Below are 268,977 nucleotides of genomic sequence, written 5' to 3'. Positions count from 1 at the left end.
TTGTCCATTCTCTCCCCACTGTTGATAGACATTTATCCTGTTTTAGCTGTTATGAATGAAGTTGCCATGAACATTCTATAAACGTCTTTTGGTGGACATAAACACTCATTTCTATTGGTAATAACCCCATGAGTGGGATTAGAGTCAGACGGAATTAGTAATTACTGCCTCTGTCAATTCAGGTCTTCCATAAAGAAGATGCCAGGGTAGAATTAGATATGCAAGACATTTCCAGGGGGCCTTGCCCGTGAAGGCTAAAGGAGAGAGGGAGGAAGAGTAGACATGGGGAACCTCCAGACCACAGTGCAGATCTGACTGCTGTGAAAACTCCACAGTCTCAGCCAGGCTGACAGGGAGCCCAGTGTACAAACTGTCCATCATAGGAGCTGTGTGCAGTGTAGGATGGCCTGGAACTAGGACCTCTGCCATGCACAGTCACGGGCCGGGAGCAGCCTGAAAAAAGCATGGCCTCAGCATGAACACTGGGGTGGGTCTAAAAGTGTGGCAGCTGGAGCTATTGGCCAACTAGCCTCCTTGCAGCAGGCTCTCTTGAAGGGAGATCTGAACAGTGTATCACCAGGGCCACCAAGCTACCAAACGGTTTTCCAAAGTGGTTATACCAATTAAAACTCCCACTAGCAATGTCTGAGATTTCTTTATACTCTACGTTCTCACCAACCCTTGGAAGTGCCAATGCTGTTAGTTTTACACATTTTGGTGGTTCTCTGGAGGGATCTCATTGTGTGTTTTTTTTAAAGTTTATTTATTTATTTTGAGAGAGAGAGTGTGTGTGTGAGAGATAATGCAAGTGGGGGAGGAGCAGAGAGAGAGGGAGAGATAGAATCCCAAGCAGGCTCTGTGCTGTCAGCGAGGAGCCCAATGTGGGGCCCAACCCCACAAACGGTGAGATCATGACCTGAGCTGAAATCAAGAATTGGACACTCAACCAACTGAGCCACCCAGTGCCCTTTATTATGGCTTTAAAATGACGACTAATGAATTGGGGCACCTTTCATATGCTTATTGAGTACATAAATGTTCTCTTTTGTGAAGTGCCTACCCAGGTCTTTTTCCCACTTAAAGAAAAAAAATATGTTGTCTGTCTTTTTCTTATTGGATTATAGAAGTTCTTTATATATTGTGGATACGAGTCCATATGTGTATTGGAGATATCCTCTGCCACACTGTGTCTTTTTTTTAAAATGTTTATTTATTTTTGAGAGAGAGAGAGAGAAATTACATGCATATGAGCAGAACAGGGACAGGTAGAGAGGGGGACAGAGGATCCAAAGGCTCCATGCTGACAGTAGACAGCCCAATGTGGGGCTTGAACCCACAAACTGTGAGATCATGACCTGAGCTGAAACCAAGAGTCAAATGCTCAACCAACTGAACTTGTCTTTTTTTAATTGTGTTTGTTGCTGAACAATAGAAGAGACTGTGAATTGGGGTGCCTGGGTGGCTCAGTCGGTTAAGTGGCCGACTTCGGCTCAGGTCATGATCTCGCGGTCCGTGAGTTCAAGCCCCGCATCGGGCTCTGTGCTGACCGCTCAGAGCCTGGAGCCTGTTTCAGATTCTGTGTCTCCCTCTCTCTCTGACCCTCCCCCGTTCATGCTTTGTCTCTCTCTGTCTCAAAAACAAATAAACATTAAAAAAAAAATTTAAAAAAAAAAGAGAGAAGAGACTGTGAATTCCTCGCATACATTCCACTACCTCTCACCTGGGAAATGTCAAACTCCTACTTATTCACAGCTTAGATATCTCTTTCTCCTGGAAGGCTTTTCCACCTCTATTATAATAGTGAGGATTCTGGTAATACAAACTCAGTTCACCAGGCCAGGGACTCAAACCCCATCAGGACTCTCTCTGCCCATCTTCCCACCTCTGTGTGTTGATTTTGTTCTCTCAGGCCAGCTGTGTGCATTCGGAAGGAAAAGTGGCTACTGGTTCCTCCATCTTGCATCTTTGTTTTCTCCTACCAGAAGGGAACTGCCTGCCATCCCTTAAATCCAATTTTAAAAATCCTGATGAAGAATTCCAGGTTGACCAGCCTTAGGTCACTCATGGGCCCTGTAGCTAGAAAGAGTGCTGGCTATGACAAACCCACACACCCACAGGAGATTCTGTAAAGGAGCAGTCCTCCCAAAGAATGAAAAAGTGATATTCTCAAATGCATGAAGAGGGAACGAGGCAGACAAAGTAGGAGGCTAATCCATTCACTTATTTCACAAATGTTTATTGAGTACCTACAACGTGCCAGGAACAATTGCAAGGGTTGGAGCCATAGAGAAGATGAGCAACAGCCGTTGCCTCACAGAGCTCATGTTGTGTGGGAAGCTAGGTGAGGCTGTTGTGTGGGAAGCTAGGTGTTCCTGTTGAGGGCTCACAGAGAAGAGCCCCTGTTGTTGTACAGAGGAAGGTCCTCTGCTCCCAGGCAGGTAGAGCTGTTCACCAGCCTTTCCGCAGTACCAGCAGACAGCCAGGGTCTTCACTGGCTGGTGGGCAAAACTCTGGGAGATTGATTTCCAATTCAAGAATGTAAACTTCAAAATTTATACACAGATGGAAACGTCATACATTGCTGGTGGGGAATGTAAAATGGTGTAGCCACTTGGAAAACGTGTCTCAAAATGTTAAACATAGAATCACCATGTGACCCAGCAATTCCATTCCTAGGCACATATCCAAGAGAATTGAAAACATGTGTGCACAGAAAAACTTATCCATGAGTGTTCATAGGAGCATTATTCCTAATGGCCAAAAATGTCCATCAACTGATAAATGGATAAACAAAATGTAGTATGTACATACAGTGGAATATTACTATTCAGCCATAAAGAGGAATGAAATAGGGGTGCCTGGGTGGCTCAGTCAGTTGAGTGTCCAACTCTTGATTTCGGCTCAGGTCATGATCTTGCCGTTTGTGGGACTGAGCTCCACATTGGGGTCTGTGCTGACAGCAAGGAGCCTGCTTGGGATTCTCTCTCTCTCTCTCTCTCTCTCTCTCTCTCTCTCTCTCTCTCTCTCTTCTCCCCCTCCCCAACTTGTGCGTGCATGTGCACACATGCACGTGCACTCTCTCTCTCTCAAAATAAATTAATTAATTAAAAAAAAAGGAATGAAGTACTGATACATGCTTCCACATGGATGAACCTTGAAAACATGCTAAATGAAAGAAGACAGACCCAGACACAAAAGGCTATGTATTGTATGATTCCTTCTATTTTAAAAAATTTTTTTAATGTTTATTTATTTTTGAGAGAGAGAGAACAAGCAGGGGAGGGGCAGAGAGAGAGGGAGACACAGAATCCAAAGCAGGCTCCAGGCTCTGAGCTGTCAGTACAGAGCCTGACTCGAGGCTCAAACTCACGAACCTATGAGATCATGACCTGAGCTCAAATCAAGAGTCAGAGGCTTAACCGACTGAGTTCCCCAGGCACCCCTCCCCATTCCCTTTCATGGAGGCTTGGCAGGGATCTCTGCTCTAGCTTGTCACCTTGCTTTCTGGGGCCTCCGCATCCATGGCCACATCCCCTTGGGCCACTGCAGTTCCATCCCTGGGCTGGTTTGAAGGCCTATCTTTCATCAACACCTGAAGATGTGCCTTTCTTCCTGCCAAGCATGGCTATGTGGTTAAGCTTTTTTTCCCGGTATGTTTTATCCAATATTTCTGCATTTTCTGTGTTGGCCCAATCTATCATGCCAGAACCAGAAATCCAAAAAGGTTTTCATAAGCTTGTTCATGACCCCAAACTTGCTTTGCTGAGTTAGAACGCTATATTCTACGTTTTCTGTTTGGGAAAAGGTCACAGCAAGGATATAGCAGGACAGTACTGGAAGTAGCTGACCAGCAACTTTCTATAGCAGGATCTGTGAAAGCCCAAGCCTCCCAGGACCCTTCAGGAAAACACCACTGAAAGTAAGTGTCCTACTGAGAGGGGATGGATGTGTCATTTTCTCATTCAAGGGATAGTAGAGTCTGATATCATTTCATAACTGCCAGTACAGAGGAAATGCTCATTTTTAAATGATGAGGAGTGGACCAGTAAACATCCTATGTACATGGATGACCCGCTGTCTCACTAGGCGATGAAGCCATCCACTGAGCACACATCTAAGAGCTAGACACTGTCGGCCTCTTGATATGTTGTATTTAAACTTCATACGATCTGTATAAGGTAGGTATCATTATCCCCAGTTTTCAGGAGAAAAGTAAGTCTGAGAGGATTAAGTAACTCGCCCTATTACTTAAGAGGTAGAACTTCGTATCAGGAGTGTTCAATCGCTATATTGTACACCTGAAACTAACATTACACTGTATGTTAACTAACTGGAAGTTTTTTTTAAAAAAGGGGGGGAGGGCTTCAATTAAAACCTAGGCCTGTCTGATTCAGGTGTCTCCCGCTTTCCACCTATGTAGCTCCCCTGTGGGAAACCACTTCTCAATTTCACTTGGATGCTCTGTTTGTTACTAGGATGCAATGAATGGATTATTCACTACCTCTCCCCTTCCATTCTACTCTATCAGTATAACTAAGTTCCAAGGTCTTGTTTCTGCATCCAGGTGAAAACAGATATTTCCCTGTGGTCTGAACTAGGCTGAACCCAGGGTTAAATCCTGAAGTCTGCTGAGATTTCATCTGCACGCTGCCATCCCACATACTACCCTGGGGCAGCCTGAGGCCCCTGTGACATGTCTTCATTGAGATCTGTTCCTCCCCAGATCTATGAACCCCAGCACAGGTACCCTGACTGGTAGGATAAGCTTGGTCCCTGAGCTTCAGGAGGAACTCTGAAGCCTGTGACTTCCCCCTCCAGGCCTCCTGTCCCTGTCATCCTGTTCTAAGTTCTTTTACTGTATTAGCTCATTTAATCCTGACGACAACTGTTGATGCAAAAACTATTGTTTTCAATGGTGTACAGATAAGGAAACTGAGGTTCAGAAAAGCTAAGTAACCTGCCAAAAATCACACAGCTAATAAGTTGCAGAACTGGGATTCAAACTCCAGCAGTCTGGTTCCCAGATCCATGCTCTTAACTCCTGTGCTATGATCTAAGATGCACAGAGAATTTGGACTTTTCCTTTAGTATTTATCACTATATAATATAATGTGCATTATTCTTCAAAAAAAGAAAAGAAAAGAAAAGAAAAGAAAAGAAAAGAAAAGAAAAGAAAAGAAAAGAAAAAACTATTTTAGGGGCCCCTGAGTGGTTCAGTCAGTTAGGCAACCGACTTTTGGTTTGGCTCGGGTCATGATCTCATGGTTTGTGGGGTCAAGTCCCACGTTGGGCTCCATACTGATGGTGTGGAGCCTGCTGGAGATCCTCACTCTCCCTCTCTCTCTCTCTCTCTCTTTCTGCCCCTCCCCTGCTTGCTCTCTATCTCTCTCTCAAGACAAAGAACTAAGCGTTAAAACAAAAAACCTCTTTTATGTTTGTCTCTATCACTAAAATATAAGCCTCACAAGGGTAGAGATCTTTGTCTATTTTGTTCACCACTGTATCAGCATCTATGTCAGCATCTAAGACAGACCTGACCAGAGTAGGTACTTAGGAAGTACATTTTGAATGAATGAATGAGTACTGTAAAAATGTTAACCATTAGTGTCTTTGCACAAAAAAATAGGCCCACAGCAAATATGTTTCCCCACATAAAAGAGAAGTCCTCCCCACAGAGATTACTTTCTTTACCATCCCAGACCCAAAGGCAAAACTCAGAAGATTTTGTTTGCTCTCTCTGCTTTTATCACACTCTCTCAAGCCCTTAGCTTTCCTGAGGATGTCAGTGTCCATCCAATGGCCATGCAATTACCCTGACTCATCGTCCCAGATCTCCCTCAACTCTGATGACCTTTGCTTCCATTCCACCTAAATTGCCTATAGGAGTGGCCTTTGCGATCCTTTCAAACGTCCAGATTTCTGAATTCTTGAGCTCTAATATTCTGCTCTTTGTACACACCCTCTGTGGCAGATTGTATTTTCCAAGATGGTTGCAATGAGATTCCCCATGCAACACACTTTTCTCTGTGATGTTGACCCTGCTCCTGTCAAGGTTGAGTCTGTGTTCCTTTGAAGCCAAGAGGGTCTGTAACTATGGCAGAAGTGACCCTCTGTATTTCCAAGTCTAGATCATAAAAGGTGATACTTCTTCATGGTCTTCTTGGAATGTTTGCTCTTTGAGCCCAGTCACCACGCTGGGAGGAAGTCCAGGCCACACAGGGAGGCTGCACTTAGATCTCCCAGCCAACAGCCCCAGGTCTCAGCTGACAGCCAATATTAGTCACCCAACATGGGACTGAAGATGGCTTTGAGATAACTCCAGTCCCAACCATACTAACAGCATGAGCAACCCAAGTGAAAATCACCTAGCCGAATCCGGTCAACTATACCAGAACCATTAAAAAAAAAAAAAAAAAAAAAAGGATTATGTTTTAAGCCTCTAAATCTTTGGGGTTATACATTATGCAGAAAGAGTAACTGAAACACATTCTTTTCCTTCTAGCTCTCCAGTTCTCTTATACACCAAACCTAGTCTCTCACTGGAAACCTGCTGTGACCTAATCAATGTTTTCCCCATAGACACAGCAGGAGATGGGTTGGGGCATCTTTCTCCTTTTCATGGCCATTTCCAGACCATTTTTCATCCTGCTTGGCTAACCTAAATGTCTCTGCATTCTCCCGCATTCTATCACCAAGAATATTCAATCTGTGCGAGTGCAGCAAGTCTTGGTTCTATAGGGTTCCCTCCCTAAGGATTTCTGAGATTCTCTGAGGAAGCTAAAATGCCACCCCTAAAGAGGTGAGTTAATTTGCTCACAGTCCATATCACAGCCAGCAGTGAAGCCACATGCCAGCAGTACCTGGCTGTCCCTGCACACCACACTTTCTTTTCTTATATACACTCTCCTTGCTATATGAGAGCAAGAATACTTTTGATCTAATCAATGTGCATGCTTTCTGTTCAAAGCAAAATACATAATAAATTAACCCTGCCAAGGTATCGAATTCTTAGTGGAACCATGTGTTAAAAGCAGCTGTCTTCAAACACAACTCTTATGAATGTTTATAATTTTGTTTCCTGATTAGAGACTTCCCATGATACTCTGAACTCAACAATTCACAGGAAGCCCAAGAATAAATTATCAAAAAATCATTAACAAAAATCTTTACTTTATTTAATAATTGTGTTGGTGATCTTTTCTTGCTGGTATAGAAAATATTTTTTAGAAGATGCCTCGGTGTTTAGGAACAAGGAGACTTCTAGCAACTTTTTGGCCATGAGTTGGATACAACACAAGGTAAACCTCTTTTATATAAGAAATACATTTCCAAAAGTGTTGAATAAAGGCACATTTTGAGCATCAAAGGAATTGGTCTGGAATAAGAGTAGAGGGGCAGGATTGTGTAGGTTAAGAGCATAGGTTGGAATTGAAGCTTTAATCACCCTTCGCCTCAGTATCTTCATCTATAAAATGGGGGTGGCAGTAATACCTGCCTCAGAGGGTTTGAGGAAGGTTTAAATACATGGTGACTGACCCACACCAGGTGCTCAATGAATGCTAACTCTTGTTATCTTAATCTTTGTCTCTATGTATAAAAGAAAAATGCAGCATTCAGTGAAAGTTTTTCCAAAAGCAATGGCTTAAAATAAACTGCTATTTGAAGACTAAGATTATCATTTGGGTAAATGCTATCCCAAATTTAACTGATCTGTATTCCAATAACTACATGAAACACATCAAATTGTGTAGTTACTTAGAAGAACATTTAACAACTAATGCAAAATGCAGATTCCTGGGCTTTGCTTCATATCTGATTCCCATCAGAGAAGATGCCTAGAAATGTGCATTTTTGTGAAACCTCCCTCCAGGTGATCCTTATGATCAGGCAAATTCAGGCAGTAACATTGATTGAAGGGTTGGGGAGTGTGTGATTTTCCTGAGGAGGGCATTTTAGTAACCCTCACCTTGAACAGTCTCCAGGTTAAATGATATTGTTGAGCAGCTGTTTTCAAATTCTAATGTACTTAAGAATCACCTGGAGAGGTGGTAAAAATTCAGATTCCTAGTCCTACCTTTAAGAGATTCAGATTCAGAGATTCAGGTGGCACTTGGGAATCAGCATTTTTTAACCAGCCCCTCCCCTCTAGGGTGAGTCTTTGAGAAGCATTTTTGACTCTTGTCATTCACATGCTAGAGAGGAAACAGACATAGCTATTTTTTAAATCTGACTTTCCTATGTAATTTGAACATCTCAGACCTCCTCAACTTGTAGGTACAAACAACTTCACAATAAAATTATAAATGGATCTTGTGAAATTCGAATACTAGATGATTATCCAAGAATCAGTTCTCCTCTCCAGGTATATATCCGGAGATCTCAAAAAAGTGCCTTCATGTGTATGTGTGTTTTTTGTTCAACAGACTGATGGCTCAAATTTCAGCCTCACCACTTACATGCTGTGGGCAAGTTGTTATTTATCTATTGCTGCATTACAAATTATCCCAAAACTTAGTGGCTTAAAACAGCAGCAATCATTTTATTATTTCTCATGGTTTCTGTGGTTGGGAGTTTCAGCAGGGTTTGAGTTGGCTCAGTGTCTTTCATGTGGTTACAATCAGACAGTGGTTGGAACTGGAATAGCAGGGGGTGGAGGAGCTGGGGTTTGCTGGATATCTCTCCCTCTTCAGGTAGTTTCAGGACCTCTCTATGTGGTCACTCCTTGTGGGTAAGTTTGAGCTTCCTCACAGCATGGTGGCCTCACAGCAGTCAGACTGCTTCCATGGTAGCTCAGGGTTCAAGGATAAGTATTTCTTTCTTAAAAAAATGTTTGGGGCACCTGGGTGGCTCAGTCAGTTAAGCGTCCAATTTCGGCTCAGGTCATGATCTCATGGTTTGTGGGTTCAAGCCATGCATCAGGCTCTGTGCCGACAGCTCAGAGCCTGGAGCCTGCGTTGGATTCTGTCTCCACTTTCTCTGCCCCTCCCCCGCTCATGCTTGCTCTCTCTCTCTCTCTCTCTCAAAAATGAATAAACAGGGGCGCCTGGGTGGCTCAGTCAGTTGAGCATCCGACTTCGGCTCAGGTCATGATCTCGCGGTCCGTGGGTTCAAGCCCCGCGTCGGGCTCTGTGCTGACAGCTCAGAGCCTGGAGCCTGTTTCAGATCCTGCGTCTCCCTCTTTCTCTGACCCTCTCCTGTTCGTGCTCTCTCTCTCTCTCAAAAATAAATAAATGTTAAAAAAAAATAAAAAAAAATGAATAAACATTATTGCCACATTATGTTTATTTATTTTTGAGAGAGAGAGAGAGAGAGAGAGAGAGAGAGAGAGCATGAACAAGGAAGGGGAAGAGAGAGAGGGGGACAGAAGATCTGAAGTGGGCAGCAAACCCTTTATGGGACTCAAACACATGAACCATGAGATCATGACCTGAGCCGAAGTCAGATGCTTCACTGACTGAGCCACTCAGGCACCCCCAGCATAAGTATTTCTGTAAAGAAGGTGGAAAGTGCATCTCCTTTGTGACCTAGGCTTTGAGGTCACATTGCCTCATTTCTGCTGCATTCCATAGGTTACAAGAGATTCAGAAGCCTGATCAAGATTCACGTGGAGGAGAATAGACCCCATCTTTCAATGGTAGGAGGATCAAAGTCACACTGCAAAATAACACGTGGGTTAGGACATATTGTGGCAGCCATCTTTGGAAAATGCAATCTGCCATATAACCTGTCCAAGCCTGACTTGTAGACGGACGATGATAAAAATATCTACTCACTAGGGTTGTAGTGAGGACTAAGAGAAGAAATACATGGAAAGCACTTAGAATAGTAGCCACCATGCTCCATAAATACTACCTATTATTATCACCATTATCATCATCACTCTTTCTATTGCTTACTGAATGGGCACTGTGCAGTCATCGCCCCACAGGTCCTCAGAACTGCCTCTCTGAGACCAAATACACCACTGCCTCTGGCCTCTATTTCCCTGAAACACCCTCACTGTCTGTAAATCTTCCACCATTGCTAGTGTCATGCTGGCTGAGCCAAGACCCTGCAGCCGCCGGTCCCCACACATTCTCAGATATTCCAGTGCATAGACCCCACACCAACTGGCAGCAATCCACTGCTGCCACTGCCTCAGCAGCATTATTGCCACCAATCCCAAACTCTAGCAGGCAGCCCAACATTTCCACAAAGGAGTCACCTCTGAGTGACCTGCCCCCCCCCCGCCTCTTTCTGTCACCCCATACCTGAGGGGCAAATACCTGCTGATTCCCCCCACCACAAATGTCCATTGAGAAGCAAGTAACAGAATCAAACAAGTAAACAAAACAACTCCCTCCCTCAGTACTATGCTAAGTTGTGGAGGCTGGAACACTGTTGTCTGGGTCCTAAACTGGCATATTGTAGTAAAACCTTTTCTCGACTGACAGACATGGCTGTTCTCCCTGGAGCAAAACACACTCCTAGGATGGGTTCTGACATCAGACCCAGGGCTGTTTCCTGCATACACCTCCTCTTTCCTCCTCACCCTGGCCCTGTTTAAACATGTGGCTATCACACCAGGTGCCATGAGGAATATGGTAGTTTCCATAGTCTCCTTCCATTGGTCCCGACAAGTGTAGTTGTAAATTGTAAACAAGACTGAAGTTGATTTTCCCCCAGAGTCTCCCCATACAAGTCAGTAGATGCAGATAGATATTTGGGAGGAAGGGAACCACTTAGGCCCAGACACGGAACACATTTAAATCCCAGCTCTGCCTGCCGGGATACTCTGTCATACCTACCAGGACCCCCTCAACCACTTGCTTGTTTAGAAAATAGGCAAAATGTTCCATGTATTTAGGAAAGAGTTTTCATGATTTCCTTGACTTAGGCTGTGGTGGGGGGACTGTTACCCTGGATGGGCGAGATAGCCCTTCCAGGAACAGATTTCAGCAGGTGTTTTAGAGGAGATGAGGAGGGGCATAAAGAGATCACCAGGAGTCAGACTTCACAGCTCAGGCTGAAGAAGCAGTTCTCACAAGTGATTCTATGGGCACTGGGGTCCACACCATGCACTTTGGTACACAAATGTCAGTGCGGCTCAGGGGAGGCTGGGGGACTCAAGTGTCAAGCGGATGTAGCCCCACTGCGGTGGACATCTGTTCTCACCCAGGGGTACCCAGGATCTAAAGTGCTCTTACACTTGGCAATCCCCACCTAAGGAGACAGAGCCCACCTCCCACTGAAAGAGCTGAAAACATTAGACATTTGCTTTTCTCAGCTTTGCTGGAGGTAATGTATGGGGGAGACCCACGGGCCTTGTGTCAGGAAGTAGATGCAGTGGCAGCATCTCCATCTCATTTCTTCTGGAGGTGACAGTGACAGATTTCTGGTGTCAGTGGGACAGTCTGGGTGTACAGCCAGGGCATCTTGGAGAGGGATCTCTTCACTGAAATAGCCCCCAGATAGGATCTGGACATTTGTTTCTGTCTAGAGACATCCTCATCATGTTTTCTTTGGTTATCCAGGAATTTTGAAAACTATCCAATATCATTTTAACAAGAAGTTCCTTTTCTTTTCCTTTTTTTTTTTTTTTTAAGTTTCTGTCTTTATTTGTTTTGAGCGAGGAGGGGGTGGAGAGAGAATCCCAAGCAGGCTCTGCACTGTCAGCACAGAGCCCAGTTCAGGGCTTGAACCCATGAACCATGAGATCATGACCTGAGCCTAAGTCAGGCACTTGACCAACTGAGCCACCCAGGCACTCCTCGTTCCTTTTTTTTTTTTTTAATTAGCCTGAATTGATATGATGCTTGCCCGTAAGACTTTGACCAATACTGGCACTTTTAAACATTTTTTAACTCTAGAGACTTCAGGGCACAGTACTCTCCACAGGGATACCAATGTCTACAAGGGTGCCACTGGCCCAGCAGGGGTAAGTCCTGTCAAAGGGCTGTGGATATCAACCAAGAAGACCAAGGCTGGGAGGTGGGGGCTGGGGAAGAATGCATTGGATGCCCTGGGGTAGCAAAGTTGCCAGTTCTCACCTGTAAAACATTCTTAGGAGACTGGCCTTAATGGTGGAAGGACGATCCTACCACAGCAGGTGAGAGTAAGACCCAGAGAGACATTTAGCGTATTCATGACTGTCGATGTGACCTTCCATTTATCTCCAGGCCCGTGTAGCCCCAGGAAATCTGTTATTCCACAACAACCTCCACTGTACCCTAGGGAACCTGTCAACCAGGCCCTGGACACAGACTGTAACCTCAAAATGGGGATCATGAAAGCTTGTTAGAATGCCTGGGGCTGAGAGAGAAAGAATTCTGGAATTTGTTGTTTGTCTCTCTCTCTATATATGTTGTCTCTCTCTCTCTCTCTCTCTCTCTCTCTCTCTCTGTGTATATATATATATATATATATATATATATATATATTTTTTTTTTTTTTTAAGAAGGCTTCACACCCAGCACAGAGCCCAACATGGGGCTTGAACTCATCACCCCGAGATGAGATCAAGGCCTGAGCTGAGATCAAGAGTCGGATGTTCAACCAAATGAGTCACCCAGGCCCCCCTGTTTGTTTGTTTTTAATTGAGGTATATCAGTATGGTTTTTGTAAAAACAAAACAGAAAAAATAAAAACCAAAACCAAAACCCTCTTTTTTAAGTTAAAAAAAATCTTTACATTTATTTATTTTTGAGAGACAGAGCACAATTGGAGGAGGGGGAGAGAGAGAAGGAGACACAGAATCCTAAGCTGGTTCCAGGCTTTGAGCAAGCTGTCAGCACAGAGCCCTACATGGGGCTCGAACCCACCAACTGAGAGATCATGACCTGAGCCAAAGTCAGATGCTCAATTGAATGAGCCACCCAGGCTCCCTCCCTCCACAAAAAACCCTCTTTTAATGCCTTTGCCTATAGCAGGTGATATAGGAAGGTGGTATGAAGAGAGGGAGAAGGGGACAGAAAAGAAGGAAAATAAGAGAAAAGGAAATAGGGAAGAATTTCAAGCCAGCAGTGTCACTTTCACACATCTCTGCAGGGTTTAGGCGGTAGCATGAGATGTCAGGCCATCCAGGGTGTGCCCGTATCATTGTCACCATTCTAAGGGAGGCTTAAAGTTCATTTCCCAGTGAGGTACTTCAGGGTTAACAATGCCCTACCATTTGAAGGAAGGAGTCCAGGGCTTGGCTGCCACTTAAACTGTCTCTGTCTCAGTGCCCTCAAAGGAAGAAGAGAAGGGAGAATTCGGGCACTTTTTTTTTGTTTGTTTGTTTTTTACTATAAGTTCAAGTGTCCTTTCAAAAGAAACAAAAAAGAAATCACAGAAATATCTATAATGCTACAAGACAGGAACCAGAATAAGAACAAACGGTAAGCTTTTGAGTCGGAGCCCTCCCAGTGGGGAGGGGGTGGCTGGCAGTGAGGACCAGAGCTTCTCCAGAGGGTGGAAGTGAGAGGAGCTTGCAGGGGCCATGACGACTCACCCTGCTCCTGAACCCGCTCGCACCAGCAGCCCTCTTACAGCCAGCCAGTTAGTCTTGTGCCAGCAACTGTGGCCAATTAACCCTTTTTATTTCATGAGGATGAAAAGTGAGTGATTATTTTTTTGGAGCAAAGAAGTTGACTCTGATCTTTATAGGTGAGGGGATCTTTTGAGATGACTGAGTCCAACCCCTTTGATAGCAAATTTCAGTAAAATTAAATCTGTAAATGAAACACTTGACACACTGAAAGGAGTCCTGGTAGATGAAGCACGTTTAAGAGAGTGAGGGTTCTTGGGGTGCCTGGGTGGCTCAGTTGGTTGAGCATCCAACCTCGGTTCAGATCATGATCTCACGGTTCATAAGTTTGAGCCCCACGTTGGGCTCTCTGCTGTCAGCACAGAGCCCGCTTCAGATCCTCTGTCCCTTCTCTTTCTGCCCCTACCCTGCTTGTTCTCTCTCTCTCTCTCAAAAATAAATACACATTAAAAAGAAAGAAAAAGAGAGAGCGAGAGAGAGACTGAGGGTTCTTGATAGTCCTGGATGAAGTGTTGGTTATTTACTGCTGCACAACAGATGACCCCCAACTGTAAAATCTTTAGTGGCCTAAATGACAATACCTGTCATCTCAGAGTTTCTGTCAGACAGGAGTCCAGGCTTCCAGGAACCCACAGCCTAGCTGTGTCCTGTCTCTCTGGGTTCTTACAAGGTTTCATCAAGTTGTCAGCCAGGGCTGCAGTCTTATCTGAAGGCATGACTGCAGAAGGATCTGCCTCAAAGCTCCCTTACATTGTTCTGATTGTTGGATTCACTTCCTCACTGGTTGTTGGACTGAGGGCTTCAATTCTCTGAAGCTGTCGTCCACGGGCTACCCTCAGTTCCTCTCCATATGGCAGCTCGCTTTATCAGAGTGAGCAAGCAGAAAGAGCAAGAGAGGGTGCCAGCAAGAAAGAATGTGCTAATGAGATGGAAGTCCCAATCTTTTGTAACTTAGTCCTAGAAGTGACATCGCATCACCTTTGTGTATTCTGTTCCTTAGAAACAAGTCACCAGGTCCAGCCTATACTTAAGAGGAAGGCATTATACAAGGGAGTGAATGCCAGGAGGCAAGATTATTGGGAGGCACGTCAGAAGCTGCCTGCAAAAACAGGGGTATGTAGAAGGTAGGAAAAGGGTCAGAACCACAGAAGTATAGAATTTTCTGATTGAAATGAAAGGGGCCCAATAAATCCAGCCATCTGCATGTTGCCTGAATTCCTAATATAGCTCCCTGTCAAGTAGCTTTTCACTCTACATCTGCACAACGGTGTAGTTAGAAATGGTAATCCTGGTTATACTGGGCTAGAAACCACCTGCCTATAACATTCATCCATGCCCAAGAGGCACGCTATAACCCATGAAAATGGTGGAAAGGTCAGAAGATTCTATTCTCTTTAATGGTTAACTGCTTTGATGAAAGCTAAAAAGTAAATTGTAAATAAAGATTTGGTCTAATTTTAAAGTAACCTGGAACATGTAGAATGTTTCTCCAGTTATTAGTTTATATATGTTGACATATAAAACACAAAAGATCTTCCTAAGAAGCTGGACAAGTCAGTAAGTTTTAAAGAAAAAAGTAGTGGGAGTATTGAATATTACCAAAACAGACATCAAAGTCAGCAGCTAAAAATTTCAGAACTAAGACAATAAACAGATTAAAAGGAAGAGAAGGCCCTAGTGCTTTACTCCTTTGACATTAAGGATATTTTTCATATGGAATTTTGAATTTGGCAAGAAGTGTGAACTGTGGCTTCATGACTGGCAGACAGCATTTCAGAGTTCACAGACTGCTCTCTGGGAAACTGTTGTAGCCAAGGTTGTGGCATCATGCTCGACCACTCACTTCTTCAAAGAGCTAGCTCAAATGGCTATTTGTAAATGTCAACTCTAGTCTCAAAAGAGAAAAGATTGTAGAAAGTAATTATAAACTATCAGAAAACAATAAAGCTAGGAGGGACGGAGGGAGGGAGGGAGGGAGGGAGGGAGGGAGGGAGGAAGGAAGGAAGGAAGGAAGGAAGGAAGGAAGGAGGGAGGGAGGGAGGGAGGGAAGGAAGGATCTTTTCCCTTGAATACTCCTCCCTTATTTTGGGTGATTACAAGATTATAGGAACTCACATAAGGCCTACCTTGAGAACCACAGCACTATTTTGGGTGTGTGCTTATTGGAAAACAAAACTCACTAATTAACTCATAGAATAGCCAAGATGCAAGGATCTTAGGGAACATGTGGTGTCATCCCTAATTTTGAAGAAATTGGGTTCCAAAGAGACTTAAGTAACTCACCAAGTAATTAGAGCAGAGTGACACTTAGGTCAGCTATTCTCACAGGGGGTCCAATATGAAACAACTAAAGCCAGCTTGGTAATGTCTCCATCTCAGGGGGCAACCAGTTTGTCCTTTGCCTTTTGCACTGACTCCACAAGAGGTATTTCTCAACATTGTGTTTATGCAAACTCTTGAGCAGCACAGACTCCTGAGCTAAGAGACTCTCCACTCTGTGTGCAATTGAGGGCAAAGGCTGGGATAGCTTGGCCCTGCTCCAAACTCTTTCCTCGGAGGCCTGAGGGGACAGAAAAAACACATGTACTTTTCCTAGTTGGGTAAATAGAGACCAGGCTCATCAAATAGAGGTGAAAGTGACTTTATTCTTGAAGTAAATGAAAAACACTCAAACCTGAGGAGAACATTGACTGTTCCTACTCAGTATAAAACTTTACAACTGGCCAATTCTCATGGAACAGGTGGGATAGGGGAGAAACCTGAAAAGATAGTTGATGTTAACTCTAGTGGAGACAGAAATAATTCATCTGCTTTTCTTTATGCTTTCTCTCAGCCCAAATGAAACAGCTTTTAATTCCAAATGCAAAATAAACAACATGGAAATATAAGACAGCACATTGAAAAGACCCAAGAGTCAAAGGAGGAAATTTGTATCCAGAGGTGTTCCATGAAATTGAGTGCTGAGAGATAAGAAAAGGAAAAAAAATGGAGAGTGAAGAAAGCAACATTTTGAGAGCTGAGCAGGTTTTTTTTTTTTTTTTATCAGAAATAGTGTTTATTGGACTCCCCTCCATAAAAAAAAAAAAAAAATTGCTTATGGAAATAAGATTAGTATCTCTTCCCTTTGGTTCCCAGAACACCTAAAAAAGGAGATGAGAGGGAAACAGGGGAGGAAGGAGAGAAAGAAGGACTTGGTGAGAACTGGGTAAGTCTTCAAGAAAGTTGGGGGTCAGGTCCATGCTTTTGCTTCTCTGCTCTCCCTTCCAATTCTATAATTGGCACAAGAAAGGATTCCAGCCCTACTTTGGCTTATCTCTCATATTCTTAAATCCATGCCTGTTCCTCAAGTATTTAGTTAGGGAGGAAAGCTGTGAGCTGGTAAAGTCTGCTCCCCCACCACCTCTGGAATTTTCCCCACGGAAATAGGACACAATAAAGTCAGACAATGCGAGCATTCACACCAGGGCAGCCAGGGATGCCTTTGTTCTGGTGAACCAGAATGAAGCTTAACTAAATATGCTGTGAAGCAACTTAAGCAAAGTGGAAAGAGAAAATGATTTTCCACTTCTAGATATAGCAAAATACATTAGCAATAGCGCTTGGGTCTAAGCAAATCCGATGAGTTACAAATGATCATTTTCATTATGGCCTAATGAGATCACGGTTGAAGTAAGTTAATAACGATTAAAGTTAATGAAAAAGGGTGCCTATATAGTTTGTTTTCTCTAAAGTTGTGTCTTTTTTTAGCCCCACTTTATTGAGGCATGATTGACATACAAAAAGCTGTACATACTTAATGCATACCACTCAGTGAATTTAGGAGTCAAATTGTGTCTTCTTGGGGTTATACAGTAATTAGATTGCCTAAACATTTTAAACATTCAGAAATGCTACCTGGATCACTTAAAAGTCAGTGTGTGATGATACTAAGTGTCTAAATTTAGCTGTTTTGATAACAGCTCTCTTTGATTAAAAGAAGGAGTTTAAAAGACACTACCTAGGAGTACTCTGGGACAGAAATGATGATAGCGAGATTGAAACAGTGGTTGTGGGATGAAGGAGAGGGAGGCACACAGAAGAGGTGGTCCAGAGGTACAATCAAATAGGACTGGGAGAGCAAGCATATCAGGTGGGGAGCATGAAAGGAAAATCAAAAGAGGGCTCCCAGGTCCCTGGGTTAGATGGCCAGGTTTGGCATGAGGCTTCAGTCACTGAGCTGGCAGATGAAAGAGGGGCAGTGCCACCACGCAGCCAGTCAACACACTCTGACCAAGTGACTGCAGAGGGCTGTGTGTTCTCCAGATTGCTGCCAGATTATGGACAACTCACTTGCCCTGGCTGCCTATCTTCACGGTTACAAAATGAAGCTTGTTTTAAGACTCTGCTAACATCGTGTTTAACAGTTGGTGTAGATATTCAGAAGCCCCCAGATAATGTACACATTTAATGAACTTTATGGGTAAACAAATTAAATAAAATGAATTCCATGAAGAAAAGAATTATGCCTTTTGGATATCTCATTTGGTAATCCCTCATTATGCACAATATGCCATTTAACAAGCATGCTGGGAGAATGGTCCTTGGGGTGGGGGACAGGGGACCAAGAAGGTAGCAAGGAACAGAGGGACACAGCCCTAGTGACACCCTTGTCTACCTTGCCTCACTCTTGTCCATTCCTTTCTATAATCCAATAATTGAAAAATAGTTTCCCAAATGTAAAATACATGCTTCATTCAATGACAGAATAGACAATGTTCAAATTTACTGAGAGGGAAAACCCCCCATTTGGAGGGGCGCTTGGGTGGCTCAGTCCATTAAGTGCCCTAACTTTGGCTCAGGTCATGATCTCACAGTTCGTGGGTTCGAGCCCTGCATTGGCTCTGTGCTGACAGCTCAGAGCCTGGAGCCTGCTTCAAATTCTGTCTCTTTCTCTCTCTCTGCTCTTCCCCCATTCATGCTCTGTCTGTCTGTCTGTCTGTCTCTCTCTCTCGCACAAATAAATAAACATTTAAAAAAATTAAAAATTTTGGAAATTAAAAAAAAACATACATAGGTCAAAGGAACTGAAAAAGAAAAAAAAGCTCAATTAAATGTTATTAGAGAAAGCAGAAACAATTTTAAGGAACTTGGTTTTTATACAGACTGGTATGGTTGGTTTCTTGTCCTTTCTTTTCCATTTCTTGTCCCTCTCAAAGTGTGGGTTTCATTGACAAACTTGGGGAAAGAGGTGTTGAAGGAACATTCATTATTTAGAAATCCACTGCTGCCCAAGGGCTACGTTGAGTCATAACTAATACACTTCAACTGGGAGCCTGTAACAATGATTTCTCTTTGTGTGAACTCTTGAGCAACACACACTCCTGAGCTAAAGACACTCCACTCTTTTTGCAATTGGATGGAGCAGATGTAGTAGGAGAGACAGGCATTGTCTCCAACATCAAAGGAGTGAATGAAGATATTGGTTTGAGAAGCCAGTGATTTCCCAAGAAGCCTCCACAGCCTGACCCCACTGGGCCTTCCCAGGCACTGAATGTGAAGGTGAAGGAATCTGGGGCTGGGTCATATTTTCTCAGAGTCCCTGCTCAAAACTTGGCCTGGAGTGATCAAAGGAAGTTGACGTAGCTCCTCTTCATTGTCCTGCTCCCTCTCTTGTCCCTCCATGTTCAATTTCTCAACAAGCAGCTAGAATGTTCTTTAAAACAAAGACAAGTTACTCAACCATCCAACAACCTCCAAAATTCTTAGAATAAAAACCAAAGACCTTACTAGGGGCTCAGAAACTCTTTCTGACAGGCCCCCATGATCCTCTGACGTCATCTTCTGCCTCTCTCTTCTGTTCTGGCCACACTGGTCTCTCCGTGGTTTCTCAAACACATCAGGCACATTCTTTTCTCAGGGACCCTGTACTTGCTGATCTCTGTGTTGGAAGACTCTCAGATCTTCATGTGACTCCATTTCTCACTTCATTCAAGTCTTTGCTCAATTCATCTTGTCAGAGAGGCCTTTCTTAACCCTTCCTCTAAGCAGTACTCCCTCATTCTCTATCCTCTTGCCCTGCTTTTTCTTCATAGACTTATCATATCCTAACCTTACATTATATCTTTAATGCTTATTGTTTGCTTACCCTCACCGTCTGGGAGAAGAAATCTTGTACTTGATGAATGAATGAATGAATGAATGAGAAAAGTGATTGATGATAACCAGTGAAAGGTTATTCCCTTTTAATTAGTTCAGATTCAATAATAGGAAATGCCATCAGATGAAATGTTTCAATGGTAGGTAGGATCTCCATATAAAGGTGGCAAATCCCAATATCTCCCTCCATTGATGATCATTCATTCTCAAGACATTTATTGTATGCCTAGTATGTGCCAACTACATTCTGAGAATGAACAAGATGAGACTCCTGCCATATGGTGCTCAGGTCCTAATTTGGGGAGGAGGACATACAATTTAAAAAATAAATAACAAGCTAATTTTTTAATGTGATATATGCTCTGAGGGAACTAAGCAGGGTGATATTATGGGAAGGAGAATGAGTTCCTTCTTTAGACAAGATGAGAGAGAAATCCTCTGTAGAGCTGATGCTTGAGCTGAGGCCTGAGAGACAAGAAAGATCTAACCATAGCATGGAAGTCCATTTCATGCAGGGAAGAGCATGTGCCAGGGTCCTATGGAAGAAAAATACTTGGTATTTATAGGAGCAGAAAAGAAACCCTTTTGCTGGAGCACAATGAACAAGAGGCAAGGGTTAGAAGAGGACAGGCCCAACCAGATCTAGGATTTGGTCTTGTTTTTATTTTATTTTATTTTATTTTATTTTATTTTATTTTACTGAATTCTAAACCATTAAATGCTGTCAAGTGTAGGACTGACATAATATCATTTATATTTGAAAGTCACTCTGTATATCAGTTATCTATTGCTGTATAACAAACCATCCTAAGCTTAGTGGTGTAAAGTAACAACATTCATGATTAGTCTCACAATTCTGGAGGCTGATTAGACTCAACTAGGTGGTTTTGCTCAAGGTCTCTGGTGTAGTTGTCTTTAAATATTGACTGTGACTGGAGTCATCTGAACGTTTCTTGGCTCAAATACCTGGTGGTTAACGTGAGCTATCAGCTGGGACCTTAGCTGGGGCTCTGATGGAACACCTACATGTAACTTGCCCATGTGGCCTGGGCTTTCTTTTTTTTTTTAACGTTTATTTATTTTTGAAACAGAGAGAGACAGAGCATGAACAGGGGAGGGGCAGAGAGAGAGGGAGACACAGAATCTGAAACAGGCTCCAGGCTCTGAGCGGTCAGCACAGAGCCCGATGCGGGGCTCGAACTCACGGACTGTGAGATCATGACCTGAGCCAAAGTCGGAGGCCCAACCGACCGAGCCACCCAGGCGCCCCTGGCCTGGGCTTTCTTAAGTAATGGAAAATGAGTTGCTAGAGAAACAATGCCAAGAGAGAGAGAGCCAGGTGGAAGTCATATCATCTTTTATGACCTGGACTTGGAAGTCATAGGCATGTGACTAAGTCCATGTTCAAGGGAAAAAGAAATGGATTCCACCTCTTGATGACAGAGTGTCAAAGAATTTTCAGACATGATTTAAACCACTACATCCTGGTTCCTGAGTGGAAAATAAATTATATGGGGACAACAGTGGAGGAAGGGAGAACAGCTAGGCATCAATGCACTATTCAGGAAAAAATGACAATGGATTGGAGATGAAAGACATGCAGAATACTAGGCCACATTTGGGAGGTACAAATAACAGGACTTGGTAGTGGATTGGATGTGGAGCACAAGAAGGATGACTCAGGCCTTTGGTTTGAACAACAGGATGAGTATTGGTGCCATTTACTCCTATGGAGAACATTGAGGGAGGAACAAGTGACTGGGAGGCAGGAGATGAAAACCAAGAGTTCTCTATAAGACATTTGGCTTTTGGGATGCATACTAGATATGCAAGTGGAAATAGCAAGGAATCAACTGAAATTTAATTTAAGTTCAAGAGATGGGTGTACTCTTAAGGTATAAATATGCCAGTTATTAACATATACATAGCATCCAAAGTCAAGGATAGAAGAAATCACCTATCCAAAGGATGTAGTCAGACAAGATGACTAATCCTAGAGATGCTACAACATTTAGGACCCTATTTGGAAGAAAACATAGCCTCATTTTAGAAGAAAGTGCCCCTAAAAGTGCTTTGCACTACAGATTAATTAGGAAATAAGACCACAAGGATAAGAAAACAATACCACAGAATGAGATAAAAAGGAAGATTATAGACCTAAGCAAGGAAGCAAGAGAGACCAAATACCACTATTAAAATCTAATCAATTAGAAACAAGGAAGAGACTCAATATGATCAAAAATAAAAATTAATCCTGAGATAACCATAGTGAATTTAGAGGATAAAAGAAACAGATTAAAGCACTCCTCCCAAATTATTGATTATGAAAATTACAAAGAGACAATCCAGGTTGTTAACCGGTGGCCCCAAGGTAGAGAACATAAAACATGAAACAGGAAAAGTGTGCAGAGATATAAAAGAATGTAATCAGCAGTCAAAGGGCACACCATATACCTGGAAAAATTAATATAGAATGACTGGCCCAGAGCCAATCCTGGCTAAGCTATTGGGCAGGAAAGCATGACCTACACATGAGAAGAATCTTCAGGTAGGCTCAGAGCTATCCATATCCACAGCCAGTCCCAGGTGATACTAAAGTCATAACTTGAAAGGAAATCTAGAGTCATAGCTCAAAGGAAGAGAAGAAGAAACAGACAGTGAATCTAGAATATTCCACTCATAAAGATGTCATCCAAGTATAAAATCATTAAGCACAAACTCTCAAACACCAACTCAGGAAATAAAGCACATATGAGCTAAAATGGAAGCTGCAGATTAAAAAGAATAATCATATTTTCATTATCTTTTTTATAACCTTAAATGAATCTTGAAGAAACAAATATCACTTGTGCATAAGCATTTATCTGAAGTTCAGAAAATCCCCTATCTTTAGTTTCATTAGCTTCTGCTATATCAAGCAAAATTAAAGTTAAGATCTATATTTAAAATACACGTAAAATATGTAAAATTGTTTTTATCTATTTGTCTATATATCTATTAAACTACATATTTTCACAGAAAGAGGTATGAAATGATTATCACCTAATGCTAAAGACAGATTTGGCGGGTGGGGCGGTTGGTGGTAGGAGATTTCATGATTTGTTACTTTCTCCTTTGAACTTTTGTATATGACTTGAATTTTATATAATTACAAATTATTTTTCTAAAAACAATAGTCATTCTAAAAATTTTTTAATGAAAGCAGATATTAAGAGTTACAAGCAATAATATTTGTTCAGCACCTATTACACACTAGATATTTTGCACATATTGGATAATCTAAGCCACATATAACTCATCAAGGTAGGAATTATAAATTCATTTTCCAGAAGAGGAAACTGAGGTCCATGGGTATTTGTTAATTTTCTAGAGTCACACAGCTAGTAAAGGCAGAGTCGGAACTTGCCCTGATGCCAAAGCCAATGTCCCTCCCACTGGCCTGCCTCCTGGTGGTTTTATCAAACTCAACTCCCCACCCCCACTGTGTGCACATGAATGTTCACATACACACATTTCCATCTGCCCAGATCAGGAACTTGTTATGACAAGCCAAATGCAATAACCCATTTCCTGACCAAAGCTATTATTCATTATCTCTATGATTTGGGAAATAGCTGCTGATTTCACCCTGAAAAGGGTCATACTTAGGTCTTAAGAGAAGTAGTAATTACAGACCTTCTGTTCTGTGTGGAAAGATATGATATTCAGATATACCCAGCCCTTTGAGATGCTCTGCTGGCAAGTGGTTGAAGTGCAAAGTACTATTGACTCATGGTCCTCTCTGTCCACTTTCATTAGTGATGTTATTTTGTTTTTTAGTGTTTGTTCTAAGATGGTTTCAAAAGCCCAAGGGAGCTTATCAATTTCTAGGTATTCAAATATCTCTTCCACAATGAATGTTTGTGTGATATATATACACAAATCAAAAAGTAAATTCTTAATGACAGATGAAAGCAAATAGCAACAAAAGCGTAACCCGTGCTCCCAGGCCATGCTAACTCTAGGCTGGAGATGAAAACTGAGGCTACCACCATGGCCCTAGGAGAATGCCATTGGTTTTGCTCCTACCCACCTGTTTTCTGGGAACTCCATCTGCTATAAAATCCTGAGTTGCCCTGGGCATGTATCACACGTGTTCTTGGCTACTCCATTGGATCTTCCTCCGATGCACGTTCTTAATTATGTCTTCTGGCATTGTGGGGCCCAGGGTAGCAATGGTTGCCAGGGTCATGGCCCACCTGAGACCCCATTGCTGCCACAGTATCCACACAAAGCTAATCCTACTTCCACCTGTCCCTCCAACAATCTAGTTTCCACAGAGTGGTATATGTAAAACATGAATTCCCTGGTTCCAGAGGCATTCCATTATACATCCCAAATGGCTCTCCATGGCCTGTAAGACTTTGCAAGGTCTGATCCCATCTGTCTGTCTAGCAAGTTTAATATGACTGTGTGCTGGAGGAAAATGGATGATTAAAGGAACATACTGAGCAGACCTCTCAGACTTACTTTTCCTTGACCCTGGCCCATCACTTTTGAACCAGACATTTGTGCCTTTGTGCTCTTTCCTCCTGATGAGCTCTTTGTTAACAGACCCTGACAGTCCTGCACCAATCTCCCAGATTTGCCAGGAGGTGGGTGCTGAGAAGTTTCGATACCCTCATCACCTTTATTTAACAGCCCTCACTAAAGTCATGTCGAATAAACCTAAGTCACTATAATCTAAGTGAAAGGGGTGTGTCATAACTTCAAGACAAGTCAGGTAGCTGCAACCCCCTCCAAACCCAACCACCCCCACCCAATTTCTGCCTCTAAGTTTTCTGAGGCGGAGATTCTGAAGCTGCCACTGATGAAAACTGGTATGGAAAAAAATATGAAAAAAGGACTATGGGATCTTGGACAGAAGTCTCCAACTTCAACTGGAAACGTAAAGAAGGTGGCACAAGTTTTAAGTCCAGTTTTAATGTCAAATAAGAGTCATCATGAGGGCTTTGTATGTCAAGCTAAGCAATTCTTTTGTCCAATTAATTAGTGATATCTGGAGTAGGCAAATGCTCCCCCAGGAGATTCCAAAAATGACTACTGAGGGATAGAAAGAAAATGCTAGAACTTCTATTTATATTTATTTTTACCTTGGCCATTTACATTCTTCTTTTTGTATATATTTTATATTCATATATTGTGGTTGCATGATCAAAAACATTTTACTGATGGGGATGCAGAAACCCACTGCTGTAAAAAATATGAGCCCATTTGAAGAATTTAAGCCGGGGGATGACAAGATCAGGTTTTATTTCAGTAAAATCACTCTGAAGTGTGGAGAATGAATTAATTTGAGGTGAAAACATAGGCAGAGGGGTCACCTAGGTGGCTCAGTCGGTTAAGCATCCAACTTTAGCTCAGGTCATGATCTCACGGTTTGTGCTTTGGAGCCCCTCGTCCAGCTCTGTGCTGTCAGATCCTCTGTCTCCCCCCTCTCTGCCCCTCCCCCACTCATGCTCACTCGCATGCATGCTCTCTCTCTCTCTCAAAAATAAATAAACATTAAACAAAAAGAATGAACGGGGAGGCTGGGTGGCTCAGTTGGTTAAGCCTCCAACTCTTGGTTTCGGCTCAGGTCATGATCTCACGTTTCATGAGATCTCTCCTGACCATGCAGAGCTTGAGTGGTCTCTCTCTCCCTCTCTTTCTCCGCCAACTTGCACTTTCTCTTTCTCTCAAAAATAAATAAATAACCTTAAAATAAAATAAAATAAAGAAAAACAAGAAAATACAGGAAGAGGCTCAAGGTTAAGAGATATCCGAATCCTTCAACTGAAGCAGTGGGAATAGGAATTGACTGGGGAGTGAGGACAGAGACAGAGGGAAGAGAGGATGAGAAATATTTAGCAGACAGAATCAACCAGACCTGATGGTCAATACATAGGACAGCAAGGGAAACAGACAAGTTTCATATGACTTTTAGGTTTCTAGCCTATGTGGCTGAGTGGAACCAGCATCCAGGATAAGGAAGCCAACCATGAGGCAGGAGCTGGATATTGGAGAAACTGCCTATGTCACAGAAGTCTGCCAACAGGAACAGGTCAGAAGCAAGAAGGAAAACTTCCTGCAATGTCTTCTCTGTTACCCTCTACTGACAATGCTGGACATCATAACCGCTGGCCAAGAGAACATATTTAAAGGGCCCATCTTTATTTCTGCAGAGCAGACAATGAAGAAAGCACTAAAGCTGAGAGGCAATAAATTAATAATAACTGATATAATTCACTTTTGGCTTCTCAGCTTCCACAAAAGATTTTCAGTTTCATCTGAGTCCAAGTATATGTTCCTAATCCAAGTTTTAGTATCCCATTCTTTACCAAATGATGCCCCAACTTTACATAATGCCCTAGTTTCACATGGGAAACTTTTACTTTCACTTGGTGAGACTGTAAGTTCTTGTAATTCAGGAACTCACGCTTAAATTTGTATTCAATTTTCAAAATTAGCCCCATGGATAGGAGAAATAAGAGATTCTTTTAAGGCTGTTATGGCAACTCTTCTGTTCGCAGACCATGACTTAAGTTGAGTATTAAAGACTTAAGCTTGTTGGTTTTCTTTCTGTAAGTGCTCAAGTGCACTCTCAAAAATCCACCCCGCACCATAGTCTTCATAGTCCTCATTATGTCATGAAGGTCAAGTGCGGCATCCACTTAACCCCCAAGGCATGTGCTTCAGTTGACATTTCATCACAGTAAGCATAAGTGATAGCTTGATTAATTGTGATGTCACTGATGTCATAAATTACCCACATCTCGTTTTCCACTGACAAGGAGCTCAGCACTTCACTCAAGGACAAAGGCATGACCAAACTCATCACCAAACCCCATCTTTGTGGGTCTATATCCTGGTACTACTGATACCAATTCTGTGTCTGTCAGGGTCTAATCAGGAGACATAAACCACACAGAAGTTGAACAGGTAAAGTTTAATATAAAGAATTATTATAACAGAGGATCAGAGTAATGAGAGATTGGCCAGTAAAAAGTAAAAAGATCTTTAAAGAATACGAGAATGGCAGATATAAGATGTAGCTACTATCCTTAGGTTGAGATAGAGTGCCCAAGGAAGGGACCCCCTGCCCTCAGGGCTGATATCCAGAACTTTCTGGAGGAGAGACAGTTGTGGGGTATTGAATGGAAGAAAGTTGTTGTGGTGCAGCCCTGGTGGAGCTGCTAGAAATCTGCCCTCCAGAACTTGTTAGAAATCTATCCTCCAGAGTCCTAGATTAAACTGTTAATTAAGAGATATCTCACTGGAGGCACTCTACTATATGCCACTCAAGTGGAGTGCTGGGGAAAGCTGCTGGCCATTAGGTGCTACTAACCATGAAACACTACAGGAGCCTGGTGCTGGGAAGCTCTGTGTCTGTGGAATAAGTGCACCAGAACCGGGTGGGGGGGAGGTGCAGGGCGGGAAGCCCCTTCCTCTTCCTCTTGCAGTGTTTCTTGAGCATCCTCTACTGACAGTGTTTCATATTGTGTCAACTGGCAAAGGAAACATTTAAAGGACCCACTTCCATGTTCACAGAGCAGGCCTTGAAGGGTGAATTTGGAACAGTTATCAATTGATAACTGGTACATGATACATTTCCACCTGCCAAGGAAAGAAAAGAAAGAAGAAGGGGAGGGTGGAAGGAAGAGAAGGGAAACTGGATCTTCCACATTTCCAGACTCAGTATGAGAGGGACAGAAGAAAGACTGTCACAACCACACAGATTGGAGCCACTGTAACTTCAAGACTGCCACCCTTCCCTGGACGCTTGATGCTTCCAAGAAGCTGTCTGCATGTCTTGAGTCAGTTTTTTCCCCCATGTTCCTCAGATGCTTCTCTGTGCTCTTCATGTCCCTAACCCCAGGAGTCTGTCCCTCACTTGCAGACAATGACTCCATCTCCTATTTCACAAAAACTTGGAAATCATTGACAGAAACCTCCTCAACTTTTTGCCCCTAAATCTATGTACTATCCTTTACTTCATCATTTTCACTCAGGCTAGAAAGAAAATACTAATCCCCCATCCAGTGAATTCCCTCTTGCCTTCTCTGGAACCTCACTTATCAACTTTTTTCCCACTGTCCTGTATCTTTAGTCCATCTCTCCTTTTCAGTCCCTTCCCATTAGCATATAAGTTACTCATGTTTCTGGGGCGCCTGGGTGGCTCAGTCGGTTAGGCATCCGACTTCAGCTCAGGCCATAATCCCATGGTTTGTGAGTTTGAGCCCCGCATTGGGCTCTTTGCTGACCGCTCAGAGCCTGGAGCCTGCTTCAGATTCTGTGTCTCCCTCCCTCTCTCTCTCTCTCAAAAATAAATAAACATTTAAAAAAATTATAAATAAATAAATAAATAAATAAATAACTCACTCATGTTTCTTCCATTTTAAAAAGCCTTCCCTAAACTCAGTGTGTTCCCCTGTTGCTATCCCCCTCTTTCCTCCACTTCACAGCCAGATTTCTTCATTGACTTGTCTGTGCTTGCTGTCTCTGATTTCTCACTTCCCATTCCCCTTGCAACCCACTCCATCAATTCTTGCCAGTGACTTTCACAGGCCTCACTCCACCAGACCCTTTCTAGAATTTACCTTTCTTGTGCAGTCAGAAATAGTCAATGCCATTGATCCCTCCTGCCTTCCCAATACATTTCTTTCTTTTGGTTTCCACTATACTTCTTTGACTCTCTCCTATCTCCAGCCCCTCTTGTTTTTCTCTGAGTTTGGTAATGTACATTCTACTATATGAAAGGGAATTATCTATTCATTATTTAAATCATGACTGTCTATATTTTTAATTAGTTTTTAACAAATTATCTTTATTTATTTTGATGGTCAAATTGTCCCAGATTTGGCAAGTGTGAGTACTGTGTCTTTTGACATGTTCCCATCATGACTTGAACATTTTCTTTGCAATAAAACTTTCCAGGTCCATCTTATACATTCTCTTCCCAAACTTTGTCTGAAACTAGTCATTTCTCAAGGATCTCTGGTTTACTTTTAGTGGGGAGTAGAATTTGGAAGCTAAGATTGGGGCACTAGGCATGCTCATTGCTCGCAGGTGACACTGGTCCCAGGACCTCTCAGGACGGCACAGGGAATAACTGTATGTATACCACTGTGCCCCAACACACATTTTTGTAACCTGCACTTAGATCTCTCTCTACATCATAAAGCATGAATTTGCGCCAATAGTTCCAATTCCAAGCCAACACCACAGGGCTCATTCTAGTTCCCCCTTTCCATATCTGTATCTATCTTCAACAGTGAGAAACCTGGCTCCCAGTGTCCCTTATACATGTCTCTATGAGGTGAATCCCTTCATGGAGCTAGTCACTTGACCCCACTGGGCTGCCCCTGTCACCCCCCACTCATGCTATCCTCATACAGGCCACCATTACCACCTTATTTGGGCTTGTCAAGCCTAAACTGAATTAGAATGCAGGAAAGGAAAGGTAGAAGGGGAAGGAAGCAAGGAAGGGGAAAAGAAAGAAGCCAATAAAGGAGTAAAGGAAAGAAAGGGAAGAAGAAGGAAGGAAGGGAAAGTATGCTGGCCTCTCCGGTTGCCAGAGGCCTACCCTGCCTTTCCAGCCCCTCCAATGTTTGTGCTCCTTACCGTATGATCTCTTATATTTTCTCTCTCTGAGTGAAATCATCCTTTCACTAGGCTTTCATCTATTTGATGATCACAGCAAAATTGTGCATCTCCATTCTATACTTCTCTTCTGAGACTCTAACTTAATGTATTTATCCATTAGAATTGACTCTAGGATGGATGGCCACAAGCATCTCAAATTTAACATGTCCAAAAAGAATCTTATTACAGATCCCCCAAAACATGACCTATTTCTGCACTTTTGTCTCATTAAAAAACACAGACAGAAGCACCTGATGCCCAAACACAAACCCAAGCATTACCCTTAGCTCCGTTCACCAACCCTCGTGATTCTGTTTTCTTAGACATACATCCACTCATTCTCTCCATCTCCACTGCCCCCTCCCCTTTTTGGGGTCTCCATCACTCCCATCCAGAGTCCCATTAGTTTTGTCTCATTAAAAAACACAGACAGAAGCACCTGATGCCCAAACACAAACCCAAGCATTACCCTTAGCTCCGTTCACCAACCCTCATGATTCTGTTTTCTTAGACATACATCCACTCATTCTCTCCATCTCCACTGCCCCCTCCCCTTTTTGGGGTCTCCATCACTCCCATCCAGAGTCCTATTAGTTCCTCCTCTGCACAGCTGCCTGAATAATGGCTCTACTCCATGAATCTGATCATGTCACTCCCTCATTTAAATAACATTCCCCTTGGGGCGCCTGGGTGGCTCAGTCGGTTGAGTGTCCGACTTCAGCTCAGGTCACGATCTCACGGTCTGTGAGTTCGAGCCCCGCGTCGGGCTCTGGGCTGATGGCTCAGAGCCTGGAGCCTGCTTCCGATTCTGTGTCTCCCTCTCTCTCTGACCCTCCCCCATTCATGCTCTGTCTCTCTCTGTCTCAAAAATAAATTAAAAAATAAGAAATAAATAAATAACATTCCCCTTGCCTTCTGCATGAAGTCCAAACTCCTTAACAGTCCCTGCTCTGTCCTACCTTGTAAAGTAGCATCACTGACTTCCCCTCTCTATTTTGTCTGTTGTTGACAGAATCTCTTCTCTACAACCCAGATGACCTGTAATCTCTCTTCAAGGAATCTCTGGAGTATGTTATCCCCTCTTCTTGGAACTCTTCTTAAACCACCTACCCTCAACTGGGCTAGCTTCTGCTCATCTGACTCTTGTCAGCTTTGACATCACCTTCTCCTGAAAGTCATAGTCACTGTGGTAGACAGAATAACGTTACCCCAAAAGAGATATCTACATCCTAATCCTATGTTACATAACACAATAAGGAGGCATTAAGGGTACAGATGAAATTAAGGGTACTAATCAGCTGGCTCAAACTTACATGAGCATGGTCTCATGCTCATCCTTGAACCAATCATTGTGGCCACAGGGATAGGATGAATTCATTGAAAAAATGCTCACTACAGAAGGACTCAAGAGGAGTGGAGGCCTTTCAAGATAGGCCATGTGAGTAAGATAGGTCAGAGAGATATCTGATCAGGGTCCCAGGGAAAGGTCTCTGAAAAGGCCAAAGAAGCACAAAGGCTAGAAGGTAGGCTGATGCTCATCTGTGGCTTTTTTCAGCCACAGTCAGGTTGCCCAAGGAAGGCATGTGGGTGTTGTGATCCACAATTGGGCCCCACAGTTGAGCTGGGGCTCAGGAGGACCAAAGAAGAGAGAAGTGGGGTCTCAGAGAGGAGGTGAGGTTTAGTTAGGAAAGGGAGTGAAACCAGGAGGGGACTAGTGGTCCAGGCTAAAGATGTCAAGGAGGTTGACATCTTGACTAAAGATGTCAAGAAGGTTGAAGAGTAAGTGGGTTGAAGGAGTCAGGGAAGAAGGAATAGGTAGAAAATAAGATATTAGAGTTCAAGGCTAGAATGAAGGAGAAGGTCCACTCAAAGGTATGACTCTAGGAATGACCATGGAAATGGGTGGTATAGGTGGAAGCTGTTGAGATCATAGCTGTCATCATGATGTAATAAATAGCTACTAGGAATTTTTTATTTGCTTATGCCCAGCTTTGAAACAGAAAGGATTTAAGATGGTTCACAAAGATACACACAACATGTCAACAGGCTAAGGCTGGGTGAGATGATGCGAAAAGGAGAAAATAAAGGTAGGCAAATAACAAGGAGACTAGGAGTAAAGCTAGTACATGAAATCCATGCCATGAATTCCTAGACACTTGATATTCAGGGCCACAGTTTTGACTCAAAGCTTTCCATTAGCCACTGTAAATAAGGGAACAAAATAAGCAGTTCCCTGAATGTCCTAAAGATAAAAATAAACTGGGGTGCCTGGGTGGCTCAGCAAGTTCAGTATCCAACTTTGGCTCAGGTCATCCTTTCCCCTCTCATGGCTCATGAGTTCAAGCAATGCAACAGGCTCTGTGTTGACAGTTCAGAGCCTGGAGCCTGCTTTGGATTCTGTGACTCCATCTCTCTCTCTCTCTGCCTCTCTCTCTCTAAAAAATAAACATTAAAAAAATATTTTAAAAAAAGATAAAAACAAACCAGTGAGCAATAAGAAATATAACCAGTGCTGGTACTGACTTCGGAAAACGTTTCCTGAGTAGGTCTCAGAAGAGAAAGCCCTCATGACATCACAGAGGCTTGGGATTCCAACAGAACTTACTCCATCACAACCTGGTTAGCACTGAAACAACTTCATTAAGCTCTGCAAGCCCCAGTTGTGTTATCTCTTGAATGTAATAATCCTCACTTTCCTTGGGTTGCTGTGAGGATAAAATAAGTGACAATGTAAAGCAGATTTTATGTGAACAATTTCGAGTAGTTATTGTGTGTCCCCAAATCAACAAACTCTTCAGTTCTTAAGTCTGTGTCTTACAGCCAGAAGCTTACAAGTCATTTACACTAGCCCTTATTGCTATTTTGAAAAATAGCAACCTTAATGAAATGTAAGCACAATGGTCCAAAATCTCTGGGATGCAGCAAAAGAGGGTCTAAGAGGGATGTTTATAGCAATACAGGTCTACCTTAATAAGCAAGAAAAATCTCAAACAACCTAATCTTGGGTCTAAAGGAGCTAGAAAGAGAACAAACAAAACCTAAAACAAACAGAATGAAGGAAATAATAAATATTAGAGCAGAAATAAGTGATATATAAACTAAAAAAATAATATGACATAAATATGTTAAATTGCTACATACCAATAATGAAGCAGCAGAAAGAGAGGTCACCCAAAATAGTGAGATACCTAGGAATAACCCTAATGAAAGAGGTGAAAAGACTTGTCCTCTGAAAACTATAAAACACTGATGAAAGAAATTGAAAATGACACAAAGAAAGGGAAAGACATTCCATGCTCGTCGATTGGAAGAACAAATATTGTTAAAATGTCTATACTACCCAAAGCAATCTACACATTTAATGCAATCTCTATCAAAATGCCAACAGCATTTTTCATAGAACTAGAACAAACAATCCTAAAACCTGTATGGAAACACAAAAGACCCTAAATAGTCAAAACAACCTTGGGAAAAAAAAAAAAAAAACAAAGTTGGAGGCATCACAATTTCAGACTTCAAGTTATATTACAAAGCTGTTGTAATCAAAACAGTATAATACTGGCACAAAAACTGACACATAGGTCAATAGAACAGAACAGAAAATACAAATATATCCCCACAATTATATGGCCAATTAATCTTCAACAAAGCAGGAAAGAATATCCAATGGAAAAAGATAGTTTCCTCAACAAATGATGTTGGGGAAACTGGATGACAACATGCAAAAGAATGAAACTGGACCACTTTCTTACACCATACACAAAAATAAATTCAAAATGGATTAAAGACCTAAATATGAGACAGAAAACCATTAAAATTCTAGAGGAGAACACAGGCAGTACCCTCTTAGACATTGGCCATAGCAACATTTTTCTAGATATGTCTCCTGAGGCAAGGGAAATAAAAGCAAAAGTAAACTATTGGAACTTCATCAAAATAAAAAGCTTCCGCACAGTGAGAAACTATCGACAAAACTACAAGGCAACCTACAGAATGGGAGAAAATGTTTGCAAATGACATATCTGATAAAGGGTTAGCATCCAAAACATATAAAGAACTTACACACCTCAACACCCAAAAAATGAACAATCCAAATAAAAAATGGGTAAAAGATGAAAAGACATGAAAAGAAAGAGACATTTCTCTAAAGAAAACATACAGATTGCCAACAGACACAAGAAAAGATGTTGAACATCACTCATCATCAGGGAAATGAAAATCAAACCTACAATGAAATATCACCTCACGCCTGTTAGAATAGCTAAAATAAAAAATCAAGAAACAATAGGTGTTGGTGAGGATGTGGAGAAAGGGGAACCCTCTTGCACTGTTGGTGGCAATGCAAACTGGTGCAGCCACTCTGGCGAACAGTATGGAGTTTCCTCAGAAAGTTAAAAATGAACTACCCGGAGGGGAAGGAAAAAAAAAAAGAGGTTAGAGTGGGAGAGAGCCAAAGCATAAGAGACTCTTAAAAACTGAGAAGAAACTGAGGGTTGATGGGGGGTGGGAGGGAGGGGAGGGTGGGTGATGGGTATTGAGGAGGGCACCTTTTGGGATGAGCACTGGGTGTTGTATGGAAACCAATTTGACAATAAATTTCATATATTGGGAAAAAAAAGAAATGCAGTAAAAAGAAAAAAAAATAAAAATACAACTACCCTATGATTCAGCAACTGCACTAAGTATTTACCCAAAGAATACAAGAATACTAATTTGAAGGAATATGTGCACCCCTATGTTTATAGCAGCATTATCTACAACAGCCAAATTATGGAAACAGCCCAAATGTCCATCAACTACTGAATGGATAAAGAAGAAATGGTGTATATGCAATGGAATAGTACTCAGCCATACAAAAGAATGAAATCTTGCCATTTTCAACAGCATGGACGGAGCTAGAGAGTATTATGCTAAGCGAAATCAGTCAGAGAAAGTCAAATACCATGGATTTCATTCATATGTGGAATTTAAGAAACAAAACAAACAAGCGAAGGGGAAAAAAGAAGAAAGAGACAAAGCAAGAAACAGATTCTTAATTATACAGAACAAACTGATGGTTGCCAGAGGGAAGGAGACTGGGGGGATGGGTTAAGTAAGTCTTGAGGGTTAAGAAGCTCACCTGTGATGAGCACAGGGTAACATATGGAAGTATTGAATTACTATATTGTACACCTGCAACTAATATAACACTGTATGGAATTAAAATAAAACTAACTGGAATTAAAATAAAATCTTAGAAAAATATCAGGCTTTGTTCATTTTGGGCTTTGAAAGAAAATGTCTAGCTACATTGGACAGACTTCCCTGGACCAGAGTGTGCACCTGTGGTGGGTCTTCTATATTGGATGGTAAGTCATCTCCTATCTAATTGAGTCTTCCAATCATGGGTCTTCCTTTGGAAGGTGGCTAATGGATTAAATCAAAACCCAGAGATGGCTGATGAGGGAAATCAGAGAGAGAGAGAGAGAGAGAGAGAGAGGTAAAGACCCCAAGAATAACAGAGTAGCTGACTGGCTATTAGAATTCCTTACAAGAAGTCTCCCAGTTTTCAGGTTGCCCGGCTCTTCCTTGTAAACTGAAAAAGCCATACGAAATCAGTCAGTCAAAAAGAAGGCATGGCCTTTCCCATTGCCAAGCCACTCTCCATGTAGGGGTGGGGAGAACACAAGGAGACGTCAGGAGCCAGGCTCTATGCATACAACTATGCACATACTGTAAGGGCGGTGTTATTACTCCCATTTCACAGGTGAGAAAACCAGGATTCAGAAAGAATAAACAGAAGTGGCAGAATCTAGATGTATGCAGTTAACACCTTGAGTTATAAATACAGTATCTGTTTTTATATCATTCTCCTCCACCACTCTGTGAGCTAGTTGATGTGAAGACCAGTCCTACTTAACTTTGTGTTTCCAGCTCCTGACACAAAGCCTAGCACACAGTAGGCTTCTACTAAAGTCTGCATCTATTAGTCAGTAACTAATAACCCCATCACTAATTGACTAACTGACATTAGCTAATTATCATATATCCCAAACAGATATAATATATAATCAAACCGAATACATACATCCAATTTCTAATAACCCGTGGGAATTTTCCCTTGGCCCTGCTGCAACTTCTAATGAATCCTGGGATCCCATGGAACAGTCTAGAGACTCTCAGTAGAAGAAAATGCATTACCAAGAATGTCAGTCCATTGTGCTAGGACTTCCAACTTCATTTCAATGCATTGTATGCCTAAATTATTCAGGTCATGGAATAGTTAAGCAGATTTCTTTTTACCTAAAATTATCCCTCCTTCCACTCCCCACACACCACAGAGCCCATCAAAATTGTTGTATACAATTTGATTCTTTAGGGATTGTCCCCAGTGAGAAGTATGATTTTTTTAGGTCCCAAGAAGCAAAATGTTTCATGGCCATCTGATAGGTTGTGTTTTGTGCCTTGCTGGAAACCAATTGCCCAGCTGTTCCTTAGTGTTGGCTCATTGCTCCTCTATATCAGAGCTGATAGCTCTATTCCTTCACCATGGCCAAGAATTCCCAGAGTGCACCATTTTGTGTACTATAAATCATTAATATTTTAAACTAAATGCCTGTTGCTATAAAGGTCCAGTAAGTACGTTTATAATTTTCCTGGTTTTGTGACTTTTAAAGAAACCCAAAACCACAAATAAAAACCACTTTATTTTGTTTTGCTTTATGATCAGCTACTCTTAAAAATAGAGATTGATGCCTCTGCATTAATTTATTACTTTGTGACTTATTAGAAAGTATTATCCCATATATTGGTTTATTTGGCCCTTGGAACAACCTGGGAAGTGTTATTATCTCCATTTTACAAGTGAGAAGTCAGAGGTTGAAAGAGGTTTTATAATTTGCCCAAGGTCACACAGCTAATAACTGGCAAAGCCAGGACTAAATCTAGGTCTTTGAATAGCAAATAGCATTCTCTTTGCATTGGAAAGAACCTTAGTGATATTTAATTCTGAGCCCAAATGAGAAACTGTAGCTCAGAGAGGCTGAATGACCTTCTGGAGCTCATCTGTCTGGCAGATTTGCTCACAGCAGATGAGGAGCATTCAGTCTCCACTCTTCCCATGCTACCTTAAGGATCCACCATGTTCAAAATCACACATATACCTCAAGGTATAGAAGTGATTTTATTATTAATCATTTAGTAATTAGGCTGAGTAAACTGAAAAATACTGGTCACATTCCTTTTTCACAAACCTCCAAGAGACTCTCCAAATAGCTGTGCTAAAATATTGTACTGAAGAATGCTTAAAAACAGGCTGAGAACATTTTTAGATGGTGCTGTGATATTCTTATGGTGCTCAAATAGTATGTATTTTTCTGTATTTGGCCAGTGAAATTGGTGCTATAGGGATTCTGTGACTGCTATGCCTGGTGCCAAAGTAGATATGCCCTACGAGAGCAAAATCCATGGACATTCAGAAAAGGAGGCACCTAAAGAAACTTCTCTGACAGAAGTGCAATGAGTATTATTTTGGTGTATGCTATGGAAATTCAAGAAATATCATATTACTCCATTTGCCCTAAATGTTCACTAAAGCACTTACTTTGTGCCAAGCACTGACCTAAGAACTTTAAATGTATCAGATAAATCCTATTTGCCCCTGTTGCTCCCTCTCTTGAGTCATACAACAATGTTGGATTATTTGGCAGGGGTTTGGGCAGTGTGGCTCCCCAGCCACTAAACTCTTTAGCTTCCACAACACCCATGCCCACTGCCAGCTCTCTGGGCAGGCTGGACTCTCTCTGGAATCACGTGGCATTAAAGCACAGGTCCCAGACCCTAAATGAATCCAACCCTAGAGGCCATCCCCAATACTCCAAATCTTGAGTTTACCATTCCACTTCCTGTACCCTCAATGCAGTCTCTTGAACTGATTTGTACTCCCCCAGACAAAAGCCTTATGGCTCCTGGGTAAGGGCTCCTGGAGCTATAAATTTTATTCTCCACTTGGGTTGTCAAATTAAGCAAACATAAATATAGAATGTGTAGCTAAATCTGTATGTCAGATAAACAACAAATAATTGGGGGGGGGTGTACTTAGACTAAAGAATTATTACTAGTTTATCTGAAATACAAATTTAACTGAGCATCCCATATGTTATCTGGCAACCCTACCTGCACTCTCTCTTTCCCCAGCTTTGCAACATAAAAGCCATCAGGAACTCTCTAAGGATGGGGAGCCCAAACTCAGAACACAGAGGCTACTTGGATAGAGAAGCAAAGAATGTAAAAATATCTCACCTTTGTTTGAGTCTCCTATGGCAGTGAGACTAAAGCACAAATGAATAGCTCAAGGATTACCCTGCCACTGAAGCAAGGTGATAGTTAACAGCAAGATTTTTAGAGTACTGCCTCTGTGACAAGGCAAATTTGGGATTCAAACCTAGAGTAGATTCTTGGCATTCACAGGGTTCAGTCCTGAGGCCTTCACACACACCCCCACCCCCAGGTTCATGAATATCATGTTAGTGTAGTTCAGTTGAAAATTTTAAGTCATCCTTCAGGCTCTTAATGATCCCTATATATTCAGGATTCGAAAGTCAGTTATAAAATAGTCTTCTGGCTAAAAAATGATGAGATGCCTCTTAGCTTTTCCTAGATTTCAGTCACCAGATCTACCACTGACTTTCATTTCAGGCCATTTTTCATTAAGAAATACGTTCTCATATTGTACGGCTCGTACATGAGTCTGGGTCTGGCCACAGCCAGCGAGTCCAGGGCTGAGGCAGGAGCCGAGACCTCTCAGGCTGTGCAGACAAATGGAATTCAACCAGTAAGCAAAATGGGAACTCAGCTTATAAGAATTACAACCAACACCTCAGGAGGCAATAACGGATGACTTGGACATTGTGGTTTCACTTCCAAGTCTACACAAAGAACTAATGTGTCCAATTTGTTTGGATATTTTGAAGAACACCATGAAGAGCAAAGGAGTGTTTACATAGGTTTTGTGCAGACTGCATTACCACAGCCCTCGGAAGTGGCGATAAAGAATGTCCTACCTGTAGGAAAAGGCTAGTTTCTAAAAAATCACTAAGACCAGCCTCAAACTTTGATGCACTCATCAGCAAAAGTTATCCAAGTTGTGATGAGTGTGAAGTTCATCAAGAGAGAGTATTAGCCGGGATCAACAAGCAATAATCAGCAGGCACTCAGTCACAACACTGAGGAAGGACGGAAGATACAGGCCAGGAACAGACTACAGAGAGGCAAGAAACAACAGATTGAAGATAGTAGTGGAGCAGAAGACACTGGTGACAGTTCTTCACTGTAGCAATGCTTTTGCACACAGTAATCAGGAAGCAGGACCTAGTACCAAACAGACCAAAACATCTGATGATTCCCAGCTTGAGCTTGATAAGAGCAGTGCAACAGTGGCAATTGATCCAGTAATGGATGGTGCCAGTGAAATTGAGTAAGTATTCAGGACTCCCCCGACGCTAATGGAGAAAGATAATAGTGCACAGAGAAGATACCTAAAAACTTCAGGTGATGCCACTGTTGATCACTTAATCCAAGTCTCTGGCTGAAAGGTTAGCTTTGGAAGAACTTGAAAACAAAGGAGAATCAAAGCAGGTGACCCTTGATACAGCCAGTGAGAAGCAGTAGACCATTTACATAGCAACAGCCAGCGGGCAGTTCACTGTATCAAATGGCTCTTTTTCTTTGGAATTGGTCAATGAATAATACTGGAAAGAGAACAAACACATGGGACTTTATTATGCACCCACAAAGGAGCTTTTACAAGTTGTATGTTTTCACAAACTCTGATTTCATCTGGAACACCCTTCTGACCCAGAAATTTTTCATAGTTCTGTATTCTTTTCTTTTTTAAAATATTTTAAGTAATCTCTACACCCAACGTGGGGCTTGAACTCACAACCCTGAGATCAAGAGTAACATGATCTATTGACTGAGCCAGCCAGGTGCCCCCACAGTTCTGTGCCTTAAGTGATGATTCAGTTGGCTATCCTTTTCCCTCCGCTCAAGATTTTTCTTAGGCTTACAGAATGTTAAGTAATATGTATTTTGACTTTTTTCCCTAGAGTCTTATATATTTATAGTTTCCTATATAAGCTGTAGTGTCTTCACGAAGACCAAGGCTCAAATTCACTGTGCCTAGGGGTGCCTGGGTGGCTGTCGGTTGAGCGTTCAACTTCCGCTCAGGTCATGATCTCACGGTGGCTTGTGAGTTTGAGTCCGGCGTCAGGCTCTGTGCTGACAGCTCAGAACCTGGAACCTGCTTCATATTCTGGGTCTCCCTCTCTCTCTCTGCCCCTCTCCTGCTCATGCTGTCTCTCTCTGTCTCTCAAATATAAACATTAAATTTTTTTTTAATTCACTGTGCCTAAAAAACAATTTTCATAAGATTATTATTTTCATGGTATTTTCTTTCATAATATCTCATTTTTTAAAAAGGTTCTTTATGAACTTAGTGTCCATTTGCCATGCAGTGTTATTTTTTTCCATTTTTTCTTTCTAATTTTGGAATTTCTGATCTTGGGGAAGAGAAACAAACAAAATGTCAAGTTCTATGACAACTTGGTTCATTTACAGATTTCACGGAAGAAAGGAAAATTAAATTGGTCTTATGTAGTCTTCAAGTGTAGATTTAAAGAGGACTTTTTTTGTATTAGCTTTTTTGTTACTTCAGTCCCTTTATTATATGTATTTGATGCTTTCTCCTATTAAAATACCAGAGATACGGAGATATTTTGCACTTCATCCTTTTTTTTTTTTTAATGTTTATTATTTGAGAGAGAGAGAGAGAGACAGCAAGCAGGGGAGGGGCAGAGAGAGAGGGAGACACAGAATCAGAGGCTCTAGGCTCCAAGCTGCCAGCAGAGCCTGACGCAGGGCTCGAACCCACAGACCATGAGATCATGACCTGAGCCGAAGTTGGCTGCCCAACTGACTGAGCCACCCAGGTGCCCTGCACTTTATTCTTTAATGAGAAGATATGTTCAAAGTTTCCCTTATTCTTTTCTTATTGGTAACCATGTAAGTTTCAAGAATAATGTGGCACGTGGAACTAACAATTGGAAAAAAAAATAGTTTGTTTCTGTTTGAAAAGCGTATTCAGCATTTTGGGTGGTCCTGTCAGTTTATAAATTTGGTGCTGTGCTAATCACACTCCAGAGAAGCAAGTTAATGGGGCTTGAGATTTGCCCTAGTGAAAGATAATTCTCTGGAAGAATGTCAGCAAGTTGGGTAAAGTCATTCTCCTTTTCTTAATTTAGTTTTATATTGAAGGACAGTGTTGGGCATTTGGCTTTATGAAGACAGATCAGAAATAAGATTGCCTGTGTGTTATTTTTTCATCATTGTCCTGATTCCAGGTATGTTTCCAAGTTTATATTATCACAGTATTTATGAAGACTTGTTTGCATTGAGAAATTAACCCCAAAGGGTTTTTTTGTTTTGTTTTGTTTTTGTTTTTTCACCAGAAGTGAGTAGTCCTCCAGTATCATTGCATTTAAATAACATATTTAGTCATTGTAAATATTTATTTGTCATTTTTGACAGATTGGGGCCAGCTTCATGTTTTAAGTCTTCAGCCCAATATGAAAACTTACTGGTTCATTAATTTTTTTAACGTATTATTGAAAATATTTAAAATCTGTTTTTACAGTTTTATTGGTAACCTGTGCCATGAAATTTGGTGACCACCAAAAATCAAGGGAAATTTTTGTATTCAATTCCTTTTCTGGTGTAATGTTAAACTATATGGATTATTATTTTTTAATTTTTTAATACTTATTTAGTTTTTTGAGAGAGACAGAGCCTGAGGTGGGGAGGGGCAGAGAGAGAGGGAGACAGGGAGACACAGAATCCCAATCAGCCTCCAGGCCCTGAGACTGTCCACACAGATCCCGACACGGAGCTTAAACTCACAACCCATGAGATCATGACCTGAGCTGAAGTTGACGCTTAACTGACTGAGCCACCCAGGCGCCCCTTAAGTTGTACAGATTATTAATGCATGTCCACTGAATATAACCCAGTTTTGTAATACAGCTGCTTAGATTTTATTGGTGACATTAGATTAGTGGATGCATTAAATAACTAAATTCCCATTGTGATCAACTGAGGAAAAAAAAAAAAAGAAATACCACTTGACACCACTAGGATTACTATGACAAAAAAGACAATAACAAATGTTGGTGAAGAAGTGGAGGAATTGGAACCCTGATACATTGCTGGTGGGGATATAGAATGGTGCAGCCATTCTGGAAAACAGTCTGACATTTTTTTCCTAAGGTTAAATATACGGTCGCCACATGATGCAACAGTTTCATTCCTAGGTTATACCCAAGAGAAATAAAAACATATGTCCACACAAAAATTTGCACATGAATGTTCATAGCAGCGTTTTGCATAGTAGACCAAAGGTGGAAATAAATCAAATGTCCATCAATGATAAGCGAATAAACAAAATGTGGTCTATCCATACAACAGACTATTATTCAGCCATAAAAGAAAAGAAATACTGGTATATGGCGCAACATGGATGAACCCTGAAAATGCTATGCCTAGTGAAGGAAGCCGATCACAAAAGACCACATATTGTACAATTTCATTCACTTGGAATGTCCAGATTAGGCAGATCTATAGAGACAGAAAGTAAGTTAGTTAGAAAGTAAGTTAGCCTAAAGCACAGCACAGAGGAATGGGAAAAATAGGAGGAAAGGGACGGCAGGTTTCTTCATAGGGTAAGATTGTAGGTAAAAATTGATTGTGGCGAAGGATGTACAACTCTGGATATTCTAAAAACCACTGAATTGGACACTTTAAATAAGTGAATTGCATGGCATGTGAATTATAGCTCAGTAAAGCTGTTGTTAAAAAGCAGAGCAAGTTTTTATTGTTTGTGACCCAGTTTTAAGAGGAGTAGGGAAAAACAAAAGAGCACTGAGATGTAATGCTGGGTGGCTAGTTAGTTAAGTCACTAGCTAAGTGGCTTCTGAAACTTCACTTGTAAAATTACAACTCTGGAAGGCAGTCGTTGCAGAGTCAAATTATGAATGCTAAATCCATTACAAAAGCCAGTAGTCTACTTTCCTTCTGTGCCTTCTCGTGAAAACAATTCAAAGCGCCTAAATAGCAAGTAGTGTGAAACAATAGCAGCTGTTTATTAAAGACTATTTTTTAAATGACATCTTCTTCAATAATGATACCTAGAATGTTCCATGCTAAAGAAGCTGTAATTTCACATTTGCTCAAGACTTGATTTGATTTAGCCCGTATGACACAAATCTTGGATAAAGCATGCAAACAACTTAATTTCATTTCCTCATTAACCAGAACTGATGAGGGAAAAATTAATGAGAGAACCAATGAGATGTTATAAGCTGTTCAAAGAATCCCCCGTACCACATATATATAAGATTATCAAGAATGATGAGATATAATTGGTTAAATCAACTACGTGGGAGTCTCCTAAGTCTTAGCCTCACAAATCCGACTGAGTGGCTGTGGTGTTGCAAGGGCTGCTTAGCTGAAAAGGGACTGGTCTGACTTGAGATTTCTTTAATCTAGCTTCCTGTAGTTGGTAGGTTGGGAAAGACAGTATTATTTTCAAAAATCATTTAAGAATTTCACAAGACTAAAACTCAACCTTGACCTCATCTTACTTCACACTCCACATCCAGTCTGTTAGGAAGGAAATCCTGTTGATCTCAAAAAGTTATCCGGGATCTGACCACTTCTCTGACCTTGGTCAGAACCACTATCATGTCCCACCCGGATATTGCTATGGTCTCCATGCTTCTACCCAAATCTTCCTGCAGTCTCTTTTCAACTCGGCAGTCAGAGGATCCTTTTAAATCAGGAGACAGATTGTGTCACTTCTCTGCTCAGAACCCTCTTGGGATTTCCATCTGAAAGTAAAAGCCAAAGTCCTGGCATTGACCTCCAAGGGCTCACATGATCTGCACTGATCCCTGCTCGTCAACCCTCTAGACTTCTTCCCTACTTCTCCCTCACTCTCTCTGCTCCGTTGGCCACCTTCCTGAGCCTCAGACACACCTGACAGCTCTTAGGGCCTTTACTTTGTTCCTTCTGCCTGAAATGTTCTTCCCTCAGTTCCCTGGCTGGCTCCTTCACCTCCTGCAAGCCATTGCTTTATGTTCACTTTAGTAAGGTTAACCCATTCTATTTTCTATTACTTTCTGTGCTCATTCCCACTATTAATTTCCAATTGCTGCTGTAACAAATTACCATTAAAAAGTTGCTTAAAAAAACACAAATTGATTATCTTACAGATCCGGGAGGTAAAAAATCCAAATTAAGTCTTATAGGACTAAAATCAAGGTGTCAGCAGGGCTGCATTCCTTCTGGAGTCTCCAAAGAGAATCTATTTCCTTGTTTTTCCCAGCTTCCTGAAGCCTCCTGCATTCCTGGGCTCATGGCCTTTCCATCTTCAAAGTCAGCACCATGGCATTTTCAAATCTCCCTCACCCCCGCTTCCATTGCCACATCTCCTTCTCCAACTCTGGCTCTCCTACCCTCCCTCTTTCCCTTAAAAGGACCCTTGATTACATTGGGTTGACCCAGATAGTCCAGGATAAACTCCTCATATAAAATCCTTCATCATATCTACAAAGTGCCTTTTGCTATTTAAGGTAATATATACACAGGTCTCAGACATTAGGACATGGGCATCTTTGGGAAGCCATGACTTTGTCTAGCATTAATGATTCTCTTACCTTACCCTAGGTTTTCTTTTTTTCCAAAATACTTATCAACTTTAACATGCTTTACCTATCTACTAGATTTATTGTTGGTCATCCCTCCGCCATAATGTGAGCTCCATGAAGACATGAATCTTTGTGTCTTTTTTTTTTTTTTTAACTGATATACCTCTAGCAACTAGAATAGTCCCTGGCATATAGTAGATGTTCAATGAATATTTGTTGATTGAAAGAAAAGGAGGTACTCATCTAGATAAATCAAGAAGAGAAAATATCTTTGTTTATCTTTCCAAACATGTCAAACAGGAGAGGAAACAGAAGGAGCCTGTTCCACAGCAGCCAGCTTTCTGAACTGATTTGTAAACATGGAAACCTAGCGGTTCTCCAACTTCTCTGTGTACAAACATAACCTGAGAGACTTATTTACAAATTCAGGTTCTCTAGCCCCATCCTTCCCAAGTCCAGATTTAGATTTGTTAAGTCTTGAGTGGGGCTCAAGCCAACCCCACTGGGCTGAGGGCTATAATCCATGTTGGGCAAACATTGCTGGTGCCTCCTTGGTAAACCTTCCAAAGCAGAGGTTCTCAACCTTTGCCTGCACAATGGAACTTCCTAAGGAGTTTCATAAACTATCAATGCCTATACCCTATCCCCAGCAATTCTGTTACTTGGTCTGGGGTGCAGCACGGGCACTGGGATTTTTAAAGCTCCTGCTTATTTCTAATGTGCATCCGTGGTTGAGAACCACTGTTCTGTAATAATCAGACTCACTCAGATTTTACATGGCTGCCCATGATAAAGACTATATTTCCAAGTCTTTCTTGCAGTTAGATGAGGCCAAATGAGATTTGGACACACCAGGCAACCTTCCTCAAAAGATGGCACATACCCCTCCCTCCTCCTTTTTCTTTTCCCTCCCTCCTGCTACTTAGGATGCCCTCTTGAACAAGACCACACGAGTGGAGCCACTGGATGGAAGGAGCTTAGGCAACAAAAGCAAAAACAAATGAGACTACGTCAAACTTAATAACTTCTGTGCACCAAAGGAAACAATGAACAGAGTGAAAAGGCAACCTACAGAATGGGAGAAAATGTTTGCAAATCATGTATCTGGTAAAAGAATAATGTCCAGAATGTATAAGGACCTTCTAAAACTCAACAATAGAAACAAAATAACCTGATTATTAAAAGGGCCAAAGGACTTGAATACAATTTCTCTGTTCTCTATTTCTCATTTGAAGAAATACAGATGGCCAACAAGCATATGAAAATTCATCATAAAAGAATTGCAGATCAGAACTACCATGAGATATCACTTCACACACATTATGATGAAAATAATAGAAAATAACAAGTATTGGCAAGAATGCAGGGAAGTTGGAGCCCTTGTGCACTAGTGAGAAAAATGATGCAACCATCATGAAAAGCAGTATGGAGGTTCCTCCAAAAAATTTGAAAAAGAATAACTAGGGCCACTTGGGTGACTCAGTTGGTTAAGCATCCAACTTTGGCTCAGGTCATGACCTTGTGGTCATGAGTTCAAGCCCCATGTCAGACTCTCTGCTGTCCATACAGAGCCAGCTTTATATCCTCAGTCTCCTTCTCTCTCTGCTCCTCCCCCCTCAAAAATAAATAAATTAAAAAAAATAATAACCATATGGCCTAGAAACCCCACTTCTGGGTATATATCCCCAATGTCCATCAACAGAAAAATGAGTAAAAAAAAAAAAAAAAAAGAGAGAGAGAGAGAGAGAGAGAGAGAGAGATACCTACAATGGAAGATTATGCAGCTTAAAAAACAAGGGAATTCCCTTACATGCTACAACCTGGATGAACCTTGAGAACAATATGCTAAGTGAAATAAGACAGTCACAAAAGCACAAATATTTTATGACTCCATTTATATAAAGTATCTAAAATAGTAAAAATCATAGAAACATTAAATACAAAGATAGCAGCCGGGGAAAGTGGGAGGAGGAATTAGTTTTTAATGGGTATACAGTTTCAGCTTTGCAAGATGAAGTTTTAGATATCAGTATACATTTAACACTACTGAACTGTACACTTAAAAGTGGTTAAGATGGTAAATGTAATGTCATGTGTTTTTTTACCACATTTTTAGAAAGCTTTGAATCTGGTTTTCTGAATCATCCGTCACTACTGATGATTTCCTTTATTTTTGGCCTTATTCTCCTGGAATTCAATGTTTTTCTTCCATATGACACAATCTCTTTCATTAACACCCCACCCCCCCCCCCCGCCCCGCCCCAGTGACACACATAGCAGTTCATAGGCAAGCCTAGTCAGCTCACTCTAGACCATCTCAGACTCCCTGGACCCCTGGTTCCTGCATGCTGGGTGAGAGGATGGGTACTGTCTGCAGCCCCCTCGTTTTCCCATGTCCAGCATCTCCTTCAGTGCCCACTTGTGAAGGTGATAGCTTCCTGGTTTCCATTCTCCCTATTTTGCTCTACTATTCCCTGATAAAGCTTCAACTGCTTGCTCCCTATCTGCTTCCAAATCCATCTCTGTAGCGCCTCACTCATTTCCAGATGCCTTCTAGTCTTGTCCAGATAGATGCCATGCACCTGCAAGATAACAGCCCACCAGATAGACTCATTGCATGCACCCCAAAACAGATTTATTTTTTCTCATCAAGACTTCTTACTCTTTCTCCATCCATATCGAATCAGTCATCACAAACCTCATTGATTGTACCTTTCAAGGCTCTGTGGGTGCCCTCTTTTCAATTCCACTGTCATCATCTGGGCTCTTGCAACTGAAATTGCTGAATCCAGTGTGCGGCAATTATTAAAATCTTAGTAACTAGTCCCTAGCTATTTTTTTCCCTTCCTCTTTCTCTCCCTCTCTTCTTCCTTCATTTTTCTCTTCCCATCCAATCCATTGTCATACTGCCACCAAAGTTATCTTTCTAAAAACCAGATTTGGCTGTTACTCCAAAATCTTTAGTGGATCCCTGTGGTCTCTGAGAAAAAGTCCAATCGTAACATTGTATACAAGTGCTGCCTCCACCTGGCCTGTCTACCTTCTTCGCTGATAAGAGAGTCAGTGCCTGTGCTAATGAACACAGCAGGCTCTAAAGTTGGACCAGACCTCAAATTTGACTCAGTTTTAATATCTATATGAACTTGGGCAAATCACTCATTACCCCTAAGTCTTAATCACCTCATCTGTAAAATGAGGATAACTATGACACCTACCTATGGTTTTGTGAGGATGAATGAAATATTGTGCTTAATGTTATTGTGATTATTATCATTACTCTCTTTCCAAAACGTTCCAGCTGCACTTAACACACCATACCCTGAACAAAATGTCTTTCCAGGGCTGTTTTTCCTTCCTGATTGGCTCCTTCCACCTCCATTCCATTTCCTCTCTGCCTCCATACCTCTTTCCGACCTTTCAAAATCCACCTTGTCTGTGGAGCTTTTTCTCACTTCCCCATAACTTGATTCTCTCCATCAAGTTTCCCATAGCACTTGATACATGCACTATTATTTGGTCAGTTCTGAGTTACTGCCCATCAATAACATCTTGTCTCACTGTGAAGCATAAGACAGAGCTGGCTGAAAATAATAAAAGACATCCTGAGAAAAAAGAGGGAGTAAACAGACAAATATTAGCACTTAATAGTTTTAAATTGTGTGCAAAAAGTTACCAAAATCCAAAGGCTGATGGAAAAAACTTGGGAAGGAAAATGTTACCAGGAAATATAATACAAGTTTACTTTTTAATTATGTAAAGAGCTCCTGGCAAATTTGAGGAGCTTAAATGCCGACAGGGTTTGGTTAGTAAGTGGTGATACATCTGTAAATAAAACATTATGTGACCATGAAAAAGATTAAGGTGAATCAGTAGGTGTCAGCATAGATGTCCATGACATATTAAAGTGTGAAAATATGAAGTGAGATCTACTTTATGTGTCTGTATCTGGAAGAATATGCCCCAAATTGTTAACAGTTAGTCTGTAAATAAGAATATGGACCTAAGGAGTGAAGGAAAACTTTCAGATCTTCTTTCAAAAGTAACCACTTACTATTTTTATAATTTTAAAAAATTAAGTAAATAAATAGACCATCAGGGGCCCCTGGGTGGGTCAGTTGGTTAAGCATCCAACTCTTGATTTCGGATCAGGTCATGAGCTCACAGTCATGAGATTGAACCCTGTGTCAGGCTCCACCCTGGGCCTGGTGGATTTTCTTTTAAGAAAATCAGAAATCTTTTAAGATTTTCTCCCTCTCCCTCTGCCCCTCCCCTGTTTGTGCTCTCTTGCATGCTCACTGTCTCTAAAAAATAAATGAATAAACCATCAATCTGGCAAAAGACACATCAACTATAAATAAATGGGGGGATAGGGACAGATGATTTAGAAAAGAAATAGAGATGATGAATGAATGCAAGGAAAAATATTGAATTTTGGCAAGTAAAAATAAAGTAGTGATGAAGTGTTTATTAAAAATAGTCAAACAAGGAATAACCTACTAAATTATACTTCATGCTGGCAAAGATGCATTGAAATGGACACTTTCTTGTGTTTTTTGTGACATTTAAATTTTATGTAAGTCCTTAGGGGTAAATATTGGCAATTTGTATCAAGGGCAACAAGAATGTTCATGTTTTATGGTTCACTCACTTCTGGATGTATCTCACTTCAGAGATAATTCAACCTAACGAAAGGTCATATGCACAAAGACAGTGAAAATTTGGAAGCAATTTGAGATAGAGTGGTTAAATAAAATAAAGGACGGTTGTTGTGGGGAATTAAACAATCTATGCTATTTACAGGGACCTAGTAAGAGCTCAGTACCTGTTAGCTGCAGCTATTATTATTATTATTATTATTATTATTATTATTACTATTATTATGACAATGGTACTCACTATACAAATTGTGTCATTAAAAATTATCATTGCAAAACTAAAAGGCAACTGATGGAATGGGAGAAGCTGTTTGCAAACAACATATTAGATAAAGGGTTACTGTCCAAAATCCACAAAGAAATTATCAAACTCAACACCCAAAAAACAAATAATCCAGTGTAGAAATGGGCAAAAGACATGAATAGACACTTCTCCAAAGAAGACATCTAGATGGCCAACCAACACATGAAAAAATGCTCCACATCACTCATCATCAGGGAAATTTAAATCAAAACCACAATGAGATACCACCTCACACCTGTCAGAATAGCTAAAATTAACTCAGGCAACAACAGATGTTGGTGAGGATGTGGAGAAAGAGGATCTCTTTTGCACTGTTGTTGGGAATGCAGACTGGTGCAGCCATTCTGGAAAACAGTATGGAGGTTCCTCAAAAAATTAAAAACACAACTACCCTACGACCCAGCAATGGCACTACTAGGTATTTATCCAAGGGATACAGGTATGCTGTTTCGAAGGGGCACATGCACCCCAATGTTTATAGCAGCGCTATTGACAATAGCCAAAGTATGGAAAGAGCCCAAATGTCCATTGATGGATATATATATATATATATATATATATATATATATATATCTCACATCTTCTTTATACACACACACACACACACACACACACACACACAGTGGAGTATTACTCGGCAATCAAAAAGAATGAATTCTTGCCACTTGCAACTACGTGGATGGAACTAGAGAGTATTATGCTAAGCGAAAATTAGTCAATCAGAGAAAGACAAATATCATGACTTCACTCATATGAGGACTTTAAGATACAAAACAGATGAACATAAGGGAAGGGAAACAAAAATAATATAAAAACAGGGAGGGGGACAAAACAGAAGAGACTCATAAATATGGAGAACAAACTGAGGATTACTGGAGGGGTTGTGGGGGGGGATGGGCTAAATGGGTAAGGGGCATTAGGGAATCTACTCCTGAAATAATTGTTGCACTATATGCTAACTACCTTGGATGTAAATTAAAAAAAAATAAATTATTTAAAAAAATTATCACTGTTGGGGCACTCAGGTGGCTCAGTTGGTTGGGTATCTGATTCTTGATTTCAGCTCAGGTCATGATCAAGCCCCACCTTGGGCTCTGTGCTGAACATGGAGCCTGCTTGAGATTCTCTCTCTCCCTCTCTCTCTCAGCCCCTTTCCCCCTCAAAATAAAATAAAATAAACATTTAAAACAAATCATCATTGTCAAGCCTATGGAGCAACAAGTGTCCTACAGTATAACTATGTAAAAACATATAATATTAAAACACTGAAAATAAATATACAAAATGGTTATGGATGTGTTAGAATACCAGAGTAAGGGTGATTCTTTATATTTTTCTCATGTGTTCCAAACTCTTGGTAATATTATTATATATACACTATAATTTAAAAACAAATTTTAAAAATTTCAGCCTATTATTATTCATCAAGCCTCGAGTCCATATTTTAAAAACCATATATATCTCCCAAAATTAATACTATCAAAATGTTCAGGAGCTAGTAAAGAAACGTTTAGAGCTATATTGAGTTTGTCACACATTCAAATGTGACACTCATAATATGAAGGATAAAGTTACTTTCTAAGAATTACACCAGTAAACATTAACACAATGAAAGATATCTATGAAAAAAAGCCTAGTACACTTTTCAAAATCTTAATGGAGGCTTAAGAAACACCTGAATCCAAATAAGGTTACTAAAAACAAGTTGTAATGTAGGTGAAAAAAAAGCTATAGCTGAATTAACTTACTGAAAATTGAACAGAGATTAGAGTAGCAGAGATGTGTGGGCTACGTTAGTGGTTCAAACTTGAGAAATGCACTGACATCTTGTAAAGGAAAAATTATGACCCTCAAATGTTGACCTATTTTATTTTTAATATGATGTTACTTAAATATATACAAATAGAAAACTAGGTATAAAATGCCTTATTCTTGTTTGTACCAATATTTATGTATTTATTCACACATTTGATAAAAATGTCACAGGTAGAAGTGAAGTCATTACAATGACATAAGTAACTGTATAGACTGACCCAAAGTACGGAGTCAAGTTGCCAAAAATCAGAACATGAGCAGCACACAGTTCCTTAACACCTGTGCACTCACACACTCTTGTCCACATCCATCCATGCCACAACAGTCACAGGCACTAAGTTCAGATAAAACCCAGAGAACTTCTCCCTGGCTTCAAGTCCTGGGGATGAGAAGAGAGAAATGATCAATGAAAAGATGCTAGAACTGCTCAACACATCGCTCTGTTCTGCCAACGACTCAGAGAAGACAAGACATGAAACTCTGGAGCAGTTATTTCCTTATAAATGCCATATTCTTAGGGCGCCTGGGGGGGCTCAGTTGGTTAAGCGTTGAACTCTTTGATTTTGGCTCAAGTCATGATCTCATGGTTCGTGGGTTGAAGGCTGGCGTTGGGCTGTGTGCTCACACCATGGAGCCTGCTTAGGATTCTCTCTCTCTGTCTCTCTCTCTGCGACTCCCTCTCTCAAAATAATAATTAAAAATTTTAAAAAGTTAACAATCTATTCTTATAGCTGCTTATACAGGTGTAAAACCAAAGGAGATTTTTAAATTAAATATAATTATATGGGGCACCTGGGTGGCTCAGTCGGTTAAGCATCTGACTCTCGATTTCAGCTCAGTTTGTGAGATTGGGCCCCATGTCAGGTTCTGTGATGACAGCAGGGAGCCTGCTTGGGATTCTCTCTCCCTCTCTCTCTGCCCCTCCCCACTCACGTGCTCTCTCTCAAAATAAATAAATACTTTAAATAATAATAATAAAATTAAATATAGCTATACCAGATAAGTAAGATTCAAATGCATAGCATTAATTTAATATGATGGGTAATGTTTTCTAAAAAGGAAATTCAAATTAAACCCACGAGATACCATTTCCTACCCACCAGAATGGCTAACATGAAAAACAATGACAAGGAAGTCTAGCAATTGAAACAATTGTTGGCAAGGAAGTGGAGAAACTGAAACAATCATACATTGATGGAAAATGTAAAATTGTGAAACACTTCGGAAAATGTGGCAGTTTCTCATAAAGTTAAATATCATCTACCATATGACCCAACAATTTCACTCCTAGGTACTTTCCAGAAGAGAAATGAAAATATATGTCCACAAAAAGACTTATACAAGTCTTTTTATTCATACCACCTTTATTCTTAATAGCCAAAGATCGGAAACAACCCAATGTCCTTCAGCAGGTGAATGGATGAACCAAGTATGGTATATTTTCATACAGCAGACTCAGCACTAGAAAGCCAAAGAATACCAAAGCCTAATAGTGCAAAGTTAGCTCCTGACTGTCAGAAATGACTTTTTCTTTTTCATTGGTGTGCAATCAAATATACCACAGTAGCTATCAAAACCCAATGAATGCACACAAAAGCTTTTTTGCATGTTATTGTACATAAATTTTACCTTAAAAATATATAAATATAAATATTAAGAAGGAGTATTACAGACAGTGAGTGGAGCTAATAAGCTGAACGTTTGTGTGATTGTCGCTTGAGGACAAGTAATGCTGGCAACTGAAGGGAAAACAGATTGCAGAATTCAAGTGCAGAATTCAAAGCAGCTTTCCACCATTTGACAAGGACAGTGGTGGGCATCAAAAGTTTGGAAACGGTAATGAGGACTCTTGGGCAAAACTCCATAGCAAAGTTTCAGGATAAATGAATGAAGCAAATGAAAATGAAAATAGTACAACTGAGTTCCTGGACTTTCTGACAATGATGGCAAGAAAAATGAAAGACAGGGACAGAGAGTAAAGAAGTTAGAGAAGCATTCTTGTGTTTAATAGGAATGACAATGGCTATGTTAGTGTGATAGAATTATGTCACATGATAAAACACCTTGGAGAAAAGTTAACAGATGAGGAGGTTGATGAAATGATCAGGGAAGCAGATATTAATATTGATAGTCAAGTAAACTATGAAGAATTTGCATAAATGATGTCAGCAAAGTGAGAATATTGTACAAAATGTGTTGAAGTTTCTGTACAAAATTGTTTGCTTTTTTCTTTGTAAAAGCTTCTTCATACTATCAAAAGAATATAAATCCGTAGTCATTAGATTTATTCCTCTGTGTTTTTCTTCCTTATTTTACTATCATTGTCCTATACCTTATTTTAGAAAGTGCATCAAGGGGCACCTGGGTGGCTCAGTCGGTTAAGCAGCCGACTCCTGGTTTTGGCTTAGGTCATGATCTCACGGTTCAAGAGTTACAGCCCCACATTGATGTCAACTCAGAGCCTGCTTGGGATTCTCTCTCTGTCTCTCTCTCTCCCCCTCCCTCTCTCTCTGCCCCGCTCCCAGGCTCACTCACACTCTTTCTCTCCCTCTCAAACTAAATAAACAAACTTAAAAAAAAAATAGAAAGTGCTTCAAGTAGCATGTGGCTTACTAAATTAATGGTTGTCAAACTTTTTGGGTTCAGCATCCCTTTATGCTTTAAAATTTTATTGAAGATTTTTAAGGCTTTCTATTTATATTAATTATACCTATTAAAATTTGCCATATTAGAACTTAACACAGAATTTTAAAACATTTATTTGTTTATTACAAAATAATAAACTCTTACATGTTGACATAAATATTTTTAAAATACTTCCTCTTCTAAAACCAAAAAAATAGTGAGAAAAGTGGTCTCATTTTACATTTTTGCATATCTCTTTAATGTCTGGCTTGGTAAAAGACAGCTGGATTTTCTTAAAAAAAAATTTTTTTTAGGGGCGCCTGGGTGGCGCAGTCGGTTAAGCGTCCGACTTCAGCCAGGTCACGATCTCGCGGTCCGTGAGTTCGAGCCCCGCGTCAGGCTTTGGGCTGATGGCTCGGAGCCTGGAGCCTGTTTCCGATTCTGTGTCTCCCTCTCTCTCTGCCCCTCCCCCGTTCATGCTCTGTCTCTCTCTGTCCCAAAAATAAATAAAAAAAAAAAAAAAAAAAAAAAAACGTTGAAAAAAAAAATTTTTTTTTAATGTTTATTTATTTTTGAGAGAAAGACATGGAATGTGAGTGGGGGAGGGGCAGAGAGGGAGACACAGAATTCCAAGCAGGCTCCAGGCTCTGAGCTGTCAGCACAGCTCCATGCGGGGCTGGAATTCACAAACCCGGAGATCGTGACCAGAGCCAAAGTCAGACATTCAAGGATTAAGCCACCCACGCGCACCACCGTTACTTGCTTTTTAAGCTTTCTTTAATTCTTAAAGAAAATCCGGTTATGGCACTATTGACAAACAAGTTATATATTTGATTTCCAACTTAAAAAAAAATCACAATTAGTTTTGTAAGAAACTGCCATACTGTCTTCCAAAATGTACCATTTTGTATTCTCACCAGCAATGACTGAGAGTTCCTGTTACTCCACATCCTCAGCAATGCTTGGTATTGTCAGTGTTTTGGAAATTTAGCCGTTCTAATAGGTGTGCCGTCGTGTGTCATTGTTTTCACTTGCAATTCTCTAATAATATATGATGTTGAGCATATTTTCACATGCATATTTGCCATCTGTGTAGCTTCTTTGGTGAGGTGTCTGTTCAGATCTTTTGCCATTTTTAAGCAGGCTGTTAGTTTTCTTACTGCTGAATTTAAAAGGTTCTTTTAACTGAGGAGGCTCAGTCAGTTGAGCATCCAGCTTTGGCTCAGGTCCTGATCTCACGGTTCATGGGTTCAGGCCCCACGTCGGGCTCTGTGCTGACAGCTCCAAGCCTGGAGTCTGCTTCCGATTCTGTGTCTCCGTCTCTCTCTGCCCCTCCCCCGCTCATGCTCTATCTCACTCTCAAAAATAAATAAACATTAAGTTTTTTTTAATAAATAAAATTTCTTTATATATTTTGGACACCTGTCCTTTAGCAAATATCAAGTTTTGCAAAGATTTTCTCCCGGTCTGTGATATATTTTTTCATTTTCTCCACAGTGTCTTTCACAGAGCAGGAGCGTTTAATTTTAATGAAGTACAACATCAATTCTTTCTTTCATGGATCATGCTTTTGGTGTTGTATCTAAAAAGTCAATGCCAAGCCCAAGGTTACCTAGATTTTTCACCTATATTATCTTTTAACAGTTTTGTAGTTGTGCCAGAGGTTAGGGGAAGAGAAGGACAAATCGTGGAATAGGGGGGACTCTTAGGGCAATGAAACTATACTCTATGATACAGTAATGATGGGCACATGTCATTATACATTTGTGAAAACGCATAGCCTGTACTTACACAAAGAGTGACCCCTAATGTGAACTACTGGACTTTAATAAAAATGTATCAATATTGGTTCATCAGTTGAAACAAACGTGTGACACTAATACAAGGCGCAAATGTAGGGGAAACAGTGGGAGATGTGGTATATAGAAACTTTCTGTACTTTTCCATCAATTTTCCATAAACCTAAAACACTTCTGAAACTAAAGTCTACTGATTGTTTAAATTATAACTAGCCCCCAAACTACCACAAAACAGGCAAGTATTACAAAATGAAATTATTAAGGGTGCCAGGCTGGTTCAGTCAGTGGAGCATGTGGCTCTTGATCTTGGGATCGTGGGTTCAAGCCTCACGCTGGGTGTAGGGGTTACTTAAAAATAAAAAATCTTAAAAATAAAGGAAATTCAAGTGAGGTTTTGTTTGTTCATGATTATCAGAACTCATACTTTATTGACACTGTGCAGAGACAATTCTTGAAAGCCCAATTTGAAAGGATCAACTTTTTTTATCTTCATGAAATTGTCCTATTCACTTGAAGATATGATTAGGATTGTGACATATTGAAATCTTTGTGAAAATTATTAATCCAATTAATGTTGGCATTGGGAACAGAGAGTTTATTCATGAGGTATTTACTACTTCATCTGCTGTTATGAACTGTTGCCAGTGGTATTTACAAAGCAAAGGCCTCACACCAGAACTACTTGCAGTGAAAGGTGGCATCTGGGGCGCAGGTGTTGAGGTCAGCATGCTGGGCTATGAGTGCTGAATGGCACACGTTTGTCCATCATTTTCCTCTAGTCAGCTATTGGGAAACTTTGGTTCATCCAGCTTGATAGGATAGGATAACACTCAGCTTTCACTTGGCAAGAACCACAAATGCAGGAAAGGCCATGAAAGCACAGGATGGTGCTTGTGCTTAAGAGAATCTTGAGCTTAGGTGAAGTTTTGTAAAAGGAGAATTAAATTGTTAAAAACTCATCCCAATCTGTCCGGCCTTGATTGATGGAGACTGTCTCCTGGTCATTAAAGAGGTGTGTTCTTTTTTGGGATAGAGATCGATCATGAAGCTTGTTCATGGCTTCTTTCTGATCAGCAGCTTAGTTTTCTAAGAACCTTTACATTGGGACAGGAGTCCTTGGAGAGTGGAACTGAGTTTTGAGGCTACTACCAGGGTAATGTCCCATTTACAAATTAATAAATGGACCATCTGGCTTAAAAACCAAGGAGTTCTTTTAGAAAGAATCTTTCCCTAAGACCCTACCTATGTTGGGAACATGAAAGACTAGAGTTCCTTGACCTATAATATCGTTGGCCACATTCTGTACTGTGGAGACCTCATCAAGGTAGAGCACTGCCAAAGCACTAGCCCACTGTCTCTACGGGTCATCGTGTGAGTCTGTGGCTGTCATTTCCCCCAGGAGATGCTAGATTCCAGCTCTCCCTTATGTTTTGTATCCTTCACAGCTCCTGGCATAAGGCCTTGCAGCATGGCAGGTTGCTGAGTCAATGTTGATCTACTGCAGCTCTGACTTCAGATTCCATCAGGGCAGTTTTTGTTTCAGAAAGTAAACAGGAGAGAGTGGACCCAGCCTGGCACTGGCCAATTTAGCAGTTTAAAGGTATAAGCTCTTCAAAATGTGGGCATTTCCTCTGATTTTCTGGGTCTGTCTTTGCTCCCAGGGCCCTTCAGATGAAATAAATTCACTTCTCCCAAGGAACTCTCAAAAACACACTCCCTACTGACGGTGGATCTGTCTATATTTCTAGGACTCATATCTGAAATCCTCCTTTAAATCCTTCCCCTCCCTAGGCTACCTCCCACCCAACTGCAGGGGTAGCAAACACGGATCTCAGTGGGGCAGACAGCCAGTTTGCATGAGGGAAGGAGGCCTGTTAACATGGGGGCTGGTGTGAATTGTGACAAACTGAAAGGCATTCATATCTGCAAGTTCTTAAACTGTCCTGGTCAAATCAAATGCATGAACTGGAAGTCCAGTTCAGTCACCTATAGCCAATGTGGGATGTTTGATCCTCAGCGTATGGTATAAACTGCTTAGGTGTGAACAAAAGGGCCTTTCCCAACCTGGCTTCCCACAGCTTGCCCTTCGAGTCCAGCCACTCTCACCTACGTCCCTACACTCTGCTTACATGACATACTTTTATGCATGCCCTCCCTGGTCACCTTTGCATGTGCATTCTTTTTGTTCCCCAGCATTTATCAAACACCTAATGCAGCAGGCACTAAAATAGGTGCTGAGGAAACAAACGTGAACAAGGGTTTCTGACCTCATGGGGTTTACAGGGTCGTGAGAGACATATACATTAGATAATTACCAGCCTGTGATAAGGGATATGAGAGCAGTACAGGGTGTGACTGAAACGTACACAAAGAGCACCTTGCCAGATCAGGGAGAGCAGGTTTGGGAAGGCTTTTCAGAGGAGTAGATATTAGCTGCAGCTGAAGGGGAGCTGAAGAAGCAAGGATGAGGGTGAAAGGGTAAGGGAGGGTGTAGGGAGAGGGCTTCCTAGAAGAAGCAGCAGCACTTGTAAAGGTCCCTAAGGAAACTGACATTCCATGTGATTTGAGACTAAGGATGTGAGAAGGGTGGCATAAGATAAAACTGGGAAGGTGAGCAAAGTCCAGATCTTCCCAAGCTTTGTGGCCAAACAAAGGAGTTCAGATTTTGTCCTAAGGGCAATGGGCAGCCACCAACAGTTTTTAGTCAAAGACCGTTTGGACCCAAATTTGCCTTTTAGAAGAATCACTCTGGCTTCAGTGTGGAGGACAGGCTGACGTAGCAAGCCTGGAGGTAAAGAGGACAATTACAGGGTCATCATAATAAACCAGCCAGAGATGATGGTGGCCTGGCCTGAGGAACAACACTGGGGTGGAAAGCATGGACCAGACTTGGGAGACAGAAGTGACATACCTCAGAGATTGATTATGAGATTAGGAGAAGGTGTCGATGATGAATGTGGAGCGCCCTGATCTAGTCATCCTTTCAGCTTAATTCTCTCATTAGCCCTCATGGACCTTCCAGGCACCTTTCTACCTGCTGCCCCAGCACTCTGTCCCACTGCCAGTTTAGCACAGCGTATTGTTTAATGGTGACAGGTTGTTCGTCCTATTTCCTTGTTATGTTGGGCAGGGACCCTGTGTCAGTCAGGGTCAAATTAGGAGATGGAAGCCATACAGTAATTTTAACAGCTTAAGTTTAATGTGTAGAATTACACATTACACAAGAAATTTCAGTAAAGACAACTCTAAAGAATATAGGATCAGCAGATATAAGGTTCATTGACCACCTCTGAGGCTGGGGTAGAGCACTAGGCCTGAGAACCAGACCCAGTTGGAGAGGACGTGGCTGTGGAAATTGGATGGCACAGTTGCTTGGTGCTGTGCCAGTGGTAGTTGCTGGAAATTTGCCCTCCAGAATTTGCTGGAAACCTACCTTCTGAGGTCCCAAAGAAAGCCATTTCATAGAAAGGTGTCTCACTGGAGGCACCCTCCTACAAAGACAACTAAAGGGTGTTGCAGGGGAAAGCTGCTGGGTGCTGCTTACCACTATTACTACAGAAGCCAGGCTCTGGAAGAACTACATGAGCTGCAGAGTCGTGGCACTGGAAAAGCCTTCTGTGTTGCAGGAGGTGGGCACTGAGGAATCCATACATACTTCCGGAACCACTGAAACACACCAGACTAAGAAGGAAAACCCCTTCCTCATGCAATCGCTCTCCAGAGCCCACAGCTGACAAAGCTTAACATTGTGTCACCTGACAAAGGAAAAATTACTTTTTAAAAAAGTTTATTGGGGTGCCTGGGTGGTTCAGTCGATGAAGCGTCCGACTCTGGCTCAGGTCATGATCTTGAGGTTCATGAGTTTGAGCCCCGCATTGGGCTCTGTGTTGACAGCTCAGAGCCTGGAGCCTGCTTCAGATTCTGTGTCTCCCTCTCTGCCCCTTCCCCACTCACACTCCGTATCTTTCTCTCTCTCAAAAATAAGTAAACATTTTTTAGAAGTTTATTTAGTTATTTATTTTGAGAGAGAGAGAGAGAGAGAGAGAGAGAGAGAGAGTGTAGGTGGGGGAAGGGCAGGGAGAGAGGTAGAGAGAGAATCCCAAGCAGGCTCTTGTGCAGTGCAGAGCCCAACGCAGGGCTCGATCCCATGAACCATGGGATCATGACTTGAGCCGAGATCAAAAATTGGATGTCTAACTAAGCCACCCAGGCGCCCTGGAAACATTACTTTTAAATGGCCCAGCTCTGTTTTTGCACAAGCAAGCAATGAAGAGTGAATTTGGAGCCAAGAGGCAATAAATTGGTAAGCAGCACAGACCCCTTCTTGTTTATCCTCGCTGCTGGAGTACCACAGGGGGCTAGAAGTCAACATGTCAAGAAAAGTTCAGAATGAAGAAATGTAAATTCAAGTTCTTTGTCTGTTTTTAAATTTTGTTGTTGTTGTTGATGAGTTTCATCAACTCATCAGATACATGATTTGCAAATATTTTCTCCCAGTTTTTTTCATTCTCTTGAGAGTGTCCTTTGAAGTACAAAAGTTTTCAATTTTGATGAAGTTCAGTTTATCTATTTTTTCTTCTGTTGCTTGTGCTTTTAGGGTCATATCCAAGAAATCATTGCCAAATCCAACTTTTCTCCTATGTTTGCTTCTAAGAGTTTTATAAAGTCAGGTCTCATGTTTAGGTGTTTGATTTACTTTAATTTTTGTATGTAATGTAAGGTAAGGGGTCAACTTCATTCTTTTGCATGTGAATATCCTGTTTACTTAGCACCATCTGTTAAAAAGTACTTAACCATATATGCAAGGGCTTATTTCTGGGCTCTCCATTCTTTTCCATTGATCTATATGTCAGCCTTATTCCAGTACCACAGTTTTTTTAAAAAATTTTTAATGTTTATTTATTTTTGAGAGGACAAGAGACAGAGTGTGAGTGGGGGAGGGGAAGAAAGAGAGAGAGACACAGAATCTGAAGCAGACTCCGGCTCTACACTGTCAGCACAGAGCCCAACACGTGGCTTGAACTCATGAACTTTGAGATTGTGACCTGAGCTGTAGTCGGACACTTAACCGACTGAGCCAACCAAGGGCCCCCCACAGTTTTTTTTTAAGTTTTGTTTATTTTGAGACAGAGAACAAGACAGTGCATGTGAGTGGGGGCAAGGGCAGAGAGAGAAGGAGAGAGAATCCTGAGTGCAAAGCCAGACGTGGGGCACAAACCCATGAACCATGAGATCATGACCTGAGCCAAAACCAAGAGTCTGATGCTTAACCCACTGAGCCACCCAGGCATACCACCATACTATTCTGATTACTTTAGCTTTGTAGTTTGTTTTGAAATAAGGGAGTGGGCCTCCAAATATTTTTTTTTTCAAGATTGTTTTGGCTATTCAAGATCCCTTCATATTCCATACGAATTCTAGGATGGGATTTTTCTACATCTGAAATAAAAATTATTATGTTGTGATGGGGATTGCATCAAATCTGGAGATCACTTTGGGTAGTGTGGAAATCTTAATTTTTCTATTTATTTACACCTTCCTTAATTTTCAGCAATGTTTTGTAGTTTTCAATGTACAATTCTTTTGACTTTTTGATCAGATTTGTTCCTAAGTATTTTATTCTTTTTGAGGCTATTGTAAATGGAATGTTCTCGATTTCCTTTTTAGAATGTTACCATTGCTGATGAAAAATGTGACTGATTTTTCAATGTTGATTTTTGAATCCTGGGATTTTGCTGAATTTATTAGTTATAGCGTTTGTGTGTGTGTGTCTGTGTGTGTGGGGGGTGGCTCTTTAGACTTTTCTACATATAAAATCATGTTATCAGCAAACAGGGATAATTTTGGGGTGCCTGGGTGGCTCAGTTGGTTAAGCATCCAACTTCGGCTCAGCTCATGATCTCCCAGTTCGTGGGTTCAAGTCCTGCACTGGGCTCTGTGCTGACAGCTCAGAGTCTGGAGCCTGCTTTGGATTCTGTGTCTCCCTCTCTCTCTGCCCCTCCCCCATTCACACTCTGTCTCTCTCTCAAAAAAAAAAAATAAAAATAAATAAATAAATAAACATTAAAAAAAAGAATGTGTGGTTAATTTCAACATATTTGTGAATTTTCACATCTTCCTTCTGTTAATGATTTCTAGTATCATTCCATTGAAATCAGAAAAGAAATTATGTATGATTGCAAACTCTTTAAAGTTACTGGGGTAGCTAGGTAGCGTCTCACTTCAGCTAAGGTGATGATCTTGCGGTTTGTGGGTTCAAGCCCCACATCAGGCTCTGTGCTGACAGCTCAGAGCCTGGACCCTGCTTCGGATTCTGAGTCTTCCTCTCTCTGCCTCTCTCTCTCTCAGAAATAAAGAAATAAAATAAAATAAAATAAAATAAAATAAAATAAAATAAAATAAAATAAAATAAAATAATTAAGACTTGTTTTCTGGCTTAACATATAGTCTATCCTGGAGAACATTCCATGGGCACTTGAGAAAAATGTGTATTCTGCTTTTGTTGGTTCAACTGTTCTATGCATGTCTGTTAGGTTTAATTGGTTTATAGTGTTGTTCAAGTCTTCTATTTTATTACTGATCTTTTGTCTGATTGTTCTATCTATTATTGCAAGTGGTCACTGATATGTTCAACTATTGTAGAGCTGTTTATTTCTCCCTTCAATTCTTTCAATGTTTGTTTCATATACTTTGGATTTCTGGTATTTTGTACATGTATGTTTATAATTATGGTATCTTCTTGCGAAGTTATCATCAACATAATGCCCTTCTTTGTCACTTGCAACAATTATTGACATAAGGTCTGTTTTGTCTCATATTAGTTTAGCTACCTTAGCTCTCTTCTTCTGGTTACCATACGTGAAATCTCTTTTCCATTCTTTCATTTTCAACCTATTTGCGTCAGATCTGAAATGAATGTCTTGGGCTTTTCCTCCTGCTCCTCCAACCCCAGTGCCACTCCGGCTGTACCACGCTGGCTCAGAGCTCTCTGCTCCTGTTGAACTAGCACCACTGTTGTCTCTCTCCAGCTGCAGACATCATTATCTACCAGGACTTCATCAGCCATGATGAGATATTCTCCAACAACTACAAAATCCAGATCATGGACAGGCTATGCCTGGAAGTGGAGGGATCAGTAGGACAGAGGGTAACACTGATGACTGGTTCATTGGTGGAAATGCCTCTGATGAAGGCCCCAAAGGTGAAGGTACCAAAAGGACATTAACCACTGGTGTTGATGTTGTCATGAACCATCACTTGCAGGAAACCAGATTCACAAAAGAAGCATATAAGAAGTACATAAAAGATTACATGAAGTCAATCAACGGCAAACTTGAAGAACAGAAGCCAGAAAGACTAACAACTTTTATGAGAGGGACTGCAAAACAAATCAAGCACACCCTTGCTAATTTCAAAAACTACCAGTTCTTTATTGGTGAAAACATGAATCTAGATGGCATGGTTGCTCTGTTGGACTATTGTGAGAATAGTGTGACCTCATACCTGATTTTTTTAAATGATGGTTTAGAAATGGAAAAATGTTGGGGCACCTGAGTGGCTCAGTTGGTTGAGTGTCCGACTTCAGCTCAGGTCATGATCTTCTGGTCTGTGAGTTCGAGCCCCATATCAGGCTCTGTGCTGACAGCTCAGAGCCTGGAGTCTGCTTTGGATTCTGTGTCTCCCGCTCTCTGCTCCTGCCCTGCTCGTGCTCTCTCTCTCTGTCTCAAAAATAAATAAACATTAAAATTAAAAAAAAAAAAAAAGAAATGGAAAAATGTTAACAAATCTGGCTATGACTTTGGATATATCACCTGTTGTCATAACTGGCTTCTGCTTTTCATCCACACAAACCAGGACTTAGACGAATAGGATTGATGTCATCTTGAGCACTTCAATAATTTTGACTTCAATTTATTTGGAGCAGAGGCATTGTTTTTAAGAAAAAAAAAACATGTCATGTAGGTTATCTAAAAATAAAATGCATTTAGGTGTGCCTGGGTGGCTCAGTCAGTTAAGGGTCCAACTTTGGCTCAGGTCATGATCTCCAGTCTGTGAGTTTTAGCCCCACATCAGACTCTGTGCTGACAGCTCAGATCCTGGAGCCTGCTTCGGACTCTGTGTCTCCCTCTCTCACAGCCCGTCCTCCATTCTCTCTCTCTCTCTCTCTCTCAAAAATAAACATTTAAATTTTTTTTAAATAAAATAAAATGCATAAAAACTCAAATGTAAAATAAGTATCTTGGGGTGCCTGGCTAGCTCAGCTGTTGGAGCACGTGACTCTTGATGTTGGAGTCCTGAGCTCAAGCCCCACATTGAGTGTAGAGATCACTTTAAGTATTTTTAAATTTTATTTATTTATTTTGAAAGACAGAGAGAGTGTGAGCAGGGGAGGGGCAGAGAGAGAGAGAGAGAAAGTAAGAGAATCCCAAGTAGACTCTGAACTGCCAGCAAGGAGCCCAACCCAGGGCTCAAACTCATGAGAATCAGATGCTTAACTGACTGAGCCACCCAGGTACCCTGGGATTACTTTATTTTTTTTAATGTTTATTTATTTTTGAGAGAGAGAGAGACAGAGCTTTTTTTCATCTGGGAATGTCTTATTTACGCCCTCATTTTTGCTGGATGTAGAGTTCTCAGTTGACAGCTTTTGCTTGTAGCACTTTAAATATATAAATCCACTCCCTTTAGACCTCCAAAGTTCTTACTAAGAAATTGGCTGCAAATTTTATTGAGCATCTCTTGCAATGATGAATCATTTTTCTCTTGCTGCTTTCAAGATTCCTTGTCTTTTCTTTTGACAGTTTGATTTTAATGTGTTTTGCTGTAGTCTCTTGGGTTTAATCCTATTTGGAATCCTTGAGTTTCTTGGACTTGTAGATCCATGTATTTCCTCAAATTTGTGAAGTCCTTCGTCATTATTTCTTCAAATAATCTCTGCCTCTTTCTTCCTCATTTCTCCTTCTGGAATATCCATAAAGCATATATTGATCTGTTTGATGATGCCCCATATGTTTCTTCATCTCTGTTCACTTTTCTTCATTTTTCTCCTCAGATTGGATAATTTCATGTCCTATCATCAAGTTCACTGATTCTTTCTCTGCCTGGCCATATCTGCTATTGAGCCCCCTCTAATTTATTTTTAAATTGTTATTGTAATTTTTTTTAGCTCAGGATATTTTTTGGTTCCTTTTTATAATTTCTACCTCTTTGTTGATATTCTCATTTTGTTCACATAAAATATTCATGATTTCCTTTAGTTCTTTGTGTTTCTATTTAGCTCTTTCAGTGTACTTTTTAAATGTTTATTTATTTTGAAAGAAAGAGAGTGGTTGAGGGGCAGAGAGAGAGGGAGAGAGAATCTGAAGGAGGCTCCACACTAAATATTTATACATAATATATTTATTGTTTAAATATAAATTATTAAATATTAAATATTATTATTTATTTTTGTATAAACGACAGCACAGAGCCCGATGCAGGGCTTGATCTCATGAACTGTGAGATAATGACCTGAGCTGAGATCAAGAGTCAGATGCTTAACCAACTGAGCCACCCAGGCGTCCCTTTCAGTGTACTTAAAGATAACTTTTAAAAAGTCTTTGTCTAGTAAGTCTGATGCCTGTGCCTTTTCAGGGATGGTTTCTGCCAATTTATTTTCTTTTTTTAAGTGGGTCATATTTTCCTATTTCTTTGTATGTCTAGTAATTTTGTTGATGTTGAAAATTGGGCATTTGAAAGAATCCATCTATCCTAGTCTTTGCAGACTGGTTTTGTACTAGAGCATTATTTCAGTAGTTATCTGGCTCTTTTCTAGGCCTTGAGATCAGCTGCAGATGAAAGCTCAAGATCTTCTCATGTCTCTTCTGAGTATGTGTCTTCCCTCGGCTTGTGTGGCTTTACTAATTTCCTCATATACATAGCTACTTCTGAACGTCTTAATTTTCCAGTCTCATCCAGCTACTCTTTGGGGCTCTAGATGGTCTGTTGGATATCTCCACCTGTAATCTCTTCCCTCAGGCACCTGTGGGTATATAGTTCCTCTGCAGCTTTCCTGAGCAGTGCCTACCACTTTTCCACCTGAGTTTTGGAGTAGACAAAACAGATATCACTCTTTAGGCCCCCAGACAGGTTATAATGTTACAATTAAGTTCTGTTCTGCTCTTCTCTCTCTGGTTTGAATCAGGGAATTGAGGGCTGAGCTGTTGCCTCCTTCAGACCAAGATTGTTGCTGTGCATGAAACGTGTAGGGCACAGCAAGTAAAAACAGTACATGGCACAAAAACAGACACTCAGATCAATGGAACAGAATAGAGAACCCAGAAATGGACCCACAAATGTATGGCCAACTAATCTTTGACAAAGCAGGAAAGAACATCCAATGGAATAAAGACAGTCTTTTCAGCAAGTGGTGCTGGGAAAACTGGACAGTGACAGGCAGAAAAATGAACCTGGCCACTTTCTTACACCATACACAAAAATAAACTCAAAATGGGTGAAAGACCTAAATGTAAGACAGGAAGCCATCAAAATCTTCGAGGAGAAAGCAGGCAAAAACCTCTTTGATCTTGGCTGCAGCAACTTCTTATTCAACACATCTCCAGAGGCAAGGGAAACAAAAGCAAAACTGAACTACTGGGACCTCATCAAAATAAAAAGCTTCTCCACAGCGAAGGAAACAATGAGCAAAACTAAAAGGCAACTGACAGAATGGGAGAAGATATTTGCAAACGACATATCAGATAAAGGGTTAGTATCCAAAATCTACAAAGAACTTATCAAACTCAACACCCAAAAAACAAATAACCCAGTGAAGGAATAGGCAAAAGACATAAATGGACACTTCTCCAAAGAAGACATCCAGATGGCCAAGCAACACATGAAAAAATGCTCCACATCACTCATCATCAGGGAAATTTAAATCAAAACCACAATGAGATACCACCTCACACCTGTCAGAATAGCTAAAATTAACAACTCAGGCAACAACAGATGTTGGCGAGGATGTGGAGAAAGAGGATCTCTTTTGCACTGCTGGTGGCAATGCAAACTGGTGCAGCCACTCTGGAAACTGGTATGGAGGTTTCTCAATAAATTAAAAATAGAACTACCCTACAAACCAGCAATGGCACTATTAGGTATTTATCCAAGGGATACAAGGATGCTGTTTCAAAGGGGCACATGCACCCCAATGTTCATAGCAACACTATCAACTATAGTCAAAGTATGGAAAGAGTCCAAATGTCCATCAATGGATGAATGGATAAAGAAGATGTGGTATACATACATACATACATATATATACACACACAATGGAGTATTAGTCGGCAATCAAAAAGAATGAAATCTTGCCACTTGCAGCTACGTGGATGGAACTAGAGGGTATTATGCTAAGCGAAATTAGTCAGAGAAAGAAAAATATCATGACTTCACTCACATGAGGACTTTAAGACACAGAACAGATGAACACAAGGGAAGGGAAGCAAAAATAATATAAAAACAGGGAGGGGGACAAAAGAGAAGAGACTCATAAATATGGAGAACAAACAGAGGGTTGCTGGAAGGGTTGTGGGAGGGAGGATGGGCTAAATGGGTAAGGGCATTAAGGAATCTACTCCTGAAATCATTGTTGCACTATATGCTACATAACTTGGATGTAAATTTAAAAAATAAAATAAAATATAAAAGTAAACAGTACAGGGGCGCCTGGGTGGCTCAGTTGGTTGAAGCGTCCGACTTTGGCTCAGGTCATGATCTCGCAGTCTGTGGGTTCAAGCCCCGCGTCAGGCTCTGTGCTGACGGCTTGGAGCCTGGAGCCTGTTTCAGATTCTGTGTCTCCCTCTCTCTCTGACCCTCCCCCGTTCATGCTCTGTCTCTCTCTCTCTCTCTCTCAAAAAAATAAATAAACGTTAAAAAAAAATTTTTAAAAACCAAAAAGGTAAACAGTACAAAATTTCCTACTGTTTTGAATATGGCTTTTTCTTGACTGGGTATTCAATTGGTTACCGTAGATATTTGACTATTTACCAGAAATCCTATAGTATTATTTTAGCCACTTTCTGGATTTTTTGTATTTTTTAAAAATATCTTGTGTGGGGACAAGATTTTGGAGCCTCCTAGTTCACTATTTTGCTCAAGTGACTTTTGCTGTCTTCATTTTGCTCTTTCCTCCAATACCACTTCCTCAGAAAGAACTTCTGTGTCTAAAATGTCTCATTCAGGAGGTTTGGGGAGAGATGCGCACCTGGCAAGGCCACGGAAGCTCTGCACACTTCCCGACACCTGGCCCTCTGCATCTCCTCATCTGTCTGTTCCTGAGTTATATCTTGTTACAATCAACCAGTGATGTAGACCTAGCCTAGGATCCCATGTTACATGCTTGTCATGGCTGCTTATTTTCCTCCTGTGTGGGGAAGGTCCTACATCTTTCCTGATCTTCTGTGTCCTGAATACTTGTGAAGAATAATGATTTCCCAATTCTGGACAGTTCACATGAATGGAATCATTCTCTCTGTGGCCTTCTGTACCACTTTAACTCAGTGTATTTTTTCAACGTAGTGTGTATCAAAACTTGTTTCATCTTGCATTCAAACAATATTCTGTCATATGGATAGAACACACTGTTTATCCACTCATCCATTGATGGACATGTGGACTGCCCTGCCTTTTTGCTACTGTCAATGCTTCTCTTAACAAGAAGATCAAAACATATGTAGGAATTAGGTTCCTTTATTTGATTTTTAAAAATTTATTTTTATTTCATTCCATTACTATTTTTTTCTTCCTCCCAAATGACAAGACAGAGGAATTCATCTCAAAATAAAGACCAGGAAGAAATGAAAGTGAGGGATTTAGTCAATGCAGACATAAGTAAGATGTCTGAATTAGAATTTAAAACAATGATTATAAGGATACTAGCTGGCCTTGAAAAAAAGCATAGAAGACGCCAGAGCATCCATTTTACACAGAGAAAAGAACGAAAATCTAGTCAGGCTGAAATTAAAAATACTATAACCAAGATGCAAACCCAAATGAAGGCCATGAAAACTAGGATGGATGAGGCAGCGAATTAGTGATATAGAAGATGAAATTATGAAAAACAATGAAGCTGAAAAGAAGAGAGAAACAGAGGTGAGGGATCATGAAGGCAGACTTAGGTAATTCAGCAATTTATTAAAATGTAGTAACATTCATATCATAGAAGTCCAAGAAGATGAAGTGAGAGAAAAAGGGGCAGAAGGTTAATGAGCAGATTATAGCTGAAGATGTCCCTAATCTGGGGAAAATCCAAGAAGCACAGAGAATTCCCATTAAATTCAACAAAAGCCAGCCATCACCAAGACATATCAAAGTCAAATTTACAAAATACACAGACAAGGAAAGAATCCTGGAAGCAACAAGGGAAAAAAAGTCATTAACCTACAAGGGAAGGCAGATCATGTTCTCAGCAGATCTGTCCAAAGAAACTGGCAGGCCAGTTGGACACCAGAGTGTCCAAATATATTCAGAGTGTCCAAATATTCAGTGTGTTGAATGGAAAAAAATATGTAGCCACGAATACTCTACCCAGCAAGACTTCTTTCAAAATAGAAGGAGAGATAAGGAATTTCCCAGACAAACAAAAACTAAGGGAGTTTGTGACCACTAGCCCAGCCCTACAAGAAATCTTAAGGGAGACACTTTGAGTGGTGAGAAAAAAAAAAAAAAAAGACCCAAAGCAACAAAGACTAGAAAGGACCAGAAAGCATCATTAGAAACACCAAATCTACAGGTAACACAATGGCACTGTATTCATATCTTTCAATAATTACTCTGAATGTAAATGGACTAAATGCTCCAGTCAAAAGACACAGGGTATCAGAATGGATTAAAAAAAAAAAAAACACAAGATCGATCTATATACTGCCTACCAGACACTCATTTTATTTTTTCAAAAATATTTATTTATATTTGAGAGAGCATGAGCCCGGGAAGGGCAGAAAGAAAGAGGGAGACAGAGAATCCGAAGCAGGCTCCAGGTTCCGAGTGGTCAGTGCAGAGCCTGACATGGGGCTCGAACCCGTAAACTGTGAGATCATGACCTGAGCTGAAGTTGAATGCTTAACCAACTGAGCCACCCAAGCACCCCAGGAGACTCATTTTAGACCTAAAGGCACCTGCAGATTGAAAGTGAGGGGATGGAGAAACATCTATAATGCTAATGGATGTCAAAAGAAAGCCAGAGTAGCCATATTTATATCAGACAAACTAGATTTTAAAACAAAGTCTGTAACAAGAGATGAAGAAGGGCATTATTACATCATAATTAAGGGGTTTATCCTTCAAGAAAATCTAACAATTATAAATATTTATGCCCCCAACTTAGAAAACGCAAATATATAAATCAATTAATCGTATAAAGAAACTCATTGAGAACAATACAATAATAGTAGGGGACTTTAATATCCACTTACAGCAATAGACAGATCACCTAAGCTGAAAATCAACAAGGACACAATGACTCTGAAGGATACACTAGACCGGATGGACTTAACAGATATATTCAGAACATTTCATCCTAAAGTAGCAGAATAAACATTCTCTTTGAGTGCATGTGGAACATTCCCCAGAATAGATCACATACTGAGTCACAAATCAGCCCTCAACAAGTACAAAACTATCAAGATCATACCATGCATAGTTTCAGGCCATAACACTATGAATTTGAAGTTGCCACAAGGAAAAAAAAAATTGGAAAGCCCTCAAATACATGGAGGTTAAAGAACACCCTAGTAAAAAATGAATGGGTTAACCAGGAAATTAAAGAATAAAAAAGTATGGAAGCAAGTGAAAATGAAAACACAACAGTCCAAACCCTTTGGGATGCAACAAAGGCAGTCCTAAGAGGAAAGTATATTGCAATTCAGCCCTACCTCAAGAAGCAAGAAAGGTCCCAAGTACACAACCTAAACTTACACCTAAAGGAGCTAGAAAAGGAAGGGCAAATAAAGCCTATAGCCAGCAGAAAAAGGGAAATAATAATGATTAGAACAGAAATAAATGATATAGAAACAAACAAATGAACAAACAAAACCAGTAGACCAGATCAATGAAACTAAGAGCTAGTTCTTTGGAAGAATTAACAAAACTGATAAACCCCTAGCCAAACTTATCAAAAAGAACAGAGAAAGGACCCAAATAGATAAAATCATGAATGAAAGAGGAGCGATCACAACCAACACCACAGAACTACAAACAATTATTAGAGAATACTATGAAAAATTATATTCCAGCAAACTGGACAATCCAGAAAAAATGGACAAATTCCTAGAAACTCACAAATGACCAAAATGGACACAGGCAGAAATAAAAAAACTGAACACACTCATCCATAAATAGCAAAAAAACTGAATCAGTAATCAAAAATCTCCCAACAAACAACAGTCCTGGCCCAGATGACTTCCCAGGGGAATTCTACCAGACATTTAACAAAGAGTTAATACCTATTTTTCTCAAATAGTTCAAAAAAAATAGAAATAGAAGGCAAACTTCCAAACTCATTCTATGGAACCAGCCTTACCTTGATTTCAAAACCAGTAAAAGACACCACTAAAAAGGAGAGTTACAGGCTAATATCCCTAATGAACATGTGTGCAAAAATTCTCAGCAAGACATTAGCAAATTGAATTCAACAGTACTTTAAAAGAATTAATCATTGGGGTGCCTGGGTGGCTCAGTCGGTTAAGCATCTGACTCTTGATATCAGCTCAGGTCACAATCGCACTGTTTGGGAGTTCTGGGCTCTGCACTGATAGTGGGGAGCCAGATTGGGATTCTCTCTCTCCTTCTCTTTCTGCCCCCTCCTGCTCACTCACACATACACTCTCTCTCCCTCAAAATAAATAAACTTAAAAAAAAAATTATTCACCATGACCAAGTGGGATTTATTCCTGGGCTGCAGGGCTGGTTCCATATTCATAAATCAATCAACATTATACACCACATTAAAAAGGATAAGAACCATATGATCCTGTCAACAAATGCAGAAAAAGCATTTGACAAAATACAGCATCCATTCTTTTTTTTTTTTTTTTTTTTTTTTTTGAGAGAGAGACATGAACAAAGAAGGGGCAGAGAGAGGGAGGGAGAGAATCCCAAGCAGTCTCCACATTGTCAGCACAAATGCAGGGCTCAAATTCATAAACCGTGAGATCATGACTTGAACCAAAACCAAGAGTTGGATGCTTAATTGACTGAGCCACCCAGGTGTCCCCAGCATCCATTCTTGAGGAAAAACACTCAACAGAGTAGGGATATATGGAACATACCTCACGTCACAAAGGCCATATACGAAAGACCCACGGCTAATATCATCCTCAATGGGGAAAAACAGAGAGCCTTTCCCCTATGGTCAGGAACAAGACAAGGATATCTACTCTCACCATTACTATTTAACATAGTACTGGAAGTCTCAGCCTCAGCAATAAGACAACAACAACAAAAAGGCATCCAAACTGGCAAGAAATAAGTAAACTTTCACTATTTGCAGATGACATGATATTATATGTAGAAAACCCAAGAGTCCATCAAAAATTTGCTAGAATGAATACATGAATTCAACGAAGTTTCAGGATATAAAATCAATGTGCAGAAATCTCGTTGTATTTCTATATACAAATAACAAAGCAGTAGAAAAAGAAATCAAGCAATCGATCTCATTGCAATTGCATCAAAAACTGTAAGATACCTAGGAATAAACCTAACTAGGTTTAAAGGTAAAAGATCTATACTCTGGAAACTACAGAAATGTTAAGAAAGAAATTGAAGATGACACAAAGAAAGGGAAAGACATTCCATGCTCATGGATTGGAAGAACAAACATTGTTAAAATGTCTATACTACCAAAGCAATCTACACGTTTAATGCAATCCATATCAAAATACCACCAGCATTTTTTTTGCAGAGCTAGAACAACCAATCCTAAAATTTTTATGAAAACACAAAAGACCCTGAATAGCCAAAACAATCTTGGAAAAGAAAATCAAAACTGGAGACATCATAATTCCAGATTTCAAGCTATAGTACAAAGCTGTAGTCATTAAGACAGTATGCTATTGGCACAAAAACAGACAGATCAATGGAACAGAATAGAAAACCCAGAAATGATCAACTAATCTTCAACCAAGCAGAAAAGAATATCCAATTGAAAAAAGATAATCTCTTCAACAAATGATGTTGGGAAAACTGGACAACCACATGCAGAAAAATGAAACTAGACCACTTTCTTACACCATACACAAAATAAATTCAAAATGGATGCAAGACCTAAATGTGAGACAGAAAACCATCAAAGTCATAGAGGAGAACACAGGCAGCAACCTCTTTGATCCCAGACAGAGCAACTTCTTACTAGGCACATCGCCAAAAGCAAGGGAAACAAAAGAAAACATGAACCAATGGGACTTCTTCAAGATAAAAAGCTTCTGCACAGCAAAGGAAACAATCAATAAAACTAAAAGGCAGTCTACAGAATGGGAGAAGATATTTTCAAACGACATACCTGAGAAAGGTTAGTATCCAAAATCTATAAAGAACTTATCAAACTCAACACCCAAAAAACAAATAACCCAGTTAAGAAATGGGCAGAAGACATGAACAGACACTTTTGTAAAGAAGACTTCCAGATGGCCAACAGACACATGAAAAGACGCTCAACATCACTCATCATCAGGGAAATACAAATCAAAATCACAATGAGATACCACCTCACATCTGTCAGAATAGCTAAAATTAACAACCCAAGAAACAACAGGTGTTGGCAAGGATGCAGAAAAAGGGGAACCCTTTTGCATTGCTGATCAAAATGCAAACTGGTGCAGTCATTCTGGAGAACAGTGTGGAGGTTCCTCAAAAAATTAAAAATAGGACTACCTTACAATCTAGTAATTACACTATTAGGTATTTACCCAAAGGATATAAAAATACAGATTCAAAGAGGTACATGCACCCCAATGTCCATAACGGCATTATCAATAATAGCCAAATTATGGAGAGAGCCCAAGTGTCCATTAACTGATGGATGGACAAAGATGTGATACACACACACACACACACACACACTGGAATATTACTCGGCCATCAGAAAAATGAAATCTTGCCATTTGCAATGACGTGGATGGAGCTAGAATGTATTACGCTAAGTGATATAAGTCAACCAGAGAAAGACAAATACCATATTGATTTCACTCATATGTGTAATTTAAGACACAAAATGGATGAATATAAGGGAAGGTGGGGGAGAGAAGAGAGGGAAACAAACCACAAGAGACTCTTGACAGACAGTGCACATGAGTGAGGGGCAGAGAGAGAGGGAGACAGAGAATCCAAAGCAGGCTCCGCACTGTCAGCATGGAGCCCAACATGGGACTTGAACTCATGAAACTGCGAGATTATGATGTAAGCCAAAACCAAGAGTTAAATGCTTAACTGATTGAACCACCCAGGCACCCCATATCAATAAGAGACTCTTACTGATAGAGAACAAACTACAGGTTGATGGAGGAAGGGTGAGCAGTGGGCTAAATGGGTAATGGGCATTAAAGAGGGCACTTGTTGGGATGAGCACTGGGTGTTGTATAAGAGATGAATCACTGAATTCTACTCCTGAAACCAATATTGCACTGTATGTTAACTAAAATTTAAATTAAAAAAAGGAAAAAAAACCAATAAAATGTCACATTCATGACATTTTCATGCTTCATATTTCTTAATTGCACTTATCACTGAGAGATCATATATTACATATTTTTTATTTATCTGCCTTTTCTAGAATATAAACTGCAGAGGAGCAAGGAACTTTATCCTGAAAGTCTGAAATGATACCTGGCACATGGTACATGTAAATATATTTTGAATGAATAAATGAGGCTTAAATTATTATTCAAATTTTGCTCACTTTCATTAATAGTTTTTAATGGTCTTGGTTGTTTACACATCCATATTTATTTATTTGCTTAACAGGCATTTATTTTATTTTATTTTTAAATGTTTTATTTATTTTTGGGAGAGAGAGAGAGAGAGTGTGAGCAGGGGAGGGGCAGAAAGAGAGGGGGACAGAAGATCCTAAGCAGGCTCTTCGTGGCAGCTGAGAGCCAATGCAGGGCTTGAACTCACGAGCCGTGAGATCATGACCTGATCTGAAGTCAGACACTTAACCAACTGAGCACCTAGGTGCCCCTATCAGGCATTTATTTTATACTGACCGTGAGCTGGAGATGGGGGTGGGGAAAATGTGTTTCTAATCTTACAGAGGAGTTAGACAAATGCACAAGTAATACAAAGGCATGAATAAGTGGGAAAGGGCAAGAAATGTTGAATATAAGGCATAGCCAGGTCTGAGTTTGTGATGAGTTTCACTTAAGTCTTATCAGAAGGATCTCAGAGACCTGGAGCAAGCTTTGCTATGGCCCAAATGCAAAAACAGAGAGTCATTCCACCATAGGCCTTGAGGAAGTGACTTAGGACTTGGCTGAATCTCCATTTCTCCTTCTATCTTATGAGGTACTTTCAATAATTCATTAGAAAGTAACGAGATAGAGTTTTATAAACTCTATAAACTCTTGTTATGCTAACAAGAGGGATTTAAGTCTGCTCCTGAAACATGATTGTTAGTTGTTTATCCCCTGGGTCTGAAGTCAAACCACTAAACAAGATACAAAGTTCACTTTAAAATCTTACTGCAATGATATCATCAGAATTAATTCAGAGTCCTGCGACAAGACAGCAAGACAGATGGTGGCACCAGCTTTTAAATATCATCTCAGAAGCTAGGAAGGCAGGGATGTTTAGCAACCTGTGAACTGACAAACAAAGAATTCATATAAAGAGGCACAGTAAAATGAAAGAAACAATTACTTAGGGGTCTGAAGTTCTCACCCTTAGTCTGGTTCTGCTTTTTACTAGTTATATAACCTTGGGGAAGTTGTTAAACTGTTTCCTCATCTGGAAAATTGGGACAGTAATAGCTCACACTGTTCTTATAAAGATCAAAAATATAATACACGGTTTTAAGATTATTGTCTCTAGAGTGAAATATACCACAAAAGACTCTTAATTATAGAGGGTTGATGGAGGGAGATAGGTGGGGGGCGGGCTAAATGGGTGAAGGGTGTTAAGGAGGGCACTTGCTGAGATGAGCATTTGGTGTTGCATGTAAGTGATCAATCACTGAATTCTACTCATGAAACTTAAAAAAAAAGTCTCTAAATCCATTCTCTACACTAAAAAGATCAAGGACTCCTTGGAGAAATGGTTGATTCCAGGTCTGGGGCATAGAGTGTACATGATGAGCCTGGATGGACATCTTGGTTTACCAGAAAACAAGGGCATTCTCCATGACTACTAGGTTAATGCCAAAAGAACACAGGAATCACAGGAAGGAGCTCCCACTGACCAAAGATGGAACAATTTGAGAAATAAAAAATAATAAAAATGAAGTTGATCAAACACATTGACTGTGTTTTTATAAGATTCATGAGTTTGGGGCACCTGGGTGGCTCAGTCGGTTAAGCGTCCAACCTCGGCTCAGGTCATGATCTCACCATGGCTTGCGGGTTTGAGCCCCACATTGGGCTCTGTGCTGACAGCTCAAAGCCTGGAGCCTGCTTCAGATTTTGTGTCTCCCTCTCTCTGCCCCTCCCCCACTCACAGTGTGTGTGTGTGTGTGTGTGTGTGTGTGTGTGTGTGTGTCAAAAGTAAATAAACATTTAAAAAAAAAGATTCATGAGTTTATTCTCAAGAGAAAAAAAACATAGAGTCCATTAGCATCCTGAAAATCCATCTTTAAAAGGGAATTATGGGTACCTGTCTGGCTCAGTTGGAAGAGCATGTGACTCTTAATCTTGGGGTCATGGGTTTGAGCCCCACAATGAGTGTAGAGATTAATTAAATAAATAAATAAACTTTTAAAAAAATAAAAGAGAATTAAACATTTGTCTTGCCTTTCTTGTCAAAATATATTTCAGGGTAACCAAATAGCCTAAGTCCATGAGAGAAAGACATCTAGCAAATAAATGTGGAAGAAATGATTGAATTATAAAATTATCATCTCATAGCCCCTAGTGAAATAATCGCAAATGAACATAATAGCAAATAAAGTAATGAACTATGGATGAAATCATTGGATAAAAGTTTATGTGGAACTTCACAATTTCAGGGAAAGGCTGTTACCATATGAGCCCATTGATCAGTCACAGCATCACTAAAGTTGGGACAATGAACTATTGTGGATCTCCTGTTGTGATACCAACACACATTACTTCCTAGGACCTTTTTCTTGCCCCCCAAATGGAATCTGAATATAAACAAACCTCTAGATTCAACCTCAATTTACAGGAAATATGGAAGAGAGAGGAACAAGTTAAATGACACCACAAAGAAGCAGACACATCCACAAAGTGGGACATTTTACAGGATAACTGACCCAAATTCTTCAACAAGTCAATGTCAGGGGAAAATGAAAAGGACAGGAAGACTGCCCTAGAATACGAGACTTCCAAGCAAACTTCATGTATAGATTTTGTACGTATTCTGAGGTCTTTTAGACAATCAGAGTAATTTGATTCTGGACTGTGTATTAGATAAAAACAGGACCAGTTGATTTTGTCAGGTGTGAAAATAACACTGAAGTTTATGTAAGAAAGGAGTCTAGTTTTTTAGAGCTGTATACTGAGAAATATAGGAGTAAAATGACATAAGATCTGCAGCAGAGGAAAACAAAGGGATATATAAAGCAAATATGACAAGTGGCACCGGGTGGCTTGGTCAGTTAAGCGTCTGACTCTTGATTTTGGCTCAGGTCATGATCTCAAGATTGGTGAGTTCAAGTCTGCAGCGGGCTCTCACTGACCGAATGGAGCTGGCTTCGGATTCTCTCTCTTCCTCTCTGTCTCTCAAAATAAATAAACTTTTTAAAAAATGTGACAGGTCTTGACAATTGTTCAATCCGTGTGATGGGATATGGGAGTCCACTGTTCTATTCTTTGCACTTTTAAGAATATCTTAGTATTTTTGTAACACAAAATCTAAAGAGTTTTTTTTAAGATCATGTATGGGGGAGTAGTAAAAGGATAAATATTAGTTTCTTTCCCAACAGCAAATGTAAGACACGTGGGTGGAAGAGAAAAATCCCCTCGGTGTTTTATTAAAAACACTCTCCTGGGACTTGTTCATTTAAAGAACCACCAAAATTGCCCTGAGAGCGTGGTATGTAGGCCACGCCCCACCAGGGATACGACTTCAGAGTGCGGAAGAAAAAATTAAAATGGGCAACAAACAGCAAGATCAAATATCTGGGAAGCACCCCCCCCCCAACTTTTTTTTTAAAGTAGGGTATTATTTTGATCTATTAAAAAGAAAATCCCCCAGGGGATAGCTGCAATTTTTGTGGGAAGACAATTATCTGGGCTACTTAAAGGCGTTTTTCGCAACAACTCCCTGAGAGAAGCTTTTAGAGACACACTAATTAGGTAATTAGACCTGGGAGTCGCCCCGGAGAGTAATGACTCCCGCCCCGCGGTGCAGCGGCGCCCCTCCGCTAAGAGGCCGACGTGGCCTTTTCCGGTGCAGTAACCCTGACGGATTCCTCTCTCCTTCGCCCCTCTCCTGGAGAACCCTTCCCCGCCCAGGGGATCCCAGCGCAATGTGCACTGACTGGCCGGACCCTCGGCTCGCGCTGAATACCCTGCACCGCCACTCCCTACTCCCGGCTCTCACCCCAAATTGCCGGCGCGAGGTTACCTCGTGTATTGTAGCCTAACTGCGGCACTTAAGTAACCGCGGATAATCCGAAATCGCGCGCAGTTCCGGGTCTTATAGCAGGCAGCGTGCCTTTTGCTTTATAATCCCTCGCTTAAAGCAATTAATTCACACTCCTTATCAAAAACGGGTACGGTGGAAAAGAAAAACAGCTAATGTATATATGGCCCTTCAAGCCATAAATACTTTCAACATTTTGATGAGTTTCCTTTCAATCTTTTATATAGACAGATCTTTAAAAAATACGCTACTGGGATACCAGAGATATTTCTTCAAAAGTGAATCTTTCACTTTACATTATTACTGAGCACTTTCTGATCTCATCAAACAGCCTAACAAAATGTTTACTGCTGATGAAAGTCCTCGGGAAGAACACACATTTTCTTTAAGTAGTCCCTTGTTGACACTTGTAGTTTTTCATTCTTGACCGACATAAAATGTTCGGTCGGATTTTGCCAAATGCCCCTCTCGCGGCGGCGGCGCACAGGCCCGGATAGACGAAGTGGTCACTGTGGCGGGGGCTGGAAAGCAGAGGGCCACGCGCGACCACTTCCCGGCTCTGTTAGGTCATCAATAAGCTCCGCCCCCGCAGGCACAGCCAATCGAAACGCGGGGCGGGGTCTCCCAGGAGCGCGCGCGTGCGCCGGCCGGCGGCCATGGGGGACGACGAGATGGGCCTGGCGTTTCTCAACGCCCGGGCTCGGGTCCGGCAGCCTCCAGCCGAGGCGTGGCCGCCCGTGAGCTCCGAGGACGAGCTCTACGATTGCCTGGATTATTACTACCTGCGCGACTTCCCGGCCTGCGGGGCCGGGCGCAGCAAGGGCCGGACGCGGCGCGAGCGGGAACTGCGCACCAACTGGCCAGTGCCCGGAGGTCACGAGCGCAAGATCGCGCAGAAGCTCCTCAACGGTCAGCGCAAGCGTCGCCAGCGCCAGCTGCAGCCCCGGGCGCGCACTCGCCTCGCCTGAGCACAGGTGCGTGCGGGCTGCACCTGGCCAGGACTCTGGGAAGCCCCGTGAGCGCCCTGGCCACCCGGTGCCTCTCGCGTCCGCCCTCTGTGACTGCACCCGGGCAGAGTCGCCTCCTTCCGAGGCTGCTTCGCGTTAGCGAGTCGTAGCTGGACCCCCAAAACACCCACCTGATCTCTTGGCTGCAATTAGAATAGTGTAAAACTCTACCTTTTGGAATTTTATAGTTGGGAGAAGAAGGGTCTAGGAAACGCAGAAACATCTTAAAAATATAAGAATTTACTTCCAGTGCGTATGCATGGGCTAAAGACAATAATTTATTTCTTTTTTGTCAGTTTTCTGCAGGATACCCGAAGGCCCTGATAAAAGTATTTTCTCTGACTCCAGCTGTAACTGTGGTCGTAAGGGGGAGAATCCGTGTTGGTCAACATAACTTCTTTCCGACATCACTTAAGTTTACCGCTCCAGTATCTTTTCCTTACTGATTGTTAATTAAGTAACATCCAAGTGTCCAAGTGCGTATGCCTTTTTAGGGTTTTTAATTAAAAGCAAGAATGGCATTTTAACTCTTCTGGGGTTTTTTTTTTTTTTTCAGTTGCTACGGTAACTCGTTTCAAATATACAAATATTTGAGTTCATCTTAATGTGTAATAGGGGGAGAACAAAGAGAGGAATGTGTGCAAGATTTCAACCCCCTGTCATAGATGCAGTGTGCAGGTTTAATATTTGTTTGCCAGAATAGGAATATTTTAAGTTGTAAGAGTGTGTACTGAACAGTTGCTAGATTCTCCGCACTGCTGATCCCACAACAGTCCTTTCATGTGGACGCTGCTGTCTCCCATTTTGTAGAGGGGATTCTGAGGCAAAGGAGTTCAAATCACTCTTCAGAGGTCATGCAGCTGGTTACAAAGAAGACCAGGTATAGCAGATACTCAAAAGCCTTCATTCATTCCACCATCACAGTTTTCCTCTATTGTACACAATATTCTGGGGTGCAGTACCACCCACAAACTTCAGCTCCAACGATGAGAGTTGAGATGTGGTTTAAAAAGTATGCAGAATACATCAGGGTGGTTGTCTTTCTCTTCAGTCTGCATTCCTTAGGCCTCTGCACCCAATGGTGAGTCCTTGGTTAGGAGAGAAGGATGGTGCGTACTGGAAGGAGCAGCCTGAATTTTAATCTTCTGGCTGTTCATCGCTGTGGCATTCAGCACGCTTTTGAGGCATTCAGCACGCTTTTCAAGTTACACCAAGCCTGGAGTTTCTCATTTGTAAAATGGAATGATACTGGATTACCTTACCACACTGGATTATAGATTAAATATATAAAACATCTCACACAATTAAGTATGTAAGAGGTACTCAATAAATAGTAAGTATTTTTAAGTTTACAAAACAGAATCTCCTTCCTCTCTGGTCAGTCTTCAATTCTTTCATTCACTACATTCATTCTTTTAAAATGTCTCCAGACGGTGTGCTGTAATAGGAATTCTGGCTTTGGAGTCAAACACCTGTGTGAACTTGGGCAAATAGCTTAAACTCCAAGTATCTGTTTCCATATCCATAAGATGGGGATAAAACAGTACTTACTTAAAGAGTTCTTGTGAGGTGTGGGTGCCTGGGTGGCTCAATGGGTTAAGCGTCTGACTTTTGGTTTTGGCTCAGGTCATGATCTCATGATTCATGGGTTTGGGCCTATGTTGGTCTCTGCAGTGTCACTGATTGGGATGCTCTCTCTCTGCCCCTCCCCCATGTTCACTTTCTTCTCTCTAAATAAATAAACTTTAAGAAATAGTTTTTGTGGGGTGTAAATAAAATAATACATGTAAAGCTCTTAGTGCCTGGTATACAAAGGCACTCACATGATTGTTGTATATGTGCTGCCAGAGTGAGCATGGCACTCACATCATTAGTAGTATTCCCATTGTCACCGTCTTAGCCTTCGATTTTTTTTCCCTTACCCCTATTCTGCTGTGTCTCATACACCATATGCAGATTAATCTTCCAAAGACCATTTTATTTATTTTCAAAAAAATTTTTTAAATATTTATTTCTGAGACAGAGCATGAGTGGGGGAGGGGCAGAGAGAGAGGGAGACACAGAATCTGAAGGAGGCTCCAGGCTCTGAGCTGTCAGCACAGAGCCTGACACAGGGCTCGAACTCAGACTGAGATCATGACCAGAGCTGAAGTTGGACACCCAACCGACTGAGCCACCCAGGCACCCCTCCAAAGACCATTTTAAATATATAAAAACCCTCAATGACTGCTCTAATCCTGTAGGATAAAAAGCCTAGATTCCTTATATTGTCCTGGAAGTCATCTCTTGGATTTTCTTAAATTTTGTACTACAACTTCCAAAAACATACTCTGGATCTTGACACAGATCTTCTGTCCTCCATATTTGATTCTGCTTTATTTCAATCTGTGCTGTCCTACTCACCATGCCCTTTTCCCCTTTGTAATTTTAATCTTTCTAAAACAAATTCCACCTGTACTTAATTTTAAGTGCCACTTTCTCCCTGAATCTTTCATCCACAGTGAATAGCCATTCCTTTGAAATCCTTAGAACTTCATAACCACTTAACCTCCTAACCACTTGTATTTTGTATTTTTAGATCAACAGTTAAAAATTCACTAACTGGTTCATTCTTTTTTTGTCTGGTATGTGCAAGGCACTGTAATCATATGTCTTTGTTAGCCAAAGGAAAAACTACATTTAGAGTGCAAGGACCTTAATGTCTTAAACATCTCAGTTCCTACACAATTCTTGCTGTGAAGTACAGCATACCCAGACAGACACAAGCCATGTCAAAGCAACACTCTATTAGATGTTCTAACTAGATTTTGCTCACCTTAGATACTAGAACCTTTACAGTTTAAATATAGTAACTGTAGAAATTGTGTATTAGTTACCTATTGCTGTGTAATTACTCAAAAACTTAGTGACTTAAAGCAACATATCTCAGTTTCTGGGATTGCAGAATTCAGAAGTGGCTAACAAGGTGGCTCTAGCTTAGGGTCATGAGGTTGGAGAGTAATTAGGCTCCACTTTTTGAAGGGAGTGTCTAAGAATCTGTGGATGTATTTTAAACCACCATGGTATGTTTAATTAGTTTAAGGATGTTCATTTTAGACAAATTGGAAAATATGACCAAACAAACAAAAAAAAAGGAAATCAATACCCAGTGGATAACATCACTACTTGAGTGTACATAATTCCAGCCTTTAAAAATACATGAACTTTCTCAATACAAACCTACTATGTATACTACTTTGTAATTGTTCTTTCCCTTGATACACTATGAAGATACTTTTCATGTCAGATATTCTTTCATAATACTTTAAATAGCTGCATAGCATTTCATGTGTATATATCATAACTTTATTTCTGTATTGTAGGATACTTACTAGTTTTCCCTACTTTATGGAATTTGTTAAACATCTTTATAGCTAATTTCTTTCCACATTCATGAGTGTTTCTTGAATTCCTGGATTTCTGTGGAATTTCTGGAACAGATCTGCACAATTTTAAAACTTCTGCTATCTACAGCCTAATTTGGGTAAAATTTTATTGTAGTCATCAGGAGTCCATTCATCCAAATGTCAGCATCAAATATCTGTAACAATGCCTGCAAGAGTTCTTTGTTCAAATTTTGATCACTGTGAATTTGTTGAGAATGACTGAAATCACTATGGAATGAGAAGTTGTTACATACATTTTACTAAAGAGGGAACTTCAGCATATTTATCCTGGCCAACTACAAATGATATGTAGCAGAATTCTGAAATTTTTTTTCAATTCCTGTTTTTATTAGTTTTAATTTTTACATGTTCTTAATCTGTATTTGAGTAGAGGTAATATATTAACTGTTTCAGAATCCAAAACATAGAAAATGTTTTCAGTAAAAGTCCCACCTTGTGCTACAGCCACCCAGTCCTACTTCCTGAAGGCAACTAACAGTGTTTCGTGTTAGCAGTGTTAACAGCTGCAGGTAGTTTATGCATATTAATAGTCTTTTCTCTCCATGTTACACAGCACAGTACATTCAATTCTGCCTCTTGCCTTTTTTCTCTTGACAGTTTCTCTTGGTATCTTTCATACTAATAATAACAGAGAGGCTTTTTTATTCCTTTTTATAGCTGCATATTGTGTGCTGTGCCTTTTTTAAAAACCAGTATTATACTGACAAGAATTTAGGTTGTTTCCAATCCTTTACTATTACAAAATAACCTTGTACAAATACCTAATATTCTTTCCTCAATGTAAGAATTAACAACTTAGCCAGGTATGATTAAAATTGTCTCTGTTCTGGATACCTGTCTTAATTGTCCAAAGTTATGCTCATTCAAGCTCTTCTGCTCTCTGCCTTCAGAGTCCTTTATAGGGCTCCTTTACTCCGTCTCTGCTTATGAATTATCCAAAGACAAATACAATGTCATATCATTTGTAAAGCTTTCATTATAGTTCTGTGAAAATAAAACTTTTTCATGAAAGGTTACTGCATTATTTACCCTTCGGTTCCACAAACATTCTGCTGTTACTGGAAACAATGTGCTTTCACTGGAAAAACTACTAACCTCTGGTGGAAGGGGAAATTTTCTGTTTGACACCCTAGCAGAAATGGAGAGTCCACCTTTCCTTTTCTCCTCCATAAATCCCATCCCATCCCAAGGACCTTCCCATGAAGCCATCCTTGAAATACCACTAACCAAAAAAAAAAAAAAAAAATTAATTAAAAAAAAAGAAATACCACTAACCAACTTTTCCACTACTGCAGAGGCCCTAAAACGTTACTGTTATAACTATGTCACATCGACAATCACTAAAACATACAACCGTGGGGACTTCGCAATTGCTGTTCCCTCTACCTGGAATGCCATTACCCTTGATAAACATTTTGTTTGTTTCCCTGCTTCCTCAAGCAGTCTATTCAAATACTCTTTTTTTTTTTTTTAATTTTTTTTTTCAACGTTTTTTATTTATTTTTGGGACAGAGACAGACAGAGCATGAACGGGGGAGGGTCAGAGAGAGAGGGAGACGCAGAATCGGAAACAGGCTCCAGGCTCCGAGCCATCAGCCCAGAGCCTGACGCGGGGCTCGAACTCACGGACCGCGAGATCGTGACCTGGCTGAAGTCGGACGCTTAACCGACTGCGCCACCCAGGCGCCCCTCAAATACTAACTCTTCCAAGAGTTCCTGCCCTCTCCGACTTCTAACTCCCCATCTCACTCACCATACTTTGGCTTCATATCACCACTACCTGATTTACGTAGACGTTTCTGTCTCTCCTCAAACTTTAAATTCCACGAAGGTAGTCTTGTTTTATTTGGTGCTGTATCTTATCTGTAGAACCTAGCTAGCACTTGGAAATCATTCAGAACATTTTTATTAATAGTGAATAAATACTATCCCAATTATGGGCACAAGTTCTATGACATAACGAAAAGGGTCTGAAACTATATAGTAATACATAAGTGTAAGGCATTATTACGATCTGATCTTAACTTGTTGCCTGAGTCCACAAAGAAGAGAAATACAAATAGAATAAACTCAGCTTTGTCGGTGTTGCCTAAAGTTTTCAGTTTCCTTGGTTCAGTTCACATTGTGTGCCCACACTGTGCCTCAAAAAAATACCCAAATAAATAACCTTAATGCTGAGAAAAGTTAATTTGCCTAAGGTCCAGTTGCAGAACGCCAGATAATCTGCCTCGCTCTCAAGGCTGGATCTGTCTACCATATATTTGAAAGAAGTGCGACGGTGCTCATACCCTACAAAGCAAACAGCTAGCGGCTCAGACTAGCAGCATCAAGCTGGAAGTACACTTGCAGAGTAACCTCAGGCACTTCCGGTCTCCTAAATGAACCTGGGGCGGAGCTCATGACGTTAACCGCGTACGACGACGCGCCGCCATGACGTCCTGCTCTTCCAGTGACCTTCAGGGCACGCGGAGACGTCGGTGATCGAGAGGCCTCTGCCTGGGCACTGATTGGTCGCGCGCGGAGGCCAAGCCCGCCCCCCGTTTTCCGCTCACCAGCTCGCAGAAGCCGCCGGGGTCTCCGCAGAGTCTTGCGTTTCTAGACGCCGAGCCGCCCTGCAGTTGCCATGCCGCGTGGAAGTCGGAGCCGTACCTCCCGCATGGCCCCTCCGGCCAGGTGAGACCACCGCGGGGTTTGGGGCCTTGCCGGCGCCGTGACGCACACGGAGGCCGCAGTAGGCCTCGCCGCCGCCTGGTGGAGGCTGGCGGAGGCTCGTGGAGGCCGCTGTAAATGCTGCGGCCTTGGTGCGTCCCCACCCGCCGCAAGCTGGTTGTAAATGGGCTTTGGCTAGGTATCCCGTTAGTGGCAAACTTCCTAATTTTGAGTGTCCGTGAGTTATTACTGAAAATACTGTAGAGCTCATTTGAAAAGTATTTTGAGTTTATTTAAATAATCTCTACACCCAACATGGGACTCGAACTCAGGATCCCGGCGATCAAGAATCACCCGCTCTTCCGACTGAGGCAGCCAAGTGCGCCTAAAGCTCATTTTAAGTTAAAATGGGCAAGTCCTCCAAAGAAGTGGATATGTGTAAGTGTAAACAGGCTGAAACTTTAAAAGTAGCAGAAAAAAACAAAAACCAAAAACCAGTGTTGGAGAAAGGTAGTAAAATCAGGAAAATGATCTCATTTCGATAAACTGAATAATCTTTGAGCACCAGCAATGAGCGTTCCAGGGACTCAGCCCAGTCAGGGACGTAGTTCCTAAAGCCTCACACGTACATGATGTTTTTTAGTTCATAAAATATTTTAAATTTTTTTTTAAGTTTATTTATTTTGAGAGAGAGCGAGCAGGGCAGGCGCAGTGAGAGGGAGAGAGAGAATCCCAAGTAGGCTCCGTGCTGCTAGCACAGAGCCTGATGGGGCTTAATCCCACCACTGTGAAATCATGACCTGAGCAGAAGTTAGTGTCAGCCGCTTAATTGACCGAGCCACCAAGGCTCAGTTCATAAAATACTTTTAAGATGTACTTCCAGTTATACTTTAACCTTAGGGATAGATGTTATTCCTGTTTTACGGAAATCAGGAAACTGGAGACTCAGAATAAGTGATTTGTCCAAGGTTATGCTACCAGTAAGTAGGAAAGCCAGGTCTGACCACAGTTTTCCAGTGGCCAGTTTAGGACGTTTAGCCCAGTACCACATTGCTTTCCAGCAGTAAGGTGGATTGTGTTCACACAGGATGCTAGGAGTGTAGGGAAGCAGTTCACTTAATGGAAAGAAGCTTCTCACCAAAGGACAGAAAACCGCATTTTTGTAAAGTGATGCCAGATGCCACCTGATTGGAAGCAAAGTCATTAGGTTTTCTGACCTAGCCTTATTTGGTTGAAGAGCTCCCAAGGAAACTCTAAAAATGTGCAGAGGGAATATAACATGTGAAGATTTTTAAAGCAGTGCAGGACATGTTAGTGAAAATGCTGAAAGCATCTCAATGTCCTACGGGATGGGATACAATTGAAATTTTGGTGTAACAGTTCAGGCAAGTCACTCCTATTTACTGGTCTTCGGTTTCCTAATCTGAAATGAAGGAATTAGATTGTATTATTTCCCCCATATGACTATTTGCATATGTTTACTAAGATGATACCAACTCAGTTACACTTAGCCTCACTTGACCTAAAATTGCCAAGTCCCACATGTTCTCCCTCTCATTATTTTTTACCTAATACTAGATGACATATTAATTGATCCCTCAATAGTGTCATGAAGGCAGAGGTTTTTGTCTTTTAACAGGTCGATTCCCAGCACCTACAATGATACTTAACCCTAGTATCTGAATGGGTGGATTCTCTAAAGACCTTTTAAACTCTTAATATTTTATGATTTTTATGAGGTATTGGAATAACTGTGTTCTGTAAAGCTACTCTAGGGTATACGAATACATAGAAATGCAAAAAGCAGGCAAAGATAGTTTATACTTGGTGATTATAACCTTAAAAGGTTAAAGAGACAAAATGATGTAAATAGTTCTGGGAATTGTGTTCCGTAAAGTTTTCTGGTTTGCATAGAGTATTTGTATTTAAGAATTAAAAATGAAGATCCTGAAGTTTATTTTCATTTACATTTGACTTATGAACAATGAATGGTTTAGGGGCACTTACCTCCGGTACAGTCAAATCTGTGAATAAATTTGGACTCCCCAATAACCTAACTTCTGTTAGCCTACTGTTGACTGGAAGCCTTACCAAAAATATAAACAGTTGATTAACGTGTATTTTGTGTGCTATATATATTATAATACTGTAATCTTACAATAAAGTAAGCTAGAGAAAAAATGTTACTAAGAAATCATGCAGTACTACACTTAGTTATCAGAAAAAATCCACATATAAGTGGACCCGCAAGTTCAAACGTGGGTTGTTCAAGGGTCAAGGTACAGTTTCTTTAAGCTGACAATTTGAAACCTGGTAGGAAGTGTGAACTTCATACTTTGTGTTCTTTTCTTTCACAGCCGGGCACCTCAGATGAGAGCTGCACCCAGACCTGCGCCAGCCGCTCAGCCGCCGGCGGCAGCTCCACCATCTGCTGTTGGCTCACCTGCTGCTGCACCCCGGCAGCCAGGTCTGATGGCCCAGATGGCAACCACCGCAGCTGGCGTGGCTGTGGGCTCTGCCGTCGGGCACACGCTAGGTCATGCCATCACTGGGGGCTTCGGTGGAGGAAGTAATGCTGAGCCTTCAAGGCCTGACATCACTTACCAGGTAGGATTTTATGCATTTTGTTTTCCAGTGGTATATTATGGGAAAAACCAGTTATTTGTAAATTCATATAATATAGGTACTGTCTGTGATTTTAGAATCCACAGTGCTGTTAACAGAAAACGGGTTATCAAAAGTCACATTTGGCAGCTGAGTTAGTGCCTTAGGCCAGCAGCATCAAGTACTGTACAAATTGTATTTGTTCCCAGGGAGTAGAATAGCAGTTCAACCTGATCCACTGAAAAACAGCCATTTTCCCCTTATTTTAAGGAATTTGTCTTGGTGACTCTTAACTAATTCAGTCTCCATCTTAGTTAAGTATTTAAAAATCTCTTTAATAGCTCTGTGCTGTTTTCTGATCTTTTGTCTGTTATTTGCCCACTGCCCCTCTTTTTTGAAGTATGTGAATTTTCTCCTCTGATGGGCTTGAATATATACTCTGTTGTGTTTCTGGTATATTTGACACTCATCCATCTATTTTTCTGTAATAGTTTCACTTTGTCATTCATGAAACTTTTCACTGAACCCCCCCACTGGTATTTAGGTATGCACATAACCATTTCACTTTATTTGCATGTTTGTTCTTGAATCTTTCTGATTATAACTGGAATTTTGTTAAAGCCCATTTGCTTTCTGCCTTAAAGTTTTTCACTTTCATTGTTATTAGATGGAAACTTGAATTTGCATTCTGGTTCTAGTTGTGGTTCCCCAGTTGGCCTCAAAGACATTAGATACTGTTCTTTGTTCAGGTCTAGATCTAATTTCCTTTCTCAATGGTCCTGAATGTTATGCCTTTGCAGGAGCCTCAGGGAACCCAGCCAGCATACCAGCAGCAGTTTGGCCCCTGCCACTATGAGATGAAACAGTTCCTGGAGTGTGCCCAGAATCAGGGTGACCTTAAGCTTTGTGAAGGTTTCAGCGAGGTGCTGAAACAGTGCAGATTTGCAAATGGTAGGTGATGCATCAATCTGTGATTAAAACTGCATCTGCTCGGGGAGGGGAGGGTGGGTGATGGGTATTGAGGAGGGCACCTTTTGGGATGAGCACAGGGTGTTGTATGGAAACCAGTTTGAAAATTAATTTCATATATTGAGAAAAAAAAACTGCATCTGCTCAGTTCACAGCATGGTACTCCTGGACCCTAGAGAACTTTGGGAGTCTGTGTTTAATAAATTAATTTGACAAGTTAGAGGAGATTTGGTTTACATTATTCTAAAAATAATCTAACTCTTCTAACAAAGGACTGGTTCAGAGGTTTCTAGTCATAAGCTTTTACCAGTAATGTTCTGAATCTCATTCTTCTGTAAGTGGGTATAGATTAGTGTGTCAGGTCTTGTTCTGGTTATGGGATGTAAGTGATCTAGCCATAAAGCTGTGAATAGAAAATTACATTCCATTTTCACCAAAGTCCAAGAATGGACATAAAGACTCATGTGTTGTTGGCATTCCCCACACCTGATTTGAGAGAGAAGAGTTTCTTAAATCCCTCAGTGCAACTCTGATATTTGGGCTGTCTAGAATGTTGACAGTGAAGTTGTTTTTACATAATTTCCTCCTATCAACCTAAGAATTCACCATCTATTAAAATGCTTATTTTCATTTTCAGGCATGAACTGATAACCTTGGGCTTTTATCCCTCTTTTTATCATTTGGAGGGCTTCTGCTTTGCTAAGAAGGTACAGCTATTGTTCTTCTAACTTACCTTTTCTATTTGCAGGATTAGCCTAATCAAGAAGTTCAAGTTGAAGATATGAAAAATCATCTCCCATGACCAAGTTAATTTAGCATAAAAATATAACTGATAGTGAAGAAATAAAGTGTAAAACCACCAGTTAAACCTCTCCTCTATCATTAAATACAGCTTTCTTCAGAATTGGAATGAAAACAGGTATTCTTACTGCATAGAAGTTCATTGTGAGATAGTTTTGAGTTTGGAACTGGGCAGATGTTCGTGTGCCTCCTTAAACCAGCTTTTGTGACATTGTGAATTAATTAGAATAAAGTGATTTTCTCCCAGAATGTGGCGTCTTTTAAGTGACCTTTTAAGATGTGGTTTTGAAGATTATAAATTAGGTACAGTATATACATGTTGAACATACGCATTTTGCAAAAGAACACAATTGTCTCAACATGTCTTTATTTACTTCGTAGTCTCAGTATTAAATAAGCATCCACCTGGGGCTCCTGGGTGGTTCAGTTGGTTAAGCGACCGACTTCAGCGACTTCAGCTCAGGTCATGATCTCGTGGTTTGTGAGTTCAAGCCCCACGTCGGGATCTGCGCTGACAGTTCAGAGCCTGGAGCCCATTTCGGATTCTGTGTCTCCCTCTCTCTCTGCCCCTCCCCTACTCACACTCTGTCTCTCTTTCCTTCAAAAATAAATGAACAACCACCAAAATAAGTTAGCATCCACCTGGAGGATCTGACAATTCCCTGAGGAGCTTTTGTAGAAAAGTAGTTATGTAAGGAGTAGCTCACTAGCAAACACAGTGCTCGTTAAAAGGGTTCTGGGGAGGTGGGGGGTGGCTGAGTCAGTTTTAAGCATCTAACTGTTGCTTTCAGTGCAGTTGATGATCTCAGTTCGTGGGATTAAGCCCTGCGTCGGGCTCTGTGCTGACAGCATGGGGCCTGTCTGGGAATCTCTCCCTCTCTACCCCTCCCATGCATACTCTCAAAATAAATAAATAAACTAAAAAAAAAAAAAAAGCTCCAGTTGGAAGGTCAGTGTTTCTTAAACTGAGCAGTAACAGGAAACTGTTTAAAATAATACTTCTAATCGACTGAGTGATAAAGGAAACAGGAATAAACCCCATTACAAGTGGATTCCTGTGGCCAGGTCAGCACATGTCCTAACCGCTGATCTGTCCAATTAATTGGTCAGAGATGAAAACCATTGTCTTTTGCAGTTCCCCTGCAAATGTTTTTCTTCTGTAAGGTACTGTAGTTACCCTTTCTTGAAAGACTCAAGCTCATTGCAACTGCCCATTCCATGTTGCCTTAAGGAGATAGACTCAATTTGGGGTGCATCGTTTTTAAAAATGAACTGAGCTCCATTTCTCACAACTCAAAAATTCATTTGCTTGGAGTTGACCTCCAGTCTACATTGTGCTCTGCAGTTTTCCAACTTCCAAATACACCTTTTCGAGGCTGATTTTTTCCCCCCATCTATAAGATTCAGAGACCTGTGAGTAAAATGGTATTGAGTTTAGTCAGTTGCTGCCTGCTGCCCGCTGCCTCCTGTTCTCAGCTGTGTTCTTAGAATGCCCTACTCTTGTCGAGTTCCTGAAAGTGACCAAGACCACCTTGCCTGAATTACCACAGACAGTTCACAACCGGCAAGACCCCAGCATATTTGCTTCTGGATTCATCTGTGGGCTCCTTTGTCCATTTTCCCTGGAAGTATGTGACTTCATAGTGTTAATGCCCCTTATGTCCAAGGGCCGATGGCGTATGGTGACTAGCCAAATAGTTTATTGTTGAATCAATGAACCAAAGGAAAATGAACCATTGACATCAATAAAATGCAAGAGTCTGGCTGGCCTGGCCTCTCCCTTGTAGGAGCCAGGGCTACCCAGAGATGGGCACAGGGAATAATCCACTAGATGCACTGGCCCTTTGCCCTGAGTTCAGAAGGGATTTTGTTAAGCATTGAAAGTATAAAGCACAAGTCCACTCTACAGCTTTGCATCAGGACCACAAAAAGAGGAGGTGGGAGCTTACAGTAAGTGAAAGGAAATTGAGGTGTTTTCATCATTGGAGCCAGATGTTGCATCTCAGTTAAGCAGAGGCCTTAATGCGTAGTAGACCCAAAGTCCTTCCCAGTGCCCGTTTATATAGAAATCAAGCAGTGTTTCCCAGGAGTGAAAGAAATAGATGGTCAGCATGAATAAAGGAAAGAGCTCTTGGGCCCATACCTGGGGTTCATCTAGGCCTTCCTTACCTACTTCATGACCTTGAGCAAGTCACATTCTCTTTAAAATTGCCTTAATACCAGAGTTTTGGGGTCCAAGTGAGAATGTGCAAGTGCTTTGTGAAATGCTAATCAAATGGGTGCTTGTGGGCTCAGCCTCTGTGTGAAGCACTGTATTAGCCCTCCCTTCATTTGGTATATTAGAATTAGGGGTTTGAAAAAAGGTAGCTTTAGGGGCACCTGGGTGGCTCAGTTGGTTAAGCATCTGACTTCGGCTCAGGTCATGATCTCTTGGTTGGGGGTTCGAGCCCCGCATTGGGCTCTGTGCTGACAGCTCAGAGCCTGGAGCCTGCTTTGGATTCTGTGTCTCCCTCTCTCTGCCCCCTCCCTGCTCACATTCTGTCTCTCTCTCAAAAATAAATAAACATTAAAAAAAATTTTTTTAATAAAAAAAAAAGAAAAAAGGTAGCTTTAGAATGAGAGAGAGCAATACGTCAGTGTCAGCATGTTGCATACATTATTTCCAATTCTGTCAACCTCTTAAGGTAGAATCATACTGATGAGGGCCCTCACTCAAAGAGCCCAAAGGGGCACCCTGTCAGAGCTCATGTGCTTTTCCTGGCACACGGACCTCCTCCCAATAGACCACAGGCTGAAAACTAAATGGGTTAAGGATGAAATCATGGAGGCAGATCAGAGATGGATTCCTGAAGGGGATGTTCCTTAACCTTTAAGGTCTGCATTCTGCAGGTCAGCCACAAAAACCGTTCCTGAGTGGGCCCCTGTGGACACTGGGGCTACAGTGTGGGTGCGCCAGTTTCTCCTGGGGTTTCCTCAGGTCCCTGCTCTCAGCATATAGAGACACTGCTCCCAGAGAAGTGAATGTGTTCCCGTCAAGGCTGGCTTTATCTCCTCTGGGCCTGGAGGCCAAAGGAGCTCCAGAGGGAAGACTGGTCACCTCATGCTGTTCCTGCCTGCTCTCAGGCCACCAGAGTTTCCCTCACCGTCCAGCAGAGGTCACCTCCTGGTGAGACTTGGCCCCTGCTGAGTCTTGGCCTGCATCCCAGATTTGCAGTTGTGATTTATTTCTGGCACGTCAGGCTTCCGTCACCAAGTAGCAAAGCCCGGAGGACGAGCAGCAAGATATCCTACTGTGGCCACGAGTGTCTGCTGAGGACCTGCTTCAGCCTTCAGTTGTCCCCTCTCCCCAAGGGGCTCTGAGACCTTTGGGATTCCTGTCACATTCACTCAAGGGCCTGAGAGGACCTAACAGTGAGTAGCTGGGCTGGTGATGGACAAAAGCCAGGCAACAGGCAGAGAGGGAGAGGCTGTGGGCAGAAAAGATAGAAACATCCAGAGCCATTAGACCCACTTTTCCCTTCCGAAGGCAGCTGGATGCAGAGTGGAAGCATTGACTCTTGAAGCCCCCCTCAGGGTATTTGCCTACAGAAAGGGGGTTCTCTGTTATTGTATTTTCAGACTTTGTGTTTTGGGGAGGGATGTTTTGTTCCAAAAAGGACCAGGTTCCCTACTCCCATCTGGGGACCCTTTCCAAAGGAGTCTTGGGAAAGGTGGGGAGTCGGGGGTGGGAGGGCAGGTAGGGAGGTAGTGGACAGAAGCACAAATGTGGCTCAATCAGGCCTAGAGCAAGGGAGTGGTCCCCCTGCCCCACCCCAGGACAGGTGAATGCAGCCAGAAGTGTGTGAAGCTGGTCAGGCCAGGGAATGGAGCCCCCAGCTGGGATGGCTTCCTGGAACGGGTCCACCACATCCTCTGCCTGTAGAGGGCTGGGGGAAGGGAGAGAACTTGCACTACCCAGCTTTGGGAGGTGGGGGACACAGACACCCATCTTGGGAACTTAAAAGGACCTGCAAGGAAATGGGCTTGTTTTTACAGGAACAGACATTTCTGTGCTCAGTTGGGGCTGCTGACTGGGAAGCCTGTGAGCAAGCAGCCCAGGCGCCTGCTGTTGGCAGAGATTGTTGTTATTCTAATTATTCCTCTGGTAACCAGGCACCCAGCAGTGGGGACACCAGGCTTCCTGGAACAGCTAGCCCTACTTGGCTGGTCAGCAAATTGGCCCATTTGATAGGCCAGGCCTTCCTGGGCCCAGAAAGGGCAGTAGAAGTGGGGCTAGAGGCAGCTTTGGCCCTGCTGAATGTTAACTTGTGCCCATTTTCTATCTGCCCCTCTTCCTGTTGGTAGATGATTTTCTCTGTTCCTCAAATCCTATATCTGAGGTAGGAGTTTAGTACTATGGCGGCCTCTATATTCCTCAGGCAGGGGCGCCTGGGTGGCTCAGTCGGTTGAGTGTCCAGCTTCGGCTCATCTCATGGTTCGTGGATTTGAGCCCTGTGTCAAGCTCTCTGCTGTCGGCGCCAAGCCCACTCGGATTCTCTGTCCCCACCCCACCCTACCCCTTGTACTTCCCCCACTCACACTCTCTCTCAAAAATAAATAAACATTTCTATTCCTCAGGCAAAGCTGGCCAGCTCAGCTCCTGTGTCCAGGCCTGAGTATCCTGGCTTTGTACTGCCCCACACTGTGGCGGGACCACTCAGGGCTCACCGGCCATCATTTGGTAGGACATGGGGCATTCCGAGGATAGAACCGACCTGCCATCAGAACCCTGAGCCAAAGGGATACCTCCAACTGTTGACTCACATCCAGGGAGCAGCACTGGGCACGGCAGGGAGGAATGGCTGGGACACCCCAGAGATCAGGCTAATGGAGGAGGTGACACCACACACTGACAGGTGATAGCAGAAGCAGGGCCCATTAAGCTCTGCATCCCTCTGAGCACCTGGCAGAGTGCTTCTCAAAAAGCATGAGAGAAAGAAGAGAAAAGAAAGAAGGAGAGAAAGGAAGGAAGGAAGGAAGGAAGGAGGAAAGAAAGGTTAGGAAAGTCCTGGTTGAGAGCAGAATGAGTAAGGAAGGAACAGTGGGAAGCACTGGAAGTGTGTTCCGGAAGGAGGGCTGTTTTCATGGAAGGACAGTTACACTGGGGGAGGTGACAGAGAGGCTCTAGGAGCCCCATATTGAGAAGATGAAATCATGAAGCTTCTCACCTTTCCGCAAGCACAGAGAACAAGCAGAGGAAAAGCAGGACTAGCCTCATCTCCTCAGAGAGAAGAGACAGCCCTTTAATTTGTCCTCTGCAAAGTTCCTCTGGGGTTCTTTCTAAAATCAAGGGTGTGCTGGCCTCATCAGAGCTAACCCTGGGGCTGATGGCCCAGCCTCCTGCCTCTGGCCTGGGCTTAGGCCTGGCCTGCTGTCAGCTGCTTCTACCAGGGGGCGGCAACTTACAGCGAGAACATCTGGGGAGCCACAGGGTTGCCTGGGGTTCACAAAAGTTTGCAGCCAGCAGGAAGACGCAAGCTGGGCTCTTTCCAAAGGGTTTTTCAACTCACATTTATTTTGAACGTCCACTATAGGCCTGTTCTGTGCCGGGAGATACAAAGATGAGTGAGAAAGGGTTCCTTCCAGTCCTCAAAGAGCACATCCCTTAGATCAGGACGGCTGCCAGCTTCTTTCCATCTCTCCCCTCAGAGCCCCTCAGAATCACCCCGGAGGAGCTGAGCATGACCCGGGACGAGGCACTGCCAGACTTGTATTCAGCACAGGGCTTCTATGAGAACTATGAGCCCAAGGAGATCCTGGGCAGGTAAGGCCTAGACCTGCCCCAGGAAGTGCTGTCTTAGGCTCCAGCCAGTTCCATGGGCCCATGGGCCCATCCCCAAAGCACTGTCCACTTGGAGAAACCCTCAGTTTGGAGTCCTGCTCTCCTGAACCGGGACAAATGAGAAGGGTATATACCTCTCCCAGCGGAATTCTCCCAGTGCTGTTGACAAGCACTTCCAAACCCACTTTGCACCAGGGTCAGAGATCAGGGGTCAGAGGGAAGGTGATGGCCCTCGATGCCGAGAAAGAGCACTAAACTAGGAGTCAAGAGTCCTAACACCAGGCTTGTTACTCATCAGCTCCAGACAAATCACCCTCCCTCTGCCATCTTCATCCCCCCATCCCCAAAAGCTCCTAGGGAGTTGGTGGATAAGGCAAGACATCTCTGTTGTGCCTTGGACCTGGGATTCTCCCTGGGGTGAGGGGCCCCTGGACCACCTGTACTCTGCACCCGCAGAGGAGTTAGCAGTGTCGTCAGGCGCTGCATCCACAAGCCCACGTGCCAGGAGTATGCTGTGAAGATCATTGACATCACCGGCGGGGGCAGCTTCAGCTCTGCGGAGGTGCAGGAGCTGCGGGAGGCGACACTGAAGGAGGTGGACATCCTGCGCAAGGTCTCGGGGCTCCCCAACATCAGTGAGTAATGGCTCTGGGCCCCAGCAGGGTGCTCCACCATGATTCTGCTCTAATAACCCAAGTCAGGGAGTGCGTGAGGTCCCACCGTGCAGCTAGCCAGGATCCCCAGAGTGTCTCCTGCCCCGGAGACCTTGCCGGCCCAGCACCCTGAGGCTTGAGGTTCCCAGCCGCACCCTCACCACCCTGGAGACTCAGCTCTAAGCCTCCTCTTCCAGCCAGCCAGAGGTTTGCAAGCAGAACTGGCGGTGGTTGCGGGTCAGGGAATGGGGGGGTAAGGTCCCGGGCTGGCCCCTCCCTTAGTGGGACTCCTTTGAACACTGTTCTGATACCCCTTCCAGCTCTTGAAGTCAGTCGGAGCAGCTTTAGTACCCTCACCCCTGTGCCCCCCCGCTGCCTCTGCCCAGGCTCCTCTGCTACCTGAGACGAGTTAGTCATTTCCATTTCAGTACAGCTGAAGGACACATATGAGACCAACACTTTCTTCTTCTTGGTGTTTGATCTGTAAGTACCCAGTCCTGGAGCCAGACACACCCTGGGGCCTGTCGGAGAACCTCCTAGTGTGGTCCCTACCCAGTGCTTCCTGGAGACCAACAGCCAGCTCCCTACACTGTGGAGGCCAAATAGGATCACCAATGCTTCAGGTCAATCAGCCCCGGGGTCAGGCTGCCAGATCTCGAATCCTGGGGCCACCACTTATGAGCTAGATGGTTTCTTTAAGTATCTGTTTTCTCATGGGCATTACAGAAGTAATAATAGCACAGCAAATGGCACAATGTAAATGCTATTAATTATCAACTACAATGTTGATGACGAAGGTGGTCATTCAATACTCATTCTGGACATTGAGGCTATAGCAATGAACAAGACAAAGTCCCAACTTCATGTAATAATTTTCACAGAGAGTGAACAGAAAGCAATGATACATACACACAGTTATGTACATGTACAGATGCATAAAGCAGAGCAGGAGTTAGAGAGAGGTGGGGCTTCTTTAGATGGGGCTGTCAGGGAATGCTCTCCAGAAGGTGACCTGAGCAGAGGCCCAGATGAAGTGAGGGAGGGATCAGAACCAAGACCTGGAGAAGGACCCTTCCAGCAGAAGGACAGAAGGAAGAGCCAGAGCAAGGGCCCCACCGGATGGGCTTCATATATTCCAGGATTGGCAAGGAAACCAGGGTGGAGTGGGGCAAGCTTGTGGAGTTGGCAGAATGTGAGGCCAGTCTGTACTGAAGACCGGATTTTGCAGGCATGTCAGCCATGGCAAGGACTTTGGAGGCATGAACACATCCCTCTTACTTTTGAAAAGCATACTACTGACTATAAGGAGGCAAGAGTGGAAAGGAGGAGGCCAGCAGTATTGAGGCAAGAGGCCCACCAGGGAGGCAAGCAGTAAAGGATGTATTTGGGGTGTGGCTCAAAGACTGACGTCATCGTTGTCGTCATCAATGTCACTATTCCCCTGCTTCTGCACCAACAGGGCTACTGAGACAAGCTCCTTGTCACAGGGTCCACTGCCCACAGTGGTCCTTTCAGCTCTGAGAGCCTCTGTTTTCTCAAGAAAGGAAAAATGATAACAACCACTGTGCCCATCTCACCAGGCTCTAAGTATTGAATTCGACGACACAAAGTGCTCTGTGAACAATGTTTTCAGACTTATCATTTTTATCAGAAAGGCTTCCCAGGGAAGGGAACTGTCCAGCTCCTTGTCGCCCCACTCCATTGAGTCCTCACTAAAGGCTGCATGAACCACCACCATTGTGTGCTGTCTTGATTCCTCCATACATAATAGCTAATTTTAGGGACTGGATTTACTTGAGAAAATTATTCAAATAGGTTTTGTCTTGTTAGAAAGTTTCATACTGTAGCCATGCTGAATATGTGTAGGGTTATTTTCTTCCAGACACAGTATAACCTGGCCTGTGTGTACAATTAAACTGCCAGGTCCATGAGGCAGCAGCCTGCTGTATCTTGCCCCGTCCCCAGTGTTTACTGGTTAATCTTTCTTATGTTGCTAACAGTGAGTTATTCTAGTGTCTTTAAAATGGAATTAGAATAATAAAAACTGGATTCACACATGGCCTTTCTGGAACACAGTGTAGATATTGTACAGATAAGGCTCACCTCTGTAAATTCTAAGTTGTCTCCTCAAACAGAACCCCCCTCCCTGCCATACCAGCTAAGCTCAAGGGTTTTCTTGCCTCTATGACAGTGGCCAAATTCCTTTGTGTCCCAGGAATCCTGCTGCTTTCCCTGGAGGGGTGGGTGAGGAGAGCAGGATGTACCTTTCCTCTTTAACCAGGGGAGACTTTCCCAGGGCTGCCCAAGACTTAACCAGCTGCAGCTGTCCCCAGCTCTGCTCGGTAGCACTGCCCTGTAGAGCTCTTGTGGGCAGCTCAAATATCCCTAACCTTTGAAGAAGTTGCTTAGGGAAGCTATTTTTAATGCTGCCCTGAGTTGCCCTCCAGGGTACAACTAGATTGTTTTAGCAGTGACCTCTTTCTACATCATTCCAAGAAGTGGGAAGATTGAACTGTAATTCTTACTCCTAAAATAGGCAAACTTTGCTCTCGCAGCACCTGCACTGTTGCCTCTACTGTCCATTCCTGGGAAAAATCAGGACACTCTTGTCCTGATCTGGATCTGGGGCCTTGGGCCAGTGGCTCAGGGTCCCTCTTTCACCTCCCAGCCCTGATTTTGGCCCTGATAGATCCCAGTCAGTGTGTCACTTCCACAGGTGGGGGGACCTTCAGGCTGGTGCCATCCCACCCCCAGTGGGGGAGACACTCACCCTCGTGCTATCCCACCCTTTCGGTTTCCACTGTTCTTCTAATCTCCCTAGACAACCCCTCTGCTCACTTCCCCAGCTTCTTCCTGCAGCCCTTGGTCCTTCATGGGGAGTGGTCCACTCTGCCTCTGGAGATATGAGGGGAGGAAACAGGTCTCTGGGAGTAGGGTAAGGAGGGGGTGCTCTTGGGACCCATCCAGATGCAAACCCGCCATCCCCACAGGATGAAGAGAGGGGAGCTCTTTGATTACCTCACTGAGAAGGTCACTCTGAGTGAGAAGGAAACCAGGTAAGGATCCATTTGCCCCTATTGCCACGCCCTGCCCCAGACTCCTAGTGATACTGGCACCAAGCTCTTGGAGTGAGAGCAGCATGCATTTGTCTGGGCTGGGGGCATGCGCTGCTGGCTTTTGTAGCCTCCCTCCCTCTTTGGCTCAGCCTAGATGGTCTCAGCCTGTCCTCCCGCACTGGCAGTCTGGTGGGTATACGGGCTTTGGTCTCCCTGCTTGCTACCGGGCCCTGTGGAATAGGAGATAAGAGTGACATGTGCCTGTCCCACCCCAGAAAGATCATGAGAGCCCTGCTGGAGGTAATCTGCAATTTGCACAAACTCAACATTGTGCATCGGGATCTGAAGCCCGAGAACATCCTCCTGGATGATGACATGAACATCAAGCTCACAGACTTTGGTTTTTCCTGCCAGCTGGAGCCAGGAGAGAAGCTGCGAGGTCTGGTAACGTGGCCTTGGCCCATGTCAGGGGCTCAGGTCTCTCTCATCCACGCTCCCAGGAACAGAGATTGCCTGGATTTCTCCCCTGATTTTCGCTCCCAGAATAAAAATCCTACCATTTCAGGGCTAGGTGTCTCTTCAGGTAAGCCTCCTCCCAGGGCTGAGCCAGGTTCCCACTGCCTGAGTTCCAGGCCGGGATGGCTAGACGTGACCGAGGAAGCAACAGACCCAGCACCCAGGCCCTGCCCTTGGCTCTGAAGCTGGCCAGTGTTAGAAGAGTCCCAGCCCAAGCACCATTTTGCTTTTGTCTCCGTTTTTTTTCTTTGGATCTTCCCCCTTCCAAGTGCCCCCTGCTGACCTGTCCTGAATGTAACTATTTCTGCAGAGGTCTGTGGGACCCCCAGTTACCTGGCCCCTGAGATCATTGAATGCTCCATGAATGATGACCACCCAGGTTATGGGAAGGAAGTGGACATGTAAGTATGTTGGGAAGTGACCCAGAAGGACAGGGATGTCCCCGTGGCTAAGAGCACCTGGCTGGGGAGGGGAGGAAATGGCAGGAGCTACAGCCAGTCCTCCTGCCTTCCTCCCTGTTCCACCTGATACCAGGTGGAGCACAGGCGTCATCATGTACACCTTGCTGGCTGGCTCCCCACCCTTCTGGCACCGGAAACAGATGCTGATGCTGAGGATGATCATGAGTGGCAACTACCAGTTTGGCTCACCTGAATGGGATGATTATTCAGACACAGTGAAGGACTTGGTGAGAGACCAATCCTTCTGGCTCCTCTGCTCAACAGAGCGGGAGTCCACCACGGGGGAGAGAAGCATATCATGCTACAAAATGGAGGACCCTACTGGGAAAGACCTTATGTCTTCTGAAGTGCTGGAGGGGACCCTGCCTTGATGTTTTCAGCTCCCCCTTCCTTATTCTCTCAGGTTTCTCGCTTCTTGGTGGTGAACCCCCGGGGCCGCTGCTCAGCAGAAGAGGCCTTAGCACACCCGTTCTTCCAGCAGTATGTGGTGGAAGAAGTGCGTCACTTCAGCCCCCGGGGCAAGTTCAAGGTACTGAAGCTCCCCTCCCACCCAGGGCAGGACTCGAGTCCAAGCCCCTAAGTCCCTTTCCTTCCCCCAGGGACTCCTTTCACCCACAGGGTTTCCAGAGCACCTGTCCTTCCCCTCCCACCCATCCCTGTGATGGCTCCAGCTCAATTTCTGACATCAGAGAGGACAGATGTCACCCATCTGGCTCCAAAAGCCCACATCTCTGCAGATGCCGGAGGGGTGGGAATGATAGGGGGAACACTAGGAAAGGCCCAGCGGTAGGCACACAAGGCTTCACAGCAATCACGCTCAGGGACTCCCTGCACTGGAAGGGGAAGGAGACAGGCCGGCAGGGACGGGGTCCAGCTTCTCAGTTCTGGCTTTCCACAGGTGATTGCTCTAACAGTACTGGCTTCAGTGCGGATCTACTACCAGTACCGCCGGGTGAAGCCGGTGACCCGGGAGATCGTCATCCGTGACCCTTATGCCCTCCGTCCTCTGCGCCGACTCATCGATGCCTATGCTTTCCGCATCTATGGCCACTGGGTGAAGAAGGGGCAGCAGCAGAACCGGGCTGCCCTCTTTGAGAACACACCCAAAGCTGTGCTCCTCTCCCTGGCTGAGGAAGACTACTGAGGGGCCAGCAGGTGGGGTAGGTGGGGCGGGGGGCGGGCAAGGAGGGAAAGCCACAGAAACAGAAGCTGAAGGAGTGAGATCATGTCCAAGCCTCTGTCCAGAGCGGGGTACTTGGGCCTGGCCAGAACCCCTGCACCCGAGGCCCCTATCCCCTCTCAGAGACTCTGCACAAGGGCAGGGCGCTCCCATCACACGTCATCACATGTTGGTGAGTGTGGTCAGGGCCTGTCCCCATAGAGGGGAACTGCTTCTCTACTTCCCAGCTGTAAGCACCATCTCAGGTTCTTCTCATGGGAGGCCCAGAGTTCCAGATGCTTGCGTGCCCTTCTCTTAGGGTCCCAGGGTGAGGATAAAAGAGAATAGTCTGAGATACACAATCACAAGAGGTTTTACTGACCTCACAACATCCAGTGACACCATGGGAGCAGGTTCTTTTCTAGGGACATATGTTTAGAGGCATATGGGAGTCCTGATCTGATTAACAATAGAAAGGGAAGGTTCCGGTATTTGTCTGTCTGGAATATCATTTACTTTGTGACTCGCACAATACAGTTCTGTCTGGTAAATAATTCGGCTCCCCTAGACCCTTTTAAGGCTGACATTGTGCTTTAAAGAGCCTGGTTACTGCATTCTATGTACAGTTAGCAGAAATTAGGTTCCTTCAGAGGCATGTGAAACACTACAAATGAGGTGAATGAAAGAAATATTTTCCTTCTACAGCAATTTGCTTGGAAAACAAAGAGAAATGGGGAAATTCTGCCTTGAGAAAACAATGTTGGATCCCTGAATCAAACATTGATTTAAAATTTTTAACAAAGTGTCTTTCAGAGCACTCTGGCCCAATTGTTTGAGTACTGGGCCCTATACAGTTAATATCTGACCTCTAAGAGAAACATCCAGCTCTTGGCCACAATCAATAAGCTGGGCCCCTTCTCCAGGAGACAGTGGCACCCCTCCTCTGAGGTTAGAGTCCTCTCCTGGCCTGGTGAGAGATGCCTGCCACAGAGGAATGGAAGAGGGGTAGGAGGTCATTCCTGAGGCTGAAGAGTCTGGAGTTTGGCTGTGTCTGGAACGTGGCCAGGGAGTGACACGGGCACCATGGGGCTCTTCTCTTTGGCTCTGCATAGCTGTTCACAACTCCCCAGGCAGTCGGCCTGCACTGGATGCACAACGGAAGCCAAGGTTGTCTGAGGCTGAATCTGGAGTGTTGCCCATCCTGGCACCAGAGAAGAGGAGAAAGAATGGACATTTGTTGAAAAGGGGCCTGGAGTCTTACTCCACTTTCCTGCTCTACCTCCTAGGGCCTGCTGTGGTCCAGGGTACGGGAGGACATAGTCTAGAAAGAAGCCTGGGGTGAGGGCGCTCCTGGGGCAATGGGGAGAAGGGCCCTGGGACAGGGTGGAGGAAGTGTGAGTGAATAGCCCTGAGAATCTGCTCTGGAAGGCAGGAAGGGCAATGACTAGTAACTTTAGCTGCTGGTGGTTTAGAATAACTCAGTCAAAACAAACAAAAAGTCCTGTCAGTAAGAAGCAAAATGTTGTAGTGCCAGTGAGTACTTCATACTTTTTAATGAACTTTCACATATGCTCCTTCATTTGCCATTTCTCAATAGCTCTGGAAGGGAGGGTCTGTTCACCATTTTAGAGACCCAGCAGATACTAGACAGATGTAAATATCCTGCCCAGAGCCAACTACTGCTTCATGGGCACAAGAGATTCAGTGGCAAACCCAGCTTCCTGGTTCCCAGGCTAGTATCTTCTCCATTACTTTGTCCTAAAAAAAGGAGGCGAGAGAAAGTCTTGGGCCTCAATGTGTCAAAGAAACGTCTGCAAACCTGACTTCCCGAGGCCACAGAAACTGTGGTCTCTTTTTAATCCTTATGGAACCCGGAATGGGAGGAATCACAGGGAGATCAATCAAAATAAATGTACAGATGAGAGTGTAGAGACAGTCCCAGCAGGAGACTCAGGTGCTAGCACTAATCATCTGTGTGAAATGAGCAGGTCCCAGCACCTCCCTGAGCCTAATTTTCCTTGACGGTAAAACAAAATGGTTACAGAAAATGACTCTTCATGTGCTTTCCAGTTTGAAGGGTCAATATTTCCATGACCCCAGGCCATAACCTATTTATGTGGCCATTCTACCCCCTGTCTCCGCACACCCAGTTAGGAGGACAAGAACAGAAAGAAAACCTTATGGTTTGGGACACAAAGTCTTTCTGGGTGCTAAGAGCTGGCAAGAAAAGGCACAAGTCGCCCTGGGCTCTTTTGCTTCTCATGGCAAGTGCTGCTGGTTCTCTTTTCTGTGCCCAACTCTGGGTGCGGACGGAGGTGTGGAGGCAGTGCCAACACCAGCTCTGGCGCTGTCTGTGCTCTGGGAGACCAGGACCTGACCCTCAGCCCCCAGATCCCAGGCTTCTTACCTGGTGGTGACCCGAGCCCGGTGGTTGGCGGAGCCATCAGCTGTGTCGATCCAGGATGCCCCCCGGAGGACACGCATGTCCTGGTCAGTGGCCGGGTACGGTGATGCCGTCCACTCCCACACGTTGCCCATGAGGTCATAGAGCCCTACAGCACAGCAGGGTGGGGGTCAGTCCCAGGCTGGCTAGTACCCGCCCCCCCCCCGCCCCCACTTATGAAGTCTTTAGGGGAGGAAATGCTTCTCTGGTGGTGTTTCTTTCTGCCTCATTGATCAACAGAATGATCCCACCAAACAATTTGTGAGTGTTGACAGCAATGTGATAGGAAATCTTACCATAGTTATTCTGTGGGGGGAAAGCATTCACTGGGGAGACTCCATGGAAGCCATCCTCAGCTTTGTCACCCTTGGGGAACTTTCCCTGAGAAGGAGAAATTTAGACTAAAGTATTTACCATCCTGTTCCAAGGCAGGTGTCCCTGTCTACCCAGAGGAAAACCAAGGTCACTTGCTGTGTCATCGGGGGTGGGGTGAGGGGTATGGGGCAGTGTTCTGAGATACCCATCCTGAGCTCCCAAACTAGTCACCTCATGTCCTCCACCATCACCTCCTGGCTGGATTAGGACGGGTATGCTTTCCCCTGTGCCCACAGGGGTCTAGAACAAGCCTACCCCACTCCCACTTTCTCCACTCTCAGCAGCTCCCACTCCTCTGCCTTGGACCCCATGCGCTTCGGTGCCTTGGGAAGAAAGGCTCTCCTCCCCTCCTCTGTGGTCAGCACCACCTGCCATCTGCAGAACAACCAATGCCCACCCTGTGCTCTCCTGTAACACCTCTTCCCCTTCTACCACCAACAGGTGTAACTCTCCCTCGTCTGCCCGGACTCTATCCTCATCTGTTCTTACCACCAAAATTCCTGAAAAAAAGGACCCTATATTTGCTGATGCGATGTGTCCAATGTGTTCATTCTTCTCATTAAAACTGGGATTCATCTTCCACTAGTCTATGGAAGCTGCTCTTACTAAAGGGGAGATAGAAGGGGCAATAGCTACTACGTGCTAGGGCTGCTACATTTATCGCTTTTAATTTAATACTTACAAGGTTGTGAGGCAAGTATTTTCTCCCTTTAAAAAACTGGCAACTGAGGCTCAAAATGGCTAACTTATCAAAGATTACAGTGAAGAAGTCAGATCTGTCTTTTTGCAAAGCTCTGATCCAAAGATCATCTAAGATCAGTTTATCCCTCAGGTCCTTTTTAATACTACCCCCTGAAACGCTGACGCTGTACCACCTCACTCTACAGAGTCTCCCTGGGAGATGACATTCTTGCCCAAGATGTATGCTGATGACTCCCAAACCACTTGCTCTGACCCAGATCTCTGCCCTAAGTTCCAGACTCATATTTTTGACTCTCAGCATATAAATGACCCAAAGGCACCTTAAACTAAGCTGATCCTACAGTGATCAAGTTCTAGCCCTCTGACCCCAAATGCATATCATCTATTCTGGATAATGGTACACCATCATCCTGTTGCCCAAGCTTAGATTCATGCTCGAACCCAACTCTCTTTCACCTCTCCACATCTGATTAATTACCAAACCCTGTCTATCTTCTCAGGCACGCCTCTTCCATTTGGCTTCCTCTCCATCCTGCTGCTACTTAATTCACATGCTCAAAATCCCCTGTGCCATTGCCACAGCCTCAAATTCAGAGAACCCCCCCCCCCCCGCACTGCCACCATTGCAGCTGTACTTCATTGGGTCCTGCGCAAATTAGCAACTAGCATACTCCCTAAATCAAAGATGCTTTTAGTCCCCTCTGTTGACTCCCCACTGCCTACAGGGTAAGATATACCCATATCTTGGCACACCTGGTCCTTCATAATCTGCTTACAACCCACTGCCTACATCATCTCCTACACCCCCCATTTCACTGTGCTCCAGCCTCTCTGAATTTGTCCCATCTCTGAACACACAGTACCCTTTCCTAATACAATGCTTGCACTCATGTTGTTCCTTCAGCTGATAATGCCCTTTCCTACACTTTTCACTTGGCAAATTCCAATCTCCATCAGGTTCAATGTCATCTTCTCTGTGAAGTCACCCCCAGCTCTCTCAGGCAGGCATTTACTCCTGCAACTCTTCAGTATGTAGCCCTACCACACTGTCTTTTGCTTTACCAGTTTAGTAGTTTATCAATCCCATTAGAACACAAAGCCCTCTGAGTCCCACAGCCCAATGTGCCGCCTAGCCTACAGCAGGTTTCGATCAAGGCTTTGAGAAGGGAGAGGGGTGAGGAATGTATGTCTTACCTGCCATAGGTTGGTGCGGTTTGGCTGGAACTGGTTTCCCCATGGGTAAACCTGACCTGCCAAGAGAGCAAGGAGATAGCAGGGGTGGGAGAGGTGAAGGGTTGTGGAACAAGGGAAAGACAGAAATAGTGAGGGAACCAAAAGGAAGTCAGAAGGTGATGAGAAAAGAAGAGAGAGATTACTTTTATTTCCCAGGCCTGTCCCTTCCCCTCACTGTACTGCACTCAGAGCCCCTGGCCTCCTGATCTGCTCCAGGACAGTGCAATCCCAATTGTGGTGCTGACTCATGCCAGTCTGTAAACTAACTGTTACTGGATCATGTCCAGATTAAGTACAGAAACTGGGGGTAAGAATGAAGAAACTTGTCAACTAGACTTAAATTGGATAAACAAACAAGCAACCTTATTATTCACATTAATAATTTTGACTACTGGGATAGCTGGTGTTCATTCAAAGAGTAGCAGAGGTATTGAACACGGGGAGTTGCTGCTTCCTGCTCCTAACTTTTTGTTTAGTTGGGATTGCAGAACAACAGAGTTATGACCAAATAGTGATTCTTTAGTCCCTTTACACCTATGGAAAAGGCAGTCTAGGTAGTGCTTTTCTTTCCCCCTTGCTATGGTGTTCTGATCATTTACTGAAATGTAACATGTCTGGGTGCAATCTCCAAAACTGACAAATTTTCTGTCTGTTCCTTCATTCCATTTTTCCAGTTAGTAATTTTTATGGCATTGTACATTAGTATGGGTGTGAGATGGATGAGAATTGAAAACAGAACAACCGACCCTTTGCCACACAGTTTAGAAGACTGCTCTCGGGGGTATGGACCCTTCCCACCCTTCAAAGCCCCCCATGCAGGGCAGTATGGGAGAAGAATAAAGGGGAGTCGCGCTGCCGACTCTATACCCGTCAAGCCCCCTCGGGCAGCAAACTCCCACTCTTCCTCGGTGGGCAGCCGTTTCCCCCGCCAAGCACAGTAGGCACGAGCGTCATTCCAGCTCACGTGTACCACTGGGAGCTCCAGTCTCTCTCGGATGCCAGAGCCAGGACCTGCAGGCTGACAGCCAGGATGAAGTGAGACAGACTTCTGGGAGCTCATGGAAGTCTGAGGAAGGCTAGGCTTAAGGTGCCTGAGTTCAGCTTTTACCACTAGATGGAGCAAGGAATTTGGAGGAGACAGCCTGGTGAGCGCGGAGAGGCCCAGAGTCAGAAAGGGAAAAGTGGGGTGGGCGATGGGAAAAAAGATCAGGGCACAGGAAATAGGGTTGCTTGGCTGTGTCCTCAAAATTTATGGTCATCCGTTTTGATTCCATATTTCTAGATGGGCAAGGGGTCTAGGGAAGCCAGGCCTCCAGAATAAGAGTCAACAGGGGCAGAAAACAAGGCAGAGGAACCAACCCTTACCTGTCTCCAGAATGCCCTTTCCACTGGAAGCCACCAGAGAACAGACTGCAAAAAAAGGAAAAGGCATGACTGCAAGATGCTCTGACCCAGCAAGGTCACCTTCCTGACTGACACACAGGAGGCAGAGCAGACACTTTAGGCTGAGACTCGGGTGGTCCAAGTGGGGCTGTTTCTGGAACCTTTAAAGCAGGACATCTCATGACCGTTATTGGAGGGGATGTTGAGATGTTCTCTTGTCAGTTCATGGAGTAACTTGAACCCTACATGTGACCAGATCACCAGACTTTTTACAAAGTCTCTCTATGCAGAAACCAGCACAAGGTTAACGTCTCGGGAGTATATGTTCATCTGACTCTTCCAGGGAGGATCTCTCTTGCTTCCTCCCTGCCTGCGGCTCTCAGGGGTGATTCTTTCTTGTGGCCCAGGTGACCCCATAACCCACAGGATTCTCTGTCCAGGGCCCACTCCTTCAGCTGAAAGCCCAGGTTCTCTCACCTCCATCTGATGGGCCACTTTGTTTCTAAGCTCATCCGAGACAAAGTCCTCAAAGACAAAACTCCATCCAAACTTCTCAGCCTCTGTCCGGTACTTTTTTTCCCTGACAAACTCCCTGAAAAGAGAGATATTTCACTTGGTTAAGCTGCTACAGTTCCAGGTCCCACTGTCACCCCCTCCTGTTCCAGAAAACCTCATATATCCTTCACCTTTAAGTCACACATCACAGAGTTTCCATCAACAACAAGGAATTGACACTGAAGTCTGAGTAGGAGATTTTCCTTTAAAATCTGTTGCTGTATGTGTAATTTATGTAGAGTAAAATTCACTCTTTTTAGTGCAGTTTTGTGAGTTTTGACAAAACTTATAGTCATTATCACAATCAAGATATAGAGCAAATCTATCAACCACCTCCAAAAATTCCCTCATTGCCTCTACAACCATTGCTGTTTTTTGTCCCTAGTTTTGCCTTTCCCAGAATATAAATTCACATACGTCGAATCATACAGTATGTAGCTTTAGAGTCTGGCTTCTTCCATTTAGCATAATGCTTCGTTGCCAGTATTAGTTTGTTCCTCTGTTTACAGAGTACCATTTTATTGTGTGGAGGTTCTGTATTTTGCTTATCCATTCACCACTTGCGGGTCATTTGGGTTATCTCCAGCTTTTGGAGATTATGAATAAAACAGCTGAGAAGATTTAAGGGTGGGGAACAGGTCTGTTTTCTGAAAGGTCTTCATCACATCCCCACTCTCACAACAATCATGAGAGGGAGGCAGAACGTGATTATCTCCATCTAAGAAATGAAAAAAAAACCGGAATCAAATAAAAATGATGTACTGAAATTTTAGAATGGATTTTCACACAGTTTGGTATGGTTTAGCAAATTTTAGCACGTAAAATTTCCAGCGTAAGATGGATTGTTTTCACTGGGCTAATAGTACCCCATCTGTGCCAGCCCTCTGACATGAGGAGACATTGTTCACCCATCAAAGGGGCATTGAGAATGGAGGAGGTGATCACATGTGGTAGCAACAGCTATTCACCAACCTCAGAGCATCTGAGTAGTTTGAAAATCTTTCACCAGAGAGGCAGAGACAAATCATGGGGGTTCTAAGCAAAGTTTAGGGGCTTGCTGGAGGTCTATCATAAAATAGGTCATTAAAAATAACAAATAAATAAATAAATAAATAAATAAATAAAAATAGGTCATAATTTGAAATATAAAAGAACACACACTGTTCATCTATCTAGCTAGCTATTTCTGGTTGTCATGATGTGGTGCAAACCTGATCAAAAGTGATTTCTCCTTCAATTTTAATAACTTTTCTGTTTAAAAATACTTTTAAAAAGCACATATAAGCATAGAGTGCTGGTTGGCTCAGTCAGTTAAGCGTCTGACTCTTGGTTTCGGCTCAAGTCATGATCTTACAGTTCGTGAGTTCGAACCCTGCACCGGCTGTATGCAGCCTGCTTGGAACTGTCTCTCTCCCCGCCTTTCTCTTCTTCTCCCTTGCACTCATTCTCTCTCTCACTCTCAAAATAAATAAATACTTAACAAAAAAGCACATATGTGTAATGCACATTGTATTATAGAAAAATGAGAAAGCACAAGTATATGAAAAGAAAAAAAACTGAAATCATCCATTATCAGACCAACTAAGATATATATATATATATATCCCTTACATAGTGTTCCCTGTCCTGCCACCCCCCCCCCCCACCCCCGGAAGGATTTTTAAATACCTTTAATAAGGTGCTTCCCTGGAATTATTTTCATTTGGAAGTCACAAAAACATGGGCAAAATCTGTAAACTAACACAATGCTGCATCTCCCAGTTCTTTTTTTTTTTTTTTTTAATTTTTTTAATGTTTATCTATGTTTGAGAGACAGAGAGAGACAGAGTGTGAGCGGGTGAGGGGCAGAGAGAGAGGGAGACACAGAATCCAAAGCAGGCTCCAGGCTCCAAGCTGTCAGCACAGAGTCCGACGCGGGGCTCAAACTCACGAACTGTGAGACCATGACCTGAGCGAAGTCGGACACGTAACCGACTGAGCCACCCAGGTGCCACAAATACACCAATAATTCTTACGCTTACTCTGTCTCCTGAGTAAATTTTTCCCTGTAAATTTTTATCTTAAAGAGTTTTAAGGCCACAATGCAACACATAAGTCATTTCCCACATTTGCTTTGTCTTCCTGTTCCCTCCTCTTCCTTTTCCCACTCCTCCCTCTCTCTATTCTCCCTGTATCATTTGAAGGTAAGTTACAGGTATCACCTGGATCATTCCCCACTTCAGCCTTTGCAAAACATACCACCTTGAGGAAAGTGAGGCAGCTCAACGAGGCTTCCTAGACTGAGTTGGAATCACAATGCTTGTCCTAAAACAATGCCAGTTCCATAAGTAAATATAAAGGATATTTAAAGACTCCCAGCTACCATGACCCTTCTCCCAATCCCTTTTCCCTGTGGAAGAGGTTTTTGTTAAGTGTTTGACTTCTGCCCCTATTTCTCAGTGTTATATCCAGTGTAATGGAAAATCCACTGGCTCAAGGGTCAGAGGGTTTGAGTTCCAGGTCCAGCTCTGCCATAAACAGAGTCTCCAGACTTTAGATTCTTCACCTGAAAAATGGAGACAGCACTTATTATTACTATTGCAAAGATGATATGTAATAGTGAACAAGCTAGTTTCCTTTTAGCTATCAGGAACGAAAATCAGAAAGAGCCTTTACCGCTCCTAGAATACCTGATGTACCTGAAATCTTTGTTGGTGACAGGAAATACATCAATGGCAAAGGGTTTTACTGTCACCTCCCGGACAGGCCCTTCACCATCTCTGCCATCTGGTGAATTTGTTCCCATCTGGAATCTCCCACCTGGTAGCTGGACCATGCTGGTAGCCTGCCCATTCCCTGCAGAGAAAAAGGAGCATCATCAGTAATACATGAATATATATAAAACAAGTGACAATATTTGGATCATACGTAATATTCATAATGATGTAATGAAAAAAAAAGGCGGCTTAGAAATTTGGCTTTAAATTTTTGTTCTGCCACTTAATTTGTTGGGTGACCTTACGCAAATAAGTCAGTCTGAGTTTTGGTTTCTTCACCTACAAGATGGAGATAACATCTAGCTATTTCATAGGTGTGGCTGTATAAATTAAAATTAACATGTGTGAAACGTTGTGAGTGCATTCTAATTATTCAACAAATGTTTATTTTCTTTCTTACTGCTCTATTTCTGTACACAACTCTTTGTCCCAGCTAGGTAAATCTAGACACTATACCCTGAAATACATCTAGCACCTCTCTACCCACACTTCTGCTCAAGTTGTTTCTCTGCCTCTTCCTCCCCATTTCTGAATGATTTTCACTATTATATCATATGCTCCAGAAAGAAAAGGACTACACTTATTTTGCCAGTGTATTCCTGGCATCTAGCACAAGAGCACGATAATTAGCAAATAACTGAATGAGGTCCTTCATAGCTACTGTTTGAACACCTCAGAAAATCAGAATTAAAGGTATCTTTATTGTTTATTTTTTTAACTTTTGTTGTTGTTGTTGTTGAGAGACTGAGAGCACGAGTGGGGGAAGGGCAGAGAGAGAGGGAGGCACAGAATCTAAAGCACGCTCCAGGCTCTCAGCTGTCAGCACAGAGTCCAATACGGGGCTCGAACCCATGATCTGACTGAGCCACCCAGGCGCCTCAAAAGGATCTTTAATTCAACCCCCTTATTTAACAGGAAAAAACCAAGACCCAAAAAAGAGAAACCACTTAAAGAACTAGTTAGCAGGGACAGCACTAGATCCAGGTCTCCTTACTTCCAGGTCAGCACTATTTCCAACCTGCTACACTTGTCTTCACACTTTGGGGTGTTATGTTTCTGCCTAAGGATGTCTAAGTATTATAAGTTCCTCAATGGCCGAGTCTACCATTTTTCATGTTTCTCTGTCTTTAGCCTTCTTATTCTCATTCTGACACACACTGATGATTTCATCTACTTCAAGGGAGAAAAAATTTTACAGGGAAATCTCAGATTAAAAGGGAATTAAGAAACAACATATAACTGCAATGTATGAACTCTGACATTAACTCAGTAAGCAAACCATAACAAACACAGTAGATGAATTTGAACACTAACTGTATGTTTAAGGATATTAATGACAACTGTTAGTTTTTTAAGGTAGAGAAAGAGTATGGTGGGCTTTTTTCATGACTTCTTGTCTTTTTGGCTATTCATGCTGTGTATTTACAAATAAAATTGTGTCGTGTCTGGATTCACTTCAAAAAGGCCCCAGGGAAGGAGAAAGTGATATACCAAAATAGCAAGATTAGTTATAAACTGGCGCCTGTTTTGAAGCTGGGTTACCGGTTCATAGGAGGAGGTGTTTTTATATTCTTTTACACTATGTTCGAAAGATTCCAAAATAAATTAAAAGTGAAAAAGCAGTTTGATAGGATATGAGCATTAACCATCTTGCCAAGTTGGCTGCCTCTGGCTGCTCCAAGCCCATCCCGGAAGCGGGCGGAGGGGCCACGGTCTTTTTCCCGACCTGGCAGGGCACCCACCCCTTCCCTGATGTTTCCTGGGGCACACAGGGTCAGGGGACAGGCCAGCACACTGACCTAGCTCGAGCCACGGGCCAGACAGGAGCAGCGGCAGAATCAGCAGCGGTGGCGAGGGGCCCATGCCGGTAACAGGAGCGGCACGCCGCACCGTAAAGCCCTTCTGCGCCTGCGCCCTGCGTGCACCGCTTCGGCCACCGTATCGCTGGCAACGCCTCCTTAGCGTTTCCCTTACAACCCCCTTTGGTCAAAAGGGCTTGGTTAGTCCCAGGCTGTGGCTGGGTATAGAACTTGTGGAGCCAGAGAAGAGATTAGCGTCCAGGGGCCCTGGCGTTCCACAAGCTCCTCCATTACACTGTGAACAGAACATTTCCACGGATTTTCTACCCATTTATATTCAAATTCCTTTTGGGCCCTGGAATACCATTTCAAGATCACAGAAAAGGTTTCAATTTAATATTTATTGCACACCGTGGGCAACTGCCAAGTCCTCAAAAACACAAAGCTTTGCAGCACACAACTTCACTCTCAAGGGCTGTGAATGAGATCTACCAACTATAAAAACAATTTTGTGGAAGCGGGTGGGAGAGAACAGTAACTTGGGTGAAAGACGACACTACAGAGTTTGGAATGGTTGGGCAGGTCCTCCAGCATAAGCACAGGTACAGACAGGGGTGTAAAAATATGGTCCACGTGAAAATCTCCTTTCCCTTAGCCCCCATGCCTTTAAGGGTGTTTTTCCGTCTCCTCTATTTCTAGTTTTCTCTCTTCATACTTTCAGTTTATTTATATATAATGATCAACTCCCTTGCCTCTGCTTCACCCATCTTTCTGCCCAGTACAACTTTCCTGGGGAGCATTTTAGCAAAAGTACTTAAAAGCATTAAAAGTCCAAACAAATGATTCCAACAGTTTTACTCAGGAATTAATACTAAAGAAACAGGGATGCTTTCAAAATCTTAAGTTACTTTAAGTATTATTTATATTTGCATAAAAACCTACAAGCCTGACAGTGGAGAACTAGTGGATATATTAAAATACATCCATTAGAAGAAATTATTAAACCATTAAATTTGCTTTTCAAGGAACATTTAATAACAAGGTAGGTAACATACTTGTCTAACATGGTACTTTTAGATCATGGAAGCTAAAGCAAAACATCCTGTTCATTGGGTGAAAACAGCCTGCTTAATGGTGTACACTGCAGTGACATTTAAAAAAATACTGTAATTATAATTTCAGAACTTCAAAATTTGAGTGTCAGTGTTCTCTTTTTCGTATGGGAAAGGAAAATGCTTTTGAAAATCATTTGAAGCTTGGACGAAAATTCCATGGCTATATTCTTAGGATCACTCTGTAGTCTTCATGATACAGATGACACAAGGGAAGCTTCAATTCAACCTTTTAGAGAAGACATTCCAGCTCGCATGATCTCATCAACCAGGAGAATGTTGGTGGCAATCACAGTGCTGAAAGGGGAAGGAAAAATCAGATGGCTCAGATGTGACATATGAACCCCAAACTGTGCAAATTATATCCAATTAACTTTCTCCTTTCCCCTCAAAAACATAGAAGGCTAGTTTAGTTTTTATACTTTCAGCTGATTACATTTTTATGAAAATAAAAACAAAAAACCCCACGTAATTAAACATACCAAGTAAGAGTATGAGGATTCTCTAAAGGTTATTTTAGTTTTGGCTGTCTCAAACTTACCAGGAGTGAAGAAGCTGTTTCTTTACACAATAGTTATCCCATATGCCTACTTCAGCAGCTACCATTGGCTCACCTGTGAAGTAACCCAGTATTCTTAAAATCACACACAGAAAGTTGGAAGATCAGAATGCAAAGAAAACAGAGTATTTTGTGATTTGCTCATCACTGATTATTCTCATTATCCAAAGTTCCTCAATTAGTCCAATTTTGCTCCAAACTACGATCTCTACTCAGAAGACATCCAGTAATAGTAATGCGCTATTTGGTTACCAAATGTTTGAACATCTCTATTTTTCCAGATGCATTCTTGTTTGTTCATATTAAAGTAGAGCACTTGAGGGGCGCCTGGGTGGCGCAGTCGGTTAAGCGTCCGACTTCAGCCAGGTCACGATCTCGCGGTCCGTGAGTTCGAGCCCCGCGTCAGGCTCTGGGCTGATGGCTCGGAGCCTGGAGCCTGTTTCCGATTCTGTGTCTCCCTCTCTCTCTGCCCCTCCCCCGTTCATGCTCTGTCTCTCTCTGTCCCAAAAATAAATAAAAAACGTTGAAAAAAAAAAAATTTTAAAGTAGAGCACTTGACTGGCCAAAATGGGCCTACCATTTCCCTCATTCCAGAAACCCTTTCTACTAATGTGAATGTATGATGCTGTTGACAGTAACAGGTCTTACAAATACTGCAGGATTCTGTTATCTTTCTTCCACTCTACTTTTCTCCAACATTCTTTTGTTTCCATTTTTTATCCTCCCTGATTTTACCTCACCTGAATCTAGTTCTCCCCCTACAAATAGCTGTGTTCTCTTACCTGTGTTCAAGTCCACACCTACAAGTTGACCTGATTCCGAATGTTCTGCTTGAACTTTAACTAGTGTTTCTTGAAGGTCAAAACCAGAATTCTGAGCAAGAACCTAAATAAACAAATTTAATCCTTTAAAAGACAGAACCCTAAGAAGTGATAAGAACCATAATTCCAATTAGTAAAAACAAAACAAAAAAAAAAACCCTTAAGATAGACCAGTATTTATGTTCATATCAGAGAATAACTAAATAGAACATTTGTTACTAACCAACTCATTAACCCACCCCAAGCCCAGCAATACACTGGTCATAAACTATATCCCTAAAATAGCATACAAGACAAAACAAAAGAGCAAGCTTGTATTCTAGTATAACTCCTACACTGCAAACTCTTAAAACAGTTTATCTCCTGCCATCTGAAACTTCAGTTATTCAACTCCCTTCCACAGGAACCAAATACATTTGGATAAGAGATACCTGGCTCTAGTTATGTTAGGGAGAAAATGAATAAAACTTGTTCACTCAAAGTCTACATGATAAAAATGCCATTATCAAAAAGCTCTCATCAGCTAAATCATTTTGATGTAGTTAAGAAAACTGTTAAAGTATTCATACCTTGGGAATAATGAGCAATGCATCAGCAAATGCTTGCACTCCAAGCTGGGCCCTGCCCTTTACACTGGGCTTATATTTAATCAAGGCTTCTGCCATTGCCACTTCCACTGCACCAGCACCTGGAACTACACAGCCTGTTGGGGGCGGGGGGACGGAGAGAAATGCTAAGTTGCAGAGAAAACAAAACTGTAGAATCATTTTTAAGAAAATTAAAACACACACAAAAGCCATCCATTTCTTGAGAATTTGGCATAACCACCACAGTGTTAATACTGCACTTGAAAGCAATACAAGCAACACATCAAATAGCAAAATGGCCCAATTTAACTAGTACTTGGAAGCTCTTGCAAGGTCTTAGCATTAGTTCATTTATTTGTATCCACTTTTAATCATGATATGCTATAAAAAAGCCTCGCATACCATCACAGGCATTTTAAAGGGAAGACTTTACTTTTGCATGGTGTCTGGCTGTGTAAATTACTGATAAAAAGAACACAGTATTCAGCCATGCCTTTCACACTAGCAAAAGAATATACAATAAGGATCTTACCATCATCAATAGCATTTTTAACAGCCCTCAAGCCATCTCTTATTGCATCTTTGATTTGAGTGAGTGTGTGCTTATTTGGTCCTTTGACCAATAATGTGACAGAGCGAGGGTTGTTACATTTCTCAATAAAGGTGAATTTCTCTTCTCCCTATGTGAAAAAGATATTTTCAAAAACAGGATATGGTTATACAAAGAATGAAGAGGGGTTTATGGAAGAATAAGTAGTTTATTAATAGGAAAACAACATACCAATCACATTAAAGCAAATAAACTACTTCATATAAAAGAAATGTGACTTTTCCCATCAATGGCTTATCATTACTATACATAAGCATCAAAATGTATGTAAACAAATCAAAAATATGATTCTGGGTTTGAATGAATTCATGAACGAAACATCATTGTATTATCATCTTCAGAAAGAAAATACACTCACCAATGTATATTCATAGACAAGTCCTGCATGTCCCAAACAATCAGGATTTAGGTCATCAAAAGAATTTAGAGCTACTCCACCACAAGCAAGAGTCAGCCTGAAATATTGGAAGTGTTTTAAGGGAGACCTGTAAGTGGCTTTGTTATGTTTGAAGAGATTAATAATTTTTAGGAAGCGATCTTTCAGAATTACATACTGAAATTAGATATTCTGAAATGTATTTTAACTCAAGCCTCTCCATTCACCACCAACCAGCTAAAAACCAGTCTTTTCTCCTAACTCATCATTTAAACCAGGCTTTCAAAGTTAGGAAATACTCCTTTGATAAGAAATCTAAAGGCGAACAAGAGCTCTTTATTGTGGTGAGCTCTGAGGAAAAAGTAGTTCTTTGAAACCCCTTGATGCTGTCTCTCGACATGGTTACATACATACACATTTCATGGTTTAAAATTAAAACAAGCATATACCAAAGTTCACAGCAGCATTATTCACAACAGCATTATTCACAACAGGACATTTGAGGAAGAAACTCAAATGTCCACTGATAAATGTATAAATAAAATGTGATATATTCATACAATGGAGTACTGTTCATCCTTGAAAGGGAAATGAGATTCTAACATATGCTATACAACATGGATGAACTTTGAAACTATCATGCTAAGTGAAGAAGCCAGACACAAAAGGACAAATACTGCATGATTCCCTTACAGGAGGTACTGAATTTAGAGACAAAGTAGAATAGTATTTACCAGGAGTGGGAGAAACAAAGTTATTATTTAATGAGTAGAATTTCAGTTTGGGAAGATGGAAAAGTTCTAGAGATGAATGATGTAATGGCTGCATGATAACATGAATGCAATTTAATGCCACTGGATTATAATTAGAAAAAATGAGTAAAATGTTAAGTTTTATATTATGTGTATTTTATCACAATAAAAAAAGGAAAAATGTAATTACAGGAGAAAAAGCAATCCCAGTTAACTTGCAAAATAAATAAAATTTACATCACCAAGATAATCTGGTATCTGTACCTTTCCATATTTCTCCTTTTAGCCCTCCGCAGAGCTACTATGCCTTCTTTTGCAAGAGCATCTAAAGAAAAGGGGTCAATTCCCTGTGGCAAAAACAAGTTAGTTTTAATAGAAGTCACCTTAAAAATAACAATGAATGATACAGGCTCATTTATAAAGTAAAACTTCATTCTCACCTTTTGATTAATAACCACGAATCCTTTATCTGAATCACCACAGACTTTCTTTTTCAGTTCTATTATTTTTTTAACTCTATCTTCAATGAATTTTCTTTCAGCTTTTACAAGCTTCTCTCTCTCTTCTGCACTCTTGTAAAAAAAGCCAGAATTCACTTCTCTATTTAAAAAAAAGTTGGGGTGGGGGGGGAGGGAAATGTTTATTTATTTATTTATTTTTAATTTTTTTTTTTCAACGTTTTTTATTTATTTTTGGGACAGAGAGAGACAGAGCATGAACGGGGGAGGGGCAGAGAGAGGGAGACACAGAATCGGAAACAGGCTCCAGGCTCCGAGCCATCAGCCCAGAGCCCGACGCGGGGCTCGAACTCACGGACCGCGAGATCGTGACCTGGCTGAAGTCGGACGCTTAACCGACTGCGCCACCCAGGCGCCCCAAGGGAAATGTTTATTTTTTAAGAAGATAAACCAGCCGAAGAAATTGGGTTAGTCTTGAGATTTAACAAATAGTTAACTCCAGTCCTTATCCCTGGAATGTTTTCAGAAGTTATTTTCTATAATTCACCCAAACCCAACTGAGGCATTAGTATCCTTAGAGTAATCTCACAAGTGACTTGCCCAAAATACAAGCTGCTCCACCTCTCCACTCCATTTGTAAGGAGCTATAGACTCACGTTTTTTCATATTCTAATGACACATTGCACGTGAGGATGTATGCATCTTCTACTCTTTTCTTCATATCAGGATGCCGAGCCCCATGGTCTAAAACAAGACCTCTGATTAAGCTGTTAAAATACATATAGTTATTGATTTCTAAATGATACATAACATATATTAATGAAATTCAAACACTAAATTGAGACTGTATTGATAATTTTCACACAACTTTAGGAGTTTTTGAACAAGACTTTTGGGTGAAACCAGGCAGGTTCAATTATGAAAAAACAATATCCAGAACATAACAGACACGACCCATTCAAACAAAAGTAACAACCCTTATCTTGTACAGGAAACTGCAGAGAAATAGTTGCAAATGGCTGGCTATCAAATTGTGATTACCTCCTTTAAAACATATTTCTCTTAAAGTTTGTTTATTCATTTTGAGAGAGAGTGATCATAACCTGAACTGAAACTAAGAGTTGAATGCTGAGCCACCCAGGTGCCCCTAAAAATATTTTTTAACTTGGTCATTGAAATATATATTTTAAATTCCCCACCAGTCTATTATGCTTTGTATCCCACAATTCAATAAATCACTGATGTAGCTCACTTTTCAGAATCACTCTGACTATAAACACATCATACCAGTAACTTCAAGAGGAAACACTACTGAGCAAACTAAATATTCACCTAGGAATACACACAGGAATTCAGAGACAAAAAAAAAAAAAAAAAGTCGAAACAGATGTACTGTAAAAAGTGCCTGTAAATTTGGAAACATACCATAAGGATTTCATAGCATCCTACCACGTACCTTGTATCAGTTTCAGATTTATGTTTCATCTCCATAATCTCAACCATGAAGAGGTCAATAGGCTCATCTTGTTTTTTAATGGCCAAAATCGAATCCACCACAGCCTACAATAGGAGCATAACCATTAGATGAATTTGATTTGCAGAAGTCCAGACACTTATGCTGCTTGTTCTACAGAGAAGTGTAGTTTCTTTAAAATCTCTGAACTGATCTAAGCCCTTCTCTATGAGCTAACAGAATACATTATTTGTAAAGGATTGAAGTCATTTACATTCCTGACATCTCAATTTATAATTAGGTAAAGAATCACTGACATCCCCACTATTTTATTAAAAATATTGACGACACAAGTTTTTTTTCATAATAAAATTTCCATTTTATAAACCTTTAATGGAAACTCTGATTATATCTTTATAACCTGGTCAGGTATACTATTATTTGATCTTCTCATTTTACATTTTAGGAACACACATCAGTTACTCTCACTACCACAAAAAGGAAACTACTTATTTCACATGGTATAACACTGTGAATGTTTTTTTCTTTTTTAATGTTAAAAAAAAATTTTTTTTTTTTTTGCCTGGGGGGGTGGGTGAGTGAAAGAAGAGCGGTGGGGTGGAGAGAGAATCCCAAGCAGACTCCCACTGTCGATGCACGGCTCCATCTTACAACCATGAGATCATAACCCGAGCCAAAATCTAGAGTTGGGACACTCAATGGACTGAGGCACCCAGGAGCCCTGACACGGTGAAGGTTTCAGATAGCATCCTGTAACCGAAACCAGGAAGTATATCAAGGGTCTTCAACACAGGTGTACTGTACCAAATGCCACATTTAACATACCTCTGTTAAGACATCAGCAAGTTCAGCATGCACTTTAGTACGTAGAGATGTTCTGGCCACATCTATAAGTGTTTCTCTGTCCATTTCTTTGCTTACTTTGACTTGTTCCAAAAACTGAAGTGCCTTTTCTTTTGCAGCTTCAAATCCTTCTGTTATTATTCTGGGATGAAGACCCTACAAACATATAATCATATAACCATCATCTCTAACACTGGAGTTCTTCAATTAGATGACAAAGTAAATGTTTAAACGAATATTCTGGACCATTTATATGCTTTAATACAATAAAATGTGCTGACCTTCTGAATACATTTAAAAGGATAGATAGTCCTTTCAATGCAGAGGAAAAGAACAGACATTGCTGTAGCACAGAGTCAAAACCAAGGGAACTATAAAGCACACTTGGGTTTTCACTGTGCAAACCACAAGGAATAACGCCCCAAACTCAAAACTGTGCTCAGGGGGACCATTTATTCACATCTTTTACGAACAAAAACAGGGAGACCAAGGGTCTGATTTTCCTCTCTTCCCAGGAATTTCTTGGCATTAGATCACTACTATGGTTTGCTTTAACTTTCAAACTACTCAGGACTAAAAAAAAGTTGTGAATTCTTATTTAAATTTACATTTTAGTTGGCTTTTTCTTTATAAATATGCCTAGTCCTGAATATCCGGTTTCTAGATCTCAACTACCAATCTATGTTATAGACATATATAAATCATATGCAATGCCACTTGATAAAAAAAAAAAAAAAAAAAAAAATCCTGCAGGCCAAGGAAGTTTCTTTAATCTGTCCAGGATCACAATAAACTTGTATAAGACCAGGCTCTGGTTCCAAGATTTAAGCCCCCTGCTCTTTACATTCTACTATACTGCCTCAGCTACTATTAACACATAAATTTATATAAATAAAATTCAGATTATTTCATGTTTACATAACTATCACAGAAACACAAGAATCATGTATACTTCAGAAATGTAGAGATCCGCCTGTTTCAGTAGTTCTCCAATGATTAGGACATTGGAAGTGGTACCATCACCAGTTATGTCATCCTGGGCTGTTGCTACTTTGGCTATTAAGGAGGCTGTTGGGTGTTGAATTTGCTGGAAGTAGAAAAAGAAGAAAATTACTTAAATTCAAACAGTCCAAATAAATATACCTTAAAATATCTGAAGGGACTCCTTTAAGAGCATCTATTTGCATAAATTGCCCAAATGATCAGCTACATGTGGCGCTGATTTAAAACTCACCATTAATTATTTTACACATCAATTTATGGTAATAAAAACATTCACATGTAGATTTGAGTGGATTATCTCCACTTTACTGATGAGGAAATGTGAGGCTTAGTTAAGGTTTATTGAAGGTGTGAGTTACAAGTAAGATATAATTTCAAATCCATGCATGCTTCTTTATGACAAATCTAGGACTCTTGTGACAATAAACCAGGTTCCTTCTTTTTTCTTTTTTAATACATATTTTTTACGTTTGTTTATTTTTGAGAGAGACAGAATGCGAACAGGGGAGGGGCAGAAAGAGAAGGACACATAATCTACCGCAGGCTCCGCTCTGAGCTGTCAGCACAGAGCCCTATGTGGGGCTCAAATCCATGAACTGTGAGATCATGACCTGAGCCAAAGGTGGACACTTAACCAACTGAGCCATCCAGGCGCCCCTAAACCAGGTTCCTTCTACAATTAAACCCCAGCAGCCTCCAGTTCAGTTGGAACGGAACAAATAATTAAAAAGAAAAAAAGTTTCTTTAGCAAAGATCATCGGTGAATGCTACATCACCGAAGAAAGGTTTTGGGAGAACAGGATATTCATTATGTCTCCAACATCACCCACAAATTCTTAATTACAAAAGATCCAAACAATGCTCCTGTACTGCTTTTGATTTTTAAATCTCCTATTCTCCACTAACCTAGTGCAGCCTTTTGTCTCTGGGGACACTGACAGTTTGTCTGCTAGCACAGGTCACCACTTAGCCAACTAAAAACAAACTAAAACTAACCTTCTAGGTTAGCTAATCCTTACTGAAGATGTTTACAAATATCTGCAAACTGAAGGCATGGTACACTAATATCAAAACCCTAAATTTTATTCTGAATTCAAACCACAGGCAAGTCATTTCCTTTCTTGGATTTTAAGTGCCAGGTTTTGGAAACTTAGGGAAGAGTAAAACAATTGCTCCTCTCAACAGTCTTATATTCTTGGGACAGTGAGACTTAAAAACGGTAAAGCAAAGAGTTTCGTCTCCCGTTCAGCTGGAGGTGGAGATGGACCAGACAGAAACTGCGGTTTTATAAAGAGAAAAAATAGCATATGAATAATAATAATAATGATAACAATAATAATAAAGTATAGCCGTGTTATCACATTTTGCACCTACCTGGGTCAACCGCTTAGTTTTCCAAATTTTAATAAATTTTAGTAACTACAATCCTTTAACCAAGGACTTACATGGCAAGAGTAGGGATTCAAAAATAAGTTATCAGACTCCCCAGGGTTCCTCCTGGCACTGTACTGTCAGTACTGTTACCAATAATAATCCTCTTCTACTTCCTCCAGACCTGCTGAGGGCTAATAGTGATTTCTCCTATTTTGAAAATGAACACTAAAAATCCTCTTGCAAATTACACGTAATACGGAAAACCAAGACATTTTTGACCTAGTATAGCAGTCTCTCACCATTTCATGAAGCAGCACATTGCCATCTTTAGTAAGCTTGATGTCTCCAGCACCAGAAACAAGCCTGTTCAATGGGCAGAAATGAACCACAGTGTGACTTTTTCAACGGGCACCAAATTAAGAGTCCCATTCAAATCCGGCTTTACCCAGAACCTAGGGAGCTGGGGCCACGCGGCTGGTTCTCTCTACCCAGCAATAGGAATGATGCAGTGCCCACCCCCTCCCTTCAGAGAAACGGTCGGCCGAACCCTTAGGGTTGCTGGAGCCCAGGGCGCGGGGGAGAGCCGCGCACGCGGGCAGCTTTGTTCTCCGCAGAGACAGCATCGATTACAAGGGGAAACGGCCGGGGCAGGAAACAGGCGCGACCCGGGAGTATGCGGGTAAGTAGGGCCGTAGCCGCGAGCAGAGGCCCGGGGGCGGCGAGCTCAAGGCCCTGGCCCCCGCCGCCATGCCCGCGACGGCGCGAGGTGCGTGGTGTCCGCCCTACCCTACCCGCCGGCCCCGCCTTACATCTTCATGGTGCCTTTAGGCCCCAAGTTGGTCCTCAGCACGTCCTGCAGTCCCCGGGCCGCGCTGATGTTGACCGCCAGCGCCGCCTGGGCTCTGGCTACCTCGGCCTTGGGGTTCAGGGTCTTCACGGCCGCCATAGCTAACCACCACAGGAAGAGGAGGAGACCCGGCGTGCGGAGTGCCTAAAGCCGGCTCAGTGTGGCCTGGAGGCGCTACCCGGGTCTTCTGGAAAAGTCGGGCGCGCCCGGACCGTCCCCAGCGTGCCCGCGCTGCTGCCATTGGGCCGCGAGTCGGCCAGCGCCGCTCATTGGCTCGCGGCGCCTGCGGTTCCGCCCCTCGCGGCCGGGCCCCGGCGCCATTGCTCACGAGAAGACCCTGTTCCCAGGCAGAAAGGGCTCGCAGCGTTCCGGTTTCGCCGCCGTCTTGGCCCAGCTTGGCCGTCCCGGGACCTGAGGACGGAGGCGGGGTGGGGCGCGCGGCCGCTCTGGCGCCAGGCTGGGCCTGTGGGCGGCGCGCCACCCGGCATGATTGCAGTGTGGGCCGCTCTTTCCTGGAGGTCTCTGGCCGCCGGTGTAGTGTGGGCTTCTCCCTCCCCCACTCGCGCGGTTTGCCCTGCTTCCACCCCTTGCTTCTCTGCTCCCCGTCACTAGTGTTTTCTTGACTTGATACTGTGTGCCTGTAGGGCTTCTAGGTGCTGTGGCGATGCAGAAGCGAATCCGATAAGGGCCCTCGCCCAATGTTTTAAGCCTAGAGAAGATGAGATAGAATGCAAGGTAGAAAATGCTCGATGCCTTTTTACCAAGCTGCAGGATTGGTGCCATGCGAGAAGCATGTCAGTCCACCTTTTGGGCTCCGGACACTGCTGAGGCCTCAGGCTCGCAAGGCAGGTTTTAAAACTTAAAGTTGATGGAGTAATGAGTCGTGTACGTTCTTTGAGAGGACTCCTTTTTAAGACAAAAAAACCCTGAAACATTTCTGCCCATTGTTTTCTAGTATCCAGTACCCCCCCCCCCATATTAGGTATTCAGTAATGCCTTGTGTTTCATTTTTATAAGTAGTAACGAAACTTGTTAGAACTCAGAGGTGTCAAAGGGTATCTGTTGAAAAGTATGCCCTCCTCCCTCTAGTTCAACTTGCTTTATAGACAAGCACAATTACCATTATATACTCTGAATTTCCGAGAGGTTTTCTGAACTTACAAACTCATATGCATATAAATACAAGCATTTTCCCCACACAAAATGTCAATTTATAATACACACTGTTGGTGTATATTATACTTAAAGTATCTTGGTGATGGTACCATGGCAATACGTATAGGGATTCCTCGTTGTTAGTAGCTGAATCATATTCTTTGTAAGAGTGGCAACATCAACTAGCCATCTACTGTTTGATATTTAGGTTGTTCCCAGTCTTCTGCTACTGAAGCTGCAGTGAGTATCCTGGTATATAATGCTTTTAAGTGGGTTTGTATATTTGAGAATCATAAAAGCATATATATAAATTTGAGTAATAGCATTACACAGGAGACTTGTGTTCACTTGCATGCAGATTTATTTAACCAGTGTTGGAGATGTGCGGGGAGACATAAGCAGAGCTGAAGATTGTGTAATTTCAGGCATGTGGTTGTAGGTAGGGAAAGGGAGTGGGTCTCCTGAGATAAAATTGAAGGGGGCACCAAACACTCAGTAATTGAGATCAACAGTATTTTAATGCGGCATTTTTAAAGTCACTATGAATGCAAGAAATCCACAATGAAGAAATACTGGAATCTTAATTAGGCATCTCCACTAACATCACACCAGGCCTTAGACAAAGTCTCAGCAAAACAGAAGAATCCACATGATCTCTGTAGAGGGAATCTATTTGTATGTGTCATTCTTCTAGTCTCCGTTATCACACTTTCAGACAATTATTTTCATTATATGATACAAAAGAGAACTTTAATATTTTTTTATTTTTAATGTTTATTCATTTTTGAGAGAGAGGATCTGAATTGGGTTCTGTGCTGACAGCAGAGATCCTCCTAGAATAGGAGAACTTTAGAATGTGGAGAATTTCAAACAAGAGGTCATGTTGTGGGAGCAGATCCATTTCAATACGTCATGGAAGAAATGTCAACAGATGTTTAGCTATTTGATACAGGAGGGATTTCAATAAAGAATAAAATTTTAAGGAAAGAACTGTAGTGAGGCAAGGTGGTATATTAGAATCCCAGAGTCCAACAATTTGAGTTTGAATTCTAGTTTTGCAGTATTTACCAGTAGGTGACTTTGGACAAGTTACTAAGCTTTTTTGACTCTGTTTCCTAATCTATAAAGTAGGGGTAAGTGAGATCTTAGAGAAAATTAAATACAATTGCACGTATAACATGCTTTGTATTGTGCCAGACATGGAGGGTGTTAAGTAATTGCCACTTCTGCATTAATGTAATGTAATTAAACTATATAGTTTTCATAGCACCTTCACATATAGTGTTTCACTTGATCCTAATATGAATCCTTTGAAGTTTAGTAGATCAGTGTCATAAACCAGTTTCACCGATGATTAAATACACAGAGGTTAAATGACCAACAAGGACACTCTGTGTTATACGCAGAGAAGTCCGGAAATCTAGATTTCACCCTTGACTCCTTCCTTTGCCAGTCTCCCACATCTACTTACTCCCTGAACATTTTCATTTTCTAGATCCCCCTCTCTACACTCTATTCACTCTTCTCTATCCCCACTCAGGTTTAAGCCATGATCATTTCTTGTACAACTACTGTAGTGCCCTAAGTAATTGCTCCATCTTTATTCCCCATGTTGCTAATGGAGCAATCTATCAAAAGTAAATCTACAAACCACAGCTCTGTTTATAATCCCTGTTATCCCCAGGACCTTAGACTGAAATCTAAATGCCTTAATTTGCTTCCAGGATCAACCACGTCTTGTGCCTACCTCTCTCTCTTTCTTTCTGTCTCTCCCTCCCCTCTCCCCTCTGTCTCCCCTGTCTCTTCTGTCCCCTCTCCCCTCTCTCTTCTTTCTCACTCACTTCATGCTCTTGTCATTCTGAACTTTTCAGTGCTTAGAACCTTCTACTTGCCTTCAGCCTGAAACACTCTTCAAGGACCACTAGTCTCATTTTCATCCCCATCCCAGTCCCCATCCAGTGGGTATAGAAATAAATAAAATCCCTAATCCTCAAGAAGCACGTAGCCTAGTTAGGGAGATAAACTGGTGAACAGGCAAATGACCATAAAGTGTAGAATGTTATAGTTAAGAGATGAATGAAGTGCTGTGAGCACAAAAGTATTAACTTTGAGCACCAAGGATGGTTTCTTGGAGGAGGTGTCTTTAATGGAATTTTGAAAGACACATAGATTATTTCTGAAGAAGAGGACTTAGGAGAGTGATTCCAGGCTGAGCAACAGTGGGAGTGCCTGGCGCACCCAATGGAAGATGGATATGTAAGATGGAGGGAAGAAGGTTGCAAGAGCTAAATCTGGAGAAGTAGCATGTTCTGTTATGTTTTGGTTAAGGCATCTGGGTCAGCAGTGGGAACCCAAAGAACTTGTGGTAAAGATTACTCTGGAGGTGAAATGGAGGATGAACTAAGAGAAGACTAAAGATAGGGTAGTCAGAAAAAGGGTATTGAAAAGCCCATGCAGAAGGTGATGAAGACGTATTTAATGACATAAAGAGGTATTCTTGATAAGAGGGAAAAACATGTTTTAAACAGCATGTATTATATGTTCTCATTTTTGTAACCACTCCCCACATGCATCTATACAAAAACAAGGATATGCATCAAAATATTAACATATTTAAAAATTCAGAATGTTTTCATTTTTGCAAACCTTCCCAAATTTATGTATCCACAAAAGAAGTATATACGTGAAAATATAAAATATTTTATATTTTATAAATATAAAAATTTATATATTTAATATAAAATATAAAGCATTTTTTAATTAAGTCCCTCAAGTGTGTGTGTGTGTGTGTGTGTGTGTGTGTTTGTGTGTGTAGAACCAGGAGAATATACATCAACATGTTTAACATTTTGTTTCTATGTTTGCCAATCGTATAGGTGAAAAATGGTATCTTAGATTTGTTTATTGAGAATTGAGCATATATCTTATATGTAAGAGCCATTTGTAGTTCTTTGTGAACTGTCTATTCATGTCTTTTGACTGTTGTCTTTGGTTACTTGTGGATTTGTAGGATCTCTTTATGTTTTCTGTGTTGCAATTTACTTGTCTCACTACTGTTTGTTCAGTATTTTGTATTTATGTCTTTTTTCCTATTAAAAATTTAAAAAATTCTTTCCATGCAGTCAGATGTATCCTTTTTTCCCCCTTTTATGGGCATTTGGATTTTGTGCTATACTGTGTAAAAGAGGCCTTAACACTCTTAAAAAGTATTCTTGGGGTTCCTGGGTGGCTCAGTCAGTTAAGCATCTGGCTCTTGGTTTTGGCTCAGGTCATGATCTTGAGCTTTCGTATGTTCGAGCCTCAAGTCAGGCTCTGTGCTAGCAGCTCATAGCCTGCTTGGGATTCTCTCTCTCCCTCTCTTTCTGCCCCTTCCCCACTCATACTATCTCTGCCTCTCAAAATAAATAAATAAACTTAAAAAAAAAACTATTCTTAAATTTCCTCCATGCTTTTTTATTTTTAAGGTTTTATTTTTCATTTTCATGGTTTTTTTTTGAGAGAGAGACAAGAGAGAGACAGAGTACGAGTGGGGGAGGTACAGAGAGAGAGGGAGACACAGAATCCGAAGCAAGCTCTAGGGTCTGAGCTCTCAGCACTCAGAGTCTGATGCAGGGCTTGAATTTGTGAACCTCAAGATCATGACCTGAGCTGAAGTTGGACACTTAACCGACTGAGACACCCAGATGCCCCGATATTTTATTTTTCATTTTAATCCTTGCTTCATTTGGAATTTATTTTGATAAGGAATAAGATAATCTGTGGTGTTATAAACGTACATTTGGCCTTTGTCCCCGGTTCCTGGCACAGAACTCCTAAACCATTTTTGAGTGATACGAGTATCTTTTGTTATCCATAATGATCCCTTTTAGAATAAGCCTGAGTCTGTGCGAATGATGTGAGTAAAGATGGGAACCCTAGATAGCCTCAGGATGGGAGCTGGTCACTAGAAAGACCAAACACACTGATTAGAGGGTGGGGACTCTCAGTCCCATGTCCCTATCCTCTGGGGAGTGGAGGTGGCAGCAGATAGGTTATAAAAATTCTTGAATAGCCAGGGTGGGTGAACACATTGATATTGTGGTAGGGTAGTGTACCTAGAGGGTGTGGAAGCTCTGTTGCTTCCCCGATACCTTGTCTTGTGCATCTCTTCCATTTGCCTCTTCCTGAGTTATAATAAACCATAAACCTAAGGGAAGTGATTTCCTGACTTCTGAGTCGGTCTCCAAAATGTTCAAACCTGAGGAAGGAATTGTGGAACCCACAAGTTGACAGGTAAATCAGATAGAAATGCAGGCAGCTTGGAGACCTAGGACTTGTAACTGGTATCTGAAGTGGAGGCAGTCTTCTGCGACTGAGCCCTTAACTGCAGGGTCTGTACTAATTCTGGATAGAGTTAGAATTGAATTAAGTTACTGGACACCCAGTTGGTGTTGGAGAACCAAGAAAGTTGGTGTCTGAGAACCGAATTGGTTATTGGTGTTTGGAAAAAGATCACACAGAATCTAATTTAATTTTTTTCCGGAATAATTCATTTTCTACTATTAATATGTAGTATAGTTCTCAGACGTATGTGCTACATTCTCAGATGTATCTGGATCTACTTTGGTCTATATTCCATAGCTATGTCTTTGTAAGTAGCGACACCATATTGTTTGATTTGTTGTAGTTTTATGTTTCAAAATTCGGTAGGGCTAGATCCTCTTCATCAATCTTTTTTTCAGAAGTTTTCTGGCTATGTTGTATGTTTGTTTTTCTTTCCAAAGGAAGTACAGAATTATCTAGTTTAAAAAAAAAAAAAACCGATTGTTTTGACCTTTGCTTTAAAAAATCAACATGTTCAGTACTGCAAAAGAAAAAACAGTAAAAAATAAGCATGTATTACTTTTTAAATAAGGTGTGTTTTATAAGTGGGATAGTCAAGTTAAAGCAGTGGACATACAGATCGCAAAAGGCCAGGGGCTACAGGCATTTTTGACATAAAATTTAAAGAATTTTGAAACATGTGATTTCTAATTTAGGAGTCTGAAGAGGTCAAAGAATTCCCAGAAGTGGGACAGGTTTAGGATGAGTATGTGGAATAATAGTATATTGATTTAGGGTAATATTTTTTCTGTTATTGGCCATTGATTCTTTGAGTGTGTACTTTGTGGCAGAGTACTATGCTTGGGTTAAACATATGCACATGATAAGAGAAGTCTCTTTCCTTCAGAGCCTTCCTAGTCTATTAGAGAGACAAACATACAACAGTATACACAATATACATGATATACTGAACAGCTATAATGGTATATTCTCAGTGTCATGCTACTAGGGAAGACTTCCGAAAGCAAATCTTTTAAAAAATATTTAAAAATATATTTACTTTTTCTTATTACAAAGATAATACATAACAATTACAGAAAAAGCAAAAACCGTTTTAAATAAATTCATAAACTTACCACTCAGAGGTAACCATTTGTGATGATAAATTTTATGTGTCACCTTGGCTGGGCCACGTTGGTGCCCAGATACTTAGTCAAATGTTATTCTGAAAATTTCTGTGATAGTGTTTTTTGGGTGAGGTTAACAATTTAAATTGGTGGACTTTGAGTAAAGCCGATGATTTTACATAATAGGGGTGTGCCTCATTCAATCAGTTGAAGGCCTTAATAAACTAAAGACTGACCTCCCTATAGCAGGAAGAAATTCTGCCAGTAGACTGCCTTTGGATGCAAACCACAACTCTTCCTTGGGTCTCCAGTCTGCCAGTCTTTGCTGCATGTTTTGGACTTATCAAGCCTCCACAATCATGAGATACTTCCTTAAAGTAAATTTCTATCTCTCTCAACAGTAGATAGTGCCCTCACTTTAACAGTAGACACCCTGGGAGGCTATATCTATATATACATCGAGATACACACCTTGTTCGTTCTGTTTGGAGAATCCTGACTAATACAGATTTTGATACTGAGAGTGGTTCTAAAGGAGCAGAATCTTAAGGATGAATTCTCTAAATTGGTTCCGGGTTTTCTAGAATTGGCTCTCTGATATGATTAGATTTAAAGACACTAATGATTCTGTTTCCAGTAGTAGAGAGAGTAAGAGTAATGATATAGTCTGTGACATGATACGAAAATAGAAATATGCAAAATTACCACTGGATATTCTTAAACACTTATAAGAGTCAAGGAACTGGATTACCATGTATGTGACACCTTCAAACATTTCTGTCAAACTAATGAGTATAATGAGATTGGTTGTTGCTCCTAATGTCACTGAATAAAGTGGGGGAAAAAATGAGTTCAGGGATTCATATTCCCAGCTCAAGCACTGTATAAACGATTGAAATCTTCTGTGTCTCTCCTGAAAAAGATACTTAACTCTGGTAGCTGCAGAGCTGAGATTGCTGAAAACCAAACCCAAAAATCTCATCATGTGAGTAGCTGAATTACAATGCAAATTGAAAAGAGGGCATTGATGAGGAAGGAATGGGATCCTGATATTTGGAATGGGATGTATGAGAATACTCTGATGAAGATGGGGACATTGAGCCTGTAAATCCTGTTGCACTTTCTTTGCCAGTAGAAGCAGCTTGTCCACCCCTGTCTGAGGAGATACACCCTGCATTGCACTAGGAAACCAATAGTTTCCCCCAAGGCAGTTGTCTTGAAAGACACTGCTGATTGTCTTCAGGACCCACTCCTACCACCCCTCTTTGCTTCTAGAACTATAACTAGGTTAATATCCCAGGAGGCCCTGAAAGCACAAATAAGTTACATGAAGAAGCAGCCCAAATATGCATGGTCCCAACTCCTGCTATTCTACCTTCTCTCTCTCAGCCTGCACCTGTGGCCTCAGAGGAAGTTCCTTGTGATCAGTTGACAGAGGAAGAGAAAACTTGGGCCTGGTTTACAAATGGTTCTGCAGGATATGCAGGCACTACCGAAAAGTGGGCAGCTGTGTATTACAGCCCCTTTCTGGGACATTCCCCAAGGGCAGTGATAAAGGGAGATCCTCTCCATGGGCAGAACTTCACATCTGGTTGTTCATTTTGCTTGGAAGGAGAAATAGGCATGATGAATGATTATATACCAACTCATGGGCTGTGGCTGATAGTTTGGCTGGACGTCAGGGACTTGGAAGGAACATGATTAGAAAATTGGTGACAAGGAAGTCTGGGAAAGAGATACATAGCTTGACCTCTCTGGGTGAAAAACGTGAAGATATTTGTGTCCCTTATAAATACTCACCGAAAGGTGACCTCAGCAGAAGAGAATTTTAATAAGTGGTTAGCAAATTGGCCTCTTTCTTTAGCCACCCCTGTTATTGCCCAGTGAGTTTATTTTATTTTTTAATATTATTTATTATTTTTGAGAGAGAAAGCACAAGGAGGAGTGGAGCAGAGAGAGAGGAAGACCAAAGATCTGAAGCAGGCTCTGCAGTGACAGCTGAGAGTCTGATGTGGGGCTTGAACCCATGAACCATGAGATAATGACCTGAGCCAAAGTCAATGCTTAACCAACTGAGTCACCAAAGTGCACCCCAATTGAGTTTATTTTCAAAGTGGCCGTCGTATTAGGGATGGAGGTTATGATGGGATCAACAGTGTGGACTTATATTCACCAAGGCTGACCTGGCTACAGCCACTGTCAAGTGCCCAGTCTGCCAGCAGCAGAGACCAACACTGAGTCTCTGATATGACATTATTCCTCAGGGTGATGAGCTAGCTACCTATGGCAAGTTGATTACATAGGACCACTTCTGTCATGGAAGGAGCAACATTTTGTTTTTATTGAATTGACACTTACTCTGGACATGGAATCGCCTTCCCTGCACACAATGCTTTTGCCAAAACTACCATCCATGGACTTACAGAATGCCTTACCCACCATCATGGTATCCCACACAGCATTGCTTCTGGTGAAGGAACTCACTTTACAGCAGATGAAGTGTGGCAGTGGCCCCATGCTCATGAAATTCACTGGTCTTACACTGTTCCCCACCATCCTGAGTAGCTAGCTTGGTAGAGTGGCAGAATGGCCTTTCAGACTCAGTTACAGTGCCATCTAGCTGTCAGCTCAGAGCCGGACGTGGGGCTTGAACTCACAGGCCGCGATATCATGACCCGAGCCGAAGTCGGCAGCCCAACCGACTGAGCCATCCAGGTGTCCCTCTGCTCATTTTTTAATCAGATTTTTTTGATATAAGGTTTTGTAAGTTCTTTATATATTTTGGATATTAACCTCTTACGGGATGTATGATTTACAGTATCTTCTCCCATTCAGTGGGTTCCCTTTTCATTTAAATGAAATTTATTTTTAAATCCAGTAGCTTTTATTTATATATCTTTAAATATTTATTTTGTTATAATGTTTTGGTTATCTTTGGGAAGTTCAGCTGTGCATGTGTTGGGTCTCCCTTGCCTATCTTCTATAGCAATCATTTTCTCTTTAACTCTTTCATTATTTTATTTATTATTTTTTCATTTACTTTTTTTTTAGAGAGAGCGTGAGCAGGGGAGAGGGGCAGAGAGGGAGAGAGAGAGAGAGAGAGAGAGAGAGAGAGAGAGAGAGAGAGAGAGAGAGAAGCGGGGCTCACCCAAAGCAGGGCTTGAGCTGACCAGATGTGGGACTCGAACTCAACAACCATGAGATCGTGACCTGAGCTGAAGTCAGATGCTTAACCGACTGAGCCACCAAGGCACCCCTCGTTGTGTTTTTAATATCAAGACAGAATGTATAGTCATTCTTGATTTTCATCTTTTCTGTGACTAAGAGTTTTCTGGTGTGTATATTTATGGGTAAGATTTGCTGCCGTTTTCTACCATTTTAACAGTAATTTCATATGGAAGGTTGTAATAGTTTGTATAGCAGAATACCACAGACTGGAGGGCTTAAACAATAGAAATTTATTTTCTCACTGTTCTGCAAGCTGGGAGTCCCAAGACAAAGGTTTCAGCAGGTTTGGTTTCTTCTGAGGCCTCTTTTTGGCTTGCAGATGGCTGCTTTCTTGCAGTGTCCTCACATGGTCTTTGTTCTGTGTGCACTCAACATTTCTGGTGTCTCTCCATGCATCCGATTTTCCTTTTTGTATTAGGAGCCCAGTTGGATTGGATTAGAGTGCAGTCTGAAGACCTCATTTTAACTTAACCACCTCTTGGAAAGCCTTAACTCTGTTGTCACATTCTGAGGTACTAGAGGTTAGAACTTAAACATATGAATTTGGGGGGTACACAGTTTCAACTCATAACAAAGATATTTGTCACTTTGTTCTTCTTTCTTTTACTTTTTAATCCATTTTTAAATGAGTTGTATTTTCTAGGACCCACCATTTTCAAGGATCTCCTGTGAAGGAAGGGCAAGAGGGGCCACGGTAGTTTTCCAGGCTGCACAATGCCAAAGTTTTCAGCTGCCACAGTTAGAGTGCCTCATTCAATATGGCACTTCTTTGTGCTTTTTGAGTAGCCCCTCTTCCTTTGCTTCTCTCTTCTAAACTGACCCCGTAGGGCTTCTGCTGTCAGACTTGTGCTCCCTGGCATCATCACTAGTCATCGCACACAAGGAACATAGTGCCTGCATTTCAGGTGAGCTCTTTATCTACTTTCTGAGATTAACACATCCGAGTTTCCAAGCCATTCTTTTTTTTTTTTTTTTTTAATTTTTATTCATTTTTGAGGGGAGGAGCAGAGAGAGAGGGGGACAGGATCTGAAGTGGGCTCTGCGCTGAAAGCAAGTGAGCCGGATGCGGGGCTTGAACTCACAAACCACAAGATCATGACCTGAACGAACCAAAGCTGAAGTCAGATGCTCAACTGACTGAGCCACCCAGGTGCCCCCCACAAAGACATTGTTTTGAACACTGTACCTTCTCTACTGTGTTCCTTATAGTTTTAATGCAACCTCACTTCTCTCTATGTATGCTCTACTTGTTTTGAACAATAAGTTTTTTGATTTTCACATAAACTTCTCATCCTTAGGGAGTGAGTCTACTTTCTGGTGTTTTGTGGGACCTGCTGCTGCTGGTTACCTTACACACTCCCAAGTGCCACTTCCCACTCAGTGCAGCCACTGCTGAATCTCAGGGGCTGTTGGTAACCCTTACTCAGGCTTTCGAGTCTCTAGTTGCTTTTCGTCTCCTCATATTGCAGAATACTGGATTTTCAGGTCCTCCTCACCCCCATTATCTTTTTGTTGCTTTGTTTAATTTCTAGGAGGAGGAAGGGGAAGATTCAGTGTTAAATTGCTGCACTTATTATATCGTAATCATATTGCTTTATAATGTAAATTTTCCCATTTTTCTCCATTTATATTTTCCCTAATGACAAACATAATACATAATGCATTACCATGTAGGAAATTCAAGTGATACAAAAGAGCACAAGGAAGACTGAAAATCATTGAGAGGCAGACATTCAGCATTTTGGTAAACATTTCAAAATGTCACATACAGATTTATATGAATAAGTTTATACTGTATATATTGTTTTGTATTCTGCATTTTTATTCAATAATATATCCACAAGTTCTTTGTCAATAAATTTAGGTACAGACCATCCTTTTTAATGGTTATGCTGTATTCTATTGTACAACATATGTATATACCATAATTTAACTTATCTAATGAACATCCTAGAAGAGAAATATTTATGCATTGATTAAGCTTTTTGGGATAGGTAACTAGAAGTTGAAAAATTGCATGGATTTGTATTCATACTACCAATAAGTGCCCATTTTCCCACATCCTTATCAACATTTATTATCTTTGCACATCTGTGAAAAAAATTTGTAACTCATTACTTTTCTTTGAATTTCTTTACGAGTTTAATTCAAATTCTCTTTATTGGCCTTTAGTGAGTCACATACTCATGTCCTTTGCCCATTTTTCTACTGGAATTAGTTTTTTTCTTACTTACTTGTAGGCCTTCTTTGTAGTAATCTCTGCTGATCCTTGTCCTGTCTTTGTCACATCTATTCCTTGCTATTCTTCTGCTCTGCACTAACTCTTAAGAAAAATACATTTTCCCTCAGGTTCCTGTGTCAGCTGGCTTTTGGCTAGATTTGGTCAAGAGAAAGCCCTGAAGAGAGGAAATGAGAAACCTGGATATTTCTCCCCTATACCTCAGGTGCAATGTGTGTATTTCCTCTGTGGCTCCTGCTCCAATTGGAAAGGCCACTGTGGTTCCAGCTCCTACCAGATGATCCTGTGCCTGGTAATACCACCTCCCCAGAGCTGGCAGTGGTTTCTTGGAATTGTTACTCTCTGAGCCTGTTAGACATCTCAGTTTTTCCATTAAATGTCTGTTTTGCGCTGTTAACTTCCCTTTATTGTATATACTCAGAATGGTTTTAACTTTACCATAGCTTACTTTTTTAATAAAGACTTTATATTTTTAGCAGTTTTAGGTTCACAGCAAAATTGAGAGGAAGGTGTAGTTTTCATATTGCCCCCATACATGCATGGCCTCCCCCATTATCAGTGTTGCTCACCAGAATGGTACGTTGTTGCAATTGATGAGCCTACACATCCTAAACGCTCAGGTCCATAGAGAGTTCACTCTTGGTGTTGTATGTTCTCTGGGTTTGCACAAACATGTAATGACGTATTGATTTTTCTAGTATCATACAGAGTATTTTCACATCCCTAAAAATCCTCTGTGCTCTGCCTATTCAGTTTATCCTCCTGCCCCATACCACCCCCTGCAAACCTTGGCAACTACTGATCTTTTCACTGTCTCCATTGTTTTGCCTTTTCCAGAAGGTCACATGGTTGGAATCATGTAATACATAACCATTCGATATTGGCTTCTTTCACTTATTAATATACACTTAAGCTTCCCCCATGTCTTTTTAGCCTTGATAGCTATTTCTTTTATTTTTTTTATGTGTATTTATTTTTGAGAGAGAGAGACAGAGTGTGAGCAGGTGAGAGGCAGAGAGAGAGGGAGACACAGAATCGAAGCAGAACAGACAGCTCCAGGCCCTGAGCTGTCAACACAGAGCCCGATGCAGGGCTCGAACCCATGAACCGTGAGATCATGACCTGAGCCGAAGTTGGACACTTAATCACTGAGCCACCCAGGTGCCCCGATAGCTATTTCTTTTTAGTGTTGAGTAATTAATATTCCATTGTCTGCATGTGCCACACACCATTTATTTATCCATTTACCTATTTATATTTCTTTTATTTCATATTTTTAGTGTTTATTTTTGAGAGAGAGAGAGAGGCTGGGTGAGAGAGAGAGAGTGAGGGAGAGAGAGAGAATGCACACAGGGGAAGAGCAGAGAGAATGGGAGAGAGAGAATCCCAAGCAGGCTCCACACTGTCAGTGCAGAGCCCGATGTAGGGCTTGAACTCATGAACTATGAGATTATGACCTGAGCCAAAATCAAGATTCGGACACTCAACCAACTGAGCCACCCAGGTGCCCCTATTTTTTTTTTTTTTAAGTAAGCTCTAAACACAGTGTGGGGCTTGAACTCACACGACCCTGAGATCAGGAGTGGCATGCTCTACTGACTAAGCCAGCCAGGTACAACCCTATCCATTTACCTATTGAAGGACATCTTGATTGCTTCCAAGTTTTGGCAATTATGAATAAAACTGCTATAAACATCCATGTGCAAATTTTTGTGTGAACATACGTTTTTAACTCATTTGGAAGCGCAATTGCTGGATTGTATGATAAGAGCATGTTTAGTTTTGTGAGAAACTGCCAAACTGCTTTCCAAAATAGCTATACCATTTTGCATTTCTCCTAGCAATGAATGAAACTTCCTGTTATTCCATGCCCTTGCCACATTCAGTGTTGTGTTACAGATTTTCTGATAGGTCTTTAGTGGTATTTTGTAACAACAAATACATTTGCATTTCCCTGGTGATACATGATGTAGAGCATCTTTTCATATGCTTTTTTGCCATCTGTATATCTTTGGTGAGGTATCTGTTAAGATCTTTGGCCCATTTTTTTAAATTGGATTCTTATTGTTGACTCTTAAGAATTCTTTGTATATTTTGGATAACAGCCCTTTATCTGATATGTCTTTTGCAAATATCTTCTCCTACTCTATGGCTTGTCTTCTCATTCTCTTCACATTGTCTTTCACAAAGTAGAAGTTTTTAATTTTAATGAAGTCTAGCTCATCAAGAATTTGTTTTATGGATCATGTCTTTGGTGTTGTATTTAAGAAGTCATTGCTGTACTTAAGGTCACCTAGGTTTTCTCTTACATTATCTTCTAGGAGTGTTATAGTTTTGCATTTTACATTTAGGTCTATAATCCATTTTGAGCTAATTTTTGTGAAGGGTGTAAGGCCTGTATCTAGATTCATTTTTTTTGCACGTGGATGTCCAGTTGTTCCAGCATCATTTGTCAAAAAGACTGTTGAACACACTGTTCCATTGTATTCCTTCAGCTCCTTTGGTGAGGATTAGTTGAGTAAATTAATGTGGGTCTGTTTCTGGGCTCTCTGTTCTTCCCTGATCTATTTGCTTTTTCTTTCCCCAATGCCACACTGTCTTGGTTATTGCAGCTTTCTAGTAAGTCTTTAAAATTTTTTTTTTAATATTTTTTCATTTTTTGAGAGACAGAGAGACAGAGCATGAGTGGGGGAGGGGCAGAGAGAGAGGGAGACACAGAGTCCGAAGCAGACTCCAGGCTCTGAACTGACAGCACAGAGCCCAACGTGGGGCTCAAACCCACAGACCACGATATCATAACCTGAGCTGAAGTTGGATGCTCAACCAATTGAGCCACCCAGGCGCCCTTCAGCTTTATAGTAAGTCTTAAAGTAGTCTTACTACTTTGTTCTTTTCCTTCAATATTGTGTTGGTTATTCTGGTCTTTTGCTTCTTCGTATAAACTTTAGAATCATTTAGTCTGTACCCACAAAATAACATGGTGGGATTTTGACTGAATCTATAGATAAATTGGGAAGGGCTGACATGTTGACAATAGTGAGACTTCATATATGTGAACATGGAATATTTATCTATTTATTTAGTGCTTCTTTATCAGAGTTTTGTAGTTCTTCTCATATAGGTCTTGTACATATTTTGTTAGATTAATACCTAAATATTTCATTTTGGGGGAGTGCTGATGTAAATGGTATTTTTTAAAATTTCAAATTCTAGGGGCCTCTGGGTGGCTCCATAGGTTTAGTGTCCAACTCTTGATTTCAGCTCAGGTCATGATCTCAGGGTCATGCAATCAATGACCACATTGGGCTCCACAGCATGAAGACTGCTTAGGATTCTATCTCTTTGTCTCTCTCTCAAAAAGTAAAAATAAAAATAAAAATAAAAATAAATATTTGCATTAAAAATAATAAAAATAATAAAATTTCAAGTTCTATTTGTTCATGCCTAGTATATAGGCAAGAAGTGACTTTTATATATTAACCTTGTATCCAGCAACCTTGCTATAACTACTTATTAGTTTGAGTTTTTTGGTTGTCAATTTTTGTCAGATTTTCTATTAGATGAACATGTCTAAACAAAGACAATTTTATTTCTTACTTTCTAATCAGTATACCTTTTATATCCTTTTCTTATTTTATTGCATTAGTTAGGACTTCTAGTACAATGTTGAAAAGGAGTGGTGAGTAGTAACATCCTTGCCTTGTTCTTGATCTTAATGGGAAAGCTAGTTTCTCACACTGTGAAGTATGGTGTTAGCTATAGTTTGTTTGTTTGTTTGTTTGTTTGTTTGTTGATATTCTTTATCAAACTTTGGAAGTTATCTCCTATTCCTAGTTTACAAGAATTTTTATCATGAATGAGTATTGTTGCATTTTGTCAAATGCTTTTCTGCATCTGTTGATATCATCATGTGATTTTTATTTTTTAACCAGTTGATGTAATGATTACACTAACTGATTTTCAAATGTTGAACTAGTCTTGTATATCTTGGATAAATCCCATTTGGTTGTGGGATGTAATTCTTTTTATACATTGTTGCATTCAGTTTGCTAATATTTTGTTGAGGACTTTTGCATCTATGTTCATGAGAGATATTGTTCTATAATTGTCTTTTCTTCAAATGTCTTTGTTTTTGATATTAGGGTAATACCTCATAGAATGAGTATGAAGTAAATATTACTACTTCTTCTATCCTCTAAAAGAGATTGCAGAGAGTTGGTACAATTTCTTCTCTAAATGTTTGGTGGAATTCACCAGTTATCCCATTTGGGCCTGGTCTTTGGTTTTAGATGGTTATCAGTTATTGATTCAATTTCCTTAATGGATATAGGCTGATTCAAGTGATCTTTTTGAAGAATTTTTTTTTCATGTTTATTTATTTTGAGGGGCGGGGAGAAGGGCAGAGAGCTAGGGAGAGAGAGAATCCCAAGCAGGCTATGCACTGTCAGCACAGAGCCTGACATGGGGCTCAATACCACAAACCTTGAGATCATGACCTGAGTCAAAATCAAAGAGTCAGATGCTTAACCAAATGAGCCACCCAGGCACCCCTTCAAATCATCTTTTTGTATGAGTTTTGCTAGATGTGTTTTTCTAAGAATTGGTCAGTTTCATCTAGTTATCAAATTTGTATGTGTAGAGTTGTTTATAATATTTCTATATTATCCTTTTAGTGTCCATGGGATTTCCCTCTTTCATTTCTGATATTTGCAATTTTTGTCCTCTCTCTCTCTCTCTTTTTAGTTAACCTGAGTAGAGTCTTAATAATTTTATTGATCTTTTCAAAGAATCAGCTTTTGATTTTGTTGCTTTTCTCTATTAATTTCCTGTTTTCAATTTCATTGATTTCTGCTCTGATTTTTGTTTCTTCTCCTTACTGTGGGTCTAATTTGTTCTTCTTTTTCTAGTTTCTTAAAATAGAAACTTAGATTATTGATTTTTTTAAAAAAATTTTTTAATGTTAATTTATTTTTGAGACAGAGAGAGACAGAGCATGAACGGGGGAGGGTCAGAGAGAGAGAGACACAGAATCTGAAACAGGCTGCAGGCTCTGAGCTGTCAGCCCGGAGCCCGATGCGGGGCTCGAACTCACGGACTGCGAAATCATGACCTGAGCCGAAGTCGGCCGCTTAACCGACTGAGCCACCCAGGTGCCCCAGATTATTGATTTTTTAATCTTATTTTTCTATTCTAAAATATTAATTCAATACTATAAATTTCCCTGTAAGCACTGCTTTTACTGCATCCCATAAATTTTGATAAATTGTGTTTTCATTTTCATTTAGTACAAAATATTAAAAAATTTCTCTTGAGAATTCTTCTTTGACCCATATGTTGTTTAGAAGTGTGTTGTTTAATTGCCAGATTTTTTGGGATTATCTTTGTTATCTTTGTTATTGATTTCTAGTTTAATTTCATTGTGGTCTGACATCATATGATTTTTATTGTTTCCAGTGCAGAATGTGGTCTGTCTTGGTGAATTTACACGTGAACTTAAGAAGAATGTTCTGCTGTTGTTGGGTAAAATAGCCTATAGGTATCAGCGATAGCTAATGGGTTGATGGTATTACTGAGTTTAACTATGTCCTTATGTAACTTACTTCTTCATTTAGTAAATATCATGAACATCTTTATCAGTAGGTGCATTTTTATACCAGCATTATTGATGAGAGCATATTTCACTGACCATAAAATATATGATTTTTTTTAATCATTCTAACTCTTTGGAACTTTAAATATAATTCTGTAATGCTAAGTATATTCATATTGTTGTGGGTAATAGGTATCCAGAATTTTTCATCTTGTAAATCTGAAATTCTCTACCCAATAAATAACTGCAGAGCATAAGCTTTTAATATTAATGAAGTCTGTTGTTATTTATTCTTTTCTAGATTGTGCTTTTAATGTCATGTCTAAGAACTATTTGCCTAACCTTGGGTCATAAGATTTTCTCCTACATTTTTTTCTAAAAGTTTTGTAGTTTAGTGATTTTATTTTATTTTATTTTATTTTATTTTATTTTATTTTATTTTTCTCTCAAGTTAGTTAACATACAGTATAGTCTTGCCTTCAGGAGTAGAACCCAGTGATTCATCACTTACATATAACATCCTGTGCTCATCCCAAGTGCCCTCTTTAATGCCCATCACCCATGTAACCTACCCCGCACATATTCCCACCCCCACCAACTCTCAGTTTGTTATCTGTATTTAAGAGTCTCTTATGGTATGCCTCCATGTCTGTTTTTCCTTATTTTTCCTTCTCTTCGCCATGTTCGTCTGTTAAGTTTCTCAAATTCCATATATGAGTGAAATCATTTGATAGCTATCTTTCTCTGACTGGCTTGTTTCTCGTAGCATAATACCCTCTAGTCCCATCCATGTTGTTGCAAATGGCAAGATTTCATTCTTTTTCACTGCTGAGTAGTATTCCATTGTGTATATATACCATATCTTCCTTATCCATTCATCAGTTGATGGACATTTGGGCTCTTTCCATAATTTGGCGATTGTTGATAGTGCTGCTATAAACATTGGGGTGCATGTGCCCCTTTGAATCAGCATTTTTGTATCTTTGGATAAATTCCTAGTAGTGCAATTGCTGGGTCATAGGGTAGTTCTTTTTTTTTTTTTTTTTTAAGAAACCTCCACACTGTTTTCCAGAGTGTCTGCCCCAGTTTGCATTCCTATCAGCAGTGCAGTAGGGTTCCCCATTCTCCACATCCTTGTCCATATCTGTTGTTTCCTGAATTGTTAATTTTAGCCATTTTGACTGTTGTGAGGTGGTATCTCATTGTGGTTTTGATTTGTATTTCCCTGATGATGAGTGATGTTGAGCATTTTTTCATGTGTCTGTTAGACATCTAGATGTCTTCTTTGGAAAAATGTCTATTCATGTCTTCTGCCCTTTTCTTCACTGGATTATTTGTTTTTCTTGGGGGGGGTGTTGAGTTTGGTAAGTTCTTTACAGATTTTGGATACTAACCCTTTATCTCATATATCATTTGCAAATATCTTCTCCCATTCCATCAGTTGCCTTTTAGTTTTGTTGATTGTTTCCCTTGCTGTGCAGAAGCTTTTTGTTTTGATGAAGTCCCAATATTTCATTTTTGCTTTTATTTCCCTTGCCTCCGGAGATATGTCAAGTAAGAAGTTGCTGTGGTTGAGGTCAAGGTGTTTGCTGCTCGTGTTCCTCTGAAGGATTTTGATGGTTTCCTGTCTCACATTTAGGTCTTTCAAACATTTTGAATTTCTTTGTGTGTATGGTGTAAGAAAGCAGTTCAGTTTCATTCTTCTGCATGTTGCTGTCCAGTTCTCTCAGCACCATTTGCTGAAGAGACTGTCTTTTTTCCATTGGATACTCTTTCCTGCTTTGTTGAAGATTAGTTGGCCATATATTTGTGGGTCCATTTCTGGGTTCTCTATTCTATTCCATTGATCTGTGCGTCTGCTTTTGTGCCAATACCATACTCTCTTGATGATTACAGCTTTGTAATACAAGTTAAAGTCTGGTAGTGTGATGCCTCCAACTTTGGTTTTCTTTTCAACATTACTTTGGCTATTTGGGTCTTTTTGTGGTTCTATACAACTTTTTGCTTTATGAAGAATACTGGTGCTATTTTGATAGGGATAGCATTGAATGTGTAGATTTCTTTGGGTAATACTGACATTTTAACAGTATTTGTTTTTCCAACCAATGATCATGGAATGTTTTTCCATTTCTTTGTGTCTTCTCCAATTTATTTAATAAGATTTCTGTAGTTTTCAGCATATAGATCTTTTACCTCTTCGGTTAGGCTTATTCCTAGGTCTTTTATGGGTTTTGGTGCAATTGTAAGTGGGATTGATTCCTTGATATCTCTTTCTGTTGCTTCATTATTGGTGTATAGAAATGCAACTGATTTCTGTACATTGATTTTATATCCTGCAGCTTTGATGAATTCATGTGTCAGCTCTAGCAGTTTTTTGGTAAAGTCTTTTGGATTTTCCATGTAGAGTATCATGTCATCTGTGAAGAATGAAAGTTTGACTTTTTCTTTGCCAATTTGGATACCTTTTATTTTTTTTTATTTTTTTTTTTTTTTGTCTGATTGCTGATGCTAGGACTTCCAACACTATGTTAAACAACACTGGTGAGAGTGGACATCCCCATTGTATTCCTGACCTTAGGGAGAAAGCTCTCAGTTTCTCCCCATTAAGGTTGAAATTAGCTGTGGGCTTTTCATATGTGGCTTTTATGATGTTAAGGTATGTTCCTTCTATCCCAACTTTCTTGAAGATTTTTATGAAGAAATGATGCTATGTTTTGTCAAATGCTCTTTCTGCATCTGTTGACAGGATCATATGGCTCTTATTCTTCCTTCTGTTAATGTGACATATCTCATTGATTGGCTTGTGAATATTGAATTAGCCCTCCAGTCCAGGAATGAATCTCACTTGATCATGGTGAACAGTTCTTTCAATGTACTGTTGAATTCAATTTGCTAGTATCTTGTTGAGAGTTTTTGCATCCAAGTTCATCAGGAATATTGATCTGTAATTCTTTTTAGTGGGGTCTTTGGTTTTTGAATCAAGGTAATGCTGGCTTCATAGAATGAGTCTGGAAGCTTTCCTTCTGTTTCTATTTTTGGAGTAGCTTGAAAAGAATAGGTATTAACTCTGCTTTAAATGTCTGGTAGAATTCCTCTGGAATGCCCTCTGTCCCAGGACTCTTATTTTTTGGGAAATTTTTGATAACCGATTCAATTTCTTCACTGGTTATGGGTATGTTCAAATATGCTACTTCTTCCCATTTGAATTTTGGTAATGTGTGGGTGTCGAGGAATTTGTCCATTTCTTCCAGATTTTCCAGTTTGTTGGCATATAATTTTTCATAGTATTCTCTAATAATTGTTTGTATTTCTGTGGTGTTGGTTGTGATCTGTCCTCTTTCATTCGTGATTTTATCTATTTGGATCCTTTCTCTTTTCTTTTTGAGAAGTCTGACTAGGGGTTTATCAATTTTGTTTATTTTTTCAAAAAACTGGCTCTTAGATTCATTGATCTGTTCTACTTTGTATTTTTTATTTTTTTGGATTCTATATATTTTTTTCAGCTCTAATCTTTATTATTTCCCTTCTTTCTGGATTTGGGTTTTATTTGTTGCTGCTTTTCTAGTTCTTTTAGGTGTGAGGTTACATTCTGTATTTGGAATTTTTCTTGCTTATTGAGATAGGCCTGGATTGTGATGTATTTTCCTTTTAGGACTGCCTTTGCTGCATCTCAATGGGTTTGGACTGTTGTGTTTTCATTTTCATTTGCTTCCATATATTTTTTAATTTCTTTTTTAATTTCCTGGTTGACCCATTATTCTTTAGTAGGATGTTTTTTAACCTCCATGTATTTGGGGGCTTTCCAAATTTTTTCTTGTAGTTGATTTCAAGTTTCATAGCATTGTGATCTGAAAACATGCATGGTATGATCTCTATCTTTTTGTACTCATTGAGGGCCTTTTTGTGACCCAGTATATTATCTATTTTGGAGAATGTTCCATGTGCATTAGAGAAGAATGTGTATTCTGCTGCTTTAGAATGAAAAGTTCTGAATATATCTGTTAAGTCCATTTGGTCCAATGTGTCATCCAGAGCTGCTGTTTCCTTATTGATTTTCTGCCTAGTGATCTGTCCATTGCCATAAGTGTGGAGTATTAAAGTCACCTACAATTACAGTATTATTATCAATAAGTTTGTTTATGTTTGTGATTGATTTATATATTAGGCATAAACATTTACAATTGTTAGCTCTTCTTGGTCCCTTAATTATGATATAATGCCCTCCTTCATCTTTTGTTAAAGTCTTTGTTTTAAAATTGTGGCGGGGGGGCGGGTTCCTCGGTGGCTCAGTTGTTTAAGCTCCTGACTTCAGCTCAGGTCAGGATCTCATGGTTTATGAGTTTGAGCCCCGTGTCAGGCTCTGTGCTGACACCTCAGGGCCTGGAGCCTGCTTTGGGTTATGTGTCTCCCTCTCTCTCTGCCCCTCCCCCGCTCGTGCTCTGTCTCTCAAAAAAATTTTGTTTTACATTTATTATTTTTTTGTGAGAGACAGAGAGAGACAGAGCACGAGTGGGGGAGGGGCAGAGAGAGAAGGAGACACAGAATCCAAAGCAGGCTCCAGTCTCTGAGCAAGCTGTCAGCACAGAGCCTGACACGGGGCTCGAACCCATGAGCCGTGAGATCATGACCTGAGCCAAAGTTGGACATTCAACCCACTGAGCCACCCAGGTGCCCCTAAAGTCCTTGTTTTAAAATCTAGTTTGTCTGATATAAGTATGGTTACTCTGGCTTTCTTTTGATGTCCAGTAGCATGATAGATGGTTCTCCATTCCCTGACTTCCAATCTGCAGGTCTCCTCAGTTCTAAAATGAGTCTCTTATAGGCAGCAGATAGATGGATCTCGGGTTTTTATCCATTCTGACATTCTGTGTCTTTTGATTGGGGTACTTAGTCCATTTACATTCAGAGTGATTATTGAAAGATATGGATTTAGTGCCATTTTGTTATCTGTAGATTTCGGGTTTGTGGTGATGTCACTGGTCCTTTTTAGTCTTTGCTGCTTTCCACTCACAGAGTGGAACTTCTGCTTTCTTGTGGGGCTGGTGTAGTGGTCATGAACTTCTTTTGTAAGGGTTAAATTGTGTGTAGGGCTAACACGAGCTTGAAAAATAACAGCTTTGTTCTGACACTGAAGGTCAAGAGATAACAGCCTTGCTTTACTCTTGTAAATTATGCTTCATACTCTTGTAAATCAGGCTTCACCAATGAAGGAAACAAAAGCTCAAAGAAAAGAGCATCAGAGGCAAGGTCAAGGAGATCCACTGGTTGCAACTTAGCAGCAGAAACTCTAAAATAATCACCTCATCCGGCAACTGTTTCTAACTCATCTGGGAACTGTTTCGCTGTTCTGTTCCCAGGTGATGATAAAACGATGTGATCGGCCATAAAAACTCTGTACCCCGGCTGTTCGGGGCCGCACTCTTATCAAGAGTGTTGGTCCCGATCGGTCGGCCTTGCCTCTCATTGCAATAAACTTTGTTGTGACTGTCACTGGTGCCCGTAGCATTCTGTTTCAGGAGTGGTGTGGATGCAACACTTTAGTTTCTGTTTGTCTGGGAAAGCCTTTATTTCACCTTCTATTCTGAATGACAGCCTTGATGGATAAAGGATTCTTGGCTGCATATTTTTCCTATCCAGCACATTGACTATTTCCTGCCACTTCCTTCTGGCCTGCATAGTTTCAGTGGACAGGTCTGCTACTACCCTGATGTGCCTATCCTTGTAGGTTAAGGACCATTTGTCCCTAGCTGCTTTCAGAATTCTCTTTCTCTTTATATTTTGCCAGTTTCACTATGCTATGGCATGGTGTTGACCTGTTTTTGTTGATTTTGAAGGGGGTTCTCTGTGCCTCTTGGACTTGGATGTCTGTTTCTTTCCCCAGATTAGGAAGTTCTCAGCTGTAATTTGTTCATATAAACCCTCTGTCCCTTTCTCTCACTCTTCTGGAATTCCTATGATATGGATATTGTTTCATTACATGAAATCACTTCACTTTCTAATTCTCCCCTCGTGATCTAGTAATTTCCTTTCCCTCTTTTTTTTCAGCTTCATCATTTTCCATAATTTTATCTTCTGTTTCACCTATTCTCTCCTGTGCTTCTTCCATCCTTGCTGTCCCTGTATCTAGTTTATTTTGCATCTTGTTATAGCATTTCTTAATTCATTGTGACTAGTTCTTAGGTCTTTGGCCTCTGCAGCAAGAGATTCTCTGCTGCTTCCATGCTTTTTTTAAGCCCAGCTATTAGTCTTGTGACTGTTACTCTAAATTCTTGTTCAGATATATTGTTTATATCTGTTTTGAGCAATTCTCTGGATGTGATTTCTTCCTGAAATTTCTTTTGAGGAGAATTCTTCTGTTTTGTCATTTTGGCTAAGTTTCTGTCTTTTGTGTGTTTTGATAGCTTGTTTTGTGTCCTGCACCTGTGAGTACTACTATATTAAAAAAGGATCATACACTGTCCAGGGCCTGGCACTTCAGGAAGTGTTTTTGGTGTATGTTGCATGCACTCAGTTGTTGCATTTGGGCTGCTGTATCCCACTGGTCAGTCCTCTGCAAAGCTCCTCCTTGATTGTAGTGGTGGAGTGTTTGGATCTTCAACCATGTGTGCTTTGATTTGTTTGTTGAAGTGACCCTGGAAAATAAGGAAAGGGGGAGGGGAAACCTGATCCCTTGAAAAGAGAAAAGTGAAAGGGAGAAAAGAAGACTGAAGAGAGAGTCAAAAAAACTCTATAAGGCTAAATCCAGAGAAAGAAAAAAGAAAAAAAGGAAGAAGAGGTAGACAAGGTATAAAAAGAATAGTGTAAAAATGCCTGATCAAATTTATATTTATCTATCTAATAAACAGTCAGACACTATGAACCTGATTCCAAAAGAAAAAAACAAGAGGGTAGAAAGAAAAAGCAAAGAAAAAGACAAACAGACAAACAAGCAAACAAAACCAAAAAAACCAGTTGTCTGTTGGGGCCTGGGACCGGTGGCTGTGCTGATCTGGAGGAGAAGCTGGTTGTTGGGTCAGTGTCAGTCTTCCTCCAGCTGATAAGCAGTTGCCAGGGCACAGAGGGGCGGAGTTTGGTGTAAGTGGGTCCTGTTTCCACTGGGGGCTGCTGCATTGCTCTCTGAAGTCCCACTCTGAAGTGTTAGTGTGGGGGAGAAAAATGGTGAGACCCTAATCTCTCCTCCCCTGACTGGTGTCTCAAACCACACTGTTCAGGTAGCCCTCACAGAATAGCCTAGAAGTTCAGCTTGCTCTGCTCCACAGTCTCTCTCCTGCCTTCTAGGCACTTGGCTGGGATTCAAAACCTGAAGTCTTAAAGGACCCTGCACCATGTGGACCCTGCACTATCAGGACCCTGTTCTGGTGAAGTACCACTCAGCCCTGCTGATACAAGGCCTTTGGCTGGCACCTGCAGGGTCCTTTGCCCTTGGGGAGGCGATAAACCTTCTTCCCACAGTTCTGGAGGAAGGGGACTGTGCTCTCTCAGTGTGCCCCTGAGATCACTACCGTTCTCCGGGTGGCTCCCTCCTTCCCAGGAGTGTGCACACAGCTCTGGCTTTGCCAGAGCAAGTCCCACACTTTTGAAACCTCTGAGTTTTAGCTCCTAAGGCTGGTTGCAAAATAGAAACTGGCACTCTCTGTATTTCTCGTTCCCCAGTCCATGGTGTGGAGAGGTTTTTCTCCTGTGTTAACTCCATACCACAATTTCACAACCCCTCTCTTTCTCTCCCTTTTGTCTTTCCACAGAAGGGGTTCCCTCCCTTCTGTGCGGACATGGCCATTTTATCTCCTCCAATTCACATACACTCACCTCTATCCCGCCAAGCTGTCTCCCCCCAGCTGTAGAGATCTTTCTGCCACTCCGCAGATCGATTTCTTGGGTGTTCCAAGTGTTCTGACCTCAATACAGCTGTGTTTGAGGGACGAGGAAAATCCTGGTTTCCCTACTTCTCCATCTTTTTTCTGCCCCTCTTCAGTGTTTTTATTTAGATTTATGGTCCATTCTGAGTTTGTATGTAGGTATCAATTATTTTTAAAGTCTATTCATTTTGAGAGAGAGAGGTTGCTTGTGCATGCATTCAAGCAAGTGGGGGAGGGGCAGAGAGAGAGGTAGAGAGAGTCTCAGGCAGGCTGTACACTGTCAGGCAGAGCCCAATGCGGGGCTCGAACCCACCATGAGATCATGACCTGAGCCAAAGTCAGATGCTCAACTGACTGAGCCATCCAGGTGCCCCCTGAGTTAATTTTTATAGAAAGTGTAAACTGTAGGTCATGAAGATTCATTTGCTTTTTTTTTGAACACATTAAATCCTGATTGTTCCAATACCATTTGTTAAAAAAGACATCCTTTCTCCACTGAATTGCCTTTAACACCTTTGTAAAAAAAATCAATTGGTGATATTTGTTTGGGTCTGTTTGTGGATTCTATTCTGCACCCTTGATGTATGTGCTTTACTTTTTTTTTTTAAGCTTATTTATTTGTTTTGAGAGAGGAGGAGAAAGGGTAGAGAGAGAAGGAGAGTGAATCTCAAGTAGGCTCTGTGCTGTCAGCATGGAGTCTGATTCCGGGCTCAGTCTCACAAACCATAAGATCCTGACCTGAGCTCAAATCAAGAGTCAGACACTTAATGGACTGAGCCACCTAGGTACCCCAGTGCCTGTCCTTTTCTAATACCATACTGTCTTGCTTACTGTAGCTTTATAGTAAATCTTAAAATCAGGTACTGTACTGTGATTCCTCCAAATTTATCCACTTTTTTTCTGAATTGTTATAATGAATCTAGGTTTTTTTGCCCATATTTAAATTTAGAATCAACTTGTCTATATCAATAAGAATATACTGGGGATTTTATTGGAACTGCAAGAAGTTTAAAGATTTATTTCGAGAGACTTGACGTCTTTAGTATATTGAGTATTATAATTCATGAATATGGTATGTTTATTTATTTAGGTTTTTGAATTTTTATCAGTATTTAAAATTTTTCTGCCTAAGACCTGGACACATTTTATTAAATTTATTAAATTTATGCCTTAGTATTTCCTTTTCAAAAAGACTATTATAATTGGTTTTGTTTTTATTTTGTTTTTATTTTTTATTAAAAATTTTTTTTTTACATTTATTCATTTTTGATAGAGACAGAGCATAAGTGGGGGAGGAGCAGAGAGAGAAGGAGACACAGAATAGGAAGCAGGCTCCAGGCTTCGAGCTGTCAGCACAAAGCCTGACGCGGGGCCTGAACCCACAAACCGCAAGACCTTGACCCGAGCCGAAGCCTGATGCCCAACCAACTGAGCCACTCAGGCGCCCCTAATTGGTTTTGTTTTTAAAACTTTTGTTTCGAATTCTTCATTGCTAGTACTCAGAAATATGTTGAATTTGTATGTTGACCATGTAACCTATTATCCTGTAACCTTACTAAACTTACTAGTTGTAAGAGATTAAAAAAAAAAAAAAACCTTGGGATTTTCCATGTAGATAATCATGTCATCTGAAAAAAAGGACAGTTTTATTCTTTTTCTTGCCTTACTGCACTGCCTAGGACTTCCAATATAATGTTGAATAGGAGTGGTAGTGAGAGTGGACATCCTTGCCTTATTCCCATCTCAGGAAGAAAGCATTCACACTTTCCTAATTAAGTACAATGGTTTTATGTAGATATCTTTTATCAGATTGAGGAAGTTTCCTTCTGTGCTTAGTTTGCCAAGAGCTTTTACCATGAATGAATGTAGAATTTTGTTAAATGATTTTTCTACATCAATTAATAAGATCATGTGGTTTTTCTTTTTCAGACTGTTAATATAATGGGTTATATTGATTGATTTTCTGATGTTGAACAGGCTTGCATATTTGGAATTAATTCCACTTGGTCATGGTGTACAATTCTTTTTATACATTGCCACATTTGATTTGCTCATATTTTTTTGAGAACTTTTGTGCCTAAGTTCCTGAGATACCTATCTATAACTTGCTTGCTTATTTGCTTTTCTTCTCTTGCTTCCCCCTTTTTGGGGGAAAACTACCCTTGTCTAGTTTTGGCATCAGGGTAATACAAGCCTCATTAAATGAGATGGGAAGTATTTCCTCCTTTCTCGTTTTCTGGAAAACAGTGTGTAAAATACATGTTAATTCTTTCTTAAATGTTTGGTAGAATTCTCCAGTGAAATCATCTTGGCCTGGAATTTTTTTTTTCAAAAAGTTCTATAAAAAAGGAACCTTGTTGGGGCTCCTGGGTGGCTCAGTTGGTTAAGCGTCCAGCTTCGGCTCAGGTCATGATCTCACAGTCCGTGAGTTCGAGGCCCACGTCAGGCTCTGTGCTGCCAGTTCAGAGCCTGGAGCCTGTTTCAGATTCTGTGTCTCCCTCTCTCTCTGACCCTCCCCCGTTCATGCTCTGTCTCTCTCTGTCTCAAAAATAAATAAACGTTAAAAAAAACAAGACTGCAGATTAAATTTTTAAAATTAATATAGGAATATTCAGGTTATATATTTTATCTATTGGGTGAGTTTGGTAGCTTGTGGTTTTCAAAGGAATCAGTCCATTTCATCAAAATTGAATTTATGTGTATAATATGTTCCAAATATTTCCCATCTTTTTAATGTCTGTAAGGTCTACTGTGGTATATCTTTCATTCCTACATTGGAAATTTGTGTTTTTTCTTTCTCTCTCTCTCTCTTTTTGGTCAATATTGCTAGAAGTTTGTCAATTTTATTGATCTTTTCAAACACCAGATTTGGTTTTATAGATTTCCTCTATTTTTTGTTTTTAATTTCATTGACTTTTGCTCTAATATTTATTATTTCTTTTCTCTGCTTGCTTTGGGTTTGCTTTGCTCTTCTTTCTTTGTTCCCATCGTCCCCACCCCTCCCCCTCCAGACTTAGTTCTTTATTGATCTATCTGCAAGTTCACTGATCTTTTCCTTTGTAGCCTCCTATATACTGTTAAACAAATCCAGTAAATTTTTATTTAGTATATTTTCTTTTTCAGTTCTATATTTTCTATTTATTTATTTATAATTTATTTATTTTTGAGATAGAGACAGAGTGTGAGTGGGGGAGGGGCAGAGAGAGAAGGAGACACAGAATCAGAAGCAGGCTCCAGTCTCTGAGCTGTCAGCACAGAGCCTGACCTGGGGGCTCGAACCCACAAACTGCGAGATAATGACCTGAGCTGAAGTGGAACGTTTAACCAACTGAGCCACCCAGGCACCCCAATTTATTTTTATTTTTTGATGTTTATTTATTTTTGAGAGAGAGGGAGAGCACATGTGGGGGAGGGGCAGAGAGTGAGAGGGAGACAGAGGATCCGAAGTAGGCTCTTTCCTGAGAGCAGAGAGCCTGATGTGGGGCTCGAACCTGCAAACTGTGAGATGATGACCTGAGCCAAAGTTGGAGGCTTAACCCACTGAGCCACCTAGGTGCTCCCCCATTTTTTTTTTAAGTTTATTCATTTATTTTGAGAGAGAGAGAGTGCATGAGTGCGAGTTAGGAAGGGGCAGAGAGAATTCCAAGCAGGCTCTGCACTGTCCACATAGAGCCAGACTCTCAAACCCAGGAACCCTGAAACCACGGCCTGAGCTGAAATCAAGAGTCAGATGCTTAACTAACTGAGCCACCCAGACGCCCCTATATTTTTTGTTTAAAAAGCTTCCATTTCCTCCTGAGGTTTTTCATTTAGGCAACCAATTATGACAATGTTTTCCTTTAGGTCTTTGAATATATTTAGCTTCATTGCTTTAAAGCCTTGTATGGTAATTGTAACATCTCTGTTATCTTGGAGTCTATTCTATTGCCTTTCCCCCCTTGATTGTGGGTTACATTTTCCTGTGTCTTAGAAAGTCTTAATTTTTGATTTTATATTGTATATTTTGGACATTTGGGGTTGGATATTTTAGGGACATAGGTTCCATTATTTTTTTCTAAAGAATGTTTACATTCGTTCTATCAGGAAATTAAAATACTGGCCGATTGCCTTGTACTTATGGTGTCTTGATATTATACTTTGTGAGGTCTCAGCAGGCCCTGAGAGGGCTTTACAAGGCACCTAGGAGACATACTGGAACCTGAGCCACTCTGGGCTAAACTCCCCAGACCGAGCCAAACACCCATGTCCGTCCCACTGTCTCCTCCCTTCTGACCTCTCAAACAAACCCTCTGAGGTCTTGGTCCCTTAGTTTCATTCTCACCTCTCAGTTTTAGAGCAAATACTTTGTTCTGGGACATAATGTTTACTTCTAAACTGTGGTCCTTCTGGGGTTTTAGTGGAAGGCTTAAGATGTGGACCAAACCCCTCTACTTTGACAAGATTCTTATGACAAACTCTGCTCTGTGGTGGACAGCAGCTGAAATCTCTGTTCAGCTGTTTTTAGCCTTCCACCTGCAAATAACAGAGGGCTCAACTGCACTGGCTTAAATAAATAGGAGTTTATTCATTTTTTAAAAGAAATGTAGGGATGGATGGCTGCTGCTATTGGGAACCATGGTGCAATCATTTCATAGCTGGGTTCTTGTCATTCTTTCGGTTTTTCTTCGTGGCTGCAAGATGACTGCTGTACCTCCACTAATCTCATTAATATTAGAGGCTGGAAGAAATAGAAAGGGATTAGGCCAGCAATGTTGTTCTCTTCATATTAGGAAAGTAAAAGCCAGCAACCCACTCAGCATGTTTCTGTATGAATTTCACTACTCAAGTCAGGAATGCATGGTCACCCTAAGTTGAAGGGAAACTGAGAAGATGGATTACAGGATTTCACAATTGGCTGACTAGTTAGAAACTTCACATAACTTAAAAAAAATTTTTTTAATGTTTATTTATTTTTGAGAGAGAAAGAGAGAGTCAGAGCGCAAGCAGGGGAGGGGCAGACACAATCTGAAGCAGGCTCCAGGCTCCAGGATGTCAGCATAGAGCCTGACACAGGGCTCGAACTCACAAACTGTGAGATCGTGACCTGAGCCGAAGTTGGATGCTTAACCAATTGAGCCACCCAGGCGCCCCTAGGTAACTTTTTTGATATTTAATCATTTATCTTAGTAATATGAGGCATTTATTTATTTTAAATTTTATTTTATTATTTATTTTTTATTGCACTATAATTAACATATATTATATATGTTAATATATATTTATATATATTATATATATAACTTATGTTATATATATGTTATATATAACATATAACATATGTTATATATAACATATATGTTATATATATATAACTTATGTTATATATATGTTATATATAACATATATATGTTAATATATAATTAACATATATAATTAACATATAACATATAGTTTTGGTGTACAACATAATGATTTGATATTTGTATATATTGTGAAATGATCACTAGAATAAATCTAGTTAATATCCATCACCATTACATAGTTATAGTTTTTTTATTATGATGAGAACTTTTTAAATCCATGATTCGAAGTTTGGAATTTTCAGCCTTGTCCCTCATTCTCTTGAGAAGAGAGAAGGGCTGAAAATGGTGTTAATGATCGATCATGCCTATGTATGAAAGCTCCATAAAATCCCCAAAGTACTGGGTTTGAAGAGCTTCCAGGTTGGTGAACAGATCCACACGGGGAGGGTGATATACCCAACTCTATAGGAACAGAAGCTCCTGTGCTTGGGACCCTCCCAGACTTCGTTACACTATGTATCTCTTCATCTGGTTGTTCATCTGTATCCTGTAGTAAGCTGGTAAATGTTAGTGTTGAGTTCTGTGAGCGGCTTTAGCAAATTAATTAAACCTAAGGAGGCGGGGGTGGGGGGGGAGTGGATGGCGGGCATTGGAACCTCTGATCTATAGCCAATTGGTCAGAAGCACAGACGATAACCTGAGCTTGCAGCTGGTATCTAAGTGTGTGGGGGCGGGGGAGGGCAGCCTTGTGGGACTGAGTCCTTAACCTGTGGGATATTATGCTTTGAGAAGACAGTGTCAGAATTGAGTTAAATTATAGGGTGCCCAGCTAGTGTTGCAGAGATTGTTTGGTGTGGGGTAAAACTTCCGCATTTGATGACTAGAAGTCAACTGTTTAGGGCAAGTAGTAAAAAACAACACAGGAGGAAAGAATTGGGTTTTCCCTACATAGGAAGGAAAAAAAAAACCCCAAAAAAACAACCCTGAGTTTTTTCTGTTTTGATTACATACCTATAACTTATTTATTTTATAACTGGATGTTTGTACCTTTTGGCCACCTCCACCTATTTCACCCTTCCCCCACTCCTAAAGCATTTAGTTTTAATTGACTTGCAAATCATTAAAAAATTAATAAATGTTTTTAAACTAATCTCAACTACTATAAAATCAAATAAAGTAGAAAGGTAAATTTTTCACTCCTTTTACTCTCCTTGATTAATTGCTCCCCACAATTACTATTGACATACACAGAGGTTTTTCTTCTTTCAGAAATGAGAATCAAACAATATATATTGTTCTGCAACCTGCTTCATTCACAGGACATATCATAGACCTGTTTCCATGCTGTGACTTATTTTGAATGTTATTTTTAATGTTGACATTAAATTGTATTTTCTTTATATTATTTTAAAACATTTATATATTTTTATGTATCAGTATTTAATGTGTTGATAAAAAATATTGTGTCTCATAAAATATATATACACACAAATATAAAAATCTGTATACTCACTGCCATTAAGTAACTCTATAATCTCTTCTCAGTCTCATTTTCTTTCCTGTATCCAGAGGTAACTACCTTCCTGAATTTTATGTTGTAAGTTATCACTTATGATATTAAATGATACTCTCTTTTTTAAGTTTCTGTCAATGTCTGTATGCATACAGTATTGTTGTGAATATTCTTATATGTGATTCCTGCTACTTATGTGCAAGAGTTTCTTCTGAGTACGTTTCTGAGGTGGAATTTCTGGGTCATAGAAAATGTGCATGTTCAATATCATACTGTTTCTAGAGTGATCCAATTTACTCTATTTTAGAAGCCTATTTTAGTAGCATTGAATTATTTTTTAAAAAGTACATGATTCTAACATAGTTAATCATCAGACAATATATTAGCTTATAAAAATGTGATCTATAGGAAACCTCTCAGTAACACTACTAGAATTACCTGAATTGCTTTTTACTAACCAATTATAATTAAAACTTTGCAAATAATTTGCTAATGTTTTTATTATATTGCATATACAATGCAATGGTTCACATGTGCTATTTAACGTTATTCCAGAAGAACAACAATGAAGCATAATGTAATCTATTTGTATAGTTATGCTTTGTCCAGCAACATTACTTCATGATTGTTACATGCATGTATCTAGGACCACCCATTAGCTTCCTCAGGACTTTTTTTTTTCTTTTTTTAAAAATGTGGTTTTTGTCTACAACACTGCCCCCTCATGACCACAAGTGTTAGTACAGGTGTGAATGTGAGGTAGGTAGAGACAGTGAATAGCTGACAGATTTTATTTATTCAGTACAAATATTTTATTTGAAATGTGTTTAATTTTAAACATCTATGAAGTATGAATAATAGCAGAAATTAATTCTACCTTTTTACATTATTGTACTTGGGTTTCTTTTCCCCTAGAAATACTCAACTACCATTTATACTTGTATACAAATACTTGGTGTTAAAAAAATTTTTTTTTAATTTATGTTTATTTATTTTTGAGAGAGAGAAAGAAAGAGTGCGAGCAGGGGAGGGACAGAGAGAGAGAGGGAGACACGGAATCAGTAGCAGGCCCCAGGCTGGGAGCTGTCAGCACGGAGCCCCACGAGGGGCTCCAACTCAGGGACCTGGAGATCATGATCTGAGCCAAAGTCAGTCGCCCAACCCACTGAGCCACCCAGGCACCCCCCCCCCCTTTTTTTTAAATTTTTTAAAAATGTATTTATTTTTGAGAGAGACAGACAGAACAAATATTTGGTGTTCAACATCTTGTTTCTTTTATTATACTTATTTCTAAATTACATACTACAAAATATAAACAGGTTCTTGACTAGATCGTTCTTTTAGGCCCCCTTATTTTGCCCTCCCTCATTAATTGTATCATTTTTTTACCTCATATTTCAACATTTATTTATTTTTGAGAGGCACAGAGAGACAGCACAAGTGGGGTTGGGTCAGAGAGAAAATGAGACACAGAATCTGAAGCAGGCTCCGGGCTCTGGGCTGTCAGCACAGAGCCCCACGCGAACCCACAAACCGTGAGATCATGACCTCGGCCGAAGTCCGATGCTTAACCGACTGAGCCACCCAGGCGCCCCATTTTTTACCTCATATTTCAAAACATCAAAATTCCTTCTCCCCATCCTTCATCAGAACCATCTTTGGCAGATCTGGGAGAAATTAAACCAGGTGTGCCCCAAACCTGTTTTGGCACAATGTTTTCTTACAAATGAAATCTGAAAATACTGAACTTCAAGGGCACAACTGAGCAAAGAGCAGCAGCACTCTTGCTTCTGGATAGAATTGTGTTGAGAGGTTCTGTAGCAGCCGGCAGAGAAGCCGTGACCAAGTGTCCCGCTCCAGCAATAGCGCCCCCTCTGCCTGAGTGACCACTTGGAAGGAGTCTGCAGAACTGTCCGCATCTGAGGTTTCAGGCTGTGTTTGTTCTAAGGTGGGACCTCACTGCCCAGCTCCCGCGGGTTGAGCCAAAGGTTAATGTCTGGAGGTGCTCACCCCTTATTTATTGTAGTCAACTTAAAAGTAGCTCGGCAAGTGACACCTAGAAGAAAATAAGATGACAAGGAAAAAAGAATGTAAAGACTCATTTTGTTACGATTTTTTATATTTTAGTTGCGAATATAAGTAGTTTTGCTTTTGGTAATACACGTTTTTGGTTTAAAAAAATTTTTTTTATGTTTGTTCATTTTTGAAAGACAGAGAGAGAGAGAGACAGAGCACAAGCAGGGGTGGGGCGGAGAGAGAGGGGGACACAGAATCTGAAGCAGGCTCCAGGCTCTGAGCTGTCAGCACAGAGCGGGACGCGGCGCTCGAACTCACCAACCGCGAGATCATGACCTGAGCTGAAGTCGGATGCTCAACCGACTGAGCCACCCAGGCGCCCCGATAATACATGTTTTTTAATTGAAATGTAGTTGACTTATAATACGAATATAAGTCGTTACCGAAATTCTCTTGAGACCTACATTGCTACAAGAGCATAAGGTCAAACGCGGATTCAAAAAAGGTTCCGAAGGAGATTTCATTAATTGCAAAATTAGCGCAGAGGTCCCCGGCTTCTCTCACAACCCTCCTCCCAAGCGCCGGCGGCGCGGAGGGCCCCGAAGGTAGCCTCTTGCCCCTCCCGCGCAAAGTGGAGGTGGCGAGGCTCGCGGCTCTGCGGGAAAACGTCCACCTCGCGCTGCAAGTCTAGGGCCGCAGGCGCTGAGCCCCCGCAGTGAGGAGGGGCGGGCTCAGGGAGCCCCTCCCAGGGGGCGGGGCCAAGGGCTTCTCCCCAGCACCGCTGTGCAGAGTCTGAATCTCCAGGGTCTCCAGTTTAGAAAAGCCTATGCAAAGCCTAGCAGAAGCCAAGGTGCTTATCAGCAGATCTCTTATGATTGTTTGGTAAAAGCTCTGCGGGTCTGCACAGGTCGCCTCCCTCGGAGCTCGGCGACTGAACGTCGGAGCCGGCCCTCGGCCCCCCCTGCAGTCGGAAGGTTACAGCAGCGGGAGCCAGAGAGGCGGTGGCGGCGGCCCAGGAAGGAGCAGCAGCGCCCGGGTGAGTCTGGGCATGTGTTTATCTCTCCGTGTGCCCAACTTTATGATTTACCCGCCTTCCTTTTCCACATCCAGGGCCTCTGATTCTACGTGTTTTTCTTAATCGGCGTAGGTAAAATGGTTCATGGGATTTCAAGACTTTCTTTTCCTCAGTTTACTTTTGAGTAGTTTTCCCTTGTTTTATGTCACTGTTACCAAACGGCATGAATGAATGATGCAATCCTGCATAGGAGAGTCATCAGTACAAGATTAGGAAAATCTCCGAAATTTAGTGTTGCAGTGTTTGACTTTGTCATTTTCTCTCCCATCAGAATTAGAATCTTAAGTAAGTACCTACCAGATACATGTTGTAAAGGTACAACTTCAAGCTGGGAATTAAATAATTCATTCATTCATTAAACTTGTTTACTATGTTTTCTTTATAAGTGACTTGCATATTGTAGTTACTCTTTAAATATTTGACTGACCGGTATTGGAATGAGGATCGGGGAAGAAAATGATAAAATGCAGATTTCTAGATTTTATTACATCTACCTGGTAGGTTTTCAATATAATAATAGTGCTATCACTTTCATGTTGCTGAAATAAAGTAGTCAGGACGTTTTAAGTTTTCAGATAATTTGATTCATGCCTAATAATTTTTAAAGTTAATGTTTTCTTGATATATAATTCAATGCAATAATATGCACCCCCTTTAAGTGTACATTTTGATTAATTTTGACAATTGCACACACACTTTTAATCACCAGCACAATATAACACTTCCGTCACCCCTGAAAATTTCCTAAAACCATTTTGCAGTCAGATCTCCCCACCCTTAGCCCTACTGACCTGATTTTTGTCATTGTAGCATTTGTTTGTATTTTCTAGTGTTTTGTATAAATGGAATTATATTCTTTTGTGTCAGGCTTCTTTTGGTATAAAAGGTTTTTATATTTATCCCCATTTTTGGCATGCAGCACTAATTCCTTCCTTTTTGTTGCTGAGTAGCATTCCATTGTAAGGATATACCACAATTTGTTCATCCATTTATCTGTTGATGGACACTCTAGTTTGGGGCTTTCACGAATAAAGCGCTCTTTGATTGCTCTTGGATAAATCTCCAGGGTGGGATTGCTGAGTCTTATGGTAGGTAGTTTCTTTATTTTAAGAAACTGCCAAAATGTTTTCCAAAATGGTCGTACCATTTTCTATCCCTGCCAGCAGTGTATTAGAGAGTTCAGTTTTTCCAGGTCCTCACCAATACTTGGTGTGTGCAGTCTTTTTTGTTTTAGTCATTTGCCTTTTGAGTTTATCTGCATACCTTCTTTTTTGGAATGTCTAGTCAAATATTTTGTTCATATTATATTATAAGTTTTTCGTGTTATTACTGTGTTGTAAGAGTTCTTTATTCTGGGTACAAGTGCTTTGTCAAATATGTGTACTGTAAACATTTTCTCCCATTCTGTGGCTTGCCTTTTCCTTTTCTTTCTTTTTTTTTTTTTTTCTATCATGAAAAAGCTTTTGAAGAGCTTTAATCTTGATGAAGTTCATTCTATCACGTTTTCCTTTCATTATTCATGTTTTTGGGGTGTTAAGAAAGTTTTGCCTACCTCAAAGCTGTTGTGTTAGCTATGTATTGCTGTATAACAAATTACCCCCAAACTTGGGAGCTTAAAACAACAAATATTTATTTTCTCAGTTTCTGGGGGTTAAAATTCTGGGAGCAGCTTAGCTGGGTGGTTCTGGTTTAGGATTTTTTAAGCGGTCACAGTTGGCCAAGGTGAACTCACCTAATGGTGTATTGGAGAAGATCTGCTTCCTAGCCTGCTCACATAGTTGTTGGCAGGATTCAGTTCCTTGAGGGTTGTCGGACTGAGGGCCTCAGTTCCTTTCTGGCTGTTTGCTGGGGGCCCCTTAAGTTCTGCCACACAGGCCTCACCATAGGCCCCCACCAATGTGGCAGCTGTCTTTCCTTAGAGTAAGGGAGAGGCTGGGGCATGATGGAAGCCACATTCATTTTCGTTTTTGAAATTAACTAAAAAACTTGGATGAGAGAAAGGGTACACAACCTTTTTTGAGTTCAGTAAGGACTGTATTTTGAGCCTTCTGTATTTTGAGCCTTCCCTTTCAATCTCTTTGCTTTTTCTTGACTCATCTTATTTCTTTTATCTTTTTTTTTCTTCTGAGATTTAGCATTGTTGTCTACTTTTTAAAAAATGATGAGGTTATTTTTTTAATGTTTATTTATTTTGAGAGAGAGTGTGTGCAAGCGTGTGCGCATGAGAATGGGGGAGGGGCAGAGAGAGAGACAGTGCAGAACCTGACTCGGGGGTTCCATCCTACAAACTGAGATCATGACCAGAGCCAAAATCGAGAGTCGGATGCTCAACCGAGATGCTTCTATTTACAGTTTTGATTATGAGGAATTTAATTCAAAATTGCTGACTTTGTTCCCTTGTTATTGGGTAGCCAGACTCTTCTGTGACTGTTCTTGGAATATTGGAGACTTTGTTTCTTCGTTTTGAAGACAGCTGGGTCTGTTTTGTAGTCTGTTAATGTACCTAAGTCAGCTTCCCTGTCTTTGCATTTTGTTCTCTCAGTAGATCCTCTTTTCTTCCCTTGCCTCTGTGTTCTGCTGATCTGGTGTAGGTGATTTCCTGTCAGACCTGAAGCTTTTGCAGAATCAAAGCCAGAGAACAGTGTGTGTACTCCTCTGCAGTCCTGAAAGGAGGCAGAAGTCCAGGGTCTTGCAAGGGAAGCAGTCTTAGGGAACTTTGCATCTGACCTGTCTTTGTACCAGTCCTACCAGCTGGGAGAGTGAAGCTAGACAGTTTCTTTCTTCTTTGAGTCTGAACCTTGATGTTCATTTCCTTCTTCTTTCTTTCTAGGCTCTTGCTCTTGCAGAACTCCCAAGATCTCATAAAGAAATTTGTAGTCAAAACTTTATGCTGCATTTTTATTCAGTAAAGCAGGAAGAGAAGAGTGTCATTTCCTAGGAATCCAGCACTGGAGAAACGTGAGTCTGATTTGTTTTTTGTTGCTGTTAATTTGTTTATCAGTGATCAGTTTCCTCTTCACCGGAATAAAATTGTGCACTGTAATGTATGTGGGGTACATAAAATCTCAGGTTCCCCAGAACAGCAGTTCCTTTTTTTTTTTTTTAATCATAAATGCATTGGCCAGAAACCCTACGCTTAGTTACTGGAGGACCTTTGACTCTTCACTGATCCAGAAGCTTCTCAGGCTCCATTGGTGCATTGTTGCAGTGCCCAGAGGGCCTGAAACAGACTCACCCCTCTTACCAAAAGTGACATCCATTTAAGCCTAGTAAGTTTTGTTCTCTTGGATGTGCTTGACCTCCGTAACCTCTGTACCAACTTGTATTTGTTCTTACACAAGTGAAGGTAAGAGGTCAATCCTAACAAAAGAGTAAGTTGGTGAAGGTGATCTTGGGTGCCTCTCATGGGATACATAGATGAAGAAGTTCAAACAGAGTTTTTGTGGAGAGGTTTTTCCCTCTTATCCAAAATCAGAGCTCCTAAGGCTGGCCCTGAAGGAAAACATACTTTTGTACTTTTGGAGCTGGGGGTGAGAAGGGGTTGTCAGCAGAGGCTTCTTTACCATTGGCCCCATGTTTCCCCAAGATGGACCAGCTGGGGGTCAGGCGGACAGGAGACCTGTTCTGACCCGCAGAAGGGCAGTGGTTCATTGCTCAGGACTGGGCCTGGGAGCTGCCATGTCAAAGCACATACCCTTCTGCTAGGATTTCTTCCACCTCCAGCGCTGTTCCCCTCCCCACAAAGGCCAGATGTGAGGGATCCAGAGTTCATTCTCTAGCAATGATTTTTTTGTGTGTAAAATTCTAATGTACACAATTTACTTTGAAGCACCTTAACTTAGCAGATTTTTCCTCCCTCTAGCTATGAGAAATTTGAATAAGTGTGAATTGTGAGCCACTCCTGGTGGAGACCATGAAAAAACAGGCAGCCAGAAGTGAACAAGGAGGCAGGGCATTTTACAGTGCTGGCCATTTGTTCTAAGGTCTAAGTAGGGAGCCAAATCTGTGTAATCCTAGGGGTTGGAGGGCATATCCCCTGACATGAGCATTCTGTGGGGCAAAGTTAAGGTTATATAATCCAGCTGTGTCTTCTAGGGAGGGCGTGGAGAAAGAATCAGCCTTCCAAGTAAATTCAATGTGACTTTTGTCTCAAACATCCTATTTTCTTTGTCTTTGGTACACAGTACAATCCAGGAAGCAGTTTTCGGCGCTTCTGAGTCGTAAGTCAGGACTAGTGTTCATCTGGGGATATGGAAATCAGTCCTTACTTTGTTTGAGGAAATGTGTGTTTCCTTTCATATCTGAGGCTGATGGTCTGGCTGAAGCTATTGCTATTATCAGTGGTCAAGAAGAGGCTCAAGTCACTGACTTTTCAAACACGAACAATAATGATTTGTCCGATCATCTCAGTGAGACTGGTAGCCTCTTGAACATGGTGCCCATTGTGTACTTCTCAGGTCATAGGCTTAGGCACAGGGTGGTAGTGTGGACTGGCTTTGGTCGTACAGGTTTTGAGCCTTCAGGAGCCAGTCAGTCATTCTCACGAGTATTGCCTGTTCTTAGTGACCTTGTACTGCCTCATGCACAGTCTTAAAAGGTTCTTTGGCCTGTCCCATTTATCTCCTTTTAGCTCTTCTTACGTTATTTGTCTGTTCCTTGCTTTCCCTCTATTTGCATGTGATTGGTTCTCTTATGCTTGGTGGGATTGCACTGCATTAACTACCACTCCTCTGCTGATAGACTTCTGTCTTCTAGGCTTGTATAATGAGCCTGCCTAGCCATGTGATATGAATTGCATCGATTCCCTCTGGACCAGAGCCAAATGAGTGGTTACTGAGCCACAGAGAGAGTGGGATATGAAGCTCCTTGATGTTCCCGGGTTGGTGGAAATTTGATGATTTATGAAACCTGTTTCTATCTACTGGCCTCCCAAAGAATGTGCAGACTTTCTTCTTTCACTGTTAATGAACCATTACCCATTGTGTTGTCCAGCTAGCAGAACTTTGGTCTGAATTCTTGATGAAAATCTCTGACATTTCCTGAATCCACATAGGTTCTTGTCAAATGTTTAACCTTACTTAGTTCTGCTTAATTTCTCTGCTTCTCAATTTATCCACCTCTTATTTATTCACCACCTTTTATGTTGTTTCTGTGCATTTGAGATCCAAGTTTTAGTTTTTTTAGCCATCACTTGGGAGCTGTGTGACCTTGGGTAAAGCATTTAAGTATCTTACACCTCTAGTTGTTAATTTGTGAAATGGACACATTAATATCGTTCTTGCAGAAAGGCATGGGATCTGACCCAGATGATGGCTTTGAGGTTTCTTCCAGCTTCAGAATATACGATGTCCATTCTGTTCTATTGGTTAGAGTATAGTCATCATTGCTGGTTAAGGATTTTGATTTGATTTGATTTGATTTGATTTAATTTTTATAAAGTTTTTATTTACTTTAAGAGAGTGAGAATGGGGGAGGGGCGCAGGGAGAGGGAGAAAGAGAGAATCCCAAGCAGGCTCCGATGTGGGGCTCAAATTCATGAACTTGGAGATTATGACCTGAGCCAAAATCAAGAGCTGGACGCGGGGCACCTGGGTGGCTCAGTTGGTTAAGCGTTGGACTTTGGCTCAGGTCATGATCTTGCGGTTTGTGAGTTCGAGCCCCGCATTGGGCTCTGTGCTGACAACTCAGAGCCTGGAGCCTGCTTTGGATTCTGTGTCCCCCTCTTTCTCCGCCCCATCCCTGCTTGTGCTTTGTCTCTGTCTCTCAATAATAAGAGACAAACGTTTAAAAAAATTATAAAAAAAAAAAAAGAGCTGGATGCTCAACTAACTGAGCTACCCAGGTGCCCCTAATTTAATTTTTTTAAGTTTATTTATTTATTGAGAGAGAGAGAGAGAGAGAGAGAGAGATTGAGCAAGCATGAGCAGGGGAGAAGCAGAGAGAGAAAAAGAAAGGAGAAAGAGAATCCCAAGCAAGCTCTGTGCAGAATATGACTTAGGGCTTGATCTCACAAACCGTGGATCATGATCTGAGCCAAAATCAAGAGTCAGACACATAACTGACAGAGCCACCCAGTCACCTCAAGGATTTTAATTTTAGGCTGATAGCACTCTAAGTTGGGATAGTTTTATTGAGGATAATAATCTACTCAATTCTTGCTGAGTACTCAATAACTTCTTAGATTCAACTCTATTTAATTCATGAAATATTTATTTTACACCTGGTGGGTCCTGGAAACAGAGATGAAAGATAATTCAGTCAAGGTCCTTACCCTGAAGGAACTCCCATCCTAGGAGAGAAATGGGAGTGACTAATTAATTAATTCTCTGAAGGAATAGGAAGGAGATAGTGTAGTATAGGGAAGGTTATTTAATCTGCATCTTGAATAATAAATAGGAATTTGCCCACTGGACATGAGGACTTAGGTGATTTCAGACAGAGGGATTGGCATTTGCAAAGGCATAGAGGTTTAAAAAACTGACATTTAAGGAACAAGACATCTTCTGTATACCTTGAGCATAAGTTGTGTGTATATGTTTGTGTGTGTATGTATTTCTTGGGAGAGAAAAGCAATGGGGAATAGATTGGTGAAATAGATAGGATCCAAATCATGAAGGGCATAAATTAATTGAATAAGAGAGACATTAGGTTAATTTATATGCTAATTATGGGGACTGGATTAGCAAGGGCATTATTAGGTCTGATTTGATTAAGTCTTAACTTGATTTGATTCTAGATTCCTCAGAAGCCAAACCTGGGTACAGTCAGGTATAGTAGTATACTTAAAATTAAAATGTAATAGCCATGTTAAAAAAAAGTCTTTACCTTTTAGAAATATACACTGTAATATTTTGGATGAAATGATATGATGTGCTTTGAGATAATGAGGGAAGGTGGAAGTGTTTGGGCGTGATATTATGATTTATAATAAGAAACATATTTGCTCTTGTCCTCATCTCTGGCTCCCAGCTCTTAAAACCCTTGGAATTTCCTGTGATGAGAGTGATAAAGGTGTTTCTTCTTATGTTAGTGAGGTGACTTTTAGTCTGGTATTTCTTCCTGTGTTAATGGGGTGAATTTTGGACCTCACCTAAGGATGGGGCTATTTGCTATCAGAGCCAACCTTGGTGACTGGAGAGTTGGAACTTTGAGTCCCACCCTCCTGACCTCCAAGGAGGGGAGAAGGGCTGGTGATCTAGCTCAGTCATCAACGGCCAATGATTTAATCAGTCATGACTTCACAACAAATAAAAACCCAAAGGATGGAGTTCTGAAAGCTTCTGGGTTGGATTGGTGAACACATGGAGATGCAGGGAGAATGGGATGTTCAGAGAGGGCATGGAAGCTCTGTGCTTCTTCCCACAAACCCTGTCCTGTGCATCGCTTCCATCTGAGTTCTACCCTTTTATAATACACTGGTGAGCTAGTGAATAAAATATTTCTCTGAGTTCTCTGAGCCACTGTAGCAAATTAATCAAACCCAAAGAGGGGATTGTTGGAACCTCCAGTGTGTAGCAGTTGGTCAGAAGCATGGGTGACAACCTGTACTTGGCATTGGGGTCTTAAGTGTGTGTGTGTGTGTGTGTGTGTGTGTGGTGGGGAAGGTTCAGTCTTATGGGACTGAACCTATGGGATTTGCGCTATCTGTGGGATAAAGTCAGAATAGAGTTGAATTATAGGAGACACCATGCTGGTGTCTAAGAATTGCTTCAATGTGTGGGAACGCACCCATGTTGGAATTGGGGTACAGAACCCTTGTTAGTGGGGTTGTTGATGAGGCATGATTTGCTATGATTGTTGAGGCAGGATGATGCATACATGGAATTCATGTATTCATTTTCTCTATTTTTGTATTTGTTTGACATTCTGCACAATAAAAAGTTAAATAGTTACGGGTATGTAATTCACAATTATATCATTTCATTTATTTATTCAACCTTCAGAAATTAATTGAGCATCTACTCAAAAGAGGCCTAAATTGGGGTCTTAGAAAATTTTCGATCTTAGTATAAAGAGCTTGCAATCCAGGAGTGGAGGTGACAGGCACATAAGTAAGTCTAAGATAAGTAGGAATATTATGAATTTCATATATTGAAAACAGGTCTACATTAAGTACTGTGGAAATTCTGGAGAGAAATCTTTTCCAGCTCGGAGGAATCTGGGAAGACCCTATAGTGAAGATGGCATTGAGCTTTATTTCTTCACTTAATTCAACAAATATTATTAAGCCCTACTATAGGTACTGTAGGTACTGTTCTCAGTCCTAAGGATCCAGTAGTGAACAAAGCTGATAAAGAGCCTATTCTTATGAAATTTACATATTAATGAGGACAGATAGACAATACATAATAAACATAATAAATACATTTTTTAAAATTTATTTTGAGAGAGAAAGAGAGAGAGAAGTGGGGGAGGGGCAGAGAGCGGGGGGGGCGGGGGGGGACAGAGGATATGAAGTGGGCTCTGTGCTGACAGCGAAGAGCCCCTTGTGAGGCTCAAACTCATGAACTGTGAGATCATGACCTGAGCTGAAGTCGGATGCTTAATCAACTGAGCCACCCAGATGCCTCATGAGTACATTTTATCATATGTTAGAAGATGATAGATGTTACAGAAAAAAGAAAACGTAAGGCATAGTGAGGAAGATTAGTAAGGTTGGGTTAAGGATAAGGAGAGGAGGTTGCAGTGATAAACAGGTGGTCAAGGGTTGGCACATGGAAGAAGGTGATATTTGGGCAAACGCTTTTTTAAAAAAAATTTTTTTTTAAATGTTTATTCATTTTTGAGAGAGAGAGAGAGAAAGAGAGTGCGAGCAGGGGAGTGGCAGAGAGAGAGTGGGACACAGAATCCAAAGAAGGCTCTAAGCTCTGAGCTGTCAGCACAGAGCCCGATGCAGGGCTTGAACCCATAACTGTGAGATCATGATCTGAGCCAAAGTTGGATGCCTAACTGACTGAGCCACCCAGGTGCCCCCACTCTTTTTTTTTTTTAATGTTTATTTATTTTTGAAAGAGAGACGACAGGGACAGAGTGCGAGCAGGGGAGGGGCAGAGAGAGAGGGAGACACAGAATCCGAAGCAGGCTTCAGGCTCTGAGCTGTCAGCACAGAGCCCGATGCGGGGCTCGAACTCAGACTGTGAGATCATGACCTGAGCCAAAGTCAGACACTTAACCGACTGAGCCACCCAGGTGCCCCTGGGCAATCACTTTTTTTTAAAGAGTCATTATTTTTTACTCTTGATAAGGGACTTGGCCAAGTGAGTATCTGAGTGAAGAGCATTCCCACCAAGGGCACATCTGGAGCAAAGGCCCTGAGTGGGAAACCTGCCTCGTGTATTTCCAGAGCAGCAAGAGGACTGGTGTGGTTGGGGCAGAGTGAGCAAGGGGGAGGAGTAGGAAGTGAAGTCAGAGATGTAATGGGGGGGAGGCAGCGGTGGTGGTAGTGGTGCCAGGATGGGGGGCCGACCTTATAGGTGATTGTAAGAACTTTGGCTTTTACTCTTAATAAAATGAGGAGCCACTGAAGGAATTTGAGCTAGAAGTAAGTGTGACATAATTTGGTTTATAGCTTACAATGATTACTTTGGCTGTTATGTTAAGAACAAAAAACTGGGACGGGAGACCTTTTAGGAGGCTATTGGTGCAGTCTTGGCAAGAAAAATTTGTAACTCAGGCTAGACCAATAGCAGTGGATAGGGTGAGAAGTGGTCAGATTTTGGTTAGGCTTTCAAGGTGAAACCAACATAATTTCTTGAATGATGGGATATGGGTTTTGAGAGAAAAAAAATGTCGAGGGTGACTGAAAAATGGAGTTGCCATCAGGGGAGAGAAGGAAGGTGCAAGAATAGCCGTTTTGGGGAGACAAGAAGATCAGGAGTTCAGTTTTAGACATGTTTACCAGACACCTGAATGAGGTCAGGAAGGTGGTTGGAGTTTAGAGTTTGGGAGAGAGGCCTGGGGTCCAGGTGTATATTTGGAAGTTACTGTCATAGAGATGACATTTAAAGCCACAAGCCCGGATGAATTCATTGAGGGAGTGGGTGGGTTAGAGAAGACCAGGGGTGGACCATGGGTCGTTGCATCAGTAAGAGAACGGAAGAGAAGCAACCAGCAAAGGAGCCCAGTTCACAGGGGGGATGATATGTGAACCTGGGAAGTCAGTCCTCTGAGGTGAGGGATCTGCTTGAATAGGAGCAGGATGATGGTAGAAAAAGAGATTATAGATAATTAATAGCATACATGTTTAGTATTCATGTATTTTTAAGTTTCCTGTTTAATGGAAACTTCATTCACATTGAGGCTGGTGTTAGTTTAGTTTAATACTCTACTGTCTTACTGGATTCATTAATTTGCCTTCTCTTTCCCCTTCTTACTGGGTCTCCAGTGAAACTCCTGTTTCCTATTTGGTGCACTAGTTTGTAAGGGTTCCAAACGGGCTGGCTCTAGTTTGCCAGCCCTTGGCTGAAAAGATTTTTTCCCCCGCAGGTCACCTTTGACCTGGATCATTCTTACAGATGCATTGGGTTAGAAATCAGTTATGAAGTAGGTTGGCCAGTTCCTTTGAGTCTGTTTTTAGCCGGCATCTATTCTAAATATAGGTTATTTGCATCATCTGTGTGGCCTAGTACATGACATATTTGATGGGAGATTGGTCTAGGTGACCTCTAGGATCCCCTTCACCCTCAAGATTCCAGTCCAGTGATTTTCTTAAAAAGTAAAAAACCCGCAAAATTCCTTTTGAAACTCTGTCCCCCATAGATTCTGCAGCACAGTGGTCCTCGGGGCTCTTCCTGTGAGTGAGTCTTGATCTCTTTTCATTTTCCTTCCCAGGCTCCTGATCTAACCTTTTCTGTTCCTTGTGGGCTCTGTCCTCAGCCCTGTTCTTTTCTCCTGCTCTCCACTCTCTGGTGACTTTCACCAGGCCATGCCCTCACTTCCCACCTCTACTCTGGTGACTAACCGATGTGTAGTTTAGCTCTGACCTCTCTGTGGAGGCAAAGGCCTTTCAAGGTTTTCCATTACCTAGATGTTAAAATCCAAACTCCTTAGCCTGGCTCAGGGCCCCCCTTTGTGCACCACCTGGTAGCTGGACTCCATTGGGAGGCTTCCAGTATGTTATCCATCATCTTTTTTCTTTTTTTTTTTGAGAGCGAGCTCATGCACGCGAACAGGGCAGAGGGGCAGAGAGAGAGAATCCCAAGCTGAGTGTGAAGCCTAATGCGGGACTTTATCCCACAACCTTGGGATCATGACCTGAGCTAAAATCAAGTGTCAACCAACACTCAACCGACTGAGCCACCCAGGCACCCCTATCCATCATTCTTTCTCCTTGCCTTTGCCCCTACTCTTCTCTCTACCATCATTACTTCCTCTTCTTGCCTCTATCTCCCTGCCCCCCATGCCCAGCACACACCAAGCTGATACCCTGCCCTTTGAGAACCTACTCAGGCCACTTCCTCTTCATGATTCAGCTCCAATGACTATGTCCCTTGGAATCCATATAACATAGGCAAGGTTAAAAGCATTTTCTCTGTGTGCCCACAGTATCTTATGCACATTTCCACTTTAGCACTTGGCCTTATTGCTATAATTATTAGGGCAAAAAGAGTTGAATATGGTTGAACGTCAAATATATTTGTAAGTTGGTATTTCACTAGACTGAGTTCCTGGGAGAAGAGTTTGGTCCCGCTCATTGAGACCTGACCTTTAGAAGGTGCTTATTTTGTACTAAACAACAAATAAGTCTGTGTGAGTCCATGTTTATGAGAGATACACGGACTTTGATATGAATCAAAGTATATTGGCATAAATGGGCAAAATTGGATCTTTTTTATGATTACAAGCCTTTAAGTATATTTATTCTTTTTCTCTTGTAGGAGAACAATTCTTCCAAGGATGGTCTCCCATTCAGAGTTGAGGAAACTTTTCTGTTCAGCTGATGCAGTATGCTTTGATGTTGATAGCACAGTCATCAGAGAAGAAGGAATTGATGAGCTAGCCAAATTCTGTGGAGTTGAGGATGCTGTGTCAGAAATGTAGGAACAGTATTTATTCACTTTATGAGATGATAAAAAATTGCAAAAGAGAGTGACGTTTCAACAACATGTAGGACCAGAGCCACATTTCTCTGATTTTTAGTCCCTGGCTATAAATCATGGGCAGTAAGCTGCTTCTTCCATCATTTACAACTGAATTCACTAGTGTACATTATCCAGTCATCCATTTATACAAATATTTATGGAAAAAGGAAAGTTGCCCCTGACAAATAAATATGGGTGACATGCTCTTAGCTCGGTCAGAGGAACGATGACCATAACTCGCCAAAGAAGATGACGGGGTGGGGGATCACCATGTGTCCAGTGCTTTGTGTCATGGTTGAAAGTGTGGCCTCCGTGGTTTGCTAGAAAGCTAGTTTTGGTTCAGAGTCTCTCAGTTTATGCCTGCAGTATTATTGCTGCCTACAGTCACCAGGTCACGGACCATTTCATGTTCAGCTGCATTTGATGTGAGACGTGGCTGCAAAATCTTAGTATGATTCTCAAGCAAACCTCCCATATGTTTATTCCCAGGCCTCGCTCTCACGGATCGTAGCATGCGTGTTGTATGGTGGAGCTCTAGGTAGCACCTTCCTCCTGGGTGGACTTTGGAGGAGCTGGGGAGGTTGGGCATGTAAACTCTGGGGACATCTGACTCGGCTGGCCTGACTGTTGGGTCTTCCTTCTAGGACACGGCGAGCCATGGGTGGGGCAGTGCCTTTCAAGGCTGCCCTCACAGAGCGCTTAGCGCTGATCCAGCCCTCCAGGGAACAGGTACAAAGGCTCATAGCAGAGCACCCCCCCCACCTGACTCCTGGCATAAGGTAAGAGGAGCCCCGGTCCGGGTTCTGTCAGCACCTGTGTTTGGGGGCATTTCCTCTTGAGAGTCTCTCACCATTGCTCTAGTGCTCCCTTCTGTCTCGTTCTTTCAGCCTGTGGTCTTGTCTGGCTGGTTGGCTCTGCCCACGTCTGCCCACGTCTGCCCTTCCTTGCTCCCCAGGGAGAGCCTAAGCTTCCTCTCCATTTTGCGTTTCTAGGTTCATGGGCTGAGGAGACTTGTGGGATGGTTTCCTAAGCAGTCCAGCCCTACCTATTAATTTCTAAGTGCATTCAGAAAAACATTCATAAAACATTATAATTCGCCAGGCGATATACCTTATGTGATGTATTTGGGCAGATGCATTTGGGAGAAAAAGATGTTTTTCAGTTTTCTCCTCATGTTTCATGTTTTTTCTTTTATATAATCAGGGTCTGGTATATTTTATTTCTTTTTTGCAGGGAGCTGGTAAGTCGCCTGCAAGAGCGAAATGTTCAGGTTTTCCTAATATCTGGTGGCTTTAGGAGCATTGTGGAGCATGTTGCTTCCAAGCTCAATATCCCATCAACCAACGTATTTGCCAATAGGCTGAAATTCTACTTCAATGGTAAGACTTTAATGGTGTCATTTCCCTTTCTCATCAGTTTTAGTATCCAGTATCTTTTTTTTTTTTTTTAAGGGTTTTTTGTTTGTTTAATACATCTGAAAAGAACGCACTTACAAAGAATTGAGACATGTGAAAGCATTGGTTCAACACTAATGAATCTACAAGAATTAGGATTTGGGGAAGGCGGAGAAGATTACCTAAACATTTTTAAAAATTGGGAACTGCAACCCAAGTAAGCAGATAAAATCCCCATTAACACTTATGAAGAGTCTTCATAAGACTCCATGATTTTTTTTTACTAAACTAGAGAGCCGTAACTAGCTACTCTAGGGTTCCTCGTATGCAAAACAGAAATAAGGGGATTCCCCTGACTGGTCCCCACGTTGTTAAATGTCCTCCCCACCACCACCCGCACCCCCAGCTTCTTCATGAAGCAGGTCTGTCTCCATCCTCCAACTTGAAAGAGGATGTGCATCATTCCACAGACATCTGTCTTCTAGCACCACCCCTCACACTTCCTCCATCTACCAGGTCTCCGGCTGTGTTCTAGGAACACCGTATCATATGCTGTTAAGCTGGACGTCTACGATAAGCATGTAAGACAACGACTGACAGGGGAAAAAACGTTTTTTAATTACGTACTCAATCCATTTGGTGTATTTCAAAAGGTGCAATACTTTTCTTCATTTATCAGTGAACGAAGTTAGAAATTAACTTCAAAAAAAAAATCAGCAAATGACAAACAAATTTCCTTGAAAGTCACAGTCACATATAGAGTGCATCCTAGAAAAGAGGGGCAAGACAGGTTCCACCCGCTTTCATGAGTTTCATCAAGTACTAGACCTACTCAAGGGTGGAGAGAAAGGCAACTTTCAAAAAGGAGTGTGTTATTAAATGAGGCATTTACTATACTCCTTCCTAAGAGCACCAGGTGGGGGACAAGTGTTCTAAACTAGATCTAGGAAGTGGAATGTGGAGTCAGTCCATCCTCCTCCCTTAAGGGCTGTCCAATGGTTACTGAATTTAAAAAACATGACTAAATAAAAACAAACCCCACACACACTCCCCCCCCCCCAAAAAAAGAAAAAAACAAAAACAAAAAGAACAAAAACAAAAACAAAACCCCTAAATGTCCCGGATTATTCTCCAGAGTGGATGGAGCCCCGGGAGCAGCTTCAACAGCCCAAATTAGTCTGTTACAGAGTCATCACAAGCATGCCTTGCTTTTAAACAAACAAACAAAAAAAAAATTTTTTTTTTGAAACGACAGAACAAAAACTAGTACTAACCGCTTTCTGACAATACACAATTACTCAAATTAACTAGTACTGAGAGGGGGAAGGGGACCATACCTATGGGCCTTGTCTCACACGAGTGCATGTGGGTAGGTGCAGGGCATTTGTCATTATTGCAAAAACGAATTTTAATTTTTAATCTTTAGTTTGATTTAACATTGCTTTTAGTACGATGCTGACACCAGCTGTGCAGAAAGGGCTCTGGAGATGTTCATAGCAGCACACATCTGTGGGTCTTCTTCGGTTCTGGAGGCTCCAGGGCAGCCAGTATTGCTTCGTCAAATACATTCTTTAGGCCTTGCTGTGTGAGTGCAGAACACTCCACATACTTGAGCGCCTTCAGGTCACGGGCCAGCTTTTCAGCAGTCTCTGGAGTGATAGGCTTCTGTTTGTTCTTGGCAAGTTTCTCAATCGTAGAGGGGTCATCTCGGAGATCAATTTGGGTCCCAACAAGCAAGAAAGGAGTCTTTGGACAGTGGTGAGTTATCTCAGGCACCCACTTCTCCTTCACATTTTCAAATGAGGATGGAGAGACCACTGAAAAACAGACTAGAAATACATCTGTTTGTGGATAACTCAGCGGTCGTAATCTGTCATAATCCTCTTGCCCTGCAGTATCAAAAAGTCCAAGAGTATATGGCTCTCCACCAATCATAACTGTGACTGCATAGTTGTCAAAAACAGTCGGTACATACTCCGATGGAAATTTATTTGTTGTGTAGGATATCAGGAGACAGGTTTTACCAACGGCACCATCGCCCACAACAACACACTTAATTGTCTGCATTGCTGAAACGGTTTTGTATCCACTTTAAATATTTCAAATTCAATGGTGACCTCAGCTTCTCCGCCGGGGCCTAGTATCCAGTATCTTATGTAGTGTCTGTTGGGATGCAACTTAAGCAAGGTGGCATCAGAGTTAAATACTGAGGCAAAGGATACTCTTGACTGAGGTCTTTTGCTCCGTGCAAAACAGACTTGGGCCATCATCTCTCCTAGCTTTAGTGTCCATATAATCATCTATCTGTATATAAATGTCCATATCTGTATATATGTCCATCTATCTGTATATATAAGTGTCCATATAATCATCTATCTGTATATAAATGTCTGCACATTGATACCCACATGACTTACTCTGTCTCGCATTATATTTCAGTTTTATGAGAGCTCTCATGTATTCAAATCAATCACAGGCTAAGGAAGGAGAGTTTGCTAGTGAGTCACTGCACTGTCGCTGCCTTGATGGGAAGGGGCAGAGAGGGAGGGAGAGGCAGAGAGAACTCTAAGCAGGCTCCAACGTGGGGCTCGACCTCAGAACCCTGAGATCATGACCTGGGACAAAATCAAGAGTTAGACGCTTAACTGACTGAGCCACCGAGGCGCCCCTCTGTCGCTCCTTTGAAAGTGCCTCCTGGCCCTTCTGTGTACCATCACAGCTGCAGCTGTAGTTTTCCATCATTGCATAATGTCTCTAGTTATGTCAAGGACTGGCTGACATCCTTAAAACCAAATAATATTAATTTAAAAATTTTAGGTGTGTTAATAAAACATTTTGGATGGGTCTGAAGAGAGAGTGAGTGTGCTAATTACTGTAAGAAATTGATCAGATATAAGTTGGAATTGCCTCTTAGATGAAATTATATATTAACTTTTAAAAATTTTAATATATTATCATTTCATAATGTTCTGCCATGTCAGCAAGGTTTGAGAATTACAACTATGAAAGCTTAGAGGATAAAACTGATTTACCCCAAGGCATTAATGATTTAAAGGAGTTACCTCAACAAGAAGTATTTGCAAGTGAGAAGCAAAGTTGTTTATGTGGGGCTGTGGTGTAGAAATCCAGGCCGGGTCACTTCACTGAGGGCCATTTTTAGCTTTCTCAGTGACATTTAAGTGAGGGTATCATCTATGCAAAAAGCTGGCCCTACTGATAGAATTCTGTGGATCATTAACACTGTTGTAACTGCTCTTTTAAGGTGAATATGCAGGTTTTGATGAGATGCAGCCAACAGCCGAATCTGGTGGGAAAGGAAAAGTTATTAAACTTTTAAAGGAAAAATTTCATTTTAAGAAAATTATCATGATTGGAGACGGAGCCACAGACATGGAAGCCTGTCCTCCTGCTGTAGGTATTAAGTGTACTAGTTTTCTCTGGTTGTGGTTCTGTTTTAAACAGCTGATTTAGAACTTGGTATGATTGCTTAGGTGAGATAAGAGAGAAGAACATCCAGATGTCACTGTAAAACAACCAAAACAATTAAGACACCTTCAGTCTCAATATGTCAACTGACTTTTTGCAAACCTGAAAAAAAACCATCTAGAACTTTACCACCCTGTTCCTGTGGTATGGCTGCCACCTCTTAGCCCCAGTGTGTGCTCAAGGTTTGGCTTCGATTCCCCAAATAATACCACAAATAATTATTCAGATCTTATAACTGTAATCAAAATTTTACTGTCTTTTTATATTTGACGAACTATTTCCTCATATAGTATCTTCTCCTTTTTTTTTTTTTTAATTTTTTTAATGTTTATTTATTTTTGAGACAGAGAGAGACAGAGCATGAACAGGGGAGGGTCAGAGAGAGAGGGAGACACAGAATCGGAAGCAGGCTCCAGGCTCCAAGCTGTCAGCACAGAGCCCGACACGGGGCTCGAACTCACGGACCGTGAGATCATGACCTGAGCCGAAGTTGGACGCTTAACCAACTGAGCCACCCAGGCGCCCCAAGTATCTTCTCCTTTTTACTGAGTAGGGAACTGAGGCTGGTGGAGGTTTGATAACGTGCCTGTATTAAAGCATTTTATTCTTCTGAATGAATGCTGTTTTCTGAGACTAGGAAACATGCTATACAGCAATGTGTCACTTTCATGCAGGACTTTGCCCTTATCAGCTCATACTAAATTAAGAAAACCTGAACCAAAAATGTAGTGGTGAGCTTTTTACTACCTAGTTTCCTGAGATCTAAAAATAGTTGTCTTTGTAAATGATTAACCCAAAGTGGTTAAAGAATCTTTGGATCCTTTTAACTTACTTGAGTCAATTCAAGATAAGAAGATGTCTTCAGATGATTTACAATCAAGGCTGCGGTTGACTAAGTCACGAATGCTGGACTAGTCCAATGAGGAGTATGTAGAAGTCACAAATGCCCAGTTCTATCAGGGAGCTCCCCCTCCTGATGTCAAGAGGTGACAAAATTATAATTCCAGAGGACCCTTCCAGTCATTGGAAGATGACACGGCCTGACCGAGCCAAGGGAAAGTGTGTGCTGGCACACGTGGTCAGAGGAATGTGTGATTTGAAGGAAGGGCAACAGCCACCATGTGCAGGCCTGGAAGGACCCAAGGGAGAAGTGACCAGGTGGGGGGCAGGAGGCAGGGAGGCAGCAGAGCAGAGTGAGGATGTTCTAGGCACAGACCTGGGCTGGTCAGTGCACAAGAACTGGCAAGAATGGGCTTTCTCTTCAGCAACCGCTGAAGACTTTAAGCGTCAGGCACTTTGGTGTCCCTGTGAGGTCATGGGAAGCCCTGGAAGGCTGCTGGACAGAGAGGGAATGAGTTGGTGTGTTAGGACCCCGAGCGGGTGCTGGCATGCAGAAAGGAGGCTCAGTTAGGAGGCTACGCTTAACTGGAAGGTAAGAATCTCATTATGTTTCCCTCCTTATGTGGTATGAGAACAAAAATGAAGAGAAAGGCAAGTAAAAGAATTTTCAACTTCCAAATTGTGTATGTAGTGTCTATATCCTGGCGGAAAAAGAGAAAATACTATGTTTTTAAATTTGTATTTATTTGAGAGAGACAAAGTGAGTGGGAAGGGAAAGACAGAGAGGGAGAGAGAATCCCAAGCAGGCTCCACGCTGCCAGCACAGAGCCTGATGCGCGGCTGGAACCCACGAAACTGTGAGATCGTGATCTGAGCTGAAACCAAGAGTCTGGTGCTTAACTGATTGAGCCACCCAGGTGCCCTGAGAAAATACTATTTTAAAAATGACTACAAGAAGGTGTCACTTGGTAGAAATTAAGGAAACAACATAACCTTCAATAATTTTAACGATGGAGAGTGGAGTGCTGGCAGCAGATCCTGGGACTGTCATCTGCTTCATCCCAGAATAACACCCTCCCTGGGAGGGAGGTCTGTCAGGTTCACGCAGGGCACCTGTCAGGAGGCGCCTGCTCTGGTCCTGATTCTAGGCCAGTGGGATCTCCACTGCACTACAGGCTTCTCTTTATTCTTCCCTCTTTGAGATTGCCTGGCCTAGTTGTGAATGCATCTGGTTTAGAACTCAGATGGGATTTTACCTTTGTAAGCAATTGCATTGGTTTTTAGAGGGCTTCAGTTCTCCTGGAAGCCTGCAGTGTCCCCTGGCCTGATTGGACTGACATCGGTGTTGCACTGACTCATTCAAGGACGCTCCCAGGGAGCTGGGGAGGCACCCCCTTGAGGCTAGGCTTAACCTCTCTTTGCAGAACAGTTCATTCTTTTCAAACACTGCCCTAGGGTGCCGCTATATCTTTATTTTTTTAACTCTCCTTTTTTCCCCTTTCTTAGGATGTTTTCATTGGATTTGGAGGAAATGTGATCAGACAACAAGTAAAAGACAACGCTGAATGGTACATCACTGATTTTGTAGAGCTTTTAGGAGAACTTGAAGAATAATACCAATTTTTATACAGTTTGGAACAACTTCGGTTAATTTTTAAAAGTTATACAGTTTGATACCGTTTGCCTAAAATTGCCTATTACAACTTAATGTATAGATTTGGTACTCATTATCTGTACTTCAAGTAAACTATGGAAAACTGCTTTTTTTAACTGCAGTCCTAGTGTTATTATGACCATTAATTACCTGGATAGTTTTATAATCTTAATTCTTTATGTATTTTCCTATCTGTATTTTATTTGAAGCCTTTTAAAGGTGGATAGTAAATTAAACACCGTCACTGTTGGAAATATGGGTTAGGCAGCTTTAGGTGACTATTGGTTTTCCCTGTGGTAGGTAAATAAAAGTTATCCATGTATCAGAACAGATTTGTGGCATTGTCCATTCTGCCTGTGATGTATTTCAGTATCTAATATTTCAAGCACCTTTACGTTTTTGGGTAGAAACAACAGCCAGGCAAGGAACCAAGGGGCTGGAGACCCCGTTGATCACAGGGCGTAGTGCTTGTCACCACTCAGCCCCCACCAGCCCTCCCACTGGGCAGAGGGCTGGATGCGCTTTTATTAGCTCTTGGAATTTGTCAAACAGGGAATGTTACAGAGGCTTAAAAGAAAATAGAGCCTTGGAGCGCCTGGGTGGCTCAGTTGGTTAAGCTTCCGACTTCCTCCGACTCACGTCATGATCTCATGGTTTGTGAGTTCAAGCCCCACATCGGGCTCTGTGCTGACAGCTCGGAGCCTGGAGCCTGCTTTGGATTCTGTGTCTCATTCTCTCTCTTCCCCTCCCGCACTTGTGCTCTCTCTCTCTCTCTCTCTCTGTCTCTCAGAAGCAAATAAATGTAAAAAATAAAATTAAAAAAAAAAATGGAGACTTGGAGCGCCTGGGTGGCTCAGTTGGTTAAGCCTCTGACACTTGTTTTTGGCTCAGGACATGATCTCACAGTTGTGGGATCGAGCTCTCCTTTGGGCTCTGTGCCTGGTGTGGTGGAGCCTGCTGAAGATTCTCTCTCCTCTGCCCCTCTCCTGCTCACTTGTGTGTGTGCTCTCTCTCTCTGTCTCAAAAAAAAAAAAAAAAAAAAAGCCTTAAACAAAAGTAGTGACCTTAAAAAATGGATATTTGATAATCGCATGAAATAAAAGAAGTAATTACACATTTTACTCATTCCGAATGAAGATCAGAGTTTTGCCTTAAATAAATTAAGAAATGCCTCCTAATAGCCTATATGCACCATTTCTTTCTTAACAGATGACTCGGAAAGACGTGAAAGCCAGGTTTGCGTTTATTCTGGGCAGTACCAAGAAAGAGACATTTCAGAACATGCTTTGAAATTATGTGGTTATTGGGGAACCTGGGTGGCTCAGTTGGTTACGCATCTGACTCTGGATTTTGGCTCAGGTCGTGATCTCACGGTTCATGGGATCAAGCCCAGCATCGGGTTCTGTGCTGATGGTGTGGAGCCTGCTTGGGATTCTCTCGCCCTCTCTCTCTCTGCCTCTCCACACCCATCAAAATAAATAAACATTAAAAACAATAGTATGTGGTTATATACCCTCCCTGGTTGAAAATTGGGAGAGGATAAAGAGGTTTAGGAAGTAGGAAGAAGATAATGAAGTAGAAAAGGCCAGAATGGTTTAATATAGGAAATTATATGAGAAAAAATTTATACCTCAAAACAATAATTTAAATTTATCTGGCCAAATAATCAGATATTATTTAGCCAAATAGTCAAGTCAGATGAATCGAATTTCCTTCCAGATCCAAGTTGCCCCGGGAGAGACGTGAAGTAGGTTGGGCAACATTTACATGAGACTCCAGACAACGAGGCGGTTGTTCGGTCGAGGTTGCTGGCTGGCAGCTCTCCTGGAAGCCGTTTCGTGGGACTTGCCCTTGCACTGAGCTCCGGGCAGGACTGGGCGTGCCAGGGCTGGCGTGCCAGGGCTGCCGGTGCTGCAAACTGCCGCCAGCAGTGTGCGTGAGCTGCAGAGCCGTCCTCGGGGAGGTGGAGGACTGAAGCCCCTGCTGCTTCTACCTGCCAGGCTGCCAGAGCCCGCCTTCTACAGGGCGGTGTCCTGAACAGGATGTGCACACTGGATTTGGCTCAGGGGAGTCTGCTGGGCTGAGAAATCTACCCACATAGAACCTTTTAGACCAATTGCACAAGCCCCCGGGCCCCCAGGCTGCCCAGCTCTCAGCAAGCTGCACAGAAGCAGCACACACAATCCCTTCTTTGTTGTGTTGGGGTGAGCCTGAAATGATGCAAGAACTGCCCTAACCTCTTCCTTGCTTTTTGAATTCTGGATTTGCTGGAAACAGCCACAGAGTGGCTCTCCCAGGAGCTATGTACGTGGTTGTGGTAGGACAGGAGTCAGGAAGTGTTGGCAGTGCGATGTGGCTTTCTATCCTTGTGATGCCATTTTTCATTCTGATGATGCACACTGCTTATGTAAACAAAAATAGTTAAGAACTGGGGTCATGAAGTTAAGAATTGAAATTTTTCATGGTATTAAATTGAAACAGAAGTCCCTCAAAGCTTTTATACGCCTAAAAAAGGAGATAACCCAAGGCCTTTATCTCCTATCCCACCCCCTTCTCTGGTTTGCCGCTATGATTCTTCTCTCTTCTGGAGAAAAGTGTTTCTTCCTGTCCAGCCGGCTGCCATTCCCAAGAGTTGGGGAGGGCATTCTAGGCCTGGGGCTGGAAGATTCTGGAGATTCAGACCTGGGGTAGGAAGCTTCCGGAGAGTCAGGTGGTCCGCCTCAGCAAATGTTGGCACAAGCATGATGGCTTTTGCCTCTGTGACCCTCAGAATTGTTATGATTGGATGCAGGAAATGTCGGGAGTGATCTGACCACACGTCACACTGCTCATTTTCACATTTCCAAGGTGTTTGCACGTTTCCTCTTGTGATTCTCACATCCCTGAGGTCAGCAGTATAGATATCGCTGTCCTCTTTTTAACAGGGGACAGCAAGCTCACAAGAGTTGATGACTGCTACAGGGTCACATTCAGAGCTGGAGCTCAGGCCAGTGATTTCCTCAGCGTTCTTTATATTATGCATTGCTAGAGAGTTGACAATTGGACGCCTGGGTGGCTCAGTTAAGCGTCCGACCTCGGCTCAGGTCGTGATCTCGAGGTTCGTGAGTTTGAGTTCCACATTGGGCTGTCTGCTCTCAGCACAGAGCTTGCTTTGGATCCTCTGTCTCCCTCTCTCTGCCCCTTCCCCGCTCATGTGAGCTCTCTCTCTCACAAAAATAAACATTTAAGAGAGTTAACAACTTACTGGGGCCAGAACAATATACTGTAAGCTAATACTTAACACTCTGATCACAAATGTTAATGTATATTAATACAGAAGATGAAATTTTATTCCCTAGAATGTAAGATGTGTTTTACAAAATGTTCAAGTGGTTTCATTTTAAATGGTCACTGAACTCTGCAAAAAGTACTAGTTTTAGTACTAATTCATAGAGGACTGTTCAGTACTTTGCTGATCAGTTTCCAACTCTGAACATATTTCTATATATGTTTATTATTTTCCTTTTGAATTGTTCTACTGAGTTTACCTAGGCATATCATCCTAACTCCCAGGATTCCTAACACTTGCATCAAAAATAGTATGAATTAAGACACTGCCCTGCTTTGAGAGCCCCACATATGTATATATTTTTGCCCCATGAATTTTTTTAATGTTTATTTTTGAGAGAGAGAGGGAGAAGGTGAACGTGGGGGAAGGATAGAGAGAGGGAGGCAGAGAATCCAAAGCAAGCTCTGAGCTGTCAGTGCAGAACATGATGCAGGGCTTGAACTCCCAAACCACAAGATCATGACCTGAGCCAAAGTTGACGCTCAACCAACGGAGCCACTGAAGCACCCTGCCCCGTGTGTTTTCTAATTGAAACTGATAGTCTCCATACTTTCTCTTTTCCTACCTTCCCTTTCTCCCTCTCCCCATTTACTTCCCCCTTTGCTTCCTTCTATCCATTCATCATGTTATTGAACATCTATGTTCCAGCCAGAAACTGAAGGCATACGTTTAATAATTATTCAAGACTGAAGAAAAGGCTCCTTCACAGGCAGCCGTGAGAATAAGGGGAAAAGAAACAGGTTCTCTCAAGTGCTGGTTTGGAGGAGAGCAAAGTGTGGGTCTGAGAAGGCTTTTAAAAAGGATGATGGGGTGCCTGGGTGACTCGGTTGAGCATCCCAACTCTTAATTTCAGCTCAGGTCACGATCCCAGTGGGATTGAGCCCTGCCTCAGGCTCTGCACTGAGTGTGGAGTCTGCTTGGGATTCTCTCTCCCTCTCTCTGCCCCTTTCCCCCGCTTGTGCTCTCTAAAAAATAAAAAAAAATAAATTTTAAAAAGGAGTATGGATGATATCACATGAATGTAATTAAAAATGAGTTGGCATGGGGGCTCCTGGGTGGCTCAGTCAGTTAAGTGTCTGACTTCGGCTCAGGTCATGATCTCACAGTTCGTGAGTTCAAGCCCCACGTCGGGCTCTGTGCTGACAGCTCAGAACCTGGAGCCTGCTTTGGATTTTGTGTTTCACTCTCTCTGCCCACCCCTCCCCCCACTCATGCTCTCTCTGTCTCTCTCAAATATAAACATTTAAAAAAAGTGAGTTGGCATGTGCAAGTAATATTCACCAGACCTACACACAACATATGGAAAATGAATTTGTAAATTTCAAATATTCCCAATGAAAATTCATAGACAAAATAATACAATTCGTTCTTCTATGGACGTTTAATAAAAGGACTTGACAAATTGGGCTAGAATTGCTAAACTGATTATTTGATAGATTAATATAATGATAGAAGATTCCTGTACATCACCAAGTGACCAGATCTCATCTAACCTGGCCTCATAGCAGCATGTGACACAGGTGATCTCATTCTTTTTTTTTTTTTTTTTCCATTAGTAGAGAATTAATTTATTTTTAAATTTTTTCCTCTGAAGAAAAGCCTCCTATAATCCTACTACTTTACAAACTCTATAAAGAAAGAAGTAGAGAGGGTCCTTCTGATCCCACTCTTTATTTCCTAGCGCTTTTTTTTTTTATTTTTATTTTTTAATATATGAAATTTACTGTCAAATTGGTTTCCATACAACACCCAGTGCTCATCCCAAAAGGTGCCCTCCTCAATACCCATCACCCACCCTGCCCTCCCTCCCACCCCCCATCAACCCTCAGTTTGTTCTCAGTTTTTAACAGTCTCTAATGCTTTGGCTCTCTCCCACTCTAACCTCTTTTTTTTTTTTTTTTTTTTTTTTTCCTTCCCCTCCCCCATGGGTTTCTGTTATGTTTCTCAGGATCCACATAAGAGTGAAACCATATGGTATCTGTCTTTCTCTGCATGGCTTATTTCACTTAGCATCACACTCTCCAGTTCCATCCATGTTGCTACAAAAGGCCATATTTCATTTTTTCTCATTGCCACGTAGTATTCCACTGTGTATATAAACCACAATTTCTTTATCCATTCATCAGTTGATGGACATTTAGGCTCTTTCCATAATTTGGCTATTGTTGAGAGTGCCGCTATAAACATTGGGGTACAGGTGCCCCTATGCATCAGTACTCCTGTATCCCTTGGATAAATTCCTAGCAGTGCTATTGCTGGGTCATAGGGTAGGTCTATTTTTAATTTTCTGAGGAACCTCCACACTGCTTTCCAGAGCGGCTGCACCAATTTGCATTCCCACCAACAGTGCAAGAGGGTTCCTGTTTCTCCACATCCTCTCCAGCATCTATAGTCTCCTGATTTCTTCATTTTGGCCACTCTGACTGGCGTGAGGTGGTATCTGAGTGTGGTTTTGATTTGTATTTCTCTGATAAGGAGCGACGTTGAACATCTTTTCATGTGCCTGTTGGCCATCCGGATGTCTTCTTTAGAGAAGTGTCTATTCATGTTTTCTGCCCATTTCTTCACTGGGTTATTTGTTTTTCGGGTGTGGAGTTTGATGAGCTCTTTATAGATTTTGGATACTAGCCCTTTGTCCGATGTGTCATTTGCAAATATCTTTTCCCATTCCGTTGGTTGCCTTTTAGTTTTGTTGGTTGTTTCCTTTGCTGTGCAGAAGCTTTTTATCTTCATAAGGTCCCAGTAATTCACTTTTGTTTTTAATTCCCTTGCCTTTGGGGATGTGCCGAGTAAGAGATTGCTACGGCTGAGGTCAGAGAGGTCTTTTCCTGCTTTCTCCTCTAAGGTTTTGATGGTTTCCTGTCTCACATTCAGGTCCTTTATCCATTTTGAGTTTATTTTTGTGAATGGTGTGAGAAAGTGGTCTAGTTTCAACCTTCTGCATGTTGCTGTCCAGTTCTCCCAGCACCATTTGTTAAAGAGACTGTCTTTTTTCCATTGGATGTTCTTTCCTGCTTTGTCAAAGATGAGTTGGCCATACGTTTGTGGGTCTAGTTCTGGGGTTTCTATTCTATTCCATTGGTCTATGTGTCTGTTTTTATGCCAATACCATGCTGTCTTGATGATGACAGCTTTGTAGTAGAGGCTAAAGTCTGGGATTGTGATGCCTCCTGCTTTGGTCTTCTTCTTCAAAATTACTTTGGCTATTCGGGGCGTTTTGTGGTTCCATATGAATTTTAGGATTGCTTGTTCTAGTTTCGAGAAGAATGCTGGTGCAATTTTGATTGGGATTGCATTGAATGTGTAGATAGCTTTGGGTAGTATTGACATTTTGACAATATTTATTCTTCCAATCCATGAGCAGGGAATGTCCTTCCATTTCTTTATATCTTCTTCAATTACCTGCATAAGCTTTCTATAGTTTTCAGCATACAGATCTTTTACATCTTTGGTTAGATTTATTCCTAGGTATTTTATGCTTCTTGGTGCAATTGTGAATGGGATCAGTTTCTTCATTTGTCTTTCTGTTGCTTCATTGTTAGTGTATAAGAATGCAACTGATTTCTGCACATTGATTTTGTATCCTGCAACTTTGCTGAATTCATGTATCAGTTCTAGCAGACTTTTGGTGGAGTCTATCGGATTTTCCATGTATAATATCATGTCATCTGCAAAAAGCGAAAGCTTGACTTCATCTTTGCCAATTTTGATGCCTTTGATTTCCTTTTGTTGTCTGATTGCTGATGCTAGAACTTCCAGCACTATATTAAACAGCAGCGGTGACAGTGGGCATCCCTGTCGTGTTCCTGATCTCAGAGAAAAAGCTCTCAGTTTTTCCCCGTTGAGGATGATGTTAGCTGTGGGCTTTTCATAAATGGCCTTTATGATCTTTAAGTATGTTCCTTCTATCCCGACTTTCTCAAGAGTTTTTATTAAGAAAGGGTGCTGGATTTTGTCAAAGGCCTTTTCTGCATCGATTGACAGGATCATATGGTTCTTCTCTTTTTTTTTGTTAATGTGATGTATCACGTTGATCGATTTGCGAATGTTGAACCAGCCCTGCATCCCAGGAATGAATCCCACTTGATCATGGTGAATAATTCTTTTTATATGCTGTTGAATTCGATTTGCTAGTATCTTATTAAGAATTTTTGCATCCATATTCATCAGGGATATTGGCCTGTAGTTCTCTTTTTTTACTGGGTCTCTGTCTGGTTTAGGAATCAAAGTAATACTGGCTTCATAGAATGAGTCTGGAAGTTTTCCTTCCCTTTCTATTTCTTGGAATAGCTTGAGAAGGATAGGTATTATCTCTGCTTTAAATGTCTGGTAGAACTCCCCTGGGAAGCCATCTGGTCCTGGACTCTTATTTGTTGGGAGATTTTTGATAACCGATTCAATTTCTTCGCTGGTTATGGGTCTGTTCAAGCTTTCTATTTCCTCCTGATTGAGTTTTGGAAGAGTGTGGGTGTTTAGAAATTTGTCCATTTCTTCCAGGTTGTCCAATTTGCTGGCATATAATTTTTCATAGTATTCCCTGATAATTGTTTGTATCTCTGAGGGATTGGTTGTAATCATTCCATTTTCATTCATGATTTTATCTATTTGGGTCATCTCCCTTTTCTTTTTGAGAAGCCTGGCTAGAGGTTTGTCAATTTTGTTTATTTTTTCAAAAAACCAACTCTTGGTTTCGTTGATCTGCTCTACAGTTTTTTTAGATTCTATATTGTTTATTTCTGCTCTGATCTTTATGATTTCTCTTCTTCTGCTGGGTTTAGGCTGCCTTTGCTGTTCTGCTTCTATTTCCTTTAGGAGTGCTGTTAGATTTTGTATTTGGGATTTTTCTTGTGTCTTGAGATAGGCCTGGATTGCAATGTATTTTCCTCTCAGGACTGCCTTCGCTGCATCCCAAAGCGTTTGGATTGTTGTATTTTCATTTTCGTTTGTTTCCATATATGTTTTAATTTCTTCTCTAATTGCCTGGTTGACCCACTCATTCGTTAGTAGGGTGTTCTTTAACCTCCATGCTTTTGGAGGTTTTCCAGACTTTTTCCTGTGGTTGATTTCAAGCTTCATAGCATTGTGGTCTGAAAGTATGCATGGTATAATTTCAATTCTTGTAAACTTATGAAGGGCTGTTTTGTGACCCAGTATATGATCTATCTTGGAGAATGTTCCATGTGCACTCGAGAAGAAAGTATATTCTGTTGCTTTGGGATGCAGAGTTCTAAATATATCTGTCAAGTCCCTCTGATCCAATGTATCATTCAGGGCCCTTGTTTCTTTATTGACTGTGTCTAGCTGATCTATCCATTTCTGTAAGTGGGGTGTTAAAGTCCCCTGCAATGACCACATTCTTATCAATAAGGTTGCTTATGTTTATGAGTAATTGTTTTATATATCTGGGGGCTCGGGTATTTGGCGCATAGACATTTATAATAGTTAGCTCTTCCTGGTGGATAGACCCTGTGATTATTATATAATGCCCTTCTTCATCTCTTGTTACAGCCTTTAATTTAAAGTCTAGTTTGTCTGATATAAGTATGGCTACTCCAGCTTTCTTTTGGCTTCCAGGAGCATGATAAATAGTTCTCCATCCCCTCACTCTCAATCTAAAGGTGTCCTCAGATCTAAAATGAGCCTCTTGTAGACAGCAAATAGATGGGTCTTGTTTTTTTATCCATTCTGATACCCTATGTCTTTTAGTTGGCGCATTTAATCCATTTACATTCGGTGTTATTATAGAAAGATATGGGTTTAGAGTCATTGTGATGTCTGTATGTTTTATGCTTGTAGTGATGTCTCTGGTACTTTGTCTCACAGGATCCCCCTTAGGATCTCTTGTAGGGCTGGTTTCGTGGTGACAAATTCCTTCAGTTTTTGTTTGTTTGGGAAGACCTTTATCTCTCCTTCTATTCTAAATGACAGACTTGCTGGATAAAGGATTCTTGGCTGCATATTTTTTCTGTTTAGCACACTGTAGATATCGTGCCAAGCCTTTCTGGCCTGCCAAGTTTCAAAGGAGAGATCAGTCACGAGTCTTATAGGTCTCCCTTTATATGTGAGGGCACGTTTATCCCTTGCTGCTTTCAGAATTTTCTCTTTATCCTTGTATTTTGCCAGTTTCACTATGATATGTCGTGCAGAAGATCGATTCAAGTTACGTCTGAAGGGAGTTCTCTGTGCCTCTTGGATTTCAATGCCTTTTTCCTTCCCCAGTTCAGGGAAGTTCTCAGCTATAATTTGTTCAAGTACCCCTTCAGCACCCTTCCCTCTCTCTTCCTCCTCTGGGATACCAATTATGCGTATATTATTTTTTTTTAGTGTATCACTTAGTTCTCTAATTTTCCCCTCATACTCCTGGATTTTTTTTATCTCTCTTTCTTTCAGCTTCCTCTTTCTCCATAACTTTATCTTCTAGTTCACCTATTCTCTCCTCTGCCTCTTCAAGCCGAGCCATCGTGGATTCCATTTTGTTTTGCAATTCGTTTAAAGCGTTTTTCAACTCCTCGTGACTGTTCCTTAGTCCCTCGATCTTTGTGGCAAGAGATTCTCTGCTGTCCTGTATACTGTTTTCAAGCCCAGCGATTAATTTTATGACTATTATTCTAAATTCACTTTCTGTTATATTATTTAAATCCTTTTTGATCAGTTCATTAGCTGTTGTTATTTCCTGGAGATTCTTCTGAGGGGAATTCTTCCGTTTGGTCATTTTGGAGAGTCCCTGACGTGGTGAGGACCTGCAGTGCACTTCCCCTGTGCTGTGGGGTATAACTGGAGTTAGTGGGCGGGGCCGCAGTCCGACCCGATGTCTGCCCCCAGCCCACTGCTGGGGCCACAGTCAGACTGGTGTGTGCCTTCTCTTCCCCTCTCCTAGGGGCGGGATTCACTGTGGGGTGGCGTGTTCCGTCTGGGCTACTTGCACACTGCCAGGCTTGTGGTGCTGGGGATCTGGCGTATTAGCTGGGGTGGGTAGGCAAGGTGCACGGGGGCTGGAGGGGCAGGCTTAGCTCGCTTCTCCTTAGGTGATCCGCTTCAGGAGGGGCCCTGTGGCAGCGGGAGGGAGTCAGATCCGCTGCCGGAGGTTTGGCTCCGCAGAAGCACAGAGTTGGGTGTTTGCGCGGAGCGAGCAAGTTCTCTGGCAGGAACTGGTTCCCTTTGGGATTTTGGCTGGGGGATGGGCGGGGGAGATGGCGCTGGCGCCTTTGTTCCCCGCCAAGCTGAGCTCTGCCATCCGGGGGCTCAGCAGCTCTCCCTCCCTTTGTCCTCCAGCCTTCCCGCTTTCCGAGCAGAGCTGTTAACTTCTGACCTCCCAGACGCTAAGTCGCGCTTGCTGTCGGAACACAGTCCGTCCGGCCCCTCCGCTTTTGCCAGCCAGACTCGGGGCTCCGCTTGGCCGGCGGGCCGCCCCTCCGCCCCGGCTCCCTCCCGCCAGTCCGTGGAGCGCGCACCGCCTCGCCGCCCTTCCCTCTTCCGTGGGCCTCTAGTCTGCGCTTGACTCCGGAGACTCCCTTCTGCTAATCCTCTGGCGGTTTTCTGGGTTCTTTAGGCAGGTGTAGGTGGAATCTAAGTGATCGGCAGGACGCGCTGTGAGCCCCGCGTCCTCCTACGCCGCCATCTTCCGGAACCCCCCCAGGTGATCTCATTCTTGATAGACTTAGTTCATTTAGCTTTCATGACATGCCACTTTCTTGAGTTTCTTCCTGTTTCCCTGAGAGAGTTTTTCACTCTCTCTTCCTGGTTCCTCCTTACCCTGGCCCTCTTCTTCATCTACATTCACTCCCCATAAGAATTTATTTATTTATTTTTCGGGCAATAAAGTCCTCTTTATTCATTTAGTATAATCTATTGTCAAATTGGTTAACACACAGTGTGTACAGTGTGCTCTTGGTCTTGGGGATAGATTCCTGTGGTTCATCGCTTACATACAGCACTGAGAGTTCATCCCAGCAAGGGCTCTCCTCAATGCCCATCACCCATTCTCCCCTCTCCACCCCCCCATCAACCCTCAGTTTGTTCTCTGTATTTAAGAGTCTCAGACAGTTCACAAATGCGTATCTCCAGGCGAGGCTGCGCTCCTGAACTGCAGATTCAAATACACACATACCTGTCTGATATCTCCACCTGAATATCTGCAGAGACATCTCAAACTCAATATAAGCAAAATGATTCCTGATCTTCACTTCCCCAGATCTCTTGCACCTACTTCACCTACAGCCTTCCCCATCCTTTCAGTTGGGGAGGCCAAAAACTTGAGTCACTTTTGGTTTTTCTCTTTCATTCACACTCCACGGTCGGTCGTTCAGGAAATCATTCTGTCTCTGCCATCAAGGTACATTCAGAATCTCACCATTCTCCCTACCTCCACTGCTACCCCTAGTTCAAGCCGCCATTTAAAATGTAAGTCAGATCGGGGCACCTGGGTGGCTTGGTTGGGCGTCCGACATCAGCTCAGGTCATGGTGTCACAGTTTGTGAGTTTGAGCCCCACATCGGGCTCTGTGCTGACAGCTCAGAGGCTGGAGCCTGCTTCAGATTCTGTCTCCCTCTCTCTCTCCCTCTCCCCTGCTCTGCCTCTGTCTCTTAAAAATAAATGTTAAAAATAAAAAATAGAAAATGTAAGTCAGATCATGCCCCTCCTCTGCTCGAAACCTTTGAGTGGATCCCACCTCAGAGTAAAAGCCAAGGTCCTTTCAGTGGCCCCTAACACCCTGCTGATCCAGCCCCGCGACCTCTGACATCTCCCACCAGGCAGTCCCTCTCCTCTGTTCCAGCCAGTGTCTGTGCTGCTCTAGTGCATGCCAGGCATGACCCTCCCTGAGGGTCTCTGCTGTAGCCATTTCCTCAGCGTGGTGGGATCCCCTTCCAAACACTGGCTAATTTCATCACCTCTTTTTGCTTAAACTCAGCTTTTCAGCAAGGCCAACTCTGACCAGACAGATTTAATACTGCATATTGCCCCTCCCAGCCCACCCTCAGAGTCCTATCTCCATTACCCCGTTCTACCTTCCCCTGCTATAGCATTTATCAACTCCTACCATATCATGTAAGCTACGGTATTTTATGTTTTAATTGCCAGACTCCTTTCACTGGACTGGAAGCTTCACAAGGGCAGGGGTCACGTTTTGTTCATATTATTTTAGGTGTCTGGTGCTTGGCACATAACAGAAACTCACTATTTGTTGACGTGACTAAAGACTATAGCCTAGTGTGAGGCAGGCTGCATTGTGAAATCCAATGACTTAATTAGGACAGAATTCCTCTTCCCAGAGTAGGTGTATTCTGAAAGAGCTCTATTTTAGTTCGTTGCTCTGTGCTTTTCTGAACAGAAAGCTCCTTTAAGAAAGCAACACAAGGGACACCTGGGTCTCGGTTAAGCCTCTGACACTTGATTTCAGCTCAGGTCACGATCTCATGGTTCGGGAGTTTGAGGCCTGCATCGGGCTCTGCACTGACAGCATGGAGCCTGCTTGGGATTCTCCCTCCCTCCCTCTCTGCCCCTTCCCCTTCACACACATGCGCTTTCTCTCTCTCAAAATAAAAAGAGAGCAACACAAAAAGAGAATGACTGTTTCTAAAAGAAAATGTCATTCTTGCACATTCCGGTGGTCACCAGGGGAAGGGCCCCTGGATGGGGAATTGGGTAGATGAGGCAATTTGGGGAGCCTCATCCAACTCATCCCACAACTGTGAGCTCAGTTGTGATGGTTAATTTTGTGTCAGCTTGACTGGCCTCAGGGATGTCCAGATAGCTGGTAAAACATTATTTATGGGTATGTCTGTGAGGGTGTTTCTGGAAGATCAGCATTTTATTCAACAGAATGAATAAAAGACCCCTCGTCATTAATGTAGGTGGGCATCACTCAATCTTTTGGGGGCTCAAATGGAACAAGGTAAAGGAAGGGCAGATTCACTCTGCTTGAGCTGGGATGTTCACTTTCTGCTCTCAGATACTGGAGCTCCTGGTTCTTGGGCCTCTGACTTTGGACTGGAAGTGAAGCCATCAGCTCTCCTGATTCTCAGACCTTTGGACTTGGACAGAATTATACCCCTAGTTTTCTTGGTTCTCTAGCTGGCAGATGACAGATTGTGGGACTTCTTAGCTTCCATAGCCGCAGTAGCCAATTCCTGTAAGTCTCTTTTTGTATATGTGTGTATCTAGATATCCTATGTTCTGTTTCTCTGGAGAACCCTAATAAGCCCAGTGAATGATAGAAAATTCCTGACTTCTGCATGGTTCACTTTAAGTCCACACAATTTGTTAGTGAAAAGTCTGTTCCCAGCAATTTTTTTCCAGTTCTGAATAGCTAGATCATCTTTACTAGTATTACTAATTCTACCATTTTTCTTTATACAGTTTAGAAAGCAGTTTCATATAAACAGTTCTTTCACTCACATCCTACAAACATGCTCTGAGCATCTAATCAGTAGAATTGTTAAAATGCATGTTTTTAGTTTTTTTTGTTTTTTGTTTTTTTTTTTTTTTTGAGAAAAGTGGGGGTTGGGGCAAAGAGAGAAATGGAGAGAGAGAATCCCAAGCAGGCTCCACACTGTCAGCACAGAGCCCGACATGGGGCTCAATCCCCTGAACCATGAGATCATGATCTGAGCCAAAGTCAAGAGTCAGATGCTCAACCGACTGAGCCACTCAGGGGCCCCGAAAATGCAGGTTTTCTATGCCAGAGCTCACTATGCCCTCTCTCTCCTACTGCTTTCTGTGGCATTAAGAAGAGCCAGTTACAAAATTCAGAGCTGAAGGGACGTTAAATGTCATTGGGTTCCACCTCCCCATTTTATAGGTTAAGGGAACAGAACACCAAAGAGGGAAGCACCTCATCAAGGAGCAGCGCATGGACTTGAAAGGGCCTGTTCTTCTGACCGCTGCCCCAACCTCCCAAACTCCATGCACTGGTACACAAAGCCTGTTTCCCAAAACACCTTGTTCAATGGCTAGTTAGAAGCTGGTGAGCTTATTTAATATTTTGCTCTATAGACTCACATATGCCCACTTCACAGGGACAAGCTATTTTTCAAGAGGTACAGGGTCATTCTTAGCACAAGTTCATAAAAAAAGACTGCAAACATGTCATATGTGAAAATCAAGATGTTTTATTGACTTTTATATGTTCTTGGAGAAAACCATTCACATGTAAAAGTTTGACATTTGATATGAGAATTATCCACACTTTATTTTACACATAAATTCTTTAATTTGGGGGTCAGACCTAATTTTTCACTTCAACAGGACTTGCACATGATTACAGTCACAAAATTGGCACACTGTATTAAAAAACTAAATCAGAGCTAGACAAAGTAGGCAGCTTTATTCCAATTTAAATCTCAACATGCACCACCCCTCGTACGTAATCTTGGAAGTATCTGCTGTGAGCTTACTAAAATATTAACTACAGAATGTCTGAGGTCACAAATGATTGTTTACAAAATAAAACCTCTTTTCTTAATGCTACTCAATTTGTTGTAGAAAAATATACAAATAAAAATTAGTGCTATTCGAGGCGTTCATTTCAGAATCACATATGACACATTATTTCCCCTCATATAGAGCCATCACAATATGCTAGGTAAAGACTGAGTTACTGATGAAATGCACCTTAGCAACCACTACCAGCTTAGTAATGACACGTCATTTACTATGCTGACCAATTAAACAGGAGAGAGAATTAAAACACTTTCAGGTATTGGGGACACTCAGAATTGGTTCCTGGTCTGAGACTCAGAAATAACTGCTAGAGTAACATGACAAAATTTATATTTCTTCCTGATACAAGAAATTTGCCTAAAAATCTGTAATTATAAAACAGATTTGCTTTTTATGAAGAAATTGCTCACTTTTTTTTTCATGGTTAGATTCCTAGTTGGAGAGGATTCAAATTTTAATTCGGGCCCTCTTTTCCCAGAGGGTGGGGAGGGGTGGCTGGTGGTTGGTATAAGGTATATTTGAGGACTGTTACAATCAAACTATAATAGTTTCCTTTCTTGTGATTATGTAAATTTTAAAGAAAAGAGGTCTCTCACAAGCTATATACAGCAGTTTACACTTCAGTGTTTCTTTTTCACTTGATATACAATTAAAATTAGTTTATGACAAATACTTGTCACATAAATTTCTGTAGGCACATCTAAAATCTGCAGCTTTACTGGAGGGGTGAGGTCTTCAGTGGGATCATGATTCTGGATTCCATTTCCTGAATAAGTGGGACTGAAAACAAGGATCAAGATTATCGTGCTTGTTCTTTTCTAAACAGATTATGGTAAATATACATTAATGAATATGTTGCTGAGAACGTTCAGAGGACATGTTGCTTAAAATCAGAATAGAGGAAAATATAGGACTGATCTCAGGGGCAGAAATGTACAAGCTAATGGTAGATCAATTAACATCCTATGAGATGTTATTAGAATTAAAGCAGATTCTGTTTGGAGATGTGTTTCATTTGTAGGGAATTAGGAAAGTCCATGTTTTAAGAAAAATGGTGCTTTATCAAAAGGTTGAGAACTTTGAACTAAAATAAAGTTATATAGGGGCGCCTGGGTGGCTCAGTCGGTTGGGCGTCCAACTTTGGCTCAGGTCACGATCTCACCCTGTGTGGGTTCGAGCCCTGCATCAGGCTCTGTGCTGACAGCTCAGATCCTGGAGCCTGCTTGTCTCCCTCTCTCTCTGCCCTTCCCTACTCACACTCTGTCTCTCTGTATCTCTCAAAAATATATAAACATTGAAAAATTTTAAATAAAGTTGTATAAAATCAAATAATACTGCATTTGACTATACTCTGTAAAGGAAAAGATACACGGTACTTCAAAAACTGTCACTGCTGAATAAAATAGGCCTCTGGAAACTAATGAAAGTGTAAGAACAGGCAACAAAGTCACATGCAATTATATGGTGTTTTGAACTAAAAGACAAGATAATACTTATTTTCTAGAACAAACTACTCTTTGATTTTTGTTAGTAGTATATGAGCTTAAGTGTACCTGAAATGCAACATGATTGGTACTTATTACCTGTGTCAGTATTTCTGGGTTGTATTAAGCCCAACTGTTCTTACAAAAATCAAACCACCAGGATTTCATAGCATACATGCATGCAGGTATGCATGTGCATGCACAGACATGTACATACAGAAAGTCAAAATGTCAATTTTCAAAATTTTTAATTGCTGTATTAAATTATAATGTTTTTGGGAACAGATAATTTTGATGAGAAAGGGAAAGCTTAGGAAAAAATTGTATAATAAATATTCAGAAAAATACAAAAAAAAAAGGGTAATGATGTGAAGTGTACATCATGCGAGGGTCTGAAACTGTACCAGACAACGTACATAGTTTTTTTTGTTTGTTTTTTTAAGATTTTTTTTTTTCCTGCACCCAATGTGCGGCTCGAACTTACAACTCTGAGATCAAGAGTTGCATGCTCCACTGACTGAGCCAGCCAGGCTCCCCCCAAACATACTTGAAAGAATGAAAATTCCTTATTGAAAAGAAGTCATGCAACTATTAAAGAAAAATCTGACTAATCTTCATCCCCCCAAACTTATGATTCACCATCCTAGAGCAACATACTATTTAAAAAAAAAGTACAAGGGGCACCAAACTGGCTCAGTCAGAAAAGCATGCGACACTTGAGCTCAGAGTCATGAGTTCGAGGCCCACGTTGGGTGCAGAGATTACTTAAAAATAAATTAATTAATTAATTAATTAAAAAGTAACATATTAGCTTTAGGGTGAAAGAACATAAAACAGTAAGATGAGAAGAATGACAAGTTTTATGTCTTGAAAATGTTACCTGTATAATACACCAATTCTTCCCAGCCATGTTTATGCCATGCTGCATTCCGTATATCTTCCCTGGTCTGAAGATCCTTGTAAGCTGAAAAATAACCACACGGGAGATACAAGACTTAATCCAAACACACTGTCCTGCATTCCACTAGCTATGTCCAACAAGTACTGATTTAGCTGCTCAGCTGGTTTTCTTAAAGTAACTACTGAGGGAATTTAGTACTAAGCTGGGATAATTGTGAGCTGGTTATTCTGAGAAAAATTATGTTAGGCCTTGTAAGAGAAGCAAATAAACAGCTCTTTAAATTTTACAGTCTAGTGGATTCAAGACCTACCTTTCAAACCGAGGTTCTTCAATAATGTTAAACTCATAACCAGAAACTGTCAGACTGTAATTAAGCAATATTCAATTTTGTTCAACATTTCCAAAGCACTACAATTATCTGGGTGAGAGACTGTGTTCAATGCAGTGGAGAACAAAAAGACAAGTAAAGACAAGGTCAACTGTTGAGCACTGTGGAATACTCGAGAACAGAGCCCACAGGAACAGGGAGGAGACTGGAGAGAGGTGTCTGGAAGGTGTGATTTGACCAGGTGGGTCGGGCTCAGAGGTTGAAAAGAATGTCACTGACAGATAGTAACAGAAGACAAAGGCATGCCAGGTGGAGAGAAGAGCATGGTCAAAGGTATCACGGCCCTTGGTGTCACATGGTACAATTCAGGTATCTCATCTGGGTGCCTTGGTTGCCAAATCCCAGCCTGGCAAGATCCTTCCAACTACTCACCAGGGAAATGCCTCTTGACAGGGTCAGACAAGATTAAAAGGACAAGAATCAGGGCTTCTAGTTTCTCTATTCTGGGACACACACCCTATTCTTCACAGGGCTTCTTTCTCCTTATGAGAAGACCTACCTTTGTAGGTATAGCAACTTAATCACCTAAAGATAAAATTTCCCTCAACTAGTAATAGACTATAAATTTAGTACCTAAAATTGTGAAGAGGCTGAAAAACAGAAGGAAGAGAAATCTTTTACCTCTTACCACCCAGAGCAAAACAATTTAGCGTTCATATGATAAGCAGCAGCATCCAACTGAGGGCAGGTGCATGGCCAGTGCACTGTGTGGTGGCTCCCCCTTGCAGGGAACAGGTTGGAGAGGGCTGTGTTCTTTTTTTTTAATTTCAGTTTTTTAATTTTCTTAGTTAAAATTTTTTTAATTTGGTAAAATATGCATAGCAAAATTAACTTTTAACCATTTTAAAATGTACAATTAGGTGGCATTAAGTACATTCACAATCATCCCACTTTGTTATCCATCTCTGAAACTTTTTCACCATCCCAAATTAAAACTCTGTATCCACTGAACACTAACTTCCCATTTTCCCCTCCAGGCAGCCCCTAGGAGCCTCTACCCTGCATTCTGTCTCTATGAATCTGCCTATGCTAGGCACCTCATGTAAGCGGAATCTAATGTTTTCAAGGCTCATCTATGTTGAAGCACGTATTGGCATTTCGTTCCTTTTTATGGAAACAATGTTCTATTATATATACATACCACATTTTGTTTATCTGTTTATCCATCAGTGGACACTTGGGTTTGAGGCTTTTTAAAGGCAGGAAGCACTTGGTCATGTTCATATTACTGGGGAGAGGGAGCCCATAGATGGGGGTGGTGGAACAGATGGACGGGGCAGGGCCTGGAGGAAGGTGAGGAAGGAATGGCATCAAGTGCGAGGGTAAAAGGAAGAAGTGCTGTGTTGTAGAATGATCTGCTTTGAAAAAGCCAGAAGTGCCCACGGCTGAGCCTGGTTCAGTTGCTGACGATTCTAGGTGATGGATTTATCATTTGTGAGGCACAGGTACCTCACTGTGGTTTGTAGTGGTGAGGATTAAAGAGAATGATGCAGAAAATAACACGCTGGAGGTGCCCGATAAACACGGTTCTCTAAAAAATGTGGAAAAGTGAGGGTAAGTTTTTGGGGCAGGCTACTGAGAATTCATCTCTGCATATCTCGATGCTTTTTCCTATATAATAGGGTAGTGGACATCTGGGACACTGACTGGGGACAACAAAGGAAGGTAGAGAAGAGTACTGCCTAAGCAAAGACACATGCCGCAATCTGGCCGCTCTCCAATGCCAGAGCACCACACTCTTCCTGGCTTCTGCGTCTCTGCGTGGAGGAGCATCTTGGTGAACTCCTTGTCAACTGCTGTTGTGAAGCCTTAAGTCCTCCCCATGGGACGGAGTTGAGGGCCTATGCTCCCCACAGCTTCTGTGAGAGCTCTGCCACTTACACCCGCCAGTGTCTGTCTGCTCTGTCACCCGCGAGTCCCTATCCAGACACACTGGAAACCCTGACGTGAGTGGAGTGGGTACATGGCTTGCCCTCTGCCTGAGAGTCAAAGCACATGGCAACCCTGACCATCAAGTTCCTGTGCTCAGATACTGAGGGTGTCTGGGAAGGTGCGCAGGAGCCAAGCCTGAGGGGAAGGTGAGGGAAGAGGTCTGACTTTTCAGTTTATATCCTCCAGACAGACCACATAATTATTTAAAAAAAAAAAACAAAACAAAACGACTTCACCCCTACCTTGAACCCATAAAGGTTAAATTATGTTTAGTACAATCTCTAAAGGCAGGGACATATGTTTTGAAGATTTGTTCCCAAATCTATTAGATTTGACAACTCTGGTATTTATGAAGTCAAATCCCAGTTAGCTAGAGAACCAAGGTCCCTAGGACAACGTTGCACCTGATGCTCGTGGGAGCATCTATTATTTGGTGCAGGGTTTTCAGTTGCTTACACACCAGGGAGGCCCAGTGTGTGCAGCTGAGATCAGCAACTGGTTGAAGCAGTGATTGGTGGAGGTGAGGATGGGGGTCTCTTCCCCAGACCCTGATGGTGTAAAAACTACTCTTCTTGCCTCAAGCTATCCACTTCAGACTTAGGTCCTCAGCAGGTCTCTTACCATTTAGCCAGTCTGCACTACTTACAGTTTTCTGACCACTGTTTATAAAAATTCCCGTATCTCCATCACTGTTCTAGCTCTTCCTGCTTGACTTTACCTGCAACCTATTTAGATCTGAAAGTCTAGCTCATATTCACCTTTCACTGATTTTCCTCAACTACATGTTAGTTTATATCCCTTTAAGCGCTGGGAGTGCCCCGAATATAACTGTGTTACTGATCACACATTGCCTCGTGGCATATCCCTTATGTTGTCTTAATCCTTCATTAGCCCTGTCACTTATCTTTGTAAGCCTGCCATGCTAACACAGCAGGCTCTCAGGGTGCAGCGCGTGGTGGGACTGAGCAGTCAAACCAACGTCTCAGTTTATTAATATGGTCTGGAAATGATTTACACTTTTCATTTTTTAAACTTTAATAAATAGGGGTGCCTCGGTGGCTCAGTCGGTTGAGCAATGGACCTTGGCCCAGGTCATGATCTCACAGTTTGTGGGTTCGGGCCCCACGTTGGGCTTACTGCCATCAGTGCAGAGCCGGCTTCAGGTTCTGTTCCCCTCTCTCTGCCTTTCCTCTACTCGTATTCTCTCTCTCTCTCTCTCAAAATAAACAAACATTTGAAAAAAACCCACAAAAACTTTAATAAACATACAGACGTGCCCAGAATGTACCAAGCTATTACTTAGACCTAATTCCTGTTCTTAGCAGGGAGACAGACACAAATAGCCACACGTGATTACCTACATGATACTGGGCTCTGGGGGTTCAAGAGGAGAGTGACACTCATTAGGGGGGGAGAGGGGGCACACCTGAGTCAGGCCCTGAGAGATACTAACGATGGTGCCAAACAAAAGTGGGCAGGGTTGGAAAAGGTACACAGAGAAGGGCCTCTGGACAATGTAATCAGACACAAGGCAGGCAGCGAGTGTGTGGGGAGGTGTTTCTCTGGTAAAATGCAGGATTGTTTCTGAGGAGTCATGGGAAGTGTCTAGAAAGGGACAACAGTTTTACCATCTTCCCTCTCCCATGGCTGCCTGTTCCTTTCACCACTATTCCCACTCCCACGTCAGCTGCTAACGTGCCACAAATCTACAGGCTTTTCACTGTTGACCTCTTTCCTTGCAGACAGTTCATCACTGTTGACCTCTTTCCTTGTAGATAGACCAGCATTTACTTTCCATCTATGATGTTTGGATTTGCTATGGTGTTTAAAGTTACTGACTTGAGATGTGCTTTATTGCCTAGTTTAATTTATTTGGTAATGAACCCTGAAATCCCAGTAACACAAAAATGAAGGAAAAAACACATACCCCAAAGATGATGCACCATATATAGCTGCCCAATCTGAGAGAAGAATCCTCCAACTGCTTCATTACCATCCTGTCTGAAGCGAATTGCACGAGCCCTGGAAGGGACAATGACAGTGTTCAGATACTGAATCAGGTGCATTAAAAAGAATCAGATTTTTTCTATCCTCAGAGCAAGTTGTTCAATATGAAGACTGTTTTTTTAACTACCAAATGCAATTGAATGTTATTTTAATATACAGAACCTATATAAGATGTAAATGTACTTTTCTGTTACCAGAAGAGTCATTTTTAGGGGAAATGGACAGTAATGACTAAACAAAATCAATGTTTCAGAATACATGGTTGCACTCCTGATTCTTGACATAAAGTCAAGAAAATTGGCAGAGGATAGGACCTGTCAACTTAAACAGAATTGCTTCTCCAAGAACCTGCTGAGGGAAAGCGACAAAAACCTGGATATTAGAACACTCAAGATGCCAAGAGTTACTATATCTAAGGGAGACAGGGGCCACCCTGGAGAGTGGGGTTTAAGACAGAGGAGAAGGGGGCACACCCTCAAAGCAGCTGCAGACCATGATTTCTGAAGACACATGAGCTTTCTAAACTCAAAGGGAGATTCTTCAACCTCTTGGACAGCACATGGAAAAACATGAATGTGGAGCTTCCTGCTGATATACCATCACTATCAAAACTGGAACTGCCTCGTGGTATTATAATAGTGTTGTATGGTGACAGAAGGTAGCTACACTTGCCCAATCACTGTGCTATACACCTGAAACTAATTTAACATGCGTGTCAATTATACTTCAATAAAAAATGAAAGAAAAAGATTCTGCCTCTTGTTTTTTTTTTTCCCCCTTACCAGAATGAACCATCAGGAAAATGAGTACCAAATGGCATTCCTGTGTGTGGGAGAATATGTATATATATATATGTGTCTGTGTATAACATGAAATTCTGCTTATCTTGAAAAAGAAAACCAAAGCCGGAGGAATCACAATCCTAGACTTCAAGCTATACTACAAAGCTGTAATCATCAAGACAGTATGGTACTGGCACAAGAACAGACACTCAGATCAATGGAACAGAATACAGAACCCAGAAATGGACCCACAAACGTATGGCCAACTAATCTTTGACAAAGCAGGAAAGAATATCCAATGGAATAAAGACAGTCTCTTCAGCAAGTGGTGCTGGGAAAACTGGACAGCGACATGCGTAAAAATGAACCTGGACCACTTTCTTACACCATACACAAAAATAAACTCAAAATGGATGAAAGACCTAAATGTAAGACAGGAAGCCATCAAAATCCTCAAGGAGAAAGCAGGCAAAAACCTCTTTGACCTTGGCCGTAGCAACTTCTTACTCAACACATCTCCGGAGGCAAGGGAAACAAAAGCAAAAATGAACTACTGGGACCTCATCAAAATAAAAAGTTTCTGCACAGCGAAGGAAACAATCAGCAAAACTAAAAGGCAACCAACAGAATGGGAGAAGATATTTGCAAATGACATATCAGATAAAGGGTTAGTATCCAATTTATAAAGAACTTATCAAACTCAACAACTAAAAAACAAATAATCCAGTGAAGAAATGGGCAAAAGACATGGATAGACACTTCTCCAAAGAAGACATCCAGATGCCCAACCAACACATGAAAAAATGCTCCACATCACTCATCATCAGGGAAACACAAATCAAAACCACAATGAGACACCACCTCACACCTGTCAGAATGGCTAACATTAACAACCCAGGCAACAACAGATGTTGGCAAGGATGTGGAGAAAGAGGATCTCTTTTGCATTGTTGGTGGGAATGCAAGCTGGTGCAGCCACTCTGGAAAACAGTATGGAGGTTCCTCAAAAAACTAAAAATAGAACTACCCTATGACCCAGCAATTGCACTACTAGGCATTTATCCACGGGATACAGGTGTGCTGTTTCGAAGGGACACATGCACCCCCATGTTTATAGCAGCACTATCAACAATAGCCAAAGTATGGAAAGGGCCCACATGTCCATGGATGGATGAATGGATAAAGAAGATGTGGTATGTATGTATATATATATATATATATATATATATATATATATATATATATATACATACACACACACACACACACACACACACACACACAATGGAGTATTATTCAGCAATCAAAAAGAATGAAATCTTGCCATTTGCAACTATGTGGATGGAACTGGAGGGTATTATGCTAAGTGAAATTAGTCAGAGAAAGACAAAAATTGTATGACTTCACTCATATGAGGACTTTAAGAGACAAAACAGATGAACATAAGGGAAAGGAAACAAAAATAATATAAAAACAGGGAGGGGGACAAAACAGAAGTGACTCATAAATATGGAGAACAAACTGAGGGTTACTGGAGGGGTTGTCGGAGGGGGGATGGGCTAAATGGGTAAGGGGCACTAAGGAATCTACTCCTGAAATCATTGTTGCACTATATGCTAACTAATTTGGATGTAAATTTAAAACAATAAAAAATAAAAGAAGTTTTGAAAAGACAAAAAAAGAAAAACAAAACAAACAAAATAAGTGAATTCATCAGTTGCCTTATAGAGTCAAGGTACAAATTCTAATTCATCTCTATATCCTCATTTAAAAAAATGGAGATTTTATAAATGATATTTTTTTTTTTTAATTTTTTTCAACGTTTTTTATTTATTTTTGGGACAGAGAGAGACAGAGCATGAACGGGGAGGGGCAAAGAGAGAGGGAGGCACAGAATCGGAAACAGGCTCCAGGCTCCGAGCCATCAGCCCAGAGCCTGACGCGGGGCTCGAACTCACGGACTGCGAGATCGTGACCTGGCTGAAGTCGGACGCTTAACCGACTACGCCACCCAGGCGCCCCTATAAATGATACTTTTAATGATATAATAAAAAATGTTGAAAGGCTAGAAATGAAAAGTTTATAGGTCTTGTATATGGGATATTATAAAACATTGTGAAAATAAAAGAAAATCAGAACACAAAAAAAGAAATTGTGATTAAATTGACTAAAAATTTGCACTTGTCTTAAACTTTCCTTTTAAAATTTCCTACTGCAAGCGTGTCAGTTCCTTAAACACCTTCTTTCATATTTGTACCAACTACTTGATATTTAGTGATGCATCTGAAATCCTAAAACTATTTTTAGAAAATGTATGTTTCCCAAAAGCAGTTTTCTAGAATCAAACTTAAAAATGAAACAAGTGGCTTGAATGATACAGGGAGGTCACCCAGAAAAGCACAGCTGGAGACCGCCCACCACAGACTACCCAGTAAATTTACATCAACACGTTTTGGTCTAAAGTCTGTGATCAGGGTGTCAGAATTGACAGGACTTGGGAAGATAGATTCATTATAGTTAATTTAGAAGAGTTGGGGGCATATGAACAAGGATATCAATCTACTAACATCTACCGTGAGACAGTACTCTTGGGGGACAAGATATCTGAGTTGGCTTGACCAGAACATTTTTGTCCTGGAGGAAAACTTCATAGCAACTGAATTAGAACATCAAGGAAGCAGCGGGGTATAGGATCAGAGCAAGGGCAACCGCAGTGGGAGTGATAAAGCCAGCCTCCTTAAGATCAATTTGTACATCTCAGCTCTCATACCCATAAGCTCAACTCTGAGGGTGACCCAAGCTTTTAGGCTCTTTTGTGGTGAAGGAGGGATCTCTTGCTATTGCTCCCATGGGCTACCCCTAAATGATATTAAATTGTTTAACCTTTATATCTAGAATTAAGTGATTGATAGCTTCACAAAAATTACAAATCTGATTGGTAAATTATTGAAATTAAGCAGATCACTTTAACGTGCATTCTAACTTAGAGGTGGGGAAAAACTGTCTTTCACTGATAGTGATAAATATTCAGGATTATTAATTTCATTATGAATTTTTCTAATTCAGTTACAGTAGGCAAAGAAAACGTACTTGCCTTAGCCTCGTAATAATCAGAAGCATGTACTGAAGAGGAGATCACCATCTTAAATAGTTACCTATATGCCAAAATATAAATTGAATGCTGAGCTGGATTTATAAATAATTTTTTAAGTAACTGAAGAATAAATCTCAGTACTTCCTTGTGAAGGCCACGGTGGACAAATCTTTTTTTTTTTTAAGTTTGTTTTTTTGTTTATTTATTTATTTATTTATTTAGACAGCAGAATGCATGAGTGAAGGAGGGTGTGTGTGTGGGGGGTAAGACAGAGAATCTTAAGCAGGCTCCACACTGTCAGCTGTGCTGACAGTTGTGGGGTTCAAATCCACAAACCAGGAGATCATGACCTGAGCTGATAATAAGAGTTGGATGCTCAACTGACTGAGCCACCCAGGCACCCCCATGGTGGGCAAGTCTTAATTAGTAACATGCAAAAATAGAAATAATGAATGATCCTATTCTGTGGGCAACTAAATTATTACATTTATAAGGCCCCTCCCTAAAAAAGGTCCCTTAATAAAATGGTGCCTATAGGTACTAACTGTATAACAGTATACAATTAAATATGTATTTCTTAGTTTTCAAATTAAAAAAAATTCTAACTTGCATTATGTAGCCTTTGATGACCCAAGAAGAAAAGATTTATTAGAAATATGAATCATGGGGGCACCTGGCTGGCTCAGTTGGTGAAGCGTGCAACTCTTGATGTCTGGGATGTGGGGTCAAGCCCCATGTTGGGTACAGAGATTACTTAAAAAGAAACTCTTAAAAAAAAAAAAAAAGAATCACAGAGCCATTTTTTGGACCTAGATCTTAGAAATTATGTAGTTCAAAGCAAGAAATTTCAAAACTGGAAAAAAAAAAGAACACATGGAAGGAAATGGATAGTGCTTTCGTTTAAATCAAGGCTAGCAAAGCAGACCCTCAGACTAAATCCCCTGCTCTGTTGCTTGTTTTGATGGCCCAGAACCTAAGAATGATTTCTACATTTTTAAATGCTCGAAAATCTAATCAAAAGAATATTTTGTGATACATGAAAATCATGACATTCAAATTTCAGCAACCATAAATAAAGTTTTGTTGGAACACAGCCATGCTCACCCATTTACAAATAGTTCACGGCTGCTTGCACACTAAAATAGCAGAGTTAAATAATCGTTATGGACCCAGAACAGTCCACACAGCCTAAAATATATTTTTTTAATTTTTTATGTTTTATTTTTATTTTTGAGAGAGCCAGACAGAGAGAGACAGAGCATGAGGGAGACACAAAATCTCCGTCAGCAGAGAGCATGATGCAGGGTTCAAACCGGTGAACCATGATATGACCTGAGCTGACATCAGACACTTAACTGACTGAACCACCCAAGCACACCAAAGCCTAAAATATTTATTATTTGTTCCTTTACAGAAAAGGTTACCAACCTGATTTAAATAAAATATTCTCTATTCCTAATTTTTAAAGTGTTTCTTATTAGAAATTAGTGTCTCTAGGGGCGCCTGGGTGGCTCAGTCAGTTAAGCGTCCGACTTCAGCTAAGGTCATGATCTCACGGTTTGTGGGTTTGAGCCCCGTGTCAGGCTCTGTGCTGACAGCTCGGAGCCTGGAGCCTGCTTTCGATTCTGTGTCTCCCTCTCTCTCTGCCCTTCTCCTGCTCATGATCTGTCGCTCTCAAAAATAAATAAACTTTTTTTTTTTTAAAGAAATTAGTGTCTCTAATAAAATAAAACTGGTATTCAATATTTTCAAATGACTTCTGAACATGTATTAGGATGATTTTTAAACTGTCTTTTAAATTATGATTTAAAACATTCTGGCCACCTAGATTTTTAAAATATCAATACTTTACATTTTCTCGTATTTGTTTCAGACTGAACACCACAGAAACAGGTGAAGCTCCCTTTGCATTCTCCTCCCCACCCCCACCCACCCTCCCCCATGAGTTACATTCTGGAAGCAGTTACCTCTTTTGAAAACATGTCTTCCTGTCTATGGTTTTGTATTTCTACTTCATATGTATGTATCCATGAACAACAGTTCTATCTTTTCATATAATTGTTATATACAACTTGTTTATAGGACTCTTTTGTTACATCATTTAAAAATTTACCTAAGGGGCACCTGGGTGGCTCAGTCGGTTAAGCCTCCCACTTTGGCTCCGGTCATGATCTCACGGTTTGTGAGTTCAAGCCCTGCGTCCAGCTCTGTGCTGACAACTCAGAGCCTAGAGCCTGCTTTAGATTCTGTGTCTCCCTCTCTCTGCCCCTCCCCCATTTGCACTCTCTCTCAAAAATAAACAGACATGAAAACAACTTTACCTAAAAGACATCACGTTGTACACATTAACTAGCTCTTTCTCTTGAACTTGGTGTTTTCAATGCTTATCCATATGCAGATCTGTTTTACTTTAACCACCATATAAGATTCTACTGCAGAGGCGTGCCTGGGTGGCTCAGTTGGTTAAGCGTCCACCTTTGGCTCAGGTCATGATCTTGCAGGTCATGGATCTGAGCCCTGTGTAGTAGTAGATTCTACTGCATGAATATATATAATCTATTCCCCTCAGGCACAGAAGTTGTTTACAAGTTTGGCAACTGGCCTTGGCAAAGACCTTTTCTTCTTATGTAACCACTAGTTTCTGCCCTCTGTTCAACATTTACCAACCACCCAGGATGTGCCAGGTCTTGTAGACAGAGTTGTAGAACTAGAAACTAGAGACTCCACTGGGGTGACAAGTGCTCTAACAGAGGCATGGGGGCCAGGTATTTGGGGTGCAGAAGCCAGACACCTATTACAGCCTCAACTGTGTTATATTTATCAATGTCCTCTTTTTGAATTATTCTTGGTTTCATGGTATAAATTCTCTTTGGTAAGGTGTGTGCGTCATTAGCAGCTTTACTGAGGTATATTTTACATCCTGTAAAATTCACTTAGGTGTAAATATATATATACATGTGTATATATATATATATATATACACATGTATATATATATTTAGTAAATTTACAGACTTATGCAATCATCACAATCCAGTTGTGCTAAAAGATCCCTTGTGCCCATCTACAATCATTTTCTGTTCCCACCTCTAGCCCCAGGAAACCACTGATCTTTCTGTCTCTATAGATTTGCTTTTTCTGGATATTTCATACAAATGGAATCACAGAATATATGCTGCTTTGGACTCTTTCACATAGCATGTTATTGAGGTTCACCTATATTTGTAGTGCATATCAGCAGTTCACTTCTTTTTACTGTTGAATAGTATTCCATTACGTGGATGCAGCACAGCCTATTTTTCCATCACTCTGCTGATGGGCACTTTAGGCTATTTCCACTATTTGGTTATTATGAAATGCTATGATCACTGTATATGAGTTTATATGAATGCATGCTTTCATTCTCTTGGGTATATACCTAGGAATAGAACTGTGAGGTCATATGGTAATTCCATGTTTAACATTTTGAGTAACTGCCTATTTTCCGAAGTGGCTGTACCACTTAACATTCTCATCAGCAAGGTATGAGGGCCCCAACTGATTCACAACTTCACCAACATGTGTTATTATCTGTCTTCTTAGTGAAAGCCATCTGAATGTTTGTGATGTCTTCTCTCTTTGTGATTTTACTTTGCATTTCCTTAATGACTGGGAGTGTTGAGCACTTTTTCACGTGCTTATTAGGCATTTATACATTTCTTTTGGTGAAATGTCTATTCAAATCCCTTGCCCACTGAAAAAATTTTTTAAAAATTTATTTCATGATTATTTATTTTTTATTGTGGTAAAAAACACATAACATTAAACTTACCTCAGCCATTTCACAGTTTAGTAGTGTCCCAAACACTCACATTGTTGTGCAAGGGATCTCCAGAACTTTTTGATCTTGTCAAATTTAAACTCAATACTCACTAAACACCAAGTCCCCTCCACCTGGACCCTGGCAACTATTCATTTTCCATTACTGTGATTCTAACTACTTTAGAGACTTTGTTATTAGTGGAATCATATACTATTTGTCCTTTTATGAATGGCTTAACGTCCTCAAGGCTTATCCATATTGTAGCACATGGCAGAGTTTCCTTCTTTGAAAGGCTGCATAATATTCCCTTATATGTATATATCACATTTTCTTTATCCATTCATCTCTCGATGGATATTTGGGTTGCTTCCACCTCTTGGCTACTGTGACTAATGCTTGCAATGAAAATTAATGGGAAAATATCTCTGAGATGCTGCTTTGAATTCTTTTGATTAGAAACTTAGAAGTAGAATTGTTGATCATATGGTAATTCTATTTTTCATGTTTTGAGGAACCTCTGTATTGTTTTCCATAATTACTACAACATTTTACATTCCTACCAACTGCACAAAGGTTCCAATTTTTCTGTATCTTCACCATACTTGTTACTTTCTGTTCTCTTGATAATGGCCATCATAAAAGATGTGAGATGATATCTTGGTTTAGGGTTTTTTTAATCTCATTTGATTTGCATTTCTCTTATAATTAATGATGCTAAGCATCTTTTCATATGCTTTTTGGCTGTTTGTATATCTGTGAAGAATCGTCTATTCAAATCCTTTGTCCATTTTTGAAATGGGTTATTTGTCTTCTTATTACTGAGTTGTAGGACTTCTTTACATATACTAGATACAAGTCCTTTATCAGATATGATTTGTAAAATTTTCTCCCAGTCTTGTGACTTGCATTTTAATTTTTTAAATGATGCCCTCTGAATTACAAAGTTTTTAATTTTGATAAATTATAATCTATCATTTTCTTTCATGGATTTTGGTGTTGTATGCTTAACCTAGGTCACAAAGACTCTCTCCTACGTTTGCTTCTAAAACCTTTATGTTATGGTTAATTTTTGTGTATAATGTGAGGCAGGGGTCTAAATTCATCCTTTTGCAAAGATATCGAGTTGTCTTAGCACCCTTTGTTGAAAAGACTATCCCCATGGAATTTACTTTGGTGCATGTGTTGAAATTTACTTGGTGCATGTGTTGAAAATTTACTTGGTACAAATGGCTCATATTTATGAGTTTATTTATGGACTTGCACTTCTGTTCCACTGATCTGTATATACCTGTTCTTATGCCAGTACCACACTGTCTTGATTACTGTAGCTTTGTAGTCAGTTTTGAAATTGAGATCTGTGAGTCCTCCAACTTTGTTCTTTTTTAAGGTTGTGTTAGCTATTTGGGTCCTTTGCATTTCTGAAGCCTGCCGGGATTTTGATTGGAATTGTGATGAACCTATAGATCAGTTTGGGGAAAAGCTGGTAGTTTGCTACTTAAGTGAAGAAAAAAACCCCGAGCAACTGTGTCATTGTGGTGCTGTTTATGTGACAAAAACATTTCAAAAAAAGGTAATATCCAAGAATATGAAATTACTTAATGCAACACTGGGTTTTATTAAAAAAAAAAAAATAGAGGTGCTTGGGTGGCTCAGTTGGTTAAGTGTCCGACTTTGGCTTAGGTCAAGATCTCACATTTTGGGAGTTTGAGCCCCGTGTGGGTCTCTGTGCTGACAGCTCAGCGCCTGGAGCCTGCTTCAGATTCTGTGTTTCCCTCTCTCTCTGCCCTTCTCCTGCTCATGCTCTGTCTCTCTCAAAAATAAACAAACATTAAAAAAAAAAAAAACAGAGTCCTTATCTCTTAGAGATCTATACTGAAATATTTATGGATGACATGACATGCTGTTTGGATTTACTTTCAAATAATCTGGGTTGGGAGAGTTAGACCTAAGCAAGACCAGCCATGTGTTGGTAACTACTGAAACTAAGCGATGGGAATGGAAGGGGGTGGGTGGGGCAGGGAGATCCACGGTATTAGTCTCTCTAGTTTTGTATACGTTTGAAAAATTCTGTAATAGAAACATCAAACAAAACAGTCTAATATCAAATCATGGTTTTATCCCCAGATTTTATTCCTGAATTAACACTATGGCCTAAAATAATCTATTAATAAGATTACAAAGTCACCATTTGGTAATATACTCACCAGTAATTGCCCCATTCAATCATAGTTCCTGGCTGAAAAGAGATTTGGATTTTGAGTTTGTTAGTTCTGTGAAGAAATACAGGAACAGCAGTATAAAAAATATCAAATGACAAAACTAACTTAAAAATGAAGTGTAACAAAATAAAAAATGTAACAAAATATTATTCACTGCGCACATACCTATCCCATAGTGAGAGTCCTATTCTATTCTATTCTATTCTATTCTATTCTATTCTATTCTATTCTATTCTATTCTATTCTATTCTATTTCATACACGAAGACAATATTTATAGTAAGTCATCTAATTATGGTTATCAAAACCATAGTTGAGCCCATCCTCCAGATGTACTGAAATGATGATTAAGTTGTTGGTACCCATTCAGACTTTATGGTGAAATAAGAAAAAAAATTCAATTTAAGTAAATTTAACAAGGACATCACTATTTTTTTTCCAGTATAATGGTGAGTTATTAGACTACTAAGATCTACTGATATGTACTCCTTTTAACAACATTGCTATGTTGCTATCTGGGTTTTCTTTTTTTTTTTTCTTAAATATAATTTATTGTCAAATTGGCTTCCATGTGACACCCAGTGTTCATCCCGACAAGTTGGGGCTTTCTTTCTAGTAGTCACTTAGTGGGGAAACATCAAGAAAGTTTTAAAATATTATTCCCTTTGACTCTTATGGTGCCGTCTAACTTATTCAGCAGTCTCATTTTTATTATATAGAGAAGTACTGCTCTAGTTCAATTACAGTAGATGCTCTGTATTATAGCTAGTCCTGCATTTTAGGTCTTTCCTCTTAAAAATAGCAATGCTATATAGAAAAAAGTCAAATGACAAACATTATGTGTAAGATTATAAAAAATAAAAGAGCTTAGCAAAAGAGAAGGAATGAGAGAGAAGAAGATAAAAAAAAGAAAGAAGAGAAGGACTGGACAGGGGAGAAAATAAGCCAATCAAAATATTAAGCCAAACACATCACAAAATGTAAAGTCCACTTGTGTGGTAGGCATTGGGCTGCCAGTGCTTCCTCACAGAAGAATGGGAGGACAGCTGGTGGGTATTTCTGTACTTACTCGGAGCTGGTAAGATCGGAGTTCATATATATTCGGTCCTGACCGTGGGACAGGCTCATTCCAGAAACTGAACTCCAACAGCAGCTGATTCTTCCTAGAGAGAAGCATGTTGCTTCTTGCCTTGCGGAATTCCACAAATGCCTTTGAGGGAAAAAACATGCTCATTATATCTTCTAGTATTTACATATAAATCCACTTTAGTATCACTTATGTTCCTCTTAGAATACTATCAAAAACAGGGCCCCAGGTGGCCCAAGACAGCCCCAGTTTACATCCCGTTGAACCAGCATAATAACTAAAGCATTCATTTTCACTCTCAAAAGTGTCCAGATTTAGACACCAAACTACACGGCCATCTAATTACTTAAATAACAAAATTAACTACTGAAATAACAACTTAATCTCCTACCTTTTTAAGTCCTCCTAACAGTGTCTGACAACATATTAACAAAAGTGACATAGAGACTACAAAACACCAGATAGTCCAAAGCCACTTATATTTGGACAGGGAATCTACACCAAAGGTTTTCTTTCCTAATAATGGACGGCTGTTAAAATTCTCTTCATTGACCTGTACCTATTCCTGAAGGGAGTGGGGAGGACAGGGATGTCAGCCCAAAGGAAAGACTATGTGGTTGACAGTTCCTGAAGCAGGTATGTGTTAGGTAATCCAGGGCTGACTGTGTCTACTGCGCTGACTTACTGGCATCAAAGTACCAGTTTCTCAGTTTCAAAGTACAACTGATTTTATAGTAAGAACTGTTATGTTAACAGTATTACAATGGGTTAGTTATGTTTCAATACAACTTCAAGAATCCAAAGAGTAAAACTTTTATTAATGTTAAAGAATGGTGACAGAAAAGAGTCATTGAATTCTGTGCTATCATTTATTGTATCAGTCTGAATACATAAACCTTTTTCAAAATCATTACCTGATTTTCTCTGAGTTTATTCATGACCTCTGTGAGGGCTGGATAGCCTCCTTCGTACCTCCAGAGGTGGACTGAAATATATTTTGAAAGATAACATACATTTAGAGTTTTATGACACTCCTACCTTGAAAATATTCTATATACACACAACGTTAACACAGTACAAAACTGTGATATGCCATGTGGTAGCCTATGAGTACATCATAAAGTTTCAATATAGATTCAAGCGTTAAAACAATACAAAAGTAGTTTTTGTAATCAATTACTGGAGAAACTACTTTAGCCATAAAACTAGACTGACACTTGGAAAGCTTTGATTTTAAAAGCAAACATTAAATATTATGTATGTCGTTAACAGTAAAGGCTTAGGGAACAAGTGTTTATTCCAAAGACTTCTGCTTCCTACCAGCTTGATCTTGCTCGCCATACCACGTGTTCCAAGTCCCCACCAAAGTACAAGGGTAATGCTTATCTTCGTGTATCTTTGGCAACACCTCTTGACTTAAAGAGAAGAAATAGCAACACCAATTAAACAACTGACAAGATTATACCAGATGGACAACACATGATCAGCAATAGGAAAAAGGCCATCTACTCTGTTCCGACAACTGACCTCAGAATATTTATGATACTATAATGTGCAGAATTAACATTTTAGCTGAATTCTACTATGCTCTAATGTCCCACTTATCGGAGGGTTAGGTTTCTGTTACCCAGCTACCTACAATCGTTGTAAACAACTCAAGGAAAGTGATAAAAATGGATAAGGAAGAGCAAAAGGTCCCAGGGTTCCAGGAACTACATGGATCTACTATTTGCTATTTCAGGAAAAAAAAAAAAAAAGTACCTAGGGACGGTGAAGTTTCTAAAAGCTATGTTCTGCTGGTTCCTGAGATAGGAAGGAGAGAAACACGAACAGTAGAAAAAGAGCATGGAAGAAATAAGAGAAGAAAGTAATGTTTAAGACAGGGGAGACAACAGAAGCAGCATAAGCAGGCAGAAGTAGCAGGGGCAGAGAATAAGTTGGCCATAAGAAGGGAGGAAGAAGAAAGAGCTAGAACACAACACGGTCTGGAAGCAACCCAGCTCTAACAGTCTCAGAGGGCATGGACATGGCAAAACAATCCAAATTAAAGATACAACATGGAGCATAAATTAGGTTCTATTCAATTCAACCAGCGGAGGGGATTTAGGAAGTATCACATAATCCCACGTTGAACACACACCCCCAATTCATTACCAGTGATCGTACAGGAGTAGTAGCAAAGCCATGGCAGGTCATAGCAGTGTATTAATTTAACAGAGGTGTCAGTACTTGGATCCACTGAAACCTTCCTATGGTACAGATTCGAATGGACAGGGAACAGGCATTAACTGTGCCACACCAAAAGAAAAGCTAAAATCTGCACACTTTTTGATAGAAAAATTATGATGAAAAAGTACAACAGAAATTCAACAATAAATGCAAAAAGATATCAAGGGTCAGAAATGGAACCTGTTCAAACTATTTGCTAACACTGAGTGATATTAAGTTACTGATCACCACCAGATGCTAGGGCACCAGAACGGAGTATACATGCATAGTTAACAGAGAAAATCTCAGAATGTTCTTATATTTAACTAAATGAAAACCCATGTATTTTTATGACTCAGTACAATGACCACACCATGTGTAATTTTTGAAATGCCACCCTTCAAAAAATACACATGATGTGATCATTGTAGTGGGTCAAAAATACTTATGTTTAGGGGCACCTGAGTGGCTCCATTGGCTAAGCATCCAACTTCGGCTCAGGTCATGATCTTATGGGTCGTGAGTTCAAGCCCTGCATCAGGGTCTCTACTGTCAGCACAGCAGATCCTCTGTCCCCCTTTCTCTGCCTGTCCCCTGCTTGTGCTGTTTCTCTCAAAAATAAATAAATAAACATTAAAAAAAGACTTTTTATTAAAATTTTTTTTTTAACATTTATTTATTTTTTGAGACAGAGAGAGACAGAGCATGAATGGGGGAGGGTCAGAGAGAGAGAGGGAGACACAGAATCTGAAACAGGCTCCAGGCTCTGAGCTGTCAGCACAGAGTCCGATGAGGGGCTCGAACTCAGAGACTGCGAGATCATGACCTGAGCCTAAGTCGGACACTCAACTGACTGAGCCACCCAGGTGCCCCAAAAAAAGACTTTTTAGAAATAACACAGGACTGATGGAAATCAGGGGTGGGGAAACATGGATTATGTAAAATTACTGGAAACGGGATTCCTTTTTGTCACATGACATGAGCAGGAAGTAAACAACCCCAATTTGGAGCCAGTGTAGAAGAAGAAAATCTAGACAGATGACCCAGGTGGGATCCAGAAAGGGGCTGGGGGCCTGATAATGGGACCTAGGTTTTTTACCAACACAAAGTCATATCCTCTTTGTTGGGAGCTCCAAAGCAGCCCTTGGAAGCCCTGGCCTTACATGAATGAAAGTTGTAAGGCAGGTAGTACTTTTACTCAGATGGGTCAGGCAGAACCTTAGCATTGGGGCCTCTAAAAACCAGGCAGGAGTTAAGTCTTTACGTACCAGAAACAGGGAGCTACTGTAAGTTTCAGGGAGAAGGAAAAAACATGATGAAGGAGAAAGCAGAACTCAGGTAGATCAATTTGACAAACTTCTGAGTAATGGATCGGGTGTGGGATAAGGTACAGGTATAACTTTGAGGCCGGGAAGGCAGTCAGCAAGGAGGCTACTTAGAAATAGGGCTCAACAAGAGAGAGGGAGATGGGAAAGGAAATGAAATAGAACCAAAATGCAGGTCAAATGAAGAACACACAGTTCTTAGCAACCAATAGCAAAGAACTAAGGAAAAGGTTAAATAAAACTATGGTGACTGACACATGTTGGAAGTGGGAAGGAAGAGCCAGGTAATTCTATATGTCGAGCATGAAGGAAGAGGAAGACACCCAGATAGAAATATGAATACACAGGAGATGAAAATCTGAGACAAGAGATGAAATGATACAAACAGGACAGGGAAGACAATCCAGGGAAACATTAGCAAAGATAAGAAATTCCATTTTATGAGAAAAGATTTAGAAATAAACATCTGCTTTATTTTAGGAACTTTTTTTTAATAAAGAGAACTATGCTGAGGTGATTAAGAAACTATGCTAATATTATATTTCATGAATCACCTCCCAAAATAAAGTAACAAAAGGTTTTTGTATCTGAAAATTATGCTGATTCTGGTGACAAAATCATTTTCTTTCTCATGAAAGTAGCAGATATAAAGGTAAAAATATGCTTTTTAATTATACTTGCTCACTATTGATCATTAAAATACAATTTGTTGGCTTAAGAACAAATGCACTTAATTCTCTCTTTAGTCTTAAAGTTTACAAATTCTGTAAGAGCATATGCATCTCATATCACGTGAGAATCTGCTGAAGGAACTTGAATCCTGGTGAGTGGAAGACTTGAGAAGAAATGGCAGATATATTCAAATACATCCAGGACTTTCATGTGGCAGTTTTACTTAGAAGTAAAACTGGAAACAATAGAGATCACAGGGACATGAGTTCTGATTCCTAACATTCAAAGCTTCCACAGATGGAATGCAATTAAACACAGGCAATCAGGAAGGTCTGCAGAAAGGACTCAAGCATGGACGAGTAGATGGACTAGATAGCCTTACAAGGTTCCTTCCAACCTTAAGAGTCTAGAACATTCTAACATCTGAGAGCTTATGAGATGAGTTAGTCATGGAGTCCTTAAAATCAAAATGCCCTTGGCAATCCCACGCAGAGCTCAACTTACGAGCCTCTGATCATTCAGCTTCAAGAAGAGGGATCAAAGATCTCACTCTGCTATCAAGTGTTAGCTGAACCAACAAATATTAAAATTGTTATTTTTCCCCAAGTAAAGGATAGTTTGGTATACACACCAAATTTTGTTGTATGCTTCTAGGCATTCCGGTTTAACATTGTGAACTGAAACAAAAGAAAATTCAACGATAAACTTATGAACGAAGGGAAAAAAGTCAACTATGAAGGTAGCAAACCCATCACTCACACTGTAATTTGTATAGACTGCTTGTTTCCTTTTTGGCTAGGAGATTAGAGTGAGCATCTTTTCTTGGATCAACTTTCCGGACAAATAAGGATTTTAACCAGCTGTCTTCTCGAGGCCTACTATTGGAGGACGTAAATCTCCTAGGGAATAACAAATATAAAAATTTTAGTCTCATCAGTGGTACAAAGATTTCAGTGTTTTCAGGTAATGTCACATACTACATTATTTTTATAAAATCAATCCATCCAGCAAACATGCCTTGAGTACCTATTCTAGGCACTGTTACAGAACCTGGAATACCACAAAATATTCACTCTCAATTATAATAGCATGCAATCTAAACAACAGGAGCAAAGTGTAAAAGATGTAACTTGTGGTTCTCTTAAGAGAGCTCTTTTTTTTAAGTTGTAAGTATAGTTGACAAACAATGTTGCATTAGTTTCAGGTGTACAGCATAGTGATTTGACAATTCTATACATTACTCAGTGCTCACCATGTTAAGTATAGTCGCCATCTGTCACCATACAATGTTATGACAATATTATTGACTATACTTCCTATGGTGTACTTTCCATCTCTGTGATTTATTTATTTTATAACTGGAAGTGTGTACCTCTTAATCCCCACCCCCACCTCCCTGCTGGCAACCACCAGTTTGTTCTCCGTATTTAGTAGGAGTCAGTTTGGGGTGACTGAGTGGCTCAGTCGGTTAAGTGTCTGACTTCGGCTCAGGTCATGATCTCATGGTTTGTGGGTTCAAGCCCCGTACTGGGCTTTGTGCTGACAGCTCAGAGCCTGGAGCCTGCTTTGTACTCTGTGCCTCCTTCTCTCTTCTGCCCCTCCCCTGCTCATGCTTTGTCTCTGCCTCTCAAAAATAAATAAATGTTAAAAAAAAATTAAAAAAAACAACTGTTAGTTTGGGGAGCCTGGGAGCTTTGGTTGGAGGAGCGTGTGACTCTTGATCTCAGGGTTGTGGGCTCAAGCCCCACATTGGGTGTAGAGATTACTTAAATCAATGAAATTAAAAAAAAAAAAAAGTTTGTTTCTTCATTCGTTTGTTTTTCAGATTCCACCTGTAAGTGAAATTTGTCTTTCTCTGACTTATTTCACTTAGCACAACTCTCCAGGTCCACCCATGTTGTCGCAAATGGTAAGACTGCATTCATTTTTTTAAATGTTTATTTATTTTTGAAAGAGAAAGAGAGCGAGCACGAGCAGGGGAGTGGCAGAGAGAGAGAGAGAGAGAGAGAGAGAGAGAATCCAAAGCAGGCTCCGAGCTGTCAGTGCAGAGCCTGATGTGGGGCTTGAACCCACAAACTGTGAGATCATGACCTGAGCCAAAGTCAGATGCTTAACCCACTGAGGCACCCAAGCACTCATGATCTCATTCGTTTTTATGGCTGAGTAATATTCCATTATATATATATATATATATATATATATATATATATACATATATATATATATGCACACACACACATACACACACATCTTCTTTCCATTCATCTGTTGATAAACATTTGGGTTGCTTCCGTATCTTGGTTATGGTAAATAATGCTGCAATAAACATAGGGATGCATATATCTTTTAAGTTAGTATTTTATTTTCTTTGGGTAAATACCCAGTAGTGGAATTAATGGATCATATGGTATTTCTTTTCTTTTTCCCTATATTCTTTATGCTGTACCTTTCATCCTTGTGACTTGAATAAGTCCATAACTGGAAACCTTGTACCTCCTATTTCCCTTGGCATTTCTATTTTTAAATAGAATATTTATCACAGAACCAGAACAAATAATCCTAAAATATTCTATTTAATATTCCTAAAATATTTTTTAATTTTTTTGAGGAACTCCATTTAGGAACCAAAAGGACCCTAAATAGCCAAAGCAATCTTGAGAAAGAAGAACAAAGCTGTAGGTATCATGCTCCTGGTTTTCAAACTGTCCTACAAAGCTATAGTAAAAAAAGAGAGTCCACTACTGGCATAAAAGCACATAGGTCAATGGAATAGAATAGAGAGGCCAGAAATAAACCCATGCTTATATGATCAATGAATCTATGACAAAGGAGACAAGAATATACAACGGGGAAAGGATAGTGTCTTCAACAAATGGTCCTGAGGAAACTGGACCACTTTCTTACACTACATACAAGAATAAACTCAAAATGAGTTAAAGATCTAAATGTAAGATCTGAAACCATGAAACTCCTAAAAGAAAACATAGGCAGTAAACTCTTGGACATCAGTCTTACCAATTTTTTTGGATCTGTCTCTTTGGCAAGGGAAACAAAAGCAAAAATAAGAAAGTGGGACTACATAAACTAAAAAGCTTTTTCACAGGAGAGGAAACCATCAACAAAATGAAAAGGCAACCTACTGAATGGGAGAAGATATTCACAAATGATCTATATGATAAAGGGTTAATATCCAAACTACATAAAGAATTCCTAAAACATCAAAAAAAACCCCACAAAAACAAAACAAAACAAAACCCACAATCTGATTAAAAAATGGGCAGAGGACCTCAATAGACATTTTTCCAAAGAAGACATTCAGATGGCCAACAGACACATGAAAAGATGCTCAATATCACAAATTATCAGGGAAATGTATATCAAAACCACAATGAGATATCACCTCATACCAGTCAGAATGGCTAGTTTGGTGAGGATGTGGAGAACAGGGAATCCTTGTGCACTGTTGGTGGGAATGCAAATTAGTGCGGCCATGGAAAAGTGTAGAGGTTCCTCAAAAAATTAAAAGTATAAATACCATACAATTTAGCAATCCCACTTCATTTGTCCAAAGAAAATGAAAACATTAATGTGAAAAGATATATGAACCCCTATGTTCACTGCAGCATTATTTACAACGGCAAAGACATGGAAGCAACCTAAGTCCATTGGTAGATAAACAGATAAAGAAGATGTGGTGTACATATGCATATACAACATGTGTTGTATACATATATAACTATGTGTTATATTATACATATATGACACACTCGCACAGATGCTCAGGAATATTATTCAGCCATAAAAAAAGAATAAAATCTTACCACTTGTGACAACATTGATGGATCAGGAGGGTATTATGCTAAGTGAAATAAGTCAGAGAAAGACAAATAACATACAATTTCACTTATATGTGGAATCTAAAACACAAATTAAAAAAGAGCACAGAAAACATACTCATAAATACAGTACACAAACTGGTAGTTGCGGGAGTTGTGGGGAAACGGTGAAATAGGTGAAGGGGATTAAGAGGTACAAAGTTCCGTTAACAAAATAAACAAGAAGATATAAAATACAGCATAGGGAATGTAGTCATAATACTGTAATAACTTTGTATGGTGAGAGATGGGAACTAGACTTAGGGTGATTTCATAATGTATATAAATGTTGAATCACTAAGTTATATGTGAAACTCATATAATATTGTATGTCAACTACACTTCAATTAAAAAAAATTAGAACCTGGATGAGACTTATCCTCTTCCTAATCTCACAAAACCCAATCAATGACAAGCTGTGTGCTTTTATCTTCTTCATTTTGATTCAAATTTCCACACAGTGAAATTTACTTTTTTGGCATAGTTCTACAGGGGTTTGGCAAATGCATAAAGTCATGTAACTACCACCATATGGAACAGTTCCTTCACTCCCTTAAACTCCCTTTTTTTAAAAAATTGAAATATAGGTGATACACATTGTTACATTAGTTTCGGGTGTACAACATAGTGACTCAACAAGTCTATATGTCACTCCATGCTCCCAAGTGTAGCCACCACCAAGTACCATACAAGGCTATTATAATACCATTGACTATATTCCCTATGCAGTATCTTATATATTAGTGGCTTATTCATTCCATAACCGGAAGTCTGTTATCTCCCACTCCTTTTGTAATCAACCCTTCTCCCCAGTTCCAACTGCTAACAACCATTCCTCTGTTCTATATCCCTATAGTTTGGCCTTTTCCAAAATGTCTTATTTATGGAGTGATACAGAATATAGCCTTTTGAGTCCAGTCCCATTCTTCTTGCACACTCCCTTTTACAACTGATGACCATCATCTCTGGCCAGGGTTATTATGGCATACTCCTTATAATTCTGATCTTTAACTGATCTACACATAAATGCTCTTTTCTGCCCTTTGCTAGATCATGCTAGGAGCAATAATGTATTGGGATTCCAAATGGCTACTATAAATGCTTAGGATCTTATCTAATGCTTCAAAGCAAGGTCAAGATGTTGACAGGTTGGTGTGAGGCTTTTCTGGGAGATTTCTATGGAAACACTACATGATTTTCTACGGACTATTTTCAATTTGCTTATCAGGCCTGCTTAAGGACGCGGACACCACAAAGCAAGTGTAGGAAAAGAGAGCGACCTCAGGTGTTAAGGAAGAGGACTTGGAATTTAAACAAGAGGTAAGAAAAACTCTCAGAAGATGAAAATTCCCCCTTGCTTCATGAGATGAACTTGAATATTCTATATAACCATAATACAAATTCCTATTTTTTTTAAAGATTTTATTTTTAAGTAATCTCTAAACCTAATGCGGGGCTCGAACTCACAACCCTGAGATCAAGAGTCCTATGCTCTTTCTACTGAGCCAGCCACGTGCCCTTAAATTACTATTCTTATTCAACTATGGTGCTTTAGAAATAATACTACTCTAAGTCTCAAATGTTTATTAGCAACCTTTTTCTTTTTTTGCTTAAAAAGTCAACAACCAGGGCACCTAGGTGGCACAGTAGGTTGAGCGTCCGGCTTTGGCTCAGGTCATGATCTCACGGTTCGTGAGTTTGAGTCCCGCGTTGGGCTCTGGGCTGACAGCTCGGAGCCTAGAGCCTGCTTCCTATTCTATGTCTCCCTCGCTCTCTGCTCCTCCCCTGCTCACACGCTGTCTCTCTCTCAAAAATAAATAAAGATTAAAATAATAATAATAAAAGAATAAAAATAAAAGAATAATAAAAAGAATTAAAAAAAATCAACAACCATTACACAGCAATTTTCTTTCCATAAAATGTTTTTAATTTAAAAACACTGTATATTAGCTAAAAACCAGGTAAAAACAAACAGCTAAAAACCAAATAAAAAGACTTCTGAATGATCTAAACTTACAAATATGCAAACAAATATTACACAAATATAATATTAACAATACATTTTCTATAATGATCAAGAAATATAAAAGTACTTTTTCAATTATTCAAAGATTAAAAAGCAGTAAACTCATATTTAACAGGTAAAATAACAAGTTTATACTAGTACTGTACATGTAATTTTTCTTGTAAGTGCATAGGACAAAAATATAGTTTAAATGGCATTAAATAGTTTAAATGGCATTTGTGAAAACAAGTTGGAATTTCTTCCACATTTCTTTTCCTGTATGTTAAAATGTCCTAGAATTAATAAGCATTAATGGTGGTATCTCTCAGGGAGGGAAGAGTTAAGGTAGAAGAGACACAGCTTTACTCATGTAATACCTGTATTGTGTTTTTCACATGTGTGTATTTTATAATTATTATTTAAGTACAGTTGACACACAATGTTACACTAGTTTCAGCTATACAACCTAGTGATTTGACAAATGTATACATTATGCTATTTTCACCAAGTTTAGCTACCATCTGTCCTGTTACAATGCAATTGCAGCATCACTAACTATATTCCTTATGCTGTGCTTTTACTTTTATGTGTGTGTGTATGTATATATATAAATGTTTATTTTGAGAGAGAGAGAGAGAGAGAGAGAGAGAGAGAGAGAGAACACGCATGCGAGAGACTGGGAGAGAGGCAGAGAGAGGGAGAGACAGAAATCCAAGCAGGGTCCGCACTGTCAGCACAGAGCCCTACACGGGGCTGGAACCCATGAACCATGAGATTACGACCTGAGCGGAAATCAAAGAGTTGGAGGCTTAACCTGACTGTGCCACCCAGGCATCCCTTACTTTTGTATATTTTTAAGTACATATCTAGCCCTATAGTAAAACTGTTTAAGGCACTTAGGATGGCACCTGATATATAGTGAAAGGTTAAAAAATTAAGTTTTTAAAACTACCTTTTCAATAAAAACAAACCTAAAGTTAAAAGCAATAAATTATACATAAAACTATTAGATTATATAAATAAATTCTGAAGAAGGCAATTCTCCAAACAGTCATGGTAAAACTTATGTCAATAAAAATGAAAACATTTGTTAATTTGTTTAAAGTGTTTCAAACATATCACATTTTGGGATATTTGCTAAATAGTATCATGAATACAATGGCTAGCATTAAAATTAGTGATACAAAAAGGAGAAAGTTTTAAGATTTGTTAATGAGACTATATAATTCCTGTTTTTTCTTTATTTTAGATTTTAAGTTCACTAGACAGAAATAGTGTTTACAAAGTTTTGGGGGTATTAAATAAATGTTAAGAGCTTAGGAAAAGCTATTATGAATAATTAAGAAAAGGGTACAATGAAAGTTTCTAAAAATATCAGCATTAGGGAATTTCATTTAAAATAACAAATATTCACCAAAGCAACCACTACTAACAGTTTTTAATGGGTCCTTCCAGAAATGCATAGACATGCATTATCATGTGTACATATAGATATTTAATTTCTATGGCATTTAATACTCTAAAAATAAGAAAGCATGATACAGAATTATTAGCAAATTAAATCTGGAAGGGGAAAATCCCAAAATAATTTTGTTCCTCTTCTTTAGAATGAAAGGGAATTACAAATTAATAAATTCATACTTCCTGTTAGGCACTGAATTAGGCAGCTTGTCTATGTCATCTCATTCAATCTTCAGTACAGTCTAGCAAGGTAAGTATTAGCTCATTTTAAAGCTTGGCTCAGAGAGGTTAAATGACATGAGCTAAGAAGTAGCAAAATGAAAATATAAACCTATGAAAATATGATGTAAATATGAAAATGAAAATCTGATCTAACTATAAAGTTCAAAATATTCTCACTAATAAGGGATGTCTCCCAAACATAAATCTCCCCAGCTGAGCATTCTCCCAGGTTTTAATAACACCAAAGAGATTTACTTTAAGATGGGTAAAATGAGGTAAGGGACATGAAAACACTGTAATATAAAGATAAGCCTAAGAAATAGTCAGCATCATGGGACACACACAAGAACCTGAAGGTATCTGCTTGTCAGCTTGGGTAGCAACTGTCTTGACAAATGAAAAACAGTTCAGTCCAGTCCGCCATTACCCCCAGTTGATTGTCAAACTCGGGAATCTTTTCAGTGTCAGGTGACCAAAGTTGCCCAGTGTGCCCGGTCCATCTAGCTGTCCAAGCTGAATCACGGAAAGGAGTAGAAGGAGCTATGCCAACAGCTGTCAGGGTGATAGGATCCGGGCTAGGGTTCTTTACTGAGAATGACAAACTGCACGATCAGTAGTCTTTATAACATCATACATCTGTTGTGTGGCACTTAACAGAGGGTGGGGTAGGGGCAGCACGTTCTACAAAACATTAGACTTTATTTTTTCCCAAAGATTTTATTTTTAAGTAATCTCTACACCCAATATGGTACTGGAAATTACTCGAGATCAGGAGTTGCAAGCTCTACTGACTGAGCCAGCCAGGCACCCCCCAAAACATCAGACTTTAAAGAGAATTAGCGTTATTTGCCAGACTCTGTGGATGTAAAGATGAGCCAGATGCCTCACCTATTTAGTCTCATAGGAAAAACACAGTAAACACCCAGACTGGTCTCAGATACCGCAGATTTACACACACACATGCTGTGGGAATGAACCTCTGGCTTGGCCTGTGAGGAGTGGAGGAACTCCAATAGAGACATTCTGGCTCTGTCTTGGAGGACCACACAGACAGGTGGACGAGGCAGGCGAGAATTCCAGTCAAAAGGGACAGCATGTCCAGGGGCACGGAGTCATGAAACTGGATGACATATTTCCGGAACAGCAGAGCTTGGTAAGGCAGGAGAACAGGGTGTGGAGGACGGTGAGAGAAAGAGTGGGAAGGCAAGGGCGGGGCCTTGGGGTTAGGCCCTTGTACACCATGCCCATTAGCTGGATTCTACCAGGTAGAATTCTACCTTATCTACCAGGTAAGATGCTAGCAAGTTTTCAAAAAAAGATCAAGGTGTGTAAAGCAGCCTGGCAGTGGTGTGGCAGGTGGACTGCAGCAATAAAGGCAGGGAGCGTGGCTCCTGGGCTTTCTGCTGGTTATCAAGGCCAGCAGTGCCAGGCACACAGGAGGCATTCAATACTCACCAGATAGCCTAAAAGATGGTTCTAGGTTATGATGTAGGCAGTGGGGATGAAGGGGAAGGAATATCTTCAAAAGATATTCCTGAGGTGAAAAGGAGAAGGCACAGGCCCTGACTAGGTATCTAGACAGTGTGGTGGTTTGGTTGGAGCAAACCATAGATGGGAAATGCATTTAGCGCTGAGACCACAGGATGAGGCAGCAGTGGTGAAATGCACTTCATTCATTTGAACACCAAATATCTATTGACTGTGTGCTGCATATATCAAGCCAGGCTGAGGATATAAAGATGAATAAACCTGGCCCTGACTTCACAGAGCTACTTGTCAGTGGGAGCAGACAGGCAACCATGATCACAGCCCACCATGAGATAAGCTCCTTGATGGCCACATAAGGTGGTGGCTGTGACAAGGGTGGGGGCAGAGGTGGGGGAAGAGATGAACCAATTCTCTGAACGAGTACTTGTTGAACTGAAGCCCTGAAAGATGAGGAACACTTGTCAGGTAGACAGACGCCCATGAGAGGAAGCAGACCTATACCTGCCAAAGCCAGGAGTTTGTGAATATGGCCAGAGATGAAGAGGAGAGAGGAAGCTGAAGGGCCTGATTCAAAGAAGAGTCGAGCATTAAAGTAGTAACAATGTCACTCCTCTACTCACCACCAAGCCTCCTGCCACCCCAATAAACCTGTCTTCCACACTGCTGCTACAGAGAGCCATTCTCTTCATTTTTAAAAACTTCAAACAGAGATGAAGGGACAGTATAATGAAGGCCTCTATACCCTGCATTTAGATGAAAGAATGATGAACATTTTATCAATTTTAAGTGTTTCTCTCTATACATATTTGCTTTTTTATTTTTACCAAACCATCTGAAAGTAGAGTACAGACATTGTGACACTTTATTCCTAAAACTTCAGCATGCACCTCCTAAGAACAAAGACAAAACCATGATATGATTTTCACATCTGAGAAAAAGAATAATTCTAATATCCACTCCATATTAAACTGTCCCCAACTGTTCCCAAAATGTCTTTTACAGTTTTTCTTGGCAGGGGTGGGGTGGGGTGGTATGGGAAAAAGAGGCACTGGGATCCAGTCAAGGTTCAAGTCAGAACTTTTAACAGGAAAAAGTTCTGCTCGGAATTCTTCAGTTGTCCCTTTCACCAACAGGTTCAAGACCTTACTCTTCCTTCACAGGACTCCAGACAAGTGTTGCCACCAGTTAAGCGAGGGGAGTGGTGGGAGAGAAGGTTGAGTGAAGACACACTGCAGGGAGAACTGACAGATCTTGTAGCTGGCTAGATGGGAGAGAGCAGGAGGGGCTGGGCTTGGGGCCACTACAGGGAAGATGTGCCACTACTGGAGACAGAACCCAGAAGGAGCAAGCTCTACAGGAGGAAGAGGAGTTCAATTTTAGGTTCAAAAGCAACCCAAGCACCTGTAGGACACTCGTGCAATGTCCACTAAGCAAATGAGACCCCAGGCCTGGCACTGAGCAGAGAAGAGGTACTGGCAAGTTAGTCTCCTGGGAAGACTCCTCCTTTCCTTCTGAAACCCCTCTTGTAAGGTCACCCACAGACCCCCGTTGTCAAAGCCAGTTTTCTGTCATCTTAACTTTGTAGCAGCATCTGGCACAGTTGCCAGCTCCCTCCTTGAAATACCTCCCCCTGGGCACTGCCACAAAGTGCCCTCACCGGCTGCTCTTTCCCAGTCTCCCTTGCTGCCTCTTCCTACATCTAGCCTGTGAACACATCTCAGGCCTGCTTCTTAGCCCCTTCTCTATCCACACTCTCTCTGCAAGCAACCTCATCCATTCCTATGGGTTTAAAAAATGTTCTATATGAAAAATTTCAATTAAATGCAAAACAGTATAATGAAACCCATGGATCTATCAACTTTTAGCATTCCTATATACCAGCAGCTCCCAAATGTAACCTGTAGTCCAGACATCTCCTTTGAGGAGTCCTATAGATCAAACAGGCCAACTGCCTTTCCATTTGAATAGCTCACAGCCATCTCAAACTTTACCAGGTTCAAAAGTGCTCTGGATTCCCCCCTCCACACCCTACAACTGTTCTTCCTTCTCTGAATTAGGAGCAAGCTCCCAGATGGCAAGGACCTTATTCACTGATATTTCCCAACAGCGCCCAGCATACGGTGGGCACTCATATGCTTATGGAACAAATGACTTTCCATAAATGGCACCAGCATCTGATCAGTTAGCCATTACCTATGATTCTGTCTCCTTTCCAAAATCAGACTGATATTTTTTATTTATTTAAAAAATTTTAATGTTTATTTTTGAGAGAGAGACAGAGCGCCAGTGGGGAAGGGGCAGAGAGGGAGACACAGAATCCGAAGCAGGCTCCAGGCTCTGAGCTGTCAGCAGAGAGTCCAATGCGGAGCTCGAACTCAAGAACCAGGAGACCAAGTCGGACACTTAACCAACTGAGTCACCCAGGCGCCCCCAGACTAATATTTTAAAAACACAGAGCAGATCATGTCACACTAGAATTTATATCTTTAAATGGTTTCCATGGTGCCCAGAAGAAAATCCAATTTCTCTAAAATGGCTTGTGAGACCTGGAATTATCCAGCTCCTGCTCCTTGCTACCTGTCCTCTAGTCACTCTTCCCTTCACTCCTGGGCTCTTCTCTTCCTCGACTTTTCTGGAGTTTCCCAGTATGCCTTCATCCTTCCCAGTCAGGGCTTTGCTGCACACTGACCCTTCAAATGTCAGCTTAACGTCACATTCTTGGGGAGGCCCTCCATGATCTCATGTAGTAGGTTCCCTGATCTTCTCTCATACCACCTACCTCAATCTGTAAGTCTCTATGAATTTTTACCTCTGCCATGGCCTCCTGCAGATAGTGACCATGGCTATTATGCTGAGTTTCACAAGACTTCAAAGACATCATTTACATTCAGTATTTGTACAATAAATGAACCAACTGGGTCTACATTGAGTCCTAAAGAACACCTACAGTTGAGGCAGATTAGCACCAAGGAAGGGGCAGTGGTCCAACGGTACAGGGGGCTTGAGAAAGTAATCCAAGAGCCAACAAGCTGGACAGAGATAAGGACTTTAGATTCAAAAGCATTCGGCCCCAGCAGGACGTGGGGGTACTGGACAGACCCAGGTCCAAATCTCCAGTTTACTAGCTTTGTGACCTTGGGCACTTTAGTGTCCAAGAGTAGTAGAGTAGTCTTTTGGGTGAATACGTTCAGCCTCAGAGGTCTTTTTTGGAAAGAAGAAAATATGAATTTCACAGGCTCATATCACCTGTGTGAAAAAAAAAAGACACACAGGAGATGCTCAGCAACAGAAAAAAGGAGGTTGATTTGTTAATCAAACTGGAAACATAAACATCAAATTTGGAAATACAAGTTGGGCATCAGTCCTAAGAAGGGTGCTGAGCCTGAAGCCTGACAACCTTGAGGTCAAATGCCTTTTCTAGCTAGGTGTCTCACCTGCTTTGAGGTTCCATCTCATCTGCAAAATGCAGATCCTGCTACTTCTTAAAATTGCTACTAGGATTAAATTAAATAAGCTCTCTGGCCCACAGTAAGAGTTTAACAAACATGCAGTTCCTTTACTGACAACTGAATTTTCTAGAGGCTCATTATTTAACCACAAACAGAAAACGTTTAAATTATCCAATGTAAAGAAAACAATAAAGCAAATCTACGTGTAAGTTAGTTATGAGCTTGGTTTCTGAACATGGAATATAGGACATGGATACATCAAAGGCATGAATTCAGAAAACCGAATACTTAATCCAATGAGGTTAGGAAAAAACGTGTAAACTTGAACCCAACGCCTACTTAGCGCTGGTAACTGTTCATACTTTTTGATCCGTTACCTACTTTTCAACGCAAGTCAAAGGCTGTTCGTAGCACTGAGACCTCCCCACCACTCCCCCTGTGCTTCACTGAAGGTTCAGACGGGACAACGCGTTATTTTAGTTCTTCACAACCTAAGAAAGAGGTGAGTAGTATCTCTACTGCCATTTGCAGATGCGGACATCAAGGCTTTGCGCGGGCACGTAGCGTTCTCTGGGCGCCCACGAGAAGCCGGAGGCCGAGTCCAGGGCCTGGAGCCTCAGCCGCGCGCCAGCCCTCCGCCACCGCGCGGGTCGCGCAGGGTCAAGGTCCCGAAGGCCGAGCCCGCACGGCAGGCGGACGTGGCCTTGGCGCCGAGCGCCGTCCCCGCCGTGACCTTGAGCCCGGCCCGCCGGGAAGGCGCTCCGACTCCGCCAAGGCTCCCCCGCCTGGCCCGGCCCGGCCGACAGCGGCCTCGGCCCCTGCCGCCCCGCAACCCCTGCGGCTCTGCCCCGAGGGAGCGCTGCCGGGCCGGGGCGGAGACCCGTGCCGGGGACCCCGCGCCCTCTGCCCCGCGGCGGCCCCTCCCCGGCCGCTCCCGGAAAGGGCGGCGCTGCTCACCGGAGCACTGGCAGGAGGCTGCAGGGGGGGGCCCGCCGCAGGAGACCGCCGACCCAAGCCGCTCCGCGGGCGTGCAGTACTCGCGCCGCCATCTTGCTCTGGCGCCTGGGCTCCCACCGCCCGGGCCGCCGCTGACGCCGCCGCCGCCGCCGCCGCCGCCGCCGCGACCCCTCCCCCGGCCAGGCCCGCCGAGGCTGGGGCGGGGCGGGGCGCGCAGCCGCTGCAGCGCCAGGCGCCGCCGCCAGGGGAAGTAGGGCCCACGGTCCCGGCGCGAGGAGGTCCTGCAGCTGCGAGAAAGGAGCGCGAAGGCGAAAAGGACTGCTTTACGAGACAATCACCAGCGAAAGGAGCTGAATGTCCAGCGCTAGAGGACCATGGGCAAGGCTTTAATGTACATGGAAAGATCCACAAGAAAAGAGTAACACTGAGTTCAGGCTTCTCCCCAAAACCTTTTGAACTTTGTACCATGTAAATACATTGCCTTTCAAACCGAAAACAAACCCAAAGCAACGCTTTAATAAAAACACTCTAGATGAAAACATAACTCAAGTTATCTGGTGGTCTCGGGACTACATTGTTCCTGTTCCCTGTTCATATCAACACTGATGGGCGCTCGTCGCGTCTCAGTCGTCAAGCCGACTCAGTCTAGTGGGGCAGGATGTGAAATAATTGGCTCCAGTGTGTCAAGTGTTGAAATGAAGAGGTTCACCAGACGGGAAGGGGACACGGACAGGCGAGACTGTAACCGGCGGTGGCTGTGAAGCGGAGGACAGAGCCGAGTTCCTGGCACGATAGCGCGGTCCCAAAGGAAGAGTTGACCAGTGGAAGGGAGGATATCTCCGGTCAAGAAAACAACTTAAACAAAGGCGTGGGTCGGGTGGCACTGTTTAGGGAAAGTGTATCCTGAGTAAAAGAGCCGCAAATGTAACCTTGAAAACTGCAACCGAGACTAGGTAGGCAGAAAGGGAGCTAGACAGTGAGAGAAGGGGGAGAAACAGGGAGGAGAGACCCCAGCCACCAAGGGGAGCACTGTGCAAGAATCTGCAGAGGCCAAGAGGGAAATGTCCTCAGGACTGGGTGGGTACCTGGGAGGTCTGTTACCCTGGCAGGAGGGGAGAGGGCAGCAACTGGGCTTTTGGTCTGAGGGGTTCTCTGAAGCTAGTAATCTTGGAGGCAAAGGAAGCATTGGAGCTTAAGGGGTGCAGTTTTCTGACTGGGGGAATATTTGAACATGTTAATATGGCAAGGAACCACCAGGAAGGATTAAAAAGGGGTCCTGTGGATGGAGGAGAGACAACAAGGATTTGCTCCAGATCAGGGAGATACGGGTCTCTTGGAGGCCAGTGGAAAGGAGGCCAAGGGACAGGGGACAGGAGTCCAGAGGCTATGTGGCTGAGCAACAGGCTTATGATTAGTGAGCCTGTAGACACTTCGACCCAAAAGGGAGCTCTCCCCAGGGCAGAAAGGACATGTCCCAATCCTCCACAGTAGGAGGGAAGCCTCTTTAAGCCTGTGGTGTCATTGTGCCCTTGTGACTTTCTCACACATTCTCCCAACTTCTCAGCTTTTTTTTTTTTTTTTGAAGAGATGAATGCTTTTAAATGTATTTTCCTGAAATGTAAACTTGGTAAATATTTCTTGGTAGACCTTGCTTTTGTGCTATTTAGTATTAGGCCACTTATTCTGCATTTTTCTTCTCCACTGTTATCTTCCAATATTTTTTACTGGGGACATGTACTTGTATCTCACAGGTGTATATGTCATAGAAGAAATATTGGGCATCTTCCTGGAGCATAAGTTTTACACCAAGATTATTAGGAAAAATATCTTAAGAGGGATGCCTGGGTGGCTTAGTCAGTTGATTTCGGCTAAGGTCATGATCTCAGGGTCATGGGATTGATCCCTACGTCAGGCTCCACGCTGAGCATGGAGCCTGCTTAAAATTCTCTCTCAAAAAAAGTAGAGTATATGTAAGCATTTTAAATATTTGAGGTTTTTGCGATGGCTTGTACAGGTGCAAGGTGGAACCCACATTAACTCCACCTGTCAGAGACCTAGACACTCTTAGATGATTCCCTTTTGCTCACTCTCCTGGTATCAAGCTCTGAGAGTTCTACTTTGGAACATCATTTATCCAACCTCTTTTCCTCACCCTACTCAGTTTGTCTTAGGACCAGTCTTTGAACAGGTCTCTTTCCCTCTAATCTTTCCCCTTACAGTTCATTATGTAAATATATCATACTCTTTTAAAAATGTAACCTGCCACCACTTACAGTATAATTTCCACCTGTTTCTTTACCTGAGCCCCACTCATGTTCAAAGTGTCCCAGCAGTCCTCATCGGCTTGCAGAACCCCTTGGTTATGCTTCTTCTTCTCATAGTTTTGGGATTTTACATTCTTCCCTCTACCTGGAATGCCCTTTCCACAACCCTTATCTACTAGCCCGGAAACTGTTCCTTTAAGATTCAGTTCTAGCACTATCTAGTCTCTTCTGGGAAGTTGTCGTCATTTCTCCCCACCCATGTGCTTCTCTGCTATGAAGGCAGCTGTACATAACCTCCCCTACTAGATTATGAGCATTGAGAGGATAGGCAGTGCTTGTGGTTACTGCTGAAACTCTGTACTTGTATAATACACGTATTAGTTGAAACTGAAATATGCTCCAAATCTCTTCCTAGGAGCCAGGAAACTGGAATATGTAACTCAATGTTTCTTCAGGTCAAAATCTAGGTTCATAGTTTATTAATAAACAGCAACAGAACTCAAACTCTCCAACTCAAATGCACAGTATGAGGAACTCTACAATTTCATCAATGTATCAGATTTTATGAATCCACTCCTATTTATATTTAATACACTCTAGAATACAGGATGAAAGAAAAGTGACACAGAATTTTCAAGTTTTATTTTCTATGTGTCGACATTCTTATTATAAGGTCTGACCCCAACCAGACTGCTGATTATTTCCATTTGTAATTGGTTAAATCAAAGAAATAATTTCAGGGGCACTGGGATGGCTCAGTCGGTTAAGCAGCCAACTTCAGCTCAGGTCATGATCTCACCATTCATGAGTTCAAGCCCCAGGTCAGGCTCTGTGCTGGCAGCTCACAGCATGGAGCCTGCTTTGGATTCTGTGTCTCCCTCTCTCTCTGCCCCTCTCCTGCTTGCTCTCTGTCTTTCTCTCTCAAAAGTAATAAACATTAAAAAACAAAAACAAAAACAAAAAAAAAAAAGAAAAATTTCAAATTAGTTTCAAATATATACCACCAAAAATAAATATTCACTTAATGCAGTCTTCTGTTTTAAGATATCAAAAGGTATTTTCCTCCCCAAATAAGGGTTCTAAGATAAATTCAAGATTCCTTTGAATGGAAAAAAAAAAAAAAAAAAGATACACCTAAAAAAGTGAGCTTACAAAACAATGCAGGGGATTACTAGGTACACTTCCTGTAAGAGGAAAGTATGTCCAATGAAAAGGAAATTTCAAACATGACCTTACACTCATGAAAAATTTTAACAAGGCCTTTACTTCATTTACTTTTAGCTATTCCATAAATACCAGAAGAGAAATTGGACAGTTTGTAATGAAATTTAGAAAAATTTTTTTCTGTAAAGCAAACTTATAAATCTTTCCCTTTGTCTCCTTCCAATCGTCCTTCACTGTGCTAAAGAGCTATTCAGTTCTTCCAGATTTTTGGTTAAGCGGGTAGTTTCCAAGCTGACTGGGCTTTCCAGGTAGGTAGTTCCTGCACAGGGTTTTCCGGTCACTGGATCTATGACTTGTCCAACTTTGAAAACGATCTCGGCCAGTTCATGTTTCACATGCTTTGTTCGTGGGACAGGTAGAGCTTTGAGAAGCACGATATCCCCAACTGTGCACTGCTGAAGAGCATCATGAGCAAAGTAGGTTTTTCGTTTATTAAAATACTGTTGAGAGAAGTAGGAACAAATCAGTAGTTCCCATCTGTGATCTGACAACGCAGCATAGAATATAAAAAGTAATGCACAGAAAACAAGCTGGGACTTGGGAAAAAAAAGATAATACACTCAGGAGGCTTCCAATACAAAAATTAACTGCTTAACTTCTAGAAAATAGCAATGACTTTCCCAGAGTGGATCATGTGCCTGAGCTCTCCAGCCTATTACCTTCAGTATCTTTGTCTATTAATCATCATCCTTCTCTATACTATTTAAACTCTTCCTTCCTAGTGGAGCCTTCTCTCCAGCCTTATGAACATGCTACTCTCACTACTAGCTGTGTGATTTGGCACAAGTCACTGAATCACTCCAGGCTTAGTTTTTTTCACAACCTAAAATGAGGCTCCACTATCTGCATCTCTAAAGTTATCCAGATAATTAAATGTTCTAAATATACACACCACACTTAGCTCCATGCCTGGCTCGAAGTACTGCAAACAAGCCACAGATGCTCATAACAACCTTGCTGCAGAAGGTGCTCTCGTTTTACAAATGAGAAAACAGGCTCTGGAGTTAGGTAATGTGCACAGCTAGTAAACAACAGTCAATATTCACGCTAAGGTCTTCTGACTCAGGCCAATGATCAGGCTGTCGTCACTCTTCAGCTTGTTCCTGTGTTGTTGTTAATAAAAGACAACTTTATTCTTCTCAACTCATCTGGCCTCCCCTTCCCTTAACCTTGTTACCTCTGCTCCTGTGTTTTTGATCCTAGATAACAAAGAACATTTCTACCTACCTGTGTGCCCAGTCTTGAATGCAGAACTGTCCTTGGCACTTTCCTCTCCCTCCCTTGCACATCTGACAAATCAAGGACTCTGTCCCTTCTTTCCGAAATCTACTTTTCCCACTGCATTGCAATTGCTTCAAGGACTGTTCAGGTTCTTATCATTTCCATTCTAGACTTTTGCAATAGCCTTCTTACCTATTTCCTTACCTCCTGTCCTCATCTCTATCTTTATGTTTCCAAGTGTGTCTTTCCTTTGCTTATAGGATGAAATCCAAAAATACTACATAAAAGGCCTTTCTCAGCCCAGCTCCTACTGTTCTTGTATTCACTCAACAACAGTCAATGCCTACTTAGGATCAAGCTCTGGACTCAAACATGCCAAACTACTTGTTGTTCCTGTACAATGTCATGCCCTTTAATGGCTAAAAGAACTTCCATATACCACTCACCATGGCCAAAATGACTCCCCCAAATGTGGTCCTTTGGATAAAAGCCTTTCTGAGATTCAGCTCAAATGTCTTTGAGGATGCTCTCTTTCAGCAATGTGGAAAGAAAGAATCAGCTGTCCTGCTTTCTGCTCCCAGTACTTTGCACACAGAAGTACTGTATCAGTTATCAGACTGAGTTGAAATTAACTGTATGTGTCCTCAGAGAATGAACCACGATTAATTCACTTTGTTATCCACACAGATCAGCAGACGCTCAGTGCATCTGTACTGACAGGGAATGGTTTCTCTGTTTAGAACCTGTAACATGTTGGTGATTTATCAATGCCTTCTGAAAACAGGGATATTCCTCACCTTTAATAAGTAGGGATCCAAAACAAGCCTGGTCACCCTCACTTTAGCTGTTTTTTGCATTGCTGTCCCAATCACCTTCCCCACGATCCATTTGGCATGGACGGATGAACGAACTACTGACATTATGTGGCTTTGATCACCTAAAAAACAAATTTCAAAATTTAACATTCTGGTTGTTATGACTCACCAAAGGAATTTTGTTACTAGAACTGCTGAAGGTCAGAAACAGTTTTTGTTGACCTTCTGGAATCACCACTTTAGAGATACTTACACGTTTCACTATTTCCTTAACCCAACCTCCCATCTTTATACTATTTACAAAGCTGTCATTTTAACCTAAGTCGCCGTGTCCCCCTGTGCAAAACGGGAATAACAACAGGGTCTGCTCACAGGAGTGCTTTGAAAGTTTAACCTGTAAGGAGCTAAATGGCGCGAATAAACGTGGGCTCTTACTGGCGTCCCTTTCTTTCCTTCCGCTGGCTTGCGTCTCCCCAGAGGCTCACAGTCTGGCCACACGAGCGCACAAGGCCTTGGCGGAGCGGCCGGGGTGTCCTCCCCACTTAAGGAGACCTTGCCTTGGGGCTGCCTTCTTGATCAGTTAATGCCGAGTCCAACCCGCCTGGGGTAGGCTGGGGGTGATTGATCCTCCCTCCCCGCACAACCCCGGGGTCAGGCAACTTCCCTTGCTTCCAGGCTCTAACCCGACGACACCTTGCGTCCCGGGATTCACCCTCCGCAACAGCGGCTCCCATACCTCGACCTCCTCCTGGCTTTACTTTCACAGCGCGCGTCCTACTGAGGGCCGGTCGGAACGTGATGACGTCAGTCCCTTGCAAGTAGCTCCGCCTCGGACCGCCCCTCTCATTGGCCGCGTGTTCCCTTAGCCATAGGCGGGCGTAAGGGCAGGGCTCCGCCCACCCCCCCTTAAAGAGAACCGTAGACCCGGGTCGTCCGGGGAGATGTACATCTTCTTTCTCCATGCTGTGGGCGGCTGGAACGTGGAGCATTCCGGTCTTTCATTTAACTATTCTGTTCGGTTTCCTCTTTTTAAGCTGAGCTCCCAGGCTTGGACAAGGTCTTCCAAATCAGAGGAACCTCATTCATTCATCAAAAACTGAAACATTGGACACTAAGTGCATTCTACCCCCACAGCTGCTTTTAAGATAAACTTCGGCAGGTTTTTGTGCCTAATATGATTTTAGGTGTTATTTTTCAATATCTGTGAGACGGAGAGAAGTCCAGTATCAGCACATATTTATGTGTGACAATTATGAAGGAGTTAGATGGGCCACGAGCAGACTGCTTGATAATGCCTTCTCAGATAAAAAGAGGACTGAGAATGTATTAGGAAGTTAAGAGAAACAGAAAACAATAGGCTACTGGCACAGACAATTTGAAGACCAAAATATGGGTGTGGTCAATTGTCTTTGACCATTGAAACATCTTAGCAACTGGTGAGAGAAGACTGGGAAAATAAGAATTCACCCATACATTAGTTTGTCCAACACTCATTTCTTTCTTAGCAAATAGTTATAAAACACTTCTAAGACTCTGTGCTAGGAAAAACGATGAATCGAAGAAGACTCCACTCTCTAAAAGCCCACAAAACCGTGAGTAAAACAACCATAGGTAATGGGAACCTTGAGAAAAGAGTGTGTAACTTTGCAGAGAGAGGAGACTTGATCAATACATAGCCCCTGGCCAGGGTCTATAGCTTGAGAATAGAGGGACATGGGATGTGGGGAGGACATTTGAGGCAGAAAGGAGAGCATGTGCAGGGGTGCTGGGGTTTGAGAGACAGTACGCGAAGGAGTCTGATACCACCAGGATATAGGGTTAGGAAAATAAAGGCAGGGATTGAAGTTGCTCAGGGATAGGCCTCTATCTAGGAAGCATTTCTTGTTTGGGGCCTCCCTTTTTCTTCTAAGTGATAAGAAGCCTTTGAAAAATGTGAATACTTTAGCTAGCTTTCAACATCATTGTGGTAGGAGTGTGGAAGGCAGAATAGAGGTTGGAGACATTGGAGTTTGGATGCTTTTTCAGGGGATGGTGAAAACCTAAATTGGAGCAGTGGGAATGGAAGAGAGAAGATGGGTTGGAGATTTGATTGCGAAATTGGTCATGTGAAGCAAGGGGACAGAGAGGAGGTAAGTGTGTGTGTGTGTGAGTATGGCATAGACAACAGAAATTTATTTTCTCATAGTTCTTTTATTTATTAATTATTTATTAATTTATTAATTTATTTTTATTTAAATTTATTAATTTATTTTCTCTAAAAGTCTAAGATTGAGGAGCTGTCAGGGTCAATTTCTGGTAAGAGCTCTTCTCCTGGCTTGCGGATGATCACTTTCTTGCTATGTCCTCACATACATAGCCTTTCCTCTGTGTATGTGTGCACAGCGAGAGAGAGTGTATTCTTTTTCTTCTACAAGAACACTAATCTCATTGGATTGGGGCCCCACCCTTTTATGACCTCATTTAATCTTAAATACCTCCTAAAGGTCTTGCCTTCAAATACCATCACATTGGGAGTTAGGGCTTCAACATGCATACATGGTGGGGGGCACAATTCAGAACATAATAAAATCAAAGAAACAAAATAAAAGCCTTTCAGTCTTTTAAAAAATTTATTTATTTTTAGAGAGAGAAGAGAGCAAGCAGGACAGGGGCAAATAGAGAGGGAGACAGAGAATCCCAAGCGGGCTCCACACTATCACTGCGGAGCCTGGCGTGGGGCTCGAACTCACGAACTGTGAGTTCATGACCTGAGCCAAAACCAAGAGTCGTACACCCAACCAACTGAGCCACCCAGGCACCCCAACCCTTGTAGTCTTAAATTCGATTTAGAAATATTGTATGAAGTCATGATTTATTTTTCTCAAAAAAAGTCTTTCTAAGAGAGTCTACAAACCTAGGAGCAGTCAGTACCAAGCACATTCCCTGAAAGAAACCAAGGGTCCTTGAAAAATGACTGACTTCACATCTGGAGCAGAACTGTATGTGTTAAACTTGGGACATGTTGTGTCAGAAATCAAGGAAACTATTAAAGATGAATGAGGTCAGGTCAAAAGCCAACCTGAAGGAGTATTCACTGAACTAACATGAGATTATGTGAGGCTAAAAAGAATTATAAATGCAATGGATTGAAAACCATAAGACATATAAAAATCTGTGAGTTCATAATGGTACTTAAAAATAAATCCTCTGGTTGCTTTTGGAGAGTCCTAGGGCACCAAGTCAATAATTTGAAAAACACAAGAAATCAATATACCATGAAATATGATTTCAGATTTCAGTGCATTTCAGAATGACCTAATAATTGATACATAAGGAATGACAGAATTGGAAAACATTTTTTGCAACAACTAATGGATAATGAATAATATCAACAATGTTAACAAAATCATTGAAAGATTAATGTGGAACTTTGTAATAAAAAGAGAAGGCTAATACTACCTGAACCATCAATTAATTTTATCATCAGTAAAAATGAGTCAATTAGACATTATACATCTTTTGATGTAAAAGGAAAGAAAGCATATAGCACTGATTATGAAATATAATGTGTAAAGAGTAATCTGAATCTAATCAGTTTTGTAGATCTAACCACCCATTTTACAGTGAATACAACAGATAGAGGAACGAGTTAAACAACACCAGGAGGAAGTAACTGTTGAAATAAAAAACTCAGTAGATGGGTTTATGGCATATTAGATAAAGCTGAAGAGAGACTGAGTAAACTGCAAGGGAAACCAGAAGAAATTATTTAGAATGTAGCAGAGAGGAAAATGTGGACAGTAGATCAAGAAGTTCTCACATTTGTCTATTAAGAGTTCCAAAAGGAGAGAACCCAGAAAAGAGAATGGCTTTTTTCTGAACTAAAACAATGGAAGTCAGTGGCCACATTAGTAAGCCTGGCTCTACCCCAGCTCATTCAAACAACCTCCTGGCCTCTTTTCAGCCCTGGATAATGCCCTGAGATAAGTATGTATTTGTAACATGACTACATCAGGAAACATATGTAATAGAATATAGTAGAAATCGCTTAGGAGACTTGGACTGGAGAAAGCTAGTATGAATTCAGGATGTCCCCAAGATTACTGTGGGGTTCAGGAAATCATTAGAGGCACTTCTAGATGACTAACTCTTATCAGGTAGGACATTCTTTTTTTTTTCTAATTTTTAAAAATCTGTATTTATTTTTGAGAGAGAGAGAGACAGCGTGTGAGCAGGGGAGGAGCAGAAAGAGAGGGAGACACAGAATCCGAAGCAGGCTCCAGGCTCTGAGCTGTCAGCACAGAGCCTGATGTGGAGCTCAAACTCATGAACTGTGAGATCATGACCTGAACTGAAGTCAAACACTCAACTGACTGAGCCACCCAGGCACCCCACAGGAAGGACATTCTAAGGACTTATAAGATTATCTCCCGGGAGCCAAGCCAAAGGGCCAAACCTTTCTTTGGGTAAGGTTAATCCTTTATTAAACACCTTGGTATATCAAATACCCCTTTATGGGTGGTATGTAAGGGCTTTTGTAGCCTCCAAGAGTGTGTATAACCTCTACAGAACTCCAAAAATGATAAAAATCATAAGCTTCTAGACCTTAATGCCTAGACTCAGAAGTCCAGAACATCACTTCTTTTGCATTTCTATTGGATAAAGTAAGTCAGAAACCAATCGAGATTTAATAGGGCTACACAAAAGCACAAATATCAGGAGATGTGGTCCACTGGGGCCATCTATGCAGACTGCTTACCATGGTCCTTTTTTTTTTTTAAATTTAATTCCAGTATAGTTAACATTAAAACATTTCTTATGGTGGGTTATTGGTGTGAATTTCGTTTGTAGTCTTTTCCTTCATGTCATACTCTTTTATATAACAAGGTTTGTAAAAAAAAAACAAAACAAAGCCAAACAAAACAGCAACAACAAAACAAAAGACCCCCACAAGGTTTGTGTCTAGACTACACTGTCATTTAAGTTCATTCTAATTATGCTCCATCTCATGCATGAGAGTTTTCCTGTGGATCCAGGCAACTTGATTCCAGAATCTGTCATGGTTTTCTTGGGACTCTGGATGAATCATCACATTCTAGAATTCTCCAGGTATGGATTATCCCTGCTGAGTCTTTGCATTATCATACCATGAGATGTCTCTTCATGATCAGTTTTGAGCTTTGGTGTTTTTTTGTTTGGATTCAGGCCTCATCTCTAGACGAACAGTTCTTTGGGGAAAAAATAAAAGTGACAAATTTTTACAAAAAAAATATGTAGTTCTCCCACACACACCCTGACAAGGCCCAGTCATGACCCTGAAACCCAGAGAAACAATGTAAGAGAGGGAAGAATCATTGAGCAGAGGACAAAAGTGATTGTAAATGATGTTGCCTTTTTGTTGTCCAAGGTGAACAGAGAGAGGATACCTAACCAGAGTATTGGATGGACAAAAGGTTGATAAGGCAACTAAAAGGTTGATAAGGAAACACCCGTTGTTTCCCTCTGTACACGTTCGGGTGAATGCGTGCACACCCACACTTTCCTTCAGTCTCCTCTACTCGAATTTGGATGTTTCATCCTGGCCATCATGAATATCTTTGCAAAACATCCAGTTTTCCAGAAACACTGAGTGGGCCATGGTAGATGCTCATGAGGCAAGGGAACAGGGTTGGGGCATTGTATTTCCATGGTCTTTGAGTATCAGAGGACTAGATTTTGAAAGGACAGATCAGGTTCTGGAGTCTGGATCATTTCTGATTCTAGGGATTCTTTAAAAACTCTTTTTAATGTTTTATTTATTTTTGAGAGAGAGGAGGGGGGGAATACAGAGAGGGAGACACAGAATCTGAAAAATAGACACAGAATCTGAAGAATTCAAACTCATGAATAGTGACATGATGACCTGAGCCAAAGTTGGATGCTTAACCAACTGAGCCACCCAGGTGCCCCCTAGGGATTTTTAATCTGAAGTTGTTGTAAGGAGGTTTTAGGTGGCTTCTGAATTCTACCAAATTATATATGCAAAATTTGGTGTGTATTTACAGGTCTTTGTGTGGAGATAGCCTATAGCTTTCATCAGATTCTCAAAGAGGTCTGTGATCCTGCTCCTCCCAAATTAAGAAATTATTTCCTTAACCATAAGAGACTCTTAAAAACTGAGAATAAACTGAGGGTTGTGGGGGGTGGGAGGGAGGGGAAAGTGGATGATGGGAGGCACCTGTTGGGATGAGCACTGGTTATTGTATGGAAACCAATCTGACAATAAATTTCATATTAAAAAAAAAGAAATTATTGCCTTATACCCAGATCACTACAACAGCATTTTAATTAGTGATGTAACAGCTTCAGGCTCTTGATTTAAATATATCCAAAACACTACCATCCTGTTAATCTTCCCATTTTGTAATAGTTCTGTAGCTTTATCTCTACTTTCACTCTCACCTCAAGAGTTAGTATTCCTGCTTTACATCCAACTACAATTAATTTTTATACAGACACCAGTAATCAGGAAGATTCATGCCCAGGAAAATGAAATCTAGCTATTGGGGTTGAGAATAGATTCTCTTCTATATTTTGATTGCTATAATTATCATCTTATTAAATCATAGTTACAAAGCCATATAACATGGGGTAAGTTAGTTAAGTTCTCTGTCTTCAGGCTTTTCATCTGAAAAATATGGATTATTTCACTTGCCTAAATCTGTAAAGTGCCCAGCATAATATCTGACACAGATTATATGCTCAACAAATGTTAATTACCTTGTATTTTATACATCACTTGAATGTTTCCCAGTAGACATTTAAGAAATCCTCATTAAATGAGTATATAGCAACAGATAATGTTTATAGGATACTTACTATGCACTAGGCATTATGATACCTTTCTTCATATTATCTAATCTAGAATTTTATTAGGCAGTTGCTACTGTTGTTCTCATTTTACAGATGAGGAAACCAATGCAGAGAGAGGTTAAATAACTTGCTCTAGGTCTCATAGCCAACAAATGGAAGAAATGAAACTTGATCTTAGGCATCTGACTACAGAGGGGTATAGCTCCTTCCTACCACTATCACAGAAGAAGGCAATCTCCCTCATCTGCCCCCTAGCAGTTTTAATAAGTCAGATGTTTACATGCTTATTTTGTGGCCAGAAGTGTAGATAGGAGTTAAAGACACGGGTCTTTTCCCCATAAGGTTAAAGTCCAAGTATGAAAAAAACAATAAAAAAGCAATATAAGTAGTAGTCAAAACTCATTATGGTGAGGGGTAGACTCTAAAGGGAATGGAAATTCAGGGAAAGCAAAGATCAAAAAATGATGAGTGCCCTGATAAGCACTTGTGAAAAAGTAGTTTTATGAGCAGAAGTTTGAAGAAACATTAATGATCTAATACTCCCTGCATGTCCCCTCCCCTTTGAGCACTAAGCATATAACTACAGCTCCATACAGCAAAAAGTGGAGCTCTTTTTGCCTACTGGTCCTGTTCCCATGATACCTAAATAAACTTACTAAGTTGCACCCTATGAAGTCTCAAGAATTCTTTCTTGGCCATTGTACTTCATGACCTCACAACAATCACATTTGGTTAGACAAGGATGGAAGATTGGAGGGAACTGATTGAAAAAAAAAAAGAGGTAGTATCATTAAAGTTTGAATTTAGACCAAAAATTAAGGTATAGGGCACACTCAAGCAAGTGAATTTAAAAAGAGAGACAGTAGTGGAGACAGTATAAGATGTCTGAAATTTCAGAAAGGGGAGTTAGCTTTCATTGAAAGTGGTGAAAACTTTACATGCATTATTTGATATAAACACAACCTTTCAGGGTACCCTATTTCCCTACAGCTATGAACTTAAATTCCTGTCTTTTACAGTCTTAAAACCTCTGTTGCTAATGGCACCAATGACATACCCAGAGTGTTTTTTGAAAATTCAAATAAAATCATTTCACATCATCAGAAGTACAATGAAGAGCAATGATTTTTTTTCCAATCCTTATTGGTAGGAAAACTTGGGTCTTTTTTTTTTTCAACCCTGTTGGGAGGAAAATTTGGGTTTGTGAATATTAACTGATAATAGACTAACGAGAAAAGACAAGGCCTATTTACACATGCATGAGGGAGCATTCAGATGAAGAGACACTAGAAATAGGAATTTATATACCAACTTAAGAGGGGAAGAAGAGGAGGGAGAAAGGGTCTCTATGGGAAAACAAATGGGAGTTTTTGGAAAGGTAGGTGGACTTTTATGAGAACAAATGGAAACTATAATAATATGATTTTGATAATATTTATGGTATGTCTGTTTATGCAATTTCTCATCCTGGTGCCAGTGGCTGCATAGTCTCCTTCCTGTCTGGAGTCTCCCCTGAGGGGTTTATGGCTTCTGTCTCAGAAGGCTCTGCCATTAGTTAGATAAGGGAAGTTCTGAAAAGTCTTCCTCCACCTTCTCTCATCTGCCCTATCTTAAATGTCTTCAATTTAAAGTAATCTTTATACCATTTTGATGGATCCCAATTGGTCCCATCACCCCTTAGTGTCGTTTCTGTCTTCTGGGGTAAAAACATCTTGACTTGCCTTTGTAAAATCATTACTCTTCCTGTGTCTGCAGTCTTGATGAGTCTGTCAATCAAAGTGCTCTGTCTTCCTTTAGCATATGACCCATGCTAAAGGTCCATGCAAGACCAATCAGATTCTTGTAGGAATATTGGGGGTTCTGATTGGAAGATGGGAAGTGGCTGGAGCAATTGCATCTTGAGGGAGGTGCTCTGAAGAGACTATTTGACTAGAGTCTATGTCTGCTACTTGCACCTACAGATATTGACCTATAAGGAAATTGGAACTGGGATTTGATGTTGCACATGACCTTAAAATGTAGGAAGGGCTGAATAGGGGTAGGTTGGAGGGCAAGGAAAATGGGCTAGGAACTTGGCAATATTCATTGTGCCCAGCCAAAAGCTGATAAATTGCCCCATGTAGCATCTTGGGTCTCAGACTCTGTCCTGGGACTGGAGTTTTAAGAAACTTAATAGAAAAGTTAGAATGTTGGCATCTGATTGTCTACAAGAAGGAGTTTTTTAGTAAGCTCTTGTAAGAAACAGACAAGCTTTGGTTAAAGCTAGCCCATATGAAAAAGCAGAAAGAGAATATTCAGCTTGGCCAAGAGAGACCAGAAATCCAAGATGGTTAAACTAGCTAATCTGTACCTTCAATTTTGAAGAGCCAAACTCTTTGCTCTAGCAAAATTTTGGGAGAGTACATGGAGGAAGCCTGGAGGCAAAATAGGAGAGTTAAGATATTGGGACCTAGGAGAAAAGCCTCATTCCCAGCTCCTCTTATGAACCTATACCTATGTGCTACTGGCTAGACAGAGGTCATAATTAAATAATTCCTTGAAATATCCATAGGCAAGGGACAGATTGGTGATGCCTTGTCTCTGAGACTTTGCTTTCTATTGCTCTGAGACAGGCCAAGGTGGAGTCTGAGGTAAGGAGCCTATTGCTACAAATCATTAACACCCAGGCTAAGTTCTAGTTCAAGGGCCATAAACCAACAGCTTCTTGGGCTTTGCTTATTAGGGCATGCTGTTGCATGAATAAAAATGGAAAGACTACTATAAGACGACTATAAAGACTACTATATATTTTTAAGAGTTGTACAGTCAGGGGAACTGTAAACAAAGGAAATTTTTCCCAACACACTTCTCAGATGTGACCGTCAGTCTGTTTGGGCTGCAATAACAAAATACCATAGACTGGTATTTATCTATTACACTTTGGAGACTGGGAAATCCAAAATCAATTTGCTGACAAGATTCAGGCACCTGTCTGGTGAGGGCCCACTTCCTGATTCATAGCATGTTATTGTTGTGTTCTCTTATGGTATAGAAAGAGCCGAGGGAGCTTTCTTAGGTTTATAAATTGAAACCCATTCTGAGGGCTCTGTCTTCATGACCTGATTACTTCTCCAAAACCCCACCTTCTAATACCATCACCTTGGGTATTAGGATTCAACATATGAATTTGTAGGGGACACATCATTCAGACCATACTATTGACCATGAGGGTAATGCATGAGAAAGATATGAGAGAGAGAGAGAGAGAGAGAGAGAGAGAGAGAGAGAGAATATGAGAATGAATGATGTGTATATGATATGTATACTGAATGGCTGACCAAGAACCTCATCAAACATGGGGAGATATTACTCAGTTCCAGAAGCATCTAATTCATCTCTTACACCACAGATAACTGCATATTGCTTTCCATTTTTCTTCTGTTTTTCCAAATGACACTTCCTAATGTTGCCCTCTTTTTAAACCAGTGTCCATTGGGTGTTTTGGAAAAATTTTTTAAACTTGAGATATAATTGACATATAATATTGTGTAAGTTTTAGGTATACAAGGTGTTGATTTGATACACATGTATTACATTGAGTTCTCCATTGTAGCTTTAGCTAACACCTCTATCGTGTCACATAATTACCATTTCTTTCTTGTGGTGAGAACAGTTAAGATCTAGTCTCTTACCACCTCACACCAGTCAGAGTGGCCAAAATGAACAAATCAGGAGACGATAGATGCTGGCGAGGATGTGGAGAAACGGGAACCCTCTTGCACTGTTGGTGGGAATGCAAATTGGTGCAGCCACTCTGGAAAGCAGTGTGGAGGTTCCTCAAAAGATTAAAAATAGACTTACCCTATGACCCAGCAGTAGCACTGCTAGGAATTTACCCAAGGGATACAGGAGTACTGATGCTTAGGGGCACTTGTACCCCAATGTTTATAGCAGCACTCTCAACAATAGCCAAATTATGGAAAGAGCCTAAATGTGCATCAACTGATGTGGATAAAGACATTGTGGTTTATATACACAATGGAGTACTACGTGGCAATGAGAAAGAATGAAATATGGCCCTTTGTAGCAACGTGGATGGAACTGGAGAGTGTTATGCTAAGTGAAATAAGCCATACAGAGAAAGACAGATACCATATGTTTTCACTCTTATGTGGATCCTGAGGAACTTAACAGAAACCCATGGGGGAGGGGAAGAAAAAAAAAAAGAGGTTAGAGTGGGAGAGAGCCAAAGCGTAAGAGACTCTTAAAAACAGAAGAAACTGAGGGTTGATGGGGGGTGGGAGGGAGGTAGGGTGGGTGATGGGTATTGAGGAGGGCACCTTTTGGGATGAGCACTGGGTGTTGTATGGAAACCAATTTGACAATAAATTTCATATACTGAAAAAAAAATAAAATATTTATTTTTGAGAGAAGGAGAGACAGAGTGTGAGCAGGCGAGGGGAAGAGAGACAGGGAGACACAGAATCTGAAGCAGTCTCCAGGCTCTGAGCTGTCGGCACAGAGCCCGACGCGGGGCTTGAACTCATGGACTGTGAGATCATGACCTGAGCCGGAGCCGGATGCCCAACTGACTGAGCCACCCAGGTGCCCCGCTCTTATTTCTCAAGATTGCTTTGGCTATTTGTGATCTTAGCAGTTCCATACAAATTTTGTGGGTTTTTTCCTATTTCTGTGAAGAGTACCATTGGAATTTTTATGAGGATTTCTCCCTTTCTTTCTTTCTTTTCTTTCTTTCTTTCTTTCTTTCTTTCTTTCTTTCTTTCTTTCTCTCTCTCTCTCTTTCTCTCTTTCTTTCTCTCTTTCTTTCTTTCTTTCTTTCTTTCTTTCTTTCTTTCTTTCTTTCTTTCTTTCTTTCTTTCTTTCTTTCTTTTCTTTTCTTTCAGTAGGCTCCACATCCAATGTAGGGCTTTACCCCGAGATCAAGAGTCACATGCTCCACTGATCAAATGCCCCAATGAGGATTGCTTTGAATCTACAGATGACTTTGGGCAGTATGAACATATTTTCATTATTAGTTCTTCTGGTCCATGAACACAAAATATCTTTCCATTTCTTTGTGCCTTCTTCAATTTCTTTCATCAAAGTCTTGTAGTCATTGCACAGATATTTCACTTCCTTTGTTAAATTCCTAAGTATTGTATTGTTTTTGATGCTATTGTGAATGGGATATTTTTCTTTATTTCACTGTTAGTGTATAAAAACCTAACTGACTACTGTATTTTGAATTTATATCCTGCAACTTTACTGAGTTCGTTGAGTAATTACAAAGTCTTTTGGTAGAGTTTTTCAAATTTTCTATATGTAAAATCACCTGTACATAATGACGATTTTACTTCCATTCCAATTTAGATGGCTTTTATTTCCTTATCTTGTTTGATTCCCTTAGCCAGGATTTCAGGTATTAGGTAAATAAGAGTGATGAGAATAGGCACCTTTGTCTTTCTCCTGATCTTAGAGGAAAAACTTTCAACCCTTCCTTCATCATTGAGTATGATTTAGTTGTGGGTTGTCATGTGGCCTTTGTTATGTTGAATTATGCTTCTTCTATACCCAATATATTGAAGGTTTTTTTTTTAATCTTGAGAGGTTGTTTTCATCAAATGCTTTCTCTGCAGCTATTGAGAGGATCATATGATTTTTATTTCTCATTATATTAATGTGTATCACCTTTATTGATTTGTGTATGTTGAACCATACTTGCATCCCAGGGATAAATCCCACTTGATCATGGTGTATGATCTTTTTAGTGTGTTGTCAAATTCAGTTTGCTAAGATTTTGTTGAGAATTTTTGCATCTATGTTCTACAGGGATATTGGTCTGCAGTTTTTTTTCTTGTAGTGTCATACAATGGGTTTGGGAGTATCCCTCCTCTTTTGTTTTTTGGAGGAGTTTGAGAAGGATAGGTATTATTTTTTAAACATTTGCTAGAATTCACCAGTGAAGCCACGTGGTCCTGGGATTTTTCTCTGTTGGAGAGTTTTGATTACTGATTCAATCTCCTTACTCATTATTGGTCTCTTCAGATTTTCTGTTTCTTCATGATTCAGTATTGATAGATTGTATGTTTCTAGGAACTTACCCATTTCTTCTAGGATTCAAGTTTATTGGCATAAAATTTTTCATAATTTCTTATGATCCTATGCATTTCTGTGGTATCAGTTGTAATGTATGCTCTTTCATTTTGATTTTACTTATTTGAACTTCTCTCTTTTTCTTAGCCTAGCTAAAAACAGGTCAGTTTTGCTTATAGATATTTAAAAAATACTTATTACTCTCATTGATCTTTTCTTTTGTTTTCTCTGGTCTCTTTTCTCATTTACTTCTGCTGATCTTTTTTTAAACTTACTTACTTACTTACTTATTTATTTATTTATTTATTTTTAATTTTTTAATGTTTATTTATTTATTTATTTATTTAATATATGAAATTTACTGTCAAATTGGTTTCCATACAACACCCAGTGCACATCCCAAAAGGTGCCCTCCTCAATACCCATCACCCACCCTCCCCTCCCTCCCACCCCCCATCAACCCTCAGTTTGTTCTCAGTTTTTAACAGTCTCTTATGTTTTGGCTCTCTCCCACTCTAACCTCTTTTTTTTTTTCCTTCCCCTCCTCCATGGGTTTCTGTTACGTTTCTCAGGATCCACATAAGAGTGAAACCATATGGTATCTGTCTTTCTCTGTATGGCTTATTTCACTTAGCATCACACTCTCCAGTTCCTTCCACGTTGCTACAAAAGGCCATATTTCATTTTTTCTCATTGCCACGTAGTATTCCATTGTGTATATAAACCACAATTTCTTTATCCATTCATCAGTTGATGGACATTTAGGCTCTTTCCATAATTTGGCTATTGTTGAGAGTGCTGCTATAAACATTGGGGTACAAGTGCCCCTATGCATCAGTACTCCTGTTTCCCTTGGATAAATTCCTAGCAGTGCTATTGCTGGGTCATAGGGTAGGTCTATTTTTAATCTTTTGAGGAACCTCCACACTGCTTTCCAGAGTGGCTGCACCAATTTGCATTCCCACCAACAGTGCAAGAGGGTTCCCGTTTCTCCACATCCTCGCCAGCATCTATCGTCTCCTGATTTCTTCATTTTGGCCACTCTGACTGGAGTGAGGTGATATCTGAGTGTGGTTTTGATTTGTATTTTCCTGATAAGGAGCGACGTTGAACATCTTTTCATGTGCCTATTGGCCATACAGATGTCTTCTTTAGAGAAGTGTCTATTCATGTTTTCTGCCCATTTCTTCACTGGGTTATTTGTTTTTTGGGTGTGGAGTTTGGTGAGCTCTTTATAGATTTTGGATACTAGCCCTTTGTCCGATATGGCATTTGCAAATATCTTTTCCCATTCCGTTGGTTGCCTTTTAGTTTTGTTGGTTGTTTCCTTTGCTGTGCAGAAGCTTTTTATCTTCATAAGGTCCCAGTAATTCACTTTTGCTTTTAATTCCCTTGCCTTTGGGGATGTGTCGAGTAAGAGATTGCTACGGCTGAGGTCAGAGAGGTCTTTTCCTGCTTTCTCCTCTAGGGTTTGGATGGTTTCCTGTCTCACATTCAGGTCCTTTATCCATTTTGAGTTTATTTTTGTGAATGGTGTGGGAAAGTGGTCTAGTTTCAACCTTCTGCATGTTGCTGTCCAGTTCTCCCAGCACCATTTGTTAAAGAGACTGTCTTTTTTCCATTGGATGTTCTTTCCTGCTTTGTCAAAGATGAGTTGGCCATACGTTTGTGGGTCTAGTTCTGGGGTTTCTATTCTATTCCATTGGTCTATGTGTCTGTATTTATGCCAATACCATGCTGTCTTGATGATTACAGCTTTGTAGTAGAGGCTAAAGTCTGGGATTGTGATGCCTCCTACTTTGGTCCTCTTCTTCAAAATTACTTTGGCTATTCGGGGCCTTTTGTGGTTCCATATGAATTTTAGGATTGCCTGTTCTAGTTTCGAGAAGAATGCTGGTGCAATTTTGATTGGGATTGCATTGAATGTGTAGATAGCTTTGGGTAGTATTGACATTTTGACAATATTTATTCTTCCAATCCATGAGCAGGGAATGTCCTTCCATTTCTTTATATCTTCTTCAATTTCCTTCATAAGCTTTCTATAGTTTTCAGCATACAGATCTTTTACATCTTTGGTTAGATTTATTCCTAGGTATTTTATGCTTCTTGGTGCAATTGTGAATGGGATAAGTTTCTTTATTTGTCTTTCTGTTGCTTCATTGTTAGTGTATAAGAATGCAACTGATTTCTGTACATTGATTTTGTATCCTGCAACTTTGCTGAATTCATGTATCAGTTCTAGCAGACTTTTGGTGGAGTCTATTGGGTTTTCCATGTATAATATCATGTCATCTGCAAAAAGCGAAAGCTTGACTTCATCTTTGCCAATTTTGATACCTTTGATTTCCTTTTGTTGTCTGATTGCTGAAGCTAGAACTTCCAGCACTATGTTAAACAACAGCGGTGAGAGTGGGCATCCCTGTCGTGTTCCTGATCTCAGGGAAAAAGCTCTCAGTTTTTCCCCATTGAGGATGATGTTAGCTGTGGGCTTTTCATAAATGGCTTTTATGATCTTTAAGTATGTTCCTTCTATCCCGACTTTCTCAAGCGTTTTTATTAAGAAACGGTGCTGGATTTTGTCAAAGGCCTTTTCTGCATCGATTGACAGGATCATATGGTTCTCTTTTTTTTTGTTAATGTGATGTATCACGTTGATTGATTTGCGAATGTTGAACCAGCCCTGCATCCCAGGAATGAATCCCAGTTGATCATGGTGAATAATTCTTTTTATATGCTGTTGAATTCTATTTGCTAGTATCTTATTGAGAATTTTTGCATCCATATTCATCAGGGATATTGGCCTGTAGTTCTCTTTTTTTACTGCGTCTCTGTCTGGTTTAGGAATCAAAGTAATACTGGCTTCATAGAATGAGTCTGGAAGTTTTCCTTCCCTTTCTATTTCTTGGAATAGCTTGAAAAGTATAGATATTATCTCTGCTTTAAACGTCTGGTAGAACTCCCCTGGGAAGCCATCTGGTCCTGGACTCTTATTTGTTGGGAGATTTTTGATAACCGATTCAATTTCTTTGCCGGTTATGGGTCTGTTCAAGCTTTCTATTTCCTCCTGATTGAGTTTTGGAAGTGTGTGGGTGCTTAGGAATTTGTCCATTTCTTCCAGGTTGTCCAATTGGTTGGCATATAATTTTTCATAGTATTCCCTGATAATTGTTTGTATCTCTGAGGGATTGGTTGTAATAATTCCATTTTCATTCATGATTTTATCTATTTGGGTCATCTCCCTTTTCTTTTTGAGAAGCCTGGCTAGAGGTTTGTCAATTTTGTTTATTTTTTCAAAAAACCAACTCTTGGTTTCGTTGATCTGTTCTACAGTTTTTTTAGATTCTATTTGTTTATTTCTGCTCTGATCTTTATTATTTCTCTTCTTCTGCTGGGTTTAGGCTGCCTTTGCTGTTCTGCTTCTATTTCCTTTAGGTGTGCTGTTAGATTTTGTATTTGGGATTTTTCTTGTTTCTTGAGATAGGCCTGGATTGCAATGTATTTTCCTCTCAGGACTGCCTTTGCTGCGTCCCAAAGCGTTTGGATTGTTGTATTTTCATTTTCGTTTGTTTCCATATATTTTTTAATTTCTTCTCTAATTGCCTGGTTGACCCACTCATTCTTTAGTAGGGTGTTCTTTAACCTCCATGCTTTTGGAGGTTTTCCAGACTTTTTCCTGTGGTTGATTTCAAGCTTCATAGCATTGTGGTCTGAAAGTATGCATGGTATAATTTCAATTCTTGTAAACTTATGAAGGGCTGTTTTGTGACCCAGTATATGATCTATCTTGGAGAATGTTCCATGTGCACTCGAGAAGAAAGTATATTCTGTTGCTTTGGGATGCAGAGTTCTAAATATATCTGTCAAGTCCATCTGATCCAATGTATCATTCAGGGCCCTTGTTTCTTTATTGACTGTGTGTCTAGCTGATCTATCCATTTCTGTAAGTGGGGTGTTAAAGTCCCCTGCAATTACTACATTCTTATCAATAAGGTTGCTTATGTTTATGAGTAATTGTTTTATATATTTGGGGGCTCCGGTATTCGGTGCATAGACATTTATAATTGTTAGCTCTTCCTGAGGGATAGGCCCTGTAATTATTATATAATGCCCTTCTTCATCTTTTGTTACAGCCTTTAATTTAAAGTCTAGTTTGTCTGATATAAGTATGGCTACTCCAGCTTTCTTTTGGCTTCCAGTAGCATGATAAATAGTTCTCCATCCCCTCACTCTCAATCTAAAGGTGTCCTCAGGTCTAAAATGAGTCTCTTGTAGACAGCAAATAGATGGGTCTTGTTTTTTTATCCATTCTGATACCCTATGTCTTTTGGTTGGCGCATTTAATCCATTTACATTCAGTGTTATTATAGAAAGATACGGGTTTAGAGTCATTGTGATGTCTGTATGTTTTATGCTTGTAGCGATGTCTCTGGTACTTTGTCTCACAGGGTCCCCCTTAGGATCTCTTGTAGGGCTGGTTTAGTGGTGACAAATTCCTTCAGTTTTTGTTTGTTTGGGAAGACCTTTATCTCTCCTTCTATTCTAAATGACAGACTTACTGGATAAAGGATTCTCGGCTGCATATTTTTTCTGATTAGCACACTGAAGATCTCGTGCCAATCCTTTCTGGCCTGCCAAGTTTCAAAAGAGAGATCCGTCACGAGTCTTATAGGTCTCCCTTTATATGTGAGGGCACGTTTATCCCTTGCTGCTTTCAGAATTTTCTCTTTATCCTTGTATTTTGCCAGTTTCACTATGATATGTCGTGCAGAAGATCGATTCAAGTTACGTCTGAAGGGAGTTCTCTGTGCCTCTTGTTTCAATGCCTTTTTCCTTCCCCAGTTCAGGGAAGTTCTCAGCTATAATTTCTTCAAGTACCCCTTCAGCACCTTTCCCTCTCTCTTCCTCCTCTGGGATACCAATTATGCGTATATTATTTCTTTTTAGTGTATCACTTAGTTCTCTAATTTTTCCCTCATACTCCTGGATTTTTTTATCTCTCTTTCTCTCAGCTTCCTCTTTTTCCATAACTTTATCTTCTAGTTCACCTATTCTCTCCTCTGCCTCTTCAATCCGAGCCGTTGTCGTTTCCATTTTTGCATTTCGTTTAAAGCGCTTTTCAGCTCCTCGTGACTGTTCCTTAGTCCCTTGATCTCTGTGGCAAGAGATTCTCTGCTGTCCTCTATACTGTTTTCAAGCCCAGAGATTAATTTTATGACTATTATTCTAAATTCACTTTCTGTTATATTATTTAAATCCTTTATGATCAGTTCATTAGCTGTTGTTATTTCTGTTTGGTCATTTTGGATAGTCCCTGGAGTGGTGAGGACCTGCAGGGCACTTCCCCCGTGCTGTGGTGTATAACTGGAGTCGGTGGGCGGGGCCGCAGTCTGACCTGACGTCTGCCCCCAGCCCACCGCCGGGGCCACAGTCAGACTGGTGTGTGCCTTCTCTTCCCCTCTCCTAGGGGCGGGATTCACCGTGGGGTGGCGTGGCCCATCTGGGCTACTTGCACACTGCCGGGCTTGTGGTGCTGGGGATCTGGCGTATTAGCTGGGGTGGGTAGGCAAGGTGCACGGGGGCAGGAGGGGCAGGCTTACCTCACTTCTCCTTAGGTGATCCACTTCAGGAGGGGCCTTGTGGCAGCGGGAGGGAGTCAGACCCGCTGCCGGAGGGGTGGCTCCGCAGAAGCACAGCGTTGGGTGTTTGTGCGGAGCGAGCAAGTTCCCTGGCAGGGACCGGTTCCCTTTGGGATTTTGGCTGGGGGATGGGCGAGGGAGATGGCGCTGGCGAGTGCCTTTGTTCCCCACCAAACTGAGCTCTGTCGTCCGGGGGCTCAGCAGCTCTCCCTCCCTTTGTCCCCCAGGCTTCCCGCTTTCTGAGCAGAGCTGTTAACTTCTGACCTCCCAGACGCTAAGTCGCGCTTGCTGTCGGAACACAGTCCGTCCGGCCCCTCCGCTTTTGCAACCCAGACTGGGGGGCTCCGCTTGGCCGGCGAGCCGCCCCTCCGCCCCGGCTCCCTCCCACCAGTCCGTGGAGCGCGCACCGCCTCGCCGCCCTTCCTCCCCTCTTCCGTGGGCCTCTCGTCGGCGCTTGGCTCCGGAGACTCTGTTCTGCTAATCCTCTGGCGGTTTTCTGGGTTATTTAGGCAGGTGTAGGTGGAATCTAAGTGATCAGCAGGACGCGCGGTGAGCCCAGCGTCCTCCTACGCCGCCATCTTCCCTCCCCTCTATTAACTTATTTAATACAGATCTCTATACCCAACGTGGAGCTCAAACTTGACCCTGAGATTGAGTTGCATACTCCTCCCAATTGAGCCAGCCAGGCACTCCTCCATGCTGATCTTTTAAATTTCCTTTGTTCTTCTATTTCTAGTTTTCTGCGTATAAAAAGAATTATTCACCATGATCAAGTGGGAGTCATTCCTGGGCTGCAGGGCTGGTTCAACATTCACAATCAATCAGTGTGACATCACATTAATAAAAGAAAAGATAAGAGCCATATGATCCTGTCAATCGATGCAGAAAAAGCATTTGACAAAATTCAGCATCCTTTCTTAGTAAAAACTCTCGAGCTTTAAAAAAATATGTAAGTAACAAGAACATGCAGAGTAAAAAAATGAGTAGTCAATGTACTATCACTTCCAATAGTCAATGTGCTAATGCTTATGGAGTCAAAGAATGCCTCCTGAGATTTGATTCCTGAGATTCTTCATACTTCCTAAGGTGTGAGCTGGACCTGAAACACAAAAGAGCAAGAAACCAGTTGAGAAGATGGCATTAGTAAGTCCTTACATACTAATAATTACTCTAAATGTAAATGGATTGAATTCTCCAAAGGACAAAAATGCTAGATGGATTTAAAAAAAAAACAAAACAAAAAACAGGACCCAAATATATTCAACCCTCAAAAGACTCATTTCACCTTAAGGACACACATAAACCCAAAGTGAAGGGACAGAAAAGGATATTCCATGCAAGTAGAAACCAAAAGAAAGTGGGGAAAGCTATGTTTGTATCAGAAAAAAAAAAATAGACTTTAAGCCAAAATGGTAACAAAGGCACATTATTATATAATGATAAAGAGGTCATTTCATCAAGAAAGTATAATAATTGTAAACATATATGCACCCAATATTGGACACCTAAATACAGTAAACAAATACTAACAGATCTGAAAGAGATATAGACAATTATACAATCATAGTATGGGACTTCAACATCCCATTTTTGGCAATGGGTAGATCATCCAGACAGAAAATTAACAGAGAAATGTTGGACTTGAATGATACATACATTAGACTAAATGGACCTAAGAGAGATCTATGGAATATTCTATCCAAGAGCAGCAGAATACATATTCTTCTCAAGTGCTCATGAAACATTCAAAAAGATAGATCATACAATAGGCCACAAAACAAATCTTAGCAAATTTAAGAAGACTGAGATTATACCATGTATTTTTCCAAACAAATAATATAAAACTAAAAATCAAGAATAAGAGGAAAGCATGTTTTACAAGCATGTAAAAACCAAAACTTCACTCCTGAACAAAGAGTAAGTCAAAGAAAAATCAAAAGAGAAATTTTAAAAGTCTTGAAACAAATGAAAATGGAAACAATACACCAAAATTTATGGTATTCAGTGAAAGCAGTTCTTAGGAGAAAGTTTATAGCAAGAAATACATATAATAAGAAAATTTAGAAATCTCAAACAACCCAAATTTACATCTCAGAAAACTAGAAATAGAAGAGCAAACAAAGGAAATTTAAAAGATCAGCATGGAGGAGTGCCTGGCTGGCTCAGTTGGGAGGAGTGCAACTCAATCTCAGGATCAAGTTCGAGCTCCACGTTGGGTGGAGATTAGTATTAAATAAATGAATAAATAAATAAATAAGTTTATTATTTTTTTAATATGAAATTTATTGTCAAATTGGTTTCCATACAACACCCAGTGTTCATCCCAACAGGTGCCCTCCTCAATACCCATCACCCACCCACCCCTCCCTCCCACCCCCCATAAACCCTCAGTTTGTTCTCAGTTTTTAGGAGTCTCTTATGCTTTGGCTCCCTCCCCCTCTAACCATTTTTTTTCCTTCTCCTCCCCCATGGTCTTCTGTTAAGTTTCTCAGGATCCACATAGGAGTGAAAACATATGGAATCTGTCCTTCTCTGTATGACTTATTTCACTTAGCATAACACTTTCCAGTTCCATCCATGATGCTAGAAAAGGCCATATTTCATTCTTTCTCATGGCCACGTAGTATTCCTTTGTGTATATAAACCACAATTTCTTTATCTATTCATCAGTTGATGCACATTTAGGCTCTTTCCATAATTTGGCTATTGTTGAGAGTGCTGCTATAAACATTGGGGTACAAGTGACCCTATGTATCAGTACTCCTGTATCCCTTGGGTAAATTCCTAACAGTGCTACAGCTGGGTCATAGGGTAGGTCTATTTTTAATCTTTTGAGGAACCTCCACACTGTTTTCCAGAGCAGCTGCACCAGTTTGCATTCCCACCAACACTGCAGGAGGGTTCCCATTTCTCCACATGCTCACCAGCATCTATAGTCTCCTGATTTGTTCATTTTGGCCACTCTGACTGGCGTGAGGTGATACCTGAGTGTGGTTTTGATTTGTATTTCCCTGATGAGGAGCGATGTTGAGCATCTTTCCATGTGCCTGTTGGTCATCTGGATGTCTTCTTTAGAGAAGTGTCTATTCATGTTTTCTGCCCATTTCTTCACTGGGTTGTTTGTTTTTCGGGTGTGGAGTTTGGTGAGTTCTTTATAGATTTTGGATACTAGCCCTTTGTCCAATATGTCATTTGCAAATATCTTTTCCCATTCTGTTGGTTGCCTTTTAGTTTTGTTGATTGTTTCCTTTGCTGTGCAGAAGCTTTTTATCTTCATGAGGTCCCAATAGTTCATTTTTTGCTTTTAATTCCCTTGCCTTTGGGGATGTGTCAAGTGAGAAATTGCTACGGCTGAGGTCAGAGAGATCTTTCCCTGCTTTCTCCTCCAGGGTTTTGATGGTTTCCTGCCTCACATTCAGGTCCTTTATCCACTTTGAGTTTGCTTTTGTGAATGGTGTAAGAAAGTGGTCTCGTTTCATTCTTCTGCATGTTGCTGTCCAGTTCTCCCAGCACCATTTGTTAAAGAGACTGTCTTTTTCCATCAGATGTTCTTTCCTGCTTTGTCAAAGATGAGTTGGCCATACGTTTGTGGGTCTAGTTCTGGGGTTTCTATTCTATTCCATTGGTCTATGTGTCTGTTTTTGTGCCAATACCATGGTGTCTTGATGATCACAGCTTTGCAGTAGAGGCTAAAGTCTGGGATTGTGATGCCTCCCTTTTGTGGTTCCATATGAATTTTAGGATTGCTGTCTTGAAGCTAGAACAAGCAATCCTAAAATTCGTATGGAACCACAAAAGCCCCGAATAGCCAAAGTAATTTTGAAGAAGAAGACCAAAGCAGGAGGCATCACAATCCCAGACTTTAGCCTGAGGACACCTTCAGATTGAAAGTGAGGGGATGGAGAACCATCTATCATGCTAATGAATGTCAAAAGAAAGATGAAGTAGCCATACTTATATCACACAAACTAGATTTTAAACTAAAGGCTATGTAACAGGAAATGAAGAAGGACATTAGATTATAACTATGGGGTCTATCCATCAAGAAGAACTAACAATTATAAATGTTTATGTGCTGAATTTGGAAGCACCAAATATATAACCACAGCTAATCACAAACATAAGCAATCTTATCAGTAAAAATGTGGTAATTGCAGTGGAATTTAATACTCCACTTACAACAATGGACAGATCATCTAGACAGAAAATCAATGGCCCTGAATGATACACTGGACTATATTGACTTGACAGATATATTCAGAACTTTTCATCCTAAAGCAGCATAATACACATTCTTCTCGAGTGCACATTGAACATTCTCCAGAATAGATCACATACTGGGATACAAATCAGCCCTCATCATGTACAAAAATATTGAGATCATACCATGCACACTTTCAGATCACAATGCTATGAAACTTGAAATCAACTACAGAAAAAAGTCTGGAAAACCTCCAAATGAATGTAGGGTAAAGAATGAATGGGTCAATCAGGCAATTAAAGAAGAAATTAAAAAATATATGGAAAAAAATGAAAATGAACACATGACAATCCAAACCCTTTGGGATGCAGCAAAGGCAGTCCTAAGAAGAACTGCAATCCAGGCCTATCTCAAGAAACAAAAAATCCCAAATACAAAATCTGAAAGCACACCTAAAGAAACTAGGAGCAGAACAACAAAGAAACCCCATGGCCAGCAGAAGAAAGGATATAATAAAGATCAGAGCAGAAAAAAACAATATAGAATCCAAAAAAAAACCCCAAACAGTAGAACAGATCAATGAAACTAAGAATTGTTTTTTTTTGAAAAAGTAAACAAAATTGATAAACCCTTAGCCAGACTTCTCAAAAAGAAAAAAGACCCAAATAGATAAAATCATAAATGAAAATGGATTTATTACAACCAATCCCTTAGAGATACAAGAAATTAACAGAGAATACTATGAAAAATTATATGCCAACAATTTGAACAACTGGAAGAAATGTACAAATTCCTAGACACCCACACACTACCAAAACTCAAAAAGGGAGAAATAGAAATTTGAACAGACCCATAACTAATGATGAAATTGAATCAGTTATCAAAAATCTCCCAACAAATAAATGTCCTGGGCCAGATGGCTTCCCAGGGGAATTCTTCCAGACATTTAAAGCAGAGTTAATACCTATCCTTGTCAAGCTGTTCCAAAAAATAGAAAGGGAAGGAAAAATTTCAGATGCATTCTATGAAGCCAGCATTACCTTGATTCCCAAACAAGACAGAAACCCCAGAAAAAAAGGAGAATTACAGGCCAATGTCCCTGATGAAAATGGATGCAAAAATCCTCAACAAGGTACTAGCACATTGAATTCAACAACATATAAAAAGAATTATTGACCATGATCGAGTGGGATTCATTCCTGGGATGCAGGGCTGTTTCAATATTCGTAACACAATCAATGTGATACATCACATTAATAAAAGAAAGGATGAACCATATTATCCTGTCAATAGATGGAGAAAAAGCATTTGACAAAATACAACATCGTTTCTTAATAAAAATTCTCAAGAAAATCAGGATAGAAGGAACATCCTTAAATCATAAAAGCCATTTATGAATAGCTCATAGCTAATAACATCCTCAATGGGGAAAAACTGAGAGCTTTCCCCCTGAGATCAGGAACACGACAGGGATGTCCACTCTCACCACTGTTGTTTAATATACTGTTGGAAATTCTCATATCAGCAATCAGACAACAAAATGAAATAAAGGGCATCCAAATTGGCAAAGAAGTCAAACTTTCACTTTTCGCAGTCGACATAATACTCCACATGGAAAACCTGAAAGACTCCACTGAAAGACTGCTAGAACTGACACATGAATTCAGCAAAGTCACAGGGTACAAAATCAATGTACAGAAATCGTTTGCATTTCTATATACCAATAATGAAGCAACAGAAAGAGATATCAAGGAATCGATCCCATTTACAATTGCACCAAAAACCATAAAATACCTAGGAATAAACCTAACCGAAGCTGTAAAAGATCAATAGGCTGAAAACTATAGAAAACTTATGAAGGAACTTGAAGAAGACACAAAGAAATGGAAAAACATTCCATGCTCATGGATTTGAATAATAAATATTGTTAAAATGCCAATACTACCCAAAGCTATCTACCCATTCAATGCATTCCCAATCAAAATTTCACTGGCATTCTTCCCAAAGCTAGAACAAACAATCCTAAAACTTATATGGAATCACAAAAGACCCCAAATACCCAAAGTAATATTGAAGAAGAAAACCAAAGTGGGAGGCATCACAATCCCAGACTTTAGCCTCTACAACAAAGCTGTAATCATCAAGACAGTATGGTATTGGCACAAAAACAGACACATAGACCAATGGAATAGAATAGAGACCCCAGAATTGGACCCACAAATATATGGCCAATTAATCTTTGACAAAGCAGAAAAGAGTACCCAGTGGGAAAAAGACAGTCTATTTAGCAAATGGTCCTGGGAGAACTGGATAGCAACATGCAGAAGACTGAAACCAGACCACTTTCTTACACCATCCACAAAAATAAACTCAAAATGAATGAAAGTTCAAAATGTGAGACAGGAAATTATCAAAACCCTAGAGGAGAAAGCAGGCAACAACCTCTCGACCTCAGCCACAGCAATTTCTTGCTCGACACATCTCCAAAAGCAAGGGAATTAAAAGCAAAAATGAACAATTGGGACCTCATGAAGACAAAAAGCTTCTGCACTGCAAAGGAAACAATCAATAAAACTAAAAGCAACCAATGGAATGGGAAAAGATATTTGCAAATGACATATCGGATAAGGGGTTAGTATCCAAAATCTATAAAGAACTTATCAAACTCAACACCTGAAAAACAAATAATCCAGTGATGAAATGGGCAGAAGACATGAATAGACACTTTTCTAAAGAAAACATCCAGATGGCCAACACACACATGAAAAGATGCTCAACGTCACTCCTCATCTGGGAAATACAAATCAAAACCACACTGAGATACCACCTCACACCAGTCAAAGTTGCTAAAATGAACAACTTAGGAAACTACAGATGCTGGCGAGGATGTGGAGAAATGGAGACCCTTTTGCACAGTTGGTTGGAAGGCAAACTGGTGCAGCTGCTCTGGAAAACAGTGTGGAGGTTCCTCAAAAAATTAAAAATAGATCTATCCTATGACCCAGCAATAACACTACTAGGAATTTACCCAATTGATACAGGATGCTGATTCATAGGGGCACATGTACCCCGATGTTTATAGCAGTACTTTCAACAATAGCCAAATTATGGAAAGAGCCTAAATGTCCATCAACTGATGAATGGATAAAGAAGATATGGTTTATATACACAATGGAATACTACTCGACAATGAGAAGGAATGAAATCATACCATTTGCAGCAACATGGATGGAACCGCAGGTATTATGCTGAGTGAAAAAAGTCAGAGAAAGTAAGATATCATATGTTTTCACTCATATTTGGATCTTGAGGAAATTAACAGAAGATCTTGGGGGAAGGGAAGGGGAAAAAATAGTTACAAAGAGAGGGAGGGAAGCACACCATAAGAGAGACTCTTAAATATGGAGAACAAACTGAGGGTGGACGGGGAAGGTGGGGGAGAGGGGGAAATGGGTGATGCGCATTGAGGGGGTCACTTGTTGGGATGAGCACTGGGTGTTGTATGTAACTGATGAACTATGGAAATCTACCCCAAATCCCAAAAGCACAGTTTACATACTGTATGTTAGACAATTTAACAAATTATATTAAAAGAAAAAGAAAGATGGGGTGTCTTCAAGGGTATGGAGGTGAAAATCTGGCTTTGGAAACCTACCTTTAAACAGAAATAGTAATGTATCCTATATGTAAATATATTCTAAATAGTGACAATTATGAATGAATATGGGAAAGCCCACCTTTTTGTGTGTACGTATTTTATATTTGCACATATATATATATACACATACATAATATATATAATATATATATATATACACATAATATATAGAGTTATTTAAATATAGTTGACACAGAATGTACATTAGTTTCAGATATAAAACATAGTTATTTGACAACTCTATAGCTTATGCTATGCTCACCACAATTGTAGCTGCCATCTGTCACCATACAAGGCTATTAGAATATTATTGACTATATTCCCTATGCTGTACATTTCATCCCTATGACTTATTCATTTCAAAACTGGAAGTCTGTACCTGTGTGCCCCTTCACCCCTTTTGGCCTTTCCCCTCACCCTGCTGCCCCCTGCCAACCACCAGTTTGCTTTCTGTATTTATGGGTCTGTTTCTACTTTTTTTGTTTTTGTTCCTTTGTTTTGTTTTTCCAGATTCCACATGTAACTGAAATCATATGGTAATTGTCTTTGTCTGACTTATTTCACTTAACATAATATCCTCTAGGTCTGTCTGTGTTCTTGCAAATGGCAAGGTCACATTCTTTTTTATGGCTGAGTAATATTCCTGTGTGTGTGTGTGTGTGTGTGTGTGTGTGTGTGTGTGTGTGTGTATCACATCCTTATTATCCATTCATCTATTCATGGACACTTCCATAGCTTGGCTGTTGTAAATAATACCGCAGCAAACATATGGGTGCATATATCTCTTTGAATTAGTGTTTCTGTTTTCTTTGGGTAAATATCTGGTAATGGAATTACTGGATCATATAGTATTTCTATATTTAACTTTCAGAGGAAATCCCATTCTGTTCTCCATAGTGGCTGAATCAATTTAAATTCCCCAAAACAATGTAAGAGGGTTCCTTTTTCTCCACTTCACCAACACTTGTCTTGAATCTTTTTGATACAAGCCATTCTGACAGGTGTAAGGTGATATCTTTTTTGATTTGCATTTCTCTGATGATGAGTGATGTTGAGCATATTTTTGTATGTCTGTTGATCATCTGTATGTCTTCTTTGGAAAAATGTCTATTCAGTTCCTTTGTCCATTTATAATTGCATTATTTTTTTTAATGTGGAGTTATCAGATAAATCATTTGCAAACATCTCCCATTCAATAGGCTGCCCTTTTGTTTTGTTGATGGTTTCCTTTGCTGTGCAAAAGCTTTTTATTTTGGTGTACTCTCATTAATTTATTTTTGCTTTTGTTTCCCTTGACTGAGGAGACATATCAAGAAAAATGTTACTAAGGTTCATGTCAAAGAAGTTACTGCCTGTGTTTCCTCTTAGGAGCTTTATGGTTACAGGTCTCACATTTAGTTCCTTAATTCATTTTGAGTTTATTTGTGTGTATGGTGTAAGAAACTGGTCTAGTTTCATTCTTTTGAATGTAGCTGTCCATTTTTTCTAACACCATTTTTTGAAGAGACTGTCTTTCTCCCATTGTGTATTCTTGCCTCCTTAGTCACAGATTAATTGACCGTATGAGTGTGTGCTTATTTCTGGGCTCTCTATTGTGTTCCATTGATCTATGTATCTATTTTTGTGCCAGTACTATACTGTTTTGATTATTATAGACTGGTAGAATATCTTGAAATCTGGGATTCTGATACCTCATGTTTTGTTCTTCTTTCTCAAGAATGCTTTGACTATTTGGGCCTTTTGTGGTGCATATGAATATTAGGATTACTTGTTCTAGTTCTGTGAAAAATGCTGTTGGTATTTGGTAGGGATCACATTGAATCTGTTAATTGCTTTGGGTAGTATGGACACTAACAATATTGGTTCTTCTACCATGAACATGGAATATATTTCCATTTGTTTGTGTGCTCTTCAATTTTTTTCATCAGTGTTTTGTAGTTTGGGAATGCAGATGTTTCACCTCCTTGGTTAATTTTATTCCTAGGTATTTTATACTTTTTGGTGCAATTGTAAATGGGTTTGTTTTCTTAATTTCTCCTTCTGTTACTTAATTATTAGTGTATAGAAATGCAACAGATTTCTGTATATTGATTTTGTGTCCTGTGACCTTAGTGAATTCATTTATCAGTTCTAGTAGTTTTTATGATGGTGTCAGTAGTGTTTTCTATATATAATATAATGTCATCTGCAAATAGTGAAAGTTTTACTTCTTCCCTACTAATTTGGATGCCTTTTATTTCTTTTTATTGTGAGTGCTGTGGCTAGGACTTCCACTACTATGTTGAATAAAAGTGGTGTGAATGGACATCCTCATCTTGTACCTGATCTTAGAAGAAAAGCTATCCGTTTTTCACCTTTGAGTATGATGTTAGATGTGGGTGTTTTACATATGGCATTTATTATTTTGAATTATGTTCCTTCTAAAAATACTTCATTGAGGGTTTTTATCATGAATGGATGTTGTACTTTGTGAAATGCTTTTTCTATATCTATTGAAAGGATCATATGGCTGCTATCCTTTCTCTTATTGATGTGATGTATCATGGGGAATGATTTGCGAATATTGAACTACCCTTGCAACTGAGGAATAAATTCCAACTGATCATGGTGCATGCTTTTTTTGTTGTTTCAAGTTTTTATTTAAATTCTAGTTAGTTAACATGCAGGGTAATATTGGTTTTAGGAGTAGAATTTAGTGATTCATCACTTACATATAATACCCAGTTCTCATCACAACTGCCCTCTTTGATATCCACCACTCATTTAGCTCATCCCCCACTCACTTACCTTCCATCAACCCTCAGTTTGTTCTCTATCATTAAGAGTTTCTTATGATTTCCCTCCCTCTCTCTTTTTCCCTTCCCCTATGTTCATCTATTTTGTTTTTTTAAATTCCACATATGAAGTAAATCAAATGGCATTTGTCTTTCTCTCTCTTACTTCACTTAGCATAATGCACTCTAGCTCCATCCACATCATTGCAAATGGCAAGATTTCATTCTTTTTGATGGTTGACTAATATTCCATTATATATATATACACACAACATATATAACATATATATATACATGACTTCTTCTTTATCCAAATATGTGTGTGTGTGTGTGTGTGTGTGTGTGTATATATATATACATATATATATATATATATATATATATATATATATATATATATATATATATATATAACTTCTTTTTTATCCATTATTAATCAATGGACATTTGGTCCTTCTCCATAATTTGGCTATTGTGTATAATGCTGCTCCCCATTGTTCATAGTGAATAATTCTTTTAATGTATTGTTGGATTTGATTTGCTAGTATCTTGTTGAGAATTTTTGTATCCATGTTCATCAGGGAAGCTGGTCTGTAATTCTTTTTAGCGGGTTCTTTGGTTTTGGAATCAAGGTTATTCTGGCCTCATAGAATAGTTTGGAAGTTTCCCCTTCATTTCTATTTTTTTGGAACAGCTTCAAAAGAATAGGTGTTAATTCTTTTTTAAATTTCAAGAATTCTCTTGGAAATTCATCCAGCCCTGGACTCTTGTTTGTTGGGAGATTTTTGATTACTGATTCACTTTACTGGTTATTAGTCTCTTCAAATTTTCTATTTTTTCCTGTTTCAGTTTTGGTAGTTCAATTTCTAACAATTTATCCATTTCTTCTAGATTGCCCAATTTATTGGCATACAATTGCTTATAATATTCTATTATTATTATTAGTTGTTTAACTATGGTGTTGGTTGTGATCTCTCCTCTTTCATTCACGATTTTATTTATTTGGGTCCTTTCCTTTTTCTTTTTGATAAATCTGGCTAGGGGTTTATCAATTTTGTTAATTCTTTCAAAGACCCAGGTCCTAGTTTTGTTGATCTGTTCTACTGCTTTTTTGTTTGTTTGTTGTTTTTCTTTTTATTTTAATAGCATTGATTTCTGCCCTAATCTGTATTATTTCCCTTCCTGCTTGTTTTGGGTTTCTTCACTGTTCTTTTTCTAGTTCCTTTAGGTATAAGGTTAGGTTGTGTATTTGAGACTTTTCTTCCACTTCCCTCTTATGACCACTGTTGGCTGCATCCCAAAGGTTTTGGACTGTCGTGTTTTCATTTTCATTAGCTTCCATGTACTTTTTAATTTCCTCCTTAAATTCTCGGTTAACCCATTCATTCTTTAGTAGGATGTTCTTCAATCTCCAAGTATTTGAGAGCTTTCCAATTTTTTAAATGTTTATTCATTTTTCAGAAAGAGAGAGAGAGAGGACGAATGAGTGGAGGAGGGACAGAGAGAAAGGGGGGCAGTGGATCCAAGGCAGGCTGTGCTCTGTGCTGACAGAAGCGAGCCTGATGCAGGGCTTGAACTCATGAACTGTGAGATCATGACCTAAGTCAAAGTCGGACAGTCAACTGACTGAGCCACCCAGGTGCCCCAGGCTTTCCATATTTTTTTCTTGTGGTTAAGTTTCATAGTGTTGTGATATGAAAATACACATGGTATGTTCTCAATCTTTTTGTACTTGTTGAGGGCTTATTTGTGACCCAGTATGTGATCTATTCTGGAGAATGTTCCATGTGCACTTGAGAAGAATGTGTATTCTGGTGCTTTAGGATGAAATGTTCTGAATATATCTGTTAAGTCCATCCAGTCCAGTGTGTTCTTCAAAGTGATTGTTTCCTTGTTGATTTTCTGCTTAGATGGTCTCTCCATTGTTGTAAGTGGGATGTTAAAGTCCAGTACCATTATTATGTTATTATCAATGAATTTCTTTATGTTTGTGATTAATTGATTTATATATTTGTGTGTTTCAAGTTGGGGGGCATAAATATTTACAATTATTAGATCTTGATGAACAGACCCCTTAATTACAATATAATGCCCTTCTTTATCTCTTGTTGCAGTCTTTATTTTAAAACCTAATTTGTCTGATGTAATTGTGGCTACTCTGGCATTATTTTGGCATCCATTGGCATGATAGATGTTTTTCCATCCCCTCACTTTGAATCTAGAGGTGTTATGCCTGAAATGAGTCTCTTGTAGGCAGCATATAGATAGGTCTTGTTTTTTAATCCATTCTGATACCCTATATCTTTTGACTGGAACATTTAGTCCATATACATTCAGGGTGATTATTGAAAGATAAGTTTCATGCCAGCATGTTACCTGTAATCTTGGTGATTTCTGGTGTTTCTGGTGATGTTCTCTGTTCCTTTAGTCTTTGTTGCTTTTGGTCTCCCCTCCCCCCACATTCAGAGTCCTCCTTAATGTTTCTTGCAGGTCTGCTTTAGTTGTCACAAAGTCCTCTAGTTTTTGCTTGTCTGGGAAACTCTTCATCCCTCTTATATTCTGAATGATAACCTTGATGTATAGAGTATTCTTGACTGCATATTTTCCCCATTCAGTACGTTGAATATATCCTGCCATTCCTTTCTGGCCTTTCACGTTTCTGGGGACAGATCTGCTTGTACCTGATCTGTCTCCCTTTATGTTAACAACTTTTTTTCCCTTGCTACTTTCAGGGTTCTTTCCTTGTCTATGTATTTTGTGAATATTACTATGATATGCCCTGGCAATGGCCAGATTTTGTTTAATTTAATGGGAGTTCTCTGTGCTTTTTGATTCTGATGTCTGCATCCTTCCCTAGACTAGGGAAGTTTTCAGCTATAATTTGTTCAAATAAACCCTCTGTCCCCTTTTCTCTCTTTTCATCTTTGGGGACTCCTATGATATGAATGTTATTCTGTTTTCATAAGTCACTGAGTTCCCTAAGTCTACCCTCGTGATCCATTACTTTTGTTTCCCTCTTCTTTTTAGCTTCATTATTTTCCATAATTTTATCTTCTATATTACTAATTCATTCTTCTGCTTCATCCTTCCTCACTGTTATGGCACCCATTCAGGTTTTCATGTCAGTTATAGCATTTTTAATTATGGCCAGAGTAGATTTAAGCTCTTTTATCTCTGCAGTAAGTACTTCTCTAGAGTCTTCTATGCTTTTTCAAGCCCAGCTAGAATCCTTATAATTGTTTTAAATTGTAGTTCAGATATTTTACTTATATCTGTATTGATTAAATTTCTGGCTGTCACTTCTTCCTGTTCTTTTTTTGGTGTGAATTCCTCCATCTTGTCATTTTGGAGGAAATAATAAAATAAAATTAAAATTAAAAAATTAAAAATAATAATAAAGGAAGCTAGATCCTGGGTGTGTTTTCATCTGCTTAAGAGAAGCTTGATATAACATAGAGAGAAGGAAAAAAAATACAAAATTAAAAATTAAAAAAAATGAAATAAAATAAAATAAATTTAAGAATTTGCTCTTTCTGTATCCAAAAAAAAAATAAAAACAAAACCAAAACAGAAACAAAAAAACCAACCAACCAACCAATCAAACAAAAACCCAAAGCAAGCTAGAGCTGAAGCTTTGCAGTACTTTATTATCAGTAGACTTTGTGCGTGGAAGGAGGTTGTGCTCATCTTTTGGGGGAGGGGCCTGCTACTCTGATTTTCTTGAGGACTCTTCCTAGTGGAGATGTGCTTGGAGGTGCAGGGGTCGGGTCTTGATGTAATGGCTCCATTCTCCACTTGGTGGCGCTCTTTAGCTCACTGAGGTCCATCAGTGTTGGTGGGATAGGGGTGAAAATAGCTTCACCCCACTTTCTAGTCTCTAGAGGGGGAAGTTCCCACAGTCATAGATATACACTCAATCACCCTTCCTGTGTCCCTGGTTTCCATCAGATTCCCGCCTTCATCCTGTGTCCAAGCTGTCCCCCTGCCAGGCAACACCACTTTCCTGGGTTTTATCTCAGGCACAGCTGTGTTTAAAGCCCAGCACTTCAGAGACATCCCCTGGTTCGGACCTGCATCAGGATCTTGCTGTACTGTGGTCAATGCTGGCTTGTCCCAGGGACAGTTGCACTACTGCTTAGTGGCAGTGGCTCAGAGTTTATGGTAAATTGCAACACAGCCCACCAGGGTTTGCTTCCTCAGCCAGCATCTTTGTTCCTATACTGGTGAATGGGGTAGTTCCATGGCACCTCCCAGGTCTTTTGCCAGTGGAGAGGCTGTATGTCCTCTACCAAATTCACTCCAAGCAGGGGAACTGCTCCTCCCCGTGTGACCCAGGGGATGCTCAGGCCACACTGCCTACTCCTGAGGCTCCACCCTTTTGCCAGGGCACTGCCAGGTGCTGACCTCTGAAACTTCAGACTCTGTCCTTCACTGTTTATAAGAAAATGGTGGTATTGAAACCCTCTCCTTTTTCCCTGTCAATGATTTTGGGGAACAATTTTCTTGTGCACTCCCCTATGTGTGTTTTCACTCTTTTTGTTTTTCTTCACTCTCAGCTCACCTCTCTGCAGTCAGGGATCCCTCCCCAGCATGGCATCTGCAGCTTTTTTTTCTCCCACAAATCAACTCTCTGCCTTCCACAGGTTGTTTTTTCTATTTGTGGATGTGCAGCTTTGTTCTCTAAGACTTCTGATCAATTTCGTGGGTGTTCAGAATGATTTGATATTTACTTAATTTTTGTGGGAAGAGGCAAGCTTGGGGTTGTCCTCCTCCACCATTAACCCCACTGTGTTCAAGCTTTTCAAGCTTTATTCAGGATCTGTTTCAAGGTCTTTTTCACCCTGAGAATACCTGTTTGGCCTTCAGTCTGACTTTTTTTCAGTTCCTGTTGAAACTATGCTGGCCTTTGTTCTGACTCTTACTTGGAACCAGACTATTCCTATTGAAACTGCACCAACCTTCAGTCTGACTCCTGTTTGGTACTGGACTATTCCTATTGGAACTGTGTTGGCCTTTTATCTGATTCCTTCTGGAACCAGTATATTCCATTTCCAGGCTGTGCTGTTTAAGAATTTTTCTTTTTGCTCGAGAGAAAAACCTCTAAGAAATGGGATCCCAGTCATTAAAATGCTTTGGAAGTAACCCCCCCTACTCCTTGGGACTCCACTGATTTTATGTTTAAAATCTATTGTCCCATCCACATGCTCATTTATAACTAAGTGGAATGACTTAGCCAAAAGTAATTTAGAACTTCAATAGCAATTATGGGGAACTTTCAATCTTTGCAAACTTGTTTTTACTAAAAATTAAATTAGAAAGCTATGGTATCTAGAAAAAAAACCCAGAATTGGATGCCTATTATAAATGGTACCTTGAGGCTTCCAAATGTTTTCAGGATTCTAAGTTTTTCCTCTTTGCAAAATACTATTTCTAAATTAACTAAAGCAAAGAAACAATTGAAAGAAGTCAGAAAGTCTTCTGGTGCCTCTTTCTGCCCTCTCCCTGTCCTGTAGACATGTGATAGCCACTTTGTGCTCAGGCCCCACCCTCACTGACATTTTTCTCTATTCTCTCATCTGAACTTCCTTTTTTTCTTCAAATCTCTACCACTTGTTTCTCTCTTGAATCTATTCAAACCTGCCTCTTTAAAGTTAAGTCTTCTGAGGCTCTAAGTAAACCACATATTTCTTATGTTCCCTGGACTAAGGCTGAATTGTGAGCCATATTTAAAGAGTTTCCTAAAGTGACCAAGGATCCCTATTAAATTGCTGAAGAATTTAACATAGTCATTGAATGTTACAAACCTGATGTTTTAGGTTTATACCAATTAGTTCACGTGCTTGTTGGTGAGGATCAGGCCAAACCTTGGATGAAACTAGCCTGAAAGGAATATCCTGAATGAGATTTAGAGAAACAAATCTCTAACTTTTGGCATGATGCTAGAACACTCACTGGAAGTCTCCACTGAGTATTTACAGTAGATTTTCCTAAGCCTTCTGAACAAAATTCAGGCATGCACATGAAGCTTGATGAACCTGTTCATGACTATTATAATCAACTCCAAATTATCTTTTAATAAAGTTCTG

General features: G+C 41.0%; 10 protein-coding genes, 2 non-coding genes and 2 pseudogenes across 22 annotated transcripts; 7 read left to right on the top strand and 7 right to left on the bottom strand.

Moving 5' to 3' along the window:
* Nucleotides 1-38,027: 38,027 nt before the first annotated feature.
* Nucleotides 38,028-39,115, top strand: LOC109250516 (E3 ubiquitin-protein ligase RING2-like; annotated as a pseudogene).
* Nucleotides 39,116-52,656: 13,541 nt separating this feature from the next.
* LOC109250667 (calmodulin-like) lies at nucleotides 52,657-52,994 on the top strand (annotated as a pseudogene).
* A 4,126-nt stretch (nucleotides 52,995-57,120) lies between these two features.
* On the top strand, nucleotides 57,121-62,777 carry LOC109250517 (translationally-controlled tumor protein-like; the record flags this gene model as incomplete). The annotated part of the gene is given in 3 exon segments (XM_053894231.1): nucleotides 57,121-57,259; nucleotides 62,270-62,371; nucleotides 62,374-62,777. Coding segments are annotated over 3 exon segments (645 nt in total), but the record flags the coding sequence as incomplete, so codon positions are not given.
* Nucleotides 62,778-78,652: 15,875 nt separating this feature from the next.
* NUPR2 (nuclear protein 2, transcriptional regulator) lies at nucleotides 78,653-79,566 on the top strand. Its single transcript, XM_019421773.2, has 2 exons — nucleotides 78,653-79,006; nucleotides 79,336-79,566. The coding sequence occupies exon 1, from the start codon at nucleotides 78,689-78,691 to the stop codon at nucleotides 78,998-79,000; it is 312 nt and encodes a 103-aa protein (XP_019277318.2). The 5' UTR covers nucleotides 78,653-78,688; the 3' UTR covers nucleotides 79,001-79,006; nucleotides 79,336-79,566.
* Nucleotides 79,567-84,996: 5,430 nt separating this feature from the next.
* On the top strand, nucleotides 84,997-89,757 carry CHCHD2 (coiled-coil-helix-coiled-coil-helix domain containing 2). Its single transcript, XM_019421772.2, has 4 exons — nucleotides 84,997-85,158; nucleotides 87,492-87,741; nucleotides 88,539-88,689; nucleotides 89,456-89,757. Exons 1-4 carry the CDS (start codon nucleotides 85,109-85,111, stop codon nucleotides 89,464-89,466), a joined length of 462 nt encoding a protein of 153 aa, XP_019277317.1. The 5' UTR covers nucleotides 84,997-85,108; the 3' UTR covers nucleotides 89,467-89,757.
* A 2,992-nt stretch (nucleotides 89,758-92,749) lies between these two features.
* PHKG1 (phosphorylase kinase catalytic subunit gamma 1) lies at nucleotides 92,750-104,572 on the top strand. Its single transcript, XM_019421761.2, has 10 exons — nucleotides 92,750-92,919; nucleotides 95,207-95,311; nucleotides 95,786-95,964; nucleotides 96,411-96,465; nucleotides 98,973-99,038; nucleotides 99,314-99,477; nucleotides 99,865-99,955; nucleotides 100,089-100,242; nucleotides 100,419-100,544; nucleotides 100,914-104,572. The coding sequence occupies exons 2-10, from the start codon at nucleotides 95,229-95,231 to the stop codon at nucleotides 101,157-101,159; spliced, it is 1,164 nt and encodes a 387-aa protein (XP_019277306.2). The 5' UTR covers nucleotides 92,750-92,919; nucleotides 95,207-95,228; the 3' UTR covers nucleotides 101,160-104,572.
* On the bottom strand, nucleotides 102,261-112,547 carry SUMF2 (sulfatase modifying factor 2). Of its 2 annotated transcripts, none has more exons than XM_019421774.2 (9): nucleotides 112,421-112,547; nucleotides 110,535-110,700; nucleotides 107,788-107,902; nucleotides 107,293-107,337; nucleotides 106,795-106,945; nucleotides 105,889-105,944; nucleotides 103,914-103,998; nucleotides 103,582-103,726; nucleotides 102,261-102,375 (listed from the first exon to the last, which is right to left on the bottom strand). In XM_019421774.2, the coding sequence occupies exons 1-9, from the start codon at nucleotides 112,482-112,484 to the stop codon at nucleotides 102,291-102,293; spliced, it is 912 nt and encodes a 303-aa protein (XP_019277319.1). In that variant the 5' UTR covers nucleotides 112,485-112,547; the 3' UTR covers nucleotides 102,261-102,290. The 2 variants fall into 2 exon arrangements, with proteins under 2 accessions (XP_019277319.1, XP_019277320.1); XM_019421775.2 differs by having other exon boundaries at nucleotides 110,544-110,700.
* Nucleotides 112,548-112,802: 255 nt separating this feature from the next.
* Nucleotides 112,803-123,447, bottom strand: CCT6A (chaperonin containing TCP1 subunit 6A). Of its 2 annotated transcripts, none has more exons than XM_019421759.2 (14): nucleotides 123,198-123,447; nucleotides 122,688-122,751; nucleotides 120,965-121,099; nucleotides 119,995-120,168; nucleotides 119,152-119,255; nucleotides 118,352-118,462; nucleotides 117,678-117,837; nucleotides 117,502-117,584; nucleotides 116,468-116,564; nucleotides 116,032-116,179; nucleotides 115,482-115,615; nucleotides 114,874-114,976; nucleotides 114,074-114,146; nucleotides 112,803-113,829 (listed from the first exon to the last, which is right to left on the bottom strand). In XM_019421759.2, exons 1-14 carry the CDS (start codon nucleotides 123,332-123,334, stop codon nucleotides 113,757-113,759), a joined length of 1,596 nt encoding a protein of 531 aa, XP_019277304.1. In that variant the 5' UTR covers nucleotides 123,335-123,447; the 3' UTR covers nucleotides 112,803-113,756. The 2 variants fall into 2 exon arrangements, with proteins under 2 accessions (XP_019277304.1, XP_019277305.1); XM_019421760.2 differs by lacking the exon at nucleotides 123,198-123,447 and adding an exon at nucleotides 122,936-123,048.
* On the bottom strand, nucleotides 115,853-115,992 carry LOC128774787 (small nucleolar RNA SNORA15). Its single transcript, XR_008419254.1, has one exon. It is a non-coding gene; the product is annotated as a small nucleolar RNA SNORA15 (small nucleolar RNA).
* LOC128774789 (small nucleolar RNA SNORA22) lies at nucleotides 120,282-120,415 on the bottom strand. The gene has a single exon (XR_008419256.1). It is a non-coding gene; the product is annotated as a small nucleolar RNA SNORA22 (small nucleolar RNA).
* On the top strand, nucleotides 122,955-178,400 carry PSPH (phosphoserine phosphatase). Of its 7 annotated transcripts, none has more exons than XM_019421763.2 (9): nucleotides 122,955-123,067; nucleotides 158,451-158,579; nucleotides 161,449-161,576; nucleotides 163,374-163,497; nucleotides 170,495-170,653; nucleotides 171,343-171,477; nucleotides 171,932-172,077; nucleotides 175,355-175,503; nucleotides 177,925-178,400. In XM_019421763.2, the coding sequence occupies exons 4-9, from the start codon at nucleotides 163,475-163,477 to the stop codon at nucleotides 178,030-178,032; spliced, it is 720 nt and encodes a 239-aa protein (XP_019277308.1). In that variant the 5' UTR covers nucleotides 122,955-123,067; nucleotides 158,451-158,579; nucleotides 161,449-161,576; nucleotides 163,374-163,474; the 3' UTR covers nucleotides 178,033-178,400. The 7 variants fall into 7 exon arrangements, with proteins under 7 accessions (XP_019277308.1, XP_019277310.1, XP_019277315.1 ...); XM_019421765.2 differs by lacking the exon at nucleotides 122,955-123,067 and adding an exon at nucleotides 123,572-123,774; XM_019421766.2 differs by lacking the exon at nucleotides 122,955-123,067 and adding an exon at nucleotides 159,569-159,706 and having other exon boundaries at nucleotides 158,146-158,579.
* LOC109250664 (cell division control protein 42 homolog) lies at nucleotides 172,687-174,253 on the bottom strand. The gene has a single exon (XM_053894135.1). It carries the CDS (start codon nucleotides 174,157-174,159, stop codon nucleotides 173,584-173,586), a length of 576 nt encoding a protein of 191 aa, XP_053750110.1. The 5' UTR covers nucleotides 174,160-174,253; the 3' UTR covers nucleotides 172,687-173,583.
* A 14,088-nt stretch (nucleotides 178,401-192,488) lies between the features above and the next one.
* NIPSNAP2 (nipsnap homolog 2) lies at nucleotides 192,489-228,364 on the bottom strand. Its single transcript, XM_053893818.1, has 10 exons — nucleotides 228,196-228,364; nucleotides 215,498-215,637; nucleotides 215,370-215,415; nucleotides 211,854-211,948; nucleotides 211,448-211,518; nucleotides 210,516-210,656; nucleotides 209,433-209,464; nucleotides 199,472-199,566; nucleotides 195,204-195,287; nucleotides 192,489-193,619 (listed from the first exon to the last, which is right to left on the bottom strand). Exons 1-10 carry the CDS (start codon nucleotides 228,285-228,287, stop codon nucleotides 193,555-193,557), a joined length of 861 nt encoding a protein of 286 aa, XP_053749793.1. The 5' UTR covers nucleotides 228,288-228,364; the 3' UTR covers nucleotides 192,489-193,554.
* A 2,715-nt stretch (nucleotides 228,365-231,079) lies between these two features.
* MRPS17 (mitochondrial ribosomal protein S17) lies at nucleotides 231,080-234,539 on the bottom strand. 3 transcript variants are annotated; one of them, XM_019421778.2, is made up of 3 exons: nucleotides 234,456-234,539; nucleotides 233,702-233,841; nucleotides 231,080-232,123 (listed from the first exon to the last, which is right to left on the bottom strand). In XM_019421778.2, exons 2-3 carry the CDS (start codon nucleotides 233,822-233,824, stop codon nucleotides 231,854-231,856), a joined length of 393 nt encoding a protein of 130 aa, XP_019277323.1. In that variant the 5' UTR covers nucleotides 233,825-233,841; nucleotides 234,456-234,539; the 3' UTR covers nucleotides 231,080-231,853. The 3 variants fall into 3 exon arrangements, with proteins under 3 accessions (XP_019277323.1, XP_019277324.1, XP_053749947.1); XM_019421779.2 differs by having other exon boundaries at nucleotides 234,155-234,488; XM_053893972.1 differs by having other exon boundaries at nucleotides 233,702-234,489.
* Nucleotides 234,540-268,977: the final 34,438 nt, after the last annotated feature.

This window comes from Panthera pardus, unplaced genomic scaffold, assembly GCF_024362965.1.
Source record: "Panthera pardus isolate Hobbes unplaced genomic scaffold, ASM2436296v1 HiC_scaffold_4, whole genome shotgun sequence".
In the NCBI taxonomy this organism is placed as follows: Eukaryota; Metazoa; Chordata; class Mammalia; order Carnivora; family Felidae; genus Panthera; species Panthera pardus.
The sequence above is the reverse complement of the archived record's forward strand: the minus strand, read 5'-3'. Positions and strand labels throughout refer to the sequence as shown.

Bases quoted from the DNA above. Each gene is read 5' to 3' on its own strand.
- NUPR2 (XM_019421773.2), top strand. From the start codon at position 78,689: ATGGGGGACGACGAGATGGGCCTGGCGTTTCTCAACGCCCGGGCTCGG.
- SUMF2 (XM_019421774.2), bottom strand. From the start codon at position 112,484: ATGGGCCCCTCGCCACCGCTGCTGATTCTGCCGCTGCTCCTGTCTGGC. The intron at 106,946-107,292 runs GTAAGGGTTGGT...CCTGGCTGTCAG, and splicing joins AAAGGGCATTCTGGAGACAG to CCTGCAGGTCCTGGCTCTGG. The intron at 103,727-103,913 runs GTAAGATTTCCT...GCTGTGCTGTAG, and splicing joins CCCCCCACAGAATAACTATG to GGCTCTATGACCTCATGGGC.
- MRPS17 (XM_053893972.1), bottom strand. From the start codon at position 233,869: ATGTTAAATTTTGAAATTTGTTTTTTAGGTGATCAAAGCCACATAATG. The intron at 232,124-233,701 runs GTGAGGAATATC...TTCTCTCAACAG, and splicing joins TGGATCCCTACTTATTAAAG to TATTTTAATAAACGAAAAAC.
- CHCHD2 (XM_019421772.2), top strand. From the start codon at position 85,109: ATGCCGCGTGGAAGTCGGAGCCGTACCTCCCGCATGGCCCCTCCGGCC. The intron at 85,159-87,491 runs GTGAGACCACCG...TTTCTTTCACAG, and splicing joins CGCATGGCCCCTCCGGCCAG to CCGGGCACCTCAGATGAGAG. The intron at 87,742-88,538 runs GTAGGATTTTAT...ATGCCTTTGCAG, and splicing joins GGCCTGACATCACTTACCAG to GAGCCTCAGGGAACCCAGCC.
- NIPSNAP2 (XM_053893818.1), bottom strand. From the start codon at position 228,287: ATGGCGGCGCGAGTACTGCACGCCCGCGGAGCGGCTTGGGTCGGCGGT. The intron at 211,519-211,853 runs GTAGGAAGCAGA...AATATATTTCAG, and splicing joins TGGCGAGCAAGATCAAGCTG to TCCACCTCTGGAGGTACGAA. The intron at 195,288-199,471 runs GTATGTGTTTTT...GTTATTTTTCAG, and splicing joins TATGGTGCATCATCTTTGGG to CTTACAAGGATCTTCAGACC.
- CCT6A (XM_019421759.2), bottom strand. From the start codon at position 123,334: ATGGCGGCCGTGAAGACCCTGAACCCCAAGGCCGAGGTAGCCAGAGCC. The intron at 119,256-119,994 runs GTATGTTAAATG...CTCCTATTGTAG, and splicing joins TTGCTGATGTCTTAACAGAG to GCTGTGGTGGATTCGATTTT. The intron at 118,463-119,151 runs GTACGTGGTAGG...GTATTTTAACAG, and splicing joins AAATCTGAAACTGATACAAG to CTTAATCAGAGGTCTTGTTT.
- PSPH (XM_019421763.2), top strand. From the start codon at position 163,475: ATGAAGCTCCTTGATGTTCCCGG. The intron at 163,498-170,494 runs GTTGGTGGAAAT...TTTCTCTTGTAG, and splicing joins AAGCTCCTTGATGTTCCCGG to GAGAACAATTCTTCCAAGGA. The intron at 175,504-177,924 runs GTAGGTATTAAG...CCCCTTTCTTAG, and splicing joins TGGAAGCCTGTCCTCCTGCT to GATGTTTTCATTGGATTTGG.
- PHKG1 (XM_019421761.2), top strand. From the start codon at position 95,229: ATGACCCGGGACGAGGCACTGCCAGACTTGTATTCAGCACAGGGCTTC. The intron at 95,312-95,785 runs GTAAGGCCTAGA...CTGCACCCGCAG, and splicing joins CCCAAGGAGATCCTGGGCAG to AGGAGTTAGCAGTGTCGTCA. The intron at 95,965-96,410 runs GTGAGTAATGGC...TTTCCATTTCAG, and splicing joins CTCGGGGCTCCCCAACATCA to TACAGCTGAAGGACACATAT.
- LOC109250664 (XM_053894135.1), bottom strand. From the start codon at position 174,159: ATGCAGACAATTAAGTGTGTTGTTGTGGGCGATGGTGCCGTTGGTAAA.